This window comes from Rattus rattus, chromosome 5, assembly GCF_011064425.1.
Source record: "Rattus rattus isolate New Zealand chromosome 5, Rrattus_CSIRO_v1, whole genome shotgun sequence".
Taxonomy (NCBI): domain Eukaryota; kingdom Metazoa; phylum Chordata; class Mammalia; order Rodentia; family Muridae; genus Rattus; species Rattus rattus.
Window position 1 is genome coordinate 74454781 of NC_046158.1, and position 280310 is coordinate 74735090.

The 280310-nt window shown below is 36.4% G+C and overlaps 2 pseudogenes; one reads left to right on the top strand and one right to left on the bottom strand.

The window, feature by feature from the left end:
- The first annotated feature begins 67324 nt into the window (after nt 1-67324).
- LOC116901663 lies at nt 67325-69291 on the top strand (annotated as a pseudogene).
- A 16078-nt stretch (nt 69292-85369) lies between these two features.
- Nucleotides 85370-232987, bottom strand: LOC116900900 (annotated as a pseudogene).
- Between the last annotated feature and the right edge of the window lie 47323 nt (nt 232988-280310).

A 280310-nucleotide genomic window follows, 5' to 3' on the forward strand; every position in this document is an offset into this window, starting at 1 on the left:
TTTGAATTTTCTAGCATTGACAAATTTATCAGACAAGTGTTAATACAATAGATTTTTTCCTGCTTCTAATCTTAAATACACTTCTATAATACTTTGTTCTGAGTGAAAAAAAATAATTTTACCAATGCTCAGCATGGACCCTTTCAGAAACTAATATTTCCTTCCTTATCAAAAGATAAAGGCATCCCAGTCTAATTACTGTTCATGAACATTTTAATTCATGTGTCTTCTCATTTTCCTCCAAACTTGCAATGTGTTGTTTAAAATTTCAGGTCCTCAATGAATAGTTTTAAATCTTCCTGTCCATTAGCTTCTAAATCTCAGTGACTCCTCCTTAATCTTTAAAGCCTTCAATACTTCAAACACATAAATAGCTCTGAATTCAATCTTTTTGTCTTATCCATGTTCATCAGGGACTACAGATACTTGGAAATTTTCTTTTTGCAATAACTACAAAGGCAAAATGCTGACCAAACAGCTCAGATAAAGTTTCATCATCTGCTCTTTCCTGTAAATTAACTCTTTTAGACAGGAAGTCATATGAACAAACTCTAAGTTAAAGGGTAGGGAAGCTTACTGTGAAAATGAGAAGGCCACAGGAAAGACGTAAATGTGTTAATAAGTTTCAGATTGGTGACTATGTTAGACCTGCACATTTATTTCTTAAAGACAAAATGACCAAATTTTAAGCAAAAAAGAAAAAAAAACCTCACTTTTAGAACCACTCAGTTTGCAACTCTATTTTTCTTTAAATGTTGTATTAAAAATAAACAAATGATGGAGAATAAGATGCTTGAGAAAAAGAAAAGATAGCAACTTTCACACATAATTGGTAAAAGTTATCTGATTCTACTAAAAGAAGAGCAAGCAAAAGCAAATCGTGATTTCCAGGCCGATTTCCCTTCTTCTTATGTTTCTCTGGTGATGTCCTCTGCTCCTTCTTTCAGACCATGCAAGAGGCTATTAATGCATATAGAGAGATTTTCGTGAAGGTGTAGATGAAGTTTAATATGTGTAAACTCTTTACAGAACTCCCCATGTCACCTGTGATTAAATGCAAATATTTGAACTGCCCTTGAGGGTGTTTTACCAAAAAAAAAAAAAATATTACAACAGCACTGCTAGTATATCTTTTTGGGCAGTCAGCACTTTCCTCTTTTACTCTGTTACCCCACCACTGTGTACCGGATATACACTTAGCATAGAGTGTTACATCCCCAGTAAACATTCTAATACAATGAAAATGGCTTGTGGAATCTGTGTCTGGTGTGCAAACCTGTCTCTTAATGTCTCTAGCACCCTTAAGTGCTGTGACTTCACTTAAGGAATTGAATTAGCTGCTGCATTATCTATGGTAGCTGGAATCTAATTAAAATCTTTTCCGAGTGATGAGACTAGGGGTTGAAAAGTTGAAGGACATACCATCGGATGATAATGAGGCTCAAATTCACATACAAGTTTTGTCATTGCTCATAAATCTTGCCTGACACTAGTAGAATTCAGCTGTTGGAAGCACAGACTTACATTTATTTCTGGGCACCCTCGCTTATCATATCCAGACAGAAATGTGTTAATTAGCATAACAACATAGATTTATAGTTGTGTGATAATTATAAAATTGTAGCTGATTTGACTAAATCCTAAATCTATCCATATATTGTCATTGCAATGAATAGGAAACCCTTATCATTTTAAAACTTGTCAGGTATTTTTTTTAAATGTCCTTTTGCTATCAGCTGAAGGTAACCCTTCCTTAAAAATAAAAATCCTTCATAGTCAAATTTCTTGCCTGCTTCTTTCCTTTCATTCCTTCTTTTTATAGCCATGAAAGTTCTTCTTCTCCCCTTTTCTATATAATTTATCAAATTCTAAAATCATGACTAAATATCCATATACTTTTCTATTCCCTTTGCTAGTGTCCTTTAGAAATATCTCAAGTGTCTTTACTTAATATCTGGTTCTATTGGCACTTGACACAAAACAGATCACACGTTTTTATAGATGGAAACCTTCAACTAAAATCACTTACATAAACTATCACATACATTGTCACAAAAGATCTACGAATGCTCAAAACAATTGTCAGGGAAAAGGGCTGTTGGAAGGAGTTACTGACTAAACACATTCAACATAGTCTTCAAAAAGCTTACCATTAGTACTTGAATAGTGATATCATGAGATGAAATTTAACTCCTATGATCTACAGCCACATATTCAGTAGCTTGTGTTTATATTTCCAGGCACATATCTCCTGGTTATATACTGCAACTAACTGACAACAGAGGCACAGCAGATATTTTTCTTTAGAGACGTGTGTTTTCTTGGTCTTCTGATTAAATTTATAACAGGTCTTCAAATCCTAAACCCTCTCTAGAATTGTCTTTAGAACTGAACTACAAACTGAAAGACCACCGGGGTGGGGAAGACCACCACTTAAATCTCGAGATGACGCAACCCCCCAAGAACTCACGAGAAACTGGTCTTGATGTAATAAACGAGGTGTATTTGAGGAACTAGAGCTCTGGGGACGACACATATCTCACCCAGGAGACAGAGGAGTCGACACTGAGTCCAATTAGGGGAAGGGATTTATAGAAAAAATTACATAGGAAGTTGGCAACAGTCACACAAAACAAATTCATTGGTTTGTTCACATTGGCACACATGGTCTAACTTGGGCTCAGTTCAACTCTAGGCCACCCTGCTTCTGGGGCAAGCTGACCCTAGTTCTTGGTTTTTTCAGGACTGTTGAGTCAGGCCTTATCGAGGCCAGATGGTTTGTGATGGCTATGGCCAGACTAATTCCCCAAAACATGTTATGTTATTCTTTTGTGAGGTGCACTTGTCCTCTCAGCAGGGTCAGTGGGGATAGTTTAAAATCTTGATTCTTTCAAAACAAATTTCTGTAAATTCCCTGATTTAAACATGTATGTTCTTTATTATTTTTAGATTATTAGTGTTTTAGATTGCTGTACATCTTCAAAGCTAGTGCAGCATTAAAAATTAAACATAAAGTGGTCAGTTATAGAAACATACGCATCAACATAACAATGTATATCCTGAGCTATTGTGTCTTTGTATTAAGGAAAATGCATACAAAGAAGTACTTGTATACATGCATGCACGCTCACACACATGCACGCACGCATCCATGCACACACTACAGAGGCCAAAGGTTTGAAGGAGAACCAGGGTTTGTGCTGGTACATGGGGAGTTTGGAGGAAAGAAAGAAAATGAGGCATGACCTAATTTTATCATAATCTCAAAACACTATTTTAATACTCAAATCTGCTTATTACTTTCACACAAAATTCAACACTGGTATAAACAGAAGCTACAGGTCATAAGAAAGATTATTATTTGCAACAGTAATAAAATTAGCTAATGAGAATAACAATAAAATAGTGTCTATATAGACAGAATATTTCTGTGAGATTCTTAAACATTTAGAAAAGTCAGTTCTATACGAATATATTTCTAACGTTATTATTTTAATAGGGTATGTTTACCATTAACTCAAACTTTAATATAAGCAAAAATTATGTTTGATATCAGCATTTTTACAGAATGAGGATCATCAATACTATTAAAGACTGAATAATCATGTTCTCTTTATTGAAAGAAAATGGTTGTACATCACTAAAATGAAACCTTTGCTTTACTGGGAAAATAGATACTAGTTAGCTGGGGCTGAGAAATCAGTTGTAACTAGTAGGAGACCAGTATAATTGCAGTGATGTCTACTGAGGCATATTTGTTTAGAGTCAGTCACTAAACCTATGTTCCTAGGGACCAAAGCTATTTTTGAAGAAGGCAGTCAAACTTAGTAGTGTAATAATGTCCCATGTGGTACTTTCATCTTATATGCATAAAAGATGAATAATTAAAGTGATTGTTAAAAGTAAGTTGAGGTCAGGCACTAGGAGATGCTAAGTCAATGAAGGCTCCAACATGTTTGAGATCCTAAGACTGGGTTATCTGCCAAAGCCAGAGGCAGCTGAGGACTGAAGGCAGTTTGAGCATTCAAGATAGGATGTGTGTACTGTGGATGGCAGGAAGAGTGATGGGGCTACCTAAGCTTGGAACCTAAAAAATATCATGAGTGAATCTCTGATAAAAGAATAAGCTATTTATGCCATTGATGTTTAATTTTCCTTGGTATTGTCATTACTGTGTTCAGATTTTTCCCTCTTGGAATAAGAAAATGTGGAAGCTTATTTTTATTTTATTTTTGCAGGATCAATATTACAGTTAATAACTGGATTTCTAAAAAAGACATTGGATTTTGAACTATCGAAATTGTTGAAGACTGAAATTTGAGAAATGATATTATGTTTTATAATATGAGATAAACATGGAATCTTGGATATAAACATAAGAGTCAGAGGTGACATTTTTGTTTGTCAAATTGACAAATGGTCTGTGGTTCCTGTTAGACTAGTCTTGGTAAATTGACACAACTAGGATAGCCTGGGAAGATGGAACCACAGTTGAATTCTGCCATTAGATTGGTCTGGAGGCATTTCTGTGGGACAGATTTTTTTTTTAACAGATTGACATGATAGTGCATAGGCTACTGTGAGTGCTGCCACCCCTGGACTGCACGTGCTCTTGAGTTGAATAAGAGAGCAGACTGAGCTAACCATAGGGAGTGAAATAGTGAGGAGCACTTCTCCATGCTTCTGCTTCAATCCTTAAGAAGTCTCACATAGAGCTTGTGCCCCGGATTCCCTCAGTGATGAACTGTAACCTGTAACCATATAAAACCTTAGCTTCCTTAACTCCTTTATTTCAATATTTTATCACAACAACAGAGGAGCAAATTAAGGTAATGGGATTACTTCTGAGAAAGTTTTCATGGATTTTAAACCAAATAATTTTCCTTTTTTATAGCAAAACAGGAAGTAAAATACTATGGCTTCTATTATAATTGTTAGCTACATTGGAATTATATCATTTTGTATTATGTCTAAGAATCAATATAAAATTCCCAGTTTCATGTGTGTATTCGATTAATAATTTCTATCATAGGAAATGCAATTTACAGAAATTCTGTCTAAGAGACCATTACAGTGTAACTAGCCAAACTCAGACTTCACATGTATCAACTACCTGTCGGAGTAGGACACCCTAATAAGGGTGCCAAACCTCTCAACAATACATTTCAAATAGTCATCCACAAAGTGCATGATGGAGAACCATATATTCATGTTACTTCCTCCCCTAAATAACAAAATATACTATAATATATTACACTATGTTTATGGTTTGGCGTTGGGCTATACTTACAGATATCATCAACTATTTTTGACAGTGTTTAAAGTCTGAATTTGGTAAACTTTGTTTAAACTCAGTATTTTAGTTGTACTCAAGTACATTTAAAATTATTTTTTATTTGTACATATACAAGTATATACATGTGTATCTGTGCCCATACATGTGCACACATACATACTTAAGCAACATAAGGAGTGGGCCAAAAAATAAAAGAAAATACATAAATAAATAAAAAAAGAGCAGGACACATTGTCGTATTAATTCTCACCTATCCACCTGAAAAGAAGGTAGCTGTAATTTGGTATAAAGCAGGAATTGCTACTAATGTATTGCCGTATGAATTGCTGTGCCCAGAGATCCTTTCTTCCAAGAAGGCCTGTCAAAATGTTAGTGTACTGTGGAAAAAAGTGTCTAAAAATGTATATGCCAAAAACATTATTAAGGGAAGCAGAAAGTAGTTATTAACAAGGCAAAGCGAGAAGCTAATGCAGAGGAGGAAGCGTCGCAGGCTGCTATGTGGAAGAGCAATCAGTGAAGTCCATTCTAGGGATAAAGAAAAGAACAGACGTACAGGCTTCTGGCTGGAAATTAAGTGAGTGTAAAGGATTGTAGATCAATAATGCAATAAAGGCTACAGAAGGCTAATGGTTCTTTTGTTTCAAAGTGTAAATGGCATTTTTGTGTCCCACTGTAAACCTTAAGTGATAGCTTTTTTAATCACAGCACAGAAAGTCTCCCATTTCGCCTTTCTGATCTCAGACAGCTCTGCTTTACTCTGCCTTGCCTTAAGGACTCTGCTTGGCCACCTTGGGTGTTAGATAACAATTTTACCTAAGGATTGGGTATGGAGAGAACCAGTTTGTCATAACAATATTGTCACCACCGAAGATTTTAATATAGTTTAAGAGAGGAAATAAACCCAATAGATAAAGGCAATAAATTAGAGATACGTATACACAAAAAAGTAATGAAGGCTTTCCGACTATCTATTGAAAAGTTGGCCCCTCCTGCTCTTACCCCTTCTCTGTCTAGGTTCAGGAACATAAGACCAAAGTTACAGCCACAAACATGTCTTTTGGTGACACCTTTGAACATTGTACTTGGGACATGTGGAAGAATTCTAGATAAATGTTCCCGGGCCAAATCCAGCTGCTGGAGAGGATTTAATTTTTCCAATGTGTCATAATAAACTGACACTTTTGGAATTCTTCAAGAAATGTTGAAAAGTAAGCTGGTGAGATGGCTTAGTGGATAGAGGTACTTACTGGCAAGCCTGAAGACCTGCATTTGATCACTGGGACCTACACAGTGGAATAAAACTCCTGTGGATCACCTTCTGACGTCCACATTTGTTCTTTGACACAATGAGTACATCCCTGCCATGTACACGTATCTTCACATGTGCAAATAGATAGGACATAGACAGTGAGAGACAGAGAGAAACAGAGATAGAGAGACAAAGAGAAACAGAACGTAAACTTTTACAAGTAAAGGCTGTTGGAGAGTGTGTTTGACTTTGGTACCAAACATGTGTATGGCTATAGATTTGAATCCTACAACCACTTCCTGCGTATCTTGTTCTCTTTCAATTTGCACTTTCTTTACTCCTTCACTTTCATGAAATTTTACTGGCCATCTGCATATCCATTTAGCTTCCTTGCATTAAAGAGAAGAAAAAAAAAAGAACAGTAATCAGGTTTTGGTTTGCCAGCTCTCTGATTTCATCAAGTGTTCTTATACTCCATTACATGTCATAAGTACTCTGTATGAAAGTCGATTTCCAAGAACAGCCTCTAAATGCCATTTGTTATAATGGTGTTTAGGAACAAGGCTTCGGTGATGACCCTCTATATCTATTTTATACATATAAAGTAGGTCAAATAGAACCACTTACCCTCTTGTATTCAATTCATCACTAATATGGCTCTACTCTCTTCTTGGTATCTTCTCCTTTTCATATTAAGTATTCCTTGCCCTCTGAAGATCTCCTGTTAGGAAATTGCTTTATGATAATCACATCTCTTACCCTTCTGAAGATCTCTGCAACTTTCGGCTACATTCTGCCTTTGTCATCTCAGAAATTGGATGAGAAAAATGGAGTGCGGTATGCAAAAAGAAGGCACCCATTTGCATTATATATTTCTGTATTTTTCTTTAATGCATGTGTGTCCAAAAGAAATCTGTAGTGTCACAAGTGATGCAAAGTAATGTCATCTCTAAAACAGTAATTTTAAAATGTGTATAGTATTAGAAGTTATAGAGGGGTGGAAAGTAATTCACATGGAAGCAAGTACCACAAATCTAGACAAGAACTTTCAGGGTATGTTTTATAAGCTGGATGGATCTTTTAAATTTTTTTTAGTGTCAGCAGATTAGAACTGGATGTAGTCTTAGAAAAGGAATCCTATTCAAGCCTTATTTTTACAGATGAAAAAAGCTAAGCCACCCTTTAAGAGAATGTTTGCAATATTAAACTCAGAGGTCTTCCATCATAAAAATGTTGATGATGTATACATTATGCATAGCCATGAAATATTCTTGGATAAGCACTTATAATAACGGCCATTTTCATCAATAACGTTTTATGTAATTGACTAAAGACCTTATAGCTAAGGTAGCAGAAGTACCAAAGAGGTAGAGACAGCAGATTTTTCTTTTACTTTCTTTTTTTTTTTTTTTACTGTTTTTTAATTAATTAATTTATTATTTTATTGGATATTTTATGTGTTTATTTTTCAAATGTTATCCTCTTTTCCGCCTCTCCCATCCCCCCTCTCATCTCTCCTGCTTCTATGACGATTCTCTCACTACGACCCACCCACTCCCACCTCAGCACCCTACACTGGGGAAATGAGCCTTCAGAAGACCAAGGGTTTCTCCTCCTATTCACGCCAGACAATGCCATCCTCTACTACATATGCGGATGGAGCTATGGGTCCTTACATGAGTACTCTTGGTTGGTGGTTTACTCCCTGTGAGCTCTGGGGCATCTAGTTGGTTGATATTGTCATTCTTCCTATGGGGAGGCAAACCCCTTCAGCTCCTTCGGTCCTCCATTAGGGTCCCCGTGGTCAGTCCGATGGTTAGTTGCAAGCATCCTCATGTGTATCAGTAAGGCTTTGGCAGAGACTCTCAGGAGACCTCCATCAAGGTCCTGTCAGCAAGTACTTCTTGGTATCTGGGCTTGGTGGCTGCATATGGGATGGATCCCCAGATGGGGTAGTCTATCTATAGACTTATAGACTTATAGATGACCTTTCCTTCAGTCTCTGCTCCAGTCTTTGTCCCTGTATTTCCTCCGGTGAATGTTTTGTTCCCCTTTCTAAGAAGGATTGAAGCATCAACATTTTGGTCTTCCTTCTTTTTGAGATTCGTATAGTCTGTGAATTTTATCTGCCTATTCTGAGCTTTTGGCCTAATATCCACTTATCAGTGAGTGCATACAATGCGTGGTTATTTATTTATTTATTTATTTATTTATTTATTTATTTTTGTGACTGGGTTACTTCACTGAGAATTATTTAATGCCTTGGAATAGGAAGTATGATATATAATAACAGCTGACAATGTTTAAAAGTATATTTCATTTCTATTTATATTATTTTATTTCTCCATAAATTATGGATAATTATAACCAAGTCATTCATTTCACACATTAAAACATCATTTCAAACAAAATAAAGAAGTTTAGAAATATTAACATTGATGTCAAATATTATGAAATTAATATATGGCAGAGACATTTCTCACATCTATGCATGTTTGCTAGTCTGTACTTTCCTTCCCGCCGTATGATAACAATATGGCATTGAAACATCTCTGGATGAGATTGTAAAGTAGAATTGTGTGTGTGCATGTGTGTATGTGTGTGTGTGTGTGTGTGTGTGTGTGTGTGCATGTGTGTGTGTGTGTGTGTGTGTGTGTGTGTGTGTGTGTGTGTGTGTGTGTGTGTGTGTGTGTGTGGTACCATCTAAAAATTACTACAAGGATTCTGATCTGAGAATAAGTTGAAGTGAAGATATGGAAGATCTCTACAATGGCGACTATAGTTTCTTGACATGAGAAAAAGAATGAAAATCAATTTTTAAAAGAAAGTATTATACTCATGGAAAATCAGTATTTTAAAATGTTTAACAACTAAAATGTAATCCATAGATTCAGAGAAACATCTTTCTAACAGCGAGTACATTGTTCAGAAAATTGGTTTAAAAAATTAATCTTAAAGTTTTCATGGTTCCACTAAACACTTGGTAACCAGTGCAGTATTATGGAAGGTTCCAGAACAAATTCGAAAGAAGTATAAATTACAACACTGTATATTTGGTTACCAAGACTTCCTGGAATTGGCAGCTCAAGTAAACATAGCCTAAAATAGAGTCCAGGGGTCACATAACTTATACAGTCAATGGATTTATAGCATATTTTCTAGGAACATAAGTCGAAGAAGGTTATTTCTAGAAACAATGCTAGGACAATTGGATATCAATGGACTAAACAATGAAACATTTCTCTGTTTTACACCATCTCAAAATTGGTTAAATACATGAACATAACAACTAAACAAAAATATAGAAGAAAGTTCAAGTTATTAAAATGAGTAAGAAATGGAGAAGAACCAAAATTTCAGAAAACTAAAGGAAAAACAGAGAAGAAGGACATTATTTGCAGTCCTCTGTGGTCCCCCCAAGAGGAAAAGAACAATAAAAATGTATATTGCATAAAAATATATGCATACTTAATCATGGATAAGCATGTGGATGAATTCTTAGGATTGCTAAGGAAAGAAATTTACACCAAAGCGCTAATATGAGTTCATACCACTAAAATCCTACCATGTAAAATAGTAAATGTTTAACAAACATTAATGAATTTTAAGAGATAATGGGGAAAGCTTGAACACCACCAGTAGAAATATAAATTAGTATTTCCATATGAGAAATAGATTGGAATTTTCTCAAACATATAAAAACAAACACTGCATGATTCTGCAGTCCAACAATCAGTGTGCAGAAAAAGAGGAATTGAAAGCTGTGTTTCAAGAGGCCTCCAGGCTTCCTATGCTCATTGAAGAATTATTCCTAATGAAAGAAACAGAAATGATCTAGTGTCCACTAATTGTTGAGTATATAATGCAAACATTATATATAAATATAATACATTTCGTAGATAAAAATGAACGAAGCCTGTCATCTGTAACAACATGGAGGTGACTGAAGATTATTGTGTTTAATGAAGCAGTGCAGATAAACAATCACCACAAAAATCACAGTTGTATATAAGGTTATTAATTTTAAAACAATGGTGCAAAAATTAAGTACATAATGCTGTACAAGTTGGAGTTAATGGGCCATTAGTAGTAGACACAGAGTTGGGTGTGTAAGTATGGAAGAACCTGGGAGGAACTAAGGGGAAGAAATTTTGGTAAATAGGATAAAGATACATAGTATGACATTCTCACAATATTCAAAAAATATTTTTGAAGCAACACCAATAGCACAAGAATATATTGTGTCATCTGAATATGAGAAACTGGAGTTTGAAGAAGATTGGAGAAAAATGTATCAATATGTACTAAGGAATATTTGGAGGTATATAGGAATTCTGGCCTTAGGATTCTACAGAAAGAGAAAAAACAGATAAGGATAATACCATTAATAGCAAAAGGCTAGACTAAAGAACTTTTTCCGACAATAAAAATATCATAATTACTTGAGATGTTAAAAGAGTATCCAGATTTAAACATTATACTGTGCTTGCCTTTATCACAATTTACTCTAAGAAACCTCAAATGTATACCATTCTTTGTTTACTATACCAGTTGGAGCAAATTTAACTTAAATTATCAGACAAAATATAATTTTAAAGTAATGTAAACAGAAAGTGGAGTGATCAGAGGGGAGAGAAGAATGTTGCATGCTCCAGTAGAGAGAGTGAGACTTCCTCACAGAAAGCTGGGTAAAGCTCAGTGCCAGTTGGTCCACCGGAAATTCAGGATTTAATGGAAGAACACAGGATGGACTGTTTGACAAGGGTTTTACTTTGGAGAAATGACACTGTTTTGAAACAGACAGTTGGAATGCTTGTGCAAGATTGTGACTGTACTAGTTAAGTCTGAGGTTTTTCCTTTAAAATAGTTCATTTTACTTCATTCAAATTTCTCCTTCCCCAAAGCAAAATACAAAATAAAACATCTGCAACCATTCTCTTCAGTAATACTTTGTTCAAGATATGTTTGGTGGAAATCACAATTAATCATTCATTTTTTTCTGCAACAATAGAAATATCTTATAAGTTTATGAAAATATTCTGATGTAATTATACCTTTCTAAAGTGGCAACATTAGTGTGAATTATAACAGACTCTTTCTTGAATTATAACAGCCTCTTTCATAAAACTTTCTTTTATGTTTCTCCAATGTGCTTTTAAATATCTTTAAGTGGATTTTTCACATTTGTATATAGATAGTGGATAGACAGACACAGAAAATCATAACTATATGATAGATTGATAAATAATAAAAAGATAGATGATAGTAGATAGATTCTAGGCACTGTTTTACAGTGTATGTTTTAATTTTTTTCCTTTTCTGTTGCTCCTTTTACAATGGTTATTCTTATACAGATAACATACATTTTTTGAGATTAGCTCTTTATGTAACATGATTTGCCCAGATCACTCTAAAAGCCTCTGAACAGATGGGATGGGTTTAAATATAAGCAGCAGTAGCCTCACATCACCTCCATGCAGTGTACTTGGAAGAAACTCAAGACAAACCAATATCTAAACACAAAATACACACATACACAGTTTGCTAAATAATGAGACTTTTCACATATATATATATATATATATATATATATATTTATATGCACAAAATATATGCTTTGGGGTAGGAAAGATTTTAGAAAGTTATAATTTTACTAGAGAGTATATTACTTAGTTTTGAGGCAAGCTTTTCTGTCCAATAACCAATGCAAAAATATCATATTAAGTATTCTTACCTGATATTCAAATATTTACCAAAAAATCTTGTTATAATTTTGAAATTTTTAGTATTAGGTGATCTATAGAAAACCTCACAAATCTCTAACAATTGGAAAATACAGGGCAAAAAAGTAACAAAACTTAAACTAGACTAGACCAAAATTCCATAATTTTATCTGTGGATACATACCAGGTATATATACTAATAGTCTTTTTCTATTGGCTCTATTTCCACGTTTTGCAAATAAAATTATGCATCCCATAAAAACAAGTCCCTCAGTATTCACTATAATGCATTAGAATTGTTTTTGTAGCCTGTATATTATACAACAGACAAGCAGAGTATAATGGGGTATATCTATCCTGTATTACCCAGTATGGTGGTGAATAGTTTTATCAAACACTTGTCTGCGGGATCAAATTTATAATGCATTATACACTAAGACTAAGACAGTAAGTTACAAGTTAAAACTGTTCATTGTTAAATAGACATGTTAGGCTCTTTTATTGTGGAAAGTGTCCTAATTGTGATATCTAACATATGGTATAATATAGACTATGCCGAGATATCCTTATGCAAACTTGGATGATTGCTTCAGGGGTATAGTGCTCACTGTGCAAGCATGGGAATCTAAACTCATCTCCAGGACTCATGTAAATCTCATAGTATTGTCCACATGGAAATCCAACCTTTCTACACTGAAATAGGAGGCAGAGAAAGCCTGGCATATATAGAAACAATAAACAAATGTCCTTGTCTCACACACTGAAGATCAGGACCCACACTGAGATTGCACTCTTACCTACCTGTATGTGTGTGTCGTGATATGTAGAGTGATTTTAAAATATACAATCATGAACATTCACATACCTCTTCATCTTCTCGTAACTCTATGATTTAGAAAACACCTAAGAAAATATTTTAACCATTTATAAATGTCTAACAGTAGGAAACACAGAGTATGAGCAACTGTGAGAGATAAGAACTGTGGGTGTGTGAGATTGGAAGCCTTGAGATAATAGTCATACCTTGTGCTGAGAAAGGACGGCATCAGGCGACAATGGAGCGGTCTGTATCAGTCACAGAAGAGTCTGACACTGTAGGCTGACATATTATGAGACTGGAAAAAGCCTATGGTAAACGTGGGAGTTCTCAGAAAACAAAGATGCTTAAGGGATCTTTACATGTTATATCCAGAAAGAACTTTCTCTGTGAACGTTCACATTCTATTTAAACATTCTAAATAGAAACTATCAAGGTAGACTATATAAAGTCTATTTAGACATAGGACATGGACATTATATCTAGACTTTAAAAAGCTATGTTTTCAAACATTGAAAGATATGTTCATTTGTACAGCTAAAAAACTCTGAAAATTTGTGGGAGAATGAAATTGCTTTCAAAAGTTGTTTTAAATAATCCAAAAAAAAAAAAACATGTATCTAGTTTATATACAGGATACTTTAAAAAATTAAGGAGGAATAAAATTGGTTGTATGTAAAAGTAAGTTTAAACAATATCCAACAGACATCTTTAATACATAAATACAGTGCACATTCAACTCAAAAACAAAATGTTAATCTACCAAATGTGTGTATAAGTTTCACAGAGCATATGTGTGTGTGTGTGTGCGTGCGTGCGTGCAAGCATGCTTGTGTGTCTGTGTATAAATAATCTATACATATATGTTAAGAAATAGTATATAAATGAGTATATACATCTATATATAATACATTAAATATATGAATATATATATGAAGTATAAAATAAGAAAATGGACTATGAACAACGGTGAGAGAAAAAATGGCTATGTGAGAATGGAAAACTGGAGATATAGGCCTTATGCTAAGAAAGTATAACAACGATCTACCATAGCTCATATATATATATAAATATATAAATGTTTATATGTGTGTATATATAAATGTTCATATATGTATAAATGCATATATAGTAAGCAAGATAATGCATAGGTATTATAAATAATGTATACATATTATATATATATTTCATAATACATATATGTGTAAGTATATGCATATATAAACACAGTAAACAAATAGCCAAAATATTTATGAAATTAGCAAGCCTTATTATCTATCATGCATGTACAAATTACAACTATAAAATATACTGTTAAACACCTAAGACAATGATAAAATTAAAAATTAAGACCTGACAACAAGAAGCATTTATGAGATTGTTAAGCAATGTTAATAGAAACAAAGATGTTGGCCATTTTTAAAAAATAAATAGAGCTGTTTATTCGAGTGTGAAATATCTGCTAACATTGTATGTGGAAAACAGATATAGATATTTTCAGAAAGGTATTTAATATGCACGTATGGATTTATGAAAAGCATCTTCTTAAACCTCTCACCTGTAAACAACTAAAAAATTAATCCACAGAGTAATGGAAATGCAAATTTTATATCTAGTAGATATTTTTGTTTCTTAAGTATTTTATTGCACAGTTTCTAAAATATGGAGTGTTTATCAGTAAAAGGACCAAGTACCTACTACATGCAATGATGCAAATGAATTTCAAAATTATTTTGCTGAAACAAGCCTTGTTTTTTAATGCATATGGAATTAAAGAAAATGTAAATTCCTTCTCCCCGACAAAAAACAGCAGGTCAGTAATTGCCTAGAGCCAAAGATAAGTAGGTAATTCTCTACAAAAGTTCACGAAACTTAGTTTTGTTTGATTATTTCATGAGTTGGGGAAACAATCTGTATCTTGATCATGTTAGGGATTGTGTGAATGTGTGCGTCGAAATATGTCAATCTGTACAAATGGTATATTTTAGTGATGTAAAAACCACTTCTCAATAAACTTGATTTAAATAATACAAACTTATTAAAAATCAAGTCAATGACAAAAGAAAAGGTAATTTATTTATTCCTCAGTGAACTTTTTTTTTTTTTTGGCCAGGAAAATATAGTGACTCTTGGTCCTGGGAAGACTGAATGACCCAGTGTAAGGAAATACCAGGGTGGGGAAGTGTGAGTGGGTGGGCGGAGGAGCACCCTCATAGAAGCAGGGGGAGAGGGGAAGGGACAGGGGGTTTCCAGAGGGGAAATGGAAAAGGGGATAACATTTGAAATGTAAATATATAAACTATCCAAAAAATTTTCTTTAAAAATTCCTGATGATTTTGTGGATGGTTGTTGTCTTTGTTGTATACTAACTGAATAAACTAATGCTTGTTTTCTGCCAAAAAATGTAGTGACTCAGTTTGGAAAGTGCCTGTAATTTTATTAATTGTTGTTTGAAACAAACAAATGAAAGCTTTTCCCTTAGAATAAACTACTAATAGAGTGCATTTCACTTCTGAGAGAGAATGGTTGTTCATGAAGTACATGTTAAAATCACTGGTTGAAATTCTCTAGTGATGGCTGTAGAATACAGGAGGGAAGTAGGAGCTACATAGCTGTCTGGTCACCTCACCTCTTAATCACGTCTTCCCTAATTCCATCTTCTATACAAAACAAAAAGGGTGTCTGGAATAGATTTGCTACACTGAGTAAGCACCCAGTCCATATTTGTAGAAGGAGTAATGTTCTTATAAATCATTTGGACAAATTAAACCAAGTTGATATAATTTTGTGGATTTTGTGCAGGAACTCCATATTTTGGATTAGATCTCTAAGGTTTGCTATATCACTGCGATATACAGGATCATTCTTTCTGAAACAAGCATTTCAAGAAAAGAGATGACTTAAACTTACAAAGGTTTATGTTACAGCTAGATTCTATTAGATAGCTATTACCCAATGTAGAGCATTGTGAGTGTGCTGCCAGCTATGAGAACATTATAATTTTTACAAGTGTCAGGGTGAGTTTCTACAGGGTAGGATTATATGCTCATTTCTTTCCCCTTCCTATAACTGCATAAAGAATAAGTAAACTTGAAATAATGCCCTGAAAAAAATGTACACTTAATACAGAAACTTCTAGTGAGTGTCCATCCCTGTTAATCTAACAATAGTCCCCTACTTTTGTAACCTTATTGTAACATACCTAAAACCACAATAAAGTTGTTAGGCATCAAAAGCAGATCAAAAATGGTACATTTTTTGGATTCTTCATTCCCACTGATGTATTTCTCCGAGAATCCAAATACTTAATCCAAAAAAGATTGTTTCAATGTGGAACTGTGTCAGTATGAAATACTATAAAAATAAAAACATGATTTTTTTCTATGATATTTCACCCTGAGTTGTTGCAGCTGACAGGCTATCATCCACAAACAGATGTTAAAGATGATCATAGAATCAGGCTGTGGTGAAATGTAGTGGATATCCACATGGAAAACAGCTAGTGCGTTTTTCTGCATGCCGACTACAATGCCTTATGTCTTTAAGAGGGTCTCTAAAATCTGGTCACCCAAATTTCTCAGTGTGAAGCATCTAACCATAAGCTTATAAATACTATGTATTAAACATAAAAAAACAAAAAAGCTATCACTGTTACATCTGCAATTTGAAAGATGACAATATAAGTGTCAGATCATGACATATACTGCCTTGCACACATCAAATTTAGACCAGAGGCTCCCTACTCCAGCAACTATGAGTAGAGGAGTCTTAACTAGCCTTAAATATAACATGTTGTTATACAGGTGGACTACGAATTCTATTCTTTTCTTTTTTTTTTTTTACAAAATACCCCGATCTCTATTCTTTTGGAGATGATGAATGCCATGAAAATTCCAAAGTAGTGACACAAAAATGCTTAGTCTTTAATAGCACTGATGTCTATTACATCAAACAGTAATGCATTTTAAGCTCCAGTTAATGTTGGTGAAATGAAGCATTCTATAAGAAAGGTGTGGCTTATGATTTCAGCAAGGCCAGGAAACTTTGTTTTGTTAAAGCAGCGATCAATATTTAGAGGGGTTCATATGGTGTTTGTATCAGGTAGGGTTCCTCCATTATTGACTGTTCAGAGAAATAGGCAATTACAGAAAATCCGTGGATCCCTGATGTCTCCCCTCCCCCGCTTTAATGAAATGTTTCACTTTCAGGAAATATCTCTTGTTTTGCTTTTTGCAATTATTTATAAAATGAGCAATCAAGAACAGTTTACAGGATATACTAACCAGTTAGCACCTTATGATTCATATGAGTGTATACCTGACAGCTATGACCATGGCAAGCAAAACAACTGTAGAATCCCAAGAGTTCATTAACTCTTTGTCAATGAAAAGAACCTTGTAAAATTTCCTCTGTCCATATTGGGATGTCATATGGTGTCACTGTTGAACTCATACAGGTGAACATACTTTGAGATCTTATGGGTGCTGCTTTCCTGTTTCATATAGAAGACAGCATCTAACATCAGATCATAATCTTCTGATTCTTACAATGCTTCCTCCTCTTACGACATAAAATTTCCCTTGCCTTGGGTGTAGGACTTCCATTGTAAATGAATTGAGGCAGGAGACCTCACAGTCACTTGCTCTCGACATAACTATACTTGAATCATTGCAAGAGTGTCCGTCTTTTGCAAAAGAAGCTGTTATAAGGTTGAATAAGATATTTTTCTCTCTGATGGACAGGTAAGGACTTATAGTATGATATGAATTTATATTTGTTTAGGAAAATTGCAGAAGTAGATTCTCCTTTAGGGTCTATGACCTCTCTTGCCAAGTTAATATGATAGGTTTACAGAACAAGGGCTGAATTACCTACTACTGAGCACGTCTTACCTCCAATTGGACAGCTATTTACTACAAGACGGAAGTTTTACTATCCTGCTTTTGAAGACATTTTGCCTTGTCAATCTTTGTGGTTTATTGGTTTCCTGCTGAGTAATAACATTTAGTGCTATTCCTTGTCAAGTTGAATGACACCTTCTGAGAAGACTTGATGGTATTTGTTGGTTCAAGATTTCAAAAAGCTAAACCACATAAATTAAAAATAAGCAGAATCACACAAATGTTGTGAAGGGCCCAGTTTGAGTTTTCATCCTACAATATTTATTCTCTGAATCTCAGTCTCTTGATTCATCCACAGGATCCTCATAATTATTCTACTTTCTTCTGTCAGATGTTTTATTACATCTTAGTGAGTCACCACATACTTTTAAAGCATGCCTGGGCTTCTCATACCAAGTTAGCAAGTGCAGTACTTAACAAATATCAGTCACTAACACATTAATCCAAGTAAAACAAAAACAAATCAGAGAATACCAGCCTTTCCCTGCCTCCTTTGGCTCTTAATTTGTCTGTTTTAGATTATATAAACTATTTCCCCAGTAAATGAAGGTATTAATTTCCCTAAAGCCCTAAACCAAAAATCTAATTGTTATAGACCCTAATTGCTATCCAAATGGCAAGATTACAAGACCTCAAGTAATCCCTTGATTTGTTAATATATAAATCTAGAGACTCTCAAAGACTCAGAGCCATTGATAAGGTCAACCATTGGTAGCAGACATAATTTTTAAAAGCCAGTAACTCAATAGAACATAGCTCCTTGGAGGCAAGGATATTGTGTAATTTATCTTCAGCTCCAGCACATCTTAGTATAGTATAGAATAGAAATGATGCCCAGGAAATAGTGAGCGATGCTGGCTTTCTCAGGTCACGGTAGCAGTTTGTAGGAAATATATTCACCTACATAAACCTCTGAAACATCACAGCATTAAAACAGAATTCATTGTCATTCTCCAGATGTCATTGTCAGCGCTCAATGCATCCTACTCTCAGAGGACTGAGGTATAAAACATGTAATGCTGCAGAGTGCAGAAAACAGCAACAACTAAAATACAGCAAGGAATGATTTATCTTCCAGAAAGCAGATATTTCTGTCTTCAGCTTCTGAACCTAGTAGCAAACACGTGGAATGTTGTGATCAGTTGATGTTCTCCAGATGTGTTATTACCACTTCCAACAGGATAATTCTTTGGAGCAGTTTTGCAGATTGCAGAATATTTAGTGTCCTCTGACCCCATCTTCTAGTGGTTATAAGATCTCCTGTCAGGCAATTGTGAAAAAGTAACCAAAAATTTACGTGAAACAAAACAAAATATCTACCAGAAGAAAATAGGAAAAAAGTAGGAGGACTTATGCATACACACACACACACACACACACACACACATACACACACACACACACACACACACACAGAGGGGGGGGGGGCGACAGAAAGACAGAAAGACAGACAGAGACTCATTTTGACTCAGCTATCTAATGCGAATGGGAAAAATAAATAGCCATGGGAAAATGTCTTAGTATTTTCCTTTGTGTGTCAAAGGAACTCTGACAGTTGCATAAACAACAAAAATCACATTTTTAGAGAACTTTATTAATTCACCTTCAGATTTTCAACAGCGACACCTGCAGTCAGTGGTACCTGCAAATGCATTCCCAAGGCAAATACATGACAGAAAGAAACTAAGGGGGGAGAATTATTAATTTGGGGACATAGCTCCAAAAGATTCGGTCCACCATGGCAGGGAAGATATGATAGGTCTGCTCACATCATGGGGGACATGAAGCAGAGTGAGGAGGAGCCTGATACTCCCCGGTTTTCTTCCTTCTCTCCTTTTTATTGTGACTGGAGTCTTCAGTTAATGGAATGGTGTTACCCATATTAAAAATAAAACTGTGACCCTTCTTAACTCACTCTTGAGGTATCTTCTTTTTATTTGTAGAAAAACCAATTCATTAGAAAGAATATTATGCTTTATTTCTCTTTAAGTATCTTTCTTTACTTGTATTATCTCCTAAAGTTTTTTAAATTGCATATTCTTTTATTTGCATTTCAAATGTTACTCCCTTTCACGGTTTCCCAGACATAATGTCCCTATCCCATCCCAATCCCCTTCTCCTATAAGGGTGTTCCCGGCCTAACCATGCCTCTTCCTTCCGAACCCCCCCAACATTCCCCTAGGTATCTTAACTAACATTCCCAGGGGCCTATCTTTCTAAAGGCCTATGTAGTGCTTACTTTAGCTAAGTTGACGGTAAATACTAGCATGCTTGTTAACACAAAGCATACTAAATGTGAGAGGATATAAAAAGTGTATCCACCTTTGTTTCACTCTGACTCCTAAATATTTGTCAAGCAGAAGTGAAACACTTTTAAGGAAAATAAGACAAAATAGTGGTATTGACTTTTTTTTCATAGTTTGGACTATTAAGGTATTAAGTTAGTCATAACACTTTAAAAGGAATAACATTCAATTTGCAGAACAAAATGAGTGAACAACCACCACTGTATCATATTAGATTGACATGAGAGAGAAAAAAAGAAAGGGTTCATATTTGTGAAATTCATGAGATCATCATGTAAGGAAAGAAGTCATTACATGTAAAACAAAAGCTATCACATGATACAATTTTTAGTGTTGTGATTCAATCACAATGGACTTTTAAACTCTATGGACACCTTGACAGAGTCATGTAAAAAAGACAGACAGAAAGGCATGCTCAGGAAGACAGATGCTGTAGTATGCATTGTACTCATTCATTTATTTTCAATTTGTTTGTATAGGAAAAGGTGGTTTTATTTTATGTTGTAGATTGATGCTGATGAAAATGTTGGTAAGATAGTGTTGTATCACAAAGGGGTTTCATTACATTGCTAAAAACAAAGCCAGCACTTTTCATTTAAAAATATTTTATTGGAATAGCTTATCTTTTGAGGAAAATGATTTGGCAGACTTTGAAAAATAATAGCCCTAAAATTTATCAAAAGACCAATGAATTTTTGATTTTAGATAAAATTCCAGCTCTGGCCTCATCAGTTGACAAAACAGGTCCATCATAGCAGTGTCAGTACATCCAATTATGCCGGTTCTTCTCACAGAGAGCCAGTACCCAATGCTAAAGAAAAATGAGGCAATACCCCAGTTAGACATCATATGCTACCAAGTAAAGCACTATCACCAAGAATGAGTTACAGCTTGTTGAGTTGTAGGCCACAAGCATTCCAGAAGTTATGGAATATCACAGGTTATTTTCAAAGCTGTTGGTTTCTTCCAGAACCTGACGGCTAAGACCTTAAAGTTGATGACACTGACTATGAATGTCATCGAACATGGACATATTGAACTGATGCCCAACCAGAACTTTTATCCTTACTGAATAATGTTCACAATTCTGGAAGATATTGCATGTACCACGAGAGGAGAAAAATAATCATTGGTCTTTTCTATCTGTAAATTCTACAACCTACAAAATGACCTGCCTGCAGGATATGGTGTTGTAGTGGTGGTACATGATATAATAGTAACCACTCACACATTTTGTTGTTGTTTGTTTTGTTTTTGTTTTTCTTATGTTTTCTTTTTTACTAGACTTAAATACCTACTCTATGAGGTAAAAGCATACCTGATAACTTTTAGTTTTGATGAGAAGTGACTAGTTTGGTAACAGGCTCCAGGGGAGAAGCTATTACTATTATTCTGCTAAGTAAGCATAGCAAATAACATGATTTCTAATGATACATTGCTGCACCTACATATTAGTGCATTGATCAACCATCATTAGAGAATGCCTTCTTGCCGTACTTTGTATTCAACTCAAGGACTCATAATGGCATAGTTTGCACTAATAAGAGCCATTAACTAAATATCATAAAACAACCTTTCATGAGGTTCCTGGTATCTACCCAAAAGAGGTGGAAGAGATTGTAAGATCCCGAGGTGGTTGATGACTAGAAGGGAATAGTGTCCTCCAGACAGAAAAGGCTGTGAACTCACAGAGACAGTTATCTTCACAAGCATAAGACCTTCACAAATTCAAGCCAGACCAGACCTCAACTTGTAGAAAGGTAACTGTAAACAAAGTCCTACTCCTAACCAAGAAGTTATTTGTAATTCATAGCAGCTAAGGAGGAAAAAATCTGCTCTGCTCAGTAGAGTGACAATGGACTTCTGGTTTGTCAACCTCATTCCAGAGCATGAGGCACGCTCAGGTGGAGCTGAGCAACAGAAAATGCACCCAATTTGAGAGTGTGCTCAGGCACGTGTGTGTGCACACTTGTCTGTACTCTTTATGGCCTGGTGATTTTTGTCATTTTGTGTGTCTTGCTTTAATGGAAATTTGGACTTGTTGTTTTTGTTTTTAACATAAATTTAGGTGGGTAGAGGCAAGAGGACAATTTTGGAAGACTTAGAAGAGGGGAAAGATTTAATCAAAATACACAAAAGCAAACATCTTTTTAAAAATAAGGAATAAGACATTCTTCTATTCAGTCATCCAACAATATAGAAGAGTGGACTTTGTTCATAAACTAAATTGTCAAATCTAAGAGATTGGAAGGTTTCAAATATAAGCTGGGCCTGCTGGGAGAGAACAGAACAGAACACTTTGTCTTTTCTCAATTGGGTTGTCTGGTCCGGCTCCAGGGGAGAGGATGACCCTAGCCTCTCAGAGACTTGATGTTCCTGCTTAGAGGGTTCCTCCCAGCTCAGAGGAGAAGGGCATGGGGAAGGATTGTGGTAAGGGTTGATTTGGAGGGGGCAGTGAGAGGGATGTAAAGTCAGTAAGTAAAAAATGTAATAATAAAAGAAATAAATGGCATTTACAAGGAACTTGAGCACTATTTCTTTTTATTTGTTTTCTGGTGTGTTAGTTCTAATCATTATGACAATAGTTAACTTCAGCCTTCCAAAGCATGTGAAGGGAGAGAAGGAAAAATGGGAGGTGGGAAGAGTGTGTGTGTGTGTGTGTGTGTGTGTGTGTGTGTGTGTGTGCGTGCATATGCATGCAAGAGTAAGAATTTGTTTCCAGTCAAACAAATAGGAACCACATTTAACCTATTAAACCTGTTATCATTCCAGACACACACACACACACACCCCACACACACACACACACACAGAGAGAGAGAGAGAGAGAGAGAGAGAGAGAGAGAGAGAGAGAGAGAGAGAGAGAGAACAATACATCTAGGTCAAATTCGCCTATGATAAAGTAATTCTCAGGTGATGTTTATGCTGATGTTCTGAGTGAAGGAGACAGACATAATGTGAGGATCGAGATTCAAGCCTTTTCAGCTCTTTTCTGCCCCATTCTAGACATCTGCCAAATGAAGAGAAGAGCTAACTCTTTCACAAAGACAGGTTTCTTGTCAGAAGTCCACTACAGAGGTATTAATGACAATAACCTCAGGGGGTAGTAAGGCAGCTTATACCCTGTACAGCCTCTCAGACTAGCGATTTTCTACTCAACCCAAGAGCTCATGAATGCAATATTTGTACACTCTCCCTCTGCAAGAGCAGCTACTAGCATATTGGTTTTGAAGATTTTGTTTTTGAAACCTGACACAGAGTTTACCGTAGATTGTACTCCAAAATTCCGTTAAGGTTACACAAGGTTTCATTGTAACTCTACTAAAGCATATGCTTTGCCAAGGAACTGTTTTAATTAGCATAGCAATAGACTCCTGAAAGAATAGCATCATAAGTGTGACAGATTCCTGAATATAATATATATACCCTTATGTATATATTCATTTCTGAGGATGGTACTGTAAAATTCTACAGACAATAAACCTTCTAATACCAAAAAAGGTGATTTTTATCACAATACTGGACTTGGAAGTTCAGGTCCCAGGAACCTTTCTCTATAGACCAGAAGGTCACTCTGCTTCACCTACAAATATTTTCTTCTTATTTATAAACAGCTAAAATTGTATTAAAAACAACTTTAATGGCTGCCTTTTAAATTATTGACTTCTGTACTAGCTTGATCTTCAGTCACTTTCTGGAATACTTTGTTGGAAGTAAAACACAGGGACTGGCGATGGTTGCAATTTAGCATAAAACAAATTATTTTTAAAATAGCCTTCTAATCCTGCTTTATATTTTGCAAATTTATTATATTTTGTCATTGTGTCTCCAAACATAGATTTCCAAAACTGGCATGGCCATCGCTGGCCTTAATGAAAGACTTTCCTAGCTGAAACTGCACACCGAGGCTAGATAAATGTGTGTTATCAGGAACCCTTCTCTGTTGTACAGAGACTCTAGGCTTGTACTCACTTAAACTTAGTAATCTTCCACATATTTTCCCTTAAAATGCCCATGGATATTGAAAAATATCCCCAAGAAATAGCCTCATAAGTCAGGGGGAAATTATGTTGAACAAATGAGGGCCTTGAGAATGGAGTTGATCATGATTCTGCTTGTAAAAACCTATGACCTTTAGCCGTAGGCTGCTTGCATTTTGCATCTTTCCTCTATCATTGTGCGGTTCTAAACAGGCTTCTTCACCTTTGTGTGCCTTGCTTTGATATCTGAAAATGTCACTACTTTCTTAAATATTTAATAAGTAAACAAACTTGACTCAGTAGATAGAGTGAGATACTTTCACTTCATAGTAAAGGTATTAACAATAATGCTTTTTGGTTCTTTTTTTTTTCGGAGCTGGGGATCGAACCCAGGGCCTTGCGCTTCCTAGGCAAGCGCTCTACCACTGAGCTAAATCCCCAACCCAACAATAATGCTTTTAATAGTAAGATTCTATAATTGTTGTTGAAGTGTTTTTGATAGTAAGTGTTGATAAAGATTTATGATGGTAAAGATCTGAGTTGAATTCCTCCCTGAAAGTTCAAAATGTTCATTGAGCACAATGCTTTAATGGAATTTATGTCAGGTTGGAAAATAAATTTTCTGAAACACTTCGAAACTTTGTAAGGATAAATAAGCATTCATACTCTCCTAAGAATCATAGTTCTTAATCACATTCACCAAGAGACCCATAAACTACAAAAAAAAGTAGAAGTAACACCCCACAAACATTAAAGAATAAGGGAACATAGGAATATAAAATTGCAAAGCAAGTCTTTGGGGGAAAAATGTAAGAATGATAAAATGTACTAAGAAAGAAACTGAAACACAAATATATAAAATAAACAAATAAAACAAGGCAATTAATATAAAAGACAAGGCAATTAAAAACTAACTCCTGTGAGATTGCTTTATTAACATATATACTAATAAATATATGCTAATTGTATACTGATCATGTCTACTAATACATTATATAATTACAGACTAATAAAAGTACTGACAATTAGATGGACCATAATGCTTTTGGTTTCCCATCTGCATACCTCTGAGAGTGTTGGAAAAACTGGTCTGTTATCCCATTAATGCAGCTTAGAAGTCCACATAAGAAACAAACAGAATTCCATCTTCTCAATGGAAGCTCCTACAGACCCTTTAGAGACTATGACCTTGAAGATCACTTCCTAAAGAAGAATTAGTATGAAACATAGAGTTGGATACTTATTAACATGAATGATCAACATGTTCATCTTCTTGTCTCTAACATATAACCCGTTGACCTTTTTTCTCGAGAGAAGCAATTTACAAACTGCCTTCCTAAAACTCACAAACTGAATAATAGTTAAAGATAACATTATACTATGAGGAATGTTATAGAATAATTGCCACTTATATACTAAACTCAAGATATAATCAGCATGCCCTTTGTCAGTAATGATGTTAATTGAAGTTTTTGAATTTTAGACAAAAAATTAGAGAACAATAACACTCTATGAAAATTAGAGAGGGATAGGTAATGAAATTTTACATCAAATGGAAAATATTGTAGAACCCAAAATTAAGGCAACTGACATATTTTGTAAGTGATAGCTCAGTAATTTTACTTATAGTACGTGCACAGGCTATTTTAAAATATCAAACCATTAAGAGATTAATAAAGTAAATACAAGGCATAGTGAACCTGCCTATTATTCCGGAACTAGGAGCCTTGAGGCAGGAAGAATATAAGTTTGAGTGGAACCAAGTAAGGACAATTAGATGCAACCTAAAAAGTAAATTAGTAGGGTGAAGTTAAAAAGTGACACACCAAATGGAAGGAAACTGCATCTTGGGGGATGTTCATGATCTGTGTCTTCTCTAGTAATAAAACCAGGAAACCGTATTTCCTGATTGTTGCATGACGTTCCCAGCTTCTAGATAAATTTCTTGCTCCCCCAGAAAAAAAAGTGAAACATCAAACAAACCGGTAAGTACATATAAACATGTATGTATTTGCATAATGTTTCATGAAGGGCATGTAATAATTTTCCTTGATAATAGCTTAGGATGCTGTAATGAGACTCATCAAATTATACTGTGAGTAATTTAATTTTTTATATCATGTACACATATTACCTTTGTTTTTTAGCTATGCATTTTTCACTACCATATTGTATTTTAAGATATCAAACTAAATTTTATTTTTAAATAATCATCTTTATTAATCACAATAGCATTTATTACATCATGAATTAAACTTTTCTTTCAGGAACAATAGGTTTAATTAAAATAATTAAAAATAATTGGGAATCTCATACAATTTAAATAGGCTATGTGTATGCAAAGTCCATAAGTCTCCCTAGAAATATTCAAAACATTTTTGCAAAGGTATGCCTTCAAAGCCTTTTTTTTTAAAACTAAATCCTTCGTTTCTATGTTGTTCCTATTATCAGTTCATATTATCAGCTGCCTCCAAACAGAGCTTGTTTGGGCTGTGTAAATCATAGTAATTACCCTAGGTTTAAAGCAGATCTCAACTTCTGCTGAGACTTTCTTTAAGTCACAGCAGATTTCAGAGCCATTTGTTGACTTTTCTCTGCCCCAGTGGGATAACTGTGCTTGGGTAGTTTATAGTAACAGAGTAATTTGACTTAAGATTCTGATGACTAGGGAATACAAATTTGAGGATGGGAATTCAAAGAAAACAATCTTCTTCAGCATCCTGTCATGCAAGATAAAAACACAGGGCAGGTCAAGGTACCAGCCTCGATGACTTAAACCCTTTATAATAACACTAATCTATTCGGGAGAGTAGAGCCAAAGCTCCCAATGGCCTTCCATTGGAATATGCTTGAATTGGACATTAATATCCTACCACATTTTTAGGGTCACATTAAACCCATAGAGTGCAGCTTACTCAAGCCAATATAAATAATCAGAGGTCTTCAAATTGTACTTTGATTTTCTATCACTCTTTCTTTATGGTACTGTTTTTGAGGACTACTCAGTATCTATTTTGAGAGTGAATGTGGTCTCTTTCTGTTTCTTCTAAATAACAAGATTAAGAATCTTTCATTTTTGAGGAAAATGAGTATTCTTATGGGGATTTGATCTGAAAAATAATGCTATTATATGCCTCATATAAATAAAATACCTTATATGTAAAATTTTAACCAAGTTGTACATATTTGAGTAGTTATAACTCTTACTCCATCCATGTACAGTATGTTGACAGAAACAACAATGTCTTATCAATTGCATACAGCCTAGATGCTTACTTTTTTTAATTGGATATTTTATGTATTTACATTTAAAACGTTATTTCCTTTTCTAGTTTCCCCTCTGGAAACCCCCTATCCCATTCCCCTCCCCATGCTTCTATGTGGGTGTCCCCCTCCCAACCACCCACTCCCACTTCACTGCCCCAGCATTCCTCTACACTGGGTCATCAAGCATTCATAGGACCAAGAGTTTCTCCTTCTATTGATGTCAGACAATGCTATCCTCTGCTACATATGCGGCTGGGGCCATGGGGCTCTTCATGTGAACTTTTTGGTTGGAGGTTTACTTCCCGGGAACTCAGGGGAATCTGCTTGGTTGATAATGTTGTTCTTCCTATGTGATTGCAAACCCCTTCAGCTCCTTTAGTCCTTTCTATAACTTCTCCATTGGGGTCCCTGTGTTCAGTCCAATGGTTGGCTGTGAGCATCTGCCTTTGTATTTGTCAGGCTCTGGCAGAGCCTCTCAGGAGACAGCTATAACAGGCAAACACTTCTTGGAATCCATGGGATGAATGCCCATGTGTGGCAGTCTTTGGATAGCCTTTCCTTCAGTCTCTGCTCCATAGTTTATCCCCATATTTCCTTTAGACAAGAGCCATTCTGGGTTAAAAATTTGGAGATAAGTTTACTGTTTAATATGATATCACCTTTACCAAAATCCAGCATGGTCAGTATTTTCAACACTTTATAAAAAAGAAAAATCTAACTTATGCCTCTGCTTCTGTAAGGAACTATTGTAATCATTAAATAGTTGTTAAGAGGTTTGTTATTTTCTCAAGCCCGCAAGTTGACTTCATACAACAATAAGTAAATTAGCAGAGAACATGACTAAGTGGTAAAAAGGGCAGACTTTGCTGTTCAATAATCTTGGATTCATGACTCGGCTTACTTGTTGTCTGGTTATATTGTATTATTAAGAAATTAACCTTCTGTTTCCTCATAGAAAGGTGATGGTCTTAATACCCAGTGCAGGTCTATTTATCTCTTAACCCTGCAAATATTGGTGGGCTTGTGGCTTGGTGGCTGAGTGTGAGAAAGAGAACATGGGGCACATTGTAAGTGAAAAATAGAAAAGAAGGCTTCTTCTGATCTTTAAAACTACCTAAGGAATCATGTTTTCAAAATTGCTGGCAATATCATGTAAAAGTAAAACCAGTAAAAAATTACAGCAAGGTAAAGATCTGGTGCCAAATACATTTGATTTCCACTCTTGTCCTTGACACTTTCTATAGCCCTTTTCTGGAATGTTCTTCCCTTAAATATCTATGTACATCATTTCTTTCCCATTCTGTTTCCTTCAAGTAATGCTTCCTGACAGATTTTTTTCCTTACACCTTTCATTTAATATTTCTTTCACATGCACCCTTCCTCTAATCCCAGTTTATTTTTTCTAAAAGCACTTATTCTGCTTGACATACGGAATACCTTTCTATTAAGAAACATCTGTGTCTTACAGGTAGGAAGTAAACTTCATGACAGACATTACTGAACACAATGAAGTCATACTGGTGCTTAACTAAAGCCTTCAACCCTACTTATGGTCATGGAAGGTAGTCTGTGCCCTACCAGAGGAGAAAAGTAAACACCAACCCAGTTACAAGCTATGTTCTACAATACTATGGCCCACATAATAGGCCAGTGCAATAGTGACAAAAACAGAGTGGGTGTAACCAACCACTATATGATTGAAATTAAGGCTACTCCACAAGGTGAAACCCATGCTAGACACTGCATGGGTGGCTGAGAGTATAAGACTAGACAGATTATTATAGAGTAAATCAAATACTAATTGTGCTGCTAAAAGGAGAAAACAATGAAATGACTCTTAATGTTATTACATATGATATACTCAGATATCAGTGTCTCGCCCACTAGCAAAGCTTTCTCTTTCAGTAGAAGGGAACTAATATCGAGAACCACAACTAGAGATTGTACAGAAAGCTTAAAAACTTCAACCATAAATTGTGTGCCTTCATCAAAGCCCCTCCCCTTCATGCTCAGTAAATATTGTGGTAGAGGACATGCGAAGATTGGAAGAGCTTAAGAGAAGGAAGAGGGGCCTTCTAGACACAATGGCAGTATGGAAAGAGCTTGAACAGGTTCAAGGAAGACAGAGTCCCAGAACTGAGAGGGAGAAGTAGACATGAGGTTCCCTTCCTAACCAAGAAGTTAACTCTGACAACACTTTGCACGGAAAAAAAAGTTTCCTAGTATGAAGTCCCACTGGGTATATAAAATGCAGTTAGAATAGTCCCATGACAAGGTCCTCAACCCATCTGTATTATGGTATCTAGTTCTGTGTTATTATGGAGTATGTGTTTGTGTGTGTGTGTGTGTGTGTGTATTTGTATGTGTGCACACACAATCATGCTGTACATGCATACTCCCATGTGTACTTTATCCTTAATTTTGTTTGCCCTTTAACACACATTTTTTTTCTATCCTGGCAACTAAATTCAACATTTTTTAATAGCTTCTTAATTATCAAACTCATGGACCTTCGTTAATCTGAAATCATGGCTTTCCCATCCCTACCAATTTTAGGTTTGGATAAGCAATATAGAATGTAAAAAGTGTAAGAGCCATTTTGTGTTGTCCTAGTCGTGAGTGTCCCAAATATGTATCTCGTGCACATGTCAGGTAGGGGAATATGCATACCAGAGATTAGCACTTTGTGACTCATTCACATTGTATTTTGGCGTAACAGAGTCACCTCTTGGCCTAGAATTCACTAACTAGGGTATATAGGCTCAGATTATAATCTCCTACCATCATGTTTGGCTTTTTAAATGGGGTTTATTATTGATTTCAGGTCCTCATGATTTTGTAATAAGATAAGCACTTATCCATTTTAGTATTATATCACCAATTTTAAAGGCTATTATTTGACTTACTAAACCCTGTTGTTAAGGGCAGGAATATAGAAGGAAGGGAGTGGGCTAGGTTATGTTTACACATTAAAATTTAATCTTTATTAGGCTATACACGCCCCCGCCATCTCTACTGTTTACTTAAATGCGTTCCAATGTATCAGGGATTACATTATAGACTACAGAAATTGAATGAAGTAAAAATATCATATGCCATATTTCAGAAAACTAAAATGTAGAATGAACAAACTATTACATTTTTTCTTTATTACAAAATTAAACTATTTTTATAAAGGTAATTAGGAAATGATGACAAATTATTTCCTCATTTCCTGAATCCTCTCAAACTGCTCAGACCACTACAAAAAGTCGCACTCATCCATCTGCATTCAGCCTCTCTCTTTCTGTGTGTGTGTGTGTGTGTGTGTGTGCGTGTGTGTGTGTGGTGACATTAGCTGATATTTGTAATCATTATTTAACAGATCTCCAGATCTTGGTGTGTAAAATGTTTACTGAATAAAGATCTGTTGACAGCTTTGAAAATAGAATATCCTTTCATTAGTGAGTGCCTGTGTTTTAATTAGGACATTGTAGTAATTTTGAAGCAGGAAAAAATTCAATACATCCTACCTGTCATGTTTTACATCCCTCAGGAAATGGAATGAACTTATCTTGTTTTCAGATGAAAATGTCCCTTTTCTTAGGAGCCTACTAGATACTATATATATATATATATATATATATATATATTAAAAAAAAATCTCAATCATGCCTCAAAGACAACTTTGAAAACCACTCAGTATAGCAGCCGTTCTGATGTGATTTCAAAGCTGCAGAGATGCATTATCATGGAAACAAGATCCTGACTGATTTGAATTTCATCTCCTCCTGCAGCTCATCCCCTCCTTGTGAAGTGATAATGTCCCTTTATGATGACTTCTCTTTTTTTCCCTTCCTTACTAAAATGCATTGTCAGGAATAAAATATGGTGATTCTAGCCAGCAGTAACAAGGATTGATGGAATCCTGAACTAGAAAGTTAAGATTCTATGTTCCTAGATGGGAAAAGCTCTTTTATTTCATTTGAAATTCCTCATTTGTCCTGAAAATTACTAACACCAACATTTGTACTGAGAGGAAAAGAATTCATTTTATAAAGCCCCAGTTGACAATCAACAGTGTTTTAAGATGATAATAAAATCATTCTATACTCTGATGAGACAACAAAACCATTTTATTTGATTATTAAAATCTCTTGTAAAAATTATTTGTACTCAAAATTTCAATTCTATGCATATCATTATATGTTGGTAGACTTCCAAGCCAGCATGTACTCTGTTCAAGTACAAGTCATAGGTTCCTGAGCCATGTTAGGGGATGACTGGGTATGGTTAAGTTAAGGAGACCTGGGTATTTTTGTTCATCCTACATGGATTGGACACAAAGAAACTTGAAAACTACAGCTCGATAGATTTATTCAAAGTTGCTATGTTTTAATTTAGTTGTTTTATATAAAGTTCTGGTGTTCAGGGAGTTAGTGTATTTCTAGGGTAAGACTGTAGAATCTAGGACTCAACTCTTAATTTGTTTAAATATTGTATTAACAGAAGACGTTCTGGATAGAACATGGGGTATTCTCATGCCCTTGCTTCTTCTGTTAAAGTAAGAAAGAATCAATATCTTGTTTGTATTGGGTTGTGGTTATTAAGAAACAGTTATCCAGTTTCTTGAAGGAGTAAATAGAAAAATGTTAACCTCTTTCTTTCTTTCTTTCTTTCTTTCTTTCTTTTATCTTCTTTTTAATGTTTTTGTTTGTTTTTAAGAAACACGTGCTGGATTTTTTTTAAATTACTCTTGGAATTGCATAGAACTTGCCGTAATTCTTACAACTGAATTTATTTCATAGTCAGATCAGTCAGAAGCCAAAATGATTAAAAATGATGGCAAGACACAAATGTGGCTAATCTCAAAATATACTATTAGTATTTTCAGTAATCGAAACACTAAGCTTCTAGTTTAAAGGTTGTCATCCAGATTAATAGAACAAGATGTAAAACATAGAAATAAATCCACATTGGCTTTTGTCACTGGTATTGATTTGGTTTCAGACCAGATTAAACTCGGTAACCAAGGCTGGCTTGCAATTCCCAGTGTGAATCAGGCTGAATTCAAATTAACGATCTCCCTTCCTCAGCCTTAGCAGTGTTGGAAGTATAGCTATGAGGAGTCACGACGTCCCCCATAAAAGCACACATATTTAGTCTATTAGTTATTAGAAAAAATTCAAATCTTACAATACAGGACACATAGTTTCTAAAATAAGTGACGTTTAAAATAAGATATGTTTACAGACAAAAGGAAATTTTTTTTTAATTTCACACAAAATGAAAAATTCCAACTTGGGTTGATGACTTACGTGAGATGAAATTTTAACATTACTACATGAAACTAGGTAAGGAAAGATTATTGACATTGACTTTTTAGTTATAACTCCCAAAACATAGACAACAAATGCTAAAAGGAAAACTTAAAACACACACACACACACACACACACACACAAAGAGAGAGAGAAAGAGGGAGGGAATGGGGGAAGACAGAGAGACAGAGACAGAGAGACAGAGAAACAGAGAGTGGTTGTGTGTAACTAAGAAATCAAGCATCACAGGGGAAGACGACATATTCAAACATGAGTAAATATTTGCTAACCTCATTCTGTTTTTCCCCAACATAATGGTTTTACTGATTATTTGAAAATTCTACACAATAATATAAATATATAAATTGTGCGCGTGCACACACACACACACACACACACACACACACACACACACACACACCATGCTCCAAAACGTGCTCCCTACTAGTAACAAGGCCACGGAGATCTTTCAAGAAGGCCAAATCCAGAAAATGAACTGCTCTAGGACATCCTGTCTTTGCTCAGAGCCATGAGAATTGTGCTACTGGGCAGCACATATATTGACAGAGCCTGTGTGGAGTCTCAGTCTGCGGCTGCGCACTACCGAGCCTGTCCAACTCAGTTACCAACTGTATGCTCCCCAGTCTACTGCAGGTTCCTCAGTTCACTGCTGTTCCATGTCTAGTTTCATTTTGTTACATCACTGTGTTACATCATGTTTCCCACCTCTCTACACTTATTCATTGAAGTGACACTGCAAACTACATTGTGTCACTCAGTATTTTTGCCCAAATAGCTTTACCTGCAAATACTAATGTCAAAGAGTCATTGTCTGGTTCAAGGTCTGCTGGTTTAGGAAGTACCATTAATACTGAACTATTTTTGAGACTTGTCTTGTATAATCCTGTTGTTAGCTGGAGACAGGGTGATGGTGCAGCTGGTCAGGGAGTCAGGAACAGCGTCCAAGCGAGCTACAGGCTTCTCAGCATATTTCTCTGCCTTCAGTGACTGTTGTACCTCTCCACATTAGTAAAACTATCATGCTTATAGCCTGAGGCAGCGCCTCAGCCCACTGTTTTCCTCCCCTAGCAGGGTAATTAGCCAGGCCTGCAGTAGCTGAGGCTCCACGCTGGCTGGGGCTGTTAGGACTGATCCTACACAGGTCTGCTACGTTCTTGGTAGTAGCCTTGTTTGGGAACCTGGCTCCCAAAGTCATCTCCACTATGTGTGGCTCTGCTCTGCCATCTTTCCTACCAGTTTCATCAGACCATTTTTTAAAACCATAAGACCAGCCTTTTATTAGTTGTTCTGGAGATGCTGTGGGGTCTGCAGACTCTGGAAGCTCCTCCTCAGACACTCAGCCTACTCTTAGAACCACTTCACATCTCTCAGACTTCTCTGGGTTGCTCCTAGATCCTGCTGCTAACCATATTCTTAATAAGACGATAATACTTAAATAAATTACATAACATGACATAACACTACAGTTGTTAGCAAATTAGCTGAAATATATTTGTCTTTAGCATTTATTTATGGTGTATGTGCAGACATGTATTCAGGTATGTATGTATGTATGTATGTATGTATGTACATATGTATGTATGAATGTGTGTATAAGCATGTATATGGAGGGTGTATACATTTGTGTGTGCATATGGGAGACCAGAGGTGCATATTCAGTGTTGTTCTTAGGAGCAGTCCAACTTGATTTTTGAAGCGAGGTCTCTCTCTTCCAGCGTCCTGGAGCTCACCAAGTAGTATAGATCGAGCTATCTTCCTTGGCCTTCTTTTTATTTCATTTGTTTAAAAAACATACAAATAAATAACACCCATATTAAGAAGTTGAATTTCGGGTTGGGGATTTAGCTCAGTGGTAGAACGCTTGCCTAGCAAGCACAAGGCCCTGGGTTCGGTCCCCAGCCCGAAAAAAAAAAAAAAGAAAAAAGAAAAAAAAAGTTGAATTTCACTAATTACCAAGAAAATTAAGGGGCTGGAGAGAGGACTCAAGTTCTAAGCACTGACTGCTCTTCCAGAAGTCCTAAGCTCAATTCCCAGCAACCACATGGTGGCTCATAGTCATCTATAACGGGACCTGATGATCTCTGATGATGTGCATGAAGATATCATACTCATATTCTTAAAATATATATCTATAAGAACTCTCATAAATAAAACAATACTCAAAAATTAAAAAAATAAAATTAAAATAAAATCCACATTTTACTATTAACAAACACTTGTCTGCATGGTGCTTATCCCTGATTCACAGATTTATTTTGGGGATGATTTGAAACAAAGGTACCTGCATTCTATAAAACTTTATAGTTGATTCAAATAATAATCTTACAACTACTCTATGATTCAACAATCCTACTTCTGTGAACATATCCAGAGGAAAGAAATTCAGTGCTTTGGGCAGTTATGTGCACTCCATTGAAGTCCAGGGTTTACAGCAGAATTCATAGTAGTCAATATGTGGTATGAACCAATGGGACAGCATTGACTTCTAAAGAATGAAGCCTTATCTTTTTTTTTTTTTAAAGATTTATTTATTTATTTCATGTATGTGAGTACACTGTAGCTGACTTCAGACATGCCCATTACAGATGGTTGTGAGCCACCATGTGGTTGCTGGGAATTGAACTCAGGACCTCTGGAAGAGCAGTCGCTGCTCTTAACCGCTGAGCCATCGCTCCAGCCCCCAAGCCTTATCTTTTTTATACTGGAGGGCAGCATACAAAGTGAGGCTAGCAACACGCAAAAGGCAAATACTACAAGATCAAGTGTAAGAATTATCTAAAAACGCCATCCTCAAGAAGAATGCTGGTTTCTAGGGTTGGAGTTGAGAGTAATGAGTGGCAGTCAATGGGAAACAGATTCCAGTTATAAAGAGTGAATTAATTCTAGAGATGTGTTGCACAATGTGACTACAGTTAACAATAGTGAATTCTATACCAGTCTGTGAATAGTAAAATCCACCTTAAAAACTGGTCTTAAATAATCCTACATATACACAGGATTGCAAATATGTTGGGAGAAAAATGTATTAACTAAATTGATTGTGATGATCATTCTGCAATATATACACATATCAAACCATCATTTAAGTAGCTGTCAAATTAATCCTTGTTTATATACTAAATCTAGAATTGATTGTGTCCTCACGTGGGAGTGGCATGGCTAATTTTGGTTGTCAACTTGGTTCCTAAAATTCATGTAGCTCAGAGCACCTGGGAGGGATTTTTGTTGTTGTTACTAGTGCTGGATTATATGAGGTAGTATGTATCCCATGAATCTGGATCATTTGACATCAGCAGATCCACAATCATCCTTGGTCATACTTTCTTTTGTCATCCCATGTAGAAGGATAGGAAGAAAAAGTCTTTGCTTTTTATCATCTTGCACACATTATTTCAAGTTCATGTATACTGTTCCATCGTTGCTCTTAGGGCAGTGAGGTAGGAGTGGGTGGGTAGGGGAGCTCCTTCATAAAATAAGGGGGGAGGGGATGGGATAGGAAATCTGTGGAGGGGAAACGGGGAATGGGGTTAACATTTGAAATGTAAATAAATAAAATAAACAATCATAAAAGAAGAAACTACTTCTACAGGATTCTGACATGGATTGAAAACTTACAGCTATCTAGTACCTACCTGGGTCTCTAGCACCAAACTGAGACTTCTGAGGCATTCAGGCTATGAACTTAGCAGCTACCATATTCTTGGCCTCTCCATCAAAATACAACTCCATTTAGAAATTTCTCATAATATGGAGAAATTTCTGAAATACAAGTTCAACTACAGTTATTAAGATTATCTCCTGCTGGTCTGGGAGGATCAACAGAAATGAATGACAGTTTTACCATCTGCTCTTGGAAGACTTTCAGGAAATTGCTGAGCAGCTTTTACACAGGCTAAGTCATATGGATGTGGTTAAGGTTGTCTGTAATGATATTATAAAGGCTCTGCTCACTCACTTCTGTGACCTAACAGCTGCTCATGCCAGGCATAAGAACATGTTGTGTTAAGCACGCTTGAAGGTCTCACTTTGTGATTTAAGATTCTTCTATTCATGTTCTCAGGCTCTGGTGTTTTCCCTTCACCCTTCAAATAATACCCAGTCTCTCTGTTTATGTATAATACTCTCTGAAATTCTCACAACCAAATTCTTGAAGTCAGTATGGGATTGACTGAGAAATCTGGGTTACATTAATCAAATGTATCTTGCCTAGTTGAAATACAGAGAGTAGATGAATGAACATCACAAGAGAAACTGCAGAGTGTGTCAGGATTATCAACAGCATCTGTGATGAGGAGCTCTTAAATAGGCTGAGTGTTGCATGTCAAAATTCATAGGCAGTTTTGAGATTTGGGGGCAAAGCTTTACCATCGTCTGAAAACAACCATTCTCCCTTTGAGAAACAGCTCTTTTGCCTTGGTGAAAATTGAACACTTGACAGTGGATAACCAAGTTACAGGGTAAATGAGCTTCCCATCCTGGGTTGCATATTATCTGATCCACAAACACATAAAAGTAGGATGCAAATGATAGCAGCACATTGTCAAAGGGAAATTGTATATAATTAGTTGGGCTAAAGTAGATCCTAAGAGCTCAATCATGTTACGTTAAGAAGTTCTTCAAATTCCCAAAATTTATACTTCTGTTACAATGTATCTGCTTCTAAGCAGCCACAGGTAGATGTATAAGGTGAGCCTTATCACTAGTTGATTGAGGAAGAGAAGACTAGTAAAGCCTGGTTTACTGATGGTTCTGAACATTATATGGGTAACAAAGAGAAGTGAACAGAGTGGTATTACAACCTCTTTTTTGTGACAAGGCAGAAAGGCACCAGTGAAGAGAAATCTTTAGAGCAGGTAAAACTTTGAGCAGTATATGCAGATGTACTGTGTTCTTGACAAGAAAAATGGCCAAGGGTACAATTATCTACTGATTCAAGGTGTGTACTTGATTGTCACCTTAACAATATAAGCAGTTAGCTGAAACCCAAACATCTAGATACAACTGTAAATGATTTTTTTCTTCTTTGGATTATTTGAGGTCGAAGACCCACCCTAAATTTGGATAATTTGAGGATAGAATATCCTCTTTAAATCTGGGTTACCCCTTCTAATGGCAGCCCATCTAAAGTGATGTGGAAGAAGAAAGTGTTTGCTTTGACTGTTTGCCCTCACAATCACAGGCAAGTTTGAAAGTGTTGGTGCCTACTTATTTGAGATTTAATGGGGATTAGAGATAGGCAGTTCTCTAGGACTTCATTTGAAATCCAGCACCAGATTAAAACTACTCCTGAGACACCCAGGCTTCTCTAATAGGCAACTACACAACTGCCATGTCCTTGGTAATTCCATTAAAACACAGTCGTTGGAGTACTTGGAACACAGCCTGTAAGCCACTCTACTAAATCACCCTGTCTCTCTCTGTCTCTGTCTCTGTCTCTGTCTCTGTCTCTCTCTGTCTCTCTCTGTCTCTGTCTCTGTCTCTCTCTCTGTCTCTGTCTCTGTCTCTCTCTCTCTCTCTCTCTCTCTCTCTCTCTCTCTGTGTGTGTGTGTGTGTGTGTGTGTGTGCGGCGTGTATGTAAGCATGCAGTTATATTTCTTTGGAGAACCCTAACTAAGGAAGAGAGGAAAATATAGATAGAATGATAATATGAACAAAGTCTACTTAACATAGAAATGATTTGTAATACAAGTTTGTAATAGTGGTAAGCATAAGACAAATATCAGTTAATATCAACTCAGCACTCATTTAAACCACCCAGCCTTGGCTGATTAACAAGATTAGTCTTATGTCTAAATGCCATTTTTGAGACAACATTTACTTGTTGTCTAATAATTCCCCTTAATTTTGTATTCTCAAACTCTCTGTCCTTGGGATATATGATGGTCTGTATTTCCTATATTTTTCTACATCTAAAACTCATAACCCATGTACTTTATCTATACTCTCTGCTCACATTTGTTCTTTTTGAAAGATTATAGAAACCAGGTGTTTTTTAATTCTAAAACTATCTTGACGCTTCCGTTATTATTCCTAACTAGCCCTGTAGTATATATCTCACATTAATTATATACTCAAACTCTTTTCTCACTAATTTTTTTTACTAAAAAGGAGTCAGTTTTAGAGACTAGTTCTCTTAAATTCTTGGAGGTAGTTTTTTTTCAGTGACTGAAATGGATACTACAATATATGCTCTTCATTGTCAATTAAAGTTCATTTTATTATTTCTATTTTTATAATTTTATATAAGTATTGGTGTCTACATTATTTTCCCAACCTCCTTATGACTTCTATCTCTACCATTTCCTCCCAAATTCATGTTCCCTTACAATTTAATTGTTATTTAATATGTATGTGATAGTCACAGAAGTATCTATTAACAAACCTAAGAAAGGAAGTAAAATATGTTTATACTGAATACTTTAAATCTATAGAAAACAATTGATGCCAGGATCACACATGCTCATGCACTATTAGAAATACACACGTGAAAATGATCCTTCCCCCAAAGCAATTTATAGATTAAATTGTATCCCAATCATAAGCTCTCTGATATTCTTTAAAGAAACAAAAAACTAAAATTCATTGAACCCACAACAACAACAACAACAAAACCTACAGCAGTCTTTAACAAAAATAGTAATTCTGAGGGATACCTTTCAACAATTCAAGCCCAGCAATATGAACAAACCCAGCATGGTTTTGACACAGAGTTGAACAGGTGAAACAATGAAACAAACTAAGAGATACAGAAAAAGTTCACATAACTTCAGCCATCTGATATTTCACAAAGAATTCAAAAACATAAACTAGAAAAAAGACATTATTTCCAACAAATAATGCTGAGGAAAAAAATATGACTGTATTCTTGCTAATTCACTTGGGTTAAAGCTTTGAGGTATAAGGAGAAGAAAGGAAGAGAAAAAAATTGATTTCAAAATTACTACAGATGGAAAGGCAAGATGACTCACTGGATAAAGCTGCTTGTTGCTAAACTTGACAATGTAAGTTAGATCTCTGAAACTCAAATAATGGAAGGAGAAAACTGATTCCAGAAATTCGTGCTATAACCTTCATATGTGAACCCTAACAAATTCTCTCTCTCTCTCTCTCTCTCTCTCTCTCTCTCTCTCTCTCTCTCTCTCCCTCCCTCTCATCATAATTATATCATAATTACAATAATAAACTTTAAATTAACTTGGATATACTGCCTTGGACAACCAGTAAGGAGGCTCATCCCTGGGAGTGGCTAATTCATCTTTTCCAAGGCCTTTAGTCCTTTATGTAGGGGTGAGATCCTGTGACACATATCCTTTAACCTTACCATATCCACCGACATTACCATTGTTTCTACCTCTTTATGCAGCCCTTTCCTGAAGCAACCATTTCACAGCAGAATTCTGGTAGTCTGGCTCTTGAATTCTTTCCACTTTTTTTCCAGATATTCCTTGAACAATGGATGACGAAATTGAGATGTAGATGTATTCATTAAGACTGGGTTCCCATGATACATTGCTCTGTGCACCACATCAGTTGTGATTTTCCATGATGATCTATATTTGTGGGAGGATTCGACAGGAGTCTAAGAGAGGGTACAATGAGCAAACAAGAATAACTGAAGCTAACTGGAAAAAGTTGGGCAAGAGTTAAGTGACATTATACCCTTTGATATTCTTGCATTGTTTCAATTAGTCTGTGTTATTACACATATGCACACATAGTCGTGTGCAAACTGTCATAGGGTGGATGATTTAAATAAATTCTTGCTTATTTCAGTCTGAGATCTGGTGGGTTCTATGAAGATGTAGATGCAGGATCTGGTTGGTCTTCTTGTGAAGTTGCAGACAGCTTACTTTTCCTTGATTCTGATATGGCAGGCAGAAAGGAATAAACCAGTCTTACCAGCTCCTTTCTAACCTGAATCCTGATCTCAAAAGAATTACTCTGTCTTCATGGTTTAACTATCTCAAAATGGCTATCTTTCAACATAACAGTGTTAATATTTGATTAGAAACAAAAATTTATTGAGGCACACTGATAACAAATATGTAACAGAGACAAGGCAAATACGATTCTTCTCATATGTTTTGAATGAGATCTTTAAGATTTATATACAAAACTTGGCATAGTTCTTTGTGCCTTTAAACCTATCGCTAGAGAGGCAGAGGCAGGAGAATCTCAGTGAGTCTGCAGCCTGAATCCAGTCTCCTCTACATAGAATTCTTGGACACTTAGGGGTACAAAAAGGGACCCTACCTCACAAACAAACTAAACCAAACCAAACAACAACAAAAAGACCCACTACCACCATCACCTCAACAACAACAAGACAAACACACCAGCAAGCAAGCAAAAAAAACAAAACAAGATAAAATTTCATCAATGTCATTGTCAAATCCTGTTGTGGTAGTTCTGGTGTTCGTTATCAGTATTTGGAAGGCTATGGAGGGAGGATTGGCATACATTTGAGGCTACCGTGAGTTCTGGAGTGTTAAAACAATTTCTTTGGAAGACAGCAATCCATTACTTCAGGACTGTAACCACGGAGAGAAATGAAATCCTTCCTATGAAGTCAAATAACCTCTTCTTCCAATTAATCATCTCGTCCCATTAATGGTTTCCAAGTGAAGCTTTCAAGCAGCAGGAGCTGCAGATGTGAATGCTTTCATTTCATTTCAGCTGAAACGAATCCCGTGCATCACTTCAGAGCTCACTGGTGAAAATGTAATTATGCTCTTTTGCCCATGAATAGCACCTATACATCACAGTAGTATACATCACAGAGACTTTATTTTATGAATTAAACATGAGGCTTATCTCTCATGATTGAGAGACTATTTGGAAGAAAAAAATAAAAAAAACATGATATACTATTCTAAGATATCTATCAATTGAGACAAAATTGTTTCTTATTTAGCTATAAGAGAAAGTGCTGAGCAACTTTCAGTTAACTGAAAGATGAAGAGACGGTGATCCCTAAACTCCAAGTGCCGTACCTTCTGACTACTGTTTGAGTCCCAGATTTATGGAATCATGGTTTTCTATTGACCTTGTTATCACTCTATTTTTTCAGCTGCCAACTTTTTCATGAACTTGTATTCCTTAAACAACTGAGAAGCAAAGATCAAGTCCACTAATTTTGAAATATTTTCAGAAGATAGCGATGATTAATCAAAAAGGAATCCTACCAGTGTGGTTTTAATTTTGTCATTCTTTGATCTCTTCCGTAGTTTGGGGAGGTCATAATGATTCACTGTCATTTCTGATTGTTTGAAGTTGATTTCCTTAAAAAAAAAATGACATAAAAGAAAGACGATTGTGTTTGAAAATGTCGAATGGAGGTTATCTTCATGCCTGCACCACAATGGAAAGAGCCTGGGTTCTGTGACTCAGATCCATCACATTTTATAAGATTAGGAGATAAAACAGCTTTTCAATTAATTAGAGGATAAGATATAAAAGGATGACTAAGAAGAGGGACCAGTGGGTAGGAGAAATGACTTCCTGTGCTATTTGGTGTAGTAAAGTAACCATTGCTGTCAGAAGTTGCTGTCATGATTTACTGAAGTGTGGAGCATGGAATGTTCCCTGTATAGTCACATGATGCATGTCTGACAGGATTGCTGTGACAGTTACCTGGATCTGAGTATTGCACACTGTAAACACTGTTTCATGTGCCACACTGATATTGCTAATATAGAGAATTGTTATTTATCAATTAAAATATGTATTAAGGAAAATATTAGAAGAAAAGGGAAACCTTGGACCCAACCTAAGAATCAAAGATGAGGAAAAGTAGATCAGAATGTCTAAGACCAGGACTGAAAACAGCGCTGAGCCTTCAGAAGAAAAACCACCCGCTTCGCAGTTGACAGTAAACATTTTAAAATGGATCGAAGGAAGATTGGTCGTTCTGTTGTGATTAAAGGAAGTGAAGTAAGATCATCTTCGCTAAGAAAATTTCATCCCTTCAGTCATCTAAGTGTGACTTTAGCCAGCCGCTAACATAGCACAATTTTCACTCTTTCACAAAAATATTTTAATGGCCACAGAGTATCTGTGAGCCTCTACCACTGACACCAATAACTGTGTTTTAAAGGGTGCTAACGAATCCCAAATGAGGATATATAAATATAATGACTCATCCCAAATGTTCCTTTATAATTCTCTCTGTGGGGTGTGGGGGACAATATGGCCACACGGCATTGCAGAGATAAACACAATCTTACTCACTACAATTATTGTTCCCAGCCCTGGAGTATCCTCAGAAGAAGAATTTTCACCACACTAACGAAGCTGTGACTTCTATTTTGGACAGATAAAGTTAGATTGCTCATCTTCAGCCTCTTTGGAGCACTGCAACCCTACCATGAAAGCCGGTGGCTGTAACTCCAAGATCTATCAGGCACAAAAGTTTACTTGAAAAAAATGCTGGAAGTATTATAGTGACTTTTCTAACTTGAGCCCACTTTTATTTTAGTTGACTTTCACCATTTTCTGGTTCAGAAAGATTGACCTTTATCCTTTTCCCTTAGAACACTAGAATTAAAAATATTTATGGTTTGAAGTAATGCATTCACTTCCATGGCAAAATGCTGCCAATTGGTGTTTTTTTCCTCTATTTCAGAAGATGATTACATGTTCACAATTTACAAGGTATTGTACACATTTCAGTGGGAAATTGTAAGCCTTTATCTTTTGACAGCAAGAAGGAATTACTGCCCTTTTTTAAATAGCCTCCCTATTTTGTCCAAATAAATGATTCATGCTGGAGACTTCATGATGTCTTTTGTTGGATTCTGTGAATTTCAACACAAGCAGTCAAAAGGGAAAAGAAGTAATGCATTTCTGAAAATTTCAGCAAATTATAGGTTTTATATGGGAAGAAAGATGCATTCAAATGTCTCTCTGGTCTCTTCCTCCTTTTCTGCTTTATTAATGCAAAGCTAGAATCAAGGAAAGGAAAATAAATGATAGGGTGGGAAATGGATATCTTCCCTTATTTATTTATTTATGTATTTATTTATTTATTTATTTATTTATTTATTTTCTGCAGTGCTTGCTCCATGTCCATATAGTTTCTTCTTTATACTTATAGTGGCAGCAAAAACAGGAAGGGATGTCTTGCTACACTTAACCGTGATTCCCAGAAAGTTCTTTGTTTAATAATAACAGCAAACTTATGTGAGTGCGATCTATTTCTGACATTTCTCAAAAGTATAAAACACAATAATAAATAATCGAAGACTCTTTGGAGAGCCTTTGGTGTATAACTAAAGAAATGTTTGTTGCTTTGAGACTATAAATATTTGAAAAATCTGGAACAGACTTCCACATCCTATTTCACTTTCGTAAGAACACTACAATGTCAGCATGAGTACAGTCCAAAGCAGACTAAATCCCACCATGGAGGGAGAAGGTAGGCATATTGTCCAACCCCTAACTATGGAGCAATGATGATTAACCGCTGGAAAGAGAAGGGTCGGTTTTCTCTAAACTCATAGCCCCTGGCAATAGACTAGGCTCCTTTGGAAAACCACACATCCATGAATACTATGAACAGGACAAGTTGTCTTTAAAGGGATTCAAAAAATAAACAAAACAGAGTTCAGTCAATAGGAAGTGGGAGAATTTTGGAAGAGTTTGGAATAGTGAAAAATTTCAAAGCATGACTTACGAAACACTCATTTTTAAAATGTCAAAAACCATGTGACTATCTTCAAACTTTCTTAATTTTAACCTAAAGAAGTAAAATTCAAACTTCAAATTCTAGGAAATTCTGAAACAAATAAAAAATGAAAAGCCATGATTTTTTATTATGAGAAATGATCCAAAAACATACACAGATAAATATTCCCCTATGTCTTAGAATATGAAGGATTTGGTAAAGCTTGTAAACGTAGAAAGAAAGACAATCAACTGCTAGGAGCAAACAGAATAAAATGATTAAAATAATCAGTTAGATGTGTTGGAATCTTCTATGGTCAGGATAATGCTACTAAAGGGCTCAGCTGCAGAAAGAGTGCAGGACAGTGGTTTCTTTCTTACAGTTACTGGTAGCAAGATTCCAATGTGAACTGCACATTCAAGTCCTTGCTTTGGTGTAAACACACTCTAGGACCAGAATCTCCATCCTTCTTGTGAAGATCACCTTTTTTTTCCTACTGTAAAACTCAGCCTCTACTAGGCAATCATGCATTCCTCCTGAATTGTTCTAGGCCTGTCATAGAGCTTCCTCTTCTGATAAAAAGTCTAGTTGGTTTGAGAAGATCTTAGGAAGACATAACCTAGGAAGTATGATTTTAATATATTAAAGCAGTTGTAAAAATGGGACGCTGAAATTTCCAGGTATCTGTGATCTCTTAGACACAGAACTTTACTGTCTTTTTTATATGCTGACTTTAGTACTCTGCCACCATAGGAATATCATAAGCTCTGCTCTTGGCAGCTATTCAATGTTGTTTCATCCCACGGCAAATATCTATGACTTCTTGCTTAGAGGCACAAATGTGAAACAAGTGTGTGTGTGTGTGTGTGTGCGTGTGTGTGTGTGTGTGTGTGTGTGTGTGTGTGTGTGTGTGTGTGTTTGTCCTGCAGAAAGTATTGGAAATTGCTTCATTGATGTTCATTCCAAATATGAGACAGATGGCAGGAGGTTTTCTAATTGAACATTGTTCTCTAACATCAATCAAACAAATATAAAAATATTTATAGTGTAGAGAAGTTGCAGGATGGTATTATATAAATATATGTATTTACCATGTGTCTTAGGGTTTCTACTCCTGCACAAACATCGTGACCAAGAAGCAAGTTGGAAAGGAAAGGGTTTATTCAGCTTACACTTTCACATTGTTGTTCATCACCAAAGGAATTCAGGACTGGAACACAAGCAGGTCAGAAAACAGGAGCTGATGCAGAGACCATGAAGGGATGTTACTGACTGGCTTGCTTCCCCTGGCTTGCTCAGCTTGCTTTCTTATAGAACCCATACTACCAGCCCAGGGACAACACCACCCACAATGGGCTGGGTCCTCCCGCCTTGATCACTAGTTGAGGAAATGTCTTACAGCTGGGTCTCATGGAGGCATTTCCTCAACTGAGGCTCCTTTCGCTGTGGTAACTCCAGCTTGTGTCAAGATGACACACAAAACCAGCCAGTACACCATGTTATCCAGAAAGAATTTGTTTGTAGGATTAATCCTTTCCATCCTCATAGAGATAATTGCTACATTAAAATGTAATTTCCTTCACTTTTAGAGGATGTTATTGCATGTATTTGGATGCTATTTCAATTCTTGAAAGATTTTACAACTTTGTAAGTTGGTATAAAGTTTTTGATTTCTTTAAGAATATGTTATTTTTAATTTTACAAAATGTTCTTTAAATCAACATATCATCGTGTAGTTTACTTGTATTCCCTGTAGTGTCGCAAGCTACTCTATTGTTAATGGGTGCTATGAGGCATTTTCCCTTCTTGCTACTACAGATTATACACAGAAACACTCTTTTCAATACCACCCGGGGAACCCATACAGGAAGAATTCTCTAGGGCAAGTGTTTAGGACTACCAAAATGGTGTTATATAGTAGAGAAGGAAATATGTTTTTACATAATTCTAAAATTTTTGAAGAGAAATGAGATTATTTATTAGTATGGATCACATTTACTCATTGCCTTTCTGCATATGTTCAATTTTATCTAAAGCTTAAGATAGTGACAAAGTGTCACGTATTCATGAATGATCAATTGTCTTAGTAACTTTTATTGAAGTTTTCAACTTTTCCTATTAAAAATTTTCAAAGATAAAAATCCATATTCCCTCCCACACTGTTCACTTTCTAGTGTTACTATTCTGTTCCATGGATCAAATTTTATATCATTTTATTTACAACATCTTCTTACTCACATTGTATTGTAGTAATGATCTTAGCCCTCTAAACTTTTATCCAATTTTGGCAGTGTTCAGTTATTCTAGACTAACTGACCTACAATGTGTTGAAGGTCAACCTGACAAACTCTATAAGGTGAAACTTCAGTAAACATTATCCAAAGTGTATAATGCATATGCTTATAAGCAGTCAAAATGCCAAGGTTATAGAACTTAAAGTCCCACTAGAGATGAAGTATCTGTACAAATCTCTCACCATTCCCATTTCAAGATGCATCTCTAAAGCAGGAGGAAGGAATGTAAGAGCTGGTACTTTCTGGGGTAGAAAGCTATGGAATGCTAACTTGTGGACACAGCATGACTGCTAACCACATAAACTTACAGTAGCTGTAGTTATTTTCACAAGATCTGAACAAGCCAGTCAAAATTCCAGCATGAACTGCATGTGGAAGGGTCACTAAGGACTTACCTATGATTGAGGAGATGTTGTAGCTCACATCTTCTGAGGGGAAGAGAGTTTATCTCTTATAGAGGTATGGACTCTGGTAGGTAACTTATACACAAGTGAATGTCTCCACACCTATACACATGTGGCAACACAATGGGACTCAAGTGGTAACTATAACAAAGAAAAAAGAAACATGAAGCTGAGAGGAAGACAGGATAGGGGAAGTTGGTGAAGTATAAGCAAGTAAGTAACACATGAATATACTATGAAAAACTATATTGCATAAATGCATAAAAGTATCAAACAATTAAATTCTTTATTTTAAAAGACTAGATATAAGTGACTTTGTGTAAGTAAGAATTTCAAATCGATTTATACTAATAAAACATGATTTTAGCTTGCATTTCCCCAAGTCTTCCAATTGTATTGGGGTTATTGGAAAACTATTCAATTCAGGTTGAGTCTGGCTGCTATCAGGATAGTTAAGATGTGCTATACATACATACATACATACATACATACATACATGTATAAATCAGAGTTAATTCTTTATTTGATATTATATAAAAATAATAAATATGTATCAAATGAATGTGTTCTTAACTAGATGGTTTGAATCAATAATTAAAATTCACCAGTTGTTTGAAACGTGAACAGATCAAATGAGTATATCTTTGCATGCTAATATACTTTTACACATTCTATGAGCTATGTGTTTTCCTGAAAGTATATAGCGCATATATATATATATTATTTTATGAATATATTTATATTCTCAACCCAGGCATTCAATGTGTTTAAAATAATAAATGATATTAAGTTCTTATTTTATGATTTTGCATTTTAAATGGTCTGGGTAATAGGTCTGGCACAAGATGTGTTGGAATTAAGGTGTTCCAGATGAAAGGTTCACTAATTGGGAAGATAGCCTCCTGAGAGTTCATTGCTGTTTCTGGGAGGCTGGGGATGTAGGGTAATGGTGGATGCTGGCACCTGCGTTCTGCCTCACCAGGACCTCTATATAGAACATCATGCATGACATTCCTCCCAATGAGTGATTTGCCTTCCTTCAAATTAATTCAAGAAGCACCAAGATGAAATCCTCAATATTTTGTATGTACAACTCTTGAATTAATACTGTGCTCACTTCTATAACACGGACATCTTTATTTATTTGTTGTTGCTATTGTCATATCTTCAATTTTCAAAATGTATTTAGTACTTTCTGAAATGGATGCACTTCTCATTATTATAATTATTTCCATCTATTATTATTATTATATTTACATTCCAGTTATTTTACCCCTCAGTCCCCCTCCCACAGTTCCTACTCCCAGTCCTCCTCTCCCTTGCCTCCCAGAGGGTGTCTTCCCTCCGCCTTCCCTGGGGTCTTAATTCCCTTGAGGATTAAGTGCACTTTCTTCTGCCTGGTTAGACCTCTGCTATATTTTTGCCAGGGACCTCTATTCCATCAGTGGATGCTCCTGGTTGGTGGCTCAGTCTCTGGGAGCTCCCTGGGGTCTGAGACTGCTGGTCTTCCTATGGGGTCACTCTCCTCTTCAGCTTCTTCAGTACTTCCCTCAATTAAACCATAAGGGTTTCTGACATCAGTCCAATTGTAGGGTGTAGGTATCTGCTTCTTTTTCTGTCAACTGCTAGTAGGGCCTCTCAGAGGACCACCATAATAGGTTCCGGTTAGTAATAATCTCAGGCCTTGTTCCCCTCACCTCCAACCCTGGAGATGGATCACAAGTTGACTGGTCACTGAGCCAACTTTCGTTTTAGTCTCTTCTCCATTTTTGTCCCCAAAAGTATTCTAGACAAAAACAGTTCTGGGTCAGAAATTTTGACTGTGTGTTAGTAATATTGTCCCTCTGCTTGAGGTCCTGCCTATCTACTGCAGGGGAACTCTTCGAGTTCCATCTCTCCAGTGTTGGTTTTTTTTTTTTTTTTTTTTTGGCTAAGGTCAACCCCACTGAGTTCTTAGAGTCTCTCACCTCGGGGGTCTCTGGTACTTACTAGAGGGTGCCCCCACCTCCCACCACCCAATGATGCTTATCTCCTGTGGGGCTCTCGTGCCTAGGACTTTTCCCAGAGATCTCTGGCCCAGCTAGGTCTATAGGTTCTGGCAAAGGGAAAGAGAATTCAGGCAGGGAGGGGACAGGTGGCTGCTTCTGCTCCTCTTCTGCTGGTTCTGTTCCTTTCTACCCCTGCCTCTTCCATTGCTCTGGACAGGCTGAGCCAGCAGGAAACTGACTAGCTGGCAAGAGAGTTTCTGGCAAAGATTTCAAGAGAGCAGATCTCTTCCCCAAGCAGCAGTGTTATCGCTCTTATGACAGAAGCTGTCAGATGATGGAATAATTCCTCTACACCTTTATTCTTTTGTTCCCATTTTTATTAAATTAGGTATTTCTTATTTACATTTCAAATGTTATTCCTTTCCCGGTTTCCTGTTCATCAGCCACCTAAACCTTCCTTCTCCCCTCCTATATGGGTGTTCACCTCCTCATCCACTCCCCATTACTGCCCCCCAACAATCCCCTACACTGGGGGTCCACCCTTGGCAGAACCAAACGCTTCCCGTTCCACTGGTGCCCCAACTAGGCTATTCACTGCTACATATGCAATTGGAGCCCAGGGTCAGTCCATGTATAGTCTTTGGTTAGTGGTTTAGTCCATGGAAGCTCTGGTTGGTTGGCATTGTTGTTCTTATGAAGTCTCAAGCCTCTTCAGCTCTTTCAGTCCTTTTTCTAATTCCTCCAACGGGTGTCCCATTCTTAGTTGAATGGTTTGCTGCTACCATTCGCCTCTGCATTTGACATGTTCTGGCTGTGTCTCTTAAGAAAGATCTATACCCGGTTCCTGTCAGCATTCACTTCTTAGTTTCATCCATCTTATCTAGTTTTGGTGGCTGTATCTATTTGGGATACATGTGGGGCAGGCTCTGAATAGTTGTTTCTTCAGTCTCTGCTCCAAACTTTGCCTCCCTATCCCCTCCTATGGATACTTTTGTTCCCCTTTTAAATAAGGAGTGAAGCATCGCATTTTCATTATCCTTCTTGAGTTTCATGTGGTCTGTGCATTGCATCTTGGGTAATTCAAGCATTTGGGCTAATATCCATTTATCAATGAGTGCATACCATGTGTGTTTTTCTGTGATTGGGTTACCTCAACCAGGATGATATTTTCTAGTTCCATCCATTTGCCTATGATTTCAAGAAGTCATTGTTTTTGATTGCTGAGTAATATTCCATTGTGTAGATGTACCACATTTTCTGTATCCATTCCTCTGTTGAAGGGCATCTGAGTTCTTCCCAGCTTCTGGCTAATATAAATAAGGCTGCTATGAACATAGTGGAGCATGTGTCTGAACACAATTCTTAAATACAGTTTTTGGATGGGTCAGTGTCTGACAGCAGGTATTTCCTATAGATTTGGCCTCAGAGCTTGGGAAGACCTCATGTACATAGTCGTGGGCGTGGTCCTGCTTATACAACTGATCTCTCTTGAGTCTACATGACCTGTGGTCATTTACTCACCTATGGAGGAGAGGCTTGGGGCATTGCCCTATGTCACTGTTCTGTCTTAAACCTTTCTCCAGGGGTCTCTAGGGGATAAGAAGGCCCTGATGTTTTGGGAGACTGTGAATGTGCCTGCAATAGGGTCTCCCAGGACATGACCTAGCTGGACCAAGAATCAGGGTACCCTTCATAGCCCACTGCCCTACAATCTCCATTCATTTTCTTGGCCCTCTGGGCTTCTTTCCTGTTCGCCCCAACCCAGAACCTGGTCCTGTTCCTCTTTCCTCCTCTTCCTCTCTGTCACACAGATCCCTCCCTTCCTCTGCCTCCCTTAGTTATTTCCTTCCCCTTCTAAATGGAATTGAAGCATCCTCACTTGGGCTTTTCTGCTTCTTATATTTCTTATTGTCTTGTGTGTTGTATCCTAAATATTCTGTACTTTTTGACTAATATCCACTAATCAGGGAGTACATACCATGCATGTCCTCTTGGGTCAGAGTTACCTGACTCAGTTTGATATTTTCTAGTTCCATCCATTTGCCTGTCTTCATGTTTAATGGCCAAATAGTATTTTATTATGTAAATAAACCACACTTTCCATATCCATTCTTCGATTGAAAGAAATCCTGTCTCTTTCTGTATCAATACCATGGTATTGATACAGTGGTCTTTATCACTATTGCTTTGTAGTACAACTTAAACTAAGAGATGATGATTCCCCCAGAAGTTCTTTTACTGTTTTGGCTAAGCTGGGTGTTTTCTTTTTCCATATAAAGTTGGGAATTGCACTTTCCATGTCTTTGAAGAATTGCGTTTGCATTTTGATGGGGATTGCACTGAATCTGTAGATTGCTTTTGGTAAGATGGCCATTTGTCACTATATTAACCTTACCAGTCCATGAGCCTAGGTGATCTTTCCATCTTCTAACGTCTTCTTAGATTTCTTTTTCAGAGATTTGACATTCTTGACGTATAGTTCTTTCACTTGCTTAGAGTTACACCAATATATTTTATAATATTTGTGGCTATTGTGAAGGATGTTGTTCCCTAACTCCTTTCTTCACCTGTTTATGACTTGTATAAGTAAAGGCTATCTATTTGCTTGAGTTAACTTTATATCCTTCCACATGGCTGAAGTTGTTTATCAGCTATAGTACTTCTCTGGTGGAATGTTGAGGGTCCCTAATGTACACTATCATATCATTTGCAAATAGTGATATTTTGACTTCTTCCTTTTTATCATGCATTCCATTGATCCCCGTTTGTTTTCTAGTTGTTCTAGCTAGAACTTTGAGTACTATGTTGAATAAAAAAAGAGAGTATACAACCTTGTGTTATCCAGGATTTTGATGGGGTTACTTCTAGTTTCTCTCCATTTAATTTAATGTTGGCTGTTAATTTGCTCAATATAATCCTTTTATTCCATTTAGGTATGTGCAATGAATTCCTGATCCCTCCAAGACTTTTATCATGAAGAGGTGTTGTATTCTGTCAAAGATTTTTTTCAGCATCTAATGAGATGACAGTGTGTTTTTTTTCCTTGAATTTGTTCATAAAATACATGTTTTTGATGGATTTTCACATATTGAACCACCCTGGAAACCCTGGGATGAAGCCTATTTGATCATGATGAATGATGGTTTCAATGTTTTCTTGGATTGAGTTTGTGAGAATTCTAGTGTGTATTTTTTGCATAGATAGTCATGAGAGATTATTTGAAAAAAGTTCCCTTTCTTTGTTGGGTCAGTTTAGGTATCAGCATAACTGTGGCTCCCTAGAATGAACTAAGTAGCATTTCTTCTGTTTTTATTTCATGGAATAATTTGAAGAGAATTAGTATTAGGTCTTCTTTGAAGTTCTGGTAGAATTCTGCCTGAAAACCATCTGGTTCTTGGCTTTTTTTTTTTTTACACTTGGGAAATTTTGATGGCTATTTCTATTTTCTTAAGGGTTATGGGAGAGTTTAGATAGTTTACCTGATCTTGATTCAACCTCAATATGTAGTATTTGCTTAGAAAATCATCCATTTCATTTATTTTCTAGTTTTTTTAGAATATAGGCTTTTAAAGTAGGTTCTGATTGATTTTTTTCAATTCCTCAGTTTCTGTTGCTATGTCTCCCTTTTCCTTTCTGAGTTTGCTATTTCAGATATTTCTCTTTGCCTATTAGTTATTTTGACTAAAGGTTTATCTATCTTGTTGATTGTCTCAAAGAACCAGCTCTTGGTTTTGTTGATTCTTTTATAGTTTCTTTTAATTGTAACTGATTGATTTCATCCCTGATTTTGACTATTTCCTTATGTATCCTCATCTTTGTTGTTTTTGCTTCTTTCTGTTCTAGACTTTTCAGATGTGCTGTTGTTTGTATGAGATCCCTCCAATTTCTTTATGAAGACACAAATTGCTGTGATTTTTTCTTTTAACACTGCTTTTATTGTGTCTCATTAGTTTGGGTATGATGTGTCTTCATTTCATTGAATCCTATAGTCCTTGATTTCTTTTTGTTTCTTCCCTGACCAAGTTTTCATTGATCAAAAGTTGTTTAGTTTTCAGGAGCATGTGGGATTTCTATTATATTTGTTGTTATTGAAGTCTAGCAATGGTTATCTGATAAAATGCATGGGATTATTTCAATATTCTTGTATCTGTTAAGGTTTGTTTTATGTCCAATTATATGGTCAGTCTTGGAGAAGGTCTATCAGATGCTGAGAAAAAGGTACATTCTCTTGTTTTTGGGGTGAAATGTTCTGTAGATATCTGTTAAACCCATTTGGTTTAAAAATTCTGTTAATTTTACAATGTCTCCATTGAGTTTCTGTTTTAATGACCTGTCCATTGCAAAGAGTGGAGTGGTGAAGTCTCCTACTATTATTGTGTGAGGTTCAATGTGTCTTTTGAGCTTTAGTAAATTTTCTTTTACAAATGTGGGTGCTAGAATTCTTGCAATTGAGGCCTAGATTTGAGACTTGCATGTTCAGAATTGATACTTCATCTTGGTAGATTTTTCCTTTGATGAATATGAAGGACAGTTGTATTCTATGGGAAAACTGATGTAAAAATATTACAATGAATGGGGAAGCAAGTCATTGACAGTCTGTCTTCTTTTTACTTTGCTTGAAAATTGAATTTCACTAATTTTATAGTTTTATAAACTAAAAACTTTCATATTCAAATACACAGACATAATAGTTATACTTGGGTAAATAGATAGATATGTAGATAGATAGAAGGAAAACATTATCACATATTTGCAAATGTCTCATTCACAATATAATGTTAATAATGTTTTATCATATGTCCATTTAAAACTGTTGATATTCTTAAGTCACATTATTCAGGCTATATCATAAAATTTATTAAGCATCACAGTGTCAGAGATGGACTTGTAATTTGGTAAAAAGTCTTCAAAAATCCTGTTCTTTGCAGGGATACATTTCCTTATAACCTATGTGAAAGAGTATGCTAGCACCTTCAGATAGAACAGGGATGTGATGTTAGGACCAAAGTTTCTCGCAGTCATCCTTGCTTTCTTCCTTAATATTTTAAATAAAAGATAGTATAAGATTATCTGGTTAAGAATGCAGTCCTTTCATTAAAATTATCAGAGCAAATAGTTTAGATTAGAAAGAGGGAGTCTCTCTGTATATAATATATATTCATATATGTTTATATATTTTGTTCAATTTTGTAGATTATGGTACCAATGAATATCTCCACTAAACAGGAGGCTAGGAAATAAAGTAATGTTATCATTTTATCCCTTCATTTTATTTTGTGGTTGATGTTCTTGTTCTCCTCCTCCTCCTTTTCACAAGTACATCTAGGTACGGAAGCTCAGGTCAGATATTTACTTTAAGCAACCATACTTCAAAGTATCTATTTTTGACATTCAGCATTTTAAAATAGTTTTTCAGATGAGATTGAGAACTCTGAATGATAATGGCCATGTGTCGTGGAATAAAGTTGAACCATCCAGAGCCTGGATTATGTTCTTCATAATTTAAGATCATTATTAATGAAAGTAAATGGTTCTTAAGATTCTCTTTCAAGGCTTGAGACAAACATATTGCTGAACTACGATGTGTACCCACAAAAGAGCATTGACAAAAAGCCCAGGAACAATTAATTTATATAAGATTCTCTCTTAAGTAATCATTTCTAGTATATGTTCTTGAGTCTGCTAGAAAATAATAAAAATATTCCAAATATGCTAATAATATAATAATATATTTGACTCTTCCCTTTCAAACATCATGTACATGATTATGTACTTGTAAGTAGTGGTATACGGATATGCATGTGCAATATTACATATAATATATTACATGATGTTGTATGATATGATTACAATATTTATTGAAAAAGTAAATATATAAAATACCCTATGTCTGAATCTAAATATTGAATATTTTTTATTTTACCTATAATAGTTATTTACATGTTGAGGCTAAATATATACATAGCCTTTAGGTGAACTTAAATTCACAAGTTAATTCTTTCAATTATGTATAGGGACATGCACTTGTAATCCCAGCAGTCAACAAATGGAATAATTATGGGATAAGGGTCAGCCTTTGCTACATACTGGGCCATGTATGTTGGTTACATTACATAGCAGGAATATAGTTACCATAAAGTTTTCTAAACAAGAAATAAACAAAAAACAAATCATCTGAAGCAAAATAAAAACACATTATACCCTACAACACAGTTATCACCTGAAGAAATATTAGCCAGGGTTTGAAATATAAGTCCTTGCTGAAAATGTCCGTTAAGTAACACAAGACAAATGTGTAACATTTGTCCTTGATGTCATGAACAAACTTTAATTAAGTCACTACCTTAATCAAACCTCCCTAAAAACGCCCATGTAATTGCAAGTGGCCACAATTAATCCTACTCTTTAGTCCTCTTGAATTAGTACATGTGGTTATTTTTATATGATCACCACATTATTTTACAAAGAAGCATGAATTGTAGTTTTAGGGTTTTTAACTTTTATTGCAAATGTTAATGTAACATTAAAATTCAGTACTATGTTCCCAGGAGCAGGAAAATGCAAAGGGCATGGTTTTCCTAAAGTGATTAATTTGTTATTCTGTCTTAGGCTTCTCATTAGGACACACATTTAAGTTTCTAACTTATAAATTAAAAACATTAAGCCTGAAAATTCTTTCATGTTTTTTTTCTCAAAGGACTGAAAATCAGCAGTTTTTGTATGTTATAAATCAAAGTGTTGTTTCCTTTCTTAAATCTACCAACAGGTTATATTCCATTACTATTCAGAGATCACCTTGGTCTTTTGGCATGTGTTTGTGTGTGCCATGTTGCATGTGTAGGAGGCAAAGGACAATGTAGGGTTTCCGTAATCAACATCTACCTTTTCTCATTATTATTTCCCCCCATCTGTGCTACATATGCCAAGCAATCTGGTCCATGAGCATCTTAGTTCCTCTTGTCTCTGCATCACCATCTCATGGCTTTAGTACTAGATGGCAGATGTGGTACTACTGGTCTGAGCTTTATGTAGTAAATGCAGATTTGAAATTAAGTCTTCACACTTCTGTGGCATGTACTTGATGCCTAGACTGTAACCTCAAACTTATTTGTGTAAATGTGTTCATGAATATCTTCCCTGATTCCTTTTTTTCAAGTAATGTCTGAATAATTTTATCCAGTGTTATTCTGAACTATACACCTAATTACAAATTAGTATGGAATAAAAATCAGGAAGAATTCTCACTATAGTGTTGTTAAGGTAAATAAATATTATCTTGTATTTTCTATGCATAAGAAGGGGGAAATAATAATGAGAAGAGGTAGATGATGATTACGAAAACCCTACATGGTCCTTTGTCTCTTACACATGCCACATGGCATACACAAACACAAGCCGAAAGACCAAGGTGATCTCTGAACAGTAATGGAATATAATCTGTTTGTAGATTTAATAAAGGAAATAAGGCTAAGCTGATGCAGCAGTTGGAATCATGAGATAAAGGCCAGCCTTGGGTACAGAGTAAAACTCTGTCTCCAAAAACCAACAATAATGACGAAAAGTAAATTCATGAATCTACTAAATAAAAACAAAGGGTTTTTGAAATATAATCCAACAACGATATTTTTTAATAATTGCATATATGTACAAATGCATACATGAAGATCAACTCGAAAGAGAATAAGTTTCAGCACTTGAAGTGTTCCATGAATATGTATTAAGATGAATATAAATAAAGTTAATTCTACCTAATAGTGCATCAGCCATAATCTGAAGCTTTGAATTTAGATTAGGTCAGTTAACCCTTTCTATACCTACAGTATAGAAATTACTATTCTTTATTTTAAAATTGAGGACTCTGGTTCAAAGAGATATTTCCCTAAGGCTGTATGGGTTCTCTGCCCAGTGCCCTGTTCTTCACTCTATAGCCTTAGTTTACTTATAGCCCTTGTTATTATGTAAGCAAAGGCCTAGCCTTCCTGTGTGACAGGATTACAGACAGGCTTCACATAGTCTCTCCGACGCACATGTAACTCACAAATGAGTCCGATATAATATGAAGTTACTAAGAGTCACTTTGGTTCTACATTTTTTTCTTTGGGTAAGTATTAGTCGTGCAAATTGCTGTAGAAATCTCCAAATGTGGTGAAACCTGACGTTGCCTGCCTGTAAGATCTGTGATGGTAGATGGTGGAGTAGAAGGATCATAACTTCTATGGGAAAAATAGAAAGACCCTTTCTCAAAAGGAAGAAAGAAAATATGAAAGTAGGAAGCTAAGGTGATAGGAGGGAGAGATGAAGGGAAAAAGATGGATTGAGGAGGAGACAGAAAGAATGGTTTTCCCTCTTCATAAATGTGAAAATACAAACACTTAGATTTTAGATATCAGATATATTATATGTATACATGTATATATGTACATATAATCATTAGTGGTTCATTCTCTTCATCAAGCTAATAATAATTAGGAAACAATGTTAAAAACATTTAATACATTTGAACAAGAAGAATATATCAACAGTTAAGAATAATTGGGAATCTTGCATACTGATTATTAACATAGTAATCACTACTTAAGTTACACTCCTCCACATAGAGGAAACATGTATTCTAAGTCATGATGATGAAGGGAGGATTTGCTTATACCTTGCCTGACCGTAGAACAGCAACTCACCCTAAATTACATGATTTGTTTCTTAATTAATCAAATTCTATGATTTTTCTTAACCCCTTCCCGAGACGCAAAGATTGAAAGCTCCACAATGTTTGGTGCAAGACAGATGCTTTTCTTCCTCCACTCTCTTTTTGTTTACTTCGTTTATCTTCATGTTGCTTCTTGGCAAAGTTATTTTGTTCTGTTGTCTTAGTCCTGTATGAATATTCTCCTTTATTATTTTTAGTTCCTGTACTTGAAAAGCAATGAAAAGATGATGGAAAACCGAGAGATGAAAATAATTTATTTATCATATAATTTCTTACAAGAATTTCCAGATCATATATTATCACAACAATTCTGGACACAGGCTAGTTCAGTATTCAGTCTGCTCTGCTTTCCTGATAACATTAGACTGGGTCTGGGTCTCTCTAACTTTATCAGTACCTTGAACCTACTCACCATTTTCTCTGACAAATTACAATGTGATAGGAAGCATTTTAAAATGCTTTAACCACTGTCAACATGCTTGATTCTCCTTTCTTGAGTTTTGACAACACAAATGTCACCAAGCATTGGCAATTCAATCCTGTAATATATAATTTATTATTGATAACCAATAATTTCTATTTCTAATTTTTTAACTTTTCAAATCAATTCTTACTTTTACCAGGTGTGTCTGTAAGATTATTGAATCTCTGCTTTAATAACATTAAAACAAAAAAAATTACTAGAATTCGATCCCCCCAGTCTCTTACTGTTTTAAAATAAAGTGATTTTTTTTTGGTTGATTGGTTACTTGGTTGGTTTGGTTTGATTTTTATGAGACAGGGTTTCTCTATATATCCTCTACTGTTTTAGAACTCATTTTGTAGTCCACACTGGCCTCAAACTCAGCAATCTCCCTGCGTCTGCCTCCAAAGTACTGGAATTAGTTGTATACCACCGCTGCCAAGCTTAAAATAAAGATTTAAAAAATTCCTTCCTCAGGGAATCAAGGATAGTTCCCAAAGATAATAAGTTCAATGCCTACTACATTTTATACAAATCATATCAGTGGAAACATCCATCTCTTACACAGAGACAAAACTAAACCTATGAGAGATCTATAATGAAAATGCAGACTAATAAGCAGCATTGAGGAACTCCTTGAAGGTATTAACTGCATTAAACAATTAAAGGAAATCATCATTAGATGAGAGCAGGATGTAGAAGTGCCAACTACAGAAAAAAAAAAAAACCCAGAGTTTGATGACATGAATGGAAATGTATTTAGGATTCTATAGGATAAAAACTGCAATAGCAGTTTTCACATAGTATTCATTTATAACATCCCTGTGACTACATGGTCTCTGTTCCATAAACTAGATGCCTATACAAGTATCTCTGTATGCATTCCCCTACCTTTTTACTGCATTTTTGAAGAAAATGGTAAAATACATGAAGTCTTTACCCCAGCTTCCTTTTCAAATCCCAACAATAGGACCATCTGACTTTGCTGTCTTGAATGAGTCACCCATTCATTCAGTTTCAGGTTTTTGATCTATTGAATAGAAATTAAATCAGAAACACATATGAAATTCCTGTCTTCTCCTGAGAGTATATGCCAGTCATATTTTATTTAGCTTTTGTTTAATACTTGTATTTGCGGTGGTGAAGGTTTGGACTCTTAAAAGCCCCCAGTTATCCATTATTTCCAACACAATACAAGAATAAAAAAAATCAAATATGAGGAAAACAGAGAGTAAACAATTGGACTACATAATTATATAATGACCAATCGAAATATTAAATATATGGACTCGTCAAGCAGAGTCTATCATGTAGAATAAGCTTTTAAAACAGCAGTTTGAGCAATATGCAATTTTTTGAATTGTTGCTGTTGAGCTACAATGCTAAGGAATGGGGAATAGAAACAGATATGGTATCTTTACGTAGTGGTGTTTGTGAAAGATAATCACTGACGTCAACACATTTCAGTTACTTGCTACTCAAAGACTGAATTAACATGAGCCGAGGATTTCAGAATGAGGGCAGTGTTCACCCAAATAGAGAAAGTTTTCATAATACATAATTAAAAAGCAGCAAAAATCACTACAAGAGAAAGGTTTTACATTGTCTTCATTTCTCCTCTAAGAATTTTTTAATCTAGCCTCAACTGATCGTAACTGCTTTCACTTTTCATGTCTTTTGTTTTCTAACTTTGAAATTTAGACTCAGCATATGTTTGAAAACTTGTTCTATTTCTATGATTTATTTCCCTTAATGAGACCTCAAGTTTGTTTGTTTGTTTGTTTGTTTGTTTTTGGAAAGGAGCTTAATTTTGTTCTTTGTGACTGAATGAAACTCAAAAGTGATATCATCGTCATCCATTCATCTATTGATGTACACATAGATTGATTTTTATGCCTTTTACATTATGAAAAGTACCACGATAGATATTAATGAACAAGTATCTTTATGGTACACCGATTTGAGAGTTCCTTGAGTATACCAGAAATGGCACAACTGGATCCTAGTTTATTTTTAGACATTTATGAGAAATTTCACACTTATTTCCACAGCGGCTATACTTGTTTTTTTTTTTTTATTTCTTCTTCAGGTCAACAGTGTGTAATGTTTCTATTCTCATCCACATTCTTACGAGTGTTTGTTGGTATATTGCTTAATGGTGTCTATTTGCCCTTCGACAAGACAGAATACCAGTGTAGCTTTGCTTTGCATATCTTGGATGGCTAAGATCATTAAGCATTCTTTTCTCACTAAATATTTTGAGAATTATCAGATCAATTCATTTGCCCATTTATTATCCACATAATATTGGGAATTTAATTTTTGAATTTTTCATTATTATTATTATTATTACGTATTAACTATTATTTTACTTATTTACTATCCAGCCATTGCCCTCCTCAATGTCTCCCTTCCCAGAGTTTCTCATACCATTTCTCCTTTGCACTGTCTCCAAGAGAATGCTTCCTGACCACAAGGCCTCCCCCTTCTCTGGAGCCTCAAGTCTCTAGTACGTCTTCTCCCCTAGAGGACAGACCAGGCAGCTCTCTGTAATATATGTGTCAGGGATTTTGGACAGTCTGCCTGTGTTATGTTGCTTGGTTGGTAGCTCACTATCTAGAAGCTCTCTGAGCTCTGGATTAATTGACAGTGCTCCTCTTCCTATGGGGTCACCCTCCTTATCTGTTTCTTGCATCCTTCCCCTAATTCAACCATAGGAGTCCTGACTTCAGTCCAATGGTTGGGTGTAAGTATCTGCTTCTATCTCAGTCAGTTGCTGTCAATCCCGTTGTTGATGGACATATAGATTGGTTTTATACTTCAGCTATATATCTGACCAACACCATGATGTACATTTATGAACATGTTGTTGACAAGGGTTTTCCAAATCTGTTGACTGTTTCTCTGGCAGTTGTTTTCTTTGCTGTGCAGAAGCTTTTGACAGAACTACCATCTCAGGCCTTGCTTTCATTCCCAAACAATAGCAGAAGTTCTGTCGTCATGCCTATACCTTGACTGCTTTCTATTAATTTTCTTTTAGCACTCTGAAAGTTTTAAGACTTCCGGTGTCAGTTTTGCTCTGCATTCAACTTATTTTAGTTCAGATTGAAATAGATAGTTTAGTTCTACATGTGGATTTTCTCCTGTTTTCCAGCAACATGAGTTTTTAAGAGGTTTTTTTTTCTTATATCATCCTTTTAGGTTTAGCAAACTATCAAGTGGCTATATCTGGGTAACTTTATTTTTGGCCATGTATTATATTCCATTCATCTGTGTTACTGATTATGATGGTGCCAAACTCTTCTATTTATTTATTATTTTTATAGCTATGCAGTATAAATATGCTTCCTCTGATAAAATTGTTTTATTTTTTCATAATTTTATTTATTCAGAACTTTTCTCACTTTATTTTGGCTAGTTTAAGTTAGTATTTACAATCTTTTCATCTTTAGAAAGAACTATTTATTTGGTCATTGATTCCTGGAGAAATTATCTTAGTCTCACTGGCTTCTATCCTTACATTTATTATTTCTTTCTACTTTTTAGCTATGAGATTGATTTTTCTTGTTTCCTTAAATTTGAACATACAGAATTTGATTGCTCATGTGACTTGATTCTGATATTTAGTAAAAGCACTTGTGATTTAAAATTGCATTTGTTATATCACAACAGATGTGAAAAGTTTTCATATTCGTATCAACTCCATCTCATTTTTGAAAATTATGCAATTACTTTTTAAGATTATAATTATATCATTTCTCTTTTTTCCTTTTTTAACAACTTTCTCTTTTTTAAACACTTCTATATTCTCTTTCTTGCTTTTTCTTTAAATGACCACTTTTAAAAAATTTATTGTTGTTCAATTCTACCCTTTGTTTGCCCCATGCCCTACTGAATAATCAAGATCATGTTTTCCATTCTGAATGTATAATGTCTTGTACTGTTCATGGCTCTTGACTTCTATCTTCATTTGTTTATGATATGATTAATAGCAACATATAGCATAAATTTTCTATCTGTCTGAACCTTTCTTCTGTTTCAACATCTGATTCTTGTTCACTTATGAAAGGTCAAATTTGCAAAAATATATAATTTCTTCCAAATGAACTATATTGTATTGATATTGCTGAGCCCAAATGGCTATCTTTTTCTTGTTGATTCAGTCCAATAAACATGCAATTATTTTAAAAATATAACTTCTATAATTAAAACAATTGTATATTTAGAAATAAAAGAAAAATAAGTTTTTCAATCTTTGTATTTAAATATGTAAAGCAAAATCTATTATACGAAATGTGCTAATATTTTTATAATATATGACTTTGGAACACACACACACACACACAAACATATATATATATATATATATGAAAACAACTTTATTTTCTACTGTTTTGGATACTCTACCTAATATCAAATATAAAACATAATGTGAAAATGTGAGTGGTGCTCTTTCTCTTCCGGTCCCAAGCGCTGCGGGAGCCGCAGCTTACCGTGCAGACATGGCCAAGTCCAAGAACCACACCACACACAACCAGTCCCGCAAATGGCACAGAAATGGCATCAAGAAATCCTGGTCACAAAGTCGACTCTCTTAAAGGGGCCGACCCTAAGTTTCTGAGGAACATCTTTGCCAAGAAGCACAAGAAAGGGCCTGAAGAAGATGGAGACCAATAATGCCAAGGCATGGAGTGCACTGTAGCAGGTCATCAAAGGCCCTATGTGAAGCCCTCAGGCCGTCAAGCCCAAGATGCCGAAGGGCTCCAGCCTCTCCGTCTGGTTTTCATCGCTCACCCCAAGCTTGGGAAGAAGATTCGAAGCTACATGGCCAAGGGACGGAGGCTCTGCCAACTAAAGCCCAAGGTTCAAACCAAGGCAGAGACCAAAGCTCCAGCCAAGGCCCAGGCTTCAACTCCAGCCCAGGGCTCCCCAAGGGTGCCCAGGCCTGTGAAGGCCCCATAGAGTGCCCCTGCCAGTGAAGACAGATGGGGCTGTGACACACCCACCTCACTCATTTTGCAGATGACCAATGTCCTGTATGCTGTTTTTACAAATAAACTTGAGACAAGATCTGTTAAAAAAATGTGAGTGAGATTGCTCAGCTAATTAGGGCCCTTCTGACCATGCTGATAAAAGTTTGACCCTCATGACTCAGAGAGTAGGAGAGGAGTCGCTCACATTGACTGTCTTTGGGTTTCCCTATGTAGCTAGCAAGTGCATGCCTTTACTATATACTAATTGAATAAATGTAAAAGTAATTGGATGCCTCTGTCTTATAACAAGTTATTAATTTAAATATAATTCTATTAATTTGAATATAAATTACCTATTAATTTAATGAAATAACCACATTAGAAATATAATTCTCTTCCTTGTTTCTTGATTTTCACCCCTCCTCCAGTTTTCTTTTCTTATATTTATCTATATCTTGCAAGCAATAATTTCACATTTTCAGGACAGTGAAAGAGAAAAGAATAATAAAATCGTAAGATCCATTAGAACTTGGGAACAAGTGTCTGTGATACTTGTAAAATAAGCAAAATGCATCATCTACACTATATGATAACACGCACAAATGCAGTCACACAAATAGAAACTCCCAGTGGTCCAGGACAAACACTAATAACATTTGTTTTCCCTGTGTTCCTAAGACAGGCTGTTTTTTATTGCATATTTTTCATGCTGCTAAACATTAACATCTATTGAGAAAAACTTTAAAATAAAGTAGTGCATCTTTGAGTCTCATTTGAGCTTTTCTTTCACATGGTGTGTCACATTAATGCTACCCTACAGGGAAATAATCAAAGAACTTTAATGTAATACTGTGGTTCAGAAAGGAAACATGACAGCAGTACATTACTGCAAATTGAATTTAATGAGCTTCTTAGCACTAGGAAAGTGACTCTTTGAAACTGAAGCTATTCAATCGAGAGCATTTTGATTATAATTAAATCATTTTACATTTACCACAGGGACAAGTTTAATCTTAATTAGTCACTTTTATGGAAAGGTGAAGCCACATGATTTATATTTCCTTGATCGCATAGTGAGAGATTCATAATGTAAAGAATAAAAAACAATATGGTTGTCCTTTTAAGAGAAAATGAATGTACACATTCTCATGGTGGCTACTGAGGGAGAGCTTGGCAAGAAAATGCCAGTGATTACAGCATTCACCCATGCATATGCATCAGTGGACGCATAAATAACACCTGTAGTCATCTGATTGTCCATCCTGTGATTATTTTAAAATATGGAAATCACATAAAGTGTCATTAAATTGAGTGACACAGTACTTACTGAAAGCCATCAGTATGAAGATCTTGTTTCAGTGAAAAGCGCTTTATAATTGGAGTCTCAAGACGATTCACACACTAATTATGGCATTTGGAAGCTGTTCCATCTTGTGTAAATAATTTAATCTCTTGGGATGATATTTCATTGCCTTTTTGCTAAGAATAATACACTCTGCTCCTCACAGAGCTATGTTAGTTTATGTGAGATATGATTATAAAGTTACATTATAAACTTTAGAAGAACACTTAGTTGTTGCATACTAATAATAATACTGTAATTATGACATTTATGGACTGTGTACTACACAGAGCTAAGAAAATCTTAATTTGCTCAGGGCACGTAAGCATATGTAAGTACATATTACAAACGAAGGCATACTTATAATTGATGTATTCCTAATATCCAAAGCCTGTCTCATCTTTAAGCAAAATACCATGGTAATGAAGTAGGATTTGCTACAGGTTTCCTGAGGACTAATGCTTGCTGTGAAACAAAAGTTGTAAGGTTTTTTTTTCCTAGTTTATCTTCATTCATCCAGGATAATCATTTCTAAGAAACATTTCCATTAAAACATAGGGAAATGATCTCCGCCCCCCAACTCCATTCAGGAATAGCTGTTAAATTCATATTACATAAAGTTCCACCAGGAAATGTTGTAATGTATCCTGAATTTTAAGGCCACTTAACAAATGTTCTGCTTTTCAAGAAACCTGTCACTAAGCAAATAGTCATTCATAAAAGTTAATAAGAATGACTGATTTTCCTTTGGTACCTTGTTAATTCTTGTAATAATTGTAGGTATATTGTCAATGGTGTATAGACTTAAATATTTGTACTCTTTATGTGATTGTCAGTCTAATCCACTGATATTCTTAGAGATATGCTTTTGCAACTAACATCTGCGTGTACTTATGCTTGTGCTTCTTATATCACTGTATACCATTATATAATTGTTTTAATATGAAGTCAGGTTACACGTTCCCTTTTGATTAGCAATGCAATGGCATTGAAAACAGAATGTTTGAATGGGTTGCGTGTAAACCCCCCTCATTTTCTTTGCTTGACTTCCTGGTTTTTCTAACTTTATATTTAAACATTTGGATATGCTGAATTTTAGACTTTTTAAATTTTACTTAAATCATAGTAACAAATGAAATGATTGGCCCTTTGCATTGAGAGGAAGGTGGTTCACTCGATAATTTCTTCAGTCTTAAGTGAGTGATTCTCTTGATCTTACTTCAGTAATCTAAATTCATGTTTTATGTGAATGAGGATAGGAATAGGAAGAGCATCAGGACATTAATTTTATTGACTACTGTGGGATGATGTTATAGATGAGGGCCAGTACAGGATAGAAGGAGGCCTGTCATTGAACGAGTCAGAAGGATAGGAGGGAGAAAAGTTTGAGGGAAGGGGAGGAGACTGGAATGGAAAGGACGAAGAGAGAGGAGACAGAGTGGCCAAAGACAGAACTTTTACAGGTTGTTATGAATGTTCTTAAGGGATGGATGTGTGCAGGACTTTGTATGTTTAGGTGGACAATTATATATTATCAATTGGATCAGAGGTTATTGTGTTGTGTGTTCTTTCTTGTGATGAATTAAGTTTAAGAGAGTATGTGGCAGCTGGGACACTAAGCCCATGGAGTTGGGATATGTCTTTCTGGCATGGAAACCTGTCTTGGGAACTGGATGGGTAGAGAGATTGTTGCCAGGCTCGGAGAGAGGCCTTCGGCAGTGTGATATGGGATGGAACAGAGCAGGCGAGACGCTTTGCTGACTGAGATTAAGATATCTATCAGATATCTTGGGACACAGCGGTGCCAGACCTATAGCAGGGTAAAAGACAGCATTAATACAATTTTACAGCAACAGTCTACTCTATGGTCTAAGTGTGGAGGTGATGAGGATCAGGAAGGAACCTATGAAAACCTGCATTTGATATCCTCTTAACGACTTTCCTCATAACCACTCACCTCTGTTCCCTTTCATCTTGCCAGTGACCTCTTTCTTTTCACTTCTTCTTCATCCTGAAATTTCTTCTTAAAAATAAAGTCCAGAAAAAAATATATTAATCAAGAAGAATGAATTCTCCCTTACAGCCTCCAAAAAAGAAACACAATCTCTGATAGCACTCTGACCTTGGGCTTGTAAGAACCATTTAATGTTCTGCCCCCCTGAATTTACAATTTTGTTAATTTACTAGACAAAGTATATGGCACCCAGCTCGGTGAGTTTCTACAAAGATTTGAGATTCCTACCTTTCTGAAGATTCTATCTTGGCAAAAGACTTCATGAGTGTCACAATGAGATGAGCATTGTAGAAACAGGAAAAGTAATTAATGAGGCTGAGTACAACACTGGGTTGGATAAACTGAGTTCAAGGAATCAAATGACGTAAGTTTCCTTTCATAGGATGCATCATGAGGACATCCCTGATCACCAAGAGAATGAGTTCATTTTGCCTTCTGTTGTTGGATTAGATAATCTAAGAGATGTTTATATACAGAAAATAAAAGCACTATTTCTTTTGTATTCTGTAACTAGAAGCCAATGAACATTTAAAAAGAAGAATGACAAGGTCAGAGAGTAGAGGAAATAAAATCTAAAACTAGGGACCATGGGCTACTTGGACCCTACTGACCAAGGGTATGTTCAAGGAGCCAGAATGGGTCTAGGCAGCCACAGCCATCTTGGGCTTAGGGACTGCAACAGCAGGTTGCATCTGCGATTGGCCTGCCAGTCATAGACCACAAGTGCTGCCATCTCTTGACCATATAACAGGCCTTCAAAGCAGCATAGCTCTCCTAGAAAACCCGCAGCAGCCTACCTGACCATGACTGAGAAAAAGGAGGAGGGTAAGAAGGAGAGTGGGAACTGGAGGAAGAAGAAGAGGTGGAGGAGGTAGGAAGGAAGAACAAACTCCTCCAAAGGCCCTCACTTGCCAACATCTCATAGGAAGTACGGGAGAAGAGAAAAAAGGAAATGTCAAAAAACAAGCTCCATCTCTCAGTGACACTGAGGGCAAGGAAGAAGAAAGAAACTGTCACCCACAAGCTCCTTTTGGTGGGATCTCTGCTGAAGAGGAAGAAGTAAAGAGGAAATGCCAGAAATAGTCCAATTTGCATCCAACCCAGCTCCTGGACAGTGTTGACCAAACAGTTCACAATTCAATTAGGACAAGTACTGCTGCAGCTGACCCACCTAAACCAAGCTGTGACTCCATATCACCTAACTGCTGTGTTGTATAAAAAAGAAGAAAAAAAAGAAGACAGGGATATGTTTGGTAGGGGCCGGTTATGGTGCAGAGGATAGGGCCCATGCTGAGGCATCCATTTCCCCTGAGGTACCACCCACAGGACTATGAGGAAGGTATATTATAAAATATAGTTTCTTTAGGGCATGGGGAAGGGAGTTGAAAGAGTTCAGACAGAGAAAGGCAGAGAGAGAGGGAGTAGGAGGGGAAAGGGGAAAAAAGAAGAAGAAAGGGGAGGACAGGGGAGGGGAGAGAGGAGAGAGGAGTAGAGGCCTGCCAAGAGAGTGGAGAGAAGCAGGAGGGGAATGGGGAGAGAAGGGACAGAGGGGGTAAAGGTAAGAGGGCAGGAGAAGAGGAGCAAGAGAAGAGAGTGAGGAGGGGACAAACAGCCCCTTTTATAGTGAGTCAGGCATACTAGGCTGTTGCCAGGTAACATGGGCCCACAGAGGCACGCTCTTCCCCAACAGTATACCACAGCACCACCAAACATCCAAACATCTTTGGCTTCTTGTTCCTTTTTATAAAACACAACACTAGCCCCTCACATCCCCTGAGCCTCAGGCAGTGTCAGAATAGGCAGAAGAATAAGCACAGACATAAGAACGAATTTTGGCCACTTTGGACACCAGAGCATGTTCGTCTCAGGCTTCCATAGAAGAGACTGAGGTGCCTCTTGCTACAGAGTCAGACAGTGAAGAGACTAGAGCTGGAGCCTTGTGGGCACGTATGACTCAATGGCTGGATGGGACCTGATTTCACTACCTTAAGGAAAGCTGTACTCAGAGCCCAACAGTGCTGCCCAATGCCTATTCCAGGAAGAACCTAAAGCTTTTGTCCCCTCTCTCACCGTGGTTTTCCACAAGTGAAGAATGCACCCAGTGGCCTCTATTGCCAAAGATATACCCCAGAAGCCTGCATTTTGGTAGTAACTTTGAGGAGATTGCTGCCTAGGTTTAAGTGTCAGGAGCCCTGTACACTGTTTTGATTTGGCTTCTCTGGGTCCCAGAGTCACTGTATGTGACATGGTCCAGGTGACTCTGGAGGATGAATCTGTGGTTGTGGCTGCATTTTGCCTTTCACTAATGGGATCTAACATCAGGGACTTCTGTGAGGAAACAAATCGAGTGCTAAAGCCAGGGGCTCTTTTCAAAGTGGCTGCAGTCAGCAGGCACTTTAAAGATTTTGAACCTTTTCAGGGGCTGTGAGCAAACTCGGTTGTAAGGTCATCTACACGACCCACCCAACAGACACTTCTTGTTTGACTTTGAAAAGATTGGGCTTCCTGACGTAGCACCCAAAGCCCTACTTGCTGGCCTTAAACGTAAGCCCTATCTCAAAAAGCACAGATGACCAGTGGACATCAGTTGAAAGAGTAGAACTCAGACACCAATCTCAGAGCTCTAAAGATTGTATCCACTCAGACTCTGAGCCAGGGCCTGGTACCATCCTCCTTTAGTACCAAGAACACTGGGGTAAAGTCTCCCGTTCAGCATTCTCTAGTGGAGCCTTCTTGACTACAGAAAACATAAAATTTCTTGGGCAGGCTCAAGAATGGCGAGTTTGTTGTGAGGGTATAGATGTCTCTGGGAATTGTAGGTCACTTCAGGAATCATGGAAACTAATTAGCTGGGAGTTCATGGATCTCTGGTTTGGTTTCTCTCATCTCTCAGAAGGCATAGGCATTCCATTGTGCTGTTTTCTGACCTGCATTGTCCAGCCTGTGCCCATTCATAGTTTCTGCTCCTTATAATTCAAGATGGCAGACAGGTGGCTTTTGCTTCATGGCAGGTTCCAAAACTAGTTTACCACTTGGGGCTGGGAGTTATTTAATTTCTTTCTTACAGCTGAGAATCATTTAATTTTTTCCTGTTTTTGTTGTTGTTAGTGGTAGGGTGTTGCTGTTGCTGTTGCTGTTGTTGTTGTGAGACAACATCTCACACAACTCCAAGCTAACCTCAAAGAAAACAAATGGCAATCCTCCTGCCTCTTTATACAAGCTGCAGAAATCATTTAACTTCTGAATATTTTATTTCTCACTTGAAAAATGTAAAATTCTTGTCTTACATTATGTTGTATGAATTAAGTGAGGAAATGTATAGCTAAGGCTAGGAATAGAGTAAGAGGCACTAAATAAACCAGCTATGGCTATAAAAATTAAAACTAAATGCAGAACACAATAGAGACAGTTATGAAGACTAAAGATTGAGAGGAAGAAGACCACGATGGTGATGATTGAGTAAAATTACAGCCCAATTTTTAAGAACAATGCTATGTAGTGAATTTGACCTACCTTATTTCCACAGTCTAGCTAACCACACTGTGGCAATTATGCTGTAATCCTTATATACACAGTTAAAACCTTAGATATGTTTTGTTGGCTCTAGGGGCCATATTGTCTCATTAAAGTTAGATTCTCCTCATTAGGGAAAAATGCCTAGTGGCACATAGAAAGTTAATTCTATGATGTCTCTGAATAGTCATGGAGTAAGTAAAAGCAAACAACACCAATGTTTCTAACTTCAACACTATCTATTGTGACTATGCAAATACTGAAAGAGTATTAGCTGCCTTTCCCTCAGAGGGGGACTCTGCTTTTCTGAATTACTCTCATTGATGGACTGCAAGTGATTGCAGCTCTGAAAGTATTTATTTCATCAAACTGAATAAAACAATGTGATGAAAATGAGCTGGATAATGTCCACAGAAGATAAGAATCAGAAATTTAGGGAAAGAAACTACCCCAGTTACCATCTATCGCTGCATGCTGTCTCAAATAGTGTATCAGCAGCATTCTGGATGGACGGCTTTTCACATCCCCTCAGCCATTCTATACATAATTAGAAAATCAAATTCCTCTGACATTCTGTTTACCTAATTTTTCTTTTATTTCCTTTGATGAAGACCTATAGGTATTAAGGACTACAGGGGTTCGTTTTACACTGAGTTTCTAGTTCAGTACTTCTGTTTACATCAGGACAAAGCAGATGAACGCTGTATAGGGTAGTAGCTCTAGCATGCATTGCCTTCTATCTCCCAGGTAGTAAATAAAATTGTTTTGTTTTTGAAAGGTCTAAAATGACTAGATATCAGCAGCTAATATCCTGCAGGGCAAATCAGGATGTGACATAAAGTGTTTAGAATTGCTATGTTGGCATTGCTAACAGAACAGTAATAGCAGAGTGTTTAGGGGCACAATAGGGCTGTTGGCCATGCCAACTGCTCACTGTGTGGTGGAGAACAGACTGTGTCATTGTTTCAGTTCAGCTCACAATTCATGGTCCCTCTTTTTTTCTTTACCTGGTAAATATTTTCTAAGATGAATTATCCCTTCCTCCTATGCCATGTAGTTTCCTCTCTCCCAGTATCTGTTTCCAAGTAGTTTAAAGGTCATTTTCTCTTATCAATTCTTTTTTTAAGAAGGGTTTAAGATTTATCTGGCTCGGTTGTCCTTTAAGTAATCATGATAACTTCCTAAGTATAGTTATTAGCGAACTCAAAAAACTGTATATTCTTAAGACTGAAAATGAGGACATACAACCAAACAAAAAGATGTATATATGTCCCTGTGGCTTTGGAGATAACCCTCCTCCAATACATACATGTATTTGGCATCATTTGTCACTGAATGTATTGCTATGTTGGCACCACTAAAATTTTCTGAGAAATTTCTACCCTTGAAATAACAGTGTCTGTTTTTTCCAAAATTGTTCGAAGATGATGCTAATTATATTAAATAGCTATCTGATTTTAAAATACTGTTTCTCCCCAAATCCTACTATTTGAATAAACAAAGTTTACATGTTTATTATTTTATTTTACTTATAAATCATAGATATGAATGAATACACACACATATATATATTATATGTGCATTATATGTAGTTATATTAATTATATAAATTATATATAATATTAATATAATATATATATGAATGACTAGCTTCTCTCTAATCTCCCACAATCATATTCTCTAAACTCCATGTTGTTTGTATGTGTACTCTTGCATGTACAGCTGCAGATGCTCAAATGTGCATCTGTAGAGGCCGGATGAGGACACTGAATATCTGTCTCCCTTTATTATTCTTAGTGTCATTACTTTGAAATAGACTTTCTCACTGAATGAGGAGTTCACTGGCTTGGGGCTATGCTGGCAGCAAGTAATTCTCTGCAAATCTCCTGTCCCTGTCTCTCAAACAGTGCTAGGGTCAAAGCAAGCCCTGGCTTGTACACTGGGTTCTGTGAATCCAATCAAGTCCGCATTCTAGTGACGTGAGGAATCCTACCAACTGAGCCATCACCCACAACCACCTGTGTCCCCTCCAGTGAAGAGCACAAGTATTTGCAAAAATCTCCTCCCTCTGTCCTCTATAGAAACAACATTGACCATGACACATTCCATAAAAATCTGTAAAATAGCAGAGATGGCATTCAGTTATTCCATTAGTTGTACACTCATAGATTGTTAGTTTCTTTTTTCTTGCACTTGTGGCTTATATTATGATATCCAAAAAAGTTCATATGAGTTAGGAAGAAGATAATATGATGTTCCAGTCTTTTCTTCAGGAATTATAAGAATCAAATATTTTTCTGTAAATTATCTTCCCATCATAGCAAAAGAAACCTACTATTTAGAGGTCCTTTCCATATTCAGAGGTTTTCCTTTGAATCTGGAATTCACTAACAATTTTTCTAACATTCTTGGGCTATTTTCCACATCTTTTTTCATCATTAATTGCACATGTTTTAAGTATGTTGGAAAATTTCTTGGAAAACTGAGGAAGAAACAGAAAGCTTGACAACTGCAATGATCTGACTTTCAAAATAGTGGGGCTATTTGCTAGAAATTGTTTATTGTCTGTGGGAAAATGGAGAAGAAACACAGAAAGCAGCGCCATGCCCATTGTGTCCCTTCCCTCCCTTCTCTAGCCTTTCTGCCTGACAACTGACAATTGAACACTTCTAGTGACAGTGTCAACAAAGCTATTATTCCACCCATTGGTCAGTACATGTTCCTTTTCTGTCAGATGCTCAGGGAACTGAAGCATTATATGCTGATCTGCTCTCAGGGATACTTGCACTTAATCTGCATTATACACAACCTTGATTATCAAAGACTTGAATCATCATTCACCTCCATGAAAGCCCAGAGGCAAAAGACCATATAGAAATGACTGGCATTTGTTTTTCTGAGAGCAAGGGAGATAGTTCAATCTCAAAAAAATATAAACTTACAGCTTTTCTTCGCCAAAAATAATATCTGTCTTCCCACAGAGATAGGACCATAGCAAAACACAACGTATGCATCACATCTGTATGTAAAATTGCACCCCCTGGACAGTCACAAAAGCTTTCTTAAGTAGGTATTTAATAGCGTCTTGATTAATTTTTAAAGGTTATTTGAAATATTTGAGTACTTGGGAGGAGACTTTGAACGTGCAATTAATTTCTAAAATGGTCGTGTTTGATCTTTAACAAATATAATTTATATTTGTGTATAAACTATATTATACAATGTATTTTTGTTTTCATCAGACTATTAACCAAAGGAAATCCTTAAAATTTTCTATTTTACATCACTTTTTTGAACATCTCCCGCTGAGTTCATCGTATTTGGGCTGATTAACCTCGGTGCACACTGATTACCTTCCTCCTGCCTGTTTAGGTGGCACATTAGTGTGTTGTTGCTTTCGTAACCCCTTGTGCAATTGTTCAGTATTTTGTTCCTAGTTTTCTGAGAGCCTGAAGGGTCACGACTCACTGAGTTGCTGTGGGTTTTATGGAGAACATATGTTGCATCCTACTTGATGGTCTCCTTACACTTCTAGGGGTGCAAAGAAAATTGAACATTTGGAAGAGAGAAAAGCTTGAGTACCCTGCTTAGCTTAGCGGCAGTAAATAAGACACCAGCTCTGAGTCCTCAAAACCCTCTGAAGCATTGCTGTAACGTTAGCTCATAGCAGTAGCCAATGGAATTTATGAGATCCAAAACATGGTTTCTTTAGTCATTCTCAAGTTCTAATATTGCTTTGTTTCCTTCTGAAATACTTTATCTTCTAAAGACATTAATAATCTGCAGTCCTGTGAGACTGCAGTTCTGTGAGGAAACAGATTTCAGATAAGTATCCTGCAGTTTATGGTTCCAAAAGGTGCTTCTGCCTTCTTCTTTCTTTGTTAATTGGTGATTTCCACTTAGTCTCTTGAAATTTGAATGTGAAGTTGTTTATAGAATCCCCTGTTTTCAAAAGTTTCATGATTTGGAATACTAGCCTACTAGAAACTCACTCAAACTTCTACATTTTTCTTTTAAGCTACTTCTTAGAACTATTTATTTTTCCCCTAAACTAAATTGCAATGAAAATAATTTTCAATTCTCTTACTTAAACTTTTATTATCCTGTTGTAGTTAGTTAAACTGTAATTTTATAAAGTCACATTTTGAGTTACAAGTTATTTAAACAAGTATCCGATGTGAAAAGTACAATTTAATGAATGTTTGAAGTGAAAACCTAATCCCAAGACATTGAATATACCAGTTTGTGTTAGTAATCTTTCTCTATATATAAAAAAATACTGAGCTAACAAACTTCTAAAGATAAAAGGATTTCTTTAGGTTCACAGGTTTATAGGTTCCAATGAGTAGCTGGTTGACTTTGTCGGCAAGGCAAAATCATGGAAGAAATGAATAGTGACTTATAGCTGCTCATGTTTAAAAACAGAAAGAAGTGAATCCCCATGTAAGATTGTACAATGATCTAAGGCGCATACACTATGCTGTCCTCCCTAAAACGTCCATATATCCCCAAGGCATGAGCCAGAGTACTAAACTCTAACCCATACAAAACCGGGCACAGTCAGTATTCAAACTACAGAGGTTGGTGTAAAATGACCATATAAGACAGGGAAAGAAAACAGAATTAGAAACAACAGCAGTGGCCCAAGAAGGCAAGCCCCAAACTTATAGTAGCTGGCACCATGTAGGATCTTATCTCTGCTAATACCCCTAACGTTTGTCACTTCCATCTCAGTGCTAATCACAGAATGCCAAGCATGCTCCATTTGCCAATACTATCAAACTTCTGGTAATTCTGCATCCATTTCAATATCCACAATCAGAACTGATTGAAAGGTTTCCATTTTTTCTTTGTATACAAAGCTTTCTTATCCTCCCTAATGCTTTTGAGGGTCTGTCAGATTCAAGTGATAGCGAGCAATTCTCTCCCTTCAGTAAGTTCTGCATAACAGAATTTACCTAGTCCCATTTAGGCAGTTTCCATTAAAGTTCACGGCTCAAATATTGTCTATTGCATGTTATATCATCGTGGGTATATTTCTTCGATTTAAATGTTGGTTTATTTATTGAAAAATGGAGATTCTCATAGTGCCCATAACATAATTAAGAGTCGGACATCCTCCCCCAGATATATGTGGATTATTGCCAATATTTATGTGTTCTAAGTTTTACTCATCACTCTGTAGTTTGATAGGAAGCAATAAGACATTTAAATAACAATATAATAAAATTTAAAGAAAATCATTATGTGAGGTATGTGCCGATATTTCCTCTGTCCTAGACTCTTGCTACCTTTCCCTACATTAAGTAGACATTCCTCTATGAATGCACAAAAGAATAAGTAAATTAGTGAAGAAGCAAAGGTATTATATAAGTTGCAGATGCAACTATGGCTACACGGAGGAATCATTCTGTCAACCATAAAATGCATGTGTCTCCAGATCTAAGTCAAACTGTATACGGAGGCAAATGATTTCAGAACAAAAGGTATATTAGTGATCACTTCAAATGCTTTAGAGTTATACAGTAATTGAAATTCAAAACAGAAAATTTCAACACTGATACCTATTAGGAACAAACAGACTTAGTCTAAATTGTAATAATAGGTCTTCTTTAATTACCAAGGAAAGATAAACATTCAATCTTGGTTTTGTCTCTTTCTGCCAGTGTAAATTTTAAAGAATATTATACATTAAGAATATACCCTGAGGATGTCTAAACCAAGGGCAAATTTGAGAGCCTACTAGAGTTCTTTGACAAAACATTTCTGTTTCGATTCTGCCTACAATGGTCACAGAAAACAGAAATGTTGTACAGTGTTTTTTGGTGTGTGTGAGACATGATCACATACAATACACAGGTTAGCTGAAAATACCTCAAGGGAACTAAGATTGAGTATGTTGATAAATGCATTAGTGCTATGAGAATTGAGGATGTGATTAAGCTGAGGATGCCATAGAGATACCATAGTGTGCAGACGATTTCCAGTGAGGCACAAATTGAAGGATGACAACTTCTGTACAGCTTTTTTTTAAAGGACACAGATTCTTTGATGACAAGAGAACATCCCTACTTAAAGGCAATCAGAAAGTCATGGATTCCTGACAACTCCTGACAGGTATCCTCCAATGAAAGGCAAAAGGTAGCAGGATAGAACATAAAGGCTGCATAGAGGTTAAACCAAGAGACATGTAGTTTAGGATATTTCCTTTAAATTTAAGTATTGTTGAAAATAATGTTATTCAAAATGCCAGTGCATAATTAAAATTCATGTTATTTTATTATCTCATTTTTACATTAATTACAAATAAGAAATGGGGTTAAGACTATGATGGCTAATATGTAAGCTGATAAAAGTCATATGATAAAAATGTATTTGTTGTGTTAATTCCATTCCCAATATAAAAAAAAGGATATTAGAATCAGGACTTAGCATTTGTACCTTCACTAGTAAGGCTGGAGTTAGGGAGACTTTTTTATAATGTTGGTGGGATTGTTGAAAACAATTTCCTTATCTGTGTTATAGACTTAGTTGGTCTATTTTAAAATATATTCTAAGTAAATATACATGTTTCTGTGCAGTATCCATAACATTTTAAAACAGTGCATAGTTCACATAGAATTTGACATAAATACATTTAAATGCCACATGCAAGCATTTAGCAAGGACTTTTAAACATCATCCAATGTTAATTTTATTTTAAAGACAACGGTCCCATCCAGAACACACAAACCCACATGATGACATAGAAATTCTTATGTTAAAGTACACTGATTTTAAACACTGAGAACTGAACTTAGGACCTCACATAGGATAGATAAGCTCTGGGTAACACTGAGCTAAGTCCAGCCACCCTATGTCTACGCAATTCTAAGATATTAACTTATTCACACTTCTTAAGGGTCTTATGGCACACTATTTTTATTATCCTGTTTCTTTTAACTCTCAATGTTTTCAATTTTTATTTTAATGTATATTTTAAATTTACTTTATATCTGGATAATAGCTTTCCCTCTTTTTCCTCCAAATCATTCCCTCTTTTCCCACTCCCCCATACTCCTGTTCTCCCTTTCTCCTCAAGAAAGCTAGTCCTCCCACTAAAATCAACCAGCCTTAGCATATCAAGTTGCAGTAGAACTAAGTGTATATTCTCCAACTTTGGCTAGGCAAGGCAACTTAGTAGGGGAAAGGGATGCAAAGGCCAGGAGCAGACTCAGTTACAACCCTGCTTCTGCTGTTAGGAGTCCCAAATGAAGAACTACCTGTATAAGACACAATTGTTATATACGTACCTAGGGCCTACATCTGACATATGTGTGCAGGCTGTTTGGTGGTTGACTATCTAAGGCCCACTATGGATCCAGGTTAATTGATTCTACAGATTACCTTTTAGTGTATTTGACTCCTCTGATTCTGATTCCTTCACTCCTTCTTCCACCTCTTCATTGGGATTCCCCAAGTGCTATCTAATGTTTGACTGTGGGTCTCTGCATCTATTTCTATCAGATGCTGTGTGAAGCCTCTCATATGACAGTCTTGCTAGGCAGCTGACTGCAAGTATAACAGAATATCATTAATAGAGTCATGGATGGGTTCTCTCATCTTTTTAACTGATGAGTCACCTGAGACCAATGAGACTTCAGTTTAGTACATTGCCCAGGGATACAGAGCTAGTAAATAGTGGGGTTGAGATTTATAACCAGGCAAAGTGAGTACAGAGCCCGCTAAGCCTTCAATCACTCCTGAATTACTTTTCGTAAGATGCTTCTGAAAGGGTGTACTAAAGCTGGATCACTGCCAGGCCCTGGGCATCAGAAGCAACCTATAGCTCTTTTGTTGCATCCATCTTTGTCTTTCAGTCCCCTCCTTCTCATCTCACTGACCCTTGTTGCCCCACTGCAAAGAATCCAGCAAGTGTTGCAGAATTTCTACGGTCATGAATTACTTATAAATATGCCAATTCACTGTTTAACTCAAAATTAACATAAACCATAAGCAATCTAGTAATCACTGGACAGAGAACTTCACCATAAAATAAGCTTGCTATTAGTGATCATATATGTAAGAGTGATTTTAATGACATTATTATTAATGAGTATAGTATGATTTGTTACCTTTCAGATAAACACTCATTTTCTTGCATGACACTGTTAAAAGGCACGGTTAATGAACACAGATACAGACCCTAAACTCTCCCCTTTTGTTTGAACAATATAAGAATCAAAGCGGCTCAGACTAATAAAACTCTTCAAATATGACTGATTAGTATGAGTAATAAGAAAAATAATAAAATAGACCTGAACTTGGACCGCACATTGTTTCTTGTTTGATGAGTTTAGGCAAAGTATGAGTATGTAGTTTCTCTAAATTCTTGTCAGAAAAGGTAAAGGATTTACGTTATTGTTCTTGTTATTATTATTATTATTATTATTATTATTATTATTATTATTATTAATTACTCTTATTATTACTTTTGAGACATGGTTTCTCTATATAGCCCTGTCTGTCCTGGAACTCATTAATTAGACCAGGCTCACCTAAAACTCATAGAGATACCTGTCTCTATTGGGACAAACACAATTTTAGTATTGAGAAAATTATTCTCTGGATCCTTTTTTTATTCACTGGAGAGTAGTGGCAATGCATTTAGAAGTTTTGGCAACTTGTCATTTTTTCAATGATTTCAGGGTTTTTCTCCCCTTTTAGCCTTGTGGCCAAATCAAAAACCCCACAATAAGATTAACCAACAGAGCCCCTTGTTATCTCCTAGGCAGCAATCCTTCCTTGTTTCACACCAAGCTTCCCAGAGAAAATAGCCACCATACTGTTTAATGTGGCTTACGTGTGTAAATTCAGACAATACCTTTCTTGAGGTTGATATCACTGCTTCTTGAGCTTGATACATTTGCTCTTTGTCTTTCTGTGCATTCAAGGATGTTTATCAGAATCCCTGCCTTAGCCAAGTTGTTTTCAGGGACAAACCACCCCATACCTTGCTGTGACTATCGAATGGAACATTAAGCATTGCCAAGGTCCCCCAGGGAAGTATGAGTTGTTAAGAGAGATACTTACACTTTTGTCAGTCAGCAAACTAGAATCCAAACAATCTTTACTTGCTGGCTAATGAACAGCTGAAAAAGGAGAGGTAGAACACGAATGTAGTTTCTATAAGTTTGAGCAGCTAAGACATAGCACCAAAGATAAGGGTGGCTTATAAATAGAATGAAGTGGTTGCTCCTTTGCATTGGAGGTTGGAAGCCAAAGACCATGGTGCTATCAGGTACCACTTCTGACTAGGTTCCCATGCTCACTTCCATCCTATGTCTTCACACAAGGCAAGAACAGAGGGAGTTAGCCCTCTGGTGTGTTCTACAGAAACAATAGCCCCATTGTGATAATTTTTCATGCATATGATAAGTATACAGCAAAGCCCATCCTTGTAAGTAGCATCTTAAAAGGTTCAGGTCCAGGAATTTGGGAGAAAAAGATTTTATGTGACATATTGCTGTTTCATCTTGTTGGTTTTAGTCTGAGAGCCTTTTTAGCTTTTTTGATTACTGAAAGACCTTGCAATAGGATAGCAAGTTATATTTTAGAATATGTATCTATATACAAATTCATATTCAATAACAATTGGTTTAAAAGAGGTCATGGATTTGAAGGGAAGTAAGAACTAGCATTTGGAAGGGTTTGGAGGGAAGAAAGTGAAGGGAGAAATATTGTAATTAAATAGTCTTAAACACATATAACAAATTAACATTCTCTACCTTTAAAATATAATGGAAAGAATTGTAAGAGGAAAAAATTCAGCTGAAGGATCATTTTATTTGTTTCTATTGCCTGCAACTCTGTAAAAAGGTATGGAACCTGTGTCACCTTGCAGTCATCATGAGGAGAATGTTTTCTTTTCCCACCACCCGGAGTGCAAGTCTAAATTGCTTTTGCTTATTTGGTTCCTTATGGAAATAATTGAAAGTCATTGTGGCTCATTATGTGTGAAGCTGTAATTTGGCCTGTTTCCAGTCAGACACGTTTCCTGAGTGTCTGTACTATGCAAAAGTAGCCTTCTCTAGAACCTCCTGTGTCTTCTTGCAGAAGATTTCCACTACATTTTACTCTCCTCACCTCTAACCTGGAGTAGGTATTTCAATTCACAGAGAGTCCCTCCTGTGGCTACTGCAAACTAAGCTCTTGGCCATCTCTTTTACTGTTATCTTCCTGGATGACTCATGCTAAGCTTTGTGGACTTCTTGAACAACCTGCTTCAAGGCTTTCAACATTTAATATCTTCTCAAATTCTTTACTTCAATAAATAACAATTGGAATGGATGAATGGTTGAATAAACCACAGCTTCCAAATCACAGATTGTAAAGGGAGAATTATTTTTCGTAGTCCGGCAGGGGACTGTTGAATTCCTCACATGCTGTCCTCTGTTCTCAGGTAAGAATAGTAGGGAAAGATCTTCAAATACCTCTGTCAAAATCAGTTGCATTTCCATATGATAGTAAGGCATTCAGTTCTGCTTCCCTCTGAAGGTTATGTGGGTGATAAGATCTATCCTTGGTCCCTTAGCTGCTCTCTTGTCCTTACCCAGCACTACTGTTTTCTATTTTCTTTTATGAAACGAGAAAAGTCTATGGATTTCTATTCACACACAAAATCTACTGCTGAATGACTGACAAAAATAATTCAAATTCTTTTCATAAAGTGCAATTCCATTCATTGCCAAGCATTATAATGGAACAATAGTGATTGCATTATCAGCAGGGAAAAAAATTTCTCTAAAGCTGAACTGTTCTTATTTAAATTTTGTTTATACAGGTATTTATTATAATAAGATAATATTTCACTGTGAATTAGCAATTGAGTGAGATGTTCCAGTTGTTTGTAAAGTTTAATTCTATAGCAAAACATAATCTCAGGATGTAGCTACTGTGACAGCTAATGAATAAATACGAAGCTTATTTTCAACTCATTTACGCATTAGGAAATGTAGGTTTTAGCCTTCATTATTGTATCACATTCAATAAAATTATAGGCAGGCTTTGTCCTGATAAGTGAAATAATTTGCATACATCAATCACAGCAAGAAAGTAAGCTTCACATTTCTTATATATTAATACTGATGGGCAATTTGCATTTTAGTTTGACAAGGTAAAGGAGTATTTCACAGTACAATTAGTCAGATCTTAGGGCTTGAATAGTGTTGTATATTTAATCAATTTTCATTTTCATAAGCAACAATATTTACTTACCGCTGTGCTGAACATTGGAGCTTTGGGATGGAAACTGTTTTAGAATTTAGGGATAGCAAAGGCATTATCCTCTCAATAACAAGTGGAGATAATCTATACACTAAACATCATGTCTTGATATTTTCATTTGAATGACAAGATTTCATGACTTGAAGAAACAAATGCTATGAAGTCTTACATGTAAAGAGAGTAGTGTGGGTTCAGAGTCCGCATCTGAATCTCCACTCTATTGTTTGTCAGCCATGTGACCACATGAATGTTGACAAACTCTCTAACCCAGTTATACCCTACCCCTACTATTGCTGACTGTGAGGAAGCTTTTAAAATGCCAATGACCTTGATGAAATGCCCGGGATGTGGAACCTGATGATACCATCTAAAGTAGATAGACACAGTCCCAAGTGGAGAGCAGAGATTGAAGGAAAGGTCATCTAGTGACTGATACAACTTGGGATCTATCCCTTGGGAGAGAACCAAACCTTGACACAATTATTGATGCTGTGATGTGCCTGCAGATCATGGCTGTCCTCTAAGAGGTTTTACCAGCAGCTAACTGAGACAGATGCACATACTTAGAGCCAAACACTGGACTAAGCTTGGAGACCCCTATAGAAGAGTTAGGGGAAGGACTTAAGGAGGTTAAGTGGATGGCAACTGCATAGAAAGACGAAAAGTGTCCACTAACCTGGAACCCTGGGAATTCCCAGAGTCAAAGTCACCAACCAAAGAGCATACAAAGGCTGGTCGAAGACCCAAGGCCCCTGACACATATGTAGCAGAGGAATGCCTTGTCTGGCCACAGTGGAAGAGGATGTACCTAATCCTGTAGAGACTTGAAGCCTCAGAGAAAGGAGATGTGGGGGGGAGGGGTTGAGGTGAGAGTGGGTGAGTGTGGTTTGGTGAGGGAAGTGAGTGGGAGATGGGAGATGGTTAGTGGGAAAGTGGAGGGTGGGGTCAGGTAGAGATGTGAGAGGTGACTAAGTACCCTCGCAGAGGCAAAGGGGATGGGGGCAATAGAGTGAAGAGCTCTTGGAGAGGGGCAAAGTGGGCAACATTTGGAATGTAAATAAATAAAACAATTAAAATAAAGTTCCAATGTCTGTCAGTATGTAATGTCACTTACCTTGAAACCTGACAACACCAATTCAGTCACCAGGACCTATGTGGTAGAAGGACAGCTCTACAAACTCTCTTTTGACCTCTACAGCAATATTGTATAACACACACACACACACACACACACACACACACACACACACACACACACACACACGACAGAAAGACAGAGATTGTATTGATTTAGGCTTTCTAGGATTTTCAGTCCTACTTTGTGCCAATATCATGGTGGAATTATTAGGAATTCCATTGAGATGTAACAAGATGTTGATACTCTTTATTTTATCATTTCTATGATGTCAGTGAGATACATTATTGTAATTATATTCTACATGAGGAAACTGGCTCAGAAAAGCAATGCTATCTGTCTAGGTTCCTAAGCCAGTAAAAAGTAGTTTATAACTGAAGCTCTACATTTCTTGACTTCATGCTTTGTAGAAGATCATTGAAAAGCTTATGACGAAGCTGACAAAGAATAATAGAGAAAACACTTGTACAAATGTAAACATCTTTAATGTTTTTATATTAACTTTTGGATCCTTCTTTGTAGGTTTAGATATTTCGAAATCTTCTTTAATATGTGTTCTTATCTTCCCTTCTAGCCCATCTTCAAGAGGTAGGGGAAAAGGAAAGTTAATAGGAAATGAAAAATGTGGACCTGTTTAAAAATGTGACTTTGATGCAACCCCAGGCTTTCTTGTCAGGATATCAGCAGTCCAGTCTAAAACACCAAACACTAATCAGTAGCAGCAGACAGATGCTTTGCCAAATCAGCACAACCCTGCAGAAGCCCGAGGAGCACCGGGAATACCACAAGAGCTTCTCTGGCACGTTTCTCTTTGTGAAGTCCTGACAAGCAAAGCTCAGTGAAGACCAGTGAAGATTTGCAAAGTGTACCAAAGCCACAGTATCTGTGCAGTTATCTTTATATTCTTTCTAAACAGCACGTGCCCTCTCAAGCTTCCATTCAGCAAAATATCACATGTCCTTTCACAAGACAGCTTCCAGAAAAATGCAACATGTCTGTTCCAGACTGATTCAGAGAAGAAAGTGAAGCAAAATAAGAAAATAGAGAATTAAAAAAAAATAGATGTCCATTCCTTCCCCTAGAACAAACCCAGTTCCTCAGACCACAGTTCAATCACAGAGACATTTTCCATTATAGGCAGGCTGGAACATGAGTTTTCCGTGTGTTTGTTTGTAGATTTATTTATTTTTTAAAATTCATTTTCTACCTAGTATGAAAAAGACTTTGAGCATCTAGGGATATAGTCCAACCTTACAGTGCATTCAAAGCCTGTACTAGGTTATGAGTTTAATTCTCAACATCTCAGAAATTGAACAAGACATTACATACCTGTAATTCTAGCACTCGGTAGATAAAGGCAGAAGGAGTAAAACTTGAGGGTCATTATACTTGAGGGTACACTGAGATACATATAATCATCTCAAAAATTAACTAACTAAATATATAAATATAAAAATATTTTTAAAAATAGTGAGATATACATTGATGTCAGTATTAAGAAATGTGAGAAAATAGATATTGACATAGTCATTGATCCACAGTTTTATTCTTCTTTTAAAATTGTTTAGCTTTCTTTATTCATTAAAAAATTATGTAGTCAAAGACGACTTTTCCTTACAGACTCAACAGAGAGTATGGCCCACATTTTGGGGTACTAGATTGTTTAACTACATCAAGGACAGGTATGACAAAGCAAAAATACATTCTTTGGGAACCCACTCTCAGGTGACTCAGCTACATCTTCTCGGTTTCCCCAGTGAGGCCCCAGTAGAACTGACCCAGTTCCCCTTAGCTGTTAAGAACAGTAGGAGAACCACCAGGAGGCTGTCACTCAGGGCCTGCTCTGCCTCTGCTTGCCCTCAAGAACCAGTGAAGGCAGGCCAGCTGGTGTGCAGTGTGCTCATTAACCGTGGACCAACAGAAGAGCAGCAGGTTTGGAAGGAAGAAAAGTACTGCAACATCCTCTCCATACATTATGGGTTAGAGTAGGAGGCTAAAAAGAAACAGGCTTCAGGCCAAAACCTCTGATTCAAAGCACATGTGCCCCAGGGGTCAGGGACAGGCCAAGTCATCATCTTTCCTCAGCTTGGTGTCCTGTCACTCAGAACCAGTACCTTGCCTTTCAATAAATCCTGTGAATATGGCAACATTAACTGTGTATGCCAGTACTGCACACTGCAAACACTCCAGTGACAGCCGCCAGTCACCATTCTCACTCTGTGAGAACAAGGACAATTTGTTTTTGTTTTTTTTTTTTCCAGTTCTCTAAAAAATTTAGAAGTTCTAGTGAAACATTATCAAGATGTCAAGAAGAGAAAATCTCTGTATTTCCAGATGAAGTCACTGTCACTCTTTGGAGTACATCACAGACACAATCAAAGAGTTTGTTGGTTGCTGTTATGACTCTGGGCAAGATGGAGAGGGTTTCCCTTCTGCCTCCATGGTCTCACTAGGCAGCCAATCTTCAAGGTAGACATGCTGCTTATTGAACCTAAGAAGAAACACAGCTGGAGCTATGGGGGATGTTTTTTGTGATCTTGCAACACACATGAGGAAATTCTGATGCATTCCAGATGTTAGGGCTGAGGCAGAGCACCTGCAGGAAACCTTCTCTGAGGCAATGAGATGTCATGAATGTATATTCTGCTGACGGTGCCTGTGAGCAGGTGGCCTGAGTGACATCCTCGTGTGAGCAGATGGCTGGGTAAATGTCTCATGGCTACTCTGACTGTCCCTTTCCTACAGCTGTACTATGTCCGATAGAGCATCAGTGGGAAGTTCTCAATAATAAGGTAGTCAGCATGAAGAAGGACCACCACATGAACCTAAAACTCCACTTTGAAGTTGGTGATCTCCAGTGTTGAACAGTTGAACAGTCTGAGGAAGACCATGTATCAGGGGACAGAAAGGTTCCTACAAATGTCCCCCATAAGCAATTTAAATATTCTGAATCTCTGTGGCATTGCATGCATAATCTTCTGCACACCTTCAGGTCTCCACCCGTACCAGATGAAGCTCTATGCTCCGGATAGCAACATCTGGATGCTCCCACCTGCTCTCCTCTAAGGCTGCGTGATAGCACTGATAGTGGAGCTCAGATGTGCTCTGATGAAGAATTTGTGAAGTGAAGCCCTCCCTGACATTCTGCAAGATTTCTGAGGTGATCATGAAGTCAATAAGACGTGCGGTTACCTTCCACTTCTGGGGAGCAGAGTGAACAGTGAATTCACAGGTCTTGGTCAGGTCCTTGACCAACAGGGACCGCCGCATGTCACAGTGCAATGTATACTGAATGTTCACAAACATGCGGTGGTAAGTCTCATACAGAACCTTGCTGCCTTTCACAAGCAGAGGAAACTCAAAGGGAAACTCAGTCTTGCCACTGGGAATCTTTCCTGGCTTCAGCACATCTGTGGGTCTGTTGATAAACTGGGTCAGCTTCACAGAGTTTGCAAAAGGTTTCAAACACACCCCACTTTTGGAAATGAGCTGGAGGTTAATAATTCCTTCCATTGTCAAAGAGACTCCCTGGTGCTGGAATGAGTCCTTGCTAGAGATGACCACCATACCAGAGAGCATTTCCACAGCATGATACACTTTATTCACCCTTTTAATGTAGATGTCCAGAGTCCATAGTTTTATTCTTAAATGTCTAGGTTTAACAGGACTCTGTAGACCACAGAATGTTTCCTAGTCACTATCTTTACAAGGTTACGTGTTGTGGGTATAGGCATTTAGATTAGTAGTAGCACCTATCAGACATCTAATATCTAAAAAGTCAAGAAAGAAGAAAAGTAAAGTGTCATTTCAGCAAAATATAAAAACAAAAATAAAAAAAACACTTCAATTAGTCATGGACTAATCTAGTGATTAAATTTTCTGGGATTTCTTTGTCACTAATCTTTGAGACTGAAGTGAAGGTTGCCAAATGATGCATGTTTTTCTTTTCAGATCATACAAATCTTTCAGTTTTGTACCTGTTATACCTTTTGTTGAGCCATGAAAGACCATAGTGTATATATAGGATCAGGAGTTGTGGGTTTAGTATTGCTTTAATAAAACAATTTCTCTGACTTTTGTTAATGATCAGGTTACTTGGTTTCCTACCCATGTGCAAGTAACCACACCCCAAAAAGTTTGTCAAAAGGGATTAAGCCAGGTTGGTTAGGTGAATTACAAAAATAATGCAAAGTACTTACAAAACTGAGTGAGAATGTCCTAAAGAACAGAGTACAATGCTGTGTCTTATGCTAATAATCTTTCAAGCAAAGGCGAGATGGTATGATTTGTTAGTATTTGAAACTTTAAAGAAACAGATGTTTTAAAAATATTTGACAGAAATAGAATAGAAAGTTATTTTCATTTTACTATCATGATAAATGATCATTTTTTAATTGATAAGATTAGGAGATTTGGAAACCTTGAGATTTGTATATTTATCGAAAAATTTCTCAGTCATATAGACCAATTGCATTCCCATGCAAGAGCAAACCTAGTAAATGTATGAAATTATGTATATTAAAGGATAGGAAGACTCTCATAGATACTTTATAAATCTGATCTAGGGGCCCTCAAGATGATACAGCAAATAATGATGTTTGTTGCTAAAGAAAGAAAGAAAGGAAGGAAGGAAGGAAGGAAGGAAGGAAGGAAGAAAGAAAGAAAGAAAGAAAGAAAGAAAGAAAGAAAGAAAAAAGAAAGAAAAGAAACTGAACAAACCAAACACCTTTTCTGATAATTGTAGGTGCCTCAATTTGAAAAAACAAATCTCCCTAGTAATATAGTATTTCTTCACTAGTTTTCAAAGTTGTTAAATGGGAATTCTGTAGTAGGGAAGGTTACATTAGGCAATGTCCTGAGCTCTGCCTCCTCAGGATTTCTATGATTCTATGAAGTCATAGACAAGATTGGACAGCTATTGATTCACAAGAACCCGGAGAGTCACGCAGCAGCTGCAGAAACATATCAAGCTGTCTTGCAAGCTGCCACAAAAGATTTATGCTGCTCCCTTAAGAGCAGCCAAAAAGTTAGGACTCTTCCGTCTCTATCTCCTGGTTGCCCTTTGATCATCTGCTGGAACTCCTGACTCAGGTTTGGCAAGTTGTCATTAGACGAAAGGTCTTCATGAATTGTATTTTGTTCTTTGGAAAATGTTATAGGTTATACTTTTTTTTAGGAAATATTACATTATTAATGATGTTCAATATATATTTTGGTGGGCATTATGGCAACTCACTTAATTATGTCCAATGCAGACAACTATAAATGTTTTCTATTTCCACTGCATTAAATGTTCATACGAGCAGCGTCTCAATTTCAAATATGATTTTTTTATGGCTTTTCTTCAAATTCAAGAATTTTGATTTATTTTGTCAACATATCAATTCTATTGCAAATCTCATTATTTTCAGCAATATGTGGGCATTTAAAAACTACAATTATATCCAAGAATATAATAATATATATTAGCAGACATTAAACATTAGTCATGATATTATATACTTAACATTTGAGATATTGAATTTGCATTGAAGGCAAACAATTTTAAAAAGAGTCAGATACAGCCAGACCTGAGAGTCATGTGGTTCAGCCGTTATTTTCATGATATGGGAGACTTTGATATTAGAGAGATCACATACAGAAAAACTCAAGTATACAGACACAGTAGAAACTGATGAGATATTGATTACTGAGCTATGGGAGGATGTGAAAAGTATAACCTATATTTTCTGAACTCATTTCTCAGGATCTCCGTTCGTTCGTTTGTTTTATATTTTTTCTGTTTGGTTCTTTTTTGTTTTGTTGTTACTCATTCTACATTGCCCAGGCATATCCAAGTTTTCTGTACATTAAAGACCATAAGATTGTTAGGTCCTTTAGGAAAAAATAAAGAAAAATCATACTTATGAAACTGAAAAAGGTAAATATGTGCATAATAGAATACTGTTCATCTACCATTAGTATGAAATGTATTCTGTCTTTTACAACAATGTAAATAAAACTGAAATATATTCCATTAAGTTTCATAACCCAGACACAGAAAGATAGATGTAATAACATATGAGATTACATGGTAGTTATATTTAATAACAATATGCTCTATTTCTTGAAATTCCTAAAAGTATAGATTGTTTAAATATTTGTATTTGTGTGTGTGTGTGTGTGTGTGTGTATTCACTTGTTCAGTTCTGTGTTCCAGAGCACAAGCATGAGTGTTAGTCCCTATCTCATGTGTGACACATTTTGCTAGTTGTTATTGAATAGGCCAACAGGTTGTCTAGCGCTCAAGCTTCTGGAGGATTTCTTTGTCTCCACCTTCCATTTTTCTCAGAAGCTCTTAGATTAGAGAGTTCTATAATCACATCTGGGGTTATATGACTTTTAAGAATGTGAACTAGAGTTCTCGTACTGGTGTGGCACATGCTTCATCTACTGGGCTATCTGTGGAACTCACATGTTCTTACTACAAAAGGAAATGTGGACTCACTACTGAGTAGGCATATAATTTTGTGATATAATTTTAAGGCGTTGTTGTCTTCATTATCTTAGTTTAGACATTCCAAAATAAATTTCAAAATAGTACGCTGCATACAAAAGCACGTGTCATTTAATTTTTTAATTAAGAGGTGATACCATTTAAAACTAGCACATTATAAGTAGGTAGAAAATCATTTATGTATATCAAGTGATAAAACCAATCAATCACTGGAAAATTCTGTAATGTCATTCTTCATCCAAAAGTATGATAGGGCAGCTTCCCAAAAAGACAGATGGGACTACTCTTAGAATATAATCTAACTCTCCTTCCCCACCTTGAACACTACAATTCTAGGTTAGTCCTAATTCTGGCTGGGTTCAGTGCAATAAAGTTTCAGTACATATGCTATAAATATACCTAGTCATTGAAGCAAATTTAAAAGTAATATAAATACAAACCTTTGCTTTGTCTATGCTGTCGATCTGAAAGATACACAATATTTCTTGTAAAGACTGTCAGGCAGTGAGCCAAGTGAAGCAGACACTGGCTTTGACATATAGGGTTTTAATTTTGGCCCTGATAGGAATTATCTTCAGATGCTTGTACTTGTGGATCTCTATAAGACTTATCATCCCCAAAATAGATTTTTGCAAGGTCTTTATCAAAAAATAAAATAAAATAAACCCAGTAGATAATTGATATTACTTTTGTGTTTCTCCCTCTTATCATTATTAATATTTTTACCATAGACTTGATAACTATGCAAGAGTGCACATGATTTAGAAATTATGACAACACAGGCACACATGATCTAGAAGGCCCTCAGCTTGCAGAACACCTTAGCTCATCACATATGCTGCCACCATTCTTTCCAGCAGGACAGTGGTTCATATGGAAGCCTCTAGCCATTTACTCTTCATATCCATTCTGAGCAATACTGTGGCAACTTGTCCGTGTCATACGGGCTGTTGAATATTTTGAAAAGCTTTCATCAGGAAAGAATAAGGTTCTACACGTACCTTTTCTTTAACAATCCATGGCTCAATTGAAAAGAATTTCAGTTCTTTCAAATTTCAAAGGTCACAAACAGAAGTAGAGAGCATGCTAGAAATGAACAGTTCCTCTGCAGATTCAGCATGCCTTTCAGGATAAGTAACTTCTGTCAGAATTAGTCTAATGCTAAATCATTTGAAATGGTAGACTGAAGGTCAAAGTAATAAAAGTTTGGATAACCACATAGATATTCCTACAGGAAAATTATACTGTTCCCTTCTCTTCTTGGAGGGGAATCATCAATGAGATTTGCATGGTTCCTAGAATTCAGAGCAAGCAGAGCTACAGGATTCTGTGTGTTTAGAATAGGAATATGCTAAAATTTTACCTTATGAGTGAGATTAGGAAGGAGAAACCCAAAGACTTACACTCTCAGCAGTTATGATTCACAAGTATATAATTAGTACAGTGAGTCCACAAACAAACAACAGTAATATGGTCATTAATACTAGTTGTTAATTTGACATTCCCCCAGGAGACAGGACTTTGGGTATGACTGATAAAGGGTATCTTGATCACAATACTTGAGTTGGGCCACTGTGCAAAGCACCACTCTTTGGCTGGGAATCCTTAACTCTTGGATAGAGGGATCTGAGCCACTGCATACTCTCTGCATCAGGCCATGGCTAACATGGGAAGAGTTGTCTCAGTCTGCTGCTACATGAACCAATGTTAGAGCTTATTATTACAATATCATTAGTGTTATGCTTGGTCGCTCTACATTACAACACACTTAAGTAGATTAAAAGTATTTTTAAGGTTGACAATCAGCAACTGTGCCTGTTCATGTGTAGATGGAGCATCTGTATCATTCCTGCTCTGCTCAGGAATGGGCGTAGTGAATGTAGGAGATAGAGGATATGGTTGACCTCCAGATATGATATGGTTGTTATTAACATGAGCTCACAGTACCTTTGGTTCCCTGCATAAGATCTCCATAAGACCAAAACACTAAAAAAATTCCCAGCTTGGAATACAGAGGGGTTCTGGATCCTTCACTCCTAGCTGAGGAGCTAAAAACAGCTAATGGCTTTTGAAAAAGAGAAAACTACTTTATTTGGTATCAGAGAAAGTCTTGCTCATGCCTTAGTGGATTATATCATACATGGATCAATGAGTGACCCAATTGGTATCCGTGGTTTATTTAAAAATGGCATAGTCAGGAGGAAAATAAGAGATGAGGGCATGTAGGGATAGAGTGGTTGATAGATAAGCCCATACTATACACACATATATAACATTCTGTACATATATATGATTATTTCAAACAGTAAATTAGAAAAACACATAAATGTTTGTTTTGTATACATATATGTGTATAAATAGATAGAAGAAAGATAGATAGATGATAGATGATAAATAGAAAATAGATAGATAGATAGATAGATAGATAGATAGATAGATAGATAGATAGATAGATAGATAGATAGACAGACAGACAGACAAAGGTTATTGTCAGATGATTGCCCATGAGCTGTGCATATCTAGGAGCTGATGAAGTGGTTTGGTGCAAAAATAGACTCCTTGAGAAGCCTGATTATCTGGGTTTGACTCCTGGAATACACATTGTGGAACGAGAGAAAACTGACTTCTGCATGGTGTTTTCAAATTTTCATGTGTGCACCAAGGCATATGTGTGCTTGGACATTTGTGAGTGATTCCAAGCCCACTCTCACACACAAATAAACTAGTGGTTACGAAATACTATTTTAAAGAAGGGATTGAAAGAGCTGAAAGAAGTTTCAACCCCATAAGAACAACAATGCCAACCAACCAGAGTTCCCAGGACCTAAACCACTACCCAAAGACTATACACGGACTGACCCATGGCTCCAGCTGCATAGATAGCAGAGGATGGCCTTGTTGGACACCAACGGGAGGAGAAGCCCTTGGTTTTGCCAAGGCTAGATGCCCCAGTATTGGGGAATATCAGGGTGGGGAGGTGGGAAGGGGGTTGGTTGGAGAGGGGAACACTCTTTTAGAAGAAGGGAGAAGGGGATAGGTTAGGGAGCTTATGGACAGGAATCTGGGGAAGGGAATAACATTTGAAATGCAAATAAAAACATACACAAAACAATGCTACTTCCAAAAAATTTTAAGTGTGCTAGCAAGACAGCCAATCAGAATTTGAAAGAGAATGTTTCAGATTACTTTAAAGACAGTAAGAAGAGAACACAATCAAAATAGAATTGGAAGGAGGATGGGGAAAAAGCAAGTAAACAGGAAGAAACAAAAGCCAATGTGGTTGCAATTCCATGAAAATGGGATAAAATCTAAAACCATCTGAAAATTCTTTGTTGAAAATCAGGCAGAAAAATATTACTACCATCTTGTAAATTTTGTTTATAAAAATAAACATTAAATGTTTTTTCTTCACTAAAGGCAATGCCCACTTGAATTTTTATCAAGCATTTCTGTATTGAGTTCATTCATTATGCCTTAGTGCAGCCGTAATAGATTTCATGAATCCTGTATGGGAGTGCAGCTTAAGTAAAGAAGAAAATAGCTCCATTCATTAGGTTTCTCATTCACTTGTTTGTTCAGGCATCCATTCTTTCATTCACTCATTGTTTATAGTAATGTAATAGGTCAGTTTATGGGAAAACTGCCAAGACCTTGGCTTGACCTCATTTGAAAAGATGGCAACACAGAATGAAAAGCCTATTCAGTGTTTCTATTTGCCTTTAAAAACATGCCCACATACGGTCTTAAATGAGGCTACAGAGGTTACAGCACCAAACCAAGTATCAAAAGCGAGGTGCGTGCTCTTAGAGGTTGCAATTGATATTCTCTGTGCCCTGTTGTTCCTTTTTCATGAAGATGTTAAAAAGTGCTCCCAAATCAATTCACCGGGCCATGCCTCTCTCTATAATCTTTCCACAGTACTTTGGCTTTGGGACAAATATAAATTAGAAGTGAATGCAGGGAGAAAGATCTCTCTAGCTAGTCCATTGGGTCATTATTTTTTAAACATAAATAAAATCGAACTGTAATTTATAGCTAGTAGTTCTCTGAGGTTTACATCCTCTCCTTCTTACCTATATTTTCTTCTCTCATTATAAATTAATGACGGTGAGCAACAGCGCTTTGTTGGGGATTGCTGTAAAAAAGTGTCAGTAGAAATTATGACTCTTTGTCAAGAAGGATTTGAGATAAAAGAAAAGTTCTGGATATGAGTTTGTTAAAAGGCACCACCTCATAGCATCTTCACTTTCTATACGTATTTAGGTCACTAATGTATTATGTATCTTAAATTCCATCTCCACAATAATATAATAATAGACTCTTTGTGGATACCTTGGCTTAGAAGTAAGCAAAAATAGTGTGTTTCAAGGAGAGGGGGAAGGAGGGATGAAAGGAGAGAGAGAAAGGGAAGAAGAGGGAGGGAGGGAGGGAGGGAGGGAGAGAGACAGAGAGAAAGAGAAAGTCACTTTGGTAGTTATAATATTACAGCAACTGGTAGTTAAGTATTAGAGCAACTGATAGTCTAAGCTCTTCACAAATGTGGGTATTTTTTTTAAATAAATAAAGTAGTTGCCATAAATAACATTTCATTCTTAGGATTAGGAATACAGAGATGTGTTTGCTGGTTACTCGACACTGAAGAACAATCAAGAAATTAAGAAAACCACCTTTAGCTCTGAGTTTATTCCACTCTATCCTGGTTAATGAAATAGGATGGATGCCCTGTTTTTAACTGGTCATCAGCCAGTGGTCACTCTGTACTTCTAGTAAGTACTGTGCTTCTGTACCACCAGAGTTCCCAGGACTTCTTGCTAGCCTTTGCCAGACATCTATTTTTTCAACAATGTGGTAAGTTTCTTCCTCAATTTCAGTGAGGGAATTTATGGGTGATGTTTTCTGTATATTGAGGTGAAAGTATAGATTACTATATTTTTCTTCTTTACTGACACATAGTCCATCCCTTGGTCCTATCCATATTAGCATAAGCTGAGTATATGGTTTACGCACTAGATAGAAGCCTTTCTGTGGTAAGATGTATATTAATTATGTTGAAGTTATTAGTTGAAAGAGAGCCTCTGCTCATACAAATTATATTACAATTTGTTGTTTTAAGTTTCCTGTTCCATGATTAGTTATTTTAATAGTCTAATATTTTTCTTTTTATTTTTATCGAATATTTTCTTTATATTTTAAATGTTATTCCCTTTCCTGGTTTCCCCTCTGGAAACCCTCTATCCCATCCTCTCCACCTGCTACTATAAGGGTGGTGCCCAACCCACCCATCCACTCCTGCCTCACCATCCTGGCATTCCTTATATTAGGGCATTAAGTCTTATCAGGACCAAGGGCCTCTCCCCACATTGATGCCCAACAGGGTTATCCTCTGCTACATATACAGATGGAGCCATGGGTCCCTTCATGTGTAATCTTTGGTTGGTGGTTTAGTCCCTGGGAGTCCTGGGGTGCCTGGTTGGTTGATATTATTGTTATACCTATGGGGTTACAATCTCTTCAACTCCTTCAGTCCTTTCACTAACTCCACCATTGGAGACCCTGTGCTCAGTCCAGTGGTTGGCTGCAAGCATCCACCTCTGTATTTTTCAGGCTCTGGCAGAGCTTCACTGGAGACAGGTATATCAGGCTCCTGTCAGCATGCACTTCTTGGCATCCACAATAGTGTCTGCATTTGGTGTTTGTATATGGGATGGATCCCCAGGTGGGGCAGTCTCTGGATGGCCTTTCTTTCAGTATCTGTTCTATACTTTATCCCCATATTTCCTCCCTTGAGTATTTTATTCCCTCTTCTAAGAAGTACTGAAGCATCTATGCTTTGGTCTTCTATTTCCTTGAGCTTCATGTGGTCTGTGAATTGTATCTTGGGTATCCCAGGCTTTTGGACTAATATCTGCTTATCATTGAGTACATACCATTTATGTTGTTTTGTGTCTGGGTTCTCTCTCTCAGGATTATATTTTCTAAGTCCATCCATTGCCTAAGAATTTCATGACATCATTGTTTTTAATAGCTGAGTAGTACTGCATTGTATAAATGAACCATATTTTGTATGCATTTCTTTGTTGACAGACATCTGGGTTCTTTCCAGTTTCTGGCTATTATAAATAAGGCTGCTATGAGCATTGTAGAGTATATGTCCTCATTATATGTTGGAGCATCCTTTGGGTGCCCAGCAGTGGTATATAGCAGGATCTTCAGGTAGGACTATTTCCACTTCTCTGAGGAACTGTCAGATTGATTTCCAGAGTTGATTTACTGGCTTTCAGTGCCACCAGCAATAGAGGAGTGCTCTTCTTTCTGCACATCAGTACCAGCACCTGCTTTGTTACCTGAGTTTTTGAACTTGGCCATTCTAACTGGTATGAGGTGGAATCTCAGGGTTGTTTTGATTTGTGTTTCCCTGATGACTAAGGATTTTGAATATACCTTTAGGTGCTTCCCAGTCATTCGAGTTTCCTCAGTTGATGCTTCATTGTTTAGCTCTGTACCCCATTTCAATAGGATTTTTGGTTCTCCGGAGTCGGAGTCTAACTTCTTGAGTTCTTTGTATATATTGGATATTAGCACTCTATTTACTATAGGATTGGTAAAGCTGTTTTCCCAATCTGTTGGTTGTCCTTTTGTCCTATTGACAGTGTCTTTTGCCTTACAAAAACATTGCAATTTTATGAGGTCTCATTTGTTGATCGTTGGTCTTAGAGCATAAGCCATTGGTGTTTGGTACAGGAAATTTTACCCTTTGCCCACGTGTGTAAGACTCTTCTACACCTATTCATCAATTAGTTTCAGTGTGTCTGGTATTATGTGGAGGTCCTTGATCCACTTGGACTTGTTCGTTGCACAAGGAGATAAGGATGGGTCGATTTGTATTATTTTATGTGCTGACTTTCAGTTGAACCAGCATCATTTGTTAAACATGCTGCCTTTTTTGCCACTGGATGGTTTTGGCTCTTGTGTCAAAGATCAAGTGACCATAGGTGTGTGAGTTTTTTTCTGGGTCTTCAATTCTATTCAGGTCTACCTGCCTGTCTACAGGTAAAACTACCATACAGTTTTATCATAATAGCTCTGTAATACAGCTTGAGGTCAGAAGTACTTTTATTATTGAAAATAATTTTTATGATTCTGGTTATTTTATTTCAATTGAATTTAAAAATTGTTCTTTCTTACTGTATGAAGAATTGAGTTGGAATTTTGATGGAGATTGCATTGACTCTATACATTGCTTTCAGCAAAATGATCATTTTTACTATTTTAATCCTGCCAATCTATGAGCATGGGAGGTCTATCCATCTTCTGAGATCTTCAATTTCTTTCTTCAGAGACTTGAAGTTCTTGTCATACAGATCTTTCACTTGCTTGGTTAGAGTCATACCAAGGTATTTTATATTATTTGTGACTATCGTGAAGGGTTTAATTTCCCTAATTTATTCTCAGTTTTGATTAGAGGAAGACGAGTGATTTTTTTTGAGTTAATTTTATATCCAGTCACTTTGCTGAAGTTGTTTATCAGGTTTAGGAGCTCTCGAGTTGAATTTTTGGGGTCACTTAAGTATACTAACATATCACTAACATATCATCTGCAAATGGTGATATTTTGACTTCTTTCTTTCTAATGTGTGTCCCTTGACCTCCTTTTGTTGTCTAATTGCTCTGACTGGGAATTTGAAAATTATATTGAATAGGCAGGGAGAGAGTGGTCAGCCTTGTCTAGTACTTTTGAATTGAAAGGACTGTGTTCAGCTTGGGTTGCAGCCATAACTTTGGGGTTTCAGACTCTTATCAAAGATGGAAATGGACATCTAACAAGCAGAAGTGGCAAGTGTTTCTTTCACTGTGACTCCTATTCCTAATCTGGTCACTATAAAATACATCAAGATTGAAGTTGCAGGTACTTTTTGGATTAGTTACTTGCTTAATACAATTTAATGTTTTCAGAATTTCTTACATGGGTACTGTAGTTATAGCCTCCTCCCCCTCCCTATTCCTCCAGTGTCTATGTTTCTTGTTGACTAAATACGTTACTTTTATGCCTCAATTGTGTGGTTCACAGCTATAATTAAGTATATATTTTATACAATTATATAGTATATATTTTATATAGTAACAATCTTCATATTGAGAGATTGTGTTACGCTCATGACTTTAGGCTGACCTCTTAGAATTGCCTAACTTCTAAGGAGGCACTTTCCAGCAGAAAATTAATTCTCTATTTCTTACCAACCATCAGTTGCCTATAGTTTTCTTTGGGGAAAATACCTAACTCAGCTCCCTCCACACCAAGAATAAAATGAAAAAGAAAAAGAGCATCTCCATTCTTCATATAGTTCTTAAAAAATATTTCACTGTATTCTTTTGTACTTATAAAATATTTGATAATGTCTAGTTTTTAAAATTCATTTTAACTAATTAAAAACAATACATAAAATATAAATCCTGTATACATTCACTGAATATCAAACAGTGCTTAGTACATCTATATCTTCTATAAGCAATGGTTAGCTAAAATTAAATACATTTATCTTTATCCGTTGTCACTTCCTTATGGTAAATATTGTCATCTATAATCTTATTGTTTAAAATATCTGGTGGATTACTGCTATCCTACTCATCATATTGGTAGATTGTTTTTGAGCTACTTAAACCTTTGCATGTGGTATTGTTTGTTTACTTTCATTTGCTGAGCATCTTGCAAATGTTAAGGGCAAGTCTGTGCAGCATATATACTTGCGATCTGTGTACTCACCTAGAAAATGGTTGTTTTTATCATTCTTTGTTTTGATGATATTTAAGTAGATGTATCTGAAATATGGGTTCCTTTCTTATTGCATTATAGATTCTTCTCATTTCTTCTTGAGATTTGGGTTTAGGGCTTTGTATTTCAAGAAAATAGCACAGTGGACACATAGATAGTTTATAAGTAATCTCAGAGGATTGTTAATTCAAATGCTCAATTCCAGACACTTTATTATTTCTTACTTAGTGACATTCAAAAATATTTATTGGTTAAGTAAAAAGTTATAGCTAGCATGAGCAGATCACTATGGCTTGTCAGATATAAACAGATATTGTCAGTTACACATTAGGTAATTTACTTAATCGTAATAACTTACATTTTAGCTAAATAATTTGTTCTCATCTCATAAGATGTATTAATGTTAGAGAATATGAACTCAAGGTGAGAAAGCTGGTTCTAGAAATATAGTTCTAGCAGAAATTGCGTAGAGTGTAATACCATAAGATCTTCGTGTTGAACAGGAACCTAAAGCTCACATGTGGTATGGTTTGTTTGCTCATTTATTGGCATTTTTCTAGGCATATAAACCATAAATTCCTGCCACTAATAACATAACTATATTTAAATTTGGTAGTTTTCTTTTCTCAAAATGTTGTGAAATGGGATGTGGATGAAATGGATGCCGGACAACAGTGACATCAGTTCCTATTTTAAAATCAATACACTAGCACATTTTTATTGAGTTATACAAGTTACAAATTTTTATTGTAGTTCAGAGTGAAGATGCCAGATAGAATGCTGTCATTATAAATACAATTATTCTGTTCCTGATTGCATGCTTATGTCAAAAGTCCTATTGAGATGGGAATGCTGATGACACAAATATAATAAAAAAATCCCTTATTCATTTATGGCCAGCAAAACAATATTATAGGATGATATATCTTAGCTTTCTTCTGGCTACTAAGTTGGGTCTCATTATTTCCTATTATGTTTATTGTTTGTTGAGATATGATTTCCAGAGATATTATCTTCACCATTAATATTTCTGCATTGCCCTATATTATAAATTGTGTGTCCATACCCAAGTGGTAAAGATATAAATTTATGAAAATAATAATGGCAAATTGGAATAAAGCAACTGTCATATTCCAAATGGACTAGAACAAACATACTGAAAATACAAATCCTTATTGACAGTGGGAATTGGACCTTCTGTGAGTGGCAATGTTCCTTGGATCCAGAGTCAGGAGGAATTGCTTCTCTAAATAAGGATATGTGGTATCAAAACAAATTTATACTTATTACTGAGAAAAAAGTAGATTGACATCAATTGACTTTATATTTCAAATGTTTCTTTGCTAGGCTATAGTAAACATAATGAATGAATAGGAAAATAAATAGCACATGTCTGGATACATGTTTATATGACATCATGTATTATACGAACATTCATGAAAGTGGGAAAATAAAAAATGTAAGAGTTAAACAGAGTTCAGATTACCCAAGATACAGTCTACAGACCACATGAAGCTCAAGAAAGACAACCAGAGTGTGAATACTTCAGGCCTTCTTAAAAGGGGAAAGAAAAATATTCACAGGAGGATAGATGGAGACAAAGATTAGAGCAGAGACCGAAGGAATGGTCATTAAGAACCTGCTCCAGATGGGAATCCAGCCCATACATATACAGTCACCAAACCCAGGCAATATCGTTGATGCCAAGAAGTGCATGCTGACAGGAGCCTGATTGAGATATCTCCTGAGAGGCTCTGTTAGAGCATGACAAATACAGAGGAGAATGCCAACCATTGAACCGAGGAGGGGATCCCTATTGGAGGAGTTAGGAAAGGATTGAAGGAGTTGAAGAGGCTTGCAACCCCCTAAGAACAACTATACAAACCAACCAGAGCTCTCAGAGACTAAACCACTATCCAAAGAGTACACATGAACAGACCCATGGCTCCAGCTACATATGTAACAGAGGCCTTGTTGGACACCAAAGGGAGGAGAAGCCTTTGGTCCTGCCAAGGCTGGATCCCCAAGTATAGGGGAATGTCAGGGCAGGGAGGCAGGAAGGAGATGGTGGTTGGGTGGGGAAAAGGGGATAACATTTGAATGTAAATAAAAATAAGAGAGAGAGAGAGAGAGAGAGAGAGAGAGAGAGAGAGAGAGAGAGAGAACAGTGATGTGGGGCAAAATGTGTGCATGAGGATAGACTTGATCCTTCTCTTAGACTGTATGTAACTCTAAGGCACACTAGCCTTCAATAGAAAGGAGATGAGAAGTGTTATAGTTGAGTCAGGACTCATAAGCGTTAGGCTACAACTCAAAACAAAGGTCTTTGATCACAGTGTAGACTATAAAGAAGTTCTAAGTGAAGAATTTTATGAATGCTCTGTTAAAGACTGACATTTTATCTGTCAACTCTGGAACACCAACAATTATGCCTTACCTATTGTTTGCAGAACCCATGATCATATATTGGGTTGGGGGAACAGAACTGAAGCCCTGAGGGTGAGCAGAAAGAATGGAAACAGCAAACCTCAGGAGGTAGGATATAGGGGGACCCTCTAGAATTTACCAGAGATCTGGGAAGTGAGAGACTCTCAAGACTCAAAGGGAGGCAGGAAACTTAGATGAAATGTCCTGCAGTGGGGAGAGGGAACTTGTAGAGCACACCTTCAGTAAAAAAACAGGGCATCAAGTAGAGGAATGGAGTTGGTATTCAATAGTCAGAAACTCTGACCCAGAATTGTTCCTGTCTGAAAGAATTGCAGTGCCAAAAATGGAGAAAAGTCTGAGGAAAAAGATGTCCAGTGACAGATACAAATTGGGATCCAACTCGAACTTAGGCCCCAAGGCCTGACATTATTTCTGAGGCTATGGTGTGCTCACAAAAGGGATCCTATCATAACTGTCTTCCAAAAGACTCAACAAGCAGTTGAAAGAGTCAGATGCGGATATTTACACCCAACCAATGGACAGAAGCTGCTGACCTCTCTTGTTGAATTAGGGAAAAGCTGGAAGAAGCTGAGGAGGAGGGCAACCCCTTAGGAAGACCAGCATCTCAACTAACTTGGATCCCCGAGGTTGCTCAGACACTGAGCCACCAACCAGGCAGCATACACAGCTGATATGAGGTCCCCAACACACATAAGTAGAGAACTGCAGTCAGAGAAGATGCTCCTAACTCTTAAGAAACTGGAGGCCCCAGGGAGTGGGGAGGTCAGGTGGGTGGAGGGAACATCCTTGGGGAGACAGGGAAAGGAGTATGGGATGGGGAACAATAAGAGTTTGGACAGTGTGAGCAATAAAGTCTGGGCTGTAAAAACAATAAATAAAAAAATAAAACAAAAACCATCCAAAGAAGGAAATGGATATTCTGTTGCTAATTTTCGATCTTAAAGGCCACAACTCACCAGGATTGAATGTGTTAATTGTGTATGTATATGTAATACTTAGTTTGAAAAAAAAAGGGTATTGAAAATCAAAAGAGAATATTCTGAGGAATATTTCTAATCTGTGAAATATTGGATAAATTCACACCGGTATTATGTATAAAACGGAGAGTATCTGTTGTGATATAATACAAGACGCTTTCTTTTATTTGATACTCTTCAAAAGAAAATATTTTATTATTGGATCATGTCCATGATTATGAGCATTTGAAAAACTTACCACATGGTACTTCTGTCAGAAAAACTTGACTTCAACCTTGAGTGTGCCTTATTCCAATTCTTTGATTTAACTATGTATAATTGGCCAAAATGCTAATGAGAGCCTTTTCATGTCTCTTAATGAAACAGTAATCTTTTAAAGACATCTTGTTCTACAGAACATGCATTTATTCACAGAATTATTTTTATTGGATATTTTCTTTATTTGCATTTCTAGTATTATCCCTTTTCTGGGTTTCCCTTCTGGAAAACCCCTATCTCATTCTCCCTCCCCCTGCTTCTATGAGGGTGCTACCCCTCGCTCCTGCCTCCCTGCCCTGTCATTTCCCTATACTGGGGCATCTAGCCTTCCCAGGAACAAGGGCCTCTCCTCCCATTGATGCCTGCCAGGGTCATCCTCTGCTACATATGTGACTGGAGCCATGGGTTGCTCCAGGTGTACTCTTGGAAGGATGGTTTTGTCCCTGGGAGCTCTGGGGTATCTGATTTGTTGACATTATTATTCTTCCTATATGGTTGAAAACCCCTTCAGCTACTTCAGTCCTTTCTCTAACTTCTTCATTGGGGACCCATTCTCAGTCCAATGGTTGGCTGCGAGCATCCACGTCTGCATTTGTTAGACTCTAGCAGAGCCTCACAGGAGACAACTATATCAGGCTCCTGTAGGCATTCACTTCTTGATCTGCAATAGTGTCTGAGTTCTGTAACTGAATGTGGGATATTTCCCCAAGTGTGGCAGTCTCTGGATGGCCTTTCCTCCAGTCTCTACTCCACACTTTTTCTCTGTATTTCCTCCAGTGACTATTCTGTAACTCCTTCGAAGAAGGATCAAAATATCTACACTTTTGTCTTCCTGCTTCCTGAGCTTCATGTGGTCTGTGAATTATTTCTTAGGTATTCCCTTCTGGAAATTCCCTATCTCATCCCCCCTCCCACTGCTTCTATGAAGGAACTCCTTCAACCACCAACCCATTGCCTACACTAAGGGAAAGAGAAAGGACTTCACCAGACCAAAGGCCTCTCCTCCCATTGATGCACAACAAGGCTACCCTTTGACACAAGTGCAGCCTGAGCCATCAGCTGTTGCATGTGTACTTTTTTATTGGTGGTTTAGTCACTGGGATCTCTGGGGTGTCTGGTTGGTTGATATTATTTTTCTTCCTATGGGATTACAAACCTCTTTAGCTCCTTCAGTCCTTTCTCTAATTCCTCCATTGGGAGGAGTCTTATAGTTGGCATTTGCCGGGCTCTGGCAGAGCCTCTCAGGTGATAGCTATATCAGGCTGCTGTCAGCAAGCACTTCTTGGTGTCAGCCTTAATGAGTGTCTGGGTTTGGTGACTGCATATGGGATGGATACTCAGGTGAGGCAGTCTCTGGATGGCTTTTACTTCAGTATCTACTCCACATTTTGTTTCCATATTTTCTTCTGTGAGTATTTTGTCCCCATCTCTAAAAAGGACTGAAGCATCCACACTTCAGTATTCCTGCTTCTTAAGCATCATGTGGTTTGTGATATTTTTCTTGGGTATTCAAAGATTTTGGGCTAATATCCATTTATCAGTGAATACATCCCATGTGTGTTCTTTTGTGCCTGGATGATATTTTCTAGTTCCATCCATTTGCCTATGAATTTCACAAAGTCATTTTTAATAGCTGAGTAGTACTCCATTGTGTAAATGAACCATATTTTCTGAATGTTTCATCCATTCCTCTGTTGAAGGACATCTGGGGTCTTTCTACCTTCTGTCTATTATAAATAAGGCTGCTATGAACATAGTGGAACATACGTCCTTGTTATATGCTGGAGCATGTTTTGATTATACGCCCAGGAGTAGTATAGCTGGCTACTCAGGTCCAATTTCCTGAGGAATGTCCGGACTGATATCCAGAGTAGTGGTACCAGCTTGCAATCCCACCAACAATGGAGGAGCGTTCCTCTTCTCCACATCCCCACCAACATGTGTTGTCACCTAAGGCTTTGATCTTAGCCATTCTGACTGATGTGTGATGGAATCTCACTGGCTTTTTTGGGGGGTGGGGTTGGTTTTTTGGTTTACACTCCAAATTTAATTCCCCTTCTGTTCCCCACCTTCTGACTGTTCCACATCCCATTCTTTCTCCCCTCCCCACTTCAATTCTCTAATGATGAAAGATGTTGAAAATTTATTTCTTTAAGTATTTGGAATCCATTTGATATTCCTCAGTTAAGAATTATTTGTTTAGCTCTGTACACCTTATTTATTTATTTATTCATTTATTCATTTATTTAATTTAATTTTTCACTCCAAATTTTATTACCAAAACTGTCCACCCTCTGACTATTCCACATCCCATGACTCCTCTATGTCCCGCCCCCTTCTGCAGGAGGATATCCCTAACCCACCCACCCCGCCAGACCTCTACTCTAAACTTCCTGGTGCCTCCAGTCTCTTGAGGGTTAGGTGCAACTTCTCTGACTGAACTCAGATCCAGAAGTCCTCTCTTGTAGATGTGTTTGGGGCGTCTTCTCAGGTGGTGCATGCTGCCTGGTTGGTGATTCAGTGTCTGAGAGATCTTGGAGCTCCAGGTTAATTGAGATTCCTGGTCCTCCTCCAGGATTGTCCTCCTCTTTAGCTTCCTCCAGCTTTTTTCTAATCCAACCAGAGGGGTCAGCAGCTTCTGTTCATTGGTTGGGTGCACATATTTGCACCTGACTCAGCTGCTTTTGGGTCTTTTGGAGGGCAGTCATAGTAGGTCCCTTTTTGTGTGCACCCCATAGTCTCAGTGATGGTGTCAGATTTTGGAGCCTGCTCATGAGCTGGATACCACTTTGGGCCTATAGCTGGACCTTCTCCTCAGGCTCTTCTCCATTTCCATCCCTGCATTTCTTTCAGACAGGAAGAATTATGGGTCATAAATTTGACTGTGGGTAGCAACACTGTCCCTCCTTTGATGCCCAGGTCCCTCTCTTACTTCCCAGGTCTCTTGTACATTCTGGAGTGTCCTCTTATTGTCCTTTCTCCTGAGGTCAAGTGTTTCCATTCTTTCTGCTGGCCCTTAGGGCACTCAGGTCTTTTCCCACATCCAATACTAGATCATGTTCCCCTCCCTACCACTCATACCCCTTTCCCTCCCCTGTTCCTCACTCCCTGCCCCTTGTGTTTGCTTTATTCTCCTTCCCAAGTAGGACTGAGGTGTCCTTGTTGACCTTTTTACTTTCTGTGAACTGTATCTTGGGTATATATACATATACACATAAATATGTGTGTGTATGTGTGTGTGTGTGTGTTTCTGTGTGTGTGGTGTGTGGTGTGTGTGTGTGTGTGTGTGTGTGTGTGTGTGTGTGTGTGTGTGTAATGTCCACTTATTAGTGAGAACATACTGTGCATGTCCTTTTTGGTCTGAGTTATCTCACTCGTATTTTCTAGTTTCATTCATTTACCTGCAAAACTCAGGATGCCCATGTTCTTAATAGCTGAGTAGTATCCCATTGTGTAAATGAACTACATTTTCTGTATCCATTCTTTCTTCGTGGGACATCTGGGTTGTTTCCAGGTGCTGGCTATCACAAATAATGTGTCTATGAACATAATGGAACATGTGCCCCTGTGGCCTGGTCAGGTATCTTTGGGTATATTCCCAAGAGTGGTATTTCTGGGTCTTTAGGTAGGTCTATATCCAATTTTCTGATGAAACTCCAAATTGATTTCCAGAGTGGTTGAACAAGTTTGCAATCCCACCAGCAATGGAGGAGTGTTCTTCTTTCTCCACATCCTTGCCAACATGTGTTGTCACCTGAGATTTTGTTCTTAGACATTCTGACTTGTGTAAGATAAAATCTCAGAATCGTTTTAGTTTGCATTTCTCTGATCACCAAGGACTCTGAACATTTCTTTAGGTGTTTCTCAGCCACTTGAGATTCTATACCCCATTTCTTTGATTGGGTTTTGTTTTTTTTTTTTTTTTTTTTTTTTTTTTTTTTGGTGTAGAGTTCTTTATATATTTTGGATATTAGCCCTCTATAGGAGGTGGGGTTAGTAAAGATTTTTTTTCCCCAATCTGTAGGTTGCTGTTTTGTCTTATTGACTATGTCCTTTGCCTTTCAGAAGATTTCCAGTTTCATGAGGTTCTATTTATCAATACTTGAAATTAGACCATGAGCCACTGGAGTTCTGTTTAGGAAATTTCCCTCCATGCCAATGAGTTTAAGGCGTTTTCCAACTTCCTCTTGTACTAGATTGAGTGCATCTGTTTTTATGTTGAGGTTCTTGATCCACTTGTATTTGAGCTTTATGCATGGTGACAAATATGGGACTATTTTCATTTTTCTAAATACAGACAGCCAGTTAGACCAGCACCATTTATTCAAGATGCTTTTTCTTTTCTATATTTTAGGTTTCTTTGTCAAAAATAAAGTGGGCATAATTGTGTGGTTCTACTTCTGGGTCATCAATTTTATCCTACTGATCAACCTGTCTGTCTCTTTACCAATAGCATGCAGCTATCGTCATTATTGCTCTTTAGTAGAGCTTGAGGTCAGGGATGGTGATTCCCCCAGTTGATCTCTTATGTTAAGAATTCTTTTCTTTATCCTGAGGTTTTATTGCCTTTCCAGTTGAATTTGATTATTGCTTTTTCCATGTCGTTGAAGAATTGTGTTGAGGATTACATTGAATCTGTAGATTGCCTTTAGTAGGATGGATACTTTTACTATGTTAATTCTGTCCATCCATGAGCATGGGAGATCTCTCCATTTTCTAAGATCTTCTTCGATTTGCTTCTTGAGTGACTTGAAGTTCTTATCAAACAGATTTTTTACATGTTTGGTTAGAGTTACCCCAAGATATTTTATATTATCTGTGACTATTGAGAAGGGAGTTGTTTTCCTAATTTCATTCGAAGCCTGTTTATCATTTGAATAAAGGGATGCTACTTTTTTATTTGAGTTAATTTTATATCTAGCCACTTTGCTGAAGTTGATGATGAGTTGGAGAAATTCGCTGATAGATTTTTTGGGGTCACTTATGTATACTATCATGTCATCTGTGAATAGTGATACCTTTAATTAGTCTTTCCAATATGTATCCACTTGATCTCTTCTTGTTGTCTTATTGTTCAATCTAGCACTTCAAGTACTATATTGAATAGATGTGGGGAGATTGGGCATCCTTGACTTGTCCCCAATTTTGGTAGCATTACGTTAATTATCTCTACATTTAGTTTCATGTTGGCTACTGATTTGCTGTATATTTCTTTTACTATGTTTAGGTGTGGGCCTTGAATTCCTTATCTTTCCAAGATTTTTAACATGAAAGGGTGTTGAAATTTATCAAAGCTTTCTCAGCATCTAATGAAAGGTTCATATAGTTATTTTCTTTGAGTTTGTTTATATTGGATTACGTTGATGGAGTTCCATATATTGAACTATGCCTGCATCCCTGGGATGAAGCCTACTTGATAATGATGGATGATTGTTTTGATGTGTTCTTAGATTCAGCTTGTTAGAATTTCATGGAATATTTTTCCATCGATATTCATAAGGTAAATTGGTCAGAAGTTCTCTTTCCTTAGGTCTTTCTGTGATTTAGGTATAAGTATAACTGTGGCTTCATAGATCAAACTGGAAAGTGTTCTTTCTGTTCCTATTTTCTGAAAGAGTTTGGATAGTATTGGTAGTAGGTCTTCTTTGAAGGTTTGTTGGAACTCTGTACTAAACCCTTCTGGTCCTTGGTTTTTCTTGATTTGGAGACATTAATGATTGCTTCTACTTCTTTTTTTATCTTTATTAACTTGAGTATTTCTTATTTACATTTCGATTGTCATTCCCTTTCTCGGTTACCGGGCCAACATCCCCCTAACCCCTCCTCCTCCCCCTCTATATGCTTCTACTTCTTTAGGAGTTATGGGTCTGTTTAGATGACTGATTTCATCCTGATTTAACTTTGGTATGTGGCATTTGTCTAGAAAATTGTCCACTTCATTCAGATCTTCCAGTTTTGTTGATTATTGGCTTTCGTAGTAGCATCTGATAATTTTTTTTTTAATTTCCTTGGTTTCTGTTGTTTTGTCCCCCTTTTGCTTTCTGATTTTATTAATATGGGTATTGGCTCTGTACCTTCTGGTGAGTCTAGCTAAGGGTTTATCTATATTGTTGGTTTTCTCAAAGGAAAAACCTGGTTTTGTTGATTCTTTGTACAGTTCTTTCTGTTTCTACTTGGTTGATTACAGCACTGAGTTTGATTATTTTCTGCCATCTACTCTTCTTGGGTATATTTGTTTCTTTTTGTTCTAGAGCTTTCAGGTGTTCTGTCAAGTTGCTAGTGTATGCTCTCTCCAGTTTCACTTTGGAGGCACTCAGAGCTATGTGTTTTCCTTGTAGCACTGCTTTCATTGTGTTCTCTAAGTTTTAGTAAGTTGTGATTTATTTTCATTAAATTCTAAAAATGTCTTTACTTTCTTTATTTCTTCCGTGACCAAGTTATCAGTGAGTAGAGTGTTGTTCACCTTTCTTGTATGTGTGAGCTTTCTGTTGTTTTGTTTTTATTAAAGACCAGTCTAAGTTTGTGGTTGTCAGATAGGATGCATTTTTATCTGTTTAGGCCTATTTTGTGACCAAATATATGGTCAGCTATGGAGAAGGTACCATGAGGTGCTAAGACAAAGGTATATTCTTGTGTTTTAAGATCAAATACTCTATAAATATCCATTAAATCCATGTGGTTCATAACTTCTGTTAGTTTCATGGTGTCTCTGTTTAGTTTCTGTTTCTATGATCCGCCCATTGCTGAAAGTGGAGTGTTGAAGTCTCCCAGTATTATTGTGCATAGTGTAATATATGCTCTGAGATTTAATAAAGTTTCTTTTATGAATGTGGTTTCCCTTGCATTTGTAGCTTAGATGTTCAGAATCAAGAGTTCATCTTGGTAGATTTTTCTTTTGATGAGTATCAAGTTTCTGTCCTAATCTTTTTTGATTACTTTTGGTTGAAAGTTGATTGCATTCAATATTAGCATGACTACTCCAGTGTGTTTCTTGGTACCATTTTCTTGGAAAATATTTTCTCAGTCTTTTACTCTGAGGTAGTGTCTGTCTTTGTAACTGAGGTTCATTTGCTGTATGCAAAATGCTGTGTCCTGTTTAAGTACTCAGGTATATTTGTTTCTTTTTGTTCTAGAGCTTTCAGGTGTCTATGTCTTTTTATTGGGGCACTGAGTCCATTGATGTTAAGAGATATTAAGAAAAAGTGATTGTTGCTTCCTGTTATTTTTGTTGTTAGGGGTGGAATTATGTTTTTGAGTCTCTGTTCTTTTGAGTGTTTTGAAAGAAAATTACTTTTTTGCTTTTTCTAGGGTGTAGTTTCCTTCCATGTGCTAGAGTTTTCCATCTATTATCCTTTATAGGGCTGGATTTATGGAAAGGTAGTGTGTAATTTTGTTTTTGTTATATAATATCTTGGTTTCTCCATCCAATGTTGAGAGTTTTTCTGGGTATAGTAGCCTGGGCTGGCATTTGTATTCTCTTAGGATCTGTGTGATATCTCTCCAGGATATTATGGCTTTCATAGTCTCTGGTGAGAATTCTGGTATAATCTGATATGTCTGTCTTTATATGTTACTTGGCATTTTTCCTGTACTGCTTTTAATATTCTTGATTATTTTGTGAAGGATTAAGTTTTTTTCTAGTCTAGTCTATTTAGAGTTTTGTAGGCTTCTTTTATGTTCATGGGCATCTCTTAATTTAGGTTAGGGAAGTTTTCTATAATTTTGCTGAAAACATTTACCGATACTTTTTTTTTTAATTTATTATATGTAAGTACGCTGTGGCTGCTCAGACACACCAGAAGAGGGCATCAGATCCCCTTACAGATGGTTATGAGCCACCATGTGGTTGCTGGGATTTGAACTCAGGACCTCTGGAAGAGCAGTCAGTGCTCTTAACCACTGAGCCATCTCTCCAGCCCCTTACCGATACTTTTAAGTTGGAAATCTTCCCTCACTTTTATACCTGTTATCCTAGATTTGGTGTTCTCACTGTGTCTTGGATCTCCTGGATGTTTTGGGTTAGGAGATTTTTTTGCATTTTGCATTTTCTTTGAATGTTGTATCAATGTTTTGTATATATCTTTTGTACCTGAGAGTCTCTCTTCTATCTCTTGTATTCGGTTGGTGGTACGTGCATCTATGACTCCTGATCTCTTTCCTAAGTTTTCTATCTCCAGTTTGTGATGTCCTTTTGTTTCTATTTCCATATTCAGACCCTGGATTGTTTTGTTCACTTCCTTCACTGGTTTGGTTCGGTTTCCTCTAACTCTTTAAGGAATTTTTGTGTTTCCTCTTTTAGGGCTTCTACTTGTTTACTGTGTTCTCCAGTATTTCTTTAAGGGAGTTATTTATGTCCTTCCTTAAGTCGTCTGTCATTATCACAAGATGGGATTTTAAATCCAAATCTTCAGGTGTGTTTGGGCATCCAGGACTTGCTGTAAGGGAGAAGTGGGTTCTGATGATTCCATGTGGCCTTGATTTCTGTTGCTTATGTTATTGTGCTTGCTTCTTGCCATCTGGTTATTTCTAGTGCTACCTATCCTTGCTGTCTCTGACTAGAGTCTGCCCCTGCTGTGATCCTGGTTGTGTCAGGATTCCTCAGAGTCCAGCTCTGTGATCCTGTGGTTCTGGGATCCTATGATCCTGAGATCCTGGGTGTGTCAGAGGTCTTGGGAGTCAAGCTTTCCAAGGGTGTTCCAGATGTGATTGGGACGTCAGAGCCCTAGAGTTTTTCATGGCACAGGTGCAAGCTGAAAGGAACCTGTGTCTCTGGCAGGACAGAGGTTTGAGTTTCCCTGATTTCTGTGGTGGTACCAGTTATGCTGGGTGTTGGGGAAGCTGTTGTGGCCTCAACTTTGATCTTGAGTGAATCAGTGCTCCAATGCACCTGGTCGTGTCTTATCTCCTGGGAGTAAAGCTTCCTCTGTGATCCAGGATGTTTCAGAGTATCTGGGAGTCGGGCTCCCTCTGGGTGTTATAAGAGCGTATGCAGAGTCAACACCCCAGGTCTTCTCTGGGTCCAGGTTCAGATGGGAAGGAACCCATGCCATTAGCCAGGTTGGGGTTCCTGTTTCTCTGGATTTAGGGGGACCCAGTTACTACAGGTGTTAGGACAGATGTTGTGGCCTCTCCTGCGATACTGGGTGTTTCAGAGCATATGGTAGTCAGGCTCCCTTTGGTGTTGCAGACATGGGTGCAGAGCTAATGCCCCATGTTTGTTTCTGGTGCAGGTTCAAAATGGAAGAAACCTGTTCCAATGTCCAGGTGAAGGTTCCTGTGTCCTTGTGATCCTGGGCTTGTTAGAGCATCTGAGAGCCAATATTCCTCTGATTGAGTGTGGAACCATCTCCCAAGGTCTGCTCAGCACACTGATTCATATTGGAAGGAAACTGTGCCACTTGTTGGAGCAGATCTTGTGGCCTCTTCTGTGATGGGCATTTCAGAGCACCTGGGAGTTGGGCTTCCTCTGGGTGTGGTAGGAGTGGGTTCTGAGCCAGTACCCCAGGTCTGCTCAGGGTGCAGGTTTAAACTGGAAGATCACAAAATATTTACACAGGCAAAGTAGATGTAAAATCAACCATTTACGTTAATGCTTCTTTTATTTACTAACTTTCCATTCCAATATCAGCTCCCTTATCCCAACTCCCCCCCCATAACACTCATTGCCCCCTATTAGCTATCCCACCTTCTCCTCTGAGTAGAGGGGAGCTCCCCTCTCATGTTACTCCCACCGTGATTCATTAAGTCGCTGTAGGACTAGGAGCATCCTCTTCCACTGAGGCTATACAAGGCAGCCCTGTTAGGGAAACTGAACCCATAGGCAGGTGTTTGTCACAGCCCTGGCTCTAGTTGTTGAGGGACCCATATGAAGGCTGCACTTCTACTAAATATGATTGGGGGATTGTCCTACATCCAGATCAGGTTCAATCTCTTAGCGTCCCCAAGAATCCAAGCTGATTGGCTTTTGTTGGTATTTCTGTGGAGTCCCTGTCCCTTTCCTCTTCAGGTTTGTCCATCATTCCCCAAGGCTTCCACTAGACTCACCGAGATCCATCTAAATTTTGGCTGTATGTCTCTGTCTCTCAGACTACCATGAGGTTAGGCTCACGTCTGCATACATAACATGGTACCATTGATAGTATCAGTGATTGGTACTTGCCCATGAGATGTGCCTCAATTTAAGACAATCATAGTTGGCCACTCCCTCTGTCTTTGCTTTATCTTTGTCCCTTCACATCTTGTAGGCAGACACATCTTCTTTCAAAGGTTTTAACGGGTGGGTTTCTATCCTCTACTGGGAATTTTGCCTGGCTAAAGGAGGTGGCCACTTCAGGATCCAAATTCCCGACTGTAAGGATTCTACCTAAAGTCACCCCCATAGAAAACCTGGAGCTTCCCCTTATCCCAGGTCTTTGGCATATCCTAGAAATGCACCCCCCCATGCCTACTGATTAAAGCACTAGGTCTGTGATGCAACAGGAAAAGAACATGAAGATTGATTCAGTGTCTGGTTTTAATAATTGTGAGACAAAATATTAGCTGTAATATTTTGGTCATATTATGCATAATAAAAAACACATTGGTCTCCTCCTAAAATTCATTCAAGGTTGACTCCTTTTCAATTGTGTTGAGAATTATATGGTACATTATGAAAAATATTTTATATACATTTTGGAAACAAATGGGAACTACAATTGAGCATATAAAATGAAAACAGATAGAGAAATATTTTAAAATGCACAAAGGTGGAAGATTATGATTAATTAGAAAGTAAAGTTTCTTTAGAATATTCTTCTGTCATTCATATTCAGACACAAGCTGCAATTCAACAGTGCTCAATCACCAGGCTCTGCGGGGCATTCAATTTTCCTAGGAGAAGCTTGACACATTTGGATTTTGTGATATATGGACTCTATTCTAACAAAGAGATCAACAAATAGCTCATCCAAATACCTTTGACTCAGGAGAAAACTAAACACTTTTAGGTACAAGCCTGTAATATTCTTGGCCATCTGCATAATGACTGAAATTAGCATAGGTTTACACAGTACACAATTCCTTTAGAATTTACATGTCTTTGAAAGGAACAGAAGGCTATAAATTTCCTATGGGGAAAGTCTCTTGAGGGCCTGAGGGTTTGAAACCAAGGAATCTAATGTGAGAGACCTGTACTGCATGGTTGAGAGGACATAAAGAGTTTTTCTAGAGATTACTGTGTTCTGATAACTGTTGAAAACTTCTCATTGCTCCTTCTGTGAAAGAAGCAGTCTTATGCTTTATGGAACACTAGTCACAAATGTCTTCTCTGTTTGCCATGCTTATTATAAGATGGTGTAAGCTAAATCTAAGCATTCATCCCATCACCATAGTTTCCTCATAGAAATGTTTCCAAAAAGAAAGAGGAAAAATTTAGGAAAGTGAAGAAGAATGAGGGACAGATATAGAGAAGAGAGATGAGTAAAAGATTGGAGTAGACACAAACAGAAAGGAAAGCATGTGATCTCTTTGATTTTTAAGATTTGTACTTATGCCTAAGCTGGCACTAATGTTTCTCTACTAGAAGACAGTAACCCAGTGACAGGTAGCTTACTCCTCCAGAATGTGAGACCTGCCCAAGTTGTCAGGCATACTGCAGGATATGGAGAAAATTCCTACTCCTGTGGGACACACGGACAGGGAACTTCTGGACAAAGTACAAAGGCATCTAGTATATCTTTATTTTAGAGGTCATAAGTCTTATGCAATAAACAAATGACAATGTGATTGACTTTCAACATTTTCCTCTCCAAAGTCTCTCCTAGTATTTCCTTTCAATCATAGGAATTCTGTCCATTGATTTGTGTGTGGGTCTACTAGAGAATCCATGGTTGTAAGAATATGTGTTTGCGTCCCAGATTCCTATTTATTTATTTATTTATAGATGGATAGTAGAAAACATTGTTCCAGCTTGGGAAAATTTTAATCTAGCCATAAAAACTTTTAATATAATACTTATATTAGTTCGTTGTAAATTTCATATGTGGATACAATGAATTTTGATCATGTTTCCTCACACTGTTTCCTCTCTACTTCACACTCATGTCTACTTTATATCTTTTGTCTCGCTGTAGTTCATGATATTCACTCTCTTTTTAAAATATTTAAATGACTACATGTCATCCCTTAAGGATGAGAATAATTAACACATATAATATTAAAGTAGAAGAAAAAAATGTACTCACACACAAATCTTCCGACTAGCAGATTAACTAAATCTATTGAGACAAGTAGAGCTACAGAGAGAATGAGTGAGGCGCTCTGCAACTTCGTTCTCTGCTTTCTCAATGATGCTGACAGATAATACAAGTGGGATCATTCTCCTTTGTTATTGGTCCTAGATAAATAGACAGAGAAATCAGACTTAGAAGTAGTAGAATTTGGAGAGGCATTGTGCCTTGCAGAGTTCTGCCTCCATCTGTATATTCAATACTGTGTTATGAGACACAGTTATATATTTTTATCCAAAAGTGCCATGAGATTTTCAATACACTACTACTTTTGAGCTCATTTCTCTAATCCCTTAATATTGAAGAATACCTACTTCACAAGGTAACATTAAGGTTTAAAAGATAGCAATATTGTATCTTTCCTTAAACAGATCTATGTAGTTTCTCTACTTAGTAAGAGTTTGAAGAGTGACTCCTGATAGAAAAGAGTAGTATGGTTTAAACATGTTTGAATTCAGTATTTCATGCACTAAATGATTTTGGGAAAGTCAAGATGTATTTTAAAGTCCAGGATATCCAGGAAGACCTTTACGCAGGACTTACAGTGAAGATTTAACCTCATCTCCTTCACCTTGGAGTTAGAAAGGGCCTGCATTTATTATGCAGCCCTAGGGTCTAGCACAGTGTCTAATAATGAAGAAGTGTGAAGGAAATGTCTGGACCTCAGCAGTACCTGGAGCCCTGCTAAGCCTTGTCCTCTAAAAGCACTCTATACTATCCAGACCAATGGGTCACAACCATGAGTCATGGCATTTTTCCAGGGCCATATATCAGATAACATGCATATCAAATATTTACATTATGATTAATAACAGTAGCAAAATTACACTTATACCATAGCAGAAACATAATTTTATGGTTTGGGGGTCACCACAACATGAACAAAATGTATTTAATTTCATCATTACGAAGGTGGAGAACCACTGATCTAGACCTATGGAGTTTTAAATTGATCAAAAATGACAAATTGGAGAATATAAGAACTCATATAAATAAAAATGAAGAGATATGTTAAGCGATTTCCTACTTTATTAACCAGCAAGAACCATGAGTTATAATCAGTTCACAAAAAAGCCAGAATAAAGATTTTATAGAGGAAGAATATGGAAATTACAGTGAAAATGAACTTAGAAAACTTTTATGGTTGGCTAATTTTTATTGCTTTAAAAGTATGCATGCATGTGTATCTGCAAGTCATCTGTATACCTGGTCCCCATAGAGGTCAGACAAGTTCCCTAGACTCTCCAGATCCACCATTCATCCTTTTCCCATCAGAAAAGAGCAGGCTTCCGAGTTATATCAACCTCACAGCATAACAAGATGCAATGAAGCTGGTCACAACCCTCACATCACAGTTAGATGAGGCAAAGCAGTAGAAGAAAAAGGGTTCACAAGCAGGCAAAAGAGTCAGAGAAACTCTCGTCTCTGCTGTTAAGAGTCCAATCAACACTGAAAGCCAAACAATCACAGCCTTTATGTAGAGGAATTAGGGTATCCATGAAGGCTGCATGGTTGCTGCTTCAGTTTCTGTGTGTCCCTAAGTATCCTGCTTAATTGACTGTGTGAGCCATATTTTCCTGGTGTCTTTAGCCTCTTCCTCTCTACAGTCCTTTCTCCCCCTCTTCTGTGAAGAAGAAATCCACTTAATGTTTTCCTAAGGGTCTTTGCTTCTGTCAGCTACTAGAGGAAGCCTCCCTGACGATTATTGGCCTAGGAACCAATTGAGGAATATAGCAGAATATCTTTTCAAAATTATTTCCCAAACTTTCTTGGCATTCATGTTTGGTTCTACCCTGGGTCTCTGAGTCATACATTTTCTGTGTCCTGGACATCAGGCGGTATAGGGCATGAGCTCCCTTTCTTGGATTGGACTTCAAGATAGATATTAGCTGGCCATTGTCCACAAGCTCTGACTCACCATTTTTTCAGCACATGTTGAAGGAAGTACTGGGTGCAAGATTTTCTGGCTGGGTTGATGACCCAGCCCTATCCACTGGAGCAATCCATAGAGATGTTAGGTAAGGACGTGAAATCTAGAGGACCTAGCTTTCAGATAACTTTTGAGAGTAGATTCAGGGGACATTTGCATGGAAATGGGAAGGAGGAACGGAGGATAGAGTATGAAGAGAAATGCCTGGATTAGATGGACATTAAGGGGCAATCTGAAAATCTAGAACCGCAGAAAGCATCACAACTCTATGAGGCTGATTCTACCAAAGTCCTGTAGTAAAAGAAGGGCATGAAGCCTGAACTAGCCATCATCTGTAACTAGGACTGGCAAGCAGTCCTCTTAACTACTGAACTATTTCTCTAGCCTCTGGTTAGCTAATATTTGTTATAATAATCTTTAGAAATGAGGCAAAGAGCAGTACAATGGTTGACAACTTCTTAATAAAAGTAGTTAATATAAGAACATTAAAATTAAAAGTACAATGGTTTTAGTCAGTGTTTTTCAACCTGTGGTTACTGAACCCTTTCAGGACTGAGTGACCCTTTCACAGGAGTTGAGAAGCCATTGACAAACACATATGTTTATACAATGACTCCCAACAGTAGCAACCAATTAATTTTAGGGTTGTGTGGCCACCACAACATGAGTAACTCCATTAAATGCTTGTAGCATGAGGAAGTTTGAGAAACACTGATTTATGTGATGTAATTTTTATTGAGTTTATTTAGATAAGTGCTGTAAATTCAAAATGTTTACAGAATGTATTAAGGATGAAACAAGGTAATGGAGAACCTCAAAATGATATGGTGTCTGTCCATGTTAGCATTGATTGTGAACTTGAAACCGCCTAAAGTCATCTGAGAGTAAATTTTTGACTAATGAATTCCCTAGATATCTGACCACTTTGACTGGAATGTGAGCATATCTATGTGCAACTGACTAGACTTTTAATTTATTCACAAGGGTCCAATCTACTATCAGATGTTACCATTACTAATAAGTTGGCACTGGACAGTATAAAAATTATCTAAGAATGAACCCGTGATAGAACAAGTCAGAGAGTAAGTAATAAATAATATATCACCAAAATTCATATTTGTAGGTTCCTGTTTTGAGTTTCATCCCTGTGATGGATGGTTAAAGTCAGGTATTAGATGAGAGATACCCTAAATCTCTTCCTTTTCAGTGTTTTATCATAACAACAGAAAATAACAACAATAGTGTCGAAGAAGAATATTTCAACAAATTCAATAATTTGCTTTGTTTTGGTTTACAAATAATTTTATGAATTGGATATAATTCCACCTATTAAAATAGAAAGGTGCACTTCGGGCTTGGAAAAATAGCTAGTTTCTGTGGCACAGCTTGGGCAAGAAGAGACTAGCAGAAGGTAAATTCAAGCTGACTGATTATCAATGTATGGCATTTTGTCAGTTTCCTACACTAAACTGAAAGAGAAGGGTCATTCATTATAATACCTCAACTGACAAGACCTTTGTGGAATAGATCCTGTATATCCTTCACTTTTGTTAGAAACTATTTTCCTTTCCATTTTTTCTGTTTTATGAAATTTTAGTAAGATTGTGTGATGTTTATCATGAATGACTTCCTCTTGGTTTCATCTTCTAAGGCCTTGTGATATACTGAAATCTATGCTCTGATTGTTTTTCTTTAACAGTAATACAAATATCTATTAATAAAAGATATGTAATTAAATATGACATAAATTTTATAGTTTGTTTTTACTTATGATTCAACAAAGTTCTAATGCAAAAGTGTTTTTTGATCTTAGATCATATTTTCATACAATCTATTTTGATTATTTAAGTAAAGTAAAATAATAGCCTGTGCTTCTCTCCCTTACTTGAATAAAGAAAGAGAGCAATAGATTTTGATTTACTGACATTAAACTCGATTTTTCTTTTATTTAAATGATAAGACTAATAGAGATACTTTGATTGGAGAGCAGGGAGAACAGGTTCTTGGAAAAGGGTGCTTATTAAAATAATACTTAGAGAAATACCAATCACAGAACCAGATCCATGTTAACTCTTCAGTGTCAAATGCTCTTCAGAATATAATTGTGTTTCAATTTAAATGCACATTTTAATGAAATATGATACATTGATCAATAACTTGTATGGATGTCTTTTCTTTGATTGGAATAGACAGATGTTTTTATATACTATCAGTACAGATGCAGAATCCTGATGACACACACTATACTTATTTTGAAACTTTTCTGTGCGATTACCCTTAGTGAAAATAGCAGCAATCAAATTGCTTCTAGTGAAGTCACAGGTAATAAAAATGTAGCCTTGACTAAGCTGTAGGCCTAATTATATACTTTAATTTTACTTGTTATAGGAATTACTGAAGGAACAAAGAATAATGCATGTATTTTGACACAATGGAGACATCCTGACACCCCTTCAGAATCTCGATAAATTAACTGGATTCAAGCTTGGCCAACAGGAAAACTGGTACATAGACAACTTGCCACAGGTATGTAAGAGCTTTAATTTACCCCGCGGAAATCCTTCAAAGATCTATTGATGGTGCGGTTGTTAATTGCTTTTCAGATAATTATGTTTCTTTGGTACAGCTGACAGCTTTGGTTCCCTCCCACATGTACACACGTGGATGTCGGCATATGGCTAGAGGTCTGGCCATTTCATGTTCTTTACTTGGGCCTTTAGTCAGCTACAAAAGGATGAAACAACAAAGTACCCACCTCATAACACTTTTACTACTGGAGATTTATGCAGAATGACGGGGAGTCAAACTGTTACTCAAACAGATGTTTCCACCTGCTGCCCTGGGAGTTTAAAGGGTGGTAAACGGGCCTGCCAGAATTCAGAATGAAAGGGAGGAACAAATGGTGATGTACCACCTTTTCTGTTGTTTTGAAAGTAGGGCAGCATTTGGATCGTTAATGTGGAACAAAGCATTTGGGAAAGGTAATTGTCTTTATTCTCCCTTTGGAGGCTAGCTGATTGGAAAACTTGATACAGCGACAGCATGAATGTATTTTCTGTTGGATTATTGGGAAAGCTGTTGTTGCTTGGATGAACCTATAAAGAAGAATGAAACTGCAAGTGACCCAACAAATGGTTCTGTGTGGGCCGAGAGCATGGGTTCCAGCCTCTATTCTTGTTAAATCTTGTAATTTATAGAGTCAAAGCAAGTCAGCTGTTGGAAACACAAGTAGCCTGCTCGTTCGACTGCAATTTTCACTCTGATGGAACAAAACAGAAAGTTCATATTTCTTAGACATTCAGGACCATTCATGATAAGGGAGAAGTTAGCAGTTGCCATTTTAACTAAAAAGTACTTACTTGAATTCCTGATGGTGCTTTAAAAGAATGAGAAGAAATGTTATTTGGGAACCTGAAACCAAATAGGTTTTTCTCATGCAGTTTTTCTGTCAATATTTATCTGTCTCTAACTTTTATTCTAATGTCAAAGAAAATTGTTTCTATGCCCTTTTCAAAATATTTTAGAGTTGATATGTTGATATGAATGAGTTATCTTGAGTTAATTTTGATATCAAACTTCTTCATTTTATCACCTGTAATGTTCTTTACTTCTTTTGGAATAGGCATCTATTGCCTTTTACGTTGTATTACCTTTGAATCTCCCTGATTGTTACTATAACAACAGTGTCTTTTGTTATCTATTTGACCACTACTGAATCCATGAGAAGGGAGCCATAGGGTCTTTATTGCTAGGTGGTACTGAGTCTTATAGGGATGTGTACTTTTTTCTTTTTTTGTGTGTGTTATTATTTTTAATTGGATATTGTATTTATTTACACTTCAAATGTTATCCCCTTTCCTGATTTCACTTCTGAAAACTTCCTATCCCATCTCCCCTTATTCTGTTTCTATGAGGGTGCTCCCTTACCCACTCACCCACTCCCACCTCACCTGCCTACCATTCCTCTAAACTGAGGCATCAGATTTCTTTCATACAATATATTTCCATCAATGTTTCCCTTCCCTCAATTCCTTCCAGATCTTCCTCAGTTCCACACCCACCCAACCACATACTTTCTTATGTAAGAATATATATATATATATATATATTCTCTGATTTCTTTTAATTGTTGATTTTATCATTGTTTGTTTTAATTAACTTCTGTTTATTTGTTCTGTTATATTTTGGAGATGTATCATCTTCAGGAATGCCTTAAGGGTGTTGGTGCACACTTTACCCTTTTATCTGCTTAGAAGAGAAGAAAATACTTGCTGAATGTGGTCTTCTCTGAGGTCACACTTGTAGGGAGTTTGAAATACCTTGCTATGTGTAGCATGATGACGATTGGAATCTTTATTTCCTATTTTCTATCTTCAGAAGAGTTGAGTTAAGGTCATATTTCCTTGGATTTTTTATTTACATTTCAAATTTTATTCCCTTTCCCAGTTTCCTGTCCATAAGCCCCCTATCCCCTACCTCTACCCCATAAGGGTGTTCCACCCCTTCACACCCCCTTACCACCCCGCCAACATACTTCTGCACTGGGGGTCCAAACTGGGCAGGAACAATGACTTCACCTTCCACTGGTGTCCCAACAAGGCTATTTTCTCCTACATATGCAGCTGGAGCCTTGGGTCAGTCCATGTATAGTCTTTGGGTAGTGCTTTAGTCCCTGGAAGCTCTGGTTGGTTGGCATTATTGTTCTTACAGGGTTGCAAGCTCCTTCAGCTCTTTCAATCCTTCCTCTAATTCCTCCAAAGGGGGTCCCATTCTCATTTCGGTGTTTTGCTGCTAGCATTCACCTCTGTATTTGACATGCCCTGATTGAGTCTCTCAGGAGAGATCTATATCTGAAGGTCACATTTCTTATGAAGAAAATTTTTTCTTATGTTTAATTGGATAAAATTATGTGACAGTTTTGTCTCTATTTTAAAAAGATATAACATTATTTTTTTAAAAATTCTGTGTATATGTGTGTAGCCTATGATATGTATGTTGAGATGAGAGTGTCCAGATAATAAATGATGGAAGTTACTTCTCTACTTCTACCTGTCGTACCAGGAATTTAACTCCTAAAGCTTTAGTGGGAGAAATGTTCCTATTAAGCTATTATGAGAGCCAGGAGGTTCTGTTTCTTTTCTTTAAATATTAATAAATAAAAGGCTTTATTAATTACTGACCAGGATCATGGATACTAAGCTCAGGCTCAGAAAATGGCCTGAGTTATATTTGCCTTTTTTTTAAAATTGGATATATTTTATTTACATTTCAAATATTATTCCCTTTCCTGATGATTTCCCATACATAAGCTTTCCATCCCATCCCTTTCCCCTTCTTCTATGAGGGTGTTCCCCAACCCAACCATCCACTCTTCCAGCCCTGACATTCCCCTACACTGGGGGATCCAGCCTTGGCAGGACCAAGGGCTTCTCCCTGCTTTGGTGCCCAACAAGGCCATTCTCTGCTACATATGCAGCTGGAGTCATGAGTCTGTCCATGTGTACGTTTTCAGTAGTGTTTTAGTCCCTGGGAGCTCGGGTTTGTTGGTATTGTTGGTCTTATGGGGTTGCAAGCATCTTCAGCTACTTCAATCCTTTCTCTAACTCCTTCAATGGGGAACATGGTCTCAGTTAGATGGTTTGCTGCTAGCATTCACCTCTGTATTTGTCATATACTGGCTGAGCCTCTCAGGAGACAGCTATATCAGGCTCCTGTCAGCATGCACTTCTTGACTTCATCAATATTGTCTAGGTCTGGTGGCTGCATATATAGAGGCTGGATCCCCAGGTGAACAGGCTTTGAATGACTATTCTTCCAGTCTCTGCTCCAAACTTTGTCCCCTTATCTCCTCTATGAATATTTTTATTCCCCCTTTTAAGAAGGACTGACACATCCATACTTTGGTTGTCCTTCTTGAGCTTCATGTGGTCTGTGGATTGAAACTTGGGTAATTCAAGCTTCTGGGGTAATATCCACTTCTCAGTGAGTGCATACCACATGTGAATGTTTTGTGATTGGGTCACCTCACTCAGGATGACATTTTCAAGTTCCATCCATTAGCCTTTACGTTTCATGAAGTCATTGAATTTGATAGCCTAGTAGTACTCCATTGTGTAGATGTACCACATTTTCTGTTGAATGGCATCCGAGTTCTTCCCAGCTTCTGTATATTATAAATAAGGCAACTATGAACATAGTGGAACATGTGTCTTTGTTGTATGTTGGATCATCTATTGGGAATATGCCCAATAGTGATATAGCTGGGTCCTCAGGTAGAACTATATCCAATTTTCTCAGGAACCTCCAGACTGATTTCCAGAGTGGTTGTACCAGCTTGTAATCCCACCAACAATGTACGAGTGTTCCTCTTTTTAGACATCCTCACCAGCATCTGTTGTTTTTGATCTTAGCTATTCTGATAGGTGTGAGGTAGAATCTCAGGGTTGCTTTGATTTGCATTTTCCTGATGACTAAGGATGCTGAACATTTCTTTAGGTACTTCTTAGTCTTTTGATATTTCTCAGCTGAGAATTCTTTGTTTAGCTCTGTATCCCAATTTTAATACAGTTATTTGACTCTCTTGAGTCTCACTTCTTGAGTTCTTTGTATATATTGTATTTTAGCCCTTTATTGGATGTAGGATTGGTAAAGATTTTGTCCCAATCTGTTGGTTGCCATTTTGTCCTAATGACAGTGCCCTTTGCCTTAGAGAAGCTCTGCAATTTTATGAGGCCCCATTTGTTGATTCTTGATATTAGAGCAGAAGCCATTGGTGTTTTGTTCAGTAAATTTTCCCCAGTGCCCATGTGTTCGAGGCTCTTCCCTAATTTTTCTTCTATTAATTACAGTCTATCTGGTTTTATGTGGAGGTACTTGATCCACTTGTACTTATGATTTGTAAAGGTCAATAAGACTGGTTCAATTTGCATTCTTCTACATGCTGACCTCCAGTTGAACCAGCACCATTTGTTGGAAATGCTATCTTTTTTCCACTGGATGGTTTTAGCAACTTTGTCAAAGATCAAGTGACCATTGATATGTAGGTTCCTTTCTGGGTCTTCAATTCTATTCCATTGATCTGCCTGACAGTCTCTGTACCAATATGATCCAGTTTTTACTCACTGTTGTTCTGTACTACTGCCTGAGGTTAGTCATGGTGATTCCCCCGGCCGTTCTTCTGTTGTTGAGGTTCTCTTTCTTAATAATCTTCCCTTTCCTTGTCTAATAAAATCTTTTTCTGTCTTTGTCATTTTTTTTTCTGTTTCTTCCTGTGTCTCTGTCTTTGCTTCTGTCTCTCTGTTGTTCTGTATTTTTACATATGTATATGTGCTTGTGTGTGTGTGTTTCCTAAATGAGGAGGAGTAAGTGGGAGGATGAGGTGTGAAATAAAGAGGACAAAGGCAATATCTAGGACAGGAAGTTTTGCACACCCTGGTGACTTACACCAAAAAAAGTTTATTGTGAAGTATAGCATTTTATACACTGTTTGTAAGGGGGTGAGAAAAAGGGGAATTGCTAATGTTGGCAAAGAGAATACGGGATACCTCAGATATAGTTGTTGAAGGAATGATAACTGTGAGAAAATATAGGTCTTTAGAAGCCACAACCTTTACTCCTGCCCAGAGTTAGATAAACACTTTAAGACACAGAGAAAAACTTCCATTTTTCCTTTTATCAGAGCCTCTGAGAAAGACTTGGAATGGTCTAGTTGTGTATTCATGTGAGTTCATGTGTGTGTGTGTGTGTGTGTGTGTGTGTGTGTGTATGTGTGTGTGTGATATCTTTTAGACATTTTTGATGAGGCTACTCATCTCAGACTTAACTGCATAGCAGAGATAGGCTATAACTATTGAAATTCCTGCTTACACCTACTAATTGTGAGAATTGCAAATGCATCATTATAGGTAATATGTACATGTGGCATTTATTATCAGATGCCCCATCTTGGCCTAAACTATCACCAAAATCCTACTACCAAATTCTGTTGTTTCACATTTCATATTGTAGTCTGTAGGTCACATATTGATGCTAGATAGCCATTCATACAAACCAAAATAAAATATCTACAGCGAAGAATTTTTAAAGAACATTGTTTTGAAAAGATTATACAGCATGATTGCTCATTAAGACAGCAATTAATTCCACCACTCAACATAGTTCAAAGAGGAATTCTGAATTTTATTAACTTATAAAGGCCATCAGGTTGGGGAATCACTTAAATAATGGTTATAGAATTACTTAAAGCAAGGACTTTATCTAGGTATAGAAAAAGCTCTTGACACAATGAATCAGAGTGAAACTTCTCCACTTCTTCATTCCTGAGCCGGGATGCACCTGGCTTGGACAAACCATCAAGAGCCCTGAGGGAAAACAACATGAATGCAGTTTTAGAAATTCCGGTGAAACAGGAAGCAAGCCCCTGTCAATCACTAGGAAATCTTGCCAGCATCAGAGGCAGTAGGAGCACTGCCTCTCTGACCCGTGTTATGACCCCTTTGGGAATCCTCTGTGCATTTCATAAGTAAGGCTACGCTTAGCGAATTTTAGAAATAATAAAATGTTCCTAGGACTATACAAGGATAAAGGTTTCTGGTTTCTCCTTCATTTCATTATAAAAGGCTTACTCTCCAAAAGAAAAGCTTCCCAGGATTAACCCCAGGCTGACAAATAAACAGAAAGAATATGGTTTTAAGATGGCTGATGTACACCTTATGTTTATCTGAACTTTACATTTACCAACAATTTTTTAATAAAACAAAAATTATGAGGATAATTGCTAATAATCATGGAGAATTTACACATGACATGCTTTGTTTTATGAAAATTGATTTTAACATGTTTTCTGCATAAAATATTAGGAAGGAAAACACCAAACTTAAAACATTCCAGAAATGGGGGTCTAGGAAAACATTTTCCATGTTATTAGAGCTGCAGTTGCCACCAATTTTCATAGTTGCAAGGGTAAACACTAATTAAGATACCCAATAATTCATATCAACTGAAAATAATCTCATTTCGCAAGTAAAATTTAAGGTTCTGTGGAGTATCAGATTAAAATAGTTTATATATATATATATATTTGGAGTAACTTTAAAATATTATTGTTTTAAAAATCAAAGGATCTTTATAAAACACATTATGGTATTATTATTAAATAAAATAACATTCATAATCCAAAACAATAACAGAGAAAGCACTTAATTATAAAAAGAAATTGCTATATGTAAAAAGCTATTTGAAATATTGTTTTAGGAAAAGACCAACATAGAGAGGTTATGTTTTATCTTTATTTCTCTATTTTACAGCTCTTTCTCTTTGAGTAAAAACACTGTAATATATTTCTCAGAGTAGAGCAGAACAGACCAGGACAGCAGGGAAGAAATTAAATGAATTCCCTGGGATGCTAAGAAACTTTCATGAAGTACTTAGTTAATTCACAAATGTGAACATAGAATATATACAAATTTAAATGAATAAAAAATAAGCATAAGCAGGACAGATTCTTGGCCCACCATCATTTTATTTGGATGTGAGTTTAGCAATGTTGGTGTACATGAATAATCCACACTCACAGTGCTTAGCTAAGGTCTGAGAAGTGAGAGATTGACTGCTCTGAGACACCTCAGAAAAACATGCATTTCCTTGCCACACTTTATGCAACCTAATATTAGATGTTTCTAGATGTATACCAAACCCTTTTTTAATAAAAATAAGTGTGTATAGTTGAGATCCCCATTTTGCATACTCCCACTAGCTGAAACACTTCAGTGACAGTACATCATTTTCTTCTCTCCATTATTTATTTTAGAGATAAAAATTACTGAATATCATGGAAATTCCTAAGGCTTGATTCCTTATAGTTTTCATCGTTTGAACTTCATACTCAAGTTGCAAGCACAATGAAATATACTCTGCACTAAAGCAAAAACGTTTCACCGCACACATTTACTGCTCAAGCAACCAAACCATAAAGCACAAATCTCAAGGTAGTAAAAGTATTTGAGACAATCATTCTATTTGAGAAAATGATGTGCATCTATGATGGAGAGCAACTCTTGAAGTGAGGGCTGTGAACAGAAGAGACGCAGCAATCATAAGTTACGGGGTTAATGGATGCTTCTATCACACACTTGGAAATGCCAAGGTAAAACCAGTTGGTGTCCTAAGAAAAACAGATATCTTACGTAAATAAATAGACCTTGAATTTGAGGTATTTGCCCCATTGTGCAATATAAATATATTTGCTGTGAACATTTCAACTACCTACACGATATCATTGAATACAGAACTGGCAAACAATAGGTGTCATATTCTCTCACTGGCTGGTACAAATTGCCTCTACTTCTCTCCTGGTAAAACCCTCTGGCTTGCTTTGCTATGACACTGCCAAAGAAGACCATGCCATATCATTTTCTATTGGCTGATTAGCTGAATCTATTTAGGTGGAAACTACAGATGAGGTGACCCTACAGTAATCATAAATGTTACTTTTGCAGGTAGCAAAGTTGTAAAGCTTTTGCTCTGGGAGTTGGCATGATTTGGGCAGAAAATAAAACCCCAGAAAAGGCCTGAAAGCTTTTCTTAAAACTGAAAAAAAATCTCTTTAACAAGTGCTATCCTACTTTCAGGCTTGGGAACTATTGAGTATGAATTGAGCAATCTTTGTTCTTAGCCACTGTAAGCTCAAAAATTGAATAGAGACAATAGGTAAAGAGCGTTTCTTTTGCAACATGGTATATTAAATCTTAGAAGTTTTCAAATCCTCCCATTTTGGATTGTTTTGAAGTTTCAAATTGTAATGCCCAGAGTTACCAAACAAAATATTGAACATAGTTTAACCACAGTTGAAAAAAGTCTTTATTATATAATCTATAGTTCAGTCTTCAACTATTTGATATGGATAGTTTATTGCATTGCATTTTTACATGCCTTCATTCCTTGTAATGCTAGTAAGAATATCTCCATTTAATGATTTTTTTTAAAAAATATTTAAAATGTTCTGATGATAATTAAAACAGAATTTTTCTTCTTTTTGATATCCCCTAGCCATTTCAAACTTGATATTAAATTAATTAGTCCTAATATTATTTCTATTTTTATAAATAGGTACATGGAATAGACCACTTACTACAAAATTTTCCCAGGTTCCTTAACAGTTGTTGATTAAGTCCATCATTTCACAAATATTTACTGTGCATCCACTATAATCAGTTGCCTTTTGTTTTGAAGGAATTCATAGGCACCAAAACAAACACTAACTCTCTCATGATCATGTCTTTATAGGTAAAGAAAATAAGTGAAAAACAAAATAATATATGAGTTTATTATGAGACACTGTGGTACATAGTACAGGAGAATATCAGCCAAGGAAGGACCAGGAATGTCTAAGCATCCCTACAAAGGTACAATTAGGAAGTCTGGTGATAGCCAAAAAGCTGACTCATGCAGACATATTGCATAGCATCTTCTTGAGTCAAAGCACAGAACCCCAAGGTGATATTCTGATCTATATCTTTAGGAACAGGATCCAGAAGTAGACAGTGAGAGAAAATATCTTGATCCGATGTGTTCTTTATCCAGTATGGATTGAGAGAGTTAAGAGAAGGAACAACACACATGATTGGCACGAATTGCAGCAATACAGGTGACAAAAGTTGATCTCTTGGGCCATAGCAGAAGTGCAACTGGTTGGATTTTTATAACGTTTCAAGTCAATATAATTTGTGGGGTGATTATAGGTAGACGAGAGAGACAGAGAGACAGAGAGAGGGAGGAAAAGGGAGAGCGAGAGGGTACTAATAATTCTGATAAAATACAAATATTAGTTTTAATGAGATAAAGAACATTAAGGATAGAAGAATATCGATATGGGACTTGTAAATATGCTTAATTTAAGACAGAAAAATGTGAGCAAGTTATCTTGTCTGATTCTATTTATTAATTAAAGTTTGAATAAGACCATCAACATTCCATCATTCTGATTTTCGTAGAGAAAACTAATGTGTCAATATCGAGACATAGGCCTTGGTATCCATACGTTTTTTATTTGCAACTGTAGAGATGGCTCTATGGATAAAACATTTGCAACGTAAGTTGAAGATTTAATTTTTTTTAAATCCAGGACACACCTATGGTCAGGTGTGCACATCTCATTTCTCATGGGGTGAGATGTGAGGCAGGCACAGGTTTGGATTCCTCAGACCTAGGTTGGTCTACACAGTGTTGAATAGAGCAAAAGGGGACCTGACTCAGACAAGTGGTAGGGAAAGGAACTATACCCAGGGATGTTGCTTTTCTACTTATTTATGTACCCGGGATTACACATGGCCTACACCAATTAATATAATGTTGTATTTGACGCTATGATAAACTTGTTTATACACAGAAAAAAGGTAATTTTCAAAGATTCTTTAATGAATCTGAAGAGGCAGATACATTATTTTTTGATTGATTATATTTACCATTTTATTTTCTTTTTTTATATTTATTGGATAATTTTTACTTAAATTTCAAATGTTATCTCCTCTTCCTGTTTCACATTCATAAACTCCCTATCTCATCTCCCTTCCCCCTTCTTCTATGAGGGTGTCCCTGCCTCCAACCACTCATCCCTTTCTGCCTTTCTGCCCTGACATTCCCCTACCTTGGTGTGGGGGGTCCAGCCTTGGCAGGACAAAGGGCTTGTTCACCCATTAGTACCCAGCAAGGCCATTTTCTGCTACATATGAAGCTGGAGCCATGGGTCTGTCCATGCATACTCTTTGGGTAGTGCTTTAGACACTGGGAGCAGTGATGGTTGGTATTGTTCTTATATATTGCAAGACCCTTCACTTACTTCAATCCTTTCTCTACCTCCTCCAATGGGGACCCCATTCTCAGTTCAATGGATGGCTGCTAGCATTCACCTCTGTATTTGTCATTCTCTGGCAGAGCCTCTCAGGAGACAGTTATATCAGGCTCCTGTCAGCATGTACTTCTTGGCATCAGCAATATTGTCTGGGTTTCCTGGCTCTATGCATATGGACTAGATCCCCATGTGGGGCAGGCTCTGCATGGTCATCCTCTCAATCTCTGCTCCAAACTTTGCCTCCATATCTCCTCCTATGAATATTTTTATCCCCCCTTTTAAAGACTGAAGCATCTGCACTTTGGTCGTACTTCTTGAGCTTCGTGTGGTCTGTGGAGTATTATGGAAACTGAGTTTTATGGATGAGTGAAGAGAAAGAATGACAATACTATGAAAATGTTCCAAGAGAAGAGACCATTGTTAATATAGTTGCTTAGAGCACAAATTAGAGAATGTCGGAGCCTTAAATATGTTAAGTCTAAATATGACTCAAGTGTGGCTTTGAGTTGCCACCTTTTAAAATGTGGTCCACAGTAACAGGCAATGTTGCTCGTAGTATAGACTTTTGTTAAGTGAGGATGACCATGCATTTAGGGGCAGTCTCTCATGTCATACTACTAGGAAAACAATGAGCATGCATGGAAGACCAAGATTTCCCGTAATAATTATGGCAAAGTCATAAACAGAATTAAAACTAAATACAACTATTTGAGAGGATGAGCAACTTAGCCACTCTTCATACTATGCATAAATATAGCAAGACATTGCAATCTATTGTCAAAAATGTGCAACTACTATCTGCTAATAGAAGTAAATAAAAGATGGCAATTCCCAAGTTCTGGCTGAGTTAATAACTGTTCTACTTATCCATCTTTCCTTATTCCCACCCTATGATGGGCATTGTATGCACTGCCCATTGACAGGCACTCAGGATTTTGTGGACAGAGTGTAAACTAAATATCAACTTCCTTTCTATATGAGCTTTTTGTGTATCGCTTTATGCTGTTCATGTTTCAGAAGTTTAGGTCATTTTCTGTTTTAATTTTTTTCTGAGATTTCATTACCAATGTATTTGTACTCATAACTGGTGCATGTTATAGCTGGCTTCATTTTTATGCTCTCTTCAAGAAAAAATCATTTAAATATTTCTTTCTTTTGCATCTCTCTCACTCACAAGCCACACACCCTGAACAGAGTGCCCTGTTCCTTCCAACATTGTCCAATCCATCTATTTCAGGTAGCCTTTTTCCCCAGTAGAAGGAACTTGGCTAGAAACTGTCAACTGTCCACTGGGAAGTGTTGATTCAAAGCCTGGTCCCAAAAGGAGTCAGAAATTATCCACTGTATTTTACTCCAAGAAACAGAGCAGTAAAGAGAGAGCCTACATCACACATAATGACTATGTTTTACTCATATTATTACTTCTCAATTACCTTTTCTCCTGTCTGCTTATAGAATACAGCCTCCTCCTGGGACACTGGATAAGCAGCTATTCACATAGCTTCTCTTGACCTTCCTTTTCAGAATAAGCGCCTTTGATATATCACTGTGTTGTAAATTCTCTAACATATATTATGAGTGTCTGTGATTATGTATTTCCTCTCCTACTTGAAGCAGAGCCCCTACCAGGAAGCTTGAATGGTAAACATCACTCAGCTCTACAAAGTCTAGGAATCTCTGCAGTAACTGAAGAATTTAATGAGGACTGTCTAGTATAAGAAGGGGAATATTAGGAAAGGCTTAAGAAGAATCTCCTTGTAAGTGATGAGCTTTAATCATAACTGAAATATAAATTCACGTCAGTAATCTATATCCATTTAAGATGCTGGTCCTTCAGTTTATGAATTATTTCATAGATGACAGGACTGAAGTAAAAAAAAAGGTGAAATTGACCATTGAAGCAAATGAAGCTTGATATTATTATTATTATTATTATTATTATTATTATTATTATTATTATTATTATGCTTATTATCTTTTTGAGTCAGGAATATTTAAAATATTTTTACAAGAGTAAATTATGCAATGCCTGTGAGCAAAAAATAAGTCTTCAAACATGTGTCAGCACAGTAAGACCATGTCATACAATTAACCCAAAATATTATGTTTTTTTCTAATTTAGGTAGATTGGAGTTAAATGAATTTAAAAATAAATGGAATTGAACCTGAATTAACAATCTAGGTTGGGGCTAGCCATATCCAAAAGAATAAAGATAACTTTCTTTCTAAGAAAATTTATAAAGAGATGGCTGATTCAAGCATTTTAGCTTTTATGTGTCAGACTTACATTTTTTTGCTACTTGAGACACCAGCTCTAAAATCAATAAATGAGTCAGATGATGTTTCATGAGTAAGTTGAGAAAACAATATGCTTAGTGAAATCTGGAAATTGCTAAATATCTTTAAGACATACAAGAATTCAAGATTTTTTATTTATATGACATATAAAATATACAAATATACTATTGGTTAATATATTTATATTTATTTATATTTATAAATATATATAATATTATATATAAGTAAATACATATTTTTTCTAAAGATTTTTAGTACAGAAATATCTTCATTGCTCAGATAATCCCATGTTACAGCACACTGGATCAGGAAAAAAGTATTTGCTAAGTGCTACAAAGAATTCTGCATGGCTTAATTTTACTACTATGTAAAATCAAAGATGAAAGTTTCATGAGAGGTGTCCAAGTCTTAGAAATCTCCCCTCCCATTATTTTCTGTTAGATTTTTATATTATATTCACTTTCACTTGTTCTATATAACATTTAAACCTAAATTATATATATATATATATTATATATGCATACACACTACACAAACACACATAAATAACCCATAACCCATATTATATATGGGTCACCCTTTTGCCCCAATTCCTATACTCTTTAATCTTTATTGCACATAGCTTGAAATAAATCTCATCCAACAGTAAGTTTTATTAATGTGTCAACAATGTTCCAAAAATAAATGATAAATTATAATTGAACAATTCATGTTTTACATTGCATACCATTTTAGTGAGCATGGCTAAATTTAGTGGTGTCCTACCACGCCTTTCTCCCAGCATGTCATCTCTTCAGCATGTGTATCCAACCTCTATACTTTATGTGCTGTTAAAGTATTTGATTCCTTGAGGTCAAAGGAAACTTCCTTTATTTAGCAATCATGCAAACCACAACAATGGTGTTGTTTACAACTTAGATAGAAAATGAGGTGAAAATGTAAGTAGGGAACAGTGTTCACATAACTTTCATAATGCTATATCATCTTTACTATTATAACTTACTGATCTCTTAGTATAATTAATTTATATATTCAAGTTTACCCTTGGAATTTACATGTAGGAACACTATTGTGCGTGTAGTAATTGTATCATCAATATTTTCACACAATGACTGGATTTCTTACAATGTAACCCACAAGGATAAGGAGGCACTACTGTATTCATCAAGTGTTAATAGAAAGAAGTCAACAGAACTACCCCTTCATGAGAAACTTAGAGAAGGGGCTGGTGAACTGACTCGGCAGGCTAAGGTGCATGGGGGCAAGCACAATTCAGTTCCAGTTACTCACAAGATTGAACGAAAGGCCCAACTCTTAAAAAATGTACTTAGACATTCAAACATACAATGTCACACACACACACACACACACACACATGCACACACACACACACACACACACACACACAAACACAGGCACAAACACAAATCGATAGATTAAATGTAAAAATAATATTAAAAAGGTACTGTATCAGGGAATAATTGAATAAATGTATTTTTTCTTGACTTCAGAAACTCCAAGTCACATAGTTGGATATTAGCCCAAAAGCTCGAATTACCCAAGATGCAATCCACAGACCACATGAAGCTCAAGAAGAAGAATGACCAAAATGCAGATGTTTCACTCCTTCTTAAAAGGGGGAACAAAATTATCCATAGGATGGGATATGGAGGCAAAGTTTAGAGCAGAAAAAAAAGGAATGGTCATTCAGAGCCTGCCCCACATGTGGCCCAAGTATATACAACCACTAAACTAGATAAGATTGATGAAACTAAGAAATGCATGCTGACAGGAACCGGATGTAGATCTCTCCTGAGAGACACAACCAGAGCATGTCAAATACAGAGGAGAATGCTAGTAGCAAACCACTGAACTGAGAACGAGATTCCCATTGGACCAAATTAGAAAAAGTATTGAAAGAGCTGAACGAATCAGGGACTAAACCACTACCCAAAGACATGGACTGATCCATGGCTTCAACTGCATATGTAGCAGAGGTTGGCCTTGTTGGGTACCAGTGGAAGGAGAAGTCCTTGGTCTTGCCAAGGTTGGACTCCCAGTGTAGAAGAATGTGGGGGGAGAGGGTGGTAAGGAGGGCTGAGGGGGGGCTTCCTTATGGGGGGGGGGCGGGGTAGGATAAAGGGCTTATGGACAGGAAACTGGGAAAAGGAATAACATTTGAAATGTAAATAAAGAAATATATCCAATAAAAAAAAAGAAAGAAAATAAAGAACACCCATCCCTCCATCTCCCAAATTAAAAAAAAAAAGATTTCTACAGGTATGTATTCTTTTCTTCCTTTATCAGAGTAGAAAGAAACCAGGCCATGACATAACACATGCTACAGAAATGCTCTACAACTTGTATGCATTCCCAGTCCTATACATGTAATTTTAAATATTGTTTTTTCTTCAACAGTGTCTATCACTGTAAAGAACACATAAAAATCCCACTGTTAATGTGGGTCAGATCTAGAAAAACATGCAACTAACTGCATTTTTTTCTATTTCAACTGTATTATTTGTTAGAGCAAATCAACTTAACCAGTTTACCTGTTTAACTTGTTGTCTACAGGAGCAGGGAAGAAATTAAAACCTAACATTCTGAAGTATAGGTTTTAGCACTACCATTTCGTGAAAAATTAACCTTGGTCAAATCACATAGTTTTTCTGGACTGTATGTTTTTCTTTGTTGAAATGATGATAGCAATGACCTCAAATAAATGGCATTACATTAAATAAAACATTTTGACTAGAGGCTTGAATTAAACACTAGTTATAAGGTTTAACATTATTAGTAATGTCTGATAATATAATATGGGCCACTAAATTTTATAAAGATACATTTCAGGGTAAATATACTTCATGTGGAGGACAGAATTAGTAAGCAACAGAGAACAAAATCCATTAAGCAGTGGCAGACTAATGAAATAACTTCCTATTCTGGGTAACATATATACAATGCTATTTCAAAGACATTTGGTAACTGGACCTTTGTTGTCTTTAGATAATCCTCAAACAGCTTATCATGTATTTGAAAAAACTTAGTTATAATTGAAAGAATGGAAGGAAGTTAAAATATTCTGTACTCTCTCATATGAATGCAGCCATATCCTGGAAGGAGACGTGGACTCAAAGGTCTCAAGAAAAGTGATTGATTGTCCCACTTTGCAACCATATGATGTCACAATAATTACTGATCACGTGTTAAGGACAGTAATGTGGTGTCTTGAACTCATTTCAAAGAGGTTCTTGACCTCAGCCATTCCAGCATTTACTAGGGAGCAGATGCTTGCCTCACTAGCAGTCTTAAGAGAATCTATGTCTCAAGGCACTAAGCATCACTCTACTGCAATTTAACTTCCCATACATTCAAATCATATAGATGCATCTCCATTTTAAGCTATGGAAATGGTCCAAAAATGTCCATCAGACAGGGGTGAGATATTTTAGCTCATTTCAGAGTGGAATCCAAATCTGCTCTCCACAGTGGAACATTCATGTCAAACATTTAGAGAATGGATCGGTGAAGTCAGAAAATTCTCCTGTTACTCTCCATAGAAACCACAGGGAGTTCATCTCTTTCCTTTTTAGGGGATTACATTTAATATTTTATGCCATTATTATTTCACAATGAAGAATTACACACAGAAATGAAATTTCTTTTAAATTCCCCTGGTTCGAAATGCACAGAAACTGTGCCTCCAAGAAAAATGAGTGTATTCATGAGTGGACTATGACTATTGAAAGTTCTTCTTTCTATGGTGAATGTCTTTCAGGCCATTACAAAGTGAAATAGCTTGGAAGTAGGAGACATAGGTAGGAACATTAAGATCACTTTGTTCATTATAGCCATGGTTCAGTCGAGAGTCTGTGAAGCAAGCAACTGTACTGAATTAGGCTGTGTTTCAGTGAATGTAATGAAAGATCTGTTCATGACTGAATATATTAAGCCCCAGTTTGCAGTGGTTCTGTAGTGAGAATCCCAGGTTGATCAAATGTAAATTTGCCTGAGTTGGACAATAAATTTAACCTCTCTAATGTTCTGTATTTAAAATAAAAACTACAAATGGATACATAACATACATGATGTACATCAACTTTGTCTTACTGAACAATAAGCTCTCATGGTGTGTCATATTGAGGATGGGTGGCAGGAGGAATCCACAAAAACAATAAATAAGGAAGGAAGAAAGGTGTGGAAGGAAGGAGAGAGGAATAGAGGAAGGGAGGGAGAGAGGGACAAACAGAGGAACTAGGAAAGGAAAAGAAAAAAGATTAGAATGAAAGAAGATAGGAGAAAAGGAAGGAATGAAGGAGAAATGAAAAATGAAAGAAGGGAGGAAGGGATATTGAGCAGGAGAAAAGTAATCAAGGGGCCATGGTATGGGGTGGTGGAAGAGAGGAAAAGGGAAAGAGAAAACAGAAAAACAGTGACAGTGAAGAGACATGCTGGGTTACCACTTCCAATTAATTCCATTTTTATTTTTTTATCAAACTATAGTGATGCAAGTGAAAAGAAACTTATGTCCACTTATGCCATCACAAGATCTGTCTCTGGAGGCACATGTACCTGGAGTTATTTTTAAAAGTTACTTTGATGTCCATAAAACATAGTTTGTTGATGTAAGCAAAGCGTTAAATTGGGTAGGATAGGATGAGAAGTAAGTGTAGCAAAAAACAGCAAAATAATGGAATAATAAGTGTGCTCACAAGGATCAGAAATTCCTTATAAGCATTGGGTGGCTGGATTACGAGGCATTGCAGCAGTTCCTTGACAATAATATCTATGAGAAGTGAAAATAACGACTAAAAGCAATTTATATCTCACAGAATCCATGTTGATTACCAGCAATGACATGTGAATGAGAGATTATTATTCACAAATACAAGAACTGACTTTGCAGTCTTATTAAAATCAACTCTTATTATTCTTATTTTACATGTTAAAATGAAATAACAATTTGTTTTATTATTTAATAAGGGGTACCATATGAGTTGGTCAAATATTTAAGAAGAATATTAAGATTTCAGTTACTTCTTATCACTTTGCATTATTGCTCCAGCAGGACAATATTTATCCAAGTCACAAGTAAGCTATAAATGGAATTTTATGTCTTCTGTTAATGGTATGCATGGTGTTCTGCTTTTTCACACAAATATTTACATTATATAAATATAATTGTCTAAGAATATTACTCAGTCTTAGCTGCAGATGTGATTTTGCTTTATTTTCTACTGTGTATATATGTTGGTGTCTGTATGTAAGTCCAAATTCCCACTTAAAAGCCAAACTTTTTGGACCCAGGGAGCTTGAGTTACAGGAGCTTGAGTTCTGGCTCCAGAAGATGCAATTTAAAACAATTTTCCAACTTAATAGAAATATCTAAAATTCTTCTAAGGGTTTTCTAAAACATCTTTTAGAAAAAATTTTTTTTCATTGAAAGTTGTGTAGAGTAGCAACTGAAATGCATTTTTTTCCTGAAATGCTCTGTTTCCTACTTTCTTGTTTATGGTATCAATGATGCTACTATTTTCAAATCACTACTGCTCAGCTGACAATATGTGACCTCTGCAGTATGTATTTCATAAAAGACATCTAAAGACTTTTACTAATGATATTACCAATATGCATGGTACCGTCACCCTTAGTTTATTTACAAGAAAAGACTAAGTGCTCAAAAGATTGCTTCTTCAGTCTTATAATACAAGAAGTTGAGTTAAATCTCAATCCATGCTCTGAACTTCTGACATTCTTATCCCTTTAAATACAATTCATTTAACATGGCTACCATAAAATTAACCCTTTACCAGAAACTACTGTCTAGTTTTAAAATCATTTGTTTTCTTGAGAACTTCTGTAACTTTCTAATGTCATCAGACTTATTAGCAGGTCTGATTCTCATATGAACATAGAGAATTTTGGAGGGTCCTTGTTTTATCTATCTATCTATCTATCTATCTATCTATCTATCTATCTATCTATCTATCTATCTATCTATCTATCTATCTAAAACAAATTTAAATTCCATATGTCACTAAGTAGATTATGATATTATTATCATACTGAATACCTCTTTGTTCAATGCTGATTGTGTGATTTGAAATAGACCTGCATTCTATTTTATCAGAAAAGTATTAGATTCTGCTATGTTCTGAGGATTTGTCATTAAGAGGAATGTTTGAACATCTTAACATCTAACTGCTGAATGGAAAAACAAGACAAGAAGCTATATTCCCCTGACTTTCTTTTTCCACAGACAGCATTCATGGGCCAACTCCAGTCAACTGTCTACACACCAAAAATAAATGGGTAAATGTTTACAGTTATTCAGTATTTTTAAGGCTTACCCATAGTACAGGGCAAAACAAACCAACAAACGAAACTGAGTTGATAATTTTAAAAAGAGTAAAGAGAGGACTAGACAGAATAAGAAATATTGTTCTCACATGAAGAAAAAGACAAACTATGTGGAATACATACTTTCAAGTTAAAGAAATCATTTATTGATATGTCATTTTGATAGAGAGTACCTATAGCAAAGATACTTAACATGTATTAAGTAGAAAGTGCTGAATTGCTGGCATTGGAACAAAATGATTTCTAGAAACTACTAATGACCAAGAGTAAATATTATATAAATGGGTAAGGATGATGGCTATTAGGGTCAGTTTTGGATCTCAAAGAATGTTGAAAAAAGGTATATGCACAAGTCTTATATTTTTAGACCTCTTAGATAGTCAGTACATGGCCCAAGGAAAAGAGAACAGTGTCAGGAGATGGTACCATGCTGGGCAGATGAGAGTAATTTTATTCACATATGCATTTGTTTGTTTGTCAAATCCCTATTAAAGGTAAGCAGTGCCAGTTAATGCATACATGCTAGGAATTAAATAGCCACAATGTTCCTTATGAGGCTTAATTATGAGTAGGTGTCATAGATAAACTTGCTCAGTGAAACAGCATCACATTTTGATATGACTCAAAATAAATGAGGTCAGAACAATTCTCAGGATTGCAATTTTGTATGGAGTAGTGAGAAAATATTTGACTGAGGAGATGACATCAAAGATAAAGGCTAGGGAGCAAGACATTGGGATATCTTACCAGTTACTATTCTAGCATAAGAACTTCTAGGAATCAAATGGGATTTTACTCAAGAATGTATAAAAGCTTGTGTGTATCTGAAGCTGTGTTTAGATACATGAGTGGATGACAAGAGACATGACGAGGAGGGAACTGAGATCCTCATTGAAAACGGTTTATCACTTTTTAGTGAAATTTTGGAGAAACAATTCAATTTGTGTTTCAGGAGGAGCATAATGGCTGCTATTTTGATCTTAAATTGGGTTAATGAAGATAGAGAAGGTCTTCTAAAGAACACCACTTGAGAGGAAAAGGAAACAGTCCATTTAAAGAGAAGAGGAGCTTCAAAAGATGGATAGAGTGGAGAGAATTTGAGTGGACCTACTACAGTGTTTGAAAGTAGAGATGAGTAGATTTAAATCCCATGGAATGATATGTCTTCTCTTCAGAGACTTTAGCTGTTTGAGTAAAATGCTCAAAGAGAGCAAGAAAATGAGAAAAAAATTGGTGAATTTAAATTCTGTGGCTCAACTATCTTAGAGTACTTTCAAGTGAGATGGAGTTAAGCTACAATAGCCTCTTTTTTCCTGAGAATTGTTTATACTCTAAGGCAGTTGTTAACAGGATGAGCTATGTAGGTAAAACGTGCATGTAATGTAAATTATCAGCTATGGCAATTACTAGCAATGTTACTTTATATATAATTCAAAACATATTTTCTTTACTTATCTACAATGAAGTATAAGAATGCTAACATTATATCTTCCTGTGTATACATGAAACGAGTTTATTTTGTGATGCTTGGAATACATTCAATGGTAACTAAATTTTTTGATATTACTAGTGTTATGATAGTTATTTGAATTTATTATTGCCTCCAAGAATTATATACTTTAATTATGTGTGACTTTAAAGAGCGTATGCTAAAAGAAGAAAACTAGAGATTTGAATTTAAAAGACTTAAATTCAAATGTGGGGGTCATTTATTCTGCCTCATGGTTTGTGGATGCCAGGTTTGGCTCAGGTCTTATAATTTTAATTTCATGGTAATAATTTGTTATTAATGTTCCAGAAAACTCACGTTGTGCTAGATCCACAAGTATTCAAGATACACTATAACTTCTAGTCAAATTTGTTCTTTATTGGTCAAGGAACTTCAGGACTTAGAAAAATAGTCAACCTTATCTTAATGGCATAGAAATAGAATGTTTGAATTTTACTGGCATATCGTAAGAAATCACCAAGTCGAAAATAATTTAAACATATCATAATTGACCACTAATGCTCAAGTGGCACAGATATTGAACCTGGATGGCAACTTGGCATTCTTCATCAAATTTAAGCATTTGAATAATGGGTCATTACGAACTGTAAAGTAAAGTCATTGTTTCCTCTCATAAGATTTTAATCCAGGTTTTTGATACTATTTATGGGGAACCAAAGAATTAAAGAATGTCTCAAATATAAGCACTTAAGACAGTCACTTAACCTAATACTAATCTTTCTGTATTATCAAAAATTCCAAGATAAACAACGGTAACAAAAACAAAATAAGAACACATAACAATCTTCCCAGTGACTCTGAAATAAGAGTTTTGAATCTGTATAGTCAGAGTTTAATTCTAAAATTTTGTTCAATGGTGAGATATCTAGTAGCATTTTCTTTGTAGGGGCTCCACAAATTTGAGTGAATGTGCTAACTTTTGCATTAACGATATGTTGATAAATCAAACTAAAACACAGAAAAGAATGAGTTGGTTTTTTTTTTTTTTTTTTTTTTGGGGAAGATCTTTTATGAATCCTACATTCAATAGTGGGTTAATATCCAATATATACAAAGAATTCAAGAAGTTAGACTCCAGAGAATCAAATAACCCTATTAAAATGGGGTACAGAGCTAAATAAAATGATAGCTTTCAAAATGCATAAATATTTTCCCCTTCTTCATTTACATAAAGAATGAGTTTTAAGCACTTTGGTAAGCTTTGTCAGTCTGTAAGGCACTTATTGTGGTTTCCAAGCAAAAAGAAAGCAATATTGTTCATTAGAAACTGTGCTTCAGTGTGAAAAGGGGAAAAAAAAGAAACTGTGCTCGACACTATGGTGACTAAAGATGACAAACTAAAAATAATATTATATGTTGTTCATTAGAGGGATTTCAGTGATTAAGGAAGGTATTAATATAATCTTGTTTATTTTCTGAATTGCCTTTCTCTATAGCTCCTTTCCCATAAAATGTCAATAAGTGAATTCCTTTAAAAATTTATTTCATGTTAAATAAATATTGTAGCATAAATAAAGTATCTGGCAGTGACCTACAAACATTAGAGCATCTTTGGGATAAAAATATAATTCATTAAATGGAATTAAGTAAAGATGAAAAATTATCAGCTCTTTTTACTGCCTTTCCTTTATAAGAAAAAAACAAAGTTTTTAGGAGATTGTTTATGATTTATTACTGTGATTCCTAGAAGAAAATAAAACCAGAAAGAAAGGGAGAGGATAGAGATATGGCATTATTAAGGCTTGGTTTGGTTGATAACATTTTGAAGTATTTAGATATTCTGGTCATCATCTATTTAACTGAAAAACACAAACATGCAAAGCACACTCTTATAGAAGAAAAGGAAGGGGATGGGATTGTGGGCTTATATCCGGGAAACCGGGAAAGGGCATAACATTTGGAATGCAAACAAAAATTATCCAACAAAAAATAATAAAAAAGATAAAAGTAACAAAGGACAAAAAGTAAAAACTTTCCTCTAGACACTCTATCCCTTCACATATAATTGAAAACTGAGGACATGTTAGCTTATGCACTCTCTTATTTTCTAATGCGAAGTCTTGGATATTAGTGAAAGTCCACTACAATAAGAGGGAACGATGTGAGCTGTGACATCCTCACGATGGCTGCAACAATGGTTCCTAAATTGTCGATGTTTAATACAGGAAGGCAGCATCCCTGTTTGTGAAGTCACAGTTAGCTGGGTGTATCTTAAGCACCACCCCCACGGTGCCTGACAGGAGACACAATTCGTTCTACTCCAGAGTTCATTACAAAGATACACCCGTACATTTTTATAATTCTTTATCATTTAATTTGTAGTTGTACCTTTCTATTTCCTTCTTTAAAATGAAGATCATTTTGAACAGGTTTATTTTTTAATAAAATGTGAGCCTTTAATAATTCCTGTATTGTATCAATTAAATCACAATCTTCCAGAAAACTATAAAAGGCTTTAGTGCCCTTCCCATTCTACCTTCTAGCTGCAGAAGAGTCACTTATGCCTCAGAGAAGTTTAGCGGAGGTCTGAAAGGACTGCTCAGAAGAAATGATTCTCTATTTCTATTTATAAAGTTCTTCCACACCACTACCTAGTCAGGTAGTCAATTTGGATTGTTTTTTACTAGAACATAAAATGGGATGAAAGACATAGAGGAGGTCACACTGAGAAATTTCTTTTATTTCCTTTAAATGCAAAAGCAGATTACAGGAGCTGGATATGCAGCACGGCTATGAGGCACAGGGCCACTGCAGAATTGGTTCTGCTATCAGCTGCCTATTTCCTTTCCTTTCACGTATGTTTTCCTTTAAACTGTAATATTTCACATCTGAAGATGTTATGAACATTATGGACTTTTTCATTTGTTAACTAATATGCCTGCAACAGTGCCTCTTTTTGAAAAAGTACCAACTGCTTGCACTTAATAATATGCAGCATCTGAAGAATTGAGTAAACCTATCCTGACACCTCCTTAGCATCCTGCAATACTTCACCCTGAACACTGAGGAAACATGTGGAAGAGGACAGGTGAAAGAGAGTTACTGAGCCATTACAGAATGCTGAATGTTTTCTTTCCTGGGAAATGTACATTTCTATTCAATAGCTCGCATCTTAGGAGGAAACTTAATGCTTAAAGAGGCAAAGTTAAATACTAGGTGACCCACATTAAAGTGGAAAGAGTAGTGGAGGGCAAAAACCAATTACACGATGTTGGAGAAACTTTTACTAAGTCAGAAGGACTGAAGAGCTAGAGGGTGAATTTTAAAAATGACAGATGCTGTGTACCCGTATTCTTGCAAACATCGAGGGATAAAAGAATTGTTGAGAACACATTTCTGGAGTGTATAGTTTGCAAGCATTGTGAGTTTCTGGCTATTCCATTTTAAAGAGATTGACGTGATCTATCAAAGATATTGAGCATGGATCTCTTAATGAGGACTGACAATTTAGTTGTTTTACTTAGACACAAACTGTTAGACCAATTGAGGATGGGCTATTTGCCTCAGAATGCTACCTACATTCTTAAAGTTTACATAGTCATTCAGTGACAGATCCTGACATAGAATGTAGCTATTTCTATGACAATAATTGACTTTCAACCCATAAGCAGTTAATATATAGAAGGTGATGTCATGGGATCTGAGGAGCAGGGAGAACAGCTTGCTCACAAAGTAAGATGTTCTTATGGTGACCAATCAGTTTTCAAGGAGGTGCAGCAATGGCTTGAGAGAAACAGCTGGCTGTCAGTTGCTTTTGGGTGTCAGTGGTGTTAGATAATGTGCTTAAACCTAAACAATGTTTAGCTTTTCTGTGCAACAACTTAGGATTGTGCAGTTTATAAGTATTTTTTCTAGGTAGGCTATAGAGATCATGACGGAAAGGGAGGTTTCAAAAAATATGCCATTTATCTAATGATACTAGAGTTTGGATGTCCAAGTAGTTAATATTAATGGGTTGTTAATAGGTGAAAATCTGCAAACCATCCCCTAGCTTCTTCTGGTGTTTGTCAGCAATCTTTGGAACTTTGGCTAGAAACAATATTCCTCATACCTGTGACCTCATACTCATATGTCCTTTATCCCTGGACACGCATTTGCATCTTCCAGATCATGTTTGGTCTTGTATTAACACATTTTAAACTAGCTAATAAGCCCTGCAAAGGTCATTTTATGTCTGCTATTACATTCTAAAATTTCTAACAGACATTTTTCTACCCAGTGCATGTGCTGGGTAGAATGTCTTAGTGATTTGGCCAGTGTTGGAGGAAAAAGGAAAAATAAGAGTGATGGTAATTTTAAAGCTATAGTTCACCATATATCTGGCAAGGAAAAAGAACATTTTACAAAAGCTTCCAGTTTGCTCAGGTGGTTATGCATTATAATTTACAAGATTTCTGAAAAAAAGATAGCTATAATATTTATCATTCAAATTTGAGACCCCTTGACTGTGAAAGAGGTATACCAAAATATTTCAAGTGTTAATTCATCTACCAAGCCATGTGCTATCAAATTTAACAAGATCATATGCCTTACAAAAAGAAGGAAGGAAGGAAGGCAGGAAAGAAGGAAGGAAGGAAGGAAGGAAGGAAGGAAGGAAGGAAGGAAGGAAGGAAGGAAGAAGAACAGATCTTTAAAAATAATCAAGGATATTTTGGGCAGGCAGGCCACATTATTTAAGGAGTTCCTCCTTCCTGTTACTCAATGGGCAGGGTGAAAAGTAGAGAAGCACCAGAGAGCAAACTGGGTCACCAGGGAAAGACTTGGACAAATTTAAAAAGAATGCAATTACAAGAATTGGAATTTGATGTAGGGAACTGGGCTCAGGGATTGAGCTCAATCCTCTTTAGAGTAATAGCTGGGACAACTTATAAAGGAAAGAGACATACTGATGAAGTGGTAAGTTATTTGAGAGTAGCATATTTGGCTTAATTGGAACATGTGCCTGACTTTAGCACAGCCATGGAGCAGTGGCAACTGTAGATCTGTGGTCTTCAGCTCTAACACTGCCTTCATACAAGTGTTTGCAAATCCCTTCCTTTGCAGACTTGAAATGAAGCATAGTTAATGCTATCAACCTCATCCATAAACTATTGACAATTAGAAATAAGCATAACCACTTAAGTGTCATAAAAGGAAAGTAATTTTAAGGGTACATTGATATGTAAATGGACAAACTCTTCCCCAGTAGAAGGCATAATAGAGTGTCCAGATGCCTCCACCCCCATTCTGAGTTGACTTGCTGTGATTAAGAAAACTGCAAATGCAGGTCTCTTAGATGTCACTGCTGCCTTACAAAGCTTGAGTAGAAAGGACATGAGGCACAAGATATTTTTATAAATGACGAGTGGTTCTTTGTAGATCTCTCAACAATATAGAATACCCTGGACTGTACAAGTTAGTACCTTAGAGAAGCTTCATGTGTTTTTAAACTTGTCCAACTCATGGGATTGCATTCATGAGAGAACAATCTTCTGTGCTTCATAGTGTTCCAGAGAAAGCTGTGGCCTTTATGGTTGTGGTTGCTGGCACTAAATTAGTTTGCATGGCAAACTAGACCAAGAAGGGCAGAAAGTTACACATACAAGGAGATAAGGGGGTAGGGAGTGGTGATATGTGTTTATACTATGAAAAGCAAGATTAGCAGATTTGGAATACAGGGGGAACTTCATATTTCAGTTTTTGCTTTTAGTTTACTTCTTTTTCTTTGGTTTTGTGTTTTGGTAGAGACATGTTGTCACTATCTTGGATAAGAAGACAATTCGTTATGTACACCCCAGCCTGGCTCCAAATTCCTTATCTCCCAGCATTGGACTTCCAAATGCTGGTGTTATAGGAGGGTATCACTAAATCCAGCTTCCTTTTAGTATAGATTCAGGTGGGTATTATTATAACATATTTTAAGAATAATTTGAGTGTCATGTAGAATGCCTATGAGCCCAAGAATTTGAGACATCCAAAGAGTTCTCAAATATCCAACATGTTTCTGAGAGCCAAGAAAATAAGTAATTGTAAATTTTTAAATTTAAAGTAAGTTATATTTTTCTGTGTACCCAATGTTACTTAAAATTTCCAATGTACTATTGAAAAATTTCACTTAAAGACAATTTCAATGGTTTCAGTCCTTCATACAAATTAAATACTTTACATTTCTAATTCAGCATTACCTAATTTTCTGAAAAACCTGTAGGAAGAAAAGGTAAACTCTCCTGTGTTTGTGTGTTTTCAGCAAATTCACTTAGGATCCTGTAGTCATTATGGATGTGGATAATACAGGTGTGATGTAACTTTTCTAAACAAAGAATCAGACCCAGACGCCATAACTGCCGGCCCTGTAGTTAGAGATCAAAGCAATAAATTCAAGCTTTTTATTTTAAAGGTGTTCAGAATGGACTTCAAATGGAACCCCGTATCTAGGGACTAGACAATAAGTCCCATTGTGTGATCAACTGAGGAATTATGCAAATGTATAGCTAGAAAATTCTAGGCAATTATGAGACATTGCCAGCTAGGATTTTCATGTCAAATCCTACATGTCAATAAAATTTTAACATAACCAGAAAAATGTACCAAATGATAAATGCTACATGTATAAATATCTGCTTATATGTTTTTATAAGCCTGCATGCCTGCAAAATTGCATCTATATGAAAATCTCCAATCTTAAAAAAATCTTATAAAACTTATTAAACAAACATTAAATTTTCTTTTCAGTACATATTAATCTTGTTTATTAAGTTGTGTTAATAAACAATCATATAATATGAACTCGCTACTCAGATCCCTCAGTGTGTAATAGAGGGCTGTTTATCACACACTCAATGTTGTAGGAAACACTTCCAGAGTTGTACAACCTAAGTTATGCACTCGCTAAGGTCAACACTTCATTTCCTGTTTATCACTGGCATTACTTTTAGATGTATCAAATCTTGAATTTCTTATTTTCTTCACAAAGGTATAATCAGATGGTATCCTCAAATTGTATGTACATTGACGAAATTGCCTTCTCCTTCAAAGCTATATATTTGTTCCATTCTGTATGAAGGTAATGGTAGTTTTTTGTTTGTTACAACTGTTAATGTAGAACTTTACATGTAACTTGTTATTCCTCCTGCATATTGCAAATAAAGCTGCAATAGATGCAGTAGTATGTTTTAGTTACTTTTCTATTGCTGTGATAAATTTCATGACCAAGGCAACTTATATAAAAAAAAACATTTAATTGGTCTTAATGATTTTAGAGCATTAAGTCTTTGATGGTGAAGTAAAAGTTTGTCATTAGGATGAACTAATAATTCACATCCTAGTCCACAATGCAGAACACAGAGTAAGCACATGAAATGGCAAGGACCTCCACTAGCCAAACATCACATCCAATGAAGCTACATAAAATCCTTTCCAATCAGCTCCACCAAGTGTGGATCAAGTATTCAAGCATAGAAGCCAGTGGGTGCCATTCTCATTTAAATCACTTTATAGTGAAAATATCTCTTTTAGAGTCTAACGTCATGATGCTCTCACTGGCTCCTAGGCTTTGAAAATACTTCAGGTATCATAAGTGGTCCTGAAACCAGAGAAAGGAATCAGTTGTTTCACAACTTCATGTCCTCCTAAAAATGCCAGATGTGGGACATACGCTTTATTAATCTTTATTCATTATTAAAAAGCCCAGAAAATTATACCTGGCCTTTGCCTGTAGTGTCATGAAGAAGTAGCAACCCATCCATATGTTTGGACTATCATCCTTTAGCAGATAATCAGATCAAACTAGATCCTCTGCATATTTCAAAACAGGAGGTAGAGAATCTAGGCCATTGCAAGCTCCCTAGGAACCAGATTATGGAACACAGTTTCAATCCTTTCCTTTGCTTCTCTCTTCCTCTTTCCTCAATCCCACCCATCCTTCTTTTCTCTACTCCTCCATTTCATTACATTATATTAGTTTCCTATTGAAGTTGAAGATTAGTCAATTGACAACAATTCTAGGTTTGTTTTATATGAAAACAGTTTCTTTTCATCACTTTGTTTTGCACTATTATTATTTTAACTCTAATTTTACACGTGTAACTCCAAAGTTACAATTACACCACCAAGGAGGGTAAAAATAATTCCAGACCTTATTTTATCACAAATCACAGCTCTGTGCACTCTACTGTCATGTTAAATGAGTTTGTATTTGAGAAATTGTGGAAATGTTTTCATCTGAAAATGTTAGCTTTAGTGATTTCTAACTTCTGGCCTTCTAGAAAGACATAGAATAGAAAAGATACATGAGCTGAAATTAAATCCAATCTACCAGAACTGAAAATACGATAATATGATTTATAGCAATGACAGCTGAGAATAGTGAGGTGTGTTCTATCTATGTATATTTAAAACACCCTATGCATGTTTTAAAATATATCATCTCAAAAATCATTTTAATAAATGTTCAAGTTAACTTTCAAATTAGCATTGCATTTCTTAGTTTCTAGTTAGTGACTCATGATTAGATATGGTTATTTTACTTCCATATTTGTATGTCTGATTAGAAAGTGTGTGAAAAATACATAGAAATATTCAATTCATAATAATTCTATGTTAGTACACCTACGATTCAGACATGTATCAGCTAATATATTTGTACATGTATTATCACTGTTAGTATGTACATGGGGACTTCATGCAGAATAAGTTCTGTTGCTTTTCAGAATATTTATTTAATTTTATTCTTTTCTATAACGTTCTGGGTTTTTTTCTGTTAGAAGCCACCACCCTCCAATTTCAACATCCAGTTCACTGTAAATTCCCTGGTTTGGGATTATCCTAATCACATGTAAAAATTATATCGAAATTTTAAATAAATTAACTATTAGCAAAAGTTTATTTGGTGCTATACAATGAAACAACACATCAAAGGTAATTTACTTCGTTCTGTTTTTCACCATGTGGTAGAGAATTGGAGTGCACGCAAGCTGCACAAAATTCCTAAGTGCTCACAAGTCTGTGCTGATATTTAGCCAAGTCTGCTCAGCTCAGAAACCTCATTTTTTCTATAAAACCTACTAAGATACTGGATTTTCTACATTAGCATTCCCAGTTAGTGTCTGCACACCTTGCATGTAATGTTTCCGGGAATTAAACTAACTTGAATATTAGGATAGACGCCAGAGCAGTTGGTCCTCAGATGTGACTGAAGCACAGGAAGGAGATTTTGGCAGAACGCGATTCTTTTAATGCCTGCTTTGGCAGGTGCTCAGCAATGCACTTCAACTCACATATCAATCTAGAAATGATGATTTCTTTAGTAATTATCAAACGCTATAGCTGCTGCACTGTTTGAGGAAAAGGCTTGTGCACCAGTGGCTTTGTGATACTATAATGACAAACTTGATACTCTGAGGATTCGTCTGCACCACTAGTAATCGTTCTCACACTCATCTGCCCTCTTTCTATTTCCCACTCTCTCTACCCACTAACTGTGTTCGTCCTTATATTTTTCTTCCTCTGGTCTTTATTTTATTTCAATATTTTATACATTTAAGTAATTAATTTTAGTCATTTTCCCTCCCCATTCTCCTTTTTAAGACTTTCTTCTCTTATTTTGCCGTTCACTGCTTAACCACTGAGCTTAATTAGGGTTTTCTACATGAGAATGGAGTGTTATCTACTGGTTCAAAGACAGCCTATTAACAGCTACACAACTTAAGAATATGACATCTATACTCCAAACACTGCCAAATGTTCTTTGGAAATAATGAGGCCTCACGAACACTCCTCCATTGGTGATGAATGTTGACAACCTTAATCTTTTATATGCCTTATGTTTCTAATAGTAGCAACATTGAGCTCTTGGATACAATGGCCACATCAGGCCAGAGAGATAAACTTTTTGCTGATGTCTTTGCTTACTTTTGTTCTTCCAACATATTTACCCCTTTAAAAGATATTCCCTAAGCTCTGGAGGGACTGATGTAATTGTCCCATTTAGTTATTCTTGGAACTTTGGCTAATTGTGCTTTTCTGTAATAACCAAAGTGCAAAAAGAAGCTTCTCTTATAAAAGCTGGATTGGAGTTCTCTGCAAAAAGATAAGTCTCAAATACAACCAGAAAAATAGTTGGTTATACATACAACTAACATTCCACTATTACACTGAAAGGCACATCTTAAGTTGTTCTTGTTTTCTCAGGATTCAGAGTGTGGTAAGGCGGTTGATAATTCTTTTCTACTGGTAGCCTGAATAGCATCTTCTCACACTATAAGGGTTATCTAACTGTCAAGAAGATTCTATATCAGTTCCAGATTACTTTTTTAATAGCATGTAACCGAAGCATGCAAAATTATTGTTTGGTAACGGTTTACCATCAAACCCATCAGTCATATTCTTTATTTTGAATGACTTTAGTGTCTTGATAACCAGATCTTCACTCAAATAAAAAGAGGTTAAGATTGTCTTTTAAAGATACACTGCATCTATGTAGGCATGCAGATGTGGGGGGACACTTATATCCTATGGATTTGTGTATTTACAGGGCAGCTTACTGGAGTAGATTCTTTTCTTCTACCATGTGGAGTAACTTAGATAACCAGGATTTAAAAGAATCTCTCCTCCTTGTGTCCTGTAGGTATCCCCAACTGCCTTTTGCCACTGTTCCATTGTATTTTCTTTAATTTTAAATTGTGTGTAAGTATTGTTTTTTTTTTGTTTGTTTGTTTATTTGTTTGTTCTTTGAGAAGTTACAGGTCAAACAGAAGACTAGACAGGGGAAATTTAAGAAATACCAAGCACATATCAAAAATATAATCAATACTTGTGGTTAACTTAAAAATAAAACTTCTCAGACAAGTGTGATGATGTAAATGACAAGCAATAGTGTACCCTGAAATTTTCCTACGAATAGAAGTTTGTTCACAATGGGTGCCCTGGTTACAATATGCATCCTTGCTATTTTCTACACTTCTTAATTTTTCTTATAGCAATCAGTGACCTAAATATGTAGGGACTGAATTTTAAATTAATTAAAGGGAAGCTGAAAAGATAGAGAAATGATGTCAGTTGTCACCTGTGTTAGTGTAATGCTTAGGAAATAGCACATTTCTTGTGCGCGTTTTTTGTATGTATATACTAAACACATTCCACAAACTTTCCTGATAACTCTTCCAGTGTACGTATGGAACAACCTCACTTTTTCATTGCTTTGGTACACGATTAGGTCTATCCCTACAAGAATCAGGGTGAGAACTATGTTCAAAATTATTCTCATGTGGATAACAATTCTATGCCCATAGTAAGTTCTAAATGTTTGTGCCTTCCAATCATTTATTGAAATTCTAAACACACAGGTGATAGTATCATGATGTTGGTCTAATTTATGAAATCCAATTGAATACCATACACGACTATTGATATAAGATTTTCAAGATACCATTAAATTGATGAACAGATTATGATTCTTTGTCAAAAACATCATGATCAAAACAAGACATAGTGGACTTAATATAAAGTTTATTAAAATTTAACTTTAAAATCCACATAATGGAGTGAGGTCTTAATCTTAATACTTTACTACTACTATTATTATTATTATTGTTATTATTATTATTATTATTTGCCTTTCAACTCCCTATTCATGTGGACTTCTTTCTCTCTGTCTCTTTCTCTGTCTGTCTGTACCTGTCTATATCTTTCTGCCTCTCTGTCTGTCTCTCTCTTGATTATAAATGGATTTTAATAAATTCTATTAGTTATTAATAGTACATGGCCAGACCCCCAATAACCATGGCAAAGTCCTATGGATTTATTTAATCAGCTCTTGCAAAATGACTGGGGGATTACCAATCTAGTTTTCTATTCACTATACTCTTAATTCCCAGCCTACTTCCCAAATGCTTGCTCTTTGGTCTTGCATCAGTTACTTCTTCTATAGCATCTGGTCTGCAGCTGGGGCAAATTTCCCTCAGGCATGTGCTCCTTACTCATCGCATATAATGGAGACCTCTTGCGCTTTCTCTTCTTCCTGCTTCATTCTTCTTTCTCTCCTCCTACCCTCTTTTTCCTTTCTCTTTTTATTCTCTCCAGTCACTGGCTAAAACCACTTTGTTTTAATCAATAATTTTAAATTGGGGAATAAGATTTACATAGTATCACTTGGTGTACTTGAGGATCTGCTCATGGGGTGGAGCGGTAGGTCAACCAATTAGTGGGTCCATTAGCTTTTGAATACATAGCAGCACTGGACCAATCCTCAACACTTAATGTTTTTGTTCTCTTTTTATTTCCTTGGCTATTTCTTTTTAATTTTTCACTTTTTAATTTTTCAGTAACTTAAGACGGAAGAAAACAACAAACTTTGCACATTGCCATCAGAGTACTTACTCTTTGGCTTACAGTACCAGGACTTTTGGAAAGTAGCACTCATTTTCACTTTGGTTGTTTTCTCATGGACACAATTTGCACACGTGTATCTTCACCTGTATCCAAGCTCTCCAGAACACATGGCTCCAACTGGGATTTCAAATGAGTTTATCAAGAAGGAACACACAATATTTGTACCTGTTAAAATATTTTCTCAGACCAGCAGGCGAGAGAAATAAAGGTCCTTGAAAAGTTCCCCAAAGTTTGTTCTCTCATAGCTATGTGTAATTTTATATTTCAGTATAGAATAAGCAATAGTCAAATGCCGTAGGATTTCAGTTGTTTAAAGCATAAAGGATGTTAAGCGTACTTTACTATGAAAGGAAATATGCATTATGCATTATTTAGTAGGATTTCTTTGTACTTGTGATAGAATGGAGAGCCATAGCCCACTAGCCAAGGGCATAATGACTGAACTCTATTCCTAGCCTTCAATTTTTAGTTATTGTTTCTTAAGAGTTTCACTGAGAGTCCCATAGTATCTTTGACCTCATTTTGTAAAACAGGAAGACACTGATTTGCATTTCTCTTGCCTCCATCTTCAAACGAATTGGGTTACAGGTCTGTACCACCAGACTTGGCTCTGCTTCTGCCCCACTTACCACCAGGCTTGCCTTACAATAGTCCTTTTAAGTAAGTCGCATAATATTCATGAAACAAAAACTTTAAGTGTCTATGATTTAATTGATAGATTTAACATGAATCTTTATATCAAGGGAATTGTGTTGATGTAGGAAATGGTGAAATGATGTGGGTGAAAATGCTAATGATGAGAAGCTGAAAAGAAAAGCATTAAAGCAAAATAGTTGAATGTGCAAACGGAGTGGTTTCTGAACATGGTTGATTATCAATAACCACCTGATCATTTACATTTCTACTAAGTCTGATTTTTTTCATCTTTATTAACTTGAGTATTTCTTATTTACATGTCGATTGTTATTCCCTTTCCCAGTTTCCAGGCCAACATCCCCCTAACCTCACCCCCTCCCCTTCTATACTGGTGTTCCCCTCTCCATCCTCCCCTATTACCCCCTCTCCCCAACAATCATGTTCACTGGGGATTCAGTCTTGGCAAGAACAAGGGCTTCCCCTTCCATTGGTGCTCTTACTAGGATATTCATTGCTACCTATGCAGTTGGAGTCCAGGGTCAGTCCATGTATAGTCTTTGGGTAGTGGCTTAGTCCCTGGAAGCTCTGGTTGGTTGGCATTGTTGTTCATATGGGGTCTCAAGCCCCTTCAAGCTCTTTCAGTCCTTTCTAAGATTCCTTCAACTGGGGTCTGATTTATAACTTAACGGCAGATCATTTAAATCAGAAATTCAGCACTGCGGGCATAGGTATTATATATACAATAATACCCATGTGTGTGTGCGGGCAGACTCAACAATGTCCAGATATCACAGAGAAGATAAAGAGTTATGGAAGAAGGAATGAATCAGGCACAGTACATAACAAGAAACAGCTTTTAACATGATCTGCTCCCAACTTCTGTAACCCACCAATTCTTCCTTAACTTTTAATGTTTACTTAGTTCTGAATTTCAGTTTACTTGGTCTTGAATAGTACAGGAACAAATGTTGTAAGAGTATCTGCATTCAGAGACATATAAGGAGATGTTTTGGCATTGTTGTTTGAGTCACAATCCCCAAAGTGTAAGGAAGACCTTCAAGTAAGGCCAGATAAGGATATCTCCCTAAAAGAGGGAAAGGTAGTGTTCTCAGGATTTTCCTGAGGAAGCTTAAAAAGAGAATTCTTGGAAATACATAAGTGATTTATAATAAGATATCCCCAAGTTGTATAAATATTAAAAGTCCTTCTGTCCTCCCTGAAGCATGGAACTGGATCGCATCATTCGGCTCAGCTTTGCTGGATCTTTGTCCTGAAACTGTGCTAGCTTTAAGACTTTACTGTTCCCAGTAGACATGACTGGGCCACCCATGCATAATCTGACTCCACAGGAGAATTAATGATAAGGGCAAAACCAATAAAGAAAAATGGCTTTTTGTATACATGACAGTAGAGAAGGAATCATGTGACTAAGAAAAATATGTAGTAACTGAATTCAGAGTGTTAAGAAGGGAACACTCAGCAAGAAAAATGTAAAATACTAGATGTGTAGAGGTGAAAAAATATATCATGGGTGACTAAAGATGCACGATTGCCAAGAGCCTGCTATAGCTCTGCCCAGAGAGACTCTGCCAGAGATGGACCAATATAGATGCAGATGTACATGGCCAAATATTGGACTTAGTGTGGGGAATCCAATGGGGAAGTTTGGGCAAGGACTGTAGGAGATGAACCTACAACTTCATAGGAAGAACTACAATGTCAACTAACTAGATACCTTAAGCTCCCAGAGACTAAACCACAAACAAAATAGTACACAGGAGGCACCCATGGCTCCAGCTGGATATGTAGCAGAGGATTGCTTTATCTAGCATCACTGGGAGGGGAGTCCTTTGGTCTTGTGGAGGTTTGATGACCCAGGATAGGGGAACACTAAGCAGGAGTGGGTAGGTGGTTGAGGGAGCACCCCTCACAGAGGCACCAGGGAGGAGGAGGGGATGGTGGCTTGTGGATGGGAAACTGGGAAGGGGGATAACTTTCTACATGTAAATACGTGAAATAACCAATTAAAAATGAAAAAAGAGAAAAGATACATGATTGATGGGAATGGATGGTTTTCGATGAAGAACAAAGAATAAATCATTTATAAACTAAGTGAATTAGACATTGGGGATTTTATGGTTACTGAAGTGATGAAGAATTAATTTAGATTGGTACCATTATGTTTTGTCCTAAGCCTAAGTTTTGAAGACAACTTTTTAGAAAGACTGACCTCTAAGAGAGGAAAGGCCACATTGGAATAAAACTGCCAATATAATCAGAAAGCAATTAATAGTCCTCTTCAAGTGGGAGTAGCAAAGAAAATTAACCCGCATTTTTATAACAGAAAATAGTGTTAGTTTTAATCTATTTTTTGACCTGGTTTCAGTTTTCTATTTCTACGTAATATGATACAGTGAAAAGCCAAATAAGAACTTTTTTGTTATTGCCTAGCTTTCTTATTTATTCACAGGTAATACAAACTGTTCTTGCAATGTGTGACATGGTACAATGTCATCCTTAGATGGAATGAACACATCTTTTTCTGAATTTTGGACATTTGAAATATCCAGAAGGCATGTAGTAAAGATATTTTTTCCCATAGAATGCTATGGATTTACTGGCACATTGTTCCTCGATATAGCTATAAACCTCCTAGGGAATACCATACACTAGTTGCAGAAATAGGAGGTAAACCATTGTCTAAACATCTAGCCTTGTCTTCCTGGGAAATGCTTATTAATTAAATTATTGCAGATATCATTTAGAATTGAAGCATACTTAAAGGATAATATAAATTCTCATGTCACCTTTGAATGCGATGTATCCTCTGTATAACTTAGGTATATACTTAAAGGGAATAAAAATTACCTCAGACAAAAGTTTTATCAGGATCAAAAATTCATTATAATTCTAAATGATTTAACAGTACCTAGACCAGAATACATTTCTAAGAAAATATCTGGGCTAGTGCCTGTTATGGTTAGACATGTAATGTGTCCAATAAGCTCAAGACTTTGAATGTATGGTCCCAAGATGAAGGTAGTATGACAGAAGGCAGAAATCTTTTGGTGACTATGGTTTAGATAAACAGAATGAGCCACAAAACTAGATTTGAAAGTGCTCTACAGTTCTGGATCTGCCCAACCCACTATTTCCAGATTTACTATGATGTGAACTAACACTGTTTCCAGGCCTTTGGCTGCATTAAACAAAACTACTTAAATTATAGACTGAAAGCCACTCTAGTGTCAGACAAAGTAAATCCTCCTCTGTCATTTTGTACCTGATAAGGTATTTTGGTTATAGAAATACAGAAGATAACTAACAATGTGACCACTGAGTGCCTATAAAGTTCAAAGATTGAGTCCAAATGCTCAAGAGCTATGGAAGTGGATCTTAAATGTGGGGTTTCTTTGATGCTGTTTCTGATTCACTTTCCATAATATATACAGACATACAGCCTGTGTTGAGCATTTTCTACTTGACTAAAGTACATTGGCCCTGACATTTTTAAGTCATCATCAAAACTATTCATTTAGAAACTTATAATAAAGGCTGGCATATTTTACTCCCATCTCTACTGCACATAGATATTCATTTATCTAAAACAGTTTCCTTTGTGGCCAAATGTGTTCACATACAGCACATTAGACAACTGTTGTTCTGTTATAAATTCTCAGGTGTTCCTATACTTTAATGAATTTATTTTGCTTTCATGTCAATCTTTTCTGTCCCTTCCATACACCATCATTTATTCATATACTATTCATTCCAATAGACCTTAGTCACACTCATATTCTGTGCTAACATTCATTATAGAAAGGACACATCTCCATAAAATACCTATCTGACACCATCTGCTATTCATACTTGTGTAGAAAGCAAACAATGACCAACATACCACATAAATAGATGGTGTAAGACTACTTCAAAGAATCAGGAACATGATAAGAAATAAGAAAAGATACTTTGCTGGATACTAGCAAGAGGGAAGCTGAGAAAAAAAGACTCATAAGAAGACTTCCCTAAGGGGATATTTAAGCTGAAACTTACATCTAAGTGAAGAGCTGTGGGTGGTGAGGCAAAAGTTTTACAGATGACTGTCTTTAGCCCTGTGCCTTCTATATACATGGGGAAATCCAGCACTGCCATCAAAATACAATAAGGGGACATCGTAGGCAGTGTTAGAAATCTATGCAGCCATCCATCCATGTGCCTTGAAAGGTTTGAATTTTATTGTGAAGCCTGGACAAGATCCAGTACTATCCTCGTTCTGATTTCTCCCCAGTGTGTCCTCATCTTTTAGAGATGAGACTGCATCCTGTGTTCATTTTCTTGTCAATACCTGCCCAGCATCCCAACCTCACAAATTCAGAGCAAAACGGATGCTGAAGAATCGTTCTACAGTCATTTTCACTGCATGTACCTCTCTTCATGCTGGAACAAGCACCCTAGCAAGCTGTCTGTTCAAATTCAAATAAAGCTACAAAGAAAGAATGCACTTATTAGAAATAACACAGTTTACAATTAAGAAATTAACTAAAGAGTGCAGTGTGAAGAAAAATTCTATGTAAATATATGAAAGTGGCTTTTATTATTTAACATATTAAATAAAACGATTATCGCTGGGTATATATTTGATCGGACTAAGATAAATAGAAATTAACATTGACAGAGATATTAGATTCAACTCAGTAACGAGACAGTGCAAAACATCACAGTGGACTTGATAGCAATCGTAAAGCTCATTAGGACTTATCTTCATGTGGCATTTAGTACCTGATGCGTTTAAATGTTTATTATGTGTCAAGCACTCTCTTAGTGTTTTGTCAGTGACTGTGTAATAGCATTCTCCTTTTTGACATGTGTATTCACACTTGAATGCTTCACCATACCCCAAATCAATGACCGATATGGTAAAGCTTGGTTTTGGTTTGTTCATTTGTTTGTTTTTAATCTTAGTCATTATTTTGCGTCTGAGAATATGAGCCATGGCTTAGTCCGTTCTTGTTTGACTTAAAAATTCAGTGTGACTGAAAAGCAAGCTAGCCCACCAGAAGGAGATTCAAAGATGATTTCCAATTTCTTCTGGGTCATGGGAAGAAAGAGAAAGTGATGCTTTCTAAATCTCACCAAGAAATAGACACAGGGTCTTACTCTAAATAACTAGTCTTCATGTCCTATGAGGTCCATTCTTCTGAGTAACTCATCAATATCAAAGGAAAAATTAGTAAAAAGACTGAGAGCCACAAATGAAAATGGTTCACTTTTTTAGGCTATGTACCTAAAACTGGAAAAGACCTTCAGAATTCAAGGGATGTAACTTTACCACAGTGACACTTAGATCCTGTATTTCTCCTGAACTCCAATTGACAGCTATGCCATGTTTTCAGAGACAAAATTATGGACACTTTTGGCTACTTTCACTTATAATATTTACTTTACTTATTTTATTGAAAATCCTTTTTCTCCACTGATACATAGCTATGTAAAAGTTTGGTCAGCTAAGACAAAGGGCACAGTATTTTGCTGCTTTGACAATTCAATTCTGTAAAGGTAGAAAGCCAAAAATCTAAGTGACAATGACTCTTTCCAGCTCTCTCTGCTTTGCAAACTCTGCTCCTGTATTGAAGAAGTTTAAATAATTGAAACCCATGATAGCAATGAATTTATTTTTTTTCCTTTTGTGTATTTCTCATATTGTTTTTATACAACACTGCTGTATTTGATACAAACTAAGTAACCATGGTTTAGATGATGGTGGGTAGTGAATACAGTTATAGTGGATTCATGCCTAAGAAAATAGATATTGTCAAGCTATAAAGACAAACTTAAACAAGACAAGGACATTTAACTTCAGCATGGTTGAACCAATTTAAGAGCAGACATATTTGTACAGGAGCCTAGGGACTACCAGTAAACCAAGCCATGCCGTCTTCGATGAATTGATGCATTGTGTTTTGACTAACAATTGGTTTGTGGATTAATATGTTGTACAATCTTGAAGAAAGTCAGTGAGGGCAAGTACATTGAATTCTAACCAGCCAAAAGCCTCTAACCCAATGCTAATTGTCTCTTTTAATAGCTTTATCTCAGACAAGTGTGATTCCTGAGCTGATGATTTTTAATGTGACCATACTTAGAACTGTGAGTCTTAGTATCCAAGTTCATTAAACCATATCATGTTGGCATCTTCATTTTTTAAACATATAACCGTTTTTTTTTTTAGACATACCCATTCTGTCTTGTTAAAATTAGACACTGAATAAAAACTTTTAGATTTTCATGATGTTTGAACAAATATTTTAAGTGTGATTTCTATCTTGCCAGGGAAATAGGTCAGTTAGGCTGTCTGTCCCTTAGGACTCCTTCCAAGGTTGGTGAAATGGGTTCAGAGTTTCATATTGATACTACTTTAATGTCTTTGTCTATCCATCCAAAGTGCTGAGACAAATTGTTTTTTGCCTCTCCATTCTCAATGTTTTCATGTCTGATAACAGTTTCTGTCCTGTACTGGCTAGCACAAGACACTTAGTGAGAAGAAGCATGTAACATTTGGAGCTGAATGCATTCCATAACCAGTCTCATATGCCCTGTGATCTTAGCTATTAGTCTTCCACTATAGAAAGACGTGGTCCTTCCTCTGACTTGTTCCAAGATCCTCTGCTTCTTTTGACAATACTCCCCTTGTCTCCCTCTACTTGAACTAAAATTTCTGAACAGCCTTCTAGTAACTTTGCTCTTTACGGAATTGCAGAAATATGTAGTCTGTTTCTTCTTGCCATTCTTTTACCTACAAAGAGTCAGTAGAAAACCAAAACAAAGGCAGCTTTCAAAACTGGAAGAGAAACATAAAAACAAAGAAAACAACAATCTGACAACTTAAGATTTTAAACTTTTTTGGCCTCTTTTAATACTTTAATATCTTGTATATATTTCACCAAAGAATGTTTCTGAGAGTAAATAAATCAAAGAAAAGACAGGGAACAGTTTGTAGGAAAGGTGAAGTTGACAGTTTAGGGGAGATGATAGACAGGAAGGGATACAGAAGGAGAAGGTTGAAGGCACATACTCTTAGGACTAAGATTATTGGTTCATGTGAAGGTCACTGACATGCTTTAGATGTACGGTTATTATACTAGGCTTTGCTTTAGATGTCGAAAAATCTCTATTGACACATTTAGTACCACTATAGTATTTTTGTAGGATCTCAAGGCAGTCTCCCTATTTTCTTGACAAGACTAACACCATCACTAATGATAAATTAATGCTAATTTTACTAAATTTATAAAATTAAACTTCGGTTAAACTTTCTTATTCCCAAACACTATAAACAAGAGTCTTCAAATCCCAAGGATTGTTTCATCACTGTCACTGTAGGGGAACATTCAGAAAAAAAATGTTGTATAGCTGTTTAGGTATAGGTTAAGAAAGTCTAATAATCTGTGCAAGCAAAACACCACATGTTCATTAAAGCCATACTATGTAAATATCAGTTAAACATATTATAATATTTTAACTTATTCTTATCCCTTGTTCTATATGTATAAATGTTATAAACATAACATTTGTATTATTTTTGTAACTATTGTATTTTTGTAATTATTGTATATTTTGTATTATTTGTAACTATTGTATTATTAAGTATTTTTAGGCAGTTTAAAGTGAACTGGTTTGGGTTTATTTATTTTATTGTGTAGCTATACAAATACAGATACTATAAATGAGAACAAATTTGCTTGTCATTTTGAAAGCTGCTCATAACACATTTGCATGACTGAATATGCCAGAAGTTGTCATGCGTTAGATGTCTGGTCACTTTTCACACTGTGTTTGCATTCCTTTATCTTATGTGTGTTAAAACAAGCCACTTTCTCCATCCCATTCTGAGAGCTTAGTAAAGTGAAACATGTAGGACGTCTACCTAGGAATAGTAGCCTTCTAGGTGAGCAAAGAGCCCTTGCTTTCTGCTCTTCCTTTTGAGTGCTAGTAGGGGAAGCATCACGGTGTAGTGGAACTGGCATGGGAGCCTTGTGGGAGAAAACACGTTTCAAACTAGATCTGTGTAGGTATTGGTAGTGCTGAAAGGCAAGGTCCCCAGTATCTCTGAGCTCTTGTTTTCTCAGCTATAAACTGAGAATGATTGTTTTACCTCCCTCCTAGGGCAGTAATGAGGATTATATAAGCTGGTATATATAATGAGCCCAGGAGAATGGAGAACTGGGACCATAGCAAATAAAAATTAGCCCCTTCTGTCTTGCTCAGCCATTGAAGTAATTTAAATAGAAATGTTATTATAGTGGATCATACACAGTGCAATGACAACATGCTAGTCTGGTCATGAAGGCCTGAAGAACAGACTAAGAACATGAGGTTGAAAGTGACCTACATATTATCTGAGCTTCCAAAGCTTCAGCAAATAGCTTGCTCCACATCTTTGCTCTTGTTATGAACTAGGAAAAAGCTCTTATCTACATAATCAAAATAGAATTTTGTTCTAAAGTTATCTTTGACTCATCTTCAGTCATACTTAAATTGTTTTAAACATTTAAGTACATCTGATTGGTTCTAGGATTTAATTTTAATTCAGAAGTGGCATGGATTTTTAAACAGTTTGAAGAGTTTTCAGTCTCAATATGTAAGTGATAGAACATTCACAAATGAAAATGCACCCCTATGCTCCTTGAAGTATTTTATGAACAGAGAAAACATTTTTAGGAAATCCTTTAAACTGCATAATATGTGGCAATGTTCTTTAGCACATAAGTAAACTGATTTTTCAAAACAATAATTGTTTTATCCAGACATACACAGTTAATTAAGTATTAGAACTGAACAACAAAATCTCAGGACAGCACAGTTTCACTACATCACCAAATGCCTATACCTCTGACATTGCCTACAATTTTTCCTTTGCCTTTTATGTATGTATGCACAAAATCAGTAGATGAATAATTTACATAAACAATGTTTATAAAATCAGTAACTTGTGCTTTTCTATATATAAGAAATTGTATATTTGTCTATGTACATATGATGGGAGTTTGTAAATATACTCCTCATAGAGGCACTATTAGCTTATGCCATGTGTCTGTCATTTATTATATAATAGCTAAAAACATATATAATTTTTAAGGCCTTTTAAAGTAAAGATAACTCTTCAGAATGGGTACTTCATTCCTGGCCATATACATTTTCCTCTGTCAAGTCTTCCTAAACCATCCCTTTGTTTGATACATTTGCACAACATCTCTATCTGCAATTACACTGTTCATCCAGTCCCAAGAGCTCAGCCTGTGAATACTAATTCTACAGAAACTGTGCATGCTTTGCCATGTTTCCAACTGAGAAATTGTAATTTATATTGATCAGTAAATTTGCCCTATTCAAAGACATATCAGAGAGCCCCACTAGAGTCAGAATTTCTTCTTTATTAGTTCAAGAGCACCCTTGAGAAAGGAATATGTTTTCAGTAACATTACGTTCTCCATCTGAAAGAAGAGGAAGCACTGCTTAAAATAGATAGCATTTTCTCATACAAAGGCAAGATACACCAGACAATGCTGGCTAACTTATTTTTAGGTAGTAGGAGTGCCGAGTACTTTTTACTAGCTAACGACCATAGAAACAATCTGTATCTACTAAAGTGTGTAATCTGTAAAGTTCCTGACCCAGCATAGAGAATGTATCACCTGATATCTGGTTAAATTATTCAATGGCATGAAGTTTTCTTTGGTTAAGGTCCTACCTATAAACATTCAGGGAGTTTGTTTTGTTTTGTTTTGTTGTACATTATGAGCACAAGAAGCCCCATCTACAAGTTTGTTTCATTTGGAAGACACAGTCACTCTCAAAGTGTGCTTTGGAGACTAGCAATGCCTACAAACACTGAGTCATTGGAATTTGATGATAATGAGAATTCTCCAGGCCCATTGCAGTCATATCACTTGCAGACTTTGTAGTGGAGCTAAAAGTAATAATAGATCATGAATTGAATTAGTGTTTGAAAATCACCCATGTAGTTGACTGTAATCTATCTCTTCTGAGGATAAAGCTTCTCTACCTCCTGTCCCAGAGGCCATTCTTTCAATAAGACAGTTTGGTTCCTATACCTTATAGTATGACCATTAATGAAGTGGTGTATGATTATTTGATTACTCAACAAATCTAGGACCAATTATCCTTCCATACACTTCAATTTTACTTGGCCTTTCTGAGCATTGCCAGCACACAAACAGTATTTCCTCTTCATGAGAACCTGGAGAACTCTCATCCAGCCCAATCTCACCATACCTTTAGTCCACAAGAATCTCTTATTTTCACATGTTAATCTTTTTCTTTTCTTTCATGTTGGTTATGTCTACTACTGTGCTTTCACTTGCTATTGCTTTAGGCTAGAAGATATTTCTAATTTTACACCTTGATTCATTGTTCTTCTGAGGCAGTAGTCTCAATTATTAACAACTGAGATGAAGAAAACTATTATCATCAAATAATAACAATTTATATAAACAATTCTCAGTTTCAAGAAATTTTGACTTCCAAATAAATTTGTCAGTGTAAGAAGCCTTTGTGATTATCCAATCAGATGCCTAGTACTACTAATACCCTGGCCAGTGTCATGAATTCCCTGAAATATTTACATTATAAAAGACAGTCCCTGTCAAATACAAAGGTGAATGTTAGCAGCAAAACACTGAACTGAGAAAGGGACCTCCTTTGGGGAAATTAGAGGAAAGACTGAAAGAGCTGAAGGGGCTTGCAACCCCATAAGAACAACAATGCCAACCAACCGGAGCTTCCAGAGATTTAAACCACTACCCAAAGACGATACTTGTACTGATCCAGGGCTCCAACTGCATATGTAGCAGAGAATAGCCTGGTTGGGGTACCAGTGGAAGGGGAAGCCCTTGGTCCTGCCAAGGTTGAACCCCCAGTGCAGAGGAAAGTCTGGGGAGGTTAGGGGATATGGGAGGGGAACACCCTTATGGGGGAGGGGGAGGAGATAGGGGGCTTATGAACAGGAAACTGGGAAAGGGAATAACATTTGAAATGTAAATAAAGAAATATATCCAATTAAAATATATTATAATCCATATAGATAATTAAATAAAAATACAAATGAACTATCAAAAAAGATAGCCCCTTTTATGCTAAACAAATGAAAAGTTGACAGATGTAAAATTTTGATAGTTTTGTGGTAAGAAAATCTGACTTCTAGGATTCCTCATATACATCAAAATTTCAATAAATGTTGCCTTTTTTGCCTGTTACTTCAATTCATGTTAGTTATATAATTCTAAAAAGTTGGGAAGCTTTCAAAAGTTTTGTTTTGTCACTCGCATTAACAAAGTTATGACTTCCCAGCCTTCTGATTTATCTCTGCAATCAGTGTCACCCACCATGTTTCCAAGTTGCTATTCTCTGTCTGAAAGACAGTATTTAGCTTTTGGTACATAGCGTTATCAGGCATAAGAACTGAAATTGATAAACCCACATGTAGAAGCCAGGAATGTGATCCAAGACAGGCAAGAGATAAAACATGAACCCGAGGACTCTTTTAAAGAACAGGAAAGGGGAGTTGGTAATAGTCTATTTTATTTGTAACTTAAAGTTAGTTGTGTGGTAGGTTAGAGAACAATAAGAAGATTTGGAGAGTAAAGCAGAAGAAATGTGAGCTTCTCCAACTCAGGAGCACACAGGTGGACTTCCCAGAAGTAAGTTGTGGGAAGTTCATTTACATGATAAACATTGAGAGTTGTCAGAGAGTGTAATACTAAGAAGATAGACTGAAGGATGAATGGATGAGAAGAGGAGGACATAAGGGAAGAAGGAAGTGCAAATATTTTAGCCAACTGGTAATTGAAAAAAAGTCACAGACTGAAATTAGCCTGTCCTTGGTACCAAAATCTCAGGGACTACTGCAGAAGAGAGGAAGACAGATTGTAGGAGATAGACAACTAGGGAATCTATTGTGAGATTGTGTCTCCTAGGGAAACAATGGGAAGGAAAATAGATTCATGATACCTCAAAAAATATTGCTAACTAAGCCATGACAATATATCGACATGCTAATGAGGTAGGCGGTATCTCACAGGGTCATAGACAAAGGACTGCATTCTATTTAATTACTGCTGACAGTGGGAGACCTAGCTTCTCAGAGCCATGAGACTCTTAATTGGCTACTCAATGCAAAGTGGTCAGCCCTGAAACCATAAGAACACAAGTCACACTGAACTGCTTTAGCAGCTAGAATTTATGTATTTATGCATATACATGTGTGAAATAATCATAATAAAATAAAAAGACTATTTGCAAGGTAATGAAAAAGGCATGGAAGGAGGTTAAGGGCTGGCAGCTGGTAAGGGATATAAGAAACAAAAGGAAAGAAGAAAGGAGCATAATTCTATTTCAATTAAATACCATTTTTATAAAGCATTTTAAAAGAAATTAGCCTATGTGTGTCTAAAGGAGTATGAAGAAGAAGGAGGAAGAAGAGGAAGAGAGGAGGAGGAGGAGGAGGAGGAGGAGGAGGAGGAGGAGGAAAGGTAAATTTCTTTAAGGATGGTGTGGTGGTGTCTTAGAACATAATGCACTTGCTGGTTAAGCTTTTTTATAAACGCATTTATTTGTAACCCAGTTTTAAAGTAATTAATTAATTTCCATTATTTTATTTATTTACATTCAAAATGTTGTCCGCTTCCTGGTCCCCCCTCCTTGAGTTTTTCACCCATCCCCCACTTTGCTTCTGAGAGGGTGCTCCTGCACCCACTCATTCACCGCCCCCTCACTCATCTAACGTTTCCCTTTCCTAGGACATCAGATTTCTACAGGATTAAATACATTCTTTCCCACTGAAGACAAACAAGGCAGTCCTCTACTACATATGCAGTGGGGGCCACAGAACAAGCCATGTATACTCTTTGGTTGGTGGCTTAGGCTCTGGGAGCTCTGTGAGGTCTGGAATAGTTGATACTGTTGTTATTCCTATGGAGTTGCAAGTTCCTTCAGTCCTTCCCCTAACTTCTCCATAGGGGTCCCTGACCTCAGTCAAATGCTTGACTGTGAGTATCTGCATCTGTCTCAGTCAGCTGCTGGTAGAGCCTTTCAGAGGAGAATCATGCTGGTCTCCTCTCTGCAAGCATAACATGGCATCAGTAATACTGTCCCAGTTTGGTACCTGCTCATGGGATGGATCCCAAGTTGGTCTTTGGATCCCTTTTCTTCAGTCTCTTATCCATTTTTTGTCCTTCCATTTCATTTAGTCAAGAACAATGCTGAGTCAAAAAGGGACCAATATAAATGTTGGGAGTTCTTGTTTCTAGCCAGTGATTCCATTCCATGGGTAGCAGAAATGGGGATCGCTGGAGTAGGCTGCCTGGCTAGCCTAGCTAAGTTACTGAACCTTGGGATCAAATGGAAAACCTTACTTCAATATACAAGGGGGAAAAGATAGAGGAAGACACTGAAAGTTTACCTCTGACTGCTTCATACCCAAGCACAAACATGTACACTCGCCTTGCATGTGTGACTAGATCATAGGCAAGCATACATGGACATTACTAAACACTATCATATGCAAGTAAATAAGTAACCTTTTCTTTAAAAAGTAATGTAATTTTTAACAGAGAAAGGTATTGCCTTTTCTTATCCCTTTTAGTATGTATGAACTGGTGGTGATGTTTTTCTATTGTTCAAATTGTGCAGTATACATATTTCTTTCTTTTGTGCCCACCCATGGGTCCCAGTGACCCAATCATTCTACCTACATACATTAGTATGTGTATTCCTTCTTTTTGTTATCTAAGATTATTTGTAAATTTTTATTTTGTTTTATAGTATTTAATGGTATTTCTGTTGTTATAACAGTTTCTAATAAGTAGGTATGAATTTGATTTTATAATTAAAATTTATACTGCTATCATGCATTTATTTATTACTTATTTTGTTGCCTTTTTATTTATATATTACTTAAGGATTTTGGTGGCTGTGTGGATAAAGATCAAATGACAGTTTACAAGAATTTGTTCTTTCTTATACCATGTGGGTCTTGGAAATTAAAGTTAGGTCATCATGATTGGCTATAAAATGCTTATATATGTGCTGAGTCATCTCTCTTGCCCAGGCTACATTTTTTTTTCTAAATCCATTTTTATTTTTTGACAGACTTTTATTTGTGTTTTTTTCTTTCTCTGGGGATATATTAAATTTCAGGGAAATCCAACTTTTCACATTTAATAGTTACTATACCTAATTTAAGCACTCTTTGTTAGGTGATGATAAAGCAATAGATCACTCATAAACCTCAAATAATGCAGAGACAGCAAAAACTGGCACTGACAAGAGAGAAAGAAAACACAAACACACAGAAATTTTTTTAAAGAACATAAGTTTAAAGCACAGTCCACTTCACTGGTAGCTAGCCTTTGAAAACAATTGCATTAATGAAAAGTAGCAATATCATTAAAAACATTTCTAATAAAACAGTATGGTTCAGTGGCTCAGTGCCCTGATGGTGTTTTAATCATCAGTATTACAAGACAAAACTTCAGCTGCACAGTAAACAATTTACCATAGAATTGCACTGAGTTACACTTTTCACTGGAATTTCTGTAGTTGAACCCATTGACATGTGATGAGGCAATTTTCTGTTCGTGTAATTAGCTTGTTTAGATTTATAAAAGCACATTTTTCATGCCACAAAGATAATGGTTTTAGGGGAGTGAAAAGGGAAAATATTGAAAGGAATGGAAACAAAAGCAGAAAGCTGGATATGCAAAGAGGCAAACAGTGTAGAAAAATAGCAATATTGCTTTCTTGCACAATTATGCAAAACCATGGTGTCTGAGAGAACAAGGTCATATTTAAGTGGTAGTAACGTTTCTGAAATAGTTCATTTTAGAAAGAGGAATAGTATTATTGAGTCTAAGTTAGCTATCAAAACTTGTTTAACTACCTGATAGCAAACTTTTGAGAATGGAGGGCTTAAAGTGAAAGCCCATTTTTTTCCCATCTCTTTGTCAAACAGAAAGTCCTGTTTATCCAAGTTAAGATCTTTGATAATATTCTCATTAGTGCCATAAATTTCATCATCTCTAGATCTTTTGAAAGTACTGAAGGATTCATGATTGGAAAATTGAGGATTTGCTGTTAAACGGAGAGTGTTCATCTGTGTTACATTGCAAAGCTAAACACATCATCACTGAAGTGTTCTTTAAAGAAGGTTAGAATATTTATTTCCTTATTATATTTGTTGATAGTTGCAAACTAAAAAATAGATTGTATATTGCTGACTTGTTTTGGCATTGGGAAACTTCAGACCTAGTTTCTTGAAAAGAATATATAGTTAAGTTGTCAGAGGATAGTCTTTGAAATTCAGTGAATTGGAGAGGTTTATTATTTTTTACAATCCTCTTCCTAACCTTCAAAAGTAGAGAAGTAGCAATATAAAAGTGGTAGTACTAAATTTATGTATTGCTTGCTCTGTTAGTACTTAATAAGAAGGTGCTTGCATCCTATAAGTTTTAAATATTTGAACAATAAAGAAATTACACCAATATCAGGAGTAATACTTATTTTCTAATTTGGTATGTTTGTGTTCCCAGACACACTGTAAACAATTACATGCCATTTTATATTTTTTCTCATGAAAATAAAAGGGCTGCCTGTAATTTAAATGTTAAATTAGAAACTGAGTGTGTGGTTGCTTATTGGCTGGCAACCTCAAAATAGAAAAAAAACATAATATTCTTCTTAAAAGTTGGTTTTGTATTTTGTCATGTGTCCTTTTCCACTACAAAAAAGCATTTTGATTGGGAGCCTCAGGTTTCCAAAAGAAGCCATAGGTATCCATTGGATCTGAGAAGATGGTAGCGCCATCTAAGTACCAGAGTACTGGATAGTCTTGTTGGAGTCTTTATTTAACTTGTGATCTTGTCACTGGACTATGATGCCATTGACAAAACAATTTTGTTCTAGAATTGTATAAAATTATATCATATGATAGAAACATTATGTATCATCCATCCATGTTATAACTGTCAGTGGTTGCATGGTACCTTAACATTGAATATAGCAACAGCTTTATCAGGTCCTGTTCTGTTCTTGTGCCAAATATCTATTTTGTTGGTGGACGAAACTGAATTACTATTGACACTAGGTCCTGATTCACCTCCAAAGACAGGAGCTTCCATTTATTCAATACATCCCTGACCTAGCTAGTTGAACTTGTTATTGTCTCAAGGTTACGAATCTCAGGAAAAGTACTGATCGAAAATAATAAGTGGCTATTAGCCCAAATGCTTGAATTACCCTAGATGCACAGAACACATGAAACTCAAGAAGGATGACCAAAATGTGAATGCTTCACTCCTTCTTTAAAAGGGGAACAAGAATACCCTTGGCAGGGAATAGGGAATAGGGAATAGGGAATAGGGAATAGGGAATAGGGAATAGGGAATAGGGAGGCAAAGTTTAGAACAGAGGCAGAAGGAACACCCATTCAGAGCTTGCCCCACATGTGGCCCATACATATACAGACACCCAATTAGGTAAGATGGATGAAGCAAAGAAGTGCAGGCCGACAGGAGCCGGATGTAGATCTCTCCTGAGAGACACAGCCAGAATACATCAAACACATAGGCGAATGCCAGCAGCAAACCACTGAACTGAGAATGGGACACCTGTTGAAGGAATCAGAGAAAGGACTAGAAGAGCTTGAAGGGGCTCGAGACACCATATGAACAACAATGCCAACCAACCAGAGCTTCCAGGGACTAAGCCACTACCCAAAGACTATACATGGACTGACCCTGGACTCTGACCTCATAGGTAGCAATGAATAGCCTAGTAAGGGCACCAGTGGAAGGGGAAGCCCTTGATACTGCCAATACTGAACACCCAGTGAAAGTGATTGTTGCGGGGAGGGTGGTAATTGGGGGAGAATGAGGAGGAGAACACCCATAAAGAAGGGGACGGGGAGGGGTGGAAACCGGGAAGGGGAAAAACAATCGCATGTAAATAAAAAATACTCAAGTTAATAAAGATAAAAAAATTAAAAAAAGAGAGGTTCTTGCCTAAAAATAAATGTGATAGATTTGGCTTCAATGTTAGGCGACACTTCTTTATAATTTTTGTAAACTGAAATCTTTCATAATTCATACAGATATAAATGCTAGCCACTTGAAGGTGAAAAAAAAAAGAAAATAATAAACCTTTATCTTGCTCACAATTCTGTGAGTCCATAAACTAAGCTCAATTTCTCCTAATGTTGCTCACTTCTGTAGTAGATGTTGGGTCTTTTGTTGGTATGAAAATGTTTTAAAGTAAACAACAAAGAAGAGAGCTAAACTTTGTAAATGACTTTTACCCAAGCTTAGACAACAAGAAACCTTGCTTTTAGAAATTATCGATTAGAATAGTACTGAATGAAAATGAGCAAAATTGAAATATATGAAGCACCTCTTCTCAAATAAGAAGAGCCAATATTTAATTTAAGAATATGAATATAAAATTAATTTAAAATTAAGTTTGAAAACACAAAATAGTGAAATTATAAATGTGCATAAAAGTTGTAATATAGATATCAGAAAATATGTCCATTTAGGAAGTTGAGTGACAGAAGACACCAATTTCAATGAGGGTTTAAATACCAGTGGAAACAATGATTATGCTACAATCAATGAAGTCATAACTAGAGTCATGATATTCTGAGAAAGGTGTGACATGTTATAATCAGAGTAGTTGGAGAATTACTCATCCTTTGTCTTGTTTATGGCACATGGTGACATTCCAGGAAGATTACAAATTTTGTCACTCAATGTTAAAATCCAGGAGAATAAATATTGCGAGAGTTACTGGTTTCTATGAATTAAATTAGAATTAGTAGACATGAAAAAACACAGATGGAGGAAAGTATAACCAGAAGTGAAAATTGAATGAGTATGAATGTTAATTAGTTGTTGAGTCAATAATGCTTTGTAACATATTTCTCCAATTTAATGTCATATTCCAGGAACCCTATGCTATAATTCTTCATCCCAAGGCCAGTACTGCACTCAAGTAAACACACTACACATACACACTCAAACACATATATACACATGTACTCATACATATACACATACATACCACATCCCATCACATCACAGAAAGAGACAGAGAGAGAGGAGAGAGAGAGAGAGAGAGAGAGAGAGAGAGAGGAGGGAGAAAGAGGGGAGGGGGAGGGGGAGAGAGGAGAGGAGAAGGGAGGAGAGGGAGAAGGAGAGAGAAGGAGAGGGAAAGGGAGAGAGGGAGAGCGAGAAGGCGGGGGAGAGGGAGAGAGAAATAGAGAGAAAGCAGAAACATATTTCTATAAGCAGAAGAACAAAGCAAATGATATCTTCTTTCGTTTCCATCTTTCATCTGGTTGTAACCCTTGATTCATCCTCTATTTAATTCAGCTTCTGCCAGTTACGACTCAGTGCCTTTGATAGCAAATAGTAACTTCCTCTTTTTCTGGACTGAGAGATTTATTTTCACAATGACCCTTTATTGGCTTATAAACTAATTCTCTCCAGTGACATAAAAATATAGTTAACTACTAAAAGATGCATAATTTAGAGAAGCCAGAGAATATTACCTTGAAATAAGCATCAGACAATATTTTAGGAAGATAAAAGTGATGAAAAATTGATTTTGGTAATGATTGCATAGAACCAATGTTTTACTTATAGAATAAGAAGTTTAATGCTTTAAATAGAGGAAGCCTTTTGTATACAATTATTCCTTAACCAATGTATAAGATGGAAAAAGTACATAGACACCTGTACAACATGGCTTCTTAATTTAATGTGCAGAAATAATGTGAACATAATCCTGATGTTCATTTAGATTGCTTAGTATACTTTCAACTACCTCATATGCTCTAGAATATTCTGAGGTATAGTACTTATTTCATAAATCTTGGTTTCTCTAAAAAAATCTTTTACCTAGCAGCTTTCAGATAAATATTAATAGCACTTTCAAAGAAAAAATACCATGTACTGTCCATGGGTAAGATTACTATTTTGTTGCTTGTTTTTCATCAATGAGTAACACAGATATCAATAATTGTTCTCATAGAATATATTCCACATTAAAATTATATACTCACTAGTTTATATTTACAACGTAGTGTAGAAAGTTTCAAACCATGTTGCTACTTGTTTTATCCACCTAACTAAACAATCTTTTACAATTAAAAGGAGACCAGAGAGAAAGGCTTCTTAGTGCTTTGTCCTACTACAAATGAGATCTATAGCAATCAGTTTCCTTACCGTGCTAACTTACTTCGGATGGAGTTCATAGAGTTTCATAGAGGAGAGACAGAGATTTGGGGAAAGAGAAAGAGAAAGTTAGAATAGAGAGAAGGAGATAATATTAGTTTTTGATATTCCTATTCTAAAAGTCACATTTTCCTTCCATTTTTTTATTAAAAGAATGTGCTTTTAAACATACTGTGATAACAACCAACTCACCTATAGTGATATTTGGTTATAAAATACCAAAGGAAATCTCTTTATGACTATAAAATTATCAGCAGGATCCAAACTCATTTCCAACTAAATATTTTTAATTGTATCTAATAAAAAAGGTAATAGAAGATTTTAAAATAAACTCAAAATTCTAAATTCCTACTAATTCTGTAGACATATTTTCTAATCAATTATACTTTCTTTAAAATATTCCTAAAATGTGGCATGTGCTTTAGGGCTCAGTTGCTTACTGACGGCTGTATTTTGCATGTTCTGTCAAATATAGGAAAAAAGTTGGGTAGAGAAAGAACAATTGCAAGACAAAACATAAGATACAATAAAGAAACTGTACTTAAAATATTTTCAAGGGTTTGAATATCTATAATAACAACAAAAAACTGTCATTTTGGCTCAGGTTGACTTCCATTTTTTTTGTTTGTTTGGGTTTTTGTTTTGTTTTGATAATCTATCTAAAATCTGCATTATGATTTTATGGCACATTAAAAGATGTTTGTAGAACAGTGAGGAGAGAGCTTGACCTTCCCTGGTCTTTGCTTTTCATTAGGTCAAGCAGGAATTCATTCTATTAGCTTTAGGTCAGTAGCAGAAGTTTGGGGTTGCCCTGATTTTGAAAGTTTAAATATCCTTCTATCTTTGTATAAGAAAATGTGACTTAGATTATAGTAAGAAAACCAGTTCAGTTTATATCTCTCAATAGCGTTGTACAATACTGTACCTTTATTTTATTCTTTGTGACACATGAATATAATATATTTAGATTAGTTCCATTCTTATTTCCCCACTCTTAACTCCATCTAAATACTTAAACACATCTTTCTCACAAATTAACATTGTTGCTGTGTTCATCATAATTAACATTATATTATTTTTATTACTATTATTATTATAATCATTGAATCCAATTAGTGTTTCCTTTCTGTGAATGGGGCTATTACAGCACAGATAACTTAACATGGCATACACTGCTGAAGGAAAGTGACCTTTTCTCCCTTACGTACTCATTTAACAATATTTCTTCAATGAAAGGTACAGCCTAAACCCAATGGGCATATCCCCTATTCATTCTGAAACATTGACTGTCTTGATTTTCTACACTTCTCAGGCAGGCAACCACAGCAGTCGTGACATCTTACCTTACGAATTGAAGTACATAAAGCAGACAAACTCATGCTTACAGTGCAGATTGGAATCTTCAGCATTCAATATGGCAATTAAAAATGTATGGTTTTAATATTCTCAGACCTATTCCAATGTAGCTTACTTATTTGAAGTTAGTGCTATAGCTTCAAATACCTGATAAGAGTAATGCTTTGGAGAATTTATTCACCAGATGCAATGAACATCTACTGTGTATTGGACAATAAAGTAGGGCACTGCATCTACACAGGTAAAACTTACAACTTAGTCTCTGGAGAATTTTCTCTAAAAATAGAGACAGTTATGAAAACACGTAGTCATAATATGACTTTGTCCCTAAGAAAGACTGGGTGACAAGTTCAATCAGATACCTATAAAAGAAGATAAGAATTCTCCTTATAGAAAGTAAAAGACCAAAATGAAAGACTTGTCATGCATAAACATGAATATTCTTCAACTTTTTTGATGTTTTCTGCATTGGAAGGTTAAATTTATATATAATAAAAATGGATCAATCCATTTTCAGAAAGGGCACCAGACAGAAGAAGCAAGACATTTCAAAGTTGTAGACCAAGGATCTCTGCCAAAGATTACAAACTTAAGGTGGTTCTGAAAATAATAGCTATCAGTCTCACCAAATATCTTGGCTCCGTGATTCAGACACACCTTATAATTGTCTGGCCTATCATATTTAGTCTTCATTTGTGAAAAAGGTTCTGGCTAAGTGAATAGTTACTAGTCTGCACAGGCATCTTCTGCTTCTTTGTCCTGTCAGGACAAATCATTTTCTTAGTTCATTTTATTTTTCTCATTTTCCTCATATTTTTCCAATTCAAACAGCAGAATTTAGGAAGCATAGTGTTATTTTTATTTGCTCTTCTGCTAGTAGTAGTTAAATAATTTTTAAAAAATAAATGAAAATAAAAATGCAAGCAGGGATACTGTGGTCTGCCTTTAGTGTTGGCTATCCCATCACCTATCATTGAGACATAACAAAACCAGAAAGTATACCCATTGAATTACATTGGGAGATATATAAATGAAGATTTTGTTATATGTCTACCCATTTTCAAACCTGATGCTGTATGAATTTTTTCTGTGTTATTTTTGAAGCTCAGTAGCTTAAAATATGTATTATCCTTAAGACTAATATTTTTGAAAATTAATCAAAAGTCTCTCTTCTAAATAAGTTTTGTTAATATATTATTGAACACTGAATCTTCTATTGTGTAGGAAACTGAATTTTTATGTTTACAGAAGAATCCTAGACAAAAGGCTTAAATCCACACAGCTAAAAGTATTAAGGTTAAAACCGGAAATCAAATATCACTGATTCTAGTTGCTTTCTTTTCTTTGCCTAAGATATTTTAGTGATGTTACGATAAAATTTCTCCCTGTTATTCTAGAAGCCTTAAGATACAGACATCTCAGGTTGATGGTGTTTCACCAGCTCTCCTGCGCAGTTTCAATCTCTTTTGCTTGTTTTTCTGTTTGCTTCAGGACCAAGCAGACCATAAAGATTTCCAGGATCCTTTCTGTTGTCATCTATGTTGGTGATTTAAAGGAACAAAATAAGATCCATGGAATAAAAATGAGGCTGTGTGTACAGTTGATACGTGTACTCGTTCACACTCTCACACTGACATTTTCCCCTACATTTCTAAAACTTTATTTTCCCTTCTTACACACATACTTAGGGGAGAGACATCTTAGATATTCTTATGCTATATTATACTTGTCTTTTTTTTACAATATTTTCTCTTGACCTGTAATGACAATGTTTCTGTGATCTTTTGCCAGGAGAGCTTTTTTTTTTTTTTTTTTATTAACTTGAGTATTTCTTTATACATTTTTGAATGTTATTCCCTTTCCTGGTTTCCAGGCAAACATCCCCCTAATCCCCCCACTCCCCTTCTTTATGGGTGTTCCCCCCACCATCCCCTTATTGCCGCCCTCCCCCCAACAATCACGTTCACTGGGGGTTCAGTCTTAGCAGGACCAAGGGCTTCCCTTCCCACTGGTGATCTTACTAGGATATTCATTGCTACCTATTAGGTTAGAGGCCAAGGTCAGTCCATGTATAGTCTTTTTGGGTAGTGGCTTAGTCCCTGGAAGCTCTGGTTGGTTGGCATTGCTGTACATATGGGGGTCACGAGCCCTTCAAGCTCTTCCAGTTCTTTCTCTGATTCCTTCAACAGGGGTCCTGTTCTCAGTTCAGTGGTTTCCTGCTGGCATACGCCTCTGTATTTGCTGTATTCTGGCTGTGTCTCATGAGCGATCTGCACTCACATTTTGATCATCCGTCTTGAGTTTCATTTGTTCTAGGCATCTAGGGTAACTCAAGCATTTGGGCTAATAGAACTCCTTACTTCAACTTTAGAGGAACTACTCTTCTATATCTTGGTCTAAGAAGTAAGAGTGTTTGCTCGCAGTAGGATATTCCTACCTAGAGATTACATCACATTTTTGGACAATTCGTCTACTCTCATTCTCAAGAAGAGATGTGTGTTTTGGGGCAAGTGTTAGCATCCTACCACTCTCTGTATATTTCCACACGCACAGTAGCTAATTATAGGAAACTGGGAGGAAGATGTGCAAATAACTAGCAAAAGTGAGGTGGAGTGCCTTCATTTCAGTATGCATCTCCTACTAGTGAGGAAACACAGCACCAGTGGAAGGGAGACAATGATACAGGTCAAGCATGTCGTCCAAGTCTACACTCCCCTTGATCACTGTTTTTCACCCACTTTCAAAGGTGTCTAAAAACTTCTATATTTATACCATCATTCTAGATTAACATAGAGGAACATTTTTTAAAATACGAGACTTGAACTCCTTTTATTTCACAGTTGGTTAGCTTGATTTATTTTTAAAATACTAGCCATATGGTGTTCTGGTTTGCATTTGTACTATTGTTCTAGGATCTAAAATTCTTTTGAGAAGGCCTACTTGTTCTCTCCCTTAGGTCATATTTTACGTTGAAATGTACTTAGAAATAAACTTTCTGGGCACCACAAGTCATATGAGCAGCTATAAAGTCCGCATTGATATCAAGGGTCAGTATCTTTTTTTATCCTTTTTTCTTTTCTTTTCTCTTTTAATTTTAAGACATGGTCACATTACACAGTCATGGCTCATCTAGAACTAACTACGTAGACCAGGTTGGCCTTGAAGTCACAGAGATACCTTTGCTTATGGAATTAAAGGTGTGAACCATCGCAAAAAGCTTATTTTTATTTTGGATCCTACTGCCTTGTCTTCCACGGTCAGCTACTCTAAACTTCTCCAGGTAGGCATGGTTCTATTTGCTGTCTTATTATTTCCTTAAGGGAAAGTGAGTAAACACACAAATAAGGTCACACAGTAGGATGGATAAAGATTTAGAAATCACTGCCTTGAAACTGATGGAGTAGAATGAGATAAACTTCACACTTCAGGGCAGGGATTTTTTTATCTTTTATTTTTTATTTTTTTCCAAAACTGAGAAGCAACAAAGGGATTTCATGCATATATCACATACATTTCTCCTTACATACATATGCATAGGCTCCAATTCTACATATTGCTTTGTCAGCACATTGTGGAGCTACTGTATCAGAGTAGCCAAACCCTATAAATTTAGACATGGACATGTACAAAAATAATCTAACAAATGACAGCAACTTGCCTACGTTAAGCATTTGTAATGTGCCAGCTGTGTTTTAAGCCATCTACGTGCATTGTAACACTTGATTATCTTTGTTACTTTAACAGCCCAATGATTCTGAAGATCCATTAAGCAAATACGTAAGTGAGGCATTAGCATACATCTTCCTCAAATTAAATAACTAATGTGTAGCAATATGTTTTCTGTCAAAGCATTAGATAATTCACCCACATGTATTAATGCAAACTTATCCTATTACTTATTTATTCTTAGCTACGCGATCCTAGCACAGTTGTAGAAATAGATAACAAAATAATTATTTCTGGAATTTCTTGTGCGAAAAGCATCAAGATTTCTTTTGTAATTTCCCTTCTTATCTTTTTCTAAATCTAAAGATTGTCATGGAATTTAATATGAGAAATAGGGTTTTGGAAGATTTTTGTGCAAAGTCAAATCTGGAACTGGTCAGAAAAAGTAAAAAGTATTACATAAGATTGAGAGAAAGTCTAAGCCTGGGCATTGGAAACAGTATAGGCACTAATCCTTAAGTATTAATATTCCTTCAAGATAAAAGTGTGGCACATGTCAGATGATTTAAAAAAAAAAACTTGAACAAGTGACGGTAAAATGAGAGAAGGCAGAGAAAATACACATAGAAGAAGAGAAAATACACATGGAACTGGAACATTATGAAGAGGAAAACATGTAGTTCTCAACCTTCCTATGGCATGTAAGTGATAAAGAAATGGAGATAACGTGCTACAAAGTTCCCATCACCTGAAAGTGAAAAAGTAGCTTTCAGTTCCAATGGCTACATCCAAAAATCTAATAAATACATTTAAAATTGAGTGAATGGATATTCTCCACTTGAAGACTGAATTTTAATAAATACATGGTTGTAGAAGATCAACTAAATGTAGATGAATAAATGTAGACCTAAGCTAATTTTCATAAAAGAAGTGTGTGTTAGAAATAAGTTTGAGCTTTTTGTGCTAGTCAGCATCTCTATGATTTTTTCTCTTGGGCACCAGCACAGTGGCTGTGATGATGGCCAATTTTAGGACCAAACCTGACTCTAAAGAGAGGAGACTAGGTACTAATATTTTGATTGACCTTGTCACAAAATTACCTAGGTCTTTATCTTATTCCCCAACACAAATCATTTTCTAAGTCCCATTTCTGATAAGACGGTAGTCTTATGTCTATAGAGGTTTCGTTCCTGTCTGTTCTTTTCCTGGGATATACTTATTTTGAGACATTAGCCTAAAATCCAATTTTATATGTTTTCTATAGATATTAATAATTTTGTCTTCTTATATTTCTCTGTATATGAATTTATAGATAAGTACTTTCTCCAAGCTTAAATATAAATAACTACTTTCTCCGTCCATTCTCTTCCTTGCCTAATGAGACACGGAGGAATCATCGTAATGTTGCTTTTCTCCTCGAAGTCATGTCTGTCGCTTCATTGTTCTCATGGCATGTAAGATAGTGAGAATACAGATATTCTTCTGACAGTCCTATGATAATTTTCCTGTTATGCAACAATTTACAAGGACATCCCTGCAAATGTACCTGGCCTTTTATACCACCTGGAGAGGTAGAATACTGTTCTAAGCATCTGCCTACACCCCAGGTTTAGTGCTGAACTGCCGATAATTTCTATATTACTCTTTGAAATTTGAATGAATACTAGTGTTCTTTTATTTCAAAAATATTTTTATTTGTTTATATTATTAAAAAGTAAAATAAAATATAGACCATCATATTGAAGTTGGGCAAGCTACATCAACAGAAAAGAGAAGGAATAGGAATCCAAAATCCACCTCTTTTCTTCGTTCAGGAGCACCTTATAACTAAAAACGGAATACTCTAGCATGCATAGGAGCTGTTATAGACCACTGTTTATCCTGTGATTGCTCCTTCAGTCTCTGTAAGTTCATATGAGCTTTATTAAACTGTTTTTAGAGGGCTTTGTTCTTGTTCTCCTGATGTCGTCAATCCCCTGTCTCCCCATTTCCTTCTGCTTCTTCTTCTGTGAGGTTCCCCGCACACTAAGAGAGGGACCCGTCAACTGCTGGTGGTGCTCCGCACCAAATGAGCATACTTTCTGTTGAAATAATACATTATATCAGAGACCATTCACTTAGCTAAAGAGCACAAGTGTTCATGGCTATAAAGAAAGGGTCAGTTTGTTCAGTGATGTGAAAAGCCTGCTACCTCCCTGTTTCCTTGCACAAGATAGGCATATGAGTTGACAGAAATGGCCATATTCATAAAAATAAATATGCAAAGGAACTTGAAGGCCTTACTTGGGCAAGGCACTACAAGCCACAGGAAATATTAAAAGATCTACAATTCTCAATAAGAACAGATGGAAAAACAATGTAATGGAAGAGTTCTCATCGGATACTGTTTTAATTAGAACAAGCGTGTGAGCTATTCTAATTATAGATGAGTCAGAATATGCATGAAGAGATAATTATGCAGGAGCCAGGAGTCCTGTGTTCCAGACATGTTTCCCTTCTGAATAAGTCTAGAAGATGCCTTTGACTAAGTCATTTGAATTGCTTACCCTCAGCTTGGTCCAATTCTGTTGAAGAGAATTGGGTGTGTGGTTTTTCTAATTCCTTTTCATCTTGAACCATTTGTGAAAGTTCCCATTCTCTAAGATCTCTACCAGTTAATAAAGAAAGTTATGACACACACAAATAATGTACAATTGAAAATATTGAAAGCAAAAATCTCTTAACATGGTTGACAATGTCCATCGGTATTAATTGTAGCATTTAATTGTGCAGATTTGAAAATCATGGTATCTTTTCTACTTGACTTGTTTACAAACTCATAATCTTTTTTCTTTCTTGTTGAGTAACTAGGATGGCTTTATTTAATACCTCAAATGGATAATATAATCATCTTTCCTGTTCTTGTTTCTACAAGAATATCCCCGACTTTGCCATGGCTTTAAGGTCCTATAGCAAATGGTCCGACTATTCTCATTTGTCTCTGTGTCAAAAACGACACATCTTACACTAACAGGTATGGTGAACACCTAATTTCTTTATTTTTTTTAGTATGTTTACTGGGCATGCACATGTGTGCCATAACAATTTTCAGTGAGAGGACAACTTGCCATTGTTGAATCTTCCAAATACGAACTTCATTCTTTCATTATATATAGTATACTATACCTAGCATATGTGATAATTTTGGCTTGTGGTTTTGTGCTCCTCAATTTCATGAATCAGGAAGGCTGTCATTGTTCCGGTAACTGATTAATCTTTTCCACCGAGTTGTTTGGAGTGCTTATGAAGAGTCTCGAACATGACTACCATTCATAGAGCATTCATTAAGTAAATAGATAACTCTATGTAAACAGTTTAACTCTTAGGTAGTAGAATTGATGCTACTTATGCAAGCCATAGTTAAATTTGTTTACATACCCTGTATTATAAACATTAATGTAATTTCATTATAATCTCTTTATGTATTTATAATGTTCTCTCATACAAATGAGAGACCATTAAAAACATTATAGACATATGGTAAATGCGAATTTATAATGATCGTTCCAAGACATCTAGTTTTGCAGAGTCAAAAAAGACATTAAACAATGTTCCATGGAAAATAACATTTTAGCATCTGAAAAGACATTTTTGACTTCAAGTGCAGAATATGATTCCAGTTAATTTCATTTTCCCCTTTCTTCACTTTAATATATCAGAGATGAGGACATAGTGCCTTAATCTGGCGTGTTTGGTGTCCACAGTAGCTGACAGTACATAGGAAAATCTACTTAAATCATTGATGGCTTAGAGGATGAGAGAGGATCTGTTTTTAGAACAGATATTATAAAGAAAAAGGATGATATACTGGAGGGACGAAATAGAAAATACAAATATGTAAATAACACAAATCTAGTATGAGGGATTATTAGCAGCTATGTGTCCTGGAAAAATACAGTTTCCTCCATTAACAGTCACATTTGTCAAGTATTTTCCAGAGTCTTTAAATAACAATCATCTTATATGTTATAGAGAAAAAGTCCTTCGGAAAAAAAGCATTATTTTCTGTGCCTGGAACGTGCACCTAGTTGGTCCTCTGCAGGTAGCCTAGGAGCATCTCTCAAACTGGCAGCCCTTGCTCCACCAAGCATGGCCTAAATAAATAAATAAATAAGATTTTAAAAAGAAATACACACACACACACACACACACACACACACACACACGTCAAGTAAACTTGCTCTAGGACATGATTTGTTCCTTAATTGAAGTGACTAGTTCTTGTAATTAAGTATATCTCATCTAGTTTTTACTTCAAAGATTGTTTTTTTTAACTGAACATAAAACTATATTCTATATAAAACCTGGAAACTTCATCAATGTATAGATAATATTCAGACAGCATTACATTGTTCGGATATTGTACTATTTTGGTACATGGTCTTTCAATATTTTATATGCATATTTAGTAGATTTATTTATTGTGTACAAATATGAATGCACAGATGTATCTGTTTGCATATCCATCAAAACAGACAACTGTTATTCCTATTTATATATAGAAGGGTCTAAACTATTAGATTATACAAAGTATTGTAATAATTTGATTGTTTTCACTGAAAAATTGTATCCTGTGTCTATGAAATATTACTCTATAAATGAGTTTAATGGTGCTCAGTAGTTTGCTGAGTGGATTTACTTTAATTCATTTAATTTTTCCATTTTTACTTGTTCGTAAAATATTATGAATGTTTAACTTCTGACTATTCCAACCATGGCTATCACTACTTCGTAGGGTCAAGAATTCAATAGTTCTTTGTTCCATCAGGGTGAATGTCTCAGTTGGTCTTCTGTATAGGCTGGAAATCAAAAGAAGTAGGAACTAATGTCTGGGACGGAACAGACATGGAGGGCTAGGAGCCAAAGAAAATATCTATTTTCCTTCATTTCTTTTATATAGGCTGTCACCAGAAGATGTGGCCCAGATTTAAGGTGGATCTTCTTACTTCAGATATTCCAATATGGAATAATAGCTCACAGATGCACTTGGCTTCTGGGCTTTAGTTAATTACAGATGTAAAGTTGACACTCAGGAATAGCTATCACAGTGAGGATTATTAAATAGAATTAAATATAGGAAAATGAATTGATAATGTTTCCCCCAAACCCCTTCATTGAAGAAATATTATTCGAGAACTTAAACATTATGGTATAGAAGCAAAGGGGAATTTTACAAGAAAATAAACATGAATGAAATGTACTGGCCTGAATAAAAGCACAAAGTATTCTTAGTACTAAATCTCATCCATTCTAGTGATATTACAAAGTACCATATGCCAGAGCTACGGTCTGCTCAGGTTAGAGCACAGGACAGTTCTTGTGTCTTATCTAACTCTCTGAGGAAAAAACATTAACCCAGTGTACTTATTGCTCCTAAGTGGTGTTACATTATTTTTCTAGACCAGTAACTGCATGTCAAACTTCATTATAGAAGCATGAGAATGGAGAACATTATAAAGAGTCATGTGGCTTATCTCACTTTGTGGAAATAGAATGGGCTTCCTATCTGAAACACCTGAATTCCATTTGGGCCACTTATCAGTCCTTTGCTTAAGTCACTTAACCTTGTTAAATCTAAGTGTCCATAGCTCTAAAAGAGAACAATTATAATGATGTCAAACTGCTGTTGGGAGAATTAAAAGAGATAGCATTTGTGAAGCCATGCTTCTCGCTGCCTGGTGTTTAACAGACGTTCAGTATGTCTCGCTCAACTTCATTGTCCTGTACATTTGCAGCCCTCAATTTCCACTTAGAAGTTCTCTGAAATCATGACAAAAAAAGATCAATAAGACCCTTTTTCAGGTCTTATTGCCAGAAGGGAAGTTAGCCATTTTTATATCATTCTCAGTCTTTGACATTTTTGTTTGTCCCCAAGGCACAATGACTATAAAACTATGACAAAATTAACTTCACTTCAATTTTATTTATTTAGCTAATGTGTTTCTTAATAGGAGATTTCTCAATAAATGCATCTCAATTGAGTGATTTTCCACATTTAGTTAAAAATATGAATTCTTTCAAAATTAAAACTAGTACCACTGATGACAAAAGAAGTCTAAAAATCTATAGTAAACCTCAAACAGGTGGCTAATTAATGTACATGGCTTAAGACTATGATTTTGTCTTAAGAAAAACACAGGACCATTGCCAATTATAGATTCAGAATTAACTGACACACTGTAAGTTAAGCTTCTCATCGGATTTCTTCTTTATTTAAGGAAAGTAGGTTCCTTTGTGTGAGGTATTCTATATATCTCAAATGCTAACTTTGTTCATTGCAGGAGGCACAAAGGATCTATCAGCAAGAAAGGAGGGGAAAAAGATGTATCCAGAAGTATAAGAAAAGGATGTAAGGTGTGATTCTGTGGTAGTTTGTATGCCCATGCAGCAAATATGAAACCTAACATATCCAAATTGGTCTTGACTGGTCCCATTACAACACAAAGAACACGCATTGCTACTTAGCATCCACATATGTGCTTACTGACAAGTGAAATTAGGGCCTCTTTAAACTCCTTATCCAACATATTTCTAATAATGCATTTTTGATTGATTTACCTTCTATATTTTTGGACAGATTATTTAATTTCTATTGAATCAGATATATATTGATAAACTTAATTTTCAAAGATTAAGAACTCAAGGTGCTAGAGAGTTTGGGGAGAGTATGAGAGACTGAGGAAAGTTGAGCCTTTGCAGTTTGTTGAAAGATTAACGTAAAGCATGTGAGGAAAAGTAAAGCTTGGAGACTATAACTACACATCTCGCATGTAAGTCTCTGAAGGGTTTTGGTGATAGCTAAAATCATTTCCCAAGTTCTTCCTATAAAGTGTCTGAAAGTTATATTGAGAACAAAACCAATGTAAAAATGAAAAGAAAAAAATCATATATTAAATGAAAAAGACAGTTAACATATGTATATATATATGTACATATATATATACAAACATGGATATATATATATATATATACATACATGGATATATCATATAATATATGCATGCTAAAAAATTTCCTACCAGTGTTCCTCAAAATAAATTAGAGTATGTTTGACATTTCATAGAACATATTTTTTCATAAGTGTTTTTATTTTATTAAAATACATTTTAATAGCCGAGTAGGGAAACCCTCAGTGCTAGATGGCATAGTTTTGTTAACTGTTTTATTTATCTATATTCCAAGTATTGCTTGGTCATATTTTAAAGAGTAAAATTCTTTCAAAATAACCAAAGCTTCTTAATTCATAGAGATTGTGCTTTCCTTTATCTCTATGGTGAAAAAGTTTTACATCCAAGCAAACGCTTTCCATATACATCATACTTTTTTAAGACTTGAGAAGCTACTTTGGCCATAAGTCGGTATGTCCATTTAAGGCATATAAAAGGTGGATATCAAGAAAAAATTAGATTTATAGGAAATCTATCAAGTGAAAAAGCCTCTGAAGGACCTGCAAGAATGAAACAGCAAACTGGTAGATTTGTTTACCCACAATGCAGGTCTGGCATCTGCGAAAACAGGGCAGAGAGAAGGCAAGAACTTCCCCTGCTATGCTGGTAGGAGAACTCCAGCCAACGCTGGGGCAGCCCACAGGAGAAAGAACTTTGGGGCACATTAGTGAGAATGCTTTTAGACAAATTGAAGACTCTCTCCCATATTCTTCAAGGAAGCTGCTCTCTTATTCTTTTCGAGTTCAGTTATTGGATGGAAAAAAATCCATGAGATCATGGGACGTGGAAATGAAATCAGCAGAAGATACAAAAACTGCTGCCTTAGCGATAATCAATGTGCGGATGACTGTGGTTTTCTTGAAGGAAGATCTGAGTAGTGCATATCATAGCAGCTATGGTTTAATACACATGGTGCACGGCAAAGTTCTGTTACTCTGAATAAATTAACAAATATATGACCTTACTAATCTCTGCAGTTGTCAATCCAAGGCAGACTGACAACTACTATCTTTTTCTGTCACATGAAACATATCCTGGCTTCAAGAGTTGGTGGCTTACCAAACATTTTTTCTGAATATAAGAATATCTAGAAATCAAAAGCATTTTCATCTATATTTGCAGCATATGTTAACTTGTACTTAAAATAAGATAAGGAATAAGTGGATTGTCAGTTAGGTGGCAAAAAGACTCCTCTGTTCTTGTGGTATATTAACAGCAGCCCTAATTTTGCCAGCATGGACTATTGAGTTCTACCAAATTGATTCTTGACTACATAAGAAGCCTAAGTACTTAATGGCAGTTGATACTATTTTTAAGTCTTTTTTTTTTTACTTACATCCCAAATATTGCTCACTTCCTAGTGACCCCTCACAGAGTTCCTACCCCCTTCCCATCCTCTTTTGCCTCTGAGAGGGCAGCTCTCCACCCCCTGCCCCAGGTATGTTCTCACCCTGGTGCATCAAAACTCTACAGAAATAGGTTCATCCTTCCATATGACGGCCAGACATGGCAGCCCTCTGTTACATATGTTCCAGGGCCTCATACCAGCTCGGGTATGCTCGTTGGTTGGTGGTTCAGTCTCTGTGAGCTCTTAGAGGTCCTGGTTGGCTGATAATGTTAATCTTCTATGAGGTTGCCATCTTTTTGATCCTTTATTGTCTTCAATCCTTCCCTTAAATATTTCATAACAGTCCCTGACCTCCATCAAATGATTGTCTGTGGGTATCTACATCTGTCTCAGTCAGCTGCTGGGTAGGGCCACTCAAAGGGATGCTATGATAGGCTCCTGGTTGCAAGCACAGCGGAGTACCATTCATTTTTCTGTGGGTATCTGCGTATGTATGAGTCAGCAGCTATATATTTCCTGGGATTTTCCTGTTGTCCCCAGGAGAAGGATTTCTAGTTTATATAGTACATTGAGTATATCTTTGAAAATACACGGTTACAACACTACTAAAATGGGCTATACAAACAAGTACTTGTCAAATAAGTCAAGCAGAAAGCCACAGAATTTTCTCCTGTGATTTATTTGGTATACTGTGCAAGGTTCCTCATCACTATATTATCTACCAACATAGCCAGCCTTCTAGAGTACTTCTTAGGAGTTTAGTAATACTCCTTGAAGTATAGTCTTGACAAAAGTGAATTACACCTTGTGTGGCCTCCTGGAGATAAAAAATAGCCTATAAAATGAGGGCCATTGAAGCATTCTCATCCGTGTGTGCTGGTTTATCCATTTTTTTTCTACTTTGCAAGGTATGACCATTTTTATTTGGTCTGGCCTGCAAGGAGTTGCCCTCCAAGTAATTGTGCCCATTTCTCTGGTTATCCCTAGGGTATTATAAGTAATATCTTTAGGAAGTATTCTCAAGTAGAAATATCTAATGATTCATTCTAACCTCATTAGCCTAGTGTCCCTGGAAATATCACGGCAGGCGTTCTATTCGGCTCGAAATTATATACACTAGGCTTTAAAGCATAGTTAAAGAAAATGAAATGGAGAATTTGTGGCTTAGTTATCAGGCTTAGCACAAACCTCTAACAATTCACCCTGAGGTAAGGCTAATTACTGAACTGGAAGATGAGGTAGCAACAGTTCCTGCTCCTGATACCTTTGCTCTTAAGGAAACTAGGATCTCTACCTTATCTTCCTGCCCAGTGGAGGTAACTGGGGAAAGGTCCCCTTGGAACCAGTGGACCTTACCTTCAAGCAAAGTTGGCTTCAGGTCAGACTGTAAATCTAAACTCCCAAAGGACTTCCTGACTATGGGTCTTCATTCTACGTTTCAGAGTTTGGTAGTATTTTTCTATTTCAGATTTAGAATACATTACACAAAAATTTCTGCCAGACCACAACGTATAGATTTTTCAAGACCATTTTCCTTTTTATTACTCTCATACTTCAGAACACTTATATATGTGATTCTGCTGCAGGGACGGAGGGACTCTACTCGGTCTGCTAACTTTCACTCTTAGCTTTCATATCCCCTGACCGATAAACTTTCTCATTATCCTTCTTTCTAGTGTCCACACAAATCAGTAATAATCAACCCAGTTGAAAGCCACTCTTAACATCCCTGTTATCATAGTTTTCTCTGTTTGGCTTATCTTAGTTGTATCTGTCACTAGATGTTACCTGAGGTTATTCATGTTTACTATTAAGGAAAGTGCTTAACACATTTTGCCACTAAACATTCTTTGTCAATATTCTTATTGTAGCTTGAATGAGATGCCCCCCTTTTCATTAAGTCTTGAGTATTTGAGTATGTGGTTAGCAGTTGATTGAAGGCTGGGAAGAATGAGGTGTGATCTTGTTAAAGAGGTTTGTCACTGTGTAAGGGCTGGAGATTACAAAAGCTTCTTGCCATCCATTGCAAAGTTTGCTTCCTTCTGGTGGATGTGAGTACTGAGGTCTCCACTGTTTTTGCCACTCTGTCTTAATGGAAATTAACCGTCTAGAACTATAAAACTAATTAAAAGTTTTCTTTTATAAGTTATTTTGGTAACAGTATTATAGTGTTTTATTGCAGCAGTAGAACATTACCAAATGCAGTTCTATTCTATGTTAAGTCCTCTCACACTCACTGGTTTTTAAACTGTATCTTTTTAATCTATCTTAGCAGAATAGTCTTTGAGCAAGAAACCCATCTTTTTTTTTTTTTTTTTTTGGTGTTTCCCGAAGATCAAAATGAGATTTCACATAGCTGGACAAACCTATACGTGATAAAGAAAGAGTAAATAAAGTACAAGAAAGAGATTTCAAGTCATTAAGTAAATTTGACTTGGTAAAAGAGAAATAACTATAAAATAGGAAGAATCTCAGAAAGAGTGTAGCACTAAAGGCTCACAGTAAGACATATCATGAGTCATGGTGTAGAAATGCTCTGTCCAAAGAGGTGGGGATTGGATACAAGTGGTGTAGTTCTGGTACTCCCATGCTGTTGAGGGATGATGCTAATGAAAATTTAAGACTTAATGATGACTTGGAGGTAGCAGTAAGAACACTGTAGCTAATCATAAGGTGAAGTCTCTGGAGCAGTGTTTCTCTTATAGGAAGGTCTAAGTTACTTACTTCCAGGAAATTCAACACCCTAGGATAATAAACGGAACGTCTCATTATAATATGTGATAGATGAGATCCAATTCACCTTCCCTAGATCTGTAATGTCAATATCTCTTAATACATATGAAATTGCGTTTCTTCCCTTATAATCCAAATATAACTTCATAGTAGATTTTAAAGAGTTCATGGAAAATATGCAAAAGATCTCAGCACGGTGGCTGGATGACACACAGCAAGTTGATTTCAGTGAGAATTATCTTCCTACCACATCCTTAAATTCTTGTTGACTATGGACAATCGTAATTTACTTGTATTTGAATGTAGGCATAAAATTTGTTCACACAAAATATAAATTCAAGAAAAATGTGACAGATGCACTTTATGCTCTTACCACTTAGAAGATTTAGTTTTTTCTAATAAAATGAGATCAATAAGTCTAAAATTTTGAGGGAATTTTAGGACTGAAACTATTTTATTTTTAAATTTTATATTCCTTGGATAATTTATGTATTTGCATTTCAAATGTTATCCTCTCTCCCCATACTACATAACCCCTCCCCCTGGTTCTATGAGAATGCTCCCACTCCCATCCATCCACTCCTACCTCAACACCCTGGCATTTTCCTACACTGGGAAAACGAGCCTTCATAAGACCAAGGGATTTTCCTCCTATTGATGCTGGACAATGCATCAATTGTCCTGCTGGACAATCTTCTACATATGTGGCTGGAGTCATGGGTACTTCCACATGTACCCATTGGTGGTTGGTTTACTCCCTGGGAGCTCCGGTGGAGTCTGGCTGGTTGATACTGCTGATCTTCCTATGGTGATGCATAGGAAGCTCCTTTAGTGTTTTCTCTAACTCCACCATTGGGGTCCCTTTTATCAATCCAATGGTTAGATGCAACCTTCCTCATCTGTATCAGTAGGGCTCTGGCAAGAGGCTCTCAGGGGAGGTTTTAACGTTTAATGTTCAAGGTATTTATTTATTTGTTTGTTTATATATTTATGTATTTATTTATTTCTACTAACTTTATACTTATTAACTGATAATCACATTCTGTCTCTTATACACATCTAGATGTGTATAAGAGACAGGTGTCTGTGTGTGTGTATGTGTGTGTGTGTGTGTGTGTGTGTGTGTGTGTGTGTGTGTCTGTCTGTGTGTGTGTGTGTGTCTGTCTGCATGTCTGTGTCTGGGTGTCTTTTTGTATATTTGCATAATAGTATATATAAATATAAAGAGTTATAAACACTTATAAACGTATGTATTTCTCAAGCACCAGAGTCCAATATTTTATTGGGTTTGCTTATTTGTTAGCTTGTACAAACACCTTCACTACTATATTGTCTCTGCACAAGGTCAGCGCAGCAAAGAACTTTGCAGTATGATGTTTTTCACAGTACAATTTTCCTTTCTTCCTTCCTCCTCCTCCCTCCCTCCCTCCCTCTCCTCCCTCCCTCCTCCCCCTCCTCCCTCCCTCCCTCTCCTCTCTCTCTCTCTCTCTCTCTCTCTCTCTCTCTCTCTCTCTTTCTTTCTTTACACCCCAGATATTATTCTCCTCCTGGTCTGCCCTCCAACTGTTATATATCCCATACTTCCTCGCAGTTGTTTTCCCAGGTTGAAATTCCACCAACAATGGAGGAATGATCCTTTTTTTCCACATCCTTGCAAGGATCTGTTTTCACCTGAGTTTTTGATCTTAGCCATTCTGACTGGTGTGAGGTGTAATCTCAGAGTTGTTTTGATTTGCATTTCCCTGATGACTATAGATGTTGAACATTTTTCTTTTTTATAATTTATTTACTTATTTATTTTTACAGTCCAGATTTTATTCCTGTTCTGTTCCACACCCCAAGAGTTCCACATCCCATACCTCCTCCTGCTTCTGCACTCCCACCCCCTCCATGCTCCAAAAGAATGTTCTCACCCTACCCACCCCATCTGACCTTTAAACGTCCTCAGGCCTTCAGTCTCTTGAGGGTTAGGTGCAACTTCTCTGACTGAACTCAGAACTGGGAGTACTCTGCTATATATGTGTTGGTGGCCTCATCTCAACTAGTATATGCTGCCTGGTTAATGATCCAGTGTGTGAGAGATCACAGGAGTCCAGGTTAATTGAGACCGCTGGTCCTCCTACAGGGTTGCTATGCTCCTTAGCTTCCTCCAGCTTTTCCTTAATTCAACCAGAGGGGTCAGCAGCTTCTGTTTGTTGGTTGGATGCACATATCTGCATTTGACTCTTTCAGCTGCTTGTTAGATCTTTTGGAGAACAGTCATGGTAGGCCCATTTATATGAACGCCCCATAGCCTCAGTAATAGTGTCAGTACTTGGGGCTTCCCCTGGAGCTGGATGCCACTTTGGACCTTTCGCTGGATCTTCTTTTCCTCAGGCACTTCTCCATTTCCATCCCAGCATTTCTTTCAGACAGGAAGAATTTTGGGTCAGAGCTCAGGCTGCAGGATAGGAACCTCATCCCTCAACTGATGTCCTGTCTTTCTGCTGGGGTTGGATTCAATAAGTTCCCTCTCCTCGCTGTAGGACCTTTCATTTAACATTCACTTCTTTGAGTCCTGAGAGTTTCTCACTTCCCAGGTTTTTGGTACATTCTAGAGGGTCCTCCCAACCTCCCAATGTTGAACATTTTTCAGGCATTTGATATTCCTCAGTTATAAATTCTTTGTAGAGCTTTGTACCCCATTTTTATAGGATTATTAGATTCTCTAGAGCTTAATTCCCTGAGTTATTTGTATATATTGGATATTACCCTCTATCAGATGTAGGATTGGTAAGTATCTTTTCCCAATCTTTTCATTGCCATTTTGTACTAATGACAGTGTCCTTTGTCTTACAGAAGCTTTGCAATTTCATTAAGTCCCACTTGGCAATTCTTGGTTCTATAGCACAAGCCACTGGTGTTCTGTTCAGGAATTTTCCACTGTGTCCTTGATTTTGAGGCTCTTCCTCACTTTTCCTTTTAATAGTTTGAGTGTATTTCATTTTATGTGGAGGTCCTTGATCCACTTGGACATGAGCTTTGTACAGGGCGATAAGAATGGGTCAATTTGTATTCTTCTACATGCTGACTGCCAATTCAACCAGCACCATTTGTTGAAAATGCTATCTTTCTTGAACTGGATTGTCAAAGATCAAGTGACCATAGGTGTGCTGGTCTATTTCTGGGTCTTCAACTCTATTCCACTGATCTGTCTTCCTGTCTGTACCATATAGTTTTTTCATGATTGCTCTGTAATATAGCTTAGGGTCAGTGATGGTGATTTTCCCAGAAGTTTTTATATTGTTTCAGATAGTTTTTGCTATCCTGGGTTTTTTTTTTTTTGGTTTTTTTTTTTTGTTTGTTTTGTTTGTTTTCTGGTTTTTTTGTTATTCCAAGTGAATTGCAAATTGCTCTCATAAACTTTATGAAGAATTGAGTTGGAATTTTGATAGGGATTACATTGAATCTGTAGATTGCTTTTAGAAAGATGGCTATTTTTACAATAGTAATCCTGCAAATGCATGAGCATGGGAGGTCTTTCTATCTTCTTAGATCTTTTTCAATTTCTTTCTTCATAGACTTGAAGTTCTTGTCATAGAGATATTTCAGTTGCCTAGTTAGAGTCACTCCAAGGTATTTTATATTATTTGTGACTATTGTGAATGGTGCCATTTCCCTAATTTCTTTCTCAGCCTGTTTATTCTTTGTGTAGAGGAAGGCTACTGATTTGTTTGAGTTAATTTTATATTCATCCGCTTTGCTGAAGTTGTTTAAAAGATTCAGGAGTTCTCTGATAGAATTTTTGGGGTCACTTATCTATACTATCATATCTTTTGCAAATAGTGATATTTTGACTTCTTCCTTTCCAATTTGTATCCCTTTACCTCTTTTGTTTTCTGATTTCTCTGGCTAGGACTTCAAGTACTATATTGAATAGGTAGGGAAAGAGTAGACAGGCTTGTCAAGTCCATGATTTTAGGAGGATTGCTTCAATTTTCTCTCCATTTAGTTTAGTGTTGGCTACTGGTTTACTGAATATTGCTTTTTCTATGTTTAGGTATGGGCCTTCAATTCCTGATCATTCCAAGTCTTTTAACATGAAGGGGTATTGGATTTTGTCAAATGTTTGTTCAGCATCTAATGAGATGATCATGGTTTTCTTTTTCCTTTGAGTTTGTTTATATAGTGGATTACGTTGGTGGATTTCTGTTTATTGAACCATCCCTGAAATGCAGCCTACTTCATCATGATGGATGATCCTTTTTATGCATTATTGGATTCAGTTTGTGAAAATTTTATTGAGTATTTTTGTGTCAATATTCATAAGGGAAATTGGTCTGAAGTTCTCTTCCTTTGTTGGGTCTTTGTGTAGCTTAAGTATAAGTGTAATTGTGGTTTCATAGAAGGAATTGGATAGATTTACTTCTGTTTCTATTTTTTTTAATAGTTTGTACAGTATTGATATTAGGTCTTCTATGAAGGTCTGATAGAATTCTGCATTAAACCTATCTGGTCCTGGGCTGTTTTTTGGTTAGGAGGCTATTAATGACTGCTCTTATTTCTTTAGAAGTTATGGGGCTGTTTAGATAGTTCATCTGATCCTGATTTAACTTTGGTACCTGGTATCTGTCTAGAAAATTGTCCACTTCATCCACATTTTCCAGTTTTGTTGAGTATATGCATTTGAAGTAGGATCTGATGGTTTATTTTGAATTTTCTCAGTTTCTTTGTTATGTCTCCCTTTTTAAATTTGATTTTGTTAATTTAGATACTCTCTTTGCACCCTCTGATTAGTCTGGCTAAGGGTTTATCTATCTTGTGGGTTTTGTCAAAGAAACAGCTTTTTTTTTTTTTTTTTGATTCTTTGTACAGTTCTTTTTGTTTCTACTTGGTTGATTTTAGCCCTGAATCTGATTATTCCTGCCTTCTACTCTTCTTAATTGTATTTGCTTCATTTTGTTCTACAGATTTTAGGTTTGCTGTCAGGCTGCTAGTGTATGCTATCTCCAGTTTCTTTTTGAAACCCCTCAGAGGTAGGATTTTTCCTCTTAGCACAGCTTTCATTGTGTTCTATAAGTTTGGATATGTTGTGCCTTCATTAACATTAGATTCTAAAAAGCATTTAATTTCTTTTTATTTCTTCCTTGACCAAGTTATTATTGAGTAGAACATTATTCAGTTTCCATGTGTATGTGGGCTTTCTGTCATTTTTGTTGTTATTGAAGACAAGTGTTAGTCTATGGTGATCTGAGTGGATACATAGGATTATTTCAATCTTCTTGTATCTGTTGAGGCCTCCTTTGTGATAGATTATATGGTCAGTTTTGGAGAAGGTACCATGAAGTGCTGAGAAGAAGGTATAGGATGTATTTTAGGATGAAATGTTCTCAAGATATCTGTTTAATCCATTTGCTTCAGAACTTCTGTTAGTTTCTGTGTCTCTGTTTAGTTTCTGTTTCCATGATCTGTCCATTGCTGAGAGTGGGGTGTTGAAATCTCCTACTATTATTGTGCGAGGTGCAATGTGTGTTTTGAGCTTTAGTAGGGTCTCTTTTACAAATATAGGTGTCCTTGCCTTTGGAGCATAGATATTCAGGATTGATACTTTATCTTGGTGGATTTTTCTTTTGATCAATATGAAGTGTCCTTCCTTATCATTTTTTGATAACTCGTGGTTAAAAGTTTATTTTATTCGATATTATAATGGCTTCTCTGAATTTTTGCTATTCTGGGTTTTCCTTTCCAGATGAATTTGAGAATTGCTTTTTCCATGTCTTTGAAGAATTGTGTTGGGATTTTTATGGGGATTGTATTGAATCTGTATTTTGGCTTTTGGTGGAATAGCCATGTTTACTATGTTAATTCTGCCAATCCACGAGCATGGAAGAACTCCCCATTTTCAGAGGTCTTCTTTGATTTCCTTCTCGAGAGACTTAAAGTTCTGAATATACTGATTTTGCACTTGTTTGGTTAGAGTTGCCCCAAGATATTTTATATTATCTGTGGCTATTGTGAAGGGAGTGGTTTCCCTAATTTCATTCTCAGCTTGTTTATCATTTGTATAGCAAGGCTACTGCTTTATTTGAGTTAATTTTATATCCAGTCAGTTTGCTGAAGTGGGTTATCAGCTGGAGAAGCTCTCTGTTAGAATTTTTGGCATCGCTTACGTATAACATCATATTATCTGCAAATAGTAAAACCTTTAATTATTCTTTGCCAATTTGTGTTGCCTTGATCACTTTTTCTTGTCTTCTTGTTCTAGCTAGCAGTTTGGGTACTGTATTGAATAGATATTGGGGAATTGGGCATCCTTGTCTTTTCCCCAATTTTAATAGGATTGCTTCAAGTATCTCTCCATTTAATTTGATATTGGCTATTGGTTTGCAGTAAAATTCCGTTATTATGTTTATGTATGGGCCTTGAATTCCTGATCTCTCTAATATTTTTAACAAGAGTGGGTGTTGCATTTTGTTAAATGATTTCTCTACATCTAAGGAGATGATCATGTTGTTTTTTTCTTGGAGTTTGTTTATATGATGGATTAGGTTAATGGATATTTGTATTTTGAACTAACCTTGCATCATTGGGATTCTTGGATTCAGTTTGCAAGAATTGTATTGAGTATTTTTGCATCAATATTCATAAGCGAGTTTGGTCTGAAGTTTTCTTTTTTAGTAGGGTTCTTGTGTGATTTAGGTATCAGAATAATTGTGGCTTCATAGAATGAATTAAGTGCTGTTCCTTCTGTTTCTATTTTATGGAATAGTTTGAGGAATGTTGGTATCAAGCCTTTTTTGAAGGTCTGGTAAAATTCTGAATTAAATCCATCTGGCCTATTTTTCCAAATGCTCTGAATACAGTGGATCCTCTGGTATGCTTCAGGATATATCCTCTTCCAAGAATCAGACTAGCTTACAGTCTGTCCCAGCAGAAAGGACCAGGCAGAAGGGGCTATATTATATTATTGATAACATAAGGGGGTTACAGCCTGTGGGGCTTCCTAGGAATGACAAAGAATTATATGAAACAGTGTGTAATAATTTATATTCCAGCATTTCTGTCACAATATTCTACTTTTATTATTTAATTTTTATATTTTGCAGGATAAGGTCATGTTTTGGGACTGGGCTTTGAAAGGTTAACACCTCAGTGAGTTTACTTACTCTCCAGGATTCTTGCAGAATATTAAAACCATATGTTTATTGAGCATATGTTTTTTTTACCAGCTAGGGAATTCTATGATATTCATCTAGTATACTTACAGTATATTATATAGCATATTTATAGACTCTGAGACTTTAACTATGTTAGAAATATCTTTTAGTTTCTTGGATCACAGAATTCTACTTCTTATGCAATGCATAAAGAAATTATTTGTGACTTCAATGTGACTTCTATTGGAAAAGGAATTAGAAAGTTTGAGAAAGAAAGAAAATTATATTTTCATTCAGGACTTGTACTACGTAAAATATAGACATATACTTAGTTGGTTAGATTAGTGAACTAACCTAACTAGTCCATTGCATGTTGTTGCAAATGGGAATCACTAAGTATCTATGGATTTGCAATTGAAATATTCAGCTAAATATAGTAGGAATGAATAATAAAATGAGTTTTATGAAAAACAAAGTATTTCAAAACTTGTTCTTCTCTATCTCTTGATATAAAAAGATTTCATATACAATTACTCTAATGATTGTTGTTTCTAGGTATGTACGAATTAACTCATAAATACTGAGAATACTCTAAAGCTTGTAGCTAAAACTTTTCAGAGAGGATAACTCTTTAAACATGCTCTAGCATTTCAAAATTGAATCTTAATATAGGCTTTTAATTAAATATCTGTTTTAATTTATATTATTTTTCTAAGAAGTTAGAGTGATACCCAGGAGAAAATTATTCTATTGAAGGCGAGCAACTTTAGGAAAGTGATTCATATTTAGACAGATATTTTTATTTGAATTATTGACTCTTCTTTATCCATCCATTCTAATACTCATGCATATTGAAACTAATGCTCTACAGAGGCTTAGTTAATGGAAACAGTGGGTCAAGACGAAACCATGCTGGATTGGCAATTCAGATGCAGGAATAAATAATTAAGTAAAAATCAATCAAACCCAAAGATGCAAGCAAGAGAAGATTTCATTTGGGGAGATAATAGAAAATTTACTTAATAAACTGCTTAGTCTCCATCTTGAAGTGTTTTCTAAATCTGGCAAAAAAATAGACATTAAAAGTTCATAGTTTGTATAGTCTAAGTGCGGAGTATCAGTAGTGTTCATGAACCTATTAAGTAAGTTCAAGTGCAAATGAAGTAAACATTCCTTCAACTAATAAGAAAAGGATGAACAATATATGCCCAATTATGTCATCTCTAGATTAGTAAAGCAAATTTGGTACAGTGTTTAAGAATTGGTGATTGTTTCAAATACGATTATTTTTTTATTCATTCAGCCCACTCAATTCTTTGTCTCAAGGATCATAGTCTTTTTACTTAGCATTCCTTTCTGTTTGAATCCTTAAAATCTTATTTTTGAACAATAAAGGCAATGCTAAACAATTATAAAATTGGTATTCAAAGACAGAGATCTTTTTATGAGTGATTCAAGTACACAAAATGAATTATTTTTACAATGACCTATAATTAATCTTCGTTGAGTTACCCAAGTATTTTCTTTGAACTTAATTATTATTAATTTGGATCAATTTTTAACTTTTAAAAATATTAATTTATCAACCCATTTTCCCGGTTCATTAATCTCTTCAATACTGCCACTTAGGATAAAATGGCTCATCAAACAATAGTGACTTAATTATAAATATATGAAGTAGTATGGCACTCACATCGAAGGCTCAACAGACTAAAACATTTTTCACTTCTCAGCGTATTTATCTACAATGACATACATCATGGCTGGAGATTTTCGCACTTCATTACATAATCATTATCCACTAATGTTTTTTTATTTTCCCACACACGTATACTTGCAGACCTGAAAAATCCCTATATATTAATAAGTATAAGGAAAATTCACATTTCTTATCTATAGAATCAGACACTAATAGTCATGCCTGCTCCAGAAAGTGAGGGAATAAATTAATAGAATGATACAAACTTTTATATAACTAAATATTGATGAGAAATCCATTTTTCTTCATCTCTAAAATATTTTTCTGGATTTTTTTCTTATAGAAATATTCTATGGGACAGATACTGTCTTTTGTATATTTGAAACAGAATGTGGGAGAATTTCACTATTGCCTGTCAAGTTTTATTTAAAGTACTCTCACAAGTGACTCCTGGAAACCAAATGACCTCTTCACAATTTAAAATAAAAGGTGGGAAGCACATTCATAAGAAGGTTTGCATCTAAGGTAGCTTCACTATACAGCTGCATTTCTATGCATGAACATCTCTTTCTTCAGCCCAATTATTTCTTTCACTGGAGCTGAGATGAGAATAAGGGACTCTTTTTGTTGTGAAGGTGGTATTAACAATGGAAAACATATTGATTCAATCAATATTGTATTAATGGCAATACACAAATCATAGCAGTTATCTCGGGGTAGCACATAACTCAGCTTTCTTTTGTTTCACCGACTGTTTTTCATAAATGAGAAAATAGACTCTCACAGAATCCAGCAACATATCATAGCTGATCTGATATTATGACTAACAAGATGAGACAGGAAATTACTTTCCATCCTGATATTTTTCACTCTCAACTGTGTTCCTTTATTAACCTTATATTCAAATGAATTCTCCCTTAGCTCTAACATGCCTTTTACATGTTATTTTTAGTGTGACTTCATTTTTTGATTGGTTGTCTTTTGAAATTAGCCGTTGACTTTGAACACTAAAAGTAAATGTCACTTCGGTGTGAGTTGTCCTATTGTGATTTGTCTTTGGCTCTGCTTATGCTTTTCCACTTTATGGCAGTGTTTCAGCCCCTTTGAGAGCCAGAACTGTCTAGTGGTTCAAACACCAACCCCAGTGACAGGGAAACTCCATGATTTACCATCTGCAGCCAGCACAGCAACAGAAGGATCAGTTGGACTGTGAGCCTATGGAGACATGTACAAAACCTATTTTCACACATGATTTATAACACTTGGAGCAGACAACTGATAGCTTCTCTGAGGCCGTGGAATAGATGATTTTAGATCAGTGAAGGATGGTGTCTCGCAATCTATTCCTATAGCTAACTCTCTCTACGTGTTGTCTCCAGGTTTATAGACTCATCGAGGGAAATATTGCCAGCTTCAGAATAAACAGAAGTTGGTAAGAAAGATAGACCCATATGCTTCTCATAAATTAAATGTTAGAATTACATATCCCAATAGGATATATGTGTCAAAAAGCATCAGATATTACTTGTGTGAAATAACATTTCTTGTTATATTTTAAATATGCCAGACAAGGAACTTTTCTTTAACTGTTAATTTCTGTTTTATTGTTATCCTTAAGAAACATCATAGTATAACATCTACTTAATGTAAAGATGATAAGGCAGGCACATAAATGATGTTTCTATTTTAGAAACTGGTGGAAGGTTTGAAAGAATTGGAAAGAAATAATAATTTACGATCTCCTCATAATTGACATGGCTCTACTTGATCACAAACGATCTAAACAAAACCCTAATATTAATATTTTCAAACTCGAACCTTTATTGTTATCATCAACATTTGATACAGAATTGTATGTACTTGTAGGATCAGACAATATATCACTTTGTTATCTTTCTATTTTCTGCAGAAGAGAGAAATGGTTCATGCATTTCTTGAAAAGTGCCAGGAAACTGATACATTATACTTTATAAATTTTCGTTGGAGATGTTCATATATGACAATATAGCTCTCAAAGTCCTGGGCAGAACAATTAGATAACAAAATGAAGTCAAGAGGATACAGATTGGAAAAGAAGAATTCAAAATATCATTATTTGTAGATGATAGGTAGTATACATAAGTGACTCCAAATAATTCCAACCAGAAAACTCCTGAATCTGATAAACAACTTCAGTGAAGTGGCTGGATAGAAATTATCTCAAACAACTCAGTAGCCTGTCTATAATTAAAAGAAGAACAGGCTGAGAAATAAATTAGGGAAATGACACACTTCACAATAGTCACAAATAATATAAAATAACTTGGTGTGTCTCTAACCAAGCAAGTGATAGACCTGTATAATAACAACTTCAAGTCTCTGAAGAAAGAATTTGAAGATCTCAGAAGATGGAAAGATCTCCCATGCTCATGGCCATCTTGCTGAAAGCAATCTACAAATTCAACGCAATCCCCATCAAACTTCCAACTCAATTCTTCATAGAGTTAGAAAGAACAATTTGAATATTTATTTGGAATAACAAAAAACCCAGGATAGCGAAAACTATCCTCAACAATAAAAGATCTTCTGGGGGAATCACCGTCCCTGACTTTAAGCAGTATTACAGAGCAATAGTGATAAAAACTGCATGGTATTGCAGGCAGGTATATCAATGGAATAGAATTGAAAACCCAGAAATGAACCCACATACCTATGGTTACTTGATCTTTGACAAATGAGCTAAATCCATCCAGTGGAAAAAAGATGGCATTTTCAACACATCGTGCTGGTGTAACTGGTGGATAGCATGTAGAAGAATGCAAGTCTATCCATTCTTATCTCCTTATACAAATATCAAGTTCAAGTGGATCAAGGTCCTCCTCAAAGAACAAGATACACTGAAATGAATAGAAGAGACAGTGGGAGAGAGCCTCAAACATAAGGCACAGGGGAAATTTTCCTGAACAGAATGACAATGGCTTATGCTCTAAGATTAAGAATCGACAAATGGGATCTCATAAAATTGTAAAGCTTGTGTAAGCAAAAGACACTGCCAGTTGGGCAAAAAGCAACCAACATATTGGCAAAAGGCCTTTATCAATATTATATCCAATAGAAGGCTAATATCTAATATGTACAATGAACTTAAGAAGTTAGACTCCTAGAATCAAATTGAGCTAATAATCCTTAAATGTGCCTTGCAATTGTCACTGGCCTATCAAGTCTAGTAAACTATGATTTTATGTGTTGATAAATTAATTCTACTTTAAACTTTCATTATATAATTTGGTAGTTCTTAGATCCCCATACTGCTTCAGTGCTAATTTTTCTATACACTGGTTTCATTAAAATAGCTATACTGGCGTAAATGATTGCATGTAGCTGATTGGGCCTTGGTTCAGTTGTATGCTCTATAATTCACAATGTATAATAAAATTAGAAAAACATTGAAATTTTTAAAAATAGGGTACAGAGCTAAGCAAAGAATTCTCAATTGAGTAGTATCAAATGTCTGAGAAGCATCTAAAATGTTCAACACCCTTAGTCATTAGGGAAATGCAATTTAAATATGATTACTTCCAAACTAGAAATACAACGCTGATTTGTAGAGGATCGAACAAAATTAAAATGTACTACAGTATGTTCATGGTTTTTTTTTTCCATTATGATTGGTGTAGAATGTTTAGAGCATAGATAATGTTAAATGATAGCTATATCCTTATTAACGGTAGAGTTTTATACATTTCAATATAAATAATTCAATCAGAAATTTATACACTTTTTATTAAAGTATTTTTATAAAGCAGTGGTTGGTGGGTGTTATAACTAAGCTCTTGTGCTTCAGATAATCAAAGACCTGTCTTCAATCATGAAATTTTGATAATAGTCTCTTATGGGCTTGAGTTAGCCCTTGCTTCTAACTGGACTTTAAATGGAAAATTCATGCCTTTTTTTCTCGGTAGACACACAAGAAACACTTTTGGAATTGATTCATCAGGTGGGCCTGATTCTCTTATCTGTCTAAGCTACAACAATATAACCAAAAAACAGTGGCTTTGACTAAGTTTGAAATAAACAAAATCAAACAATGTGACATGAAATTGTTAAGTGCTTATGTAGTTGTGTGGTCATCATATAAAGTAATTCGAACCAGTAAGTTAGAAACGAAAATCTGTATATACATACATGTGCATGTTTGGGTGTGTATCTACATGTATCTGTGCATGTAAATCATAACAAATTCCTATGAAAAGTAAATTTGTTTCATTACATAATTATTTAGAATTTTTGAAAATGATTGCATATCAATGCGTTATACACATTCAACCTGCCTTATTTTTGGTTGAAATTTATTTATCTGGTACTCCCAAAGTAAAACTTAGGAATATTGATGCAGTATCGTGTGATGTCTTGATGCATGTATAAATATTACAGTGTAATAGTTTATTATAAATGCCCTCTACATGAATCATCTCATTATGATAATGGCATTAAAGATATTTGCTTCTAGGTTTTGAATCATACAAGACTTCCTTCTTATCTAATATGTTTATATCAGTGATTCCTCATCAGAAGTTCTTTCCCGTTCTAACTCTATCCTAATAATAATTTCTTTATTTGATCTCATCATTCTTTAATTTTTGGGCTCTTATTGCTGTTCAATTTAATTCTACAATGTTTTCCCCCTCCCCTGTGTGTTCACTTGTACTGTTGGTATTATAATTGGTGTCAACATTTTTTCCATTTTTCAGCAATTTTGGTTTTGTATATAAAAATGTTTTCTCATATTTGTACAGTGATATTGTATTTTATAGACCCTACTGAATCTATCAAATCTAACAGCTATAGTGGAATACTTATAATTCTCTATGCCCTAAAACAATTTCTTTAAACGCACATAATTTCACTTCCCCTTTATTTATTTTTTTGTCTAATTTTTATGGCTAAGATTTCTAGTAATATGGGGGATTAAGTCATCCAAATATGATTGCTTGTCATTTTCCAGACTTTAAGGGTTCAAAAAAATGTACTGATCTTATACTTCTAAAGGCAGATTGATTTCAATGATAGAATTTGAAGTTTGGCCTCCAAAGCCACTTGGGCTCAAATTCCAACTCTACTGGCAGTCCCCGGGGCTCAGTGAAATCACCTTCTTATCCACCACCTTCATCTTGCTTAACCTGATCACATGAGAACTAATTTATGCATTTAGGAAATGTGTTATGAATTTTGTTATGATTCTACAAAGCACCTAGGGAGCATGAGGATATAGAGAAAGGGGAAAAGTGATTTAGAAAATCAAGTCACATTGCTTGTAAGAAATGATCAAAATGTGGAGGGAATGTTAAACTTGTAAATTGGCAAAGAATGCTACAGTCAAGGATTTTTTTACTGGATATTTTATGTATTTACATTTCAAGTGTTATCCCGTTTCCCGATTCCCCCCTCTCCCATTGCCCCTTCCCATGCTTCTATGAGGATGCTCCCACCTACCCTCCCCCAACTGAACAACCTGGCTTTCCCCTACACTGGAAAAAAGACCTTTCACAGAAGAAAGGGCCTCTCCTACTATTGATGCTAGACAAGGCCATCCTCTGATCCATATGCAGCCAGAACCATGGCTCTTTGGTTGTGGTTTAGTCCCTGGGAGCTCTAGGGTGTCTGGAAAGCTTTTAGCAGTGTTTTTCAAAGATTAAGCAAAGAAATCAACTCATTTAAAACTTCAAGTGGAGAATGTCTGTCTGATGTATAAGTGGCCATTATATGTGACTTTTTGTGTTCATTTAGAGGATTTGCCATGAAATCACCATGTTTATCATCATGCAGTGTCAGGCAAGGCAGAAAATATTTAATATTATTCACCTGTCTTGTTTGACAAAAGAGTAGCTAAAGTTCATAGAAAGGTTAAAAACTCGATTTTAGATTATAGTTACTATTTACATTCTTTAACGTTTATGTCTTAAGTTATCCTATTTTATGTAGGCCATTCTGCCATCAATCCTGCAATTTACATAAGAACCAGATAACTTATTTGAATTTTAGTATGAATGTTAATACTTTATTTGACCAGGAACATAAGTGGGAATTCAGAGAATGAGCCATATTGAAAGGAAAGATGAAGGGCGTGGTGGTAAAACTTCAATATACTTGTAGGCCAACAACCCAAGCTCCTTGGACAGTGAAAATTCCCCTTTTAAAGTAAAATACGATTTATATAATGTATCAGTCAAAACCCTACAAAATTGGGTAGCTCTTTGAGCATATGACCAAGTTTCTGTTGCATGTGGCCAAGTTTGTTGTGGTTGAATTAGGGAAAACCTGGGAGAAGCTCAGGAGGAGGGTAACCTCGTAGAAAGACCAGCAGTCGCGACTCAGCTGGTTCCCTGAAATTGCTCAGACACTGAGCCATAAACCGGGCAGCACACACCAGCTCATATGAGGCCCCCAACACATATACAGCAAAGGACTTCTGGGTCTCAGTGAGAGAAGCACCTAACCCTCAAGAGACTTGAGGCCCCAGGGAAGCGGGAGGTCCGGTGGGGTAGTGATGGGTGGGGACATCCTCTTGGAGACCGGGAGGAGGTATGGGATATGGAACAGTTAGAGGGCAGACCGGGAGGAGGATAAGGTCTGGACTGTAAAAACAGATTAAGGAATAAAAATAGTAGGAACAAAATCTAAAAGAAACCAATTCATGTCACCGAAGTTACATGCTATAAACTAGCATGATGGAACCTGCCCTGAAACTCAGTTTTCTCAAAGCCATCACTCATCTTTTTGTCCAACAGGTCCTTAGTGTAGAGGCTGCTCTCCGGGATTTCAAACCAACTTCGACAATATTGTGGTGCTTGTGTTTAAGTAATTTTACTTAGAAAAAGCTCTGAGAGCAAGGCTAGTGATGTTGGATACTTGACTATGTCATGGAGAAAATGTATATTTATTTTAAGTGAAAAAGTAAAAGTTCTCAAAGGAACGAGGAAAGAAATGGCAGCCTTGTATGTGCCCAGCAGGTGCGAAGTCAGTCCTATGAGCGGGCAGTGAGGATGATTAAAGGCAAGATAGAAACGACTCAGAGACAATGGTTAGAAATCGGGAGGGTTGTCCAGAAAATACTGCCACAGCCCCGAGTTTAATTCTCTTAGCTTTATATACTTTATGTCATCATGGAGAACGAAGCTACAAGTTAGCAGAGACAATGCCTGACATACATTCAACATTTATACCCATCCAGAGGCCTCTCTATTCCTCCCTGTTCCTTCCTTCAAGATTCACAGAACATTCATCCCCTTGTTCCATGCTTCGGCAGGTTAGGAACTCTGCTAGCATGCACTGGCCGAACTTGACTCTGCCTAACAGGCAGACTTAAAGAGAAGCAGGCAAAATGGCTGTCGCCAAATTCTGTACCAAGTGTGCTCATAAATGGGTAGATGAATGAATTATCAAAACATGATATATGAAGAAAATGTCAATTCATAGAATTTTTGTGCATATCATCTAAAGATGTTATAGCATAGTGAATGGTGTAATTTTTAAAACACAAAAGGCATCAAATTTATGATTTAGTATTAAATGCGATTCAGGTTATTTAAATGCGGACTGAGAATGCATACCAAGAACATGACAACATATCCTGCATCAATTTCTAACCGAAAATATGTGAACTTTCTCATACAATTTTTTTTCTTTTTCACCAAAATTTTACAAGTTTCTCTGCACAGGCTGGCTTGTATGACTAATCTCATGGTGGAACAATATATCCAGGTCAGTGCCCGTGAGCCTCTGTTCAAATAGCACAAAGTGTAACACAGTCCAAGTAGCAATAGTTTTCTAAGATACTAGAATGAGAAACAGAAAAGACATTGTTCAGGTTTATAACAGCAGTTAATATTCATCCACGAGATGATCTATACTTTCTGCTTTTCTACTTATGCAAATAAGATTGTCTGTCTAACAGCAGGCATGCCATTGAAGAGTTCATTGGCCCATGTGTATACTTTGTGAATATTTTGTTTTCCTTTCTTAGAAAGATCTTTATAAAACTGACCCTAAACTGTGTATATATAAATAGTCGGTAAGTACATAAGAATTTGTCTTTGCATCCAAAGCAAGGAAAACATATTCTGGGATAGGACACATTTGAAATGAATCTGGGTAAACACTATGTCTAACAAGAGAAAAAGATAGCTTTTAGAAGAAAGGAAGATAGGGAATTAATGCCTAAGCAATAAAATTTGCTTCAGTGTCATTATTTAATTATCTGATTAATATTATTTAATAAAGCATATTAATTTACAGTGAATAAGCTTATTGACCTCTTCCTCTATAATTTCCATATCAGGCCTCATAATATCTGTAACCTATTAATTTTATAGGCATGCCATATTAATATTCAATTACAGTTCTAGGTGTCTTGCAGAGATATGAGAAAAAGATGATAATTACGTTTAAACATGACCATTGCTTTGTTATTAACAAATAGATGGCCTGCCTCTTTAATTTAGTCAGCTAGCAGTTTCATATAACACATGCTCACAAATAATGATAGCTGAAGTGCTGAAAATGTTTGGCTCAATCTCCACACAGCATATTAGCTGAATGAACATTTGAGAACCATGTATGCCACACCAGCAACTGACCTGAGGTCATTCTTATTCCCATCCCATTCCTACAGTCCCAGTTTTTCCTATTAGGATATTTTGCTCGCCTGATATCTGGTGTTTAATGTGCCATTTAATTCTATCTCTGTGACATCACCATGGTTTCCTATACCATGGTGCAGTGACTTTTTAATCAGGGAGATATCTATAAGTTTGTCCAGCTTCAAAACAACTGGGCATAAATTCCTCTTCTTTCCTAAGCATGGTTGACTATTCACTGATTCCTTGTGCTTCCTTGAAATGACATTTCCTTTTCTTGTGTTTTTTTTTTGTTTGCTTGATACATACACTTGAACACTCACACGTTCATAAACTCCATAAATCATTTGTTTAAACACTATTGTTACATTTCCAGATAAAATGGCATTGCTATTCATTAGAACAAACATGATATAAGAAATTTTACCAAAGCCACATGAGGCATAGGAAGAGTGCTCTATTTGGAGAAGTATAGTTGCTTCAACCATGCGTTTGTTGATTCCGCCCTGAGCTTAAAGTTCTTTGAGGGACTAAGAATGCATCATGATACTCACACTTACAGCTAGTCTATTGATACTCATTACGAGTTGTGCTGAAGTTGATGTAAAACCAGTCTAGGGATGAGGAGAGATGGTCCAGCTATTAGAACTTTTGCAAACAAGTAAAATGACTGAGTATGGATCCACAGAAACTGCATAAATGCTCCGTAGAGAAGCAGAATTCTTATAATTACAACCACAGAAAGTAGAACCTGAGGATTCAGAACAAAGATTGTGAGATCTTCAATGTTTACTGATATTCCATTTCAATGGTTGCATACAAGGAGTGATTAAAAAGGATTCCAATGTTAATTCTGGACCCCCACATGCATATGCACACTTGTAAATTCATGTTAAAACACTCACCACACATTTATGTATAGGCACACCTATGCTTATATACAACATGCACACATCACACTTAAAACATGAGAGCAACAAATTGAAAAGGTAACTCAGAATTTCTTTGCTAACAATGAAATGCCTTCAAAATTGCCATCAACCACTCACCTTTCTGTAAGATTTCTACATTTTGCTCTTGTGGAATAATGGAAACTGAACTTCCCCCCCTTTTGACATAACGATGTAGTTTAATGGCTAGAAATGTATTGCTATATGTTCAGGGTCCTTGGAGTATGAAATGATTAAAGTGTAACATTGCTGATACCTAAGGGTAGCAATAGAAAGACTCATGTTTATATCTCTGCGTGGCTCACATGTGTTCGCTGTCTTTTTTGTGTCATTACAACACATTCTTTCTATGTATCTCTCTGTGTATCCAAATTTCTATTTTTAGAAATGATGCTGGTCATATTGACCTTATTAAAAAGATTCACTTTTCAATAACCCCCATTTTACCTTGATCACGTCTATAAATGTTCTTCCCCAATAATCACATTCAAAGGTGTTAGACACCAGCACACGATTCAATGTGCCTTTTACTTTTTTGAAAAGCAATTCAATGACAGTTCTTGCAATTGTTCTAGGGTTTGTTCCAAAACGAATGGCTCTACTACAATCCAATCCAATGAATCCTCATTCCCATATACATTTGTTCCTTGTGCACCTTTCCTGTTTTTATCCAGTTAATGACATTTAATTACAACTAGCAGATGTTTTATTCCACAGGTTCTGCCCTTTAATGTTAACATTATTCCTCTACATTAAAAGCCTCATGGGGGTAGGTCTGCTGCCTTTTTGTTTCTCTGCTTTATATCTAGTCACTCTGATGCCAACTCTGTGCTAGGGTCCTCTTACCTGTTTGCTGAATGGTGCCTAAGGTTTTCTCTAATGATGCTGCCCCCGGTGGAAGGTGCAAAGAAGATGCATAGAGAGTCTCTGCTCTCATAGAAGTTGCATATCATTTTCACTCTCAGCATCCCAGAACCATTTACATACTCATAGAAGTTCCAGTGAACAGCCTTTCAGGAAATATCTATTGCCCTGTAGCACATTTTAGTTCACTGTATTATCCATGTTCAATTCTCAGTGAGAAATGAACAGCAACAAGCTCAAGGCTCCATGTATATTTTAGCTTTTAAAAAAAAATGCCATTAGGACTCTATTATTGGGAAGAAAAGGATTTAAGTAGCAACAAAGGCAAAGCAATAAAATGTAAGGAAGCCAGATACCAGATGGTGGTGAAATAATACAGGGTATTTCCCCCTCTAATGTATTCACTTGGAGAGCAGGAAAAGCTCTCTGCTTAGTTCTAGTAAGCCTAAAACACCATGTTGGGTTCACTTAGCAATCAGACTCATTAAAATAATTATGTTTCTCTACCCAGAATTTGGCTTCCAGATCACTTTCAGTACTTTACATGTTCACTGCCATGGTTTTAGTGAGAAATGAAAAACAGGCTTTATTTCCAGATCTTCCCCAGCAAATGAACTTCATAAAGGTGCCAGTGACAAAATAAATCAGTTATCTGGTGCTCGGAGCTGAATTTAGCTGCTGTTATCGTTGGCTGATATGCTTCTGGGGAAAAGACATTTCAACAGGGACTAAATCCACATCTAACTGCTGCAATGAGGAAACACTTAACCAAAACAAAAAACCAACAACTTTACAAAGACTATGTAAAGTTGGAAGCTAATTTACCAAGAAGGTGATGCAAAATCTAATAATTCAAGGCCAACTACCTCTAACAGACTCAGGTACTGCCGGGGTTATGTGTACATTCAAATGAATGCCATTTTCTGGTGTAAGTTTCATGGCACACTGCTGGAAAAAAAAAGGTTGTATTTGTAAGTAAAATCACTGCAGTTGAGCTACTCACTAACTCCCTGATGTTAGTTATGTCTCTGCCTTTCTAAATCTGCCTTCTTCATCTTTAAATGTAACTGATAATATCCTCTCAAGATATACATGTGCAAGTTAAATTACTTAGAAAGTATGCACACTCAGTTCTATTTCCGCCCTTCTGGTTATTGACGTCATAAATCTGCCACCACCTTATTCCCATCACTTTCGCTTATTTTGCCATTTGAGCAAAATACATTGCAGCTTCTGTTACTGCAGGTTGCGTAATTTTGAACATATTGTTTAAGTTCCCTGGCAGTCAGGTTTCCCATCTACCTAACCAGAAACTAATGACAGTGTTTTAGTTAGGGTTTTACTACTGTGATTAGACACCATGACTAAGGCAACTCTTATAAGAACAACTGGGGCTGGCTTAAGGTTCAGAGGTTCAGTCCATTATCATCAAGGTGGAAACATGGCAGCATCCAGGTGAGCATGGGACAGGAGGAGCTGAGAGTGTTACATCTTCATATGAAGGTTGCTAGCAGAATACAGGCTTCCAGGCAGTTAGGATGAGGATCTTAAAACCCACACCCACAGTGACTCATCTACTCCAACAGAGCCATACCTTCTAATGGTGCCACTCCCTGGGCCGAGCATATAGAAACCATCACAGACAGTGATGGTCAAAGCTAACCACCAAGCAGCTATATTACTTCTGTGGATAAGGCACAGGCTGAAGTTCTGCACCATGCGAAATTTGAATGACATCAGGATCCATGCTCTTACACCATTAATACATTTTCCGACATTGTGAACTCTCTTAAAAAATAGGCAGTATTTGACAAGTACATTGTTCTTTAATGCCATAGTGAAAGGTACGGAGATGGGGAGGAAAGAAGAGGCAGGGAACATGCATGAATAAAATCTCACACTATTCTTTTAGACACATGTTATCATCTTTCTGACCTGTTGACTGTTTCGTGAGAGCTGATAAAATGGACTGTGCCAAACCTATTAGCAATCACAGCTTCTGCTGGTGATGTGCCATTTTTCAGTGCTCCTTACCAATGAACATAATACAGGACAAACTTCTCAGTTTTGAAAAAGATTGTCAATGTTCCTAAGTATACAGAACTGGACAGCAACCACTAGAATAATACAGACATCTCGCAACATAATTAGGTTGACCAAATCTACTACATAGAAGTACTATGCTTTTGTTTACAGAGAGAGGGATGTGTCTCACTTTGTTAGCAAGCAATAAAATTGGCTTTGAGGGATTGAAAGTATAGGCAGAACCAGTGGTTTTCCTGCATATTCATACTCTTATGTTATATATTTTCTGACTGTTTTAACAGCCATGGGAGTCATCCTTCTGGGAGCAACCTAAATAAATAAGCCAAGATAAGAGTCATGTTTTATTTCAAGCAGAAAATCTATGTTCTCCTAACCCATACTTTTTGCTGAAACTCTCAATTTCATTCATCTTTCTACCACCTGCAATCTACTGATAAATACAGGAAATAAATCAAATTAATTAAATTATGGTACATATTCAAAGTGCAATTTTATAATAGAAAAACATGTTTGAAATTCTACCATCTTTAAAAACATGTATTGCTTACATACTCACAAAAGCATTTGTTTAGGTAATTTGCAGTCTATCTGGAAAAAGGAGAGCAGTAAGGGCAGAATTAAATAAAATGTAAATACCAATACATAGGATACATAGCTCTGTAAGACTATGCAAATACAGGACAAAAAGTGTCTTTCCTATAGAAGCTATTAGAGTCTCTGGAGAGGAAATGCATTTGAACTCGGCACTTAGAGATACTAAGGAAATTAAAAATTTAAAGCATAGTGACATTCTAAGCAGAGTGTCATATATATATATTACACTATACATATTTTTCTAACAATACTATACATAGTATAGTTATAAAAAAGAACATTGGATTAAAACAAATTGATAAAATTTTTATAGTATTTAGATTTTGACAATATATTAAACCTTAGTAAAAAAAGTATTGGAGAGAAAGAAGGGATGGGTTGAATTTCCAACTGAATTAAAACACATAGACATATGTATGTCTACAATCAGTTCTTAATAGTCTAGCTTCTCTGCAGTTGCACAGAACCAGCACATCTAACCAACTTAACTGCTGTTATTTGTTAAGAGCATTGCAGCCTCAGTTGAAATTGCATCTCTAGTACAACGGGAAAACTTTGTTTCCCCAGAGGAATATACTGGCAAGTACACCAATGGTTGCCTAGTCTTCTGAGAAATGACTATGCATGTGTTGTCTGAATGCATATTGTTCAGGTTCCATGGCTTTGGATACCTGTGGAGGTTTACCATCGATGAACACATGCAGAGAATTTGTAAGGAAAATGTGTGCAGTCTATAATTTCTGACATGTGGCAGGAAAAGATGGCCTACCATGACCAAGAAACCCTCAGAAATTTCACCTTAAAGAAGTTCCACTTCTAAAATTCTGGCAGTTACATATATTTTTTAAATTATAGCTCAATGAAAATGATAATAATTATGTTTCAAGGTGGGATTTTCAAATATATTTTCATGTGTGTATGTGTATGTGTGTATGTGTGTATGTGTGTGTGTGTGTGTGTGTGTGTGTGATTAAACTTTATTTTTGTTAGCCTGCCCATTTTCCTATTTCCCATCTCCCGTTTCTTGTGTACTTTCACATGCTTTTTCCAAGATCATCTTTCTTTTGGCTTCTATGTCATATTCAGTCTGTTAGCATCTCTTGTTCTGTTCCACTTCCATATAGACTCAGTCCTTACCACTTGTAGCTCCTGTCATATGCCATACATTTATAAACTCCAAAGTAGTTAGATTTAAATCTATTTCTTTCACATGTGTGAATATATTTTATTTGCCTTGTTTGTGTCTGATTTACTTTGCATAACACAATTATCTCCAGATCCATTCATTTTTAAACAAATGTTATAATTTCATTCTTGTTTAACAGGGAATAACGTTCCATTAGCTGTGTGTGTTAGATTGTTGTGGCTGTAGATGCCTAGTGAATAAAAGAAACAAATGTCTCTAAAAGTAGAAATATTTTTGATCAGAAATTTTGAAAGGCTCCACTGTTTCTGTAGAAGTCGAAACTGTTTACATTTGGTGTAGGGATCTTGCTTTTTATAAAACAGAAATGTAGAAACTTTGGGGATGGAAACCCCCATCTAAATGTTAATTACTATGCAGTCTTAAAGTGACTGAAAACCAGTGACTTGGATATGTGAGTCTCCCAGGCAGAATTGTCCACAGGTCTTATAAACTAAGTCAACTTTTCCATTCAGAGCTTCTCACTCCATCCGAGGCTCTTAGGTTGGCACCTTTTCCATTTTTATTATCAATTCATCTCCCTTTGGGCATCTTGGCTAGTTCTCTATTGAGAATACTTTGGAAATAGACGTGGGTGTGTAGTGATCATTCTGGTCGGCTGCTTTAGAATCTGTTGACTATAGGCCCATGGATGGGACTGCTGGACCACATCGTAGTTCCACATTGAGCATTTTTATTTTTTAGAAACGTTCATTCTACTTTCTGTGGTAAATCCACCTAAAGCTTATTTTTCCACACACCTTCCTCAACATTTGTTGTTTACTTCCCTTGTTGCTAGTCATGCTTACTGCGTAAAATGAAATTGTTTTTGAGAGCTAAGAACTTTGAACATTTTTTAAAATACATATTGATTGTTGGCATTTCTCAAAGAACTATCATTAACCCATTTGCTAGTCAAATCATTAGATTTATTTTCCTATTAGAATTCTTTATGGATTCTAAATATCAATCACCTGCCAGATATGTAGTTGACAAAATTTTTTAATCATAAGGTCTCTTCTATCTGCTAAGTATTTCTGTTGCTGTGTAGAATATTTTTAATTTCACAGAATTCCATTTGCTGATTTGAATAGTTATTTTCTGTCCTAAATAGCATTGCTTGCAAAAAAAATCCTTGCATCTTTATATATCGTGAAGTATTTTATTCTAGCAATTTTAGGTTTGGAGAATATTCCACAAAATCTTTGATCAATTTCAAAATTATTAATAAATTATGGTTTAGATCCTGCTTTAATTCTTTTGCTTTATTTATTTACTTATTTACTTACATCTCAAGTACTGTCCACCTCCTATTACCCACTCAGTCCCTCTTCCCTTCCCTTCTCTTGTGAGAAGTAGGCCCACTGGTCATCACCCACCATGGTTCATCAAGTCTCTGCAGGCTTAGGCACATCCTCACCTGCCTATGCCAGACAGGGCAGTCCTATTGGGGAAAGGATTCCATAGTCATGCTACAGCTTTAGGGACATTCCCTGTTCTGGTTATTGGAGGACCCAGATGGAGATGAAGCTCTATGTATGTGACAGTGGCCTTGTTTTATGCTCTCTGTTTGGTGTTAAAAGGTCCCAGGGGTCCAGGTTAGTTGACTCTGTTGGTCTTCCTGTGGAGTTCCATTCTTTTACAGATGGATATATGATTTCCCTGTTGCCTTTTGTTGAAAAAGTACATTTATTCCAAAGTATACTTAAACTGTTTTATCAAAATTTAAGTGACTTTAACTCTGTAGGTTCTTGTCTAGATCAACACTACTGTGATCTATTCAATTGGTCTATGTGTCTTGCACATGCATTCTTCAATCCCAGTCATCTTAGCATCATGTGCACTAGAGATACACGTAAACGAAAGACATGCCAGTGCTTTATTTTCAAAGATCTTTAATTCTTTCCTATTTTTTCTCTTGGATAAGTTGGTGTCTTCTAGTTAGACAACACTGAACAGCAATTATTTTAGATAAGTTTGTACTGTATGTCTTTGAGTCTGGCCTAGTGCAGAACTATAAATATTTTAACCCATCAGTCCAAGAAAGTTGTCATGGCAATATTAGCATAACGAAGAACCTTGTTTCAAGACCTTGTTCTACAAAGTCTTTTCCCTTGCACATGTTCATACAGAGGATCTATCAACATTGTTACTCCAGAAAAGCACCCAAATTAATGAATAGATAAATGCAGGAGATAAAAAGACTTGGAAAGAAACAAGAAACTGACAATGTCCACCTTTCTATAGCAAACATATCAACATATGTTAATTCAGAATGTTTGGAATGCTCCCACCAAACAAGATATTTGAGTGTCAGATTCATGCCATAATGCCATATCCAAACTTAAAGTCCCTTACTCACTTTTATACTCATTTTTTTCTGAGAATTATTAGTTTCATGTAGTAAAACCATGGTATATCTAGAAATAGTATTGCTTTTCTTCTTAAAGATAATCGACCCTTGAAATGTGAAGGCCTATAATTTTTTTGCTGCAATCACAAGATTTAAGTTCAGGCCTCCGAACCCACTCACAAAATATTTCTGTGAATATTTAATGCTAGCACTGGGGAGGTGGAGACAGACAGATTCCTGAATCTCTTTTCTAAGACAACTTATTTGAAGATCTCCAGTTCAAGAACAGATCTTGGTAAAGATCCCAAGAAATGACACCCTAAATTGTTTGCTGTGTCTACTGGCTCCTACAAAACCATGAATGCATTTTACATTATTGGTGTCCTTCAATCAAGGTCTACAAAATAATGTGTCCTGTATCAAACTGCCTTTTCCTATTCCCTAACTTTTTTTTCAGGGATACTAAGTGTTTGAGACTTAGAAGTCATTTAATTCAAATGACTTCTTGTATTATTTTAATCAGACTAACATAATTAAATTAACTAGTATATTTATTGTCTTTTGTTTCTGGATGCTGAGGAATTCAAGACCAAAGAACTATTAGCTGGCACAGGTTGTGACATCTTATGACAGGATGGAGAAAATTTGGTCAAAAAGAGAGCCAAAAACATAAGAAGAATAGCACCTGCCCTGTTACACAGAACCATCACAATTAAGATAATGTTAGATGCAGTATCATTCAACCAGTGCAATCACAAGGGCATTGACCGGGTGACTACAATACCTCTCATTAGCCTTACCTACAAACTGTGCTCCTAGGAGGAAAAACCTCCAACATATGTACAATTGAGGAACTTGGTAGTACAGACCTTTGGCTTTCTCAGCATCTGAAATTTCCAACATCATTATCTTGACTATCCTGGAAGATATATGCCGTTGAAAAGACTCCTGGATGGTTTGTTTTAAAAGCTGGTATAACATATATACTAAAAGTTAATGTAAAACATATATGTCAAGTTTATAAAATGCCACTATCAGTTTAAATATTTACCTTCACTCAAATATATATGAAAAGTTGGAATGAGGCAGTAAGATATGATCATAGAAAATTTCTTTTCCCCTTGAATTGCACATGGATGAAAGACAAAGATTCAAAAGTTCTGTGGGGTCTGGAATCTGGACATGGTTTATAGCAATAAAATCTGGATTAAAGTTACCACTAAGGCAGGGAAATGTCAGGGCGGGGAGGTGGGAAGTGGGGGTGTTTGGGAAGGGGAAATACCCTTATAGAAGAAGGGGAGAGGGATGGGAAAGAAAGCTTACAGATGGGAAACCAGGAAAGGGAATAGCATTTGAAATGTAAATAAAAAATATCCAATTAAAATATTTAAAAAGTCAAATGTAAAAAAAAAAGTATTGATGAAATTAATCTTTCTTATTGGCCAAAGGTGTGCCTATTTGAGGAAAAAGGTTGCCAATCAGAGAAAAGTAGGGACAGAGAAGGGGAAGTAATAAAGAAAAGAAAGAGAAATTGACAGATCCTCCTATGTGCCAAACTTTTATAACTAAGAAACAATAAAAACTGGTCTAACATAATTAGCAGTGTTAAAATATAGGAGACCTCACAATCTATCTCTACCTATATAAAACAATGTGAGGTGCACTCACAGTATAAACATACAAATCAGAGTCAGGAAGAACACCTTTAGAACAGTAGGGAAATGTAGACAGAGTTTGCAGAACTGTTGCTAATAGAAGTTTAGAAAAAGAGACTGAAACATACAATTCTGAAGAGGACCTTTTGGATTCTAGAGAACAATCATACTCATAGGCAGAATTGCAATGATGTCCTTACTCCTGCGTGGAAGTATGCCTACTTCCACTGGAATCCAAAGGATGTGCTCATAACCATATAACCATTTGGTTGGTTGTTGTTTCTTTTTTTTTCTTTCTTTTTTTTTTTTGCAAGTACATTGCAATGGTGATGAAATTGGTGTATGGAAATTAGGAGGTAAAAGATTTATTCACAACTATGCAATTTTTATTCAAATATAAAAATATGTTGAATTTGCATATCTTACTTGAGCAAGACACATGTCAAGGCTAGAGCCCTTGTGTAAAAGAAATGTAGGGGAAAGTGAGAAAAATGAAAGGTGGAGTTAATTTTGTTTGGTGATTCTTTGGAACTAACAGGAAAACGAATAGCATACAAATGGGTGAATGATTTAAATTTGTGACAGCTGCTGTATTGTTCATGTAAGAATAGAAGTAATGACAGAGAAACTGCAGTGCTGGCCTTCCTAGGAAACATCCCTGAGTTTCATCTGCTCGATTGGTTTTACTAAAAGGGCATCATAGACTGAACCTCTACAGAAGGCAATGGAAAAACATAGTTTAAACTGAGAGGGGGCATAGTCCGCCAAATAAAAGAGGTACGAAGTTTAGAGAAGGGGTGAAAAAGGCAGTCATACAGAGGAGGACGTCATGCAAGAAGATAGATACTATGCCATCAAATCCCCAGGGGATGCAGAGGGATGCACAACAAAACACTGCTGTGATGAAGAGAGAATTAAAAACCAGGCCAATTGCAGCACCATCATTCTATTGAAAGATAACCCATGAGAGCTACATTTCTACAAATAAAGTTAATCCTCTTACTTTCTCTGGAATTCTAGAAAGCCTGACATTTACCTCTTTTTTATTAAGTCCATATATTGAAAACAATACAGGAAAATACCAGCCTACTGGTTAATGTTGGGTTGTAAATTACTGGCACACTACAAATTGGTTATTATTACCTCTCTGAAAGATTTCTGGGTTTCATTTCTAAAAGAGACGTGAAAGTCTTCTTATAAATGCATTTCTCTGGGGTGTAAATTAATTCATAAAGTAAGTAAGTAAGCAAGTAAATAAGTAAGTAATATGATTTCACTTAAACCTGTAATAAGTTTATTGAATCCTCTTCTACCTTTAGGTCTTTTTTAATAAGGAGATTAATATTAGAAAAGTGAAAAATCACAAGCTTTTACTGGGAAAAATTTATGTGTCAGGGACAAAGCGATGTTATCCAGTCAGATGATATAAAACAGATACTTGCATGCATACATAATTTTTTAAGAAATCATGAGTTATTCCACGGAATAAAGATTTTTATGAAATTGAATATTCTGAGAGAAAAATTAACAAGTTTCTTTTTTGCAATTTTTATTAGTTATTTTATGTATTTACATTTCAAATGTTATTTCCTTTCCAGATTCCCCCCCTCTACTATATTCCCTCTCCCTGCTTCTATGAGGATGCTCCCTCCCCACCCACACACTCCCCCACTTCAACACCCTAGCATTCCCGTACATGAGGGAAAAAGCCTTCAGAGGACCAAGAGCTTCTCAACCTATTGATGCCAGACAATGTCATCCTCTGCTACATGTGCATCTGGAGACATGGGTCCCTCTATGTGTAATCTTTGGTTGGTGGTTTAGTCCTTAGGAGCTCTAGGGTCTGGTTGTTTGATATTGTTCTTCTTCCTATGGGGATGCAAACCCCTTCAGCTCCTTCAGTCCTTTCTTTAACTCCTCCATTGAATACCCAAGACAAAATTCACAGCCCATGTGAAGCTCAAGAAGAAGGAAGAGCAAAATGTGGATGGCTTCGGTCCTTCTTAGAAGGGGGAACACAATACTCACAGGAGGAAATAGAGGATCAAAAAGTGGAGCAAAGACTCAAGGAAAGGTCATCCAGAGACTGTCCCACCTGAGAATCCATCCCATGTGCAGTCACCAAACCCAGTCACCATTGCTGATGCCAAGAAGTGCTTGCTGATAGGAGCCTGATATGGCTGTTTCCTGAGAGACTCTGCCAGAACCTTACTGATACAGATGGGGATGCTTGAAGCTAACCATCAGCCTGAGAATGGGAACAACTTTTTATGAAATTATGTGAATTTATCTTTTAGGAACCTTAAGTGAGGGACTCTTGTGTAGTGGAAAAAAAAAACAATAGAAAACTCCATGTATTGGAGATAATTCCCTCCCCAGTATGAAGACTTGAAGTTGGTCTAACTGTATATAGAAGTGATTTTCTTTCGTATTGCAAATTGCCAAACCCTGTGGGTAGGAGAGCCAGAGCATCTCTGTGGGTGGAGATGCTAGGTCAGTAGGGGCACTGGTCAGCTTTTATCTCCATTCAGATCTTCCTACAATTTATGAAATATTGGTCAGGATTTACAATACTCCTTACAAAGAAGGAAGCTCACAGAAGCTTTTGAAATAGAATACCGGCTGTTAGGGTTTGGAAAATAAGAAGCCAGAGGTGAGGTGACAGGTTATGTAGGGAGGAAACAGACAGAACTGACAGTTTATTTTTAAGCGTTTCAGACTTCAGTAGATCAATTTTTTGAAAGGGTTGCCTTCTGATTGTTCCTTTGAAAGTGAGAACGGCCAGAGTTACAACAGAGAGTTGACACCTATTCACTTTGGCTCTTCGAGAAAGCTAAGAGGGAAAAGAAAGACGCAATTCATGCTCTTTCTATTTATTGTGGTGTTCAAAGAAATGAATAGTGGAGTTGACGGTGAAGAGAGCTTTTTATAATGTCTCCTGTAAAGTCTCAATGAACCTCAGTGAGTACAGGAGTCAGGGAGGAAAACTTTTGCCAACTTGAAGAGTTTGTGGCACAGGGGTAGGGAGGTGGCTCTGCCACTGCAGGTGCTTACTGCCAACATAGACAATCTGAGTTATCTACAGGACCTGTAGGGTAGAAGAAAAAATCAACTTCCGTAGGTCATCCTCTAAACTCTATGCACACCCTGTCGCACTTGTGTGACAACACATAATGCTAATAAAGTAATGCACACACAAATATATGTAATAATTTCTATTTATTCAAAGACAAGAAAAATCAAATAAAGTTTGTAGTATGTACTCAGAAGATACTAAGCTTGCTTATTTGATTTAGGCTTATAACTACATTAAAATATGCTTTTAAGTTTTTTGTAATGTTATTAACTTCTTTAATTCATTTTTCAAAACAGATTCTTCACTTGCTACCTCATACAGTAGCTATACACACCTAAAGATGTCTTAGCTACCCTCATGAATTAATTTGCTTTCTAAACATCTTTATGCATTCAAATTAAATGTACAGGGGCTGAGAAAATGGTAGAGTAGTGTTTTCTGTAGGAGTATAATGACCAGGTTCCAGAGTGACAGGACCCATGTAAAGACAGGCACACACATCTTGGAAGCTCACTGGTCAGCCAGTGTAAACAAACTGGCAAGCAACAGGTTCAATGAAAGACTGTCAAAAATTGAGTTACTGGGCTGGTGAGATGGTTTAGGGAGTAAAGGAACTTGTTACTAAGCCTAAACACTTGCGTATTAACAATGAAATCCACATAGTGGAAGGGTAGAAGTAACTTTTACGAGTTGTTTTGACCTACATGCGCGCGCGCGCGCGCGCGCACACACACACACACACACACACAGAGAGAGAGAGAGAGAGAGAGAGAGAGAACCACTATAATTTTAACAATATTTAAAAAAATAAAATGGAGGGGCTGGAGAGATGGCTCAGCGGTTAAGAGCACCCGACTGCTCTTCCAGAGGTCATGAGTTCAATTCCCAGCAACCACATGGTGGCTCACAACCATCTGTAAAGAGATCCGATTCCCTCTTCTGGTGTATCTGAAGACAGCTACAGTGTACTTATATATAATAAATAAATCTTAAAAAAAAAAAAAAATAAAATGGAAATTTCCTGAGAAAGATATCTGATGTCAACCTTTGACTTCCACATGAACAAATAAAGTAGAATATTTCTTCAGGGTTTACAATATTCCTTACAAAAAAAGAAGTTGACAGAAGCTTTTGAAATAGAATACTAGACTGTTAGAATTTGGAAAATAAGAAGCCAAAGGTGACGTTGACAGGTTATGTAGGGAGGAAACAGAACCGACAGTTTATTTTTAAGCATTTCATGTATATCTGTGCACAAAAATGCATAAACATAGAACAAAAGATAAAACCTACATATGCATTCATATATTAACACACAGACAACAAATTTTCTTAAGATATAAGGGAAGGAGGAGTTTCGGTCTTACCTGAGTAACAGATATCAAAAAGAGGCTATGCTACGCTAAACAGACTCATGCATATGTGTGTGTAGTCTAGAGAATTCTATCAGACAATGGTATACTATCAGCCTATGAAACCAATTAGAAAAATTAAACAGTATGATAATGAACCAAGCAAGAGAAATACTGTTCTGTGGGTCTATAAGTAGACTCTAAGAAGTGAGGACATGTCAATTCTAGTAAGTGATGTGCTGCTGAGAGTTCTGCAGCATCCTGTTCCACACTCAATATGGCACCCTTGCCTGGAGCTTGTGTGTCCAAGCACTCCCACACTTGCCTCCAGGAGAAGATGATATCGTCCAGTAGAAAGGTTAAACTTCCTCTCCCCTTGTAAGGTAATGCCCTGGCCCCGGCCATTGTTGGACATACTCCCCAAAGTTTTCTGCAGTCCTTGTCCCCCCTATTAAACCAGCTTTCCCAGTGAAGCTATCTCCTAAGGATGTATTTTCATCTTGTGATCCCAGCTGCCTGGGGTCTTTTCCGTCTTTCCTGGCCACTCCCAGAGTCCTGGCCTTACAGTCCCTCTCAGAATCCTCCAGGCAAGATCAGGCTGATTGGAGTGCGATGGGTCAGAAGTGGGGCCATGACAGCAGATGACATTCTATTGTCCTATGCTCCGGTCTGGGGATATTCCACTGGCTTATGAATTGCAGTTCTATGCTATGTTCTATGGTTCTTTTGGTTAACCACCTGACTGTCCTGGTCTTGTCAGGATTTTAGATACTACAGCTAATACAATGGATAAATCAACTTAAAAGAGAAAGATTTTGTGGTGTTAGTTTTGAAGACTTTGTGCATCATCCACTGCCCACTAACGTCGGACATGTGAAGTCATGATGAGAACATGTGGCTGACAAAACTGCTAAGTTCATGGTAGCCAGGGATAAGAGAAAAAGGAGTGGGAGTGGCAAGAGACTGACTATCAAGAATGCACTTTCAATGCTCTAACTCTCCCTGCCTAGGGTCAAGCTCTCTTAAGTACCCTCTTAATGATACAAAATTGAACAACACTGAAAGCTGGGCTTTGGGAAGCTTGATGAGATCCAATCTATAATATTATTTTCCAAGTTTATCCCTTTCATTTCAAGTTTTCTTTGCATTGTGAGTAATTTCCTTGAAAATGAGTTCTCTACATCAAATGTTTATTAATCCAAACAGACAAATTTAGTTTCCTAAGTAGACTGACACTCACACATCACATCTTTTCAACTTCCAGAAACATATACATACATACATACATACATACATACATACATACATACATGCATACATATATACACACATTCACACATATTATTTCTCCATAGTATTTGTTCTTTTAGTTATGTTTGAAACTAAAGTAATGTTTTTCCTACATACCAAACACAGACCCTGGAAACACGGGTCACTATGACATTAGAGAAAACAATTTTTGTCTGAGCATGCTGTCTCTGCGTTATTTTGCTACTCTGAAAGCTTGTGTGATATTTAGCTGTAGCCAAAGACCATCCCCCTGGTAACTAAGAAGCACCATCCTCCTCATCTTTCTGAAATTCAAATAGCTGCTGACAATTTTTCCTAAAATCAAGGAGGATGTCAACAGTAGGCAACGTTTATTGACGGCTTACTCTGTTCAGGCAGAGAGTGTCTGTTATTATTATATTTTATTCCTATAAGACCCCTGGACTTAACTACTTAGAAAGGTTACTGTCTAGAAAAAGTTGCCAAGAAGCAAAGCAGAACAGAAATAAAGGAGTCTAACTAGGCCTTTAAACTACTGATCATCTGATCTTATCTTCTGTGCACTCATTTATTTAATAATAGCAATTTACCAAGCAAGAGAAAAACAATGTATTGGCATTGGCACTTTAAAAGAATGTAATTGTTATTATTTTAAATAAATAAATATATATATATATATACATAAATATTTAAAATATATTAATAAAATATAGGAAAGTTAATTTAGACCAGGTAATTAATAAAATATAGTAAAACAAGAAATAGTAAAGTAATGTTATTTTGGTAGTAATAGTAATTTATATAATTACAAGCAACATTTATTGGACCTATTATATATCTGATATGATTGCAAAAATCATGCCATCTCATTATTTCAATCTTCCTCGTATATTCAGCAAATGAGAATACTAAAATTAACTGAATGATTTCTTAATTCATTTACCTAATAAATAATAGATACATAACTTACATTTGACCATAGCTCACACATAAATCTTCATATTATCTACATACATTATGTAAAGACTTGTGGCCATACACTGTACTGTTGGAATATAAAGGGTACTGCACACATACATACTACATCCTCGTTTGACGCTTGTGGTCAATTGAGGAGGAAGATGTGCTTAGTATCCTTGTTTAAAATGATAGTTTCAAAGATATTCCTATGTATCCTTAGAAAAGTAATTATGGGTTAGATTTAGCTCATCGGTAGAGCGCTTGCTTAGGAAGCGAAGGCCCTGGGTTCGGTCCCCAGCTCGAAAAAAAAAGAACCAAAAAAAAAAAAAAAAAAAAAAAAAAAAGAAAAGAAAAGTAATTGCACGTAAGGATCGAATACACATCCAGACTCCTGGCTCCTTCAACCACATCTTCCCATAGAGAACGACTGAAAGACTATTTCCCACAATTATATTCAAAGTATCTTGTAAGGTGGTCTATACAAGATGATTACGTCTGACTAACACTGAAATAGTTTCTGGACCTATATGACTCTCAGAGTGAGCCTTATCACATAATGTAAAAAAGAAAACTGCTATAACCCCCATCTAGGTCTGCCTCATGATACAAGAGCTAGAGGGAGAAAAGAAGGGCACCATTCATTGTAGGCTTCCTAGGAGGGTGATAATTGTAGGTGAGTTCTCCTGCAGATAGACTTACACAAGAAAGAGAAACATGAGACTGGGGAAAGTGGGAAATGAACGCTCCAAGGAAAATACTTATATTGTGTTTTCTGTTTGTTTTTCCCTGCTGCTATGAGTATTATGAACTTGCTGGAAACTTCTGGAATTTTACAAATGAATGTATCTGAGTCCTCAAAATCAATTTATGTAACAAACTCCTACTACATTTGTAAGTCAGTCTAGGGCTTTGTTTCCTAGAAAATCTTAAAAAGGTGGCTGTAAATAAATATCTCAGTATTAATGTTCATAAAACAGAAGAAAACTACTCTTTTGGTTTTCCATTTTGAATCACTTAAGAAATGGTCCTGAAGAGAGATCAGTCAGTACTTTAATTTGCTAACCAAGGGGTCTTATGCATATCTTTCCTTTTGCTGAACCTTTGTCTCTGTTTCCTCTATGTATTTCATGTCTTTTAGTGTATCAATCAATCATAAAGTCACACAGAACAGAAACTTGCACACCACAATCTAGTTTCAGGGTTTCTGCCTTTAAACACTGTTTTAGTGGGTCTCAGAAGTCAGTGACAGATTTTTTTATTCACATTGTTTTCACACAAATATGCTGATTTCATAAGGGAAGAATAAAAGGGGTAGCACTGGGTGTGTTTCATGTAACTGAGTCTCCTGAAACTTTGAATTACACTCTCTTACTGTTTGCTACTCTTCCTGCCTCAGACTCAAATCTTATTTTTTCTTCAGCTTCGCCAACAGTTTTCATGTAATTGGTCTTTCTACACTTAGACTCTATTTTACATAATTTGCCCTGTTAAAAGATGGCATAGTAACTATAACCTCAGTTTCAAACAAACAAGAAAGAGAATTGGAATCTTCTTAGGAGTTAATATATCCTGAATCCCCCCCATTATTATTATTATTATTATTATTATTATTATTATTATTATTATTATTATTAATGATTATTATTACATGTCAAACTGATGTTTTATATTTAATTCCTTTCTGTCCTTTTAATTACACACCAGGATCATGTCTATGCTGTACCTTTTCTTTTTTTAATTAACAAATTATTTATTTTCAGTAATCATTTTTCTATCAACACTTTGTTAGCTCTATGAGTGACACATGTTAAACTTTGACGAAACATCCCTGTGGCCATTTGTGGCTTAGTGCAACGTGATGAGTTTCAAGGACTGACATGCTTGTCACTTTTGACACAGCTTACAGCCTACATGTATCTTATTAATTTTCTAAGCTTTAATTTGTGTGTGCATGTATGTGTGTGCATGCTGTGTGTGTATGTGTGTGTATGCATGCGTGAGTGTGTGTGTGTGTGTGTGTGTGTGTGTGTGTGTGCGTGCATGTGTGGTCAACTGTGGGTTTGTATATGTGAGTGGAGTATACACTGGTGCTGTACATTTTCTTAATCCATTCCATATAACATGACAATTTAGCAGAGTTTTAAGGATTTGGTGTTAATATCTGAAAATCAGTTACTATCATTAGTTCTGATAAACACTGTAATATTTACACAATCCTGAGATCTCTCAAACCTTCTAGTTCTTATCTAAAATGTGATAGTGGTGGCTCTCAGTTCCTGGACTGATGGATAATTCAGAAGCACAATACAGAAGGAAGTCAGTGTGCTCCAGGCATCTGCCAGCTATTCGATAAATATTTCCTATTCCCTACTGCCAGCATACAATGCAAATCTTATCATTTAGTCCCTTCTTTTTTCTTCTTTTATTGGATATTTTATTATTTGTTTACATTTCAAATGTTATACCCCTTCCCAATTTCCCCTCCACAAGCACCCTGTCCCCTCCGCGCCACCTCTATGAGGGTGCACTCCCACCAGCCAAACCACTCCTGCCTCAGCACCATAGCATTCCCGGGACCAAGCCTCCACAGCATGAAGGGGGTCCCCTCTCGGTGATGACAGATAAAGCAATCCTCTGCTACATATCCAGCTGGACCCAAGGGTCACTCCATGTGTACTCTTTGGTTGGTGGTTTAGTACCTAGGGGCTTTGGGGGTCTGGTTGGTTGATATTGTTGTTCTTTCTATGAGGTTGCAAACACTTCAGCTCCTACAGTCCTTGCCCTGACCTCCCCATTGGGGTCTTTGTGCTTAGTCCAATGTTTGTCTGTGTACATCCGCATCTGTACTGGCTGGACTCTAGCAGAGCCTCTCAGGGGACAGCTATACCAGACTCCTGTCAGTATGCATTTCTTGGCATCAGCAATAGCGTCTGGGTTTGGTGTCAGCAGATGGGATGGATCCCCAGGTAGGGCGGTCTGGATGGCCTTTCCTTCAGTCTCTGCTCCACTCTTTGTCCCTGCATTTCCTTTTGACAGGAGGAATTCAGGATTAATTCCTTCTTATTCAAGTAAAAACTTAACCCTGCTCTTTCAAACTTTTGTAGCTGATGACTTTTGTAACTTTCTTTCACTCACTATCTTCATTGTTTATCGTATTCTAACAACAAACCAAAATGAGTTATACACAAAGATCAAGATGATTGAGCTGTTACATATTCTAGTGTTCTTCCCCTTCATTATCTAATCTCAATACTATCTACCCTACCATTCCATTCCGTAAACAGTTTATATCCTGTCCTGAGTTAGTTGTCTCACTGACTGTTACTAGTAAACACTAATTGCTATTTCTCTTTGGACAAAAATGGAAAATTTTAATTGAAGGAGAGATGTTGCTACAAGAGAGGAACTATATCTCAAATAAAAAAAACCACAATGAGATATTTTTGCCTCGTTTTCATTTCAGAAGCTCCTTAAGAACCAGAAGTTCTGATTTTTATTGACTTTTGTATCTGCTACTTAAAAAGATTGACAGGATATTCTTCCTACAGTTACCAGCTCTTTTGTAACTGAACGTGGTGTCAATGCACTTCTTCAGTCAAATTACATAGTTTGAAAATATTCATCCTACTCAGCCCAGCACATATTTGGGCAGTGAAGGAGGTAAAGCAGGTTGGACCATCCTCTAGTGTACAATCAATAGATTACTGAAGAGTGTATGCAAGTGTCTGAGGTCAAATATCAGGATACGTGTAAATACTGCTCTCAAATTTATTGTGAAGCAAAGACATTTCTAAAAATTGAAATCTAATATATATTAAATAAATGAATGAATGTAAAGAGTAACATATAATTAAACACAAGGAAATTAAATGATAACCAAAAAATATATTGTATAGAATACATTCACAGAATGTTTGCTCTTACATGCAACATGCAATTTCTCTAGTAAATAGTTAATAGCCCATCTCTGATGCTCACATATTCTCTTAGAATCCCTTTATTGCAGATGATAACACTAAATTATAAAAGTTGAAGTAATTTTAAAGTATCCTAAAGAATAATTGTCTCTGAAACTCAGTGAACTTTCTCCCACTTACCTGCATGTATCTGTCCAAGGCTACTAGTATATGACAATTTCTTTACCATTGCGTCTCACATTATTAGTCCTGAAACACCTTTCACTCAGTGTGCAATGTATTATCTGTGACAATATTTTTCACAGAACCCACTGTGGGGAGTTAGGGATTGACTAATTGTTTAGAAACAAGTTTAAAATGTATCAATCAATGCATTGCACACTTAGCTTCCCCGGTAGTCATTCTTTATTGGTAATGATGTTGATAAATATTCTAAGTTGTCCCGAGCTTGGGGACCCAGAATGTTTACTTTCCTCCTAAGACCTCATTTACTGGTTTTCCCACTTAATGAGTTGCATCTAACAACAACAAAAATGTATCCTTAATTTTAATGATACAAACCTAGACTTTTCTTTTAGCTTATTAATGTGCAAACTGATTGTTCTGTGACTTTTCCTGGGGAGAGATGAAGAAACATCTATTCATTCAAGATACGGCAAAGAGGACAGACAAGAAAACCATTCCACCCAAACCCAGATCATGCTGTCTACATTTTAAAGTTGATTATGATATAGGGCTACTATAGGAACCAGGCTATGTGGCTGAGTTCTAGAACTAAGTTATCTTCAATAACTTAGACTGTATACCAACCGAATACCAAAGGTATTCTCATTCTTTTTCTCCTGGACTTCTCCAGAGTGCCAGTTTTCCCTTTACTTCTTTGAATCTATTTTCAGTAACCCTCCAAATATGAATGGTCAGTATTTGTCTTGCACTGATTTGTTTCAACTCATAACATACTGACGTTTGTCAAAATCTCCATAAAAAGCCAATTTCTTCTTTTTAATATTAATGTTATATCTAATAACACAACACATTTTCTTTATTTTTCTACATATACTTGGATTGTTTCTATCACTTGTCTAATGTGTATATTGATGCAATTAACATCGAGTGTACCTCTTCACAATTCTTATTTCATACCTTTAGAGATATAACTATATTTGAATTCTAGATCATAGGACAGGGGTTCGCATTACACACACACACACACACACACACACACACACCACATCTCCCCACACTCATACACACACTCATACACCCCCCCCACCCACACTCCACACCACACACCCACACACACACACACACACACACACACACACACACATTTTTTATTTTATATGGCTTTTATAATTTTTTGCCTTCCTACCTATAGTGTACAAACAATCTGATTCTTTCACATTCTTAACAAACTTTTCACTTCTTGTGTTTTTTGTTTATGAATTGTTTATTTTGTATGTGTGTCCATATATATATATACTTTGCATCCTGATGTTGTCTCCTCTTAGTACCTTCTACAAGTCCCTCCCAACCTCCCTCTCTCCCCTTCTTCATTGCAAGAGTAAAGACACTCCCTCTACCCTTCTACCCTGGCACATTAAGTGTCTGCAGTGGTTGGCACACCCTCTCCCATTGAGGCCAGACAAGGCAGCCCAGTTAGGGAAGCATAGTCCATAGACAGGCAACAGCTTTAAGGATAGCCCTAGTCTAGTTGTTGGGCGGAACTTTCTTAATTACTGATTCCTGGGAGAGGATCTCTGTGGTTGTGGTCCTAATTTCCATAATAAGGCAGACTGACCAAACCATGAAAAACAAGCCAATAATAATATTTCTCCATTACCCATTCATCAAGTCCTGCCCACTTAATTTCCTGCTCTGACTTCCTCCAATGATGAACACAGATATAGAAGAAGACACATTAAACCCTTAGGTCACCAATTGTTTTTGGCCATGGTGTTTCATCATAAAACAGTAACTCTGACTGGGGCAATTATGAGGACTTACGGATTTAAATGGCTTTTAATAAGAAATATCTATTCAAGTTCTTTGCCTCTTTTGTTTACATATAATTTAATGTTTCTTTTAACATTTAATTGTAAAATATTATGCAAGCTAGTGTGTACAATTCACTGATTTAAATATGTATATGTGATAGAATGGCTGAATTAAAATAACTAATAGAGATATTACTTCACAACATACTTTTTGTTTTATTCAAAGAGACACTTAAAGTATTGTTTCCCATGGTAGCTAGTGAGATGGCTTAGTTGTTAAAAGCTCCCATGGCTCTTGCGGTGTGCCCAAATTCAGATCACAGAACTCATATGAGACAGCTAATAATTGCCAAGTTCCAGGGTCTGAAACACTCTTTTGGACTTTGTCGGTCCCCTTCTCACTCATGTGAACATGCCTACACATGCATACATATACATACACAAGCACACACAATTCAAAATTCTAAAATTAAATATCAAAACAATCTCTATGGTTTCCCCCAACCCAGGAAAATGTCCTGTACCACAGTGTCATCTTAAGTCTATGCTACTTGTTTGCTCTTCAGTTGTAAGGGACTGTGACGTATTTTGTACATCAATCCCTTTTCAGTTATATAGTTTGCAAATATGTTCTCTGATTCCATGGTTTCCTTTAAATTTTGTTAATTATCTGCTCAGCTGGGTTGAAGCTTTGTACTTGAATTAATATTTACTCATTTTTCTTTCTTCTGTTGCTTATAACTCTTTTGACATACCCAAGAAATGAGTCTTCTATCTTCTGCAAGTTATGTACATTTTTCATATCCAATTTCACTCATCTCTACAGATAGATATTTTATGAATTTATATTTCTCATCCTATCTTGGTTTTCATGCTATAGATTCATAAACTAATCTACTAAATACTCATATATTTAGGCCAATTAGAATACATCATCTTTAGTTTTTTTTGAAATATAAATACATAATTCCCTCGAAGAAATTTGGCAAGTGTTGAATTAAAAGGTCTGGTACTACCTGCATCCTGAAATATTCCTTTATCATACATTAAACTATAGTGCCATTGCTTGCTACGCTCTCGTGTTGGCCCAAGTCATTGTTTAAATTGTAATCTGGTTTAAGAGATTTTATACTCAGTGATGTTTTGTCTTTGGGACACATTCAATTATCTAAACTGACACAAGGCATATGATCTTCTAATGTTCATATTGTTTTAAATACCTGTATCCAAAGTACATATAGAAATTTATTTTTATATAAGGAATGTATAAAATTCAAGTAAATGGCAGTGATATATCACCATTTGGAGAAAACATGGCATTGTATTCAGAAGTGAAAATTACTTTTGCATAAAGGAAGGGATTGTTTATATATCTTTGATCTGGACTCCCCTCTTTTATCAGTCTATTGGTCTACACTTCTACGTATGCTGGTAGGTTCTGTGGAATGAAATCAGAAATATTGACATTAAACATTTGCTAAGGCAATAATTATCTGCCATGATTATGTATATGACATTGAAGTTGAAGTTGGATGAGCAAAGCTTTACAATGAAAGCATCAGCAACAATGAGACAAGGATAATGAGGAGGTACAGGAAAAACCCCTTACTTCAGTGCTACTTGCTGGGCTTTTGAGAGTTATAATTAATCACATCCCTTTCCCATCTGCATTCTGAATCATGCAAGAAACAAAAAGCATCGTCAGTTAGGGATTAAAATATCAACTTTATTGCCATTAAACCTAGATACAAAACTATTGTTATGTATGGAATGAAAAATTAGTTATCTTAGAACTTCCCCAAGACAAGACCAGCATACAGGTAAAATATCAATATTGGGAACTTTGGGAGAGTAACTGCATATAGGACCAAAGTAAGGAATGAAGACCATAAGGCTTGTAAATTATTCACTCAAAACAAGTGATGGGTACTTGTTCATTACAACCCCATCAATCAGTCTATCAGTCCTTTTTCCAAGGGGAGAAATAAAACATGAGCAAAGGAGACTCAGATTGATGAGGGAAACACATGGAAAGTTCTCCTATGGAAGTAAAGTGGTTGTTTTCTTATATAAACCTCAGAGTACTTGTACAGAGTTTGAAATACATATACATACTTTTTATGCAGTGTCCAACCATTAATGTATTTTCACATCCCTTTGGGGGAAAGAGTCATTTTTTTTAGTAAGGTGGTCCATCCTAGGTTGACATGTTACAGTGGACAGCTCTATATTCATGCACATACTAACGGTATGTATTCAGAGTTTGCAGGTTAAAAATAAGAGTATTTGAGGTTAGAAGAAAGACATGGATGGAGGCTTTTTGGTAGAAATTGGAGGGGAGAAAACAGGGGTGTCGTTTGATTGATCAATACTCAGGTATAAACTTCTCAAAGAACAACGACATGGAGTCAAAGAACAACTACAAGTATATTTTAAATATTAACCAAACCTTTATATGATAGAAGAATTTGGAAATTATGCATCTGATAAGACATTGACATCTATCAAACATAGAGTTTCAACCATTCAACAACAAAATCTAAATGACAATGAACACAATTTAAAAATAAGCAGATATCTTTATTGATATGTCTACAAATATGCCAATAACAAATAAGAATATAAAAATATCACAGATCATTTATTTAAAAGGCAAGTTAAAAAAATTAAAGCGAACTATTAAGATGGATGTTGCCAAGCCCAAAAAAGAGCAGATAATAGAAAATGTAGATAGTAGACTGAAAAATCAGAATATTTCTCTTTTGATATTTGGAATGTAAAATAATTTAGCCTTTGTGGAAAACATTTTGATGAGTTCTCAAATTTTAACTATGCCATTATTATTAAATATACAAGTCTCACTCTTTGATATAACGTTAAAATAATCAAAGGTATGTTTTGGAAGATATATTTATATGCCTATCTCTCGTTAGTCACAATGTGCAGAAAATGGAAATAAGAACATATGAAGAGACAGAGGCTTTTAGAAACAAGAGCACATTATTCAATATTTAGAATCAAGGAAAATTAGCAAGTACTATAAATAGATGAAAAATGTTAATAGATGAGACAACAATGACAAGTCCTATTAGGAAGCTTTATATTATAAATTATTCTTCTATTTGGTTCATGGAGGAAGCAAATTAGCAGAGTGGTGTTATCAGTATGACCTGGGGTCATAGAAGCAAATAATGTGAAATTAGTGGTCAGTGGTTGCATTACCAAATAATCAAGATGTAAATAACATAGAGGTGAGTATATGGACGTGCTGCTTATGAAGTATGAACAGTTACTGCTGGAGAATTTTATATCTCAGAATGGTCATATAAACATAGGGTTTATGGTGCATATCCCCATAAGAAAAAGTGAAGCAAATTCCAGCCATACAATCCTTAAAAGTATTTAAGATTTTAAAATCTAGTTATAAGGAAAACTGATATTCACTACAAATTTACTAAATGAAATATGAATGTAAATATGATGTCATTATCATTTTTCTATTGATACTAGTAAATACTTATTAATATGAATATACTGACAATATTCATGTTAATATCAAGGTAAGTAAACTTATTACTAGAGTAAGCTCTGCATAAGTCCCCTATGGAGTGCTAACAAACTTGCCTGCTTTTACTCTCCTAGCAGACATTTACGGAATAATTCCTTATCCATCAGGAGCTCCGTCAGATTTGGAGAATAAAGTGCTGAATAAAGTGAGACAGGCAAGAACACAAAAAGTAGTGGTTCAAGCAGCTGCTTCATACATTGACAACAATGGCAATAACAATTACAGAGCTAGAGACCCAGAGAGGGAGACCTACTTCAGATAGGGTGGCCCAGGACATAAGTAGGGATGTTGTAAATCCAAAATTAATAGAAAAAATAGAATGCATAGAAATAACCTTTGTGTAAGATTCAAGTAGGAGAGATCTTGGAGTGGCCGGAACACTGAGGAGTAGGGGAAGAAAGGCATTATTTAAATTGAGGTGAGCAGGGCACTCATCATCCCCATAGAAACACTAGATGCAATAGTAATGTTTCCCATTGATGTGGCAAATTATCTGACAAACTCACTGAACGGTGCTGGCATTTATTTGGCTATACAGTTTGAAAGTATATAGCCCATCATGTTGACAAAGGTATGAGGTCAGGAATCTTGGGCACTTTCTCATTCTGTGTCTCCAATCAAACCACAGAGAGATGAATGCTGATGTTCAACTCTTGTTTTTATCCCATATACTGTTGCTTTGCAAATTCAGGATTAGTATTATTACTGCAGTTAAATTTTTCTGTAATCATCTTCATAAACACTCCCAGAGAAGTGCTTTCATTGTTAGCCTAAATGTGGTAAAGTTAACAATGAAAACTTGTTACCATGCCCAGTCAGTTGGAAGAGGTAGGTGTGTGTGTGTGTGTGTGTGTGTGTGTGTGTGTGTGTGTGTGTGTGTGTAATCAAGTATCACTTTCTGTTCTGCCTTAGTTTTGATGCCTATGCTTATGATCTGAAAATAACAAGATGTTATCATCATGAATTCATATGGAAGGGCTGAAGCCATTAAGATGGAAAAATGAAGAGTCAGCATTCTTCTTCATGCTTTGCTCCAAAGACATCCAAAGAAATTTGCCTTTCTGTGGAATCAATTTGGATGAGAAATATACACAACTTAAAAAATAGCTGCTGATATAGAATAATTATTAATTTATCAGAACAGTGAAATCAGTAGAGTTCAAAATGGAAAAAGAGATTTGTGGTTTAGTATTGGCTTTGAAATGACAAAAAGGATAATTAAGACAACATTGCAAATAAAATTAATAAGTTAGTACAGAAACACACTTTTCATGGCAACATGAAAGGTTAATACAACCACAGTGGTGCTACTCATGTAGTGCATCATCTTAGATGTGTTTAGACTTTAATATTTTGCATGCTTGCACAGCATTACCTTGTTCAACCATCAAAACAAACCCACAGAATACAAAAGGACACCTTTTAAAACATAATCACACCACAGCTGAAGGACTATAGATCTCCTGTCTGAAAAAACACAAACTCCATCTAAATGTTTTTATTTTAATCTAGTAATTTATTTTTCCTATAATCATCAACTTCTATTGTTGCCAGTAAGAATAGTGGCTTTATTATGAGTGTTCTTTTATACCAGGCAGATATGTGTGCCTGTGTTTGATTAATTCTGTTTATAAATAACTCTGTGAATGAACTTAAAAACTGGACTGCCATTCTGACCAATCATTAATACATGTACTCTAAGGTTTTGATACTTTTATTTTTTTGAGATTAGAATATAATCACTACTTAAACCTAAGCTGAACAATGTCACAAATATTTTAAACACTAGAGTATATTCAAAGTGAAATATTATGAAAAGGCAGCATTCTAAGAAACACATATGCACCCACATGTATATACACAAAGAGATATGCCCACACACATGCATACACACATACAAATACACACACTACCTACACTACTCCACCTCAGTTTACCTCACCATCATCTAGAACACTTTTCCAATTCAAGGAAAACTTCCTCTTTCCTTTACCAGGATACTGTCAAAATTACTTCTCTATGAATATTTGAAAGTTTGGGAAATCTCTTCAAAATCACATCAGATTCCTACCCCCTCCAATTAATCTAGTGCTACTCTTCTTTTTTTTTATTGGTTTATTTATTTACATTTCAAATGTTATCTCCCTTCCCAGTTTCCCCTCCACAAGACCCGGTTCCCTCCTCACTGCCTCTGAGTGTTCTCCCCCACCCACCTACCCACTCCTGCCTCAGCACCTTAGTATTCCCCTATCCTGGTCATCAAGCCTCCACAGGACCAAGGGGCTGCCCTCCCATTGATGTCAGATAAGGCCATTCTATGCTACATATACAGCTGGAGCCATGGGTCCCTGCATGTGTATTCTTTGGTTGGTGGTTAAGTACATAGGAGCTCTGGGGGTCTGTTTGGTTGATAATGTTGTTCATCCTATGAGGTTGCAAACACCTTCAGCTCCTACAGTCCTTGACCAAACTTCCTCATTGGGGTCTCTGTGCTCAGTCCAACGTTTGGCTGTGTACATCGTATCTGTATTGGCCTGGCTCTGGCAGAGCCTCTCCGGGGACAGGTATACCAGGCTCATGTCAGTAAGCACTTCTGGGCAGCAGCAATAGTGTCTGGGGTTGTTGTCTGCAAATGGGATGGATGGGTAGGTGGGGCAGTCGTTGGATGGCCTTTCCTCCGGTTTCTGCTCCACTCTTTGTCCCTGCATTTCCTTGGACAGGAGCAATTCCGGATTAACATTTTCAGGTGGGTAGGTGGCCCCATCCCTCAACTGGGGACCATGCCTATCCACTGGATATGGTCTCTAGAGGTTCTATCTTACCTTTGTTGGTTATTTTGGCTAAAATTCTCCCTGTGAAGTCCAAGGAACATCTTGTGTGTCTGGCTTCTGGGACTTTGTAGTGGCTACCGCATGTTCTTTTCCCACGCTGCTAGACACATACTTTCAAATACCTGACTCTCTCTACTTCTCCCCAATCTCCTCCTATTTCTGAACTGGCCCCACTTTTTCCTGCTCTCTTCTTTCTTCCCCCAACTCCCAGATCCCTCTCTCCCTCTACTTCCCAGAGATTATCCACTTCCCCCTACTGACCAGTACTGCACCATTCCTACTTTGGTGTGTTCTTCTTACTTGGGTTTCATATGGTCTATGAGTTGTAGCTTCTTTTGGGCTAATATTCACTTATCAGTGAATACATACCATGTGTGTTCTTTTGTGGCTGGGTTACCTCACTCAGGATGATATTTTCAATTTCCATCCATTTCCCTGTGAATTTCATGAAATCACTGTTTTTAATAGCTGAGTAGTACTCCATAGTATAAGTGTACCATTCTGTATCCATTTCTCTATTGAGGGACATCTTGGTTCTTTCCAGCTTCTAGTTACTACTATAAATAAGGCTGCTAGAACATAGTGGAACATGTGTCCTTGTTATATATTGGAGCATCTTTTGAGTATATGCTCAGCAATGGTATAGCTGGATCTTCAGGTAGAGCTATTTCCAATTTTCTGAGGAACTGCCAGACTGATTTCCACAGTAGTTGTACCAGCTTGCAATCCCACCAGCAATGGGGGAGTGTTTTCCTTGCCGGCAGCTGATGACACCTGTGTTTTTGATTATAGCCATTCTGATTGGCTTGACGTGGAATCTCAGGGTTGTTTTGATTTACATTTCCCTGATGACTAAGGATGTTGAACATTTCTTTAAGTGCTTCTCACCCATTTGAGATTCCTCAGTTGAGAATTCTTTGTTTAGCTCTATACCTCATTTTTAATAGGATTATTTAGTTCTCTGGAGTCTAACTTCTTGAGTTCTTTGTATATTTTGTATATTACCTCTCTATCGGGTATATGGTTGACAAAGATCTTTTCCCAAACTATGGATTACTGTTTTGTCCTATTGGCAGTGTCCCTCTCACAAGAGACACCTTTAAAGAAAACTGCCTTTTTCTTCCCCAACTCACTAACTGTTCATACTTCCTAACAAGTAGAGGCTCATGAAACCTCCTCTTACTTCATGCTAGATTTTTGGCTTTGATATTGTTAAAATCTACATGTGATGATGAATATATACTAGATTTATCAAGAAAAAGCAATGTCCAACACAATGTACTACAATCTAGTAAAGATAGTATGAGATGGATACTGAAAGAAAGTAATTATCACAATTATTTCTTACTCTTTTTGAATTAGGTAAATTGCATGTATTCCAGTTCATTCTATCAAAAATGTGGCACAAAAAAGTATGTCTTGGATCATTAAATTGTATGTATATAAACCAGGCAGAGTAGAACATACTTAGAGTCCCAACATTAGGAAACTGAGTTAAGTTTCCTAGTTCGTAACCAGTGTAGAGTGCATAGTGCAACCCAAGACAAGTTGAGATACCTAGTAAGACCCTGTCTCAAAAACAAAACAAAACAACACATAACTCTTCCAATAATGTAAACTCCTAGGGATCATATGCTAATAAAATACTTATTCAAAATTTAGCTACAAAACAGTATGACTTACTGGCCCAAGAATTTCTATTGTACCATGTGCTTTTGCAGATAGAGCCCATGTATTCAGAGGAATGGACCTCCATGATCCATCAATGGTCGTGAGTCAGTGTGGTCTGATTTGTATTTCTAAGGAGTTAGAGCAGAGCATCCAGTTGCAGAGAATCTGGGAAAACATTTACTGTCTTCTGCTGCCTCATGCCTGTAGGCAAACTTGTGAAATATTAAGAGCTACATACTAAATACTACAAATTTGACAACATCTTCATTCTGATCTGATATTCAAATAGTATAGCATCTTGCTTTCTTCTTGATTTCATACAAATTTATTCAGAAAATGTAAAGGAAAATTCAATTTTCAAGTATAGTTTTTAATTTGAGTAATTTGATGTCACTTTTCAAAACTTGACCATGTGTATCCTTCTAGCTTCAGAGAAACAAACAAACAAAAATCATATATGTGTAGACTGTTTTAAGTGTCCCAAACCCTGAGATGGAGACTTATTGTTCTAAGTTTTTAATTAGTTTTGTAATCTTAATTTTAAGTAAGATAATGTAATTTATAATTAGGAAATAGTGAATGTGAAAATTATCTGAAAAAATACATCCTAGATTTAGCACAGTGATATTCAATTAATACATAGACCTCATAATTGGTAGAACTGTAACAATTTCTTCACCTATAAGCTAAAGTTAATTATTTGTTCTTCAGAAGGTAATATAACATATATTAAAATAAAGTATGAGCTCTTTTATGACAGGGTTAGAAACCAATATTATCAATTAATATTATAATTCAGGTAAATGCTTATTTACTTCTAAAAATAAGTTTGTTTCCCAAATATTTCTTAAAGGAAAACCTTTCTTCACCAATAATTTTTCTCCATATAACCATGAGTATAATATTAACTCACTCTTCATCTAATCATTACTCATTCAGATTGAAGGGGAACGATTTAGGTTTTTGTTTTATGCACACTGCATAAGCAATGAAGCTACATAATTTAACATTGTATTATATTGCAAAATTGCATCATTTTAATATGATGCATGTAAAAGTCTCATATTTTCAATAAGCCATACAGGTAATAAATAATTATAATAAATTTGATCTACTTGTGACTAGCAATATTTAAGAGAGATAGACTAATGCATACAATGAACGTTAGAAATGATATGCCATAAAATGGTATAAAATATATTTTTTTACTCTTGACAAAACCACAGTAGGTATTTTGTATTTTAGCCTATGCAATTCTTAAGTTTATTACACCTTATATATATTAAAACTAACTGATATTACAATTCGATTCTTGAATAGAACAGGCAAATTTATTTCAAAAATTAAATATGTAAAATATTAGTTAAATCAGCTTGTTCCTTGCAATGAAAACAAGAGGAATGCAGCAGTATTGTGTCATTTCAGACCTGAGCTAACAAGATTTCATCATTCACTTTTTAAAACAATATAATTATGTTTAAAGATAGAATGGAAATCACCAATACCTGATTGTGCACTTAATATATGCTAATCATTTCCTTAGAGATTTTACCAATTTTACCAATAACCTGAAGTCCATTGAGGATTTCCTTACCGCACTGCATGTCAGAGTAGATGTTTTTCCATGACTAAGAAAAATAAGCTTGCTATGTGTCTCATCTATTTGTGATGTTTGAGAAAGGTGCGTGATTTATTCTTACATGTTAATTAAAGTTTACATGACAGTTTTATTCACTAAGGGACTTGAACTCTGAAGCCAAAATAGGACAGGGATATGAAAGGTGTTATTTTACATTAAAAGAATAGCAAATATGCATTAGATGAAATTCAAAGATATTATCAACTCCACGATATCTGGGTAACTTCTACTTCATAGATGACAAGTTCTCATCAGACTGTTTATAGAGTTTTGAATGTTGTCACACTAAGTGTATGTCCTCTTCAGAGATATGTGCTAAAAAAATTTACAACTCATAGAATTTTAGGGATTTAAATCAGATTTATAATATTCTGTCAACATTTCTGTGTTCCAACACATCATCAGGATTCCTTTGTAAATTGGAACTGATCTGATTTTCCATATTGTTTGTTTTAGTTTTTACAGTAGGTTTTAGAAAAAAAGATAAGAAGGGACAGATACAGAAAATAGAGGGTGTGTGTGTGTGTGTGTTTGTGTGTGTGTGTGTGTGTGTGTTGCTGTGCATCGTACATGTGTCTGTGTGTTTCTGTAGCTCTGTGTGTAAGAGGGGGAGGGAGGAATGGAGGCACTGGGGGAGGAAGAAGTCAGACTGTAGAACACACAAAGTGAACTGATTGCAGTTATAAGAAGACAGTATGTGGAAGAGAATATCTAACGAAGAACAAAAAATAATAATTTAAATAAATTGGAAACTAATAGTTTCAGTAATACACACAATTACAATTTATTAAATATTTGTTATATGACAGATACTGTTAAGTATGTGTTGTATGGTTTTTGTCAAGTAATCCTCATAAAAATACCAAAACATGATATGTTTGTGTGCATTTTATAAATAACCACAAAAAAAGATTCTTCAAACATAGCAAATAACTCCCTGAAGGCTATACATCTAATAAATGGCAGTGCTGGGAACTGAGCCAAGATTGATTTAGCTCCAAATTATCTCCTTTAACCACCAGGGTGAATTGCACCAGGCAAAGCCTTTCCATGTATCATCTCATTGACTTATCGCTGCAATTTAGTCATGAGTTCTTAACCTCTGTATTTTATTAGATAAAAAGGATTGAAGTTCAGCGAGGTCCCACGGACTTATGTCAGTTCACCAATAAGTGTGAGGTTTTGATCCTCAGTCTGTGTCACTCTTCATCAATGAAAAGTTCAACTTGATAGAATAGATACGCTGACAAGGATGTATAGGGCTTGAATTTCAATAAAACAAAAGAAGGAAATAAGAGTTCTCTGTGGCTCTCATTGGATATTCCAACAAGGTCCTTGGTAGAAATGACGCTTTTGAAAGGTCTTGAGAGTTTAAAGCAAGCCAAGTCGCTCCTTGTCTTGTCAGCTCTTTGAGATACTCTTTACATCACAAGGTTGGTTTGGGCCATCTTTTCCAAGAGTTGTTTGAGTTCCATGACCTCTTATATCTGAACAAGAAAAAGTAAATCACAACCATACAAGGATTAGAAAAACAAACAAAAGCAATTCTGTGAGGGCCTGTCCATGCCGTGCCCAACACTCAGGATACTCTGGAACAGACGGAAGCATGGTCTCTTGGAGAAGAGGTAGCGTAAATGCCACCTGAAAACTCCCTCTAAGCCTTTTCCCTCTGCATCCTGATGGTTCTTTACAAAACACAATTCAAACCCTGCTCTTCTTGTTTTGACAGTTGGTGGTGGCTCCTTCTTACTGAGATGTAAAGAGGCAGGATCTTGTTTATCCAGTCTCATGCCTGAGCCTTCTTTATTTATATACAGCCTCAATGTGCTTTTCCCTAGGGGTGTTTGTCATCACTTTCTCTATCTGTGCAGTGCCTGCTTGCCCCAGTACATATCCTATTTGAGCAAAGATTAGTCTGTTGAATGTGTCGTTTTACATGTGAATGTGAGTATGATGTGGTTACATGTATACCTATGTACTTAGAAGTATGTCACTTCATCTTTGAAGGGTAGATTCATGCATGCAGAGGCCAGTGGTTCATGTCAGATAACTTACAACATCACTCTTCACTTTCTGAGATAGAGGCTCTCACTGACTGGACTTCCCAAGATTGCTTTTCTAGTCACACAGCTTATTCTACTAATCCCCTGTCTTGAATTCTCAGCCCTGTAAACTCACACCATTAAGGTTTTAAGACATATTCTGAGTATATGTGCTGGCTAATTTTCTGTCAACTTGACACAAATTAGAGCTCTCTGAAGGAGGACGTCTCAGTTGAGAAAATGTCTATGTAAGATTCAGCTGTAGGGTATTGTGAGGCCAAACCTACTCCATCTTGGAACCTGCCTCAATCTTAAAAAAGGAAAAGAAAAAGAAAAAGAAAGCCTGAGAACTTGGCCTTTAGCAGAACCCAAGCTGTACTCACTAAGCAGAAGTACCCCAAGGCTTGTCCCTGGACAGAGTTACTCTCTAGCTATTTCCTAGCAACAGTGAATCAGAGATTAGTCTCAATGTTTCAGACAAACTTTCAGACTGTGATTGTATACAGTCCATTTCCTATAAAACCTTATACTTCTGAGGCTTCGAAGCTGCTCTGCCTTCCCTTCCAGTCTTGCTTTTCAGGGTTGGGTTGGAGAAGAGCCCAAAGCCCAACCTTGCAATGCAGAGATCCTAATCTATTACATCTGGAAAGGGTCCTTGTTGGCTTTCGGAGGTTCACAAATGCTTCCTGGCACAACATATTTTCTTAGTCAATGATTGATGAGTAAGGGCCCAGCCCTTTTTGTGCCTGATACTATCACTGAATTGGTGGTCCTGGGTTCTATAAGAAAGCAGGCTTAGCAAGCCATGACGGACATGCTAGTGAGAAGCAATCCTTCATAGCCTCTCCGTCAGTTCCTGTCTCCAGGTTCTTGCGGAGTTTCATTTCCTGCCCCCACTGGTTTGTATAATGAACTGTTTTATGGAACTGTGAGAAAAAAATCTTCATCCTTGGGTGTTTGATCACAACAACACTAACCAAAGACATTATGTCAACCCTGGTCTTTGACTTAAAAGCAACCATCATGCAGGCATGCCACCCTGTCCTAAACAATATTCTAATTCACTTATTGACAAGCAGCTGGTTAGGATCCTTCTGCTCTACTAAGAATTGCACTCAAACAAGAAGTCACATTTTAGGGATGGCAAGCGGTTTCCTTACTGCACCAGAATCACATGTTCTGTTTAGAGATGTAGAAAAAAGGATCTCCTCTCACAATGCAACTTAAAAGCACTTAAAAGGCATTAATTTATAACAGTTTTTGATTCATTGACTGGAGCTCTGGCATGCCTCTTATTTTTTCCCATTTTTATTAAATTGGGTATTTCTTACTTACAGTTCAAATGTTATTCCCTTTCCTGGTTTGACCATCAGCCCCCTAACCCCTTCTTCTCCCCTTCTATATGGGTGTTCCCCCCTCCATCCACCCCCATTACTGCACCCCCAACAATCCCCTACATGGGGGGTCCAACCTTGATAGGACCTAGGGTTTTCCCTTCCACTGGTGTGACAACAAGGCTATTTACTGCTATGCAGTTAGAACCCAGGGTCAGTCCATGTATAGTCTTTGGGTAGAGGTTTAGTCCCTGGAAGCTCTGCTTGGTTGGCACTGTTGTTCTTATGGAGACACAAGCCCCTTCAGCTCCTTTCTCTAATTCCTCCAACTGGGGTCCTGTTCTCAGTTCAGTGGTTTGCTGCTGGCATTCGCCTCTGTATTTGACATGTGGCATGTTCTGGCTGTGTCTCTCTGGAGAGATCTATATCTGGTTCTAGTCAGCATGAACTTTTTTGCTTTATCCATCTTATCTAGTTTCGGTGGAGATATATATATATATATATATATCTCACATGCGGGGCAGGCTGAATGCTCATTACTTCAGTCTCTGCTCTAAATTTTGCCTCTGTATCACCTCCTCTGGATATTTTTGTTCCTCTTTTAAAGGAGTGAAGCATCTGCAGTTTGATCATCCTTCTTGAGTTTCGTGTGATCTGTGCATTGCATCTTGGGTAATTCGAGCATTTGGGCTAATATCCACTTATCAATGAGTGCATACCATGTGTGTTTTTCTGTGATTTGGTTACCTCACTCAGGATGATACTTTCTAGTTCCATCCATTTGCCTATGAATTTCATGAAATCATTATTTTTGATAGCTGAATAGTATTCCATTGTGTAGATGTACCACATTTTCTGTATCCATTCCTCTGTTGAAGGGCATCTGGGTTCTTTCCAGCTTCTGGCTATTATAAATAAGGCTGCTATGAACATAGTGGAGCATGTGTCTTTGTTGTATGTTGGAGCATCCTTTGCTTATATACCCAGGAGAGGTATAGCTGAGTCCTCGGGTAGTGCAATGTGAAGTTTTCAGAGGAACCTCCAGACTGATTTCCAGAGTGATTGTACCAGTTTGCAATTCTACCAATAAAGGAGGAGTGTTCCTCTTTCTCCACATCCTTGCCAGTATGTGCTCTCGCCTGAGTTTTTCATCCTAGCCATTCTAACTGGTGTGAGGTGGAATCTCACGGTTGTTTTTATTTGCATTTCCCTGATTATTAAGTATGTTGAACATTTCTTTAGGTGATCAGCGCTCTGCAGCTCCTGTTTCAAAGTACCTGGTTTTATCCTATGGGTCATCTTTCCCTCTTCATAATATGTATTCCAATTGTGTACCTAAATACACAACACAGAGTATTTTTCAATCCTGTGACTTTTAGCACACAAAGCTTCTTTGCATTAACCTTCCTCCTTGCCCATAGTTCTCTTTTCTCCTTCTCAGAAAAGGGGAGGTCTCCCATGAATATCAACCAGCCATGGTAGGTGCAGTCAGAGTAGGCACAACTTATTCTATTGTGGCTATACATGACAGCCTAGTTAGGGGAAAGCAACTAATCAGAGACAACTTTTGCTTCCCTCTTTAGGAGTCCCAAATGAACACACAACTGTACACTGTTACATATGAGCAGATGCCCTAGGTCACCCCATGCGTGCTCTCTGGTTGGCAGTTCAGTCCCTTTGAGCCCATATGGGCCTGGGTTAGCTGATTCTATAGGGTGATTTCAGTCCTCCTCCCTGTTTTCCAAAGGATTCCCCAAGCTGCACCTAATGTTTGGCTGTAGGTCTCTGCATCAGTTTCCATCAGCTGCTAGATGAAGCCGCTCTGATGCTAGGCTCCTTTCTACAAGTATAGCAGAATATCATTAATAGTGTTGGGGTGGTCTCCGTCTCATTGCATGGGTCTCAAGCTCGGCCAGATATGTGTTTGCCTTTGCTGCAATTTCTGCTTTATCTTTTACCCCTGTGCATCTTGTAAGCACGACAATTTACAGTTTTGTAGCTAGATTGATATAACAGTCCCTCTATTGTAAGCCTTGCCTATTTACAAAAAATATCCATTTCAGTCTCATTACCCCAACCCCCATTGCTAGGAGTCTTAGCTAACATCTTCATAGAATGTGGGAATTTCCATTTTATTAGGTTTCTGGCTCATCCCAGAGATTTCCTAGTTTTCCTGCAAATCCCCCCTACCTCATACCTCCTGTTCCTGTACCCCCTTCCTTGTCCTTCCCCCATCCTCTCTTTATGCCTCCATTCACCCCTGATTTCTAATCCTAATCTACTTTCACTGCTCAGTGGGATTAATGCATCTGCAGTCCTCCCCCCACACACACACACACACACACACGCACCTCCTTGGGCCCTCCTTCTTTGGGTCTGTTTTTTAAAGCACAGTTATACTGTACTTTGTGACAAATTTATATGTGTAATTTCATTTTTTCTGGGTCTGGATTATCTCACTTAGGATGATCTTTCCTAGTTACATCCATTAGCCTACCAATTTAAAACACCACTATTTGTAACACTCCAGTGTGTGTGTGTGTGTGTGTGTGTGTGTGTGTGTGTATCTGGAGAGAGAGAGAGAGAGAGAGAGAGAGAGAGAGAGAGAGAGAGAGAGAGAGAGAACAAATTCAAAAGAGCGAGGTACGTGATCAATTATGTATATGCTATATTATAAGTAATCAGTACAGAGAGGCTTTCTTCTCTGCCTTTCCACTGCATTCACTGCATACTCCAGGCTCTTCCCTTAGCCAAACAGTAGCAATTCATCAGTAAGTATTAACTAATCATATTTTACTCAGTTAACAAGATGGCAATGAATATCCACAAACTGTATAACATTTTAGCTACAGAAAAACTCTTTCACCATTTGTGATAAAATAGTATTCTGTACAGCTTTGTAAAATAACTTGAAATCTAAAATGTTCTTATTGAATCAAAAATGGTTTCCCCTTTGTCTTGGTCACTATCCTATGACTGCTATGACTGTAAAGAAACCATAACAACAGCAACTCTTATAAAATAAAGCATCTAATCGTGGCTTGCTTATAGTTTCCAAAGTATAGTCTAGTATCATCAGAGCAGGAGAGCACGGCAGCACAGATGCACACGTGGTGCTGGAGAGGTACTGAGAATTCCACATCTGGATCCTCTGAAAGCGGCAAGAGAGATACTGAACCTGACTTGGACTTTTGAAAGCTCACAGCTGAAGCGCACTCTCGATGACACACGTCCACTAACAAGGCCGCACATACTCCAAAAAGTTCATACGTTCCAATCCCTCCCAACTAGTGCCACTAACCGTCACTAAGCTTTAATATATAGGAGCCAAGGGGCTCATTTCTTATTAAAATCCTACACTCTTTCAAGTTAAAGTTCACCTAAAAACATTAAAAATTACAATATTTTATTTAGACAATATCCTATACAATTTTGCGCAGTACACTTGCGACAGAGGGAGACGTGAAAATGTTCTGTTTTACTTGCTTCCACTCCATGTGACTATATTTTCTCTTATTGCTTACATTTTCTCAAGAAAAAAATGGGCTATAAAATTGCTAGGGATTTATCATATTTTCTTCACTCAGAAGTGAATTTAAATGTTGAGAAGCAAAGGGAATTCTGAGGAAAATAAAGTGCACCTTGATCTTGTAATGTTAACAACTTTTAAAGCACTTCTTTAACCATGAATCAGTTATAAGGACATATCAATATTGATCCATGGTGTATGTATATTGTTTAATTTTTTTATTTAAAATATAGCACATAAACTACCTGATTTCTCATAGATTACTTTCATGACAGAACCATATTTAAGTATCACTTATTCTGTTGTTTCTCACTGTCTACCTTGTAGGTCTGTTAGTTTGGTGTAGTGAGGCATTGTCTCCTTAAAGTACCTTCTTAGAAACAGAATTACTAATATTTATTTAGAGATGTTTTACCCATATTTTTAAGCTGCCTTCAAGAGAGATAACCCATTTTCCTCCTCCTCACTCTGCATTTATCAATGATATTTTAAAACCTTGGTTACATCGAGAGGTCAAACCCTTTACTTCTTATTTCAATTTGACCACTACAAGTTTTAGAAGTCACAGAGATCATGTGTGTTGATGCTTTCGTACCTTATGGTAACACTTGGATAATACTAATTACATGAAATACACACTTTGACAACATTTTCACATGCATTGTTACCTAAAAATCTTTAGCAGCCATGGAAGATACACGGTGGAGCCAGTTATTGTCAAAGCATGTCACAAGGAATAACAATTAGTAGGCACAAATATTCTTCCAGTGTCACATTTAAAGTGGATTTTTTCCCATTACTTCAGTAGTGCCTTGCTTTCTCAGAGTTGATATTTTGAAAGCAGGGATTTATTCCTTAAGACTAATCCTTTTTCAATAAAACTGGAAAGACATTATTTCATTCTAACCAGATGAGGACATGAACCAGTTGCTGACAATACAGTGTATTTATTTTTCAGGCTCAGCTTTCTGGCCAGGTCTCCATAATTTCAATTTATGTAGCATTTTGTAGTGTGATATTATAAATGCTGTATGCCCTTTAAATCTAAGCATTACTTTTGGGAAGTCCTCAGTACACCTGCTTTTCTTCTTGCACATAATTACCGTAATACTAACACTTTCTCCTTTAAAAATACGATGAAGTTATGCTCATTCATAAAATAAAATAGCAAACTATTTTCCTTTCTCTTTTCTTCAGCTGCTTCTCCAAACTAAGCTTTCGCTGGCAGTGTGGTGTTCATATTTTAGTACTTTAGAGTTATACATTTGCAACACAATAAAAAAAGCATGTTAGACTTAATACTTTGTGAAATATTTTGATCATTTATGTTCTTGCAACATGCCTTGTTGCTTGAGAGAATCTTCCACAGGAAAGGTGTAAGGCAGTAAAATGGGTGTTTTAATGAAGACCCACATTGTGATGTTTTTCAGAACTATAATTCCTCCCAGAAAGACAATCAACATTCTTTGATATCCCATGTTTCCTTTTCAACAAATGAAATACAAATATTTAATTAAAGGAGTAAATAGTTATAATTTTGATACTTACTAACATTGCTTTTGAGATTTTTTTTCTAGCTCATCCATCTATAGGTGATCATCATGTCTATCCCTCTCTTATATTTGTTTTTTTTATTGATAATTGATTTTTATTCTCACACAGTATATCCTTATTACAGATATCTTCATTTAATTACTCCCAACGATTTCCCACCTCCCTTTCTATCCAGATCCACTCTCTGTTTCTTTTGAAAACAAACAGGCTTTAAAGGGATATGTATTGTATCATAAATATAATACAGTATAAACAATAACATAGAACAAGACACATTGGATTTGGGTAAAACAAACAAGCAGGAAAAAAAAAGAGTTCCAGTAAAGAACAAGAAATAGAGAGCCACATATTTTCACACTCAGGAGTCCCACAGAAACTCCGAGTTGGAAGATTCCTGGTGCACACTGAACAACTGGTGTGCATACTGCCCCTGTCTCTGTGAATTGATAGGAGATTTGTTCATATGATTTAGAGGACCTTCTTTTCCTAAGGACCTCTATCCCATTTGCCTCTAACACTGTCTCCTTCTGGAAGGTTTCCTGAACACTGGGGATGGGAATTTGATACATTCCTTACTCTTTATCAACACTTAGTGTGTTCATTTTAACAGTTACTCATCTGCACAATTTAAATTTCTCTATTTAATTTGTTCTCAATTAACATGAAATTTGCTTCTTTGTATGTTTTAAAACTAGATTTTATGTTTAATCAATTGGTTTTTCATATATGTTTCCTGGTTTCTTATTGGAGCTTTCTTCTAAATTTGCAAACTTGTTGAGTATTCATGAGAGTTTGGCAAAGTTCAACTGTGCTGTTATTTATCTCATTCATTACTTCTTTAAAGTGTGTAAATAGTTTTTGATATGGAGTTTTAATTTTTAATAGAGACTTTCAGAGCTTTATTTTTCTGTTAAATCTGTGGAAGAAACCCTTATTTCCAATAGTATTAAGTTTTGCCCTCAACCGTTGTGTGTATGTGTGCTTACATGGATATCAAATGGTAACTTGTGGTAGTCACTTCTCTCTTTTTAGTCTGTGGGTTTAAGAGATAGAATACTTTATAGGGCTTGGCAATAATCATCTTTACTTGACCCATCTCACTGGGCCAGCTTTATTCATGTAGTGTTTTGCAGTCATTTGTCATTTTTTTTTTAATCTTAAGATTTAATTTTAAGTATAACTTATTATAAATAAAACTGCTATGAATGCACAGTTAGTTCTACAAATTATGTTTACAAATTTGCATGTATCTGTAGAAATTTATATCTCATTTACCTAATATTATTCATTTAACAATAAGCAACTTTAAATTTTCATTTGTTAAAATGACACCTTATGTGCTCATTTTTAAAGATTGTGTCTATTGTCAGAGTCTTCAAGGATTGTGTATCTGTTTGTATATTTCTGGGCCTATTTCCCTAATTATTGCAGCACCCAATTAATAATCGTTACTCTTGCATTTTATACCCAGAGGAAAAAATTAATTGAACTCCCTCTCTATATTCATGGCTACTCTCATGTTATTTTTCATACAAAAATAATGCTTTGTTTTTGAAATGAAAAAATGCAGCAGTTAAATTAAAATATTTTAAATTATATCCTGAAATGACAGAGAAGGAATGCCATACAGTTTCCTTTGGCCACATGCCCATTGACTGATAAAATAGATAGTTTAGATTTTCAGAAACTTGCTTTTGCTAATTGTTTACAGTTTTATTCATTAGTAGCTCTTTCACTGATCAGAGGGAATGGCCCTGCTACGAGTAAGCTAATTCAGCTTACTAGAATTCCATGGACAGTTAAAAGTCAGAATTTCATTTGGTATTTTAATGCTTGCATGTAAAAAGCTACACAGCTGCTACAGTTGAGATTCTCAACAAAGCAAGAAAGCTTAATATTAGTTAATTAATTGATTTATTTATTAACCTCAAAAAAGATCAGAGCCATAGAACATAGGGCTCAACATTCCATCTCATAATTGATAGTATTATTCATATGAATTCACTGAAGTAATGTGTATTATTCATCCAGGATTTCTCTTAAAATTATAGCCTCTAATGCGAGGAAAACCCAGAAGAACTAACGAAAGGAATGTTACTTGCACTAAGGAAAACATTTCTACTTCATGTACAGAACAAAGCCTGTAATTGAAATTCCTAATTTGAAGTTTATAATAACATGTCAAAATTTTTTTGCAGAGCATAGTTTCTCAGTCCTGCAATGTCAGCTCTCAGGAAGCTAAGACAGGAGATTGAGAAGTCTAAGTGCAGCCAGCATTAGAGAGTTGGAAAACCTGTTTCAATAGACAAATGTTGATACTGAAGTATGAAAAGGAAAATGAGGAGAAGGAAGAAGACAGAGAGAAAGAAGAAGAGACGAGAAAAAATGATTTTCTAGAAAATGTCCAAAATAAGAAATTTGAAATTCAACATCCAAAATTCAGAGTGCAGATTTGAAGTGCACTCTTTTATATATGAACTACTGCACCAAGAATTAAATATGTCAGGCCAAATTGGTTCATCATCTTATCTGCTTTCCTCACAAAGATCCAGGAATAACAGTTGATCTTTCGTGGACTTCATGACCAGCCCAGTTGTTAAATTCTTCATGTACTCTGAGTGTATCTAGTAGAAAATAACCTGTGGTTAAGAAGTAGAGAGAGAGAGAGAAAAGACTCAGGAAGAGAAACATGATAATCATCTGCTCCTCTAGTACAGACTTGTGAGCTCAATGCTGCTCTCCAGGAAAAAAAAAAAAAAGACAGTGACAATTATCCAAATACAAATGTAAGGTTTTGATTAACACACCACACAAAGCAAATGTGAAGATGTATATTACTTGACATGATCCCTAAGTTTGTTGATATTTAAGACATCTCAAGCAGACTCCTGAATCTTGCCAAGCTTTGTACAAGACAAGGTACTTTTTACAGCATTTAAACAAAAAGTAATACAAGTGATGAAAAGCATTCCTGTCAGGTTCATAAAAGGTTAGGGCCTTTAAATGTGTTCAAATTCTAATTTAAGGCCATTGATTCAGCACCAATCAGTGAGTTCCATACACAAATTAACAGAACTATCTGATTTTCGGGAAGTGTTCTTTTTCTCCACATTTATCTGTTCAGTGTTAAGATGGTTTTTAATACCACTATTACACAACTACATTTTAAATCCAAGGCTATTGGGATAAGTTCGATTATTATGCACTTTACTGAGGTATGAAAGATGCTGGGATTGATGACTGTCAACTTCAAAATGAGAGATAAAATGAGAAAGAAATAAAAAAAATAATTAGAAACTGGTGAACAAGAATGTGGGTGATTAAAAATGATTGTAAATGATACTTGTGGAGAAAGATTAAAAAGGAATCTTATATTAAGACCTATAATCTCTAGATGGGGGAGATCTGAAACCCCTGTGTTTCAAGAAGGTCATCATTGGTATATTCTGTCCACCCAGACTGTACCTAAAGATTCTGAGAGAGGATACATCTTAATAGCTGCAATTTTCTTTCTGCCATCAATATTACCATTCATTACCCAATTTATCACATATCTCCATGTTGGTATCAATAATATAACTAATTTATAAAAATGTCTTCAGGTTTATCATTATATTATTTTACTTAAATATTGATGTACCTATTAATTATTAGCTATTTACTGACTATCAGTTGAATGAGTACCTTGCCAGATACTAAAATGTTTAAAAAAAAACTCAGTTGAATGAGTTATTTAAACATCACAATATGACAATGTTCTAGTTTTTCCTCTCAAATGGTCAAAATAATAATTTTTACATATTTATATATATATATATCCACATATAATCGATATATGGAACTGAATTAGAGTGACAGTGTCTATGAAGAGGAAGACTTAAGCACTGTGCATGTCCTTCTTCTTCTGCCTGATAAATGTGAGAGTTACAGGCTAAAACAATGTCTGAAATTAAAGTTGATAAGAGGTTAGACAGAATGTGTCTCTCTATGGGATGATTCGGAAATACTTACATACCCTCTAATAGTCCCAAACTAATATCAAGATTAAAAAGCAAATGTGGCCATTAAAGTTATAACTGTTCTAATGAAATTTAACCTATTAAAATTATTTATCTGTAATCCTTCAATTGCAAATGAATATGTAATATAATGTGATTTCTTAACGCACAGCATGGACACAGTATAAAAAAAGAAGGGGAGCTCCTACCTCTGCAGGTAGATGGTTGAACATCTAAATATGTAATGGCTTTTGTGGTATAGAGTTTCTAGGCAAAGGAGAACATCATAGAGCAAGAGACTAAGGACATGGGTGAGGGCATGTCTCTTCTAAGCTCTCAAATTCTAAACAGCCTCTAGGGTTCAATTAAAATTGAACCAAATTGATGAGCATATCAAGCCTAATCAACGTCTAAAGGTCTACCATTTAGCAAGTAGTTAGATTAAATGTCTTCGAACGGGGATGGAATTTCAATCCTGAAGTCTTAGAGAGCACATGTAACTACTCTCTAAACAATAGCAGTGGTAGATTAGTGAACCAACAAAAATGTAGACAGGGCTCTCGGTATAGTCATTTATTCCTTTCAATCTTAGAAGCATAAGTCATGCCCAGGAGTATAAATGAAGGTTCAAATGGAATGAAAGATCAAAGTTTGATATTGGATCTTTTGAGTATATTTAATTCCTAAAAATAAAATAAATAATAAAATACAATTTTCAGGATTTCACAATAACTGTTCCAGGTTTCTCTAAACTTTTTATCCAATGTTTTTTTTTTTTTTTTTTTTTTTTGGTTCTTTTTTGGACTCAGGACAGAACCAGGGCTTTCGCTTCAGGCAGCGCTCACCACTGAGCTAAATCCCCAACCCCTTATCCAATGTTTTTAAGGAGCTCAATTTCTATAAAAGGATGAAGGCTGTGTATAATTCACTAAAATACAGTTCATTTATTAATCAAATATTTATTGTCTTGGCACTATTTGATAGGCATCATTCCAGGTGCTGGGTACATGGCCACACACAGAGTGTTAAACACCTTTATCTGGGTTTAAGAAAAAGTTCTTAGAAATTGAAGGAACAATTGGATCCATTCTAGAGTTTATAGGTAGTGTTTATAGAGGGAAATTTTTCTGTACCTCGACAGAGCTACAAGTTATCCAGTTTAGGAAATACTAAGCAACAGAAACACTATGTGCAGAGGGTGAAATGAAGGAGAAGGGGACTGAAACAGCAGAGTGGTGATGTAGTGGGAATCAACATGATGTCTTAGGAAATGTAGACATATTAAGTCAACTGATCAAAATTTATATGTAAGTGTTATGTTAGCTAAGGAATAGCTCATTATTTTACTAGCCTATGTGTGTACATATAACTTTTAGATTCCTGTTGAGTATCCAAGTTTATGAATAAAACATATTTCACCTGATTTTAAGCCCTGGCCTCCTCAATTATTAGGCTGTGGCTGTCAAATCTTCTAATGTGTCAAAGTGATAGTGGTGTTCTTCTGGTTTTAGTCATCACACCGATGAGTTAGTGATAGAAAGTGAGAACAACAGTAATAGAATCTAACGGAAGAAAATTTTTCAACAGGTATGTCAAGGTTTCTTTCCTAAATGTGAATTAATTATAAATAATTTTGATGAAAGAAATCCTTATGCAAGCAGAAAAAATAAAGTAAGGAAAGATTCAACAGGCAGTATACACATTGTTGTCATTAATCAGAGCTAAAGATTTTAAAATATGTATATGCATATAAATAATCATACAACTTTCGTTGAACGTGTCACACTGAACACCTAAGATAAGGGGATACGTAATCTAGGTGCTTTTATCTAATCAGCTGTAGGCTTTGATTTTTCGAAATCTACTTTAATATGGGTTCTAAAATACTTGAATCTCCTTTCTAGCCCATTGTCCACCACAAACAGTGTAAAAGAAAAATCAATAGGACAGAGGAGTATTTGGACCTGTTTAGATGAATCAGGAGTAGTAGCTTGATTCACTAGCAAACACCATACGTTAATCAGCAACTTCAGTTCAATCCAGAAGAAACGGTGAGGCTCTGCCAATTGGCCTGAGTCCATAGAACTGGCAAGATGCTGCAGGAATATCACAGAAGTACATTCACTGGTGTGCTTTCCGCTACAAAGTCACAACAAACAATGATCATCCAAGAAGGCAAGGGTGAACCAATACCAAGCCATTGTCAACTAAAACTTGCATCAGCAAAACCCAAAGAAGACCATCCAAGAGTGGCAAGATGAATCAGTGCCACTGTATGATCCATTAATCCACTGTCTGTTGGATCATATTTATACTTTTTCTGAACAACACATGTCCTCTAAAGCATCTACTCCAGCAAAATACCACATGCTCCTTTTCAGGTAGCTTTCAGAACAAAACTGTTTCCAGAAAAACAACTTCTCACACGTCTGCTTTAACAAAACATTCTCTCATAGTCTTCTGAAAAACACCACATGACACAACTGTAAAACCAGACACTTCAGTCTCTCTTAAAAATTATGATGTTGCCAAGGTGGTAAACACTTCTAATCCTACTTAAGATGCAAATGAGTTAGGTATTTTGCCAACAGATACCAAACAAGTCATTCACCAGTACTCTGATTTTCAAATGTATAACGTTATTCACTCAGCATTTTTTTTACATTTTTGCTGTTAACAATTCCTAGAGCAGTACTCTCATGTGTTGGAAAGTCTTGTGAAGTCAGAGGGAAATCAGAGACCTACAGTGAAACAGACACAGCCTCTTCTTAGGTTCTTGCCTGTTGTCTCTGATATATAAATCATTAGGCAATCTTAGTTTTCTCTCACGAAAATTTGTCATGAGTAGATCTTTATTTGATCTACTCTTAAAACTTTCAGTTGCCAGTGATGTAAACTTTTAGTATATCTAAGATTTTAAGATTTTTATCCAATGTCTTAGTATTATTACCATCAGAACCAGCAGCCCCATCTCCATTATTATCATCATTTTCTTGACAGATACTGAGAACCCATTTTGTGGACTTTTTAAATCTCAGTAGGAGAGATCATGAAAACATAAGTCACTTCAAAAACAGAACTGTGGTCTCGTGCTTATTTGTTGATGGAATTCACAGATATGCAGAATTTCTTACTTTCCATAAGCACCTAGAGAAGTATCACTCTAGAGATCACATGTGGGTTTGGTCTGCACATGACACCTGCCACACCCAATGCTCCATGATGCAGATGCACTTGTGTGCTGTCAATCTGGAGATATTTTCACAGCTTTGCTTTTCTTGTAGCCATATGGAGCTTGTGATGCCCAGTCTCAAGGTTTGACAGAGCATTTCACTGGATTGTAGAAGCAGGACATGCTGTTCACCTAAGTGCTGCCGGTTTTGGCATCAGTGGGAAGAGCTTCTGCCAAGGCTTACATACCATTTTCTACACTCCAGTAAGGAAGTTCCTCTGCCAAGGCCACTTAAAATAGCACTCTCAGTGATGCCTAGGACTTCTTAACTCTTTGAAGGCAGGCAAAAGTTTCATCATCTTCGGTTATAAAACATAAACCATAATAAATACTGTAGAAATCTAATTAAAACACGTGCAGACAAGAAGAGGAACACAGACTTCCTATTATCACAAACTATCTGTAGTTGTTTCAGCATGTGCTGTGTGACAGCTGGCTTTATGCATAATATCTAGGGTCTTTGAAAAGTCAGTTTCCCTGTAAATCTCACTGTGGTCAAGATCCTAACACACATTTTTATGCACGCACACACACACACACACACACACACACACACAGGAATTATATCATTATATGAATCTCTTATTTTTTATATACAACCAAAGCATTTAATTAAAGTATGCATTCAGCTTTATTTTTTAACATCACTGTCATTTCTGAAGCACCTGTTCAATGCACATTTATTTTTATTTATTCTGATTCTGGTTTAATATCAATAAGGCTAAGTAGTTATTATCCCCATTTTACTAATGAGAAAACAAGAACTAAAAACCTTGATTTACATTCTGTGGCCAGAAATATTTTCCTTTTAATAAATATATTTAGTTTCAATATTGAACTAAAAACTGTAGAATTAACTTTTTTTAAAATAGACAAAGCTATGTGTTCAAAAAGTAAACTAACAATTCCTTTTTACTGTCTATCATCCCTCAGCAGTGGTGCAATATGGAATATTGGCAAAACTATTTTTAATTTGTATGCTGCATTTGGAAGGCTCCCAAGAATTCTTCTAGTTCAATTCTTTATAGCGTAAGTTCAAGTTGTGTTAGAAAGAGGTTAACTCTCCTGACAGATTCCACATCCTATTTAAGTAGCAACTGTAGAGCTGGAAGCCAATCATTCTGATCCGTTGCACAAAGCAAAAGTGTAAAAACACCTTGACCTTCAACTCTGTGCTGGGTAATTCTACCACTTTTAGAAGTGCTAAAGCAGTGGACACATTTTTGTCTGTGTTGTACTTTTAAATGAATTATATGCTATAATAAGTTTATAGACCATATCTCATATTATGTGAAGTATATTATAATATATGACCCACAATATTGAATTTATTTCCTTGCTACTTTATAACTATAATTTTGCTACTTTTATGAATCATAATATAAATATCTAAAAATCAGGATATCTGATATGTGAACACTGTCCTAAATTAAGAGTTTAATTATACAGGACTTTTAGAGATATGAACTGAGTTTTCTTAAGAGTTTGAAGTCCTAGCCTAGCACCTTAAGGGAAACTGTTCCATGGGTGCATGTATATCTTCTGACACACTGATATTATTCAAACACTTTGAATAGAGCAAGGTCCAAATGTCAAATATTTATTTTGGTCATCTTAAGAGCCAAGAGCATGAAACAATTTAGAATAGGATCTGTAAAGAAAATATGTTGTGTGTTGAATGGATGTCAATTGAAAACCCTGTGTCTATGGTTTAGGCATGAAATGGTAAGTAGTAAATCCTAGAGGTGAAAGAATTCTGCAATAGAGCCACGTGTGGGAGATCAGCCTACAAAGTTGTGAGGATATGGAGACATGGTACCCAGGTACAGGTAACCAGCCACATGGCAGATGTAGGTTAAAATATTTTTGAGTTTGAGTCTGAATTCTGGGATCCTGGGGATGGGAGAAATACCTGGACTCTAACTTGTACAAAATGATACTCCATTTTTGGGTTCTATATATAAATGAATTATTCTTAATATAATATAAATATCAGTGAGTTAATCTGGTGACTGTATTTCTTTAGTTTATGTTAGTCTCCAATAATCACACACATAAGCCAATGTTTATTCAAAACTGCCCCTCAAGAGACAAACAATTAAATGATCAATCTTTACTTTCTATGCTAATCTGGCTTCCTCCCAGACACATCCATGGTATTGCATATTATTATTGATATGGCTCTTTGGACTCCTTCTTCATGCCTCCAATTTATCTACCCTACCAATGATCCTTCTTTTCTCCTTCCTTCCTCTGGTTGACAGACATCCTGCCCTATTCTCTATTCTGCCCATCCATGGTGCTAATCAGCATTTAATGACAAGGAAGGAAATAAATGGTAAAAAAATGTTTACAAAAACTTGAGACAAAACGTTGTTGGTATAAGCATTATAATGCTGTGTTGAGATTGAAACAAGATATGAGGGCAGAGAAATCAGCATTTGAATAAAACAAGGGTGAGCATTACACAGTGTACAAAATCATTATGCCTACAATGATCTATAAATATGATTCCTCTGTACCTATCTTTGGACATTGACAATTCCATGTGGCATAGATGTACCATCAAGGGATAAAATACAGGCACTTAATCTTCATAAAGTCAATGCTACAATTTCATTGAAACTTTCAAATTATAAACTTTGTTTTAGGTAATATAGTTTTAAAAAGTCTCTTCTTTCCCACTTTTATTCTTTTTTAAAAAATTTTATTTGATCTTTTTTTAAATCCAGATTTGATCCTCCTCCCCATCCACCCCCTGACTGTTCCCAATCTCATATTTCCTCCCCACCCCTGTCTCAATGAGAATGCCCTACCCCTTCACTCCCCCACCTCAGCAGACCTCTAAACTCCCCGCAGCCTCCAGTCTCTCGAGGGTGAATCTTCTCTGACTAAACCTATGCACATCCTTTTTGGTCTAAGTTACCTCACTCAGGACGATATTTTCTAGTTCCATCTATTTGTCTGCAAAACTCAGAATACCCTCATTCTTAATAGTTGATTAGTATTCCATCATGTAAATGAACCACACTTTCTGTATCCATTCATTTGTTGTGGGGTGTCTGGGTTGTTTCTTCTGACTATCACAAACAAGGCTGCTATGAACTTACTGGAATTGTGCCCCTATGGTGGGCATCTTTGGGTGTATTTCCAATACTGGTATTCTTGGGTGTTCAGAGAACTTCTTTAGCTGATAAACAACTTCAGCAAAGTGGCCAGATATAAAATTAACTCAAATAAATCCATAGCCTTCCTTTTTACAACTGATATACAGGCTGAGAAAGATATTAGGGAAACAACACCCTTCACAATAGCCTTAACAAAGAAATGGAAAGAGAAATTCTCAAATTAATCTAGAAAAATAAAAAACAGAATAGTGAAAACAATTCTTAACAATAAAAGAACTTCTGAGAGGAATCACTACCCCTGGCATTAAGCTATACTACAGAGCGATAGTAATTCAAACCGCATTTGTATTGGTACAGAGACAGACACGTTGATCAATGGAATAGAATTGAAGACCCACTTTTATTCTTAACAGATATTATCACTGTGATTGGTAGCAAGTGCCTTTACCCCCTGACATATCTTCCTAGGCCTTAAGTCACATAATGTCATCTTGAGTCACATAATTATTTGGTTAAAATGAACTCAAAGAATTGTACATATAAACATCCTAGACATATTATGATATTGATGATAGTCTTGTGAGAGAGTTCACACTGTAAAGGGCTTACTTTGCAAACATGAATTCTTCAGTCTGATCCTTATGAACCACATATTTAAAATAGTAAAATAAATAAAATGTTCTTTGTAATGGTACATGATTTTAATTACAATATATAAAAAGTGGAGAAAAGCAAGTTCCAAAGTTCATTGCACAGAGGGCCAAGTGTACTTGAAGAATTACTTCCAATGTTTTAAGAGTTTCCTATGTCAATTAAATGATACAGAGGGTCTATATCAGTATCATGTGTAAAATTATCTAGTGTGAATTCCCTATAAAGGCAATTTATTAAACTGACTTACAGGATGTCATTCAGCTAATGCAACAATGTTTGCATATGATTAAAAGTTGCAAGAATAAAGTAGCTGTTTAGTACACATTTGTGGATGTCTCGGGTTGTATTTAGAATATAACAGATTCCAGAAAACATCTACTCTAAGTCCAGCAAAGGAATAAACTGGCTAAAGAAAATTGGTAAAGAGAACTTGCTTGTTCATGTTATTATATAGGCTTGTAGCAAAAGGCATAGCCCAGCTTAGAGTTGTAAGAGAATATGGGGAAGAGACTTGCCCACATGAGCACAGGGGACAATTTCTGGAACAGGAAACCAATGGCTTATGCTCTTAGATCAAGAATCGACAAATGGGACCTCATAAAATTGCAAAGCTTTTATAAGGCTTAGGACACTGTTAATAGGATATGACCGCAACCAACAGATTTGGAAAAGATCTTTACCAATCCTACATTTGATAGAGGGCTAATATCTGATATATAAAAAGACCTCAAGAAGTTAGACTCTGGAGAATCAAATAACCCTATAAAAATGGAGTATAGAACTGAAAAAGAATTCTCAACTGGGAATATTGAATGGCTGAGAAGCACCTAAAGAAATGTTCAACATCCTTAATCATCAGGGAAATGAAAATCGAAACAATCCTGAGATGTCATCTTACATCAGTCAGAATGGCTAAGATCAAAAACTCAGGCGACAGCTTGCTTTTGTGAGGATGTGGAGAAAGAGGAACACTACTCCATTGTTGGTGGGATTGCAAGCTGATATAAACACTCTGGAAATCAGTTTGGAGGTTCCTCAGAAAATTAGACATTGCACTACCTGAGGACCCAGCTATACCTCTCCTGGACATATACCCAAAAGATACTCCCACATGTAACAAGGACACATGCTCTACTATGTACATAGCAGCCTTATTTATAATACCCAGAAGCTGGGAAAAAACTCACATGTCCTTCAACAGAGGAATGAATACAGAAAATCTGGTACATTTGCACAATGGAGTACTACTCAGCTATTAAAAACAATGACTTCATGAAATTCTTAAGCAAATGGATGAACTAGAAAATATCATCCTGAATAAGGTAACCCAGTAACAAAATATGTACTCACTGATAAGTGGATATTAGCCCAAAAGCTCTGAATATCAAAGGTACAATTCACAGACTACATGAAGCTCAATAAGAAGGATGACCAAAATGTAGATGTATCACAGTTCTTCTTAGAAGGGTGATCAAAATACTCATGGGAGGAAATACAGGGAAAAGATCAGAACCGAGACTGAAGAAAAGGTCATCCAGAGACTTCCCCACCTGGGGATCCATCCCATATTAGCCACCAAATCCAGTCACTGTCACTGATGCTAAGAAGTGTTTGCTGACAGGAGCCAGATATGGATGTCTTCTGAGAAGCTCTGCCAGAGCCTTACTGATTCAGATTAAGGTGCTTGTAGTTAACCATCAGACTGAGCATGGGGATCCTTATGGAGGAGTTAGAAAAAGGGCTGAAGGAACTGAAGGGGTTTCCAACCCCATAGGAAGAACAACAATATCCACCAACCCACCCCCACCCCAGAGCTCTCAGGGACTACACCACCAGCCTAAGAGTACACATGGCACATGGTGGCTCCATGGCTACAGCTGCATATGTAGCAGAGGATGGCATTGTCTGGTGTCAATAGGAGGAGAAGACTTGGTCCTGTGAAGGCTCTTTTCCCCAGTGCAGGGGAATGCCAGGGTGTTAAGGTGGGAGTGGGTGAGTGTAAGGGGGAGGAGCAGCCTCATAGAAGTAGGGGGAAGGGGATAGGAGACAGGGAAAGAGGGAAAAGGGGTAACATTTGAAATGTAAATACATAAACTATCCAATCAAAAAAATTAAAAATAAAGACGTAAATACCAAAAATATCTGAATTATAGACGTGTCTTCCACTTCAACTATTTAAATTTGAAGTAGATCTATCCACTTCAAATTAATCAAAATTCCTCTCATGACTCCCTCTTAGTCTTTGGTTTTAATTATTTCATATATATTCATATTCATAAATAGGAGTAGTCAGCACAGCATCTGATGAATTATACCATTCCTTGGTCTATGATGCTCTCCAGTTCACTCAGGCAAACACACATGTAGACGTTTTCAAGTACACCAACATATTAATAAACACACAATACATGCACACACAGAGATGCACATACACAAACAAAACACACAGAAATGTAAGCGTGCAGCACACACAACACACACACACACACACACACACACATACACGCACACAAAGCACATTCACAGACTAGCATACTTACTTCATTGTGTACATGAGTCTCTGATGAGGACAAATATAAATACAAAAGAGATTTAGCAAAATCGGCATGTAGTTTAAAATAATAATATATGTAATGATTTATAAATAATGTGAGAGGTGATAAGTTTGTTAATTGGCTTCATTAATTAATTTAAAATAGATTCCAAAGTTTTCAGACAGATATAGGGGGTTGTTTGTGAGTTTGAGGCTACTATAGTCTACAAAGGAAGTTCTAGGCCAGCCACATAATGAGATTCGGTCTCAGTAAAACAGAAAGAAATAAACAAAACAAAATTTAAATGTTCCTTATGCTTTAATTTTTTCATTTTATTCATTATTTTGTGCATAATGTATGAGTGTACACATGTGCGATGACATAAACACGGAATTCAGAGTACAATTTTTGGGAGTCGGTTAAACTCTCCCCCACATGAGTTCTAGGAAATAAAATAAGGTTCTTGGGAATGCATGGCAAGAATTTTACTTTCTGAGCATTATTGCTGGCTTAAATGTATAACAGTTTTATTTGTTAAATTTGCCTTCACAAAGCTGGAGCTTTTGAATTTATTTTCAGATCAAAGGCATCTAATGAATGTGGGCTTCCATGCGGAGGTTTTCCACTGAGATCTCTGGTCTGGCTAGGTTCATGGGTCCAGGAGAAAGGAAGAGAACTCAGGCAGGTGTATTGTTCTGCCTCAGTTTCATGCTGGGCTTAGCAAGCAGGAGACAGACTAGCCATGGCGGGGTGCAGGAGGGCTTCGGGTGGCGATTTTGATAGCGCAGATCTCTTCCTTAAGCAGCGGTGTTACAGCTCTCATGACAGAAGCTCTCAGATGACAGAGTGATCCTTGCACACCTTTAATTCTGAACATGACCCTTAAGTACAGTTTTTTGAGTGGGTAACCTCATCTACACATTCAGGGGCGTGGTCCTGTCTCTAGGACTGATCTGTCTTGAGCCTAGTGACCTGTGGTCATGTCCTCAACTGTGGAGGATGGGTTTGGGGCAGTGCTCTACATGACTTGGTCTGTCTCAAACCTCTCTACAAGGGTTTGTGGGGGGGCTGCAGCTAGTGAGACCCTGATCTATGAGGCTGGGAATGTGCCTGCCATCCGTATTAGAGTTTCCGGGGGATTGACCTGTCTTGACCAGGAATCAAGGTACCTTTCACAACTCGCCACCCCACAAATGAGAAGTTACTTGTGTATGCAGATCTGTATAACCAAAGCTAACTAATCTATAAACTCCAAAGTGGTGAAAATAATTATTTGTTTTTGACACCCCTGTTTGTGAACATTTAAAATGCATTATGTCCTGTTGTGTCACCTATGTGTCAGCAGATGGCAGAGAGGAAATGCTCAGTGTTCTGACCCATAACCATCTGAAAGATTAGTAGCCTTGAAGTCTCTGAAGAAAGCTAGCCTGAGATGATAACTAGTCTGGCCAAGCAGGCTGAGATGAGCTTCCAAGACAGGAAGCAAGCAGGAGACTAGAGGAACCTCACCTGGGGCCAAGGCTGGGCAGGAGTGAGCATGAGATAGAGGATATTTGCAGAGGGCCACTTGGGCAGACTCAGGGAGGAGGTAGCCCTAGAGAACCCCCAGACCATAGTGTCTGGCTAGGGAGCTAGTCTGAGATGAACACTAGCTCAACACGCTGCCTTGGGGGTCTGACCATGCTGAAGATGACTCCTTGCAGGCACCATAATGTGCAAGCAGAGAATAACAGTCCTAAGACCATGCTAGAGATGACTACAGATGCTGAGTGCCACTAAGAGGAACAAATAAGTGGTAGAAAAATGGAGGAGAAAAGGAAACAGAAGGATGTGGGCAGAATGAAGCAAAAGAGAACTAGAGAGTCTAGGGTAGCGAGGAACAGCCTCTGCTGAGCAGTCAGAGATGCCGCCTGAGATCAGGGTAGGGTCCTGGCTTGCGCTGCTACTGGAACCATGTCTGAATCCTTGGTCCTGTAGCAGCAGACAGAAGTCCTTGGTCTTGTATGCCACCTGGTAGTCAAGCTGTAGTACTTTAGAGAGTTGGCCCCTTACATATTGGGAGGTATAGGTGAGCTATCTTCAAGAATGAGGTCATGGGGACTGGAGCTACCACTCATCTCCCTGTGGTGGGGTAGGTGAGGAAAAGATGCCTTCTTTCTTCTTCGCTCCTCATTACCTGCTGCAGGTAGGACACCTGACCCAGGGATCATAAGAGCAGGGAAGCTGATACAACCTTTCACCAACTGCAACAGTAAGGAGACCAAGCCCTCCAGTTTGCCTTGGCAGCACAATAGAGCTAACCATGGTGGTGGTGATAGGGGCACTGGCTAGCTGACCATAAGGGTTCTTCCACTTGTCTGCCCTGCGTGACATGGGAGTGGGGGGAGAGGACCCCTCATGTCCCTTGTAACCTATGGCAAGCAGAAGATCTGGGCCCAATGAGATCATGAGATCAGAAGACCTGATCCTGCACCTTACCTAGGCAGCAGGGCAGAGCTGACCCCCTGTTGTAGTAGTTGTGGGTGAATTGGCCCTGTGCAGACTATTTCAGATAAGTCTCAGACCCAGATCTAAGACTTTGAATTACCCCACTTCAATAAACCACTGCAGTTAATGAAGGAGCCCATCTTATAGATAAAGAACTACAGGATCTCTACAACACAGGCAGCAACAAGCTGTCCAAAAGGGCTCCCAGTGAAGTTCCAGTACTGATAGAGTAGCAGAAGCCAGAAGCCAGAAGCCAGAAGCCAGAAGCCAGAAGCCTAGTACCTGACTAATGAGTCACTGCGATGAGTATTTGCAAGTAAAGAAGTGTGGACAAAAGGGAAGGCTGTGGGAATACTGTGACACACTATAGCTTCCACAAAGAGGTTTCTTTTTTCTCTATTGGTGGGAAGGTTGCAAGGGTGGAGGGAGGGTAAGAGGAGAGTGGGATTGGGGTGTACAATATGAAATTCAAAAAGAACCAATAACAAATTTTAAAAATGTTTATATTGGTAATTTTAATTCAAGTGATATGCCAATGTCTTTCTTTTCCAAGGTAGTATTATTTCCATTAGAGGATATTGGATTTCTTTCCTGGCAGAAAGTCTAAGAGATTTTATTGTTCAACTTAAATCATACACAGTAGCATCAGGAACATAACAAACAGGGTCACCTGGCTGGGTGTGGTCCTGCATACAGCTGTTGGAATTGACCTGACAATAGTCTCATAACATCTTGTTTCTTTCAAGGGTATGTCAGCCACATCTTCATCACTCTGGAGCACTCGAATATGGAAATATTCTAACATGTATTATTGTAACACATAGGAATTTTCTTTCCATACCCACTATTATTTCATTGTATGTGACCAGGTTATCTATGTACAATGCTTAAGATAATGGAATATAAATATCCAATAAAAAAGAAAAAAGTATTATATGAATTATAAAAAACAATAATGGAATATTCAAATATAATTAGATAGGATATGGTTGTATATATACATATACATACATATACATGATATCCTAATAAGATTGAGATAATATTTTCCATAATATGTAAATGATATATAGGAAGTTTAGCAGTTTCTTCAAGCAAAAAAACTCCAAAGAGTCAAATTTATAGTATGTTTTCAAATAATCTGTGCTTACTACTACCACTAAATTGTTTTTTAAAGTACTTTGCTGGACAGTGAGATATGTAATACCTGCTCAGTAATTCTTTACTATTTTAAAGAGAAAATATAGTATACCTTTCCAGTAGAGAAAGAAATTCCTATTTTATGTATTATAAATGTACCTTCTTTATTGATGCATATAATTTACCAGCTGATTATATTTTCGTGGTTCAAATTTTGATTGCTGCTTCTACTTGCTTCGTGTATAACAAAGTCTGATTTATGTCACCTGTAAAACAGGGAAATAGAAAATTACCTTTGCATAAATGAGACAATTTACACAAAGCCCCCAAGGGACTACAGAGTATATAAATATCAACATGCATGAATTTCTTTCTTCAGATACCATTGCTACTCTGTTTTGAAATGCAAGTTTCTTAAATGTTCCTAAAGTGCTTCCTAAAAAATACATTTTGAAAATTATTTGTTGCTTTCCATTTTCAGGAATATATATATATATATATATATATGCATTTTGTACATAATATGAATATTATGGAGTATAAAGAAATAAAAATATCAGTTTACTTGTTCCCATAAAGAAAAAAAGATGCCTTAGTAATTCCAAGTGATTTAGCCAGAGCAATTCAGAAGTTTTGTAGATGTTCTATGGTGAAAATAAGTAGCTTATCTATGGAGAAAGTACAGAATGATGGTTGGAACCCAGAGAGAGTTGTTTATGGAACAGGCTGCCCATCACAAGGCTTGACCTTCACTAGCAGGAAACAACTAAGTCGTAATTCCTCAGCAGGAGAGTGAGGGACTCAATTCCCTGTCCTCACCATGCTACAAATTCTTGAAATTTCTTTAATGCTTTCTATTGGTAGTGTCCCAAAAAACATCAGAGATCAAAAGACTCTGGTTATAGGAGAAATTGAATGTCAGTCCTCTAGGACCTACAATGAGATGGGCAGAATTGAAAAGTAGATGCATGCAGGATAATCGAAGATAGTTCAGTGTTTAGAATAATTTTCTCTTTCTTATAGGGAATACAACATTCCCTGTAAATGTTCTTGGAAATTTGGCTTTGATTCATCAAGATCAGATTCAGAAGTCAGTATGCTATTATCTTGTAATGCATTAGGCTCGACTGCTCAGTGTAGGGGAGTATCAGGGCAGGGAGCCAGGAAGGGGTGGGTGGATGGGTAGGGGAACACCCTCATAGAAGAAGGGAGAGGTGATGGGTTAGGGTCAATGGATGGGAAACTGAAAAAGGGATAACATTTGAAATATAAATAAATAAAAATTATCCAATAAGAAATTATTCTTAAGCCAACTACTTAACTTGGGCAGCTGTTACTGTCTGGATTGAAAGAGAATGGCCCAAATGACTCCCTTATTTGAATACTTGGTTCACAGTTGGTGGAATTGTTTGCCAAGTATTAGGTGTTGCCTTGAGGATGGAGGTATGTCATTTTCAGATGGGTTTTGATGTCTCAAAAGCACATACAATTCCCTGCCCCCCCTCCCCCCCGCTAGTGCTTGAGAATCAGACATAAGTTCATAGCTACTTCTCTGTCTACCTACTGCCATGTTTCCTGCCACGATGGTCATGAATGCTAAACTTACATAACCATGAGCCTGCAAATTAAACACTTTGGTCACAGAGTCGCCTTGCAGCAATAGAAAAGTAACTAACTTAGAAGTTAGCACTAGGAGAAAGTTATGATTATAAAAGGCCTGGCCATTCTATGTTTTCTGTTTATTTGTTTTGGAGAAACTTTGAAGACTTTAGACTAGATAGGAAAGTGGTAAAAAGCAGTAAGTGGGGATTAATCAGACATCCTAGTAGGATCTTGGAGGACAAATATGCTGAAAGTACTCTCGGCCTGCGTGGCCCAGCTTGAGAGGTTTTGGACGGGAAGAATATTAACAATTGTATTAGAAACCATTCTTGTCATATTTTTACAAATAATGTGTATGGATTTTGCCCTTGTTTGTTTTTTTTTTTTATTAACTTGATATTTCTTATATACATTTCGAGTGTTATTCCCTTTCCGGTTTCCGGGCAAACATCCCTTCCCTCCCCCTTCCTTATGGGTGTTTCTCTCCCACCCTCCCCCATTGCCGCCCTCCCCGACAGTCTAGTTCACTGCCCTTGTTTTAACATTCTGTCTGAGGCTAAACTGGATAGTGTTTTTTGTTTGTTTTTGTTTTTGTTTTTGCTTTTTTTGATAGCTATTTGAAGACCATTTAATATTGATTCTGCCCCTTACTTCTAGTCACCACTCAAAAGCAGATCAATAAAAAAGACTAGGTAGGGCATAAGGATACAATATACAGTTTGATGATACAATGATCACACTTTATATGAAAAGAGATAGTCAGAATTGAAAAAACAAAAACAAACCACAGTCGTGCCTTTGGGGAAAGACCCTACTCAGGTAATCATGCATGTTAGGCATAAAGCCCAAAGAATTATCTATTCCTAAAGAAAAACAAGACAAAGTTTGTACAAATTTACTGAAAGGAGGAACAAATTTCTATCCTAAGCAGGTAGTAAAACGTGCCAGTGATGGACATGTAGTTCTAGCTTTGGAATTATTTAGGACACAAGAGCAAAGGTATATGGGAACTTCCTCCTGATTTAAACAATGCCACTGAGGCCAGGCCTATAGCAAAGCAATCCCTGTATGGAGGTTTGGAGTTTTTGTGAAACTGGGAAGTAATATCTGGATTGCATTGGGGAACTAAAGTGTTGATGGTGTCAGATATTTCCTACATGTCTGCCAAGGACAGCTTCATCAGAGTAGGAACCAGATTAAAACGTAGAAGTGTGTGGTAGTCAGCGAAGCTGAAAGGGAAATGTATTGTCAGTCCCTTGATATCAGACTTAGAGAAAGACTTTCAGTTTTCTCTAAGGCATTTCAATTTTGATTTAGTTCACTATTTCTACCTTAAGTCTCCTTACCTCAATCTTAGAATGGTAATGTGTATTTGCTCATTTATATTTGGAAGCAAATAATTTGCTTTTTTACTTTATTGGAATTATAATAGAAATAATACTTTGAGTTTCAGAACAGACATAAGACTTTGGAATTTTACACTGTGGTGAGACTGTGAACGACTCTTGGAACTTTAGAAGTTGGGATAAACGTGTTTTGAATTATGAAGTGTCCACAAACCAATGGAGACCAGGGAGTGATTTGTTGTGGCTAGAATGAGAATAGCCCTTCATGGGCTCATATACTTGAAGATTGCTTCATAGTTGGTGGAATTGTTTTAGAAAGATTAAAAAGGTGTGGACTTGGTGAAGAATGTATGTCAGGGGAAGTAAGCTTGACGGTTCAAAAGTTCATACTTTTTCCACACTCATGCTTAAGAATCAAGTGTAAGTTTTCATCTATCTTGCTTACTTCTTTCCTGATGCCACGCTCCCATTCATGATGGTCATGGACTCTAACCCTAGGCTTTCTTAAGTTGTGTTTACTTACCCATCAACCAGTATATCTCAAAGTTCTTTATTTTAACAACTTATTTATAGAAATATACATACAAACGTTTGTATTTTGTCACTATTTTCAGTAGTTAAAACATTAAATAAATCTCAAGATGGTACATGGATGTTTTATGAAGCAATGAAAACAGAAAACTTTTCTTCATATATGTTGAACAAGAGTGAAACCAAATTTAAATTTTCCACCAATATTACTATATTCTTTGAGTGTCTACAGTATGGAGTTACTGGATTATCTGTAGTTGTCTTATATTTGTAGCAAATGCCTTGGTCATGATCTTATAAAATCCTGAGCAGAAAATAGAGGTGAAGAGGTGCTGAGAATTTTAACCTTCAGGAACAGTGAGACAGACTCTCTCTCTCTCTCTCTCTCTCTCTCTCTCTCTCTCTCTCTCTCTCTCTCTTTCTCCGTGTGTGTGTGTGTGTGTGTGTGTGTGTGTGCATGCATATGTATGCACTATTTAAAGCTAAAAATTTTGTTCTGTTTTTTAATATAGCAAGAGAAACTAATGAATTTATTTTCTACACCCTTTTATATTAAAATATAACTTTTTTCCAATTGTGATTTTGTTTCCCATCCTCAAGGTACTTTGGATTCAGATAAGCAGTGAAGTGGCTCAAGAGTAATCCGTATGTCAAAACGAAAGTGATAGTATTCATGAGCTTTGGCTGAGAAAACAAATATTCTGTTTTTAAGATTGTGGTGCATTTCATAAACCAGGCTTTTGAAAAGCCATCTCTAGGAGTCATTGCACTATAAATATTTCCAGATTAAAAATAACCCGGAGTTAAGGATTTTAAAGGAAAAAATGGAGGTGGCTCAGGAGTTACATGCTTAATTTACTCCCTTGGGTATCTGCACTGGGGAAGAGTTAAAGTGTTTTCTGTACCTGAAGGAATTTAGGAGTTACTCCCCTCTCAGGCCCAAGAGCAACAGAGTTGAGGGCATAAGGAACATTAAAAAAAGTTTTACCTTTTCTTGCTTTAAAAATCTCTTCCTTTTACAAATAAAATTGATGCATTGCCTATAGATACATGGATATAGGACGATCTATGGAAGAGAGAGAGAGAGAGATATACATACATACAGAGAGAGAGAGAGAGAGAGAGAGAGAGAGAGAGAGAGAGAGAGAGAGAGAGAGAGAGAGAAGATTTGAAGTTAGAACATGGTGGAGTGTAGAACTGAAGATTAAAGATGAAGGGTTAGGGATAGATTTTATTAATGCAAATTAATCTTATGGATGCATAAAATTCTCAACAAAATAATAATTATGATTTAATAAAATTAAAAACATTTGAGTAGCCATTCTTTTAAGAGGTTGACTAGTTATGTACTTATAAATGGGGATATTAGAAAGATATGGGAACAGGTATGCATCTCTTGAAGTGTTAGGCTAAAGGGTTGTTTCATTGACAACCAGAATTTCATTACAAAAAGCAGGTTTGCAATTGTGTTACATTGAATGTCAGCTAACAGAAGGTGATGCCTTCAGGTGCAGTGATATTGTAAAAGAAGGTGAGTACTTTATTTAATAACTACACAAAGATCAATGTCTGTTTGTCCAAGAATTGCGGAAAGGAGAAGCAGAAATTAAATTAAATTAAATTGCGAAGCACAGATTTGTAAGTAAGTTTTAACTTCTTCAATTTCATTATTGTAGCAGCAGAATATTTATTTATTTATATATATTTATACCTTTTTATACTTATACCTTTAATTCCCTCAACCCATATTTATTGAAAATATTACAGGATATTTCTGCATGTGTTTCTGTGTGTTTATATTTGTTTTCATATTGTAAGGCTGGGTGAGAATGCTAGGCTGACACAAGGCATCTGTAATTGCTCTCCATCTTATTCATTGAGACAGAATCTCTCAATTGAACCTACTACTTACCTAGTTAGATAATTGAGGCAGTTAGTTTGTTTCAGGGACTCCAGTCTCTACTTTGAAAGCACTGTGATTATAAGTGTGTTGTCACCGGTTTCAATGGGTTTTTAAGACTGAAGCTGCACACCTCTCACTTCCACAGCCAACACTGACTACTAACCAATTCCCTAGCCCCTAGCCCATAAAATATTTGACACAAAACTGAAATAAGAATAATGATGGTAAATACTTTCTATATAGTTCTTACATATTATAAGGTGTGTGTGTGTGTGTGTGTGTGTGTGTGTGTGTGTGTGTGTGTGTGTGTGTGTTAATCTACCTGGTTCTTACCAGACATCCTACACATGATATCTGTGTTGCATTGTAAACATGCATTAAATATATACATTTTACTCACAAATTATTGAAGCAGAAACAAAAGTCTTAGATTCTAAAATTATTTTACCACCTTTAAAATGAATATTCAAGGTTCTGGCAAGATAGATCAGTGAACTAAGTTACTGATTAAGCATGACGATCTGAGTTTGAACCCCCAAACCTATGCGTTAGGTGGATAGATATCTTCCTACAAGTTGTCTTCAGATGTCCACAAGCAGTGTAGAGTGCATGTGAGCATGTGCAAATACATGTATTCTCACACACAATAGCTCTAAACATGTAAGTAAATTAGAAAAACTGGCAATTTTGAATTCTTAGAGTTAGCACGGGGGTGGGGGGCGCATTTTGGAACCAAGTGGTTGTTACTGAAGGATGTGAAGAAATTCCATTTATTATGATTTCTTAACTGTCTCTTGAGATATCTGACCTAGATCTGGCTTACTTTATATGTTTCAGATATAGTGCTATGGACTGTAGTTAAAAAAGAAAAATACCCTGCCTTCATGGATAAATTTTTGTAGAGAATAATTTAACATGGAAATTGTAAAGTATAAAACACTACAAAGTACTTTCAGGATTATTTGGTATCTTGTTACGGTCTAGAGGTCTTGATCAAATTCCCTTTCTTTGCTAATTTAAGAAATAAAGATGGAATAAAATCTCCATTTCTATTTAATTGTTGCTTCAAAGGTCTTGAGATAATGCAGACAGAGTGAAATTACCTCTATCAAGTGTTTAAATATATGGTAATTCTGTTTGTCATTTTCTCAGTAGTATATCTTTTCCTGCCTCTAGTTTTTTGTTTTTTGTTTTTTTTTTCATTTTAGCTCCTTAGAAGTGAGATGAAGAGTTTTTAAAATTTGAACAAACTTTAATTGAAGGAAGAATTTGTTTAGTTTCTCTAAAACTATGGATAACTGCTTAAAGTCTTGAAATTAACTTTTCACATCCCTCACGTGGGTAGTGCATGTGGACAACTAAATAACAATGTACAAACTATACAGCATTATTTCCGAGAGATAATGTAAGTGTTGGAAGTCCTTAGAAAAATGATAATAATCAAGGAAATTATATATATATATATGTAAATATGAGAGAGAATTTTCCATTATAATGATGCTCTCAGACAAAACTCCAATGGAATTTTTAAAATAAACAAATAAAACTGAAACAAAATATGCAGTTTTATTATTATGAATAGTGTTAAAGATAAATTAATCATTCAATATATATCTTTTGTCTTTTTCATTGGGTCTGCCACTAGTTTTCCTTTCCTTGTGAATTTCAATCCCTGTCAATGGAGGGAGCAGGTTTTGGAATCATGCATATATGATAAGCATTCCAAATACCCTGAATGGTTATAGTTTCATTCTTTGACAAATCATAATATTTTCCTCTCTGATTCTTCAGCTATGGGACTCCAGTAAACCTTTTTTAACTGAGTACAAGTTAATATATATATATATATATATATATATATATATATATATATAAAAATCTATGGTATGGTAGGCATTAAAATTGCCCAGACTTGAAGACTTGATCTTTCTGCAGAACTTGGTAGATTCTGAAAAGAAATGGGCCACCTGTTAAGACTATGTTATAATTAATACTGTGTTCAATGCTGTACTCATGCCAAAGAGTTATAAAAAGAATTAGAATTTATAATACCTGCTAGCAGTACTGGAGCCTAAGACCATTTCTTCATTTGTAGAAATGGAGTATTCTATGGTTGAAAACATTGAAAAAAAAACAACTAGTTGGGGAAAAGTGCACTGAGAACAGAGTATGGGGAGCAGGCCTGAAGAGAAGTCATGGTCAACACATATGTATGGATATGGCATAATAAGGCTGAAAAACTAAAGTAAACATCATGAGTGTGGGACAGGGGTGAATAGGAAATGGTGGTTTTGATAGGGGTGAGGCAAAAGGAGGAGAAAATAGGGGTGAGGATAATTGGAATGCACTGTACATCCATTTGAAATTATTAACTCATTGATTAATAATAGAAAAAAAGCATAGGGCCAAATGTTTCTGAAATTGGCTCCATCTCTCCTATGACCCTGGGTTGCTGAAAGATAGAGAACTCTTCACATTCAGATTATTGGAGAAGGTTGAGCCAGTGTCAGTATGGGGCATCCTAGGGGTGCTGGCTGTTGTATATTTGCTAAGTGCATAAAAGAGAGAGATCTATAGTTCGGTTTGATAACGTACCATATGATTAATCTAAAATTGAACTGCTAGCCAAGTATGGCGTACCACAATAGTAGTGGGATGTTTTAATCAGGAAACGAATATAAGTAAAGATTGTCATTAATGTAATTTTATTTTTTCTTCTCTTTCTATATATTCACATACCAAGTAGGTCATAGATTTTCTTTGAGGGGTGCTTCTCCATCATGAATTATAAAATGCTTGAGTTTTAAATCTTTGCATAAGAAAATTAAAAAAGCTATGCGCACTTTGCTGTTCATCCTATTAGGAGTCATAAATGTCAGGTTCAACCAATGTTCCTGGTTGTAAGCTTGACTGTTTGGTTAAGGTAAACTCTTTAGCTTTGGAAAGGTCCTTCTGCTGAATTTTTAGTAACGGAGGACTGGTTATTATAAAATTTTAGTGTCAATTCCTTTCTGAAATTGTGAGTTCATCTGGGGACTTGAAATAGTATTGTTCTATAATACTATTTCCATATATAGGCTGAGTTTCTTCTAAGAAGGGGTGTATACTACAGAACCTGAGCATTAAAATGCATTGTTAAAATGAGAAGCATAGTGTTTATGGAGAGAACACTTTATTTCCTTATTCAGACTAATTTTCGTCATGAAGGCTTGTTGAAACAGCACACTGGAGGCACATATGTGGGTGTGTTTGTGTTTCTTTTTTGTTTTAATTATCACTTCTATTTATTCCATTTTTGAAAACCAAATCTAGATTTTTTGCTATTCCTTTTTTATGCTGTTATATCAAACATAGCCAGGAAATGCCCTTTCAAGATGGTTTCTGCATCTTATTGAAAAAGTTTCCACAGTCCTAGGGATTTAAAATGCTACTTCATAGGCAAACATGTCCATGGTTTGGCCCTCGATGCTCGTCAATGGTGAATTTGTGAAAGAGTTTGGATCGTGAAGACTCGGATATATCAAATAGATCATCCAGAGAGGGAATCACAAACTCCCGGCATCACTAGAAGATGGAGAACAAGAAGTAGGTCATTAGTGGCATGCTTCTGTATAACTTACCTGAAGAATGGTCCCTTAGGTTGGTTCTCTTTGCTGCCATTTTTCACACATGCTCCAGTCACCCTGGTCTTCTGCTTCACTCATAACAGTGGATGCTGCTTACCACAGACTACAGCCACGAAACCCAAGCTTAAGTAAAACTTTCTTCCTTCTAAATTATATATAGCAGGTCTTTTGTTACAGATATAAAAGGCCGATTAACACAGTTCCCCTGTCGTCTTGAGCACTTCCTGACCTTGGGCACAATAGAAAATCCTCAGGTACACCTTTAATTTTACAGGTTTTTCTTTTTTAAAAGTTGCTCTTGTTTTTCTGAATTTTTATAATATATTTCACGTACATTCTTCCTGACTCCATTTTTTGCCCAGTTCTTGTCCACTTCTGTATCTACTCAGGTTCATGTACTACCTGTTTTTAAATAATGAATCCAAACCAAACACACACACACACACACACACACACACACACACACACACACACACACACATGCATATGAGCACACACATACATATGCATGCATGCAAACACACAGATTTTCTAGATATGTTTTGGAAGTTACTCCTGAGCATAGGGACTCCCTGGAGGGTGGTTGATACACCCTGCATCACTCCTTTGAAGAACAATTACGCCCTCCTGTAGGCGTAAAGTTTTGCAGCCTACTTTTAATAAGGGTTCAACCTCTTCTCTAGACCACCACCCACAGAGTAGTGGAAGAGAAAAGTTATTAGAATATAGGTGAAGTGGACCCGTACAGCCACAGTTTTTTGAGGGTGAGCTGGATATTCTTTGACAGCAGTTCAGTCCTACAGCAAACACACAATTCAGCAGCTACAGCCCAGACCTCTAGGCAAGCGGACACCAGGCATGTATCCGCAGCTACAGTCCAGTCCTTTCAGCATGTAGACACCAGGCAGCTGTAGTTCAATGCTGAAGAAGCTGCCAGACTCACCAACCATCCTAAGGAAAGGCCGCACAAATGGCGAGCTGCCACAGGAACCTCACTAGCACTGAGTTCAACAATGTTATGTCAGGTAAATCATTACATGCGCGTCCTTAGCAAAGAATAGTGAGTCAGAGAAAACCAAACCAAGGCTTATACTTGTCCCAACATGTCTGTGGGGTCACATTTATACTACTTCATTTTGGGTCATTTCATCCTTTCACCTGTGTCGGCTTCATGAAAACAGTCTTTCATATGTTTGCTTTACCAAGGCACACTTTCACCTATGTGCCCCAGGAAACCATCATGGACATAACTAACTTTCTAAATAACTACAATTTTCCACTTCACCTCCTTCCCCCAACAACCACCACATCCTTCTCCCAGTGGCTAGCAATTGCTGATAGCTTCCCGGGGAAGCGAGGCATTTTATACCCTCTTCCCCGTCTTCCATGCTGGGATTTGTGCAGGTCTTTTGACTGTGTATACATGTATGTCATCAGTCTCTGCATGTATGTTAGCCTTGCTATATATGGAAAATGCTCTTTTCCTGGCTATTTTGTTTTTTAATTTTATTTCTATTGAAAACACCTCAAAACCGTAGACTGAAGGATGGCTCACCTGCTTGCTTATTGTATATTCATTTTAAGATACAATGTTAGAGCATTGTTTTTGTATGTATTACTGATGAACATTACAGTGCTTTTATATCTGTACAAACTCAAGTCAGCCAAAACTTCCAGCATGGAGGAGGGAGGGTCACATAAAGTCTCTTCTAAGTGAACATGTCGGTAATTAATTTTGTTTATGGATGTGGCTATGAGTAGGTTTAGCATATCTTGTGGATGACTACAGAGTTTTTGGCAATACAAATGGACCTCAAGGCTTTTTTGAAGTTTGTTTTTTAAAAAATGGACACAAAGTGTGTTGTATATGCAGTGAGGGGTAATCTGGATGAAGTTAAGGAGGAAATAAATATGGAAAATATGCAATATATAAAATTCTCAAATATATGTATATGTATATATATTACACATATTGTGACATTATTACAGCATAGTTTAATGCTGCAGGAAATAATTAGGTGCGTATATACCTTTATGTTTTTTATGATTTGCCTTGAAGATATATTTCTAAAAGTGACACTATAGAATATCAGAGCAGAAATAACTTTCTAAGGTACTGTAGGTTTGTCATTTAATTTTAGCATAAGATTTTACTTTACTAAATTTTATGTGGCATATGATTTTTGTCTTAACTCACACATATTTACTGAATTGAATCCTTTTATACGCCTTTTAGAACTAGAAATTTTTTCATGAACAATCGCTTGTTTTTACAAATTTCAAGGGATTTGTTTTTAACAGTTCTCATAAAATGTGTTATTTTTGTCTCTAAGAAACACCAGTATTGGTACATTTGAGATTTATTGTTCATCTTGTTGTTAAGCTACATTTAAAATAATTATTGCTTAATTGTGTCTCGATGCCATTCTGTGCTTTCCCTTAGTTGCCTAACAATTTATTTTAAAAGCAATTTTGGTTTTTCTTACAATCATTTTCTTCCAGGCAGCAACTCGTTTATTCTTCCTTCATTCTGGCTTCTTGTTGTTGTTGTTGTTGCTGTTGCTGCTGCTGTTGTTGTTGTTGTTGTTAAGATTGTGTGAATGACTTCTGTGAGCTTTTTTTTTGTACATCTGCATTAGATTGATTCATTTCTATTTGCTGGTTTGATTTGATCCTCAAAGATAAAGTGTAGATATCATACAGAATGACTTATGAAATGTTGATAGTCATTTCGTCTGATCTATCTGGATTCCGAACCATTAAATTTTGATAATCTCTTCCATTCCTGCATACCTACTCCTTCACAGTGATGCCATCCAATCTCAAACCCCAATGGCCCTCATTCCCACACCACGTGCATTATTCTGGGTATTTGGAATACTTAGAAATTCTCTTTTACATACTCTTCACTGCTTTTATTAAGGTAACACTTTCCTTATTACAGGTACTTCCAGCCTAACTGCTCTTTTTCATGAGTCAATACCTTGAGACCCTCAGGATATCCGGCCAGCTAGACAGTCTCCTTACCTTAACCCAGCCCTAGATAGGCCCTGTCTCTGTGCACATGGTAGCCAGCATCTGTCACGCCTGCACACAACCTGCATTTGTACCTTCTCTGTCCTCATTGAAGGACCTGTGAAATAATGTGTAGGTGAGTGGAGATTTTCTTGGTGAGTGAACCCTTGACACAAAGCATCAGCATGACAACTGGACTGATATTAAATTTGACTGGAGGTTTGACTTCTCATGTGTTATTTTATTAGGAATAAAAGCTGAAATGGTTTTGGTAGTCATGTGCTGTTTGTTCTTTGTTATAATGAATTCATGGCAAGATGCCTGGAGATACTCCTCTAGCAAGACAATAGGAGTCTGTGAGTAACCGAAGACCATTTCTAAATGAAAATTCACGTACACATTGTGGGGTGGTATATGTGGTGGTGCCTCTGGGGTGGCATAGGCTGGCTGTTCTCTGTTAATTTGAAGCCAGCCTGGTTTCAGCAGATAGCTAAAGGCCAGGTAATGCTACATAGTACGACTGTTTCATAAAGAAAACCAAACCTTAACTACAATGATCACCCAGCTAGCAAGTGAAATTTACTGTCCTAATAAACCCGTATAGGATGCTTTAATGAGAAACCTTGTATCCTTAGCCATCTCATGCAGGAGAAAGATAGGGGCAGCAATTAGCATTGTTTTGAGTGGTGCTTTCTAACCTATAAGCATTTTTATGAATATCATTTAACGACACTGCCATAGCATCCCTGATTGTTAGAAGTATTAAACCTCATTTCACAAACTCATATAAATGCTTAGGCTTGCGTAGTCACATGCCTAACCCCTTACCACACACAGGAAGCTTACCAAATCACATGTCTACTTAACTAGCTACTTCTTTTGCGCATGTAATATACAAGGTCTCATACTTCTTCCTACTCTTGGCTCATCTGATATTTTCACTCTTACAAAATGGGCAATGTAGAAAGCATGCCAGGGAGAAATGAACACCAACTAAAAACATAACCTAACAGAAAGGAACAGCCCCTAACAAAATATAGTGTATGCATTCATTCTTCCCAAAAATATTTTTCTGTAAATCAAAGTGTTGAAAGTAACCATATTCTGTGGAGTCTGTAAAAAGTAATCCCTATGAAAAATGGATTATTTACACTCAGCAGAAATGAAAATGTATTTTCTTCCTGGTAACTTTGGTGCATTCATTAGAATTATCCCAGTGGTGGCTATTTCTAAAGTGGGAGTTGGATGTTCATTCACAGAATACTCAAGAGTCTATAAAAGTAAAACAATAAGTTTAATATGCAATTCATACTTTAATCTGATAGATAATAATATGTTCATTTATTCTCTAGAAAATCATCAAAATATTTGCTGATATTCCTGGCCATTAACCAGAAAATAGAATATTAATGAAAGATGACCACGGACCTAGCTAGAAATAAGCACTTTGTGGAATGCCTCAGAAAGAAGTGAGAGACTAACTAGCTTTAAATATAATGGTATGCATAAGATTTAACTCTAGGCTTACTAGACTGACTAGTACAATAAAATCCTTCACTACATCAGATCTAGCTGAGTGAGCTATCTCTGAGTTCATTAATTCCAGAGGAGCTCCTTTTTGTAAAGCATATTACAAACACTACCTCATCTCTTTCTAAACAATTCATAGACATAAGACGAAAATTGAAGCTCCTGAGAGCTTTAAAACACAAAGACAGAAAATCTTCCACATTATTATATATCCAGTGAGTTACAGCTCAAGAATTTTGACTCAGTTGTGTTTGATAGGGACAAGCCAACTCTACAAAAGAATAAAAAGTTTATGTTGGTTAGTTTCAATCAACTTGACACAAGTTAGAGATGTATGACAGAAGGGAGCCTAAAATGACAAAAGGTCTTAATAAGATCTGTTATAGGGCATCTTCTTAAATAGAAATTGAGTGGGAGGGCCTACATTATTTTGGGTGATGACATTCTTGTGCTGATGGTCCTGGATTTTATAAGAAAGCAGGCTGAGCAAGGGTTGTAAGCAGCACTTTATGGTGGCTTCTGCCTCAGCTCCCGCTTCCAGGATTTTTCCCTGCTTGAGCTTGTGTCCTGACTTCCTTTGATGATACTGTGATGCTGAAGCAAAAGTTGAATAGCTGATTTTCTCCAGAAGCTACTTGGGCCATAGACTTTTAGCCTAGCAATACTCAACATAGCTACGACATGTAACCTTAGATATAAATACTTCTAAAGAAAGAACTTTGTGCTGTACTCTTTCTTTTTAATGGAAAGTTTACTTTATGTCCTTGAGTTTGTTTAATCCTCTCCTTGCATTTGGCTAAATTGCTTTTCTGATATATAATTAAATCTCTTCAAGAAAAAAATTTAAACAGAACAACTATTTGTCTGTATTCCAGCTCACATAGCCAGTAGATGTAAGGAATGCTAGAGGTCATATTTGCAAATCAAAATGCCTTTATTACCCAGATGCAAGAGAGAGGTTGGCCTAGATCACAGGGAGGGATCAGAAGGCCAGAGACTCAGGATCACACCTCACATTTTTCCTGACAGATAAAGTTCTGTTGTGACTTTTTACTTCAACCCCTCCTACATCCCTACAAAAGTATAAAAAAAAATACACCAAACTTTGAATTCCCCTTTTAGAGGAAGAAAATGACAATTCACTTCAGTTATATGTGCTGGAGGGAAAATGCAAACAATATCATATCCCAAGAACAAAATAAACGCGACCATGCTTCCAACCCAAGGAGATAGAGCTAACAAACAAACCAACAAAAACCGGGTGCTGCAGACAGACATAACTCTTTAATAGCTAGGCAGGCAGTGTGCCTCTGCTCCTAATACCATTACCCAAGCTCAATATTGTGAACTCTGTGCTGAAAACACTGGCATTCTTTTCTATGTAAAAAACACATTGTAGGAAGAACAACAGTATCAACCAACCATACTCCCCAAAGCTCCCAGGGACTAAGCCACCAATCAAAGAGTACACATGGAGGGCTCTAGCTGGATATGTAACAGAGGATTGCCTTATCTGGCATCACTGGGAGGGGAGCCCCTTGGTCCTGTGGAGGCTTGATGACCCAGGATAGAGGAATGTTAGGCTGCTGAGGCAGGAGTGGGTGGGCAGGTGGGGGAGAACACTCATAGAGGCAGGAGAAGTGGGGGGATAGATGTCTTGTGGAATGGAAACTGGGAAGGGGGATAACATTTGAAATGTAAATAAAAATAATCAGTTATGAAGGTCTGATAGAATTCTCCACTAAACTCATCTGGTCCTGGGCTCCTTTTGGTTGTGAGACTTTTAAAGACTGCTTCTATTTCTTTAGGAGTTATTGAGTTGTTTAGTTGGTTTATCTGATCCTGATTTAATTTTCATACCTTGTATTTGCCTAGAAAAATTGTCCATTTCTTCCAGACTTTCCAGTTTTGTTGAATATAGGCTCTTGTAGTAGGATCTGATGATTTTTTTTAATTTCTTCAAATGCTGTTGTTATGTTTCCCTTTTCATTTCTGATTTTGTTAATTTGGATACACTATCTGTGCCCTCTGGTTAGTCTGGCTAAGGGTTTACCTATCTTGCTGATTTTCTCAAAGAACCTGCTCCTGGTTCTGTTGATTCTTTGTTTAGTCCTTTTTGTTTCTACTTGGTTGATATCAGCCCTGAGTTTGATTATTTCCTGCCTTCTACTCCACTTGGGTTATATTTGCTTCTTTTTAAAAAGAAAAAAGCACATTACTCATGAAAACCACTAAAAGGGATCAAAGATAAAAGGAGTCTTAATTTGTACCAGTTCAAACTTCCCCTTTCACAGATGAATCACAGAAAATTAATGCAATAATATGGAGGAAAAAACTACTATGGCCTTAAAATCTGAGCCAAAGTGAAATTTGCTAGAATTAACAGAAAAAGCTTAGGGTTTTGGAGGGGTGTTCTTGATTTTATTGTTTTTGTACTTTTTGTTTTGAAGTATCAAGACATGCTTTTTGCACTGTGTATTCTTTGGCATCAAGGATTGTTGAAGCTAACGTGCACATTAATTAGGTTGTACCCAAAAGGTACATCTGAAAACATTTTGTAGCATGTCCATCAAATGAAAGGCACTTAAGCAAATTACAGACCTTATGGGCTTTTCCCCACTTCATATAAGTTGTTAACGTCTTTCTCATTTTACTGCTCTGCGGGATGAATTGTGTCACTTTCAACCATTATTCTAAGTCTATGAGAGATTAGAGGTCAGGAGGAACAGATTTGAAGCTGGTCATTTTCTCAATTCTATGTTCTTGACTTCAATCTTCCATTATTAGATTACAGTTTAAGAATCTATATTACTTTGCAAAAGTGATGCTTCACACAAATTGGACTGGGAGTTTGCTTGAAAACATCACTATTTTTCACACCTCCATTCCACTTCCGTGCCAGAAGCCCTTAGGTGCAGAGGGCAGGCGATGGTCTCAGACACAGTTTGTTCTGGTATAAATCTGCATGCTCTTTCTTTGAATGCATAACTTACTGTCACTTTGGGATTTAGTAATAATGTAACAATCTTAATTTTCCCCAGATACAAGCTAGGGCTGAGGAGACTGCACCATTGTTAAATGCCTTGCCTAGCGAGCGAAAGGCTCTGATTTCCAAATCCAGGGCTAACGTGAAAATAAGTGTGGAACTGTAATCCCAGTGCTGAGGAAGCAAAGACGAACAGATGTGCAGGGCTTCTGCTGGCATAGGCACCAGAGACGCTGCAGACCAGGAAAAACCGTCTAGAAAATCCAAAAGTAAAAGCTTGAAAGATGGCACCAGAGAAAAAACATCTGAACTCGTTCTCAAGGTTTCACATGTGTTTATAGATGTTCACACTCCACAAGCAAAAGTTCCCAAAAAAGAAAAAAATGCACCAGTACGGACATAAGCAAAACATGAACTACACAGGTGCATCCAATAGAAATATATTATACTCTAAATAATAGTTGCAGTATTGCATCATTGGAAAACAAACACCCACGAGAGAGAGAGAGAGAGAGAGAGAGAGAGAGAGAGAGAGAGACAGAGAGAGAGAGAGACAGAGAGAGAGAGACAGAGACAGAGAGACAGAGAGAGAGACAGAGAGACAGAGACAGAGAACAGAGAGAGCCTTAGCCTTGCCTCCCCTCATGAGTGCTGATTTTGTGATTAAATCTGAAATGCCTTTAGAGAATGCTTTCACTTGATTGGTGAAATGGTAGCGTGGATGTTTCTGTGAAACTACCTTTTTGGATGAAGACAATGTGTAAATGAACAAACAGAAGCAGAAGGTTACAAGTAACAATGGAATGCACCAGATTATTTGCAGACCATGTGAATTTACAGGAGCAAAAGTCTGCATACTCCACCATGAAAATAATAGAACTGTTATTCTTCCATCAAAATAGCTCTGTTATAAAACTAAACTCCTAGGTACAACCATCTTTCTTTTGAAAAATATAATAAATATCCCGAAAAGGATATATGGAAATAATTCCCATTCGTAATACCTTCCAAATATACTTTGGAATATATTGTGCCAAGAAAACAATAGGTTTATAACAGGTAAATTTTAATTGATGAAAGAGGAAGTTAAAAGATACTAAAATGTAAAAGACCACCTGTGATCAGGATTGGGAGAAAGAATATCATAAAACAGTAAAATTAACGCCCTCATCAAAATTCCAATGTCCTTCTTCACACTAATAGAAAATGACTAAAGTTCATTTGAAAGCACAGAAGACTGTAAATATCCAAAGCAACCCTGAGTAAACAGAACCGTGAACTAGGCCTCCCCATACCTTATTTTAAGGTATTAGAGAGAGCTGTAGTGACAGAAAAGGAAGATATTGGCACAACATAGACACTGAAACGTGCATAGGCACGGCACGCACACCCCTACTTACACGGACTGTCAGTTTGCCAAAGATGAAAAAAGTTTATCTTTCAATAATTAAAGATTATTTCAGCGAATCGTACTAGAAAAACTAGGTGTAGATAAGTCAACGAACGTGAAAGGAACCTGATTGCTCAGTCTGGTTAAAAAAATAATTAACTCCATTTTGATCAAAGACCATAATGTGAGATCTAATTCTG